The sequence below is a fragment of the Sus scrofa genome, chromosome 4, assembly GCF_000003025.6.
Source record: "Sus scrofa isolate TJ Tabasco breed Duroc chromosome 4, Sscrofa11.1, whole genome shotgun sequence".
Taxonomy (NCBI): Eukaryota; Metazoa; Chordata; class Mammalia; order Artiodactyla; family Suidae; genus Sus; species Sus scrofa.
In genome coordinates this window covers 97,233,752-97,512,691 of record NC_010446.5, presented here as the reverse complement: position 1 = coordinate 97,512,691, position 278,940 = coordinate 97,233,752, and the positions used below count along the sequence as shown (strand labels likewise).

General features: G+C 46.4%; 10 protein-coding genes and 3 long non-coding RNA genes across 40 annotated transcripts; 5 read left to right on the top strand and 8 right to left on the bottom strand.

Annotated features, from left to right (window-relative positions):
* RIIAD1 (RIIa domain-containing protein) lies at positions 4,978 to 16,634 on the top strand. Of its 6 annotated transcripts, none has more exons than XR_001308384.2 (5): positions 4,978 to 5,106; positions 5,615 to 5,691; positions 12,032 to 12,078; positions 13,214 to 13,341; positions 14,934 to 16,634. XR_001308384.2 is itself a non-coding variant. In NM_001159765.1 (5 exons), exons 1-4 carry the CDS (start codon positions 5,023 to 5,025, stop codon positions 13,282 to 13,284), a joined length of 279 nt encoding a protein of 92 aa, NP_001153237.1. In that variant the 5' UTR covers positions 5,017 to 5,022; the 3' UTR covers positions 13,285 to 13,341; positions 13,913 to 14,017. The 6 variants fall into 6 exon arrangements, 2 of the variants coding, with proteins under 2 accessions (XP_013852592.1, NP_001153237.1); XR_002343019.1 differs by having other exon boundaries at positions 14,901 to 16,634; XR_002343020.1 differs by lacking the exon at positions 14,934 to 16,634 and adding an exon at positions 14,769 to 14,894.
* Positions 20,871 to 23,103, top strand: LOC110260325. Its single transcript, XR_002343439.1, has 3 exons — positions 20,871 to 21,706; positions 22,217 to 22,324; positions 22,463 to 23,103. It is a non-coding gene; the product is annotated as an uncharacterized LOC110260325 (long non-coding RNA).
* Positions 50,169 to 64,532, bottom strand: MRPL9 (mitochondrial ribosomal protein L9). Of its 3 annotated transcripts, XM_003355175.4 has the most exons (7): positions 64,348 to 64,532; positions 64,026 to 64,182; positions 63,427 to 63,551; positions 63,157 to 63,207; positions 51,463 to 51,564; positions 50,814 to 50,897; positions 50,169 to 50,696 (listed from the first exon to the last, which is right to left on the bottom strand). In XM_003355175.4, exons 1-7 carry the CDS (start codon positions 64,498 to 64,500, stop codon positions 50,562 to 50,564), a joined length of 807 nt encoding a protein of 268 aa, XP_003355223.1. In that variant the 5' UTR covers positions 64,501 to 64,532; the 3' UTR covers positions 50,169 to 50,561. The 3 variants fall into 3 exon arrangements, with proteins under 3 accessions (XP_003355223.1, XP_003355224.1, XP_003355225.1); XM_003355176.4 differs by lacking the exon at positions 51,463 to 51,564; XM_003355177.4 differs by lacking the exon at positions 63,157 to 63,207.
* OAZ3 (ornithine decarboxylase antizyme 3) lies at positions 64,199 to 72,699 on the top strand. Of its 2 annotated transcripts, NM_001301406.1 has the most exon segments (6): positions 64,199 to 64,289; positions 68,804 to 68,953; positions 69,242 to 69,378; positions 70,136 to 70,311; positions 71,299 to 71,384; positions 72,447 to 72,699. In NM_001301406.1, coding segments are annotated over 5 exon segments (561 nt in total). In that variant the 5' UTR covers positions 64,199 to 64,289; positions 68,804 to 68,933; the 3' UTR covers positions 72,590 to 72,699.
* Positions 74,430 to 96,801, bottom strand: TDRKH (tudor and KH domain containing). Of its 2 annotated transcripts, NM_001244274.1 has the most exon segments (15): positions 75,062 to 75,134; positions 75,318 to 75,405; positions 76,041 to 76,137; positions 76,404 to 76,505; positions 77,457 to 77,608; positions 77,887 to 77,951; positions 78,181 to 78,353; positions 78,541 to 78,701; positions 80,458 to 80,779; positions 80,890 to 81,029; positions 82,026 to 82,215; positions 82,797 to 82,903; positions 83,585 to 83,721; positions 89,041 to 89,099; positions 96,675 to 96,752. In NM_001244274.1, coding segments are annotated over 12 exon segments (1,677 nt in total). In that variant the 5' UTR covers positions 83,709 to 83,721; positions 89,041 to 89,099; positions 96,675 to 96,752; the 3' UTR covers positions 75,062 to 75,134; positions 75,318 to 75,361.
* Positions 96,972 to 113,032, bottom strand: LINGO4 (leucine rich repeat and Ig domain containing 4). Its single transcript, XM_005663441.3, has 2 exons — positions 111,630 to 113,032; positions 96,972 to 108,667 (listed from the first exon to the last, which is right to left on the bottom strand). The coding sequence occupies exon 2, from the start codon at positions 108,652 to 108,654 to the stop codon at positions 106,873 to 106,875; it is 1,782 nt and encodes a 593-aa protein (XP_005663498.1). The 5' UTR covers positions 108,655 to 108,667; positions 111,630 to 113,032; the 3' UTR covers positions 96,972 to 106,872.
* Positions 113,675 to 138,020, bottom strand: RORC (RAR related orphan receptor C). Of its 13 annotated transcripts, XM_021089852.1 has the most exons (12): positions 137,504 to 137,611; positions 135,320 to 135,349; positions 124,101 to 124,201; positions 123,888 to 123,973; positions 123,438 to 123,579; positions 121,724 to 122,236; positions 121,387 to 121,508; positions 120,214 to 120,346; positions 119,951 to 120,058; positions 119,656 to 119,766; positions 118,373 to 118,482; positions 113,677 to 114,337 (listed from the first exon to the last, which is right to left on the bottom strand). In XM_021089852.1, the coding sequence occupies exons 5-12, from the start codon at positions 123,448 to 123,450 to the stop codon at positions 114,176 to 114,178; spliced, it is 1,272 nt and encodes a 423-aa protein (XP_020945511.1). In that variant the 5' UTR covers positions 123,451 to 123,579; positions 123,888 to 123,973; positions 124,101 to 124,201; positions 135,320 to 135,349; positions 137,504 to 137,611; the 3' UTR covers positions 113,677 to 114,175. The 13 variants fall into 13 exon arrangements, with proteins under 13 accessions (XP_020945504.1, XP_003355219.1, XP_020945507.1 ...); XM_021089845.1 differs by lacking the exon at positions 124,101 to 124,201 and having other exon boundaries at positions 113,675 to 114,337; positions 137,504 to 137,625; XM_021089853.1 differs by lacking the exons at positions 124,101 to 124,201; positions 137,504 to 137,611 and adding an exon at positions 137,773 to 138,020 and having other exon boundaries at positions 118,373 to 118,500; positions 122,706 to 123,579.
* LOC110260324 lies at positions 135,338 to 145,204 on the top strand. The gene is made up of 4 exons (XR_002343438.1): positions 135,338 to 136,137; positions 141,508 to 141,637; positions 142,268 to 142,350; positions 145,092 to 145,204. It is a non-coding gene; the product is annotated as an uncharacterized LOC110260324 (long non-coding RNA).
* C2CD4D (C2 calcium dependent domain containing 4D) lies at positions 143,094 to 145,320 on the bottom strand. Its single transcript, XM_005663439.3, has 2 exons — positions 145,198 to 145,320; positions 143,094 to 144,314 (listed from the first exon to the last, which is right to left on the bottom strand). Exon 2 carries the CDS (start codon positions 144,237 to 144,239, stop codon positions 143,178 to 143,180), a length of 1,062 nt encoding a protein of 353 aa, XP_005663496.1. The 5' UTR covers positions 144,240 to 144,314; positions 145,198 to 145,320; the 3' UTR covers positions 143,094 to 143,177.
* THEM5 (thioesterase superfamily member 5) lies at positions 154,090 to 193,113 on the bottom strand. 4 transcript variants are annotated; one of them, XM_021089841.1, is made up of 8 exons: positions 193,000 to 193,113; positions 179,762 to 180,289; positions 163,443 to 163,608; positions 162,319 to 162,520; positions 160,736 to 160,874; positions 155,280 to 155,390; positions 154,836 to 154,960; positions 154,090 to 154,308 (listed from the first exon to the last, which is right to left on the bottom strand). In XM_021089841.1, the coding sequence occupies exons 3-8, from the start codon at positions 163,563 to 163,565 to the stop codon at positions 154,265 to 154,267; spliced, it is 744 nt and encodes a 247-aa protein (XP_020945500.1). In that variant the 5' UTR covers positions 163,566 to 163,608; positions 179,762 to 180,289; positions 193,000 to 193,113; the 3' UTR covers positions 154,090 to 154,264. The 4 variants fall into 4 exon arrangements, with proteins under 4 accessions (XP_020945500.1, XP_013852587.1, XP_020945501.1 ...); XM_013997133.2 differs by lacking the exon at positions 193,000 to 193,113 and having other exon boundaries at positions 179,762 to 179,884; positions 180,162 to 180,452; XM_021089842.1 differs by lacking the exon at positions 179,762 to 180,289 and having other exon boundaries at positions 193,000 to 193,100.
* LOC110260323 lies at positions 193,270 to 224,689 on the top strand. The gene is made up of 4 exons (XR_002343437.1): positions 193,270 to 193,509; positions 194,829 to 194,969; positions 220,084 to 220,213; positions 222,962 to 224,689. It is a non-coding gene; the product is annotated as an uncharacterized LOC110260323 (long non-coding RNA).
* On the bottom strand, positions 240,175 to 250,940 carry S100A10 (S100 calcium binding protein A10). Of its 4 annotated transcripts, XM_005663438.3 has the most exons (5): positions 250,828 to 250,858; positions 248,291 to 248,348; positions 245,322 to 245,401; positions 243,460 to 243,612; positions 240,175 to 240,598 (listed from the first exon to the last, which is right to left on the bottom strand). In XM_005663438.3, the coding sequence occupies exons 4-5, from the start codon at positions 243,589 to 243,591 to the stop codon at positions 240,437 to 240,439; spliced, it is 294 nt and encodes a 97-aa protein (XP_005663495.1). In that variant the 5' UTR covers positions 243,592 to 243,612; positions 245,322 to 245,401; positions 248,291 to 248,348; positions 250,828 to 250,858; the 3' UTR covers positions 240,175 to 240,436.
* Positions 273,611 to 278,859, bottom strand: S100A11 (S100 calcium binding protein A11). Its single transcript, NM_001004045.1, has 3 exons — positions 278,825 to 278,859; positions 274,799 to 274,945; positions 273,611 to 273,925 (listed from the first exon to the last, which is right to left on the bottom strand). The coding sequence occupies exons 1-3, from the start codon at positions 278,825 to 278,827 to the stop codon at positions 273,776 to 273,778; spliced, it is 300 nt and encodes a 99-aa protein (NP_001004045.1). The 5' UTR covers positions 278,828 to 278,859; the 3' UTR covers positions 273,611 to 273,775.

Below are 278,940 nucleotides of genomic sequence, written 5' to 3'. Positions count from 1 at the left end.
AGGGCAGAGGAAACCCAAATACTCTTTTCTTCTGCTGCCTGTCTCCCCCCCACCCCCACCCCCACTTAGATTCCATGCGTGGGACTCTAATTGAGTCAGGTAACAAAGAGGGACCGGGAAATACATTTGGGGGGCGATGACTTTCCTAAACAGCTATACTTGTAAAATGATCAGTTTGCTCCATGTTCTCAAGGGAGCTTGACCCCTCCATGGGCTCACTCACAGCTCCCCCTCGATGCAGGGAGTCTGTTGACATCAAACCTCCTGGACTGGGCAGCCCTTGCCTGCCATCAGGTGCTCACCGACCTGGGCTCACCCTGCCTCCAGCCATCCTTTCACCCCAGGATGGGGCTGATGTCTCCACAGTGGTGCTGGTGTCTCTGAAATCTGTCCTGCCTGAATCCTAGCAGCTCCTATGCCTTGGCTATCTGAACAGGCAGGCTTCTCTTCTAGAAGGGAAGTAATGGTGATATTCCTTAGATGGCTCTTTGGTGTCCATCTATGCCATAGGCATTGTTCCAAGTGCTTTATATTTACTAACTTGTTTAACCCTTGGCACCACCCTGCGATGTAGGTTCTATCTTTGTCTTCTAGTGAAGATGAGGAAGCCAAGTCACAGATTAAATGACTTGCCTAAGAAAGAGGTTCGCACTAGAAAGAGGTTGAGTGCGGAGCCTGGACAGTCTGATCCCAAGTCCATGCACTGTACTCCCCTGTCAAATCTCCTCGTGGGAATGGGGGGAGGGGTTGAGGCTGGCCTTTCTTTCTCCTGTGTCTTCATTTGAGTCCTGGGTGAGAGGTGAGAGATATTCTTCCTTCTACCACTTGACTCTCCATTAACCACCTTCCATCCTTCCTTAGCATTGATTTCTGTAGCCTGAAGCCACATTCTGACAGGTATGTAAGTTTGAGTGTGTGTGTGTGTGTGTGTGTGTGTGTGTGTGTGTGTAAACATGATTACATATCATCATATGGATGCCCAGTTCCCCCAGCAGGGTCTTCTAAAATCAGTGGGTGGGGGAGATGGTAGAGAACCCAGTGCTGGGTGGTCAGAATATGTGATGGCAGTGCCAGGGAGTCAAGAGGCAAACACATCTGGAAAGTAACTTTCCACTCACTTCTCCCCCCCACCCCCTGCTCCTTCCCTTGCCTCCTAATCTGATCTTGGTATTTATGGAGATGCTAAACAGATCACTCCCTCTGAGGATGGAGCCTAGGAAGACCCCACAGCCCCGTTGATCTCATTACTCTGTGTCTTGTCAGCAGATCTGCCGCCCTGCTGCTCATTCAGGCTTGGGGCTAATCATATTAATTGAAATATTAAACATTCACAAAAATGAATTATAATGAACTCCCCTCACTCCTCCTCCCAGTCAGCAGTTGAGGAGACAGCTGCAGGCAGCAAAACACCTCCAATCCTTCGCTTGGTTTGTGGTCCCCAGATGGAAGGTTTCAGTCTGAGAGGAGAGGCATGGTTTAGGTAAGAGGAGCTGGGAGCTCTCTTCAGGCCCTCCTTGCTGGGCCAATGTGGGCACAGCTCTGTTTTCCTTCAGGCCGTGCCAGAAGCAAGCGCTGCGAGGTAAAGACTGGGGGGGCGGGGATAATGACTCAGAAGCCTATAGAGGGGAGCTGCTCTCCAGGAGGAAATGAGGCTTCCAACCCCTAGTTCCTCTGAGGTACTTTCTCTGCCCACCATCCCCAAGTTCACCCTCTTTCTTATTCTTCTGCACCCAATGTTAAGACGCCCTACATAAGAAGATTATTGACTTTGTGGAAGGAGAGCTCACTCCTGGTTTTAGATTCTTAGGAAATGAGAAATACTGAATATTTGGAATACTTTTCAAAAAGGACAAAGTATAGTGATGGTATGTGTGGGCAGAGGGACTAGTCACCAAATACTTGCTGGCCTCGCTAATTGACAGCAGAGTGAAGACATCCGCAGTAGGATCTATGTGCGTGGACAGAGTGTTGATTACATAAGCTTCCTTCCCTCAAGTGGCTTCTACCTCAAGTGGAGAGGTTAAGACAGTCAACACAATTGACAATAGTAAGAACTGAGCTGCTGTTAAAAAATCAAAGTGGCCTCTCTCATTTACACACGTGTATTTGGGGTTTGGGCCATGGGACGTGGTTGTAGTCAGTCAAGAGAGGCTTGATTTGGAGTTCCCGTCGTGGCGCAGTGGTTAACGAATCCGAGTAGGAACCATGAGGTTGCAGGTTCGATCCCTGCCCTTGCTCAGTGGGTTAACGATCCGGCGTTACCGTGAGCTGTGGTGTAGGTTCAGACGTGGCTCGGATCCAGCGTTGCTGTGGCTGTGGCGTAGGCTGGCAGCTACAGCTCCAATTAGACCCCTAGCCTGGGAACCTCCATATGCCGTGGGAGCGGCCCAAGAAATGGCCAAAAGACCAAAAAAAAAAAAAAAAGAAAGGCTTGATTGATTCTCAAAGCACAGGAAGCTCATAGCCTAGCAGAAGAAGGACATTAATTATTTCATGCCTGGGGGTGAGGGGATGAAAGGAATTGTGCATGCAGATGCATGCCTGTGTGTGTGTTTGTAGATATGCCAGTCCACAGTAGTATTGTTTACTATAATGCTAGCTATATATATAATTTTAAAATTTCTAGTGGCCACATTTAAAAAGAAGTGAAATGCCTTTTAGTAGTATATTTTATTTAACGAATATATGCAAAATAGTGTTCAATATGTTTATATGGTATATCCAAAATATTTAACATGTAATCAATGTAAGGATTATTGAGATATTTTATATTTTTTAAATACTAAGTCTTCAAAATCCAATATTTTACACTTACAGCTCATCTGACACTTATAGCAAATTTCAGGTGCTTAACAGCCACAAATAGCTGGCTCATGGTGACCACATTGGATGGTGCAAATCTAGAAGATTCACCACTAGCTTCTCTGGGGGTGGAGGGGTGGAAAGAGACAGGTCTTGGCCAACAGGAACCATCCCCTCTGATTAACCTCTGCTCCTGGCTAAGAAAAATCACTTCTGACAAATGGCAGCTTATCTACCTCTCACTGTCTCTCTCACTCCTAAAAAAACAACCAAGGAGTTCCCGTCGTGGCACAGCGAAAATGAATCCAACAAGGAACCATGATGTTGCAAGTTCAATCCCTGGCCTCGCTCAGTGGGTTAAGGATCTGGCATTGCCATGAGCTGTGGTGTAGGTCGCAGACATGGCTCAGATCCTGCGTTCTGTGGCTGTGGCCCTGGTGTAGGCTGGTGGCTATAGCTCTGATTCAACCCCTAGCTTGGGAACCTCCATATGCCATGGGTGCGGCCCTAAAAAATCAAACAAAAAAGACGACAACAAAAAAGAAAAACGAAGTGATTACTAACCCCAGATGGGGTTTCTGAGAAGAGGGTTATAGGCCACCATCTATCTCTTGAGGTTTTTTTCCTGACTTGGGAACTGCCAATATTTTCACAGAAGGCTAGAGGTAGATCATTGCCTAATGCTGGGTTTGTTCTTCCTTTTTTTTTGGTAGAGCCGGTGACATGAAGAAGTTCCTGGGCCAGGGATCAAACCCAAGCAATGGCAATTCTGGTTCCTTAATCACTGAATCACAAGGGAACTCCTGGGCTGCTGCTGCTTTTTTTTTTTTTAGGGCCACACCCACAGCATATGGAAGTTCCCAGTCTAGGGATCGAATCTGCCACAGTTGCCTGCAGCCTTTGCAACAGCCACAGCGACACCAGATCCAAGCCGTGTCTTTGACCTACACTACAGCTCACTGCAACACTGGATCGCTGACCCACAGAGCAAGGTCAGGGATCGAAACCTCATCCTCATAAATACTAGTCGGATTCATTTCTGCTGAGCCATCGCTGGAACTCCCTGGGCTTATTTCTTGAGCTCTTTCCTTGCTCCTTGGCAGTTCACAAATCTGAAAGGACCGCCTCCTTCTAGGCTCTCTTCTCTGCCTTTCAAAAGGTCTCATGGAGTTCCCATCGTGGCGCAGTGGTTAACGAATCTGACTAGGAACCATGAGGTTGCAGGTTCGATCCCTGGCCTTGCTCAGTGGGTTAAGGATCCAGCGTTGCCGTGAGCCGTGGTGTGGGTGGCAGACTCGGCTCGGATCCCACGTTGCTGTGGTTCTGGCATAGGCAGGCGGCTGCAGCTCCGATTAGACCCCTGGCCTGGGAACCTCCATATGCTGCGGGAGCGGCCCTAGAAAAGGCAAAAAAAAAAAAAGGTCTCTGCCGGGCATAATCTCTGGGGGTGTAGAAATTCAGCACTTGTATATATTGTCAGACGGGCTCCTGCCCTTTCTAGGTGCTATTTTCAGCTCTCTGTCTTTTCTGTCTCACTTTCTCTTCTTAATTAGATAGTGAAAAAACACATCTTGAAGATCAACTGCCTTTCTCCTCCCTACTCAACTGAGAGTGGGAGAGATGATTGAGAATTTCTGAGGAGCAGTTAATCTACCCAAGAAAGTCAGTCCAAGAGGGGAAACTCCTGGCAGCATATCCCCAGGTCCTTTCCAGCATGTTATAGAACTCGGTTTATGCCATCCTATGGGGTTCTTTCATGTTGTGTCAAGAATCGGAGACATCAGTGTCAAGTGTCTACAGGACAGATGCGGGGGTTTGGCTTCCAGGCCGGCGGAAAGGGAAGAAGGCTAGATTTTCTTTCCCTACTACTAGTGAGCGGGTCAGTAACCAGATTTTGGGAGACGCTGCCTTAGGAATCTCTTTCCCGGTGTTGCTCTAGAGCTAAAGAAAACTAGCAAAACTGGAAAAGTGTGAGGTTGGGTGGGGTCAAGAAGAAGGGCTCGTTTTCATACACAGTCAAGCCAGGGTTTCAGTCCCCAAATCTGGGGAAAGGGATCCTTTAGAGACCTTGTGAGTTTACTCCTCGACTTCAGAGTGGCCCCCCTAATTTCTTCCCTCAGCCCCGCCCCTCTACCGGAGAGAGCCGGGTTTGGGGGCGGGGCCAGGCTAGGGGCGGGTCCTCGCCAGGCCGCGGCCCGTCGCCTTGACGACCGCAACAAGATGGCGAGCCTGCCGGGCGGGACTCACGGGCTGTACCCTGAGGCGCTGAGCCCCGAGCAGCTGGAGCAGCTGCGCGGCTATAAGGTGGGTGCGGCCCGGACCCTTGCCACCATCAGAGTGCAGCTCCCCCCTCCCCACCCCCCGGCCCGGGCAAGGGCCCCAGAGAGAAGGGGCACGCGAGCCTGTTCCCAGATAAAGGCGTGACAGGCTTGCGGGAGGGTGGGAAAAGCCCCCTGCGGACCCCTGGGCTTCTGGGGCCCTGAACAGCGCCTGACCGGCGCCTTAAAGTGCCAAAGGAACTGAAATACGGATGGGCCAGAGAAATGGACAGAAACGACTGCCAGATACATTAACTTAGCTGCAAACAAGAACTTCCCAAAAGTAGAACCAGACTTTAGCCAAGGGCCCTAAGCCTGAGCCTTGGGCAGCATGGAGATGATCGTTAAGAGGACAGAGGGCTTAAATGTTCAGACATCCCGGGAAAGACCTAGGTTAACTGCACACGTTGTTTGCCCAAGCCCTCTACACCTTCATGACCTGAACCCTGAAATCTTTCTCCTATGGAGCATGGCTTTTTGCTCTTGCCCCCCAGATTCAGATTCGGATTACTAATGAAAAGTACCTAAGGACTCACAAAGAAGTGGAGTTGCTCGTAAGTGGTTTCTTCAGGTAGGTGGTTTCCTAGACTGACCTTGAGCAAAGAGTGACATTTTTACCAAATCTTGCTGGGGATAGAGGAGTGTGAGTGACCTTTCTTTAAACACTACATGTTGCTTCCTTTAGGGTCTGAACATTAGAAAACAGCCTAAGATTAGATTTTTTTTCTAATGCTGAGGTTTGGGACTCCCGTGGTTTTCTTGTTATTGCTAGTGATTTCCTTGTTATCTCCAAATTCTCAAAAATATCAATATTCATTCTCTTTAGCTATAAGGACAAATATATACCTCCTGACACTTAGAAGAGGGAATTCGTCATTAAGAAACTCAGCAGGCAGTCATTGGGTGTAAAGACTTCTCGCTGTCAGAGGCATTTAACAAGATCACTAGAACTTTTAAAAAATTCCCATATCTTGGGAGTTCCTGTCGTGGCTCAGTGGTTAATGAGTCCGACTAGGAACCATGAGGTTTCGGGTTTGATCCCTGGCCTTGCTCAGTGGGTTAAGGATCCAGCATTGCCGTGAGCTGTGGTGTAGGTCGCAGACGAGGCTTGGATCCTGCGTTGCTGTGGCTGTGGTGTAGGCCGGCAGCTACAGCTCCGATTAGACCCCTAGCCTGGGAACCCCCATATGCTAGGCAAAAAGGCAAAAAAGGAGTTCCCGTCGTGGCGCAGTGGTTAACGAATCCGACTAGGAACCATGAGGTTGCGGGTTCGGTCCCTGCCCTTGCTCAGTGGGTTAACGATCCGGCGTTGCCGTGAGCTGTGGTGTAGGTTGCTGTGGCTCTGGCGTAGGCCGGTGGCTACAGCTCCGATTCGACCCCTAGCCTGGGAACCTCCATATGCCGCGGGAGCGGCCCAAGAAATAGCAACAACAACAACAACAACAAAAGACAAAAAGGCAAAAAAAAAAAAAAAAAAAAAAATTCCCCTATCTGGTCTTTCTCTACCTTAGAACATTGTTGCAGAAAAACTCCAAGAGCTGAAAGCCACTCTTCTGTAAGTGGCTTATAGAAAAAGAAAACCATTTTTCCACCATATCCTAGAGCAGCTTTTTCCTTCCCGAACACTGCCTTTCCACATGGCACTTGCTTGAATGGAAAAATTTCCTAATGGGATGAAAAGCAAAGGACTGGGGTGGGGGGAAATCATGGTTATCAATGGGTAAAAACACCAGAGTTATCTCAAATACTATTTGGCTACAGACAAACAGGCAAGATTTAAATAATAATGGCTTCCCCTCATGGCTCAGTGGAAACAACCTGACTAGTATCCATGAGGATGCAGGTTCGATCCTTCCCTCAGTGGATTAAGGATCTGGTTTTGCCATGAGCTGTGGTGTAGGTTGCAGGGCTTGGATCCCACATTGCTGTGGCTGTGGTGTAGGCCAGTTGGTGCAGCTCCAATTCAACCCGTAGCCTGGTAACTAGCATATGCTTCGAGAGCAGCCCTAAAAAGACCAAAAAAAAAAAAAGGCTTCCATTTCCAGGAACTGTGTTGGTTTCCTACATTAGCAGTTATTCATTGTACTGTAATTGCATTGTCCATTTCCCCCCCACCCCCCACACCAAAACTCCAAGCTGATGGAGCCATGTTTGTGCCTTCAGGACCCACACAGTGGTACAATTGGTCTTAGTACGTTTTTGTTGATCCTCCCAGCAGCTCTACAAAAGATAGTTTATTACCGCTTCTGTTTTACAGGTGAAGTATGTTCTGCAAGTTGCTGAACCAGGATCCAAACCCTGGTTTTTCCACTGTGTTGCATTGTAAGCACACAGAAGCTAGGGAGCCAGGGCAGGGCTCTCCTTTGTCTTTGCAAAAGTAGGCCTGGAAGGGTGTCTTTTTTTCCATGCCCCTTTGTTTCTCCAGGATCTCATTGTTCTTCATATTTTAGCCATTTCTCCAAGTGGCAGCAGATTCTCAGAGGGCAGATAGGGGAAGGAGAAACTCCTCTGTGAAGTTTGGTTTTATTTGCGTCGGGGGTAAGGTTTGGGCAAAACATAGTTTAGGGGTTCTCTGTCGGTGTCAGCCCTGGGGGATCAGGCCATTACTTTCTGTACCTTTTCTTCCGAAGGGAAATAAAAGGCAACAGCTTTCCTCTCCTGCGGAGCTTGCAATCCAAGTTAGGAACGAAGGATTCCAGCAGGAAGATTGGGGATGGATGGTACAGCCTGAATGAAATCGCCGTTTGCCAAGTTCACAAACAAAAGGATTAGAACCCTTGGGGGTGGGGAAGGAAGAGGGTGTTGTTTTTGCTGCATGGCAGGGAGGGCCCTGCTTCTTGGCCCAGGAACAGTTTCCTGGAGGAGCAGGGTATCTGCAAGGACAGCCCCAGGCATCTTCCCTTTGCCTTCTTACCATCTCTCTGTGGGACAGGCAGGCCACAGGCTTCTCCTTTTGCTGTCCCTGAAGCTTCTCTCCTGAAACCCTCCTGGCCCCTGGCCCCTTTTAGACCTTCTTCTTTCTCAGGTGGAGGTGGGAGGTGAGAGGTAGTGTTTGAAATTTGAGGATTTGCTTTTTTTTCCTCACTTTTTTTCCCCTTTCCTTTTTTTTTTTTTTTTAATGGCTGCACCTGCAGCATATGGAACCCCAGTCACAGCTGCAACCTACACCACAGCTGCACCAAAACCAGATCCTTTAACCCACTGCACCTGGCTGGCCGGGGATTGAACCTGCGCATCCACTGGGACCTGAGCCACTGAAGTCAGATTCTCAACCCGCTTTGCCACAGCAGGAACTCCTTGGGTTTATTCATTTATTTATTAATTATTATTATTATTATTTCTTTTTTTTTGGTGTGATTGTATTTCCTTTGGATAATACCCGAATGAATCAGCCCCTCATCTGTCCTGGCTGCTTCAGGTTGTCCTTCCTGTGAGAAAAGAGGAAGGGAAAAGAGGGGTCAGAGTCTTGGGCAGCATGCCCATCCTGACCTGTTCTGCAGATCTCTGCTCTGGCAAGACTCACTGCAAGCCATGAGAAGCCCCAAACTGTTTTCGTTGGGAAGCAAGCTGCCGACTTGCATTTTCCAGAACCTAGTGATTTACAGCCATTCAGCCATAGCGCTCCAGTCTATACTCATATATACAGTGTATGGGACTCAATACCTTGAATTTTGGAACCGAAAAATGGAAGGAGTAGGGATCTAACTCATTTTAGGCACTCAGAGATCTCAGGTTGTAGGCTGGAGATATGATAAAGTAGTGAAATGGTAGAAAGCCTTTATTAGATGTTTTTGTCAATAGCCAGGCAGATGAATCTCCCCAAACCACAGCACTGACCATGTCATTCTTTGGCTGGGAAAATCTCCAGTGGATCCACAATATTGCCTTTTTTCTTAAAAGGACATTCTGTTGAAATATAAAGAAAAGTGGCCTATCCTAAACTGGATGAACTTTCACAAGCTGAGAACACACATGCAACTAGTGTCCAGATCAAGAGATAGAACCTGGGTGTTCCTGTCGTGGCTCAGTGGAAACAAATCCAACTAGTATTGGTGAAGATGTGAGTTCGATCCTGGCCTCCCTCAGTGAGCTGTGGTGTAAGTCGCAGACTCAGCTTGGGTCTGGAGTTGCTGTGGCTGTGGCCTAGGCCGGTGGCTACAGCTCCGATTCAGCTCCTAGCCTGGCAACCTCCTTATGCTGCGGGTACGGTCCTAAAAAGACAAAAAAAAAAAAAAAAAAATGCAATCTGATGTGCACCTCAGGCAGTCACTTGTTCCAAAAAGGTAGCCAGTACTTCGACTTCTACTAGCGACAGATTCGTTTTGCCTTTTTTTTTTTTTTTTTTTTTGTACTTTATATAAATGGAGTTCTACAATATGTGCTCTTTTGTGCTTGGCTTCTTTTGCTCTACAGTATCTCACAGATTCTCCATTTTCATTGCTGTATGGTATTCCACAGTGTGACTGTACCATGCTTTATTTATTCATCCCCATTGTCTTTTTTTTTTCTTTCATTTTTTTGGGTCACACTCACGGCATGTGGAAATTCACAGGCTAGGGATCAAACCTATGCCACAGTAGTGATCTACAACATAGCAGTGACAACACTGGATCTTTAACTGCCAGGCCACCAGGGAGTTCCTTTTATTTCCCTCATTGTCTTTTTTCTTTTTTTTTCCTTCCTTGTTTTTTTTTGCCATTTCTTGGACTGCTCCCACAGCATATGGAGGTTCCCAGGCTAGGGGTCGAATTGGAGCTAGAGCTGCCGGCCTACACCACAGCCACAGCAGTGCGAGATCTGAGCCACGTCTGCAACCTACACCACAGCTCACGGCAACGCCAGATCCTTAACCCACTGAGCAAGGCCAGGGATCCAACCCACAACCTCATGGCTCCTAGTTGGACTCATTAACCACTGAGCCACAACGGGAACTCCCCATTGTCTTTTGAATTGAATATAAAAGTCTCTCCTTGGCCTTCAAGTTCCTCCCATAGGGCCCTCCTTCATTTTCTGCTACTCCCTGCATGTGTGCCCACTCCAGCTGGACCGGACCCCTCTGGTCATCCCACAGACCTCATGCAGGGGCACTGACTCTCCTTGAGTGCTCGTCTAGACCCGGGGAAACAATGGTGGGCATGACCCAGTTCCTACCATCGAGGAGGAGTTCACTGCCTGTTCACTGTGGGCTGTTCCTTTAAATTTCCAGGCTTTTGTTCCTGCTGCTTCCCTGGTCCCGAGTGCTCTGTCCCGCCACCCTTGTCCCATAAGTACCTCAAGGGTGCTCTCAAATGCAAGCTGCTCTGTGAGGATTTGGGGGTCTTGCTCTACGTAACCGTCCTCCTTCCTCTGATCGTCAGCGTAGTACTTACTACCGTCTTGTGGCACCACCTGGAGTTACTTGGCCTTTTGGACATTTGGAAACTTACCTGTTTCCTTTTACTTGACTGTAATTTCTTTGAGGTGGGGCTATCTAAATAATCAATGTCTCATATCTTTTTTCTTTTTTTTTGCTTTTTGGGGCCACACCTGAGGCATATGGAAGTTTCCAGGTTAGGGGTCGAATTGGAGCTGCAGCTGCTGGCCTACACCACATCCACCGCAACATGGGATCTGAGCCACGTCTGTGAACTACACCATAGCTCATGGCAGCACTGGATCCGTAACCCACTGAGCGAGGCCAGGGATCAAACCCAAGTCTTCACGGATACTAGTCAGGTCCATTACCATTCAGCCATGACGGGAACTCCAATCTCTCATATCTTATATAGTGACTTACACATAACCTGTGTCAATAATTCTCAAATTGAGGGAGAAGAAGGGAAGCAAAATCCTTGAAGCTTGGGAGGCAGAGGCCTCCCGCAGGCTGGGCAGCCATGGCCACAAGGCTGCGTTGTAGAGCAGTGGCCTTGGAATCACAAGACCTGGGCTGCTTTCCTTTATTTACTTGCTTTATGAACTTGGGCAAATGATTAACCTTTTCAAAGCCTGGTTTCTTCATAGATAAAAACGGGACACAGTCCTGGCTGTTTCACAGAGCTGTAGAGTAAGGTAGCATCTGTGAACATACTTTATGAGCCATAAAACTGCAGGATATAAGGCATTTTAAGCTTCCCAGTGGCACCGGCACTGCAGGTGTTGCCCCAGTGTCCACTGTACTGCAGGACCAATGACTACCTCAAGCCCGCCTTCTCAGCTTTGGGTGTTGGTGGTTTTTTTTTTTTTTTTTTTTTTTTTTTTTAATCTGTCTTTTGTCTTTTTAGGGCCACACCCACGGCATATGGAAGTTCCCAGGCTAGGGATCAAATCGGAGCTGTAGCCACCGGCCTGCACCACAGCCACAGCCACGCCAGATCTGAGCCACATCTGTGACCTACACCATAGCTCACAACAACGCCAGATCCTTGACCCACTGCCCTAGGCTGGGGATCGAACCTGCGTCCTCATGGACATTAGTCAGATTCGTGCCACGGCCACGACGGGCACTCCTCACCTTTCTTTACTATACTCTCCCCGCACCTGTGGCAATTACTGGTTACTCTTATTCAGGAGGCAGTGGGCTGCATATCTGTCCCACCGCACCCAAGTCCCTCGAGGACTCGGCAGCGTGCTCGACAACTTGCTGCCTGGCCCTATCGTGGCCTCCAGTTCTCATTTTGTTGAGTGAATGAATGAGGGCTTCACCGGGCTGCAGCACCAGCTGTCTTGTGAGGCCAGTGTTCCCTAGGCTTCTTGCTGTTTAGAAAGTCTTGGTCCTGACCCCAGATCCTGACTGCAGGAGAAGCAGGAAGAAAAGGGTCCTTGTCAGGAGTTCTCTGGCTGTCTGCCTGCCACGGTGGCTGTGTCTCAGGTCACCTGCCCTGACAGTGCAGGACCAGCTTTACTTCCTCCCCTTCTCCCTTGATGTTTTCCAGAGAAATATTTCTGCAAAGACCAGACAACATTCAAGAATTTGCGGCAGGTAAGTCAGGCGGCCTCCATTTCGGGGCGTTTGATAAGCCAGCACCAGGAGTGTTATTGCGAATTTAGACTCGGACAAGCCCAGGATTCTCCCTGCAGAGACTAGGGTATTTCTTTACCTGATGGCTCCCAAGAGAGCTTTGCTCAATAGTCTCTTTCCTCCGGTTGTCATTTCCTCAAAATGAGGACAGATAAGAAATGAGGCAGCACTTGCTCAGGGTGAGGATTGTTAAGAATTCTGAGATTCCCAGAGGAGCAGACGGGCGGCTTTTTCCCCGGGAATCGTAAAGCAGGGCTGGCATCCCTGGCTGCACATTAAAATCAGCTGGGGAGCGTTTAAAAAATACCGATGCCCGGGCCGTCCCCCGGGGTTCTGACTTAATTAGTCTGGGGTGGGGCCCGACAGCCCCGTTTGAAAGGCTCCCCAGGTGATTCTAATGGGCTCTGCTGCCCCGCGACGGCTTAAGGTCAATGGTATTTAAAGGGAAGGGGCGGGGCCGACGGTTTCGCGGGTCCTGTCGGCCCCCGGGAGTCGAGTCGGAGTCGGTTGCCGCCCCAGCCCGTTTCTGGCTGAATCGAACGAAGGACGTCTTTGCTGCCAGAGCAGATGCTGCCTCTGATTCACACTCTGCTGGGTGTATAAAAATCCTCCTCTGTCGTCATCCTGCGAGAGAGCCTGGCTCTCCGCTGCGAGGATATTCTCAGAGGGCGTCATGTCTCCGAGACAGGAGCCAGCAGGCCGAGTGGAGACAAGAATGACACTTGGTATCTCTTTGGGCCCCGAGGTGGGCCGGGAGCAGAAAGCCGGAGGCTCCCTCGGCCCTCCGCTGGCTCCCTGTGCGTCAGCAAGCTGACCAGAGAGCAGCAGGGCGGTGTGGAGGGGACAGGGCCTGTCCTGTGTCAGCCTTTCCTGGGAACGCTTGAGCTGGAGGCTGAGAGCTGCTGGGGGTGGGGGGCAGGGGGAAACAGTGACCTTGGGATTTGCTGTGACATCTCATTTACCTTGGAAAGCGGGGGCCGCTGGTAACAGTCCTGCTAAGACAGAGCCACTCTAACTTTTTCGCAGAGTAAGCGCCTCCCTCCCAGTCTTTTCCCCTTGGGTTTAGACCATTTCTTCTTTTTGATTCTTGTCCCAGACTATTTCACGGATCCAAGACTTCCCAACAAGATTCACATGCAGCTAATTAAGGAGAAGAAAGCGGCTTAATTAGCAAAATCATGATGCTCAGCTGTTGAGAGAGCCCAGAAAGAATCCAGCCTCAGGGTGGGTGTTAACCTCACTTACAGACAGAGGCTTCTTTACTCCTGTGAAAATACGCACGCACCGGCTCCTCGGCCCAGGGTGTGAAAGAAACCAAACAGACGCTGCAGAGAAATTTCGTGCAAGTGTTGAGTTTTCCTGACACCACTCTGGGGAGTTGGGGGCTGTGAAGAGAGGCTCGGGGTTTGTCTGGCATGTCTGTGGCAGGGAGAGACATCCGTCTTCTTAATCCAGTGACACAGATTAAGAGGATGGAAATGGGAGTAGCTGTGGAGGAAAGAGAGGCAGCGAGATGGGGGTGGGAGGCCTTAGGATCAAGGCCTTGCGCTGAGGCTGCGGAATTCCAGCGTGGCCCTCTCCTTCTGTCCAGAGGGGCTTTTCCTACTGCTTCTGGAAAGTGTGGGGGCAGTTTGGATCGGGCGCCCCCCGCCCCAGGCAAACCCAGCTACGTGATGAGGACCATCACCCATTTCGCAGGCTCGATTTCTGAGATGGTTTTGCAGGTCGGGCTCTTTAAATGTGAGGTAGGCGGAAGCCACACTCCGGAGTTAGTAGCACCGTTTCTGTTCCGCAGGGTCATCTGGGAGCAAGAGAGCCCTGCTGCCATCAGTGTGGGTTTCCAGGCTGCCTTGGGCTGTGTCTGCTGTTGCAAAGGCTTTTAAAGATACTCATTAAAACCAGACCTTCCTGCTCTCTCTGCTTTCTTTTTACTCCGAAGGAGGAAGACATCCTTCCTGGGAGGGCTGCTCTGGCCCTGATCTGACCCAGCAGGTCGCAGGCCTGTTTCTTGGTCCGGGGCAGAGGCCTCCGCTAGGTCTGCGGGCTGTTTCCACAGGTGCCTCATCCGTGTGCTCCCTGCCTCCAGCCCCTCACTCCCAGGGCCGAGAGGGGACCAAAGAGCAGGGGCGGGGATCCTGAGAGGCCCGCAGCTGGTGGTGGTGGTGCTCAGACAAGCAGAGGCCACGTTTCTGAGGTGGCTTTCGTTTTTTATCTTACCTCCTGGGTTACTGTGCAGTGTGGACAGGTGGTGATTAACTTTTATTTCCGTAGCAGCAATAAGAAGAGGAACTGGGCTGGAAGGACAGCAAGAGAGAAAGGGATGGGACATAGAAAACCCATTCGGGGTCACGAATATTGTGAAATAAGAGCTCAGTGGGTGACTCGGAGGCGGTGGACTTTGTTCTTGTGGATTTTTAAGAACAAGCTGCCCACCCACTGGACTTTGAGCTTGGAGGCAGGAGGGTGGCCAGTTGGCCTGGAGGGGTCCTTGCCAGATCTAGGAGGCGTCGGAAGTCTTCCGTGTGCGTGTCCTAACTCACTGACTCCACTGTGGGAAGGACCTCTCACCTGGGTCATTTCACCACCGCAAGAGAAGCACCAGACAATCCAGACTCTTATTTTTATTTCCCTTATCTCTGCTCTTGTTCCAGCTACCCTCCCCACCACAGTAGTAGAAAGGGCAACAAGACGGGGCATTTGGAGGACTTTAAATATAGATAATAAGCTATGACATAGGAACCTGAGGCGTTATTTTAAGTGATTTCACAATCACACTCCTGCAGCCATGGCTCTGACAACGAGGTGTCCCTGTTTAGAAAATCCAAACGAAGCCTTCAGCCAGACACACATCTACGAAGGACCTCTGATGTGAAGAGTTCTATTAGATACTCTGGGCACCTTTCGTCAGAGAAGAGACCTGCAGCCGCGTAAGCAGAGAGCAGAGTGTTTTTCAAAATGCTGAACGCCGTGAGTGTACAACAGCTGGTGCTTGGCGAGTTTCTGGGTAAAATTAAGAAATACATTTCTTTTAAAATACATCTCGAAGCCTTCCTAAGTGAAGAATGCATTTAACACGTGGTCACAGTGCACCCTCTTTGTGTGAGACGGTGGGCGCTGGGTCCGGGCGTGAGGCAGAGACATTGTCCCCGCCCACAGGGGTTCATGGTCTGGGAGATGGGCTGCTTTTCTCTCCAAACCCTATCTGAATGGCTCACCTTTTAGACTGAAAGCTCCACCAGGGCAGGGGCCAGATCTAAAAATCGAGTTGTTTGCTATTGAGTTCACAACTCATAGCACAGCGTCTGAATCTAGTGGCTGCTCAGCATGCATTTGTTGGAGACGGAATTAGCAATCACGTGACATCGATTGCTCTCTAGACTGTCGTACAGCTCTGATGGAAGTAGGGCCACGATACAGGAGGAGGTAGAAGAAAGAACACCCACTCTGCCTGCGTGTGAGGGAAGCCTCGTGGAAACTGGTGTGTGATGTAGAGGAAGGGATTTGCTAGGAAGGCTGGAGTAGTTGGGTATCCCAGTGCTTCTGTTCTGCTGAGCAGGATGGTGGTGGCCTGCTGATTCTCAATGACCCCTTTCTTCCTTGCTTCTGGAGCAGAGGGGGCAAGTGAAGAAGGAGAGGGGAGCAGCTGCCGGATCAGTCCCAAAGCAGTGTCTGTCCCACCCACCCTTCCTGATTCATTCTCCATGTCGCAGTTAGAATGATATGTATCTATATATATATTTGGCCTCACTCACGGCATATGGAAGTTCCCAGGCCAGGGATCGAACCTGTGCCACAGCAGTGACAGGGTTAGATCCTTAACCTACTAGGCCACCAGGGAGCTCCTAGAATGGTCTTTTAAGAAATCTAAATCAGTATGTCACTCTCCTGCCTAAAACTCTTTAGTGGTCTTCCAATTACTCAAAACCCAGAAGGCTTTGCAGGTTCCCAAGTCCCCTCCACCTCTCAGACATCATCTGCTCTTTCCTCTCTCCTTGCTGGACTCCAGCCACACCAGTTTTTTCTCCCTCAAACATGGCCAAGGTAGTTCGCACTTTAGGCCTTTGAACTGTGCCTGGATTTCTCTCCCCCAGCGCCTCACCTTACCAGGTCCCAATTGGGATGCTCTGCGCTAGAAGAGAAAACTGCTGGGCAGATAGGCCACGCCTTTCTCAGGTAGCAGGTCCACAGGCGGCAGCTGCTGATGGCAGCTCAGGGGCTGCCTCTCTGCAATTTCTTCCCTTTCAGGGTCGGAGGAGGAGGACCAGGAGCAGATGTGGCAGTGATGCTTGTCTTTCTTTTCAGGAAAGCAAAAGTTTCCCCAGGACACCCCATTCACTCCCCAACTTTCACTACCATTTCATTGGCCAGAACTGTGCATGTGGCCCCCTCTTTAAGAGAGGCTGGGAAATTGAAGATTTAGCCAGTGAAAAATACCCTAGATTGCCTCTTGTCACTTCCTCAGAGATTCCTTTCCTGGGGATCCAAGTGAAGTGGCCTCCCCCGGACATTCAAAAAAATTTGATTAAAAAATATTCCTCCTGGGAGTTCCTGTTGAGGCAAAACAGAAACGAATCCGACTAGGAACCATGAAGTTGAGGGTTTGATCCCTGGCCTCTCTGTGTGTTAAGGATCTAGCGTTGCCATGAGCTGTGGTATAGGTCACAGACGTGGCTCGGATCTGGCGTAGCTGTAGCTGGCAGCAACAGCTCTGATTTGACCCCTAGCCTGGGAACCTCCATATGCCACGGGTACGGCCCTAAAAAAAAAAAAAAAAAAAGACAAAAAACGTATATATATATTCCCCCTAGCCATTCTGTATCACATCACTTTGTTTTGTTTCTTTATAACACCAACCACTGTTGATATTATCTTGTTTGCTTACTTTCTTGTTCCTGTCTGTGGCCCCATTGAGAACAGGCCTTGTCAGTGGTGTTTGTCACACCAAAGCCAGCATGCACAGCTGTGTCTGTCACATGTAGCTACTCCATGCACACTTGCTGAATGGTTGCAGAGATGTGTGGATGGTGGTTAGAAGCCTGACTACAGAATGAAGCCTTGATGGATGCAGTGGCATGAAAACGGGAGATGAATCCTGTGTTGTCTTGGAGGCAGGGCCTGTGCTTTGAAAGGGGGAGAGTTATAACGGGAGGTGGTGTAGGCTCTGGACTGACTTCTGGGTTTTTGTGTGGACAAGGAGGGGGATGGTGCAGGAGGGAAGTAGCCAGGGGCACGAGAAATGGAGAGATTAATTCAAACCAAAAGGTTTCCACTGGTTTGCAATCGAGTTGTGGGTGATGTTAATATGAATAGCTGCAGTGAGGTTGGCAGAAGTCAGACTGCGGTGGACTCAGTGCTTGTGAGATGAGGATGTGGAAGTGGATGCTCACGGCCATGAGGAGGATGGAGGAGGGCAGAGGTTAGAAGGGGAGGCAGCGTCATGGACGGGCTTTTGTAACAGGATTTTTGTAATGCTTGAGCATCCGGGGATCTGACATTTTTCATCGCTTCGGGGTCTGTTTTGCTTTTAGGCTAAAAAATGTTAGGAGCATCTTGGAGATGTTGTGCAGATGGGCCCTGATACCCAAAAGTAATGGGATCTTAATAGGCAGGCCTAACTTTGCCACCGCATGACCTGGCATGACCTCCGAGTCAGGTTCTTCGTCCTCACAATGGGAGCAGAAGCTCTCTGGGGCTTGCAGTAAGGATGGCCTCAGGCTTGCTCTCCCGGGTGGGAAGGAAGGGCAGTGGTGGGGAGCCCCATGCTCTCATCTCGCTGGATGGGCTCTGCTGCCCTCTGCTGGCGAGACTCCGCTCAGAGAAGGCCTGTTCCTGGCCCAAGTGGAGAGTGAGCGGGAGGAAGAGAAATGGGGGCTAGAAGCGTGAGAATAGTCACAAATTTACAGATTCCTGTAAGAGTGTCTTCAGAAGTTACAAAATCCAGGACCTTATCTCTGGCAGCGCTGCTTCATAAGCTCCTTAGATGTCTTCTCCCTAGAAGTGTCAGAAAAAAGAAACCTCGTGAGGTCAATCATTCATTGGATCATTTTATTCAACAACTATTGGGGTATATTCATTACTCAGGATGCAAAGTTTTGGAAGGAAGACACACTCTTTCCTCAAGGAACTCATAGGCCAGTGAGTGGAGACATAGTTATACAACGTTAATTATAATCGGTTTCCAAAGTGAAATAACAGAAATGGGCAAGCCACTGCGGGTACACAGGAGGCACCTCACTGGTGCCATGTGGGGGGTGGGCACGATGAGAGCTTGGCTGGAAGATGTTTCCAGCTTGGGAGCGACTGCTAACAGATGATTTGGAGTTACAGGCCCCAAATTACTCTCCAATACCATATCTCCCTGTTATTAAATACAAAGGGCAAGCCTTGTTTCTTCCAAGGAAACTTTTTCCTGAAGTCTTTGCCCCTGCTGTCTCTGTGTTTATAGTCCCATAGGCTGTAAAAAGAGGGGCGTGTTACCAGACTTTATATTTGAGCTTCATTGTCATGACTGACATTTATGAATGCATTACATGTGCTTTGTAAAAACACCTCCCCAGGAGCAGTCAGGCACATGCAAACCCAGAAACTTTTCAGCATCCTTGAGAAAATTCTGCTTTAATTCTAAAGAACCCAATGTGCCTTGTATGCAGTAGATTTTCACTAAACACTTGTTGAAAAAGAACAGGCTCTTGGTGCTATTAAAGCCGTTGTTGATGTCCCCTTGGGTTGCTGAGTTTCTTCAACTATAAGGGGGATAACATGTCCCTTGTGGGTTTGTGGTATGGGGTGTTCATTACACACGCAGGCACCATGTTCATCTGGCCCATAGTAGGCCTTTAAATGTAGCAGCTATTGTTTCAGTGAAGTAGCAGAACTTAGGACCAATGTAACTTGGCACTAGGGACAGTCACTGAGAAGAGTCACAAGGAGAAGTCACAAGTTTTACCCTGGTGGGAACAGAGTACATAAAATTAAATGCAAGTTAATATGTTGGAGTCTAGGACTATTTAGTGTGAAGACTAAGAGCTTTCTTTCCTCTTTTTTTTTTTTTTTTTTTTTTGTCTTTTTAGGGCGGCACCCGCAGCACATGGAGGTTCCCAGGCTAGGCGTCGAATCAGAGCCGTAGCTGCCAGCCTACGCCACAGCCACAGCCACTTGGGATCCAAGCTGCACCTGCGACAAGCCCACAGCTCATGACAACACCAGAGCCTTAACCCACTGAGCAAGGCCAGGGATCGAACCTGCATCCTCATGGATGCTAGTTGGGTTCATTAACCGCTGAGCCATGACGGGAACTCCTACTTAGAGCTTTCTTGAGAATGCTTCTTCAAGGCCCAACCCAACGGTTCAGGAGTTACGCTTCTGGCCAGGGATCGAACCTGCATCCTCATGGATGCTAGTCGGGTTCATTAACCGCTGAGCCATGACGGGAACTCCTACTTAGAGCTTTCTTGAGAATGCTTCTTCAAGGCCCAACCCAACGGTTCAGGAGTTACGCTTCTGACCCATCTCCTACAGGATCCAGGGGGCCTGGAATCTGACAGAGACAGGTCCTTCAGGACTTCACAAAGTGTCTTATTCTTTGGTCATTGGGCAGGAGAAATGACAGCACAGAGTCTTCAAATTGCAGTGATAAATGTGTCTCCGGGGACTGGAAGAACAAAATCCAACAGTTGTCCGGTAGCTGTAGGTAGGTTAATTGTTCGGTGTTAATTGTTAGGATGTACCTGAAAACTGGGGTGGGGGGGCGGGAAGAAAAAAAGATGTATCTAAAAACTAAATCTGATGGGAAGAGGCTAAATGGGTTACTGTGTTTTGTTTTCACACTTTGACTAGCAAAATGGAATCCAGGTGCCAAAGGGGAGGACTGAATTGTAGAATTTCTTCAAGTCAAAACTGCCTTGCTCAGTCAGTTCAGTCTTACTTCACAGATGAAGAAACTTGTCCTCAGATAACAGAGTGGCACAGGGGACTAACCCTCTCCTGATTTCCAATCTAATGTGATTCCAGTATTTGACTCTAGGAAAGATACTTAGAATTGTTCAGCTTGGAGAACAAAAAAATGGCTGGATCAAAAATGGTTCCGGAAAAGGGATGTAGTATATACCTCTGGGAATGCTAGGTGAGGCCACAATCCATTATCAAACATTGATGCCCACTCTCTCTCATTCAAGGGCATTTCCATCTCCATGATTTTCATTTTTCAATTTGCTCTTCTGTATATCGTCTTACACTAGATGTTATGGGCAGATCTATTGAATGTAAAGAAAAGTATTTCACCCCAGTATATCTTTTTTTTTTTTTTTTTTTTTTGTCTTTTCAGGGCCACACCTGCAGCAAATATAAGTTCCCAGGCTAGGGGTCGAATGGGAGCTACAGCTGCTGACCTACACCACAGCCATAGCAATGCCAGATCCGAGCTGCATCTGTGACCTGTCCCACAGCTCATGGCTATACCAGATCCTTAACCACTGAGCATGGCCAGGGATCAAACTTGGCATCCTCATGGATACTAGTTGAATTCTTTTATTTATTTATTTATTTATTTTTTGTCTTTTTGCTATTTCTTGGGCCGCTCCCGCGGCATATGGAGATTCCCAGGCTAGGGGTCGAATCAGAGCTGTAGCCACCGGCCTACACCAGAGCCATAGCAACACGGGATCCGAGCCGCGTCTGCAACCTACACCGCAGCTCACGGCAACGCCGGATTGTTAACCCACTGAGCAAGGGCAGGGACCGAACCCGCAACCTCATGGTTCCTAGTCGGATTCGTTAACCACTGCGCCACGACGGGAACTCCATAGTTGAATTCTTAATCTGCTGAGCCACAACGGGAACTCCTGTACAATGTATTCTTGATCACATGTATTAGGACTGGTCATAGCAATGCTTAGGAGTAATATATAGTAAAATCCTAACACAATGTCACTTTGGTTTTGGAATACACCAATTTTCTTTCTTGTAGCTGACGACCCTTCCAACAATAAAGTAACTGTGCGACCCCACACACCAAACCACCCAGGTGTGGGAGAAGCTGTGTGTAGCTGTCCTAGGTGAGAGGTGTCAAAATACATTTCCCTTCTCATATTTAAAGATGTCATGGTGGATGCCATGGTGTGCCATCCAGAAAACCCTCTTCAGGATGGAAGCACTCAACCCCGTGGTCTTCCGTCCTGTCCAAGGGAATTTTGGTGGCTAACATTTCTGAGACCCCTCTAGGAACTGCCCTCAGCTGAGAAAGCATCTAAGGTAGTTCCCTATCCTGCAACAGCCTGAGTTCACTGGCCAGTATGGGAGTATAACGGTCTGATTCCCTTGCCTCTACTGGGGACAACTCTGAAGGGTCGCCTCAGCTCCAGCGCCCCTTCTGTCCAGTCCTGTGGCCTTTGCTTTCTCACAGGTGTCAGCGATGCTGCGAGCACACCCTAATAAACCTCCTTTACTCAAATCTCCACCTCAGGGTATGTTTCCCGGGGAACCCAACCTGGCAATAGCTGGTGCCAAGAGTACTGAGGAAGCAGATTCTAAAAGGTGATTTTAAAGGCAAATCACTTGTGGCCAACTGGCAATGAGGACCTCATCACTGGTGGTAGGTAGAGCATGGGTGGCCCTGGCACACTGGGCTCATCTCAGTTGTTAAACCTCTCACTAGTGCTGAACTGGGGTGGGACCCCCGTGGAAGGAAATGCATTAGTGGGGGAAATATATCAGGTTTGAGAAGTGATAAAGACAGTGGAATTGAGCGGCTGCTGCTGAGGCTATCAGGGCATTGGAAAAGGATAGTGAAGGCTGAGGGTGATTCATCACTAATTAAAGGCGGTGAAAGCCAGAGGCCTTCCTTGGCAGCTTATGTAGAGACTTTTACTTCCTGCTTCTAGAGGACCCAAAAAGCTGAAAATAAGGCCCAGGACTCAAGAGCAGCAGAGCTTGTTTGAATTCTGGCAGTTTTATTTGGATGGAGAGAGACCCTGAGACATGGGATGGGGCACCTTGGTTGATGCTTTAAAAAATCTTGAATCCCTCAGTTCTGCTGCATCCCTTGGGCCCGCAGAAGTGCCTGCTTTTTCCTGTTAAAGGCTGTCGCTCCTCCTTGCTTCAGGATGATGCAGATGCCTCTGCTTTGCAAGGCAGTGCACGCTCCCTTCAAGATTCGTTCCCACTCCTGACCTCCAGATCACTAACTAGGATTAAGTGCATCAGAACCCAGGTAAGAGCATCAAGAGGGAAGACTATACCTTGGAGGCGCGAGGGGCCTGGGCAGGATGCTGAGGGTACTGCATTAGGGGGCCGGGGCGCAAAGGATAGGGAGAGTATATGGCTATGGGAGCACCTTCCCCTAATACAGGACTTATTCAGATGAGGACCCCCAGAGATGCTGCCAACATTCTCGCAGGATGGCTCTTGGAAACTCGGAGAAAACCATGTCCACATCAAGTGAAGTAGAAATGCCAGAACTGCCTTGGTATGTGATGGAAGAAAGGCTCAAAAAAGTGGGCCTGTTAGAGTGAATATGCCGGCTTTATATGCTATGTGAAGCCAGAAAAGTCACCAAATGATTATGTTCTATTAGAGGGCCCAAGGGATATTCTATTTACTGAAGTGAGAATATGCTGGTGAGACGAGCACCAGTTTCATTGAGAAACTCAGAGATGACCTTGCTCTGTGGGCAGGACCGCACTGACAGAACTGGGCTCAGAGTAAGGGGGACGACAGCGCTAAAGCGGGCATCAATGTGGCTAAATTATTGTACTGAGCAGAAATATTAGGCAGCTGGGTTCTGACTGGATCATTAATGAAACAGCATTCTTGGGAGCAAGATAGGTGGCACTCAAGAATATTGCCCATCTGTACAATTAAAAGTAATCAAGAATGATCTGGAGACTGAGGGCAGCCACTATGATAAATGTTCTAATTCTGAAGTTCCCGTCATGGCTCATCAGTAATGAACCTGACTAGGATCCATGAGGACGTGGGTTTGATCCCTGGCCCTGCTTAGTGGGTTAAGGATCTGGCGTTCCTATGAGCGGTGGTGTAGGTCACAGACACAGCTCGGATCTCATGTTGCTGTGGCTCTGGTGGAGGCTGACAGCTGTGGCTCTGATTTGACCCCTAGCCTGGGAACTTCCATATGCTGCAGGTGCGGCCCTAAAAAGACAACAACAAAAAGTTGTAATCCCTTGCTGTTTCTGCACTTGCATCAGCTTTAAAAAGTAAATCTTTATTGAAGCATAATTTAAAGTTCACCAATTTAAGGAGTTCTGTTGTGGCTTAGCTGGTTAAGGACCTGACATTGTCTCTGTGAGGATGCAGGTTCCATCCCTGACCTTACACAGTGAGTTAAGGATCCAGAGTTGCTGCAAGCTGTGGTGTAGGTTGCAGACACGCTCTGGTGTTGCTCTTTGATATTTGTGAGGTCTTTAGTGAAATGCCATATATTTGTAATTGGTGTCTTTTTCTTATCACTCTTCCTAGTGGTTTGTCAATTTTATTGACTTTTTTCCCTCCTCAAAGAACCAGCTCCTTATTTCATCAATATCTATTGCTTTTCTAAGTTTCATTGATTTCTTCTTGTCTTTATTTCTTTGCTCATGCTTGCTATGGGTTTAGTTTGATCTTCTTTTTCTAGGTTTTTGAGGTGGGAATTCAGATGACTGATTTTTAGATCTTTCTTCTTTTCTAATGTATATATTTGGTGCTATAATTTTCCCTCAGCACTGCTTTAGCTGTGTGCCATACAATTTTGATATGTTGTGTTTTCATTTTGTTAGATATATTAAAAAGTTTTTTTCTTTGAGACTTCATCATTGACCCATAGGTTATTTAGAAGCATACTGTTTAGTTTATAAGTATTTGGAGATTTTCCTCCTAGCCCCCCCTCCACCTTTTTTTTTTTTTCTTTTTTTGGCTGCACCTACAGCATACAGAAGTTCCCAGGCCAGGAATAAAATCCAAGCCGCAGCTGCGACCACTATAGTTGTGGCAACACCAGATCCTTAACCCACTGCACGAGACTGGGGATCAAACCCATGCCACCGCAGAGACAAGGCTGGATCCCTAACCTGTTCCACAACAGGAGCTCCTCCTATCCTTCTCCTATTGATTTATAGTTTGATTCCAGTGGTGGTCGGAGAACATATTCTTTGATTCAGTTCTTTTAAATTAGTTGAGATTGGTTTTATGGTCTAGGCTATGGCCTATGTTGGTATATGTTGGGGGGAGAGTAAAGTATATTCTGCTGTTGTTGGGTAGAGTGTTCTGTAAATGTTGACAGGGTCCATCCTATTGGTTGATGGTGTTGAATTCTTTATCTTTGCTGATTTTCTGTCTAGTCGTTCTATCAGTTGTTGAGAGAGTGGGTATTGAAGCATCTAAATCTAACTGTGGATTTGTCTACTTCTCTTTTTAATTCAGTTCATTTTTGCTTCATTTGTTTTTCAGCTCTTTTGTTTGGGGCAAATGCATTTAGCATTGCTGTCTTCTTGGTGGATTGGTCCTTTTATTATTATATAATGATCTTCTTGGTCTCTGGAAATTCTTTGTTCCGAAGTTAGCTTTATCTGACATTAATACAACCACCCCTGCTTGGTTAATATTTGCGTGGTATAACTTTTCCCATCCTTTTAACTTGCCTACACACACACACACACACACACACACACACACGTATAATCTTCCATTTGTATTGAGATATAACTGCACTATATAAGTTTAAGGTGTACATTATGATGATCTGACTTATGAAGTGATTATCACAATTGTAGTGAACATCCATTATCTCATACACAAAATTAGACACAGAAAAAATATTTTTTGGGAGTTCCCATTGTGGTTAAGAATCTGACTAGTGTATCCACTAGTGGTTAAGGATCTGGCATTGCCATGAGCTGTGGTGTAGGTCGCAGATGTGGCTCAGATCTCACGTTGCTGTGGCTGTGGCATAGGCTGGCAGCTGCAGCTATGATTTAACCCCTAGCCTGGGAACTTCCATATGCTGTGGGTGCCGTCCTAAAAAGAAAAAAATAATAACATTTTTTTTTTTTCTCCTCATGATGAGAACTCTTAGGATTGGCTCTCCTAACAAGTTTTATTGTTATTCCTCCTTCCCTTTTCCCTCTTCTTTCTTTCTTGTTATGAAAAGGACAGGCTTTATTGAGCTCCCAGCCCTTTCTCCTGCAGTCTTGGTTCCCCAGAGATGCCTGGTCTGGCGGGCAGCAATGACACCCACTTTCCAGTTGGCAGGGGCATCTCTGTGGATGGTAGAGCGTTTGCCACCTCCGAAGGGATGCTCCACAGGATTCATGGCCACACCATGCACATGTGGCCAGGAATTCCTCCTTGCCTTATAATTGTGGTAGGTTGGCCAGCTTTCAGAACGGGCTTGTCAGCGCGGCCACCTCCAGCTACCACACCGACCACAGCCATGTTAGCTGAGGAGATGACCTTCTTAGAGCCTAGGGACAGCTTCACTGGGGTCTCCTGCAGCATATGGAAGTTCCCGGGGCTAGGGGTCCAATCAGAGCTGTAGCTGCCAGCCTACACTGCAGCTTGTGGCAATGCTGGATCCTTAACCCACTGAGTGACAAGGCCAGGGATCAAACCCACATCCTCATGGATACTAGTTGGATTCTTAACTTGCTGAGCCGCAATGGGAACTCTGCACTCAGGCCTTCTTTGTCTTGGGGTTGCAGAAGAGGATGGTGGCCTAGTTCCCAGAGTCTCTGGCCGGCTTTCCCCAGTCACCAGGCTTCTCCAGACACTACACCATGGTGCCTCAGGCATGGTGCCCACTGAGAGCACAATGCCGATGCTGAGCTGGGCATTCTTGCACAAGCTGGCTGGTGTGGATGCCTTCCTCTGCTTCTTAACAGTGTGGATCCCAGAAGCCCACCTTGGCAAGGGGTGCACCAGGTCATAGATGGTGTCCTTCACAATGCCCTTGGTGTAGCTGTGTCACTTGGCAAAGCCCATGCCCTTTTGGAGCTTCACGTGCGAATGGAACACAGAGTTGGTGCCCTTCCTCTTCGCACAGACCATGTAGCCCGTGGTTGCAGTCTGTTGCCCAGCAGGGCCGAAAGAGAAGTGGCCCGGCCCTTGAGAGCTGTCTTAATCTTCCAGGACCTATTATTTTCTTTCTTGGTTGTACCCCTGGCATTTGGAAGTTCTCTGGCCAGGGAACAAATCCTGGCAGCAGCTATAACCTATGCCACAGCAGTGGCAATGCCAGATCCTTAACCCACTGCTCTGGGCCAGGGATGAAACCTGCACCGCCGCAGAGACACCACAGGGTCCTTAACCTGCTGCACCACAGCAGGAACTCCTTAACAACAGTTATATATCACACACAGCAGTGTTAATTATCTTTATCATGTTGTACACTACATCCCTAGTACTTAGTTATAACTGGAAGTTTGTACCTTTTGACTGTTTTTATCCAATTTCCTTTCTGTCTGCTGTATCACTATATATTTAAAGTGAGTTTCCTGTAGACTCACTTGAGTATATAGTTGGGTCACATTTTTTTCATCCACACTGCCAATCTCTGTCTTGGTGTATTTAGACCATTTGCATTTGAGGTATTTATTGGTACGTTAGAGCTTACGTCTGCCATTTTATTTTATTTTTTATTTTTATTATTATTATTTTTTGTCTTTTTGCCTTTTCTAGGGCCACTCCAAGGCATATGGAGGTTCCCAGGGTAGGGGTCTAATCGGAGCTGTAGCCACCAGCCTACACCAGAGCCACAGCAACATGGGATCCAAGCCGCGTCTGCAACCTACACCACAGCTCACGGCAATGCCAGATCCTTAACCCACTGGGCAAGGCCAGGGATCGAACCCGCAACCTCATGGTTCCTAGTCGGATTCGCCAACCACTGCGCCACGACGGGGACTCCTGCCATTATTTTTTGTTTGGTCTCTATTTTCTCTTTCCTGCCTTCCTGAAGATTACTTGAATATGTTTTAGAATTACATTTTGTTTTTGGGTTTATCACTTTGTATAGCTCTTTAAAATTGGATGCTGTAAGTATTTTATAACTTAGCACAGCCTACTGATGTCATCATTTACCACTTTGAGTGAAGTACAGAAACCCTACCTCTCATTGTGTTTCCTCACTCATTTATAATTGTTTTACATATTTTCTCTACATACCTTTAGAACCAGATCAGACAATGTTATAATTTTTCCATCAATTGTCAAAGATAATTTAGAAAACTCAAGAGGAACAGAAAGGTATATTGATTTTTACCCATATTTTCACTAACCCTGCTATTTCTTCCTTCCTGATGCTGCAGGATTTTTATTGTTTCTGTTTAGAAAACTTCCTTTAACCATTCTTTTAGAGTATGTCTACTGGTGACAAACTTTTAGTTTTCCTTTGTCTGAGAGTTTCTTAATTTTCCCCCTTATTCCTGAAGGATATTTTTTTCTGGGTATAGAATTTATGGGTCGACAGTCCTTTTCATTCAGCATTTGAAAAAGAGGGTACTGCTTCTTGCCTCTCCGGTTTCTGATGAAAAATCTGCTGTCATTTGGGTTTTTTCTCCCTTGTATGTAGTGTCATTGTCCTCTAGCTGCTTGCAAGATTTTTTTGTGTGTCTCTAGATTTCAGAAGTTTAATTTTAATGTGTCTTGCCATGGATTTTTTTGGGTTTATCTTGTTTGGAATTTGCTTAGTTTCTTGAATCGGTATGTTAACAAATTTGGGAAGTTTTCAACCATTATTCCTTTGTGTACCTTTTTTTTTTTTTTTTTTTTTTTTTTTTTAAGCTTCATTCTCCTTTTCTTCTATTCCAATGACAGGAATCATAGTTTTGTTGGTTTTTTGTGTTTTTTTGTTTGTTTGTTTGCCTTTTGCTTTTTAGGACTGCATCTGCAGCATATAGAGTTTCCCAGGCTAGAGGTCGAATAAGAGCTACAGCTGCCAGCCTACGCCAGAGCCACAGCAATGCCAGATCTGAGCCGTGTCTGTGACCTATAACACAGCTCACAGCAATGCCAGATCCTTAACCCACTGAGCCCCACTGAGCCAGGCCAGGGATCAAACCTGTGTCCTCATGGATGCTAGTCAGATTTGTTTCTGCTGAGCCATGATGGAAACTCCAAGAATGTTAAATCTTTTAAAATTTTTATTTTGGCAATGCTTGTGGCATGCATAAGTTCCTGGGCCAGGGATCAAACCTGTTGGCCAGCGACCTGAGCCACAGCAATGACAACATCTGATCCTTAACTACTAGGTTGCCAGGGAACTCCAGGAACATTAGATCTTTTGTTATAGGGAGTTCCCATCGTGGCTCAGTGGTTGGCAAACCCAACTAGCATCCACGAGGACTCAGGTTTGATCCCTGGCCTTGCTCAGTGGGTTAAGGATCTGGCATTGCCATGACCTGTGGTGTAGGTTGCAGATGTGGCTCAGATCCCGCATTGCTGTGGCTGTGGCGTAGGCCAGTGGCTGCAGCTCCAATTTGACCCCTAGCCTGGGAACCTCCATATGCCACTGGTGCAGCCCTAAAAAGACAAAAAAAAAAAAAAAGAAAAAAGAAAGAAAAACAAAGGAAGAAAAGATCTTGTTTCACAGGTCCCTGAGGCTCCATTCTGTCTTTTAGCTGGTATTTTTTTCCTGTTCTCTTCATTTGCTGTTGAGCCCATCCACCGAACTTTTCATTTTTGTTACTACATTTTATAGTTCTAATATTTCCACTTGGTGTTTCTTTATAGCCTCTATTTCTTTGCTGAAGCTATTTTCTTGTTTTGTCTAATAATAATTGCAAAAAGACAAAAAAAATTGCTTGTTGAAGCATTTTTTAATCATGGCTGCTTTAAAATGTCAGATAATTCTAACATCTATATTGTCTCAGTACTGGCATCTATTGTCTTTCTTCATTGTTTGAAACTTTGTTCTTGGTATGATGATTTTTAAGAAACTGGAATCAGAACTTTTAGTATGAGACCCTGAACCTTAAAACTTATGTTTTAATGAACTCTCTCTTTCATTGCTTTGGCACAGAAGGGGTAGGGTAGGTCTTCATGGCTGCCAGGTGGAATTTCAGATTTCACACCTCATCTCCATTGACAACTGAGGTCTGCTGGCGCTTCCCTTCACGGTTAGGTGGGTGTATGAGCTCCAGCTCCCTCTGTGGTGTCCACTAATACCATGGCGGATGTGACCTCACTAGTGCTGGACGAAGGTGAAAGTCCTGGCTCTGCACTAGGCCTCCTCTGACTCAACCCTGTAGGAAGGCAGAGGGTGCCTCTTTCTGCCAGGTTGGAGTGAATGTCCCGGTTCCCCACTAATGCCATGGTTTTTCCTGGCACCAGGGAGGGGTAGGAGGACTCATTACCAGCTGGTGGGGAGCAAAGTTGTAGTGCCCTACTTCACCTGCTGTGACACCACCTTGGCAAGGATTCTGGGGCGACTTGTTAGAACCTTGTGAGGATGGACGTCTAGGTCCCTACTCAGCACTGGCCTGGGGGGTGGGTGGAGCCATAGTGGTGTTTGTGATGTCTGGCTAGAGAAGAGCAGTTATTGTGTAAAAGTTTTTCGTCCTGCTAGGCTGCCCCTTCCCTTTGGCTGCAGGAGCGGTTTTTTTTTTTTTTTTTTTTTGCCACACCCTTGGCAGGATCAAACCTCTGCCACAGCAGTGACCCAAGCCATAGCAGTGACAATGCTGGATACTTAACCTGCCAAGCCACCCGAGAACTCCATTACTTATTATTTCATCTGTGCCTCAGCTTCACTTTTCCAAGTTGCTGGTTTCTTTAGTTCCAAGTCTGGGATAAATGAGGCAAAACGAAAACCTGAGGGACTCACTGCAGTGTGGTTCTCTGGCTCCTAAGATTCCAGGCAATCTGCTTTCTTCTTTCCACCTTTCAACGTCATCTTGTGCTTGTTTTATGTATAATTTCCAGGGCTTATACTGGTAGTAGGAATGAAAATATATCTATTCCATCTTCCCAGAAGTAGAATTTCCATCAGAGTAATTTTCATGTCAGATACTGTATTGTTCATTTGTAGAAATTCCAGTTTGGCCTTTCTTACATTCCATTTCTCATTATATTTTCTTTTGCCTTTGCAGTCTTAAATGTATGAAACATATTTATAGCTGTTTTAATACTGTTTTCTAATTCCACCATCTCTATCATTTATAGGATGGTTTCTCTTGGTTTTGGATAGCATGTTCCTGTCTTTTTTTTTTTCAGGGCCACACCCATGGCATATGGTGGTTCCCAGGCTAGGGATCGAATTGGAGCTACAGCTGCTGGCCTACACCACAGCCACAGCCACGCCAGATCTGAGCCAAGTCTGCCACCTACACCACAGCTCACGGCAATGCCAGACCCTTAACCCACTGAGGCTGGCCAGGGATCGAACCTGCAACCTCATGGTTCCTAGTCGTTTTCATTTCTGCTGTGCCACGATGGGAACTCCTGCTTTTCAATGCCTATAAAAATTTCTTGGAGTTCCTGTAGTGGCTCAGCAGAAACAAATCTGACTAGTAACCATGAGGACACAGGTTTGATCCCTGGTCTCACTGAGTGGGCTAAGGATCTGGCATTGCTGTGAGCTGTGGTGTCGTTTGCAGACGAGGCTTAGATCTGGTGTAGCTGTGGTGCAGGCCAGTGGCTACAGCTCTAGGGCGACCCCTAGCCTGGAAAACTCCATAAGCTGCAGGCGCAGCTCTAAAAGAAAATTATATACATATATATTTTTTTCTAGCTTTATAGTTATTTACAATGGGAAAGCAATCTCTATAGCTATAACTCCTTCATGGGTAGAAGTGAAAGTCTTCCTGAGCCAGTTTTTCAGCTGGAAATAACAGATGAAAGAAGATGCTAGGTCCCTAGGAGAAACAACAATGAAATACCATGACAAATATAAGGTAATAATTCCCTCAGTCCTATCAGGTAGGAACTTATAACCATTTATCTGCATTATACACATATAGAGAAAGAAGAACATCCAACCATTTCAAGGTTGTTGGATACAGAGTCCTATTTGACATAGAAACCAAAGCTCCCTGTTAGAGTGGCAGTGTATGTATTCCAGGTCTAGATCTGGCTCTTAGCAAGTCTATTGGGTTCACAGATCCACCTAGTGGTCCTTTCACCTGTCCTTAACTGGACAGTTGAAATGGACATATTTGATAGTTGGTAGAGCTACATTAACCGTGATAGGTTAAGAGCTATCATAGTGAGAAAGGCCAATATGAAGTTCCTGAAACTGCCTCCACCATCTCAGGCCAACATAATAAGAAAGATCAAGGGACACTACCAAGGTGGAGTAGTAGGACATAAAGCTCACCTTCTCCCACAAATATACCAAAAATACATCTAATGTGGAATGATTGTCACAAAGTATCTACTCAACACTGGCAGAAGATCACAGACTTTCAAAAGGTCAAGAAAATCTCCATGTAACCAGGTGGGACAAAAGAAAAAAGAGAAAGGGATCAGGGAAGGGACCTGGGCCCCTGGGAGGTAGCTGTGGAAGAGGAAAGGTTCCTGCACTCTGGGAAGTCCCCCTCACAGCAGAGAGATCAGCTGGGACAGAGGGGGAGCTCTGGTGCCTCAGAGGAGAGCACAGTTTGTGGCAGCAGAATGGAACAAGACCTGCACAGATAAGCAGTACCACTGCCCTGCACGCCCCAGCCTGAGACATGCATCCACTGGTGTGGGCAGGGGCTGGATGTTGAAGTTATGGCTTCGGAGATCTAGACCCAGGGAGAGGACTGAGGCTGGCTGTGTGGAAACAACCTGAAGGGGACTAAAGTGTGGTGTGACCACAACTGAGGGTGCACATGGAGAAAGCCAGGCTCACTTTACAGGACAGGCACCATTGTTGGGAGGGTATGTGAAGGGTGAGGAGGGACCCACCATTACAGCTTTTTCCCTGCCCACACTCTCAGGCAACAGAACACTGCCTACATGAGTTCCAAGAGCAGGTGTGAGCCACCTCTGCTGCCATCATGGGCTCCAGCTGCTGTATCTGCACACCCCTTATAGCAAGGGGATAAAATCCAACACACAGTGAGGAAAGGCAGCAGGCATCTATACTAAAAACATCCCTTGCACCAAAATATTAAATCCACACAAGCTACACAGGGATGCTTCTATATATAAATATCCCTCCAAGACAACAGTAGACAATTGTTTCTCCTAAACTGATAGGAGTAAGAGAAATACAAGTAAAAATGAAGAAGCAGAGGAAGCACTCCCAGTTAAAAGACCAAGAATTCCCCCAAAAGAACAATGAAACCTCTTCAGTTTAATGGATACCAATTTCAAAAAGGAGATAATGAAGACACTGAAGGAATTAAGAAAGGTTACTGACAGTAGTGCAGAGTACTGTAAAAAGGAACTGTAGAAACTAGGTGGAGACAAAATTAGAAAACTCATTTGCCAAGATAAAAGCTGAGCTAAAGGCAATGAGTAGCAGAATGAATAAGGAGGAAGAATGAATAAATGATCCGGAAGATGGAATAATGGAAATCACCCAATCAAAATAGCAGAAAGCCAAATTTTTTTAAAAAAGGCAATGAGAAATGGGATAAAGTGCATCAATCTATGCATTTTAGGGATTTCAGAAGGGGAAGGAGAAAAGGGGATCAAAAATGTATTTGAAGAAATTATGGCTGAAAACATCCCAAAACTAAACAAGGAAACAGAGGGTCCCAAACAAGATGAACCCAAACAGACCTACACCAAGACATAATTAAAATGACAAAAGAGGATTCTAAAGGTAGCAAGAGAAAAAGAGTTAATGACAAGGGAACCCCCAATAAGGCTATATCAGCCAATTTTTCTACAGAAGGATTATAGGTCAGAAGAGAGTGGCAAGATATATTCAGAATCCTAAAAGGGTAAAATATGCACCCTAGAATATTCTACCCAGCAAGATTATTATTTAGAATAGGAGAGAGAATTTCTCAGACAAGCCAAAATGGAAAGAATACAGCAATTTAAAACATCCTAAAAAAAATATTGAAAGGTCTTCTCTAAGCAGAAAAGAAGCAAGAATCTATATAGGAAAGGGAAAAATCACAATTAGAAAGTAATTCACTTAAATAAGCCAGTACCCACTTTTAAAAATATTTTAGAGAAGATATATATATACACACACACACATTCTCTAAATGTTTATATATTTATATAGAATGTTTAAACATATATATATACACACACATTCTCTAAATATATATATATATGATCAGGTCACTTTGCTGTACAGTAGAAAACTGACAGAACACTATAAACCAACTATAGTAGAGAAAACAAAAATCATAAAATTTTTTTGTGAAAACAATAACCAAAATAAACAGCAAAAGGATAAATATGAAGGTGTAAGAGGATGCCAAAATCATAAAATGTGATGAAGGAGAGCAAGAAAACATAAATTCTTTTTTTAAAAAAAATGTTTTTGACCAAAAAAAAAAAAAGACTATTAGTCTAAGGCAAGACATAGGAAGGGGTTAACATACTTGAAAAACAAGGTAACCACAAAGCAAAAACATACAACAGAGCCTCTAAAGCTAAAAAGAAGAAAACACAAGCATAAAAATAAAAGGAAATCATCAAACCACAAAAAGAAAAAAAATAAACACAGAATTAACTGGAAAACAAGGTTTAAAATGGCAATAGATATCTATCAATAATTACCTTAAATGTCATTGGCCTAAATGCTACAATCAAAAGACAGATGGCAGATTAGATAAAAAACACAAGAGCCTACAGGAGTGCCCTGGTGGCTCAGTAGGTTAAGGACCTGGTGTTGTCACTGCTGTTGCACAGGTTTGACCCCTGGCCTAGGAACTTCTTCATAACATGCACGCGGCCAAAAATAACAATACGTCAAAAGTGAGGAGATGGAAAAAGACATTTCATGCAAGTAGAAATTAGAAGAAAGCAGGGGTCGCAATACTCACACCAGACTAAATTTTAAAACCAAGGCCATAAAGAAAGATAAAGGACACTATATAATGATAAAAAGATCAATACAAGAGAATTTCACACTCATCAACATATATGCACCTAATATAGGAGCATCCAAATACATAAAACAAACACTAACAGACATAAAGGAAAAATTGATAGGAATACAATAGTAGGAGACTTTTAACACCCCACCCACATCAAACAGAAAATCAAGAAGCTAACAGGATCCTAAATGATAAAATTGTTATGCTTAATTGACATTACATCAAAAGAAAAAAAAAAAAAAACCAGAATACACATTCAAGTGCACATGGAACATTCTCTAGGACTGATCACAAAACCAGAGCACAAAACAAGCCTCAAGACATTTAAGAGTATAGAAATTATATCAAGTATCTTTTCCACCCACAATGACATGAAACTAGAAACTGAACATAGGAAAAGAAATGAGAAAAAAATTGATTACATGCAGACTAAACAACATGCTACTAAAAAACCAATGGGTCAGTGATAGAATCAAGGAGGAAATTAAAAAAATACCTTGAGGAGTTTTCCATTGTGGTTTAGCGGAACCTGATTTCATCTCTGTGAGGATGCGGGTTTGATCCCTGGCCTTACCAGTGGGTTAAGGATCCGGCATTGCTGCAAGATATGGTGTAGGTTACAGATGCAGCTTGGATCATGTGTTGCCTTGGCTGTGGTGGAGGCCTGAAGCTGTAGCTCCAATTTGACCCCAGTCCAGGAAATAGGCTGCAGGTTCAATCTTTTTCTTTCTTCATAATGAATCATGGAAATAATTCATTTATTTTCAATAAAATGTATTAATGAATAAGTAAAAAATACATTGAGACAAATAACAAAACAGGGGAGTTCCTGCTGTGGAGCAGTGGAAACGAATCCAACTAGGAACCATGAGGTTTCAGATTTGATCCCTGGCCTCGCTCAGTGGGTTGAAGATCCAGCATTGTTGTGAGCTGTGGTGTAGGTTGCAGATGTGGCTCGGATTGGCATTGCTGTGGCTCTGGCGTAGGCCGGCAGAAACAGCTCCGATTTGACCCCTAGCCTGGGAACCTCCATATGCCACAGGTGAGGCCCTATAGACAAAAAAAAAAAAAAAAAAAAAAAAGGATACAAAATCCATGGGATGCAGCAAAAGCAGTTCTTAGAGGGAAGTTCATAGTGATACCTTCCTCAAAAAAAAAAAAAAATCTCAAATAATTGGAAAAAGAACATACAAAACCTAGTTAGCAGAAAGATGAGAATAATAAAAGATCAGAGAGGAAATAAAGAAATTTTAAAATAATAGGAAAAAAAATCAACAAACCAGAGTTCCTATCATGGCTCAGTGGAAACGAATATGACTAGTATCTATGAGGATGCAGGTTTGATCCCTGGCCTCGCTCAGTGGGTTAAGGATCTGGCATTGCCATAAGCTGTGGTGTAGCCACAGCTCTGATTAGACTTCTAGCCTGTGAACGTCCATATGCTGTGGGTATGGCCCTAAAAGAACAAACTGACCCAAAAAAAAAAAAAAAAAAGCTCTACAAAAAACAAATGCTAGAGAGAGTGTGGAGAAAAGGGAACCATCCTTTACTGCGGGTGGGAATGTAAATTGGTACAGCCACTGTGAAGAATGGTACGGAGATTCCTCAGAACACTAAAAACAGAATTACCATATGATCCAACAATCCCACTCCTGGGCATATATCTGGACAGAATTGTAATTCAGAAAGATAACATGACTCAAAGTGACAAAAGACCTGTACTCTGAAAACTATAAGACATTGATGAAGGAAATCAAAGAGGACACAAACAAATGGAAAGACATATCATGCTCTTGGATTGGAAGAGTCAATATTATCAAAATGACTATACTACCCAAGGCAATCTACAGAGGCAAAGCAATCCCTATCAAATTACCAAGGATATTTTTCACAAAACTCAAACAAAATATTTTAAAATTTGTTTGTTTGGAAGCACAAAAAGACCCAGAATAGCCAAAGACATCCTGAAAAAGAAAAATGGAGCTAGAGGAATCAGGCTCCCTGACTTCAGACTATACTACAAAGCAACAGTCATCAAAACCATATGGTACTGGCACAAAGACAAACATAGAGATCAGTGGAACAGGACAGAAAGCCCAGAATTCAACACACACACCTACAGCCAACTAATCTATGACAAAGGAAGCAAGAATATACAATGGAGAAAAGACAGCTTGTTCAATAAGTGTGCTGGGAAAACTGGACAGCCACATGGAAAAGAATTAAATTAAAACACTCCTTAACACCATACACAAAAATAAACTCCAAATGGATTAAAGATCTAGATATAAGACCAGACACTATAGAACTCTTAGAGGAAAACATAGGCCAAACACTCTCCCTCCAACATAAACAACAGCAACATCTTCTCAGATCCACCTCTTAATGACAGTAAAAACAAAAATCAACAAATGGGACTGAATTAAACTTAGAAGTTTCTGTACAGCAAAGGAAACCCTAAACAAAACACAAAGACAACCCACAGAATGGGAGAAAATCTTTGCAAATGAATCAACTGACAAGGGATTAATCTCCAGAATTTATAAACAACTTCTGCAGCTCCATACCAAAAAAACAAACAACCCCATCCAAAAATGGACAGAAGAGCTAAACAGACAATTCTCCAAAGAAGACATACAGATGGCCAAAAAACACATGAAAAGATGTTCAACATCACTCATTATTAGAGAAATGCAAATCAAAACCACTATGAGGTACTGCCTTACACCAGCCAGAATGGCCAGCATCAAAAAGTTTACAAACAGTAAGTGCTGGAGAGGGTGTGGAAAAAAGGGAACCCTATTACACTGTTGGTGGGAATGTGAACTGGTGCAATCACTGTGGAAAACAGTATGGAGATGCCTCAGAAAACTAAAAAGAGAACTACTATTTGATCCAGCAATCCCCCTCCAGGGCATCTATCCAGAGAAAACCATGACTTGAAAAGACACATGTACTCCAATGTTCATTGCAGTACTATTTGCAATAGCCAAGATATGAAATGTCCATCGACAGAGCAGTGGGTCAAGAAGATGTGGTACATATACACAATGGAATATTACTCAGCCATTAAAAGGAAAGAAATAACGGCAATTACAGCAACATGGATGGACCTAGAAATTATCATGCTAAGTTTAGTCAGTCAGCTGATGAGACACCAACATCAAATGCTATCACTTACATGTGGAGTCTGAAAAAAGGACACACTGAACTTCCTTGCAGATTTTGAAAAACTTATGGTTTCCAAAGGAGACAGGTTGGGGTTAGGGGAATGTGCTGGGGTTTGGTATGGAAATGCCATAAAATTGGGTTGTGATGATTGTGATGATCATTATACAACTATAAATGTAATAAATTCATTGAGTAGCAAAAAAAAAAAAAAAGACAACATGCATCCCTGTGTTCATAGCAGCACTATTCACAATAGGCAACACATGGAAACAATTTAAATGTCCATTAACAGATAAATGGATTAAGAATATGTGGTTGGAGTTCCTGTTGTGGCGAAGTAGAAACGAATCTGACTAGGAACCACGAGGTTGCGGGTTCGATACCTGGCCTTGCTCAGTGGGTTAAGGATCCAGCATTGCAGTGAGCTGTGGTGTAGGTCGCAGACTTGGTTCCGATGTGGTGTTGCTGTTGCTGTGGCGTAGGCCGGAAGCTGTAGTTTCAATTCGATCCCTAGCCTAGGAACCTCCATATGCCACAGGTTCGGCTCTAAAAGAGAAAAAAAAAAAGAATATGTGGTACATAGATATAATGGAATACCATTCAGCCATAAAATAGAACGAAATAATGCTATTTGCAGCAACATGGATGTAACCAGAGATTACCACACTAAGTCAAGTCAGAAAGAGAAAGACAAATCCCATATGCTATCACTTACATGTGGAATCCAAAATATGGCACGAATGAACTTATCTACAAAACAGACACAGACTCAAAGTCATAGAGAACAGACTTGTGGCTGACGAGGGAGGAATGGAGTGGGATGGACTGGGAATTTGCTGTTAGTAGATGCAAACTTACATTTAGAATAAACAAGAAGGTCTTACTGTATAGCACAGGGAACTACACTCAGTATCCTATGATAAACCAAATGGAAAAGAATATAAAAAGAATGTGCTGTGTAGTATATATCACATATATCTGGATCACCTTGCTATACAGCAGAAATTACTACATTAAGTCACTTTAATTGAATAAATTCACATTAGTGCCCCTCTTGTAGACCTGGATGCCGGAATGGTGGTCCCCATCATAATGCCATTTAATTCACCAGTTTGGCCTCTGCTAAAACAGTTCCTGGAGATGATAATGGGTTATAGTAATCTCTCTCTTTTTTGCTTTTTAAGGCCACACCTCCCTTGGCATATGGAAATTCCCAGGCTAGGTGTTGAATTGGAGGTGTAACTACCAACCTACGCCACAGCCACAGCCACAGCAACGTAGGATCTAAGCCACATCTGCAACCTACACCACAGCTCATGGCAATTGGATTATGGTAATCTCGATCAACAAGTAATTTCAATCTTATCTGCTGTGGCAAATGTGGTATCTTTACTGGAGCAGATTTAACAGTCTCAGGTACACTGTAGGTGACAATCTGAGCAATATATTCTCCATCTCTGTAAGAAAGGACGATCAAAGTTTACTTTCACTAATGAGATGAGCAATAAAATACATTTATAGTCTTGCTCCTGGAACACGTAAACTCTCCCACTTCTCTCATAATCTGAAGAGACCTGAACCATCTGGGCATTCCATAGACGATCACAATACTCTATGATGACATCGTGGTAAGCGCACAGGATGAGCAAGAAATAGCAAGACCACTGGGGTCCTTGACAGGATCAACATTCTTCAAATGGTGGCATAAAAACCCTACAAATACTCAGGTGACGCAGCCTGCTTGTCAACCCAGGTCCCAAAGTCAATGGTGCCGCAGAAAGAAGAAGAAAGAGACACAGAAATACAGTGGGGATCAGGGGGCTACCGCCTTCCAGACGCAATAGCAACCCTCTGAGCCGACTCATGGTTTTTATTTACTATTTTCTACTTCCTTGTACATGCAGGGGATACATCGGTATTTCTCTTCAAACAGATTGGAAGCAAGATATGCTAGGACAGCCATTCCTCAGCACATGAAGTAATCATAAATGCTTTAGCCCTCCCAGGCCGTCATTTGTTGTTTGCTTCAAGCCATCTATGGCCTCTCCCAAAAATCCCCCAAGGCTCCAGTCCTGAGAATGTCAGAGCTGATGGTTTTCCATCAGCAACATCAATGCTTCAGCAATCTTGTTTTCAAAATGCCATTCTTTGATGTTACCTCAAGGGTCATGAGAGTCACAAGACTCTGTATAGACTGACCTTCTACAGCCACTCTATGGCGCCAGTCTTTTCTTTCCATTCTTTGTCATGTTGCATATTCATACCTCCAACGTCTCCCCCTTTTTAAAATTTTTATGATTCTTATTTATTAATCATATTGGCAAGTGCTATAGTGGCTAATTGCTGTTGTCGTCCATTGATTTCTGTTGTAATTCGTCTCCAGACTGTATAGAAACAAAAAAAACAGACATATGAATATGAACATAAAGCCCCATAGTACCGCCAGTGGTCTTTAAGTGAGGAATGGGATTTAGTTGTGATAAACCATCAGCCACAGCCTCCAGAACGTTAGATCCTTGAAGTAAATGTAACTTCTGAAAGAAAGTTTCCATAATCTCATTTCGTATATTATTAATATCAATTGACAAGTTCCCTTGATTTAATAAATGTTGTTTTACTTTATCCCAATTAAAGGATGATTTGTTATACTGGTGAGGAGTCACACAAAATGAAGTAATATTCCATTCACATTTAAGTCTTATTTGTTTTTGTAAACTATTCACTTATCTCCCAACAAAATTACCACCTGCTGTAAATCTGCCATTATAGCCACAAATAACGTAGCTGCATTTAAAGGGTAATGATGATCTCTCACCAGTTTTTCCCCTTCTATAGTGAGCTTTTTTATTTGCCCCCATGTTGGTGTTTTACTATTACTCGTTTGAGGCAATGGTATTGACTTTTTCTCTTGTGACGAATAAACTGACATTTATTTCAAGGCATGTACTGGAGGCTCCCTGACTGGATCTAGACTCATCCAATTTCTTTCTTTTTTCTTTTCTTTTTTTTGTCTTTTTACCTTTTCTGGGGCCGCTCCTGCAGCATATGGAGTTCCCAGGCTAGGGGTCTAATCAGAGCTCTAGCCACCGGTCTATACCAGAGCCACAGCAACACGGGATCAAGCCACGTCTGCAACCTACATCACAGGTCACGGCAACTCCAGATCCCTAACCCAATGAGCAAGGCCAGGGATCGAAACCGCAACCTCATGGTTTCTAGTCGGATTCGTTAACGACTGCGCCACGACGGGAACTCCTAGACTCATCCAATCTCTTTTCTTTCCATTCTTCGATATTTCTTCTGGTAACCCAGTGAAGTTGTCCATTCTCTGTAAGGATAAGAGCAAAACCTCATCTCTTTTTTACTCTGTATCCCTCAAGCCATTCTCCCTTTTCATTTCTCTAAAATACAGGGGTGTAATCATCAATATCAGCAGAAGGATTATATCTAACCCACTGTCTTGTGACTCAAAATGATGCATTATAGGTGGTTTATCATTAAATCCTCTTATATCCAAAAAATTTAAGGTGAATAATGCTTGTGCTAGAATTTCCCTGGGCATAAGGCCTATATTCCCCTTTTTGTTTAAAAATAATATTTTTTTAGCATTTTATGAGCTCTTTCTATAATGGCTTGACCCTGAGGATTATAAGGTATCGCAGTGACATGCTGAATATTCCAGTCCTGAAAGAATTTATTTAAAGCCAAACTAGTATATGCAGGACCATTATCTGTTTTTATAGTTGATGGAGTACCCATACCGGAAAAGGCCTGCAATAAATGTGCTTTGACATCTTTAACTGCTTCTCCTGTATGGGAGGAGGCAAAACTAACATTTGAGTAAGTATCTACTGATACATGTACACATCCCATTCTACCAAATGGGGGAACATGCATTAACATCCATCTGCCAAATATCATTTGATTGGATTCCTCATGGATTAAGAGTGTCAACATGGGTAACAGGGTGTGTTAGAGTCCATTCAGGACAGGCAGCAACAACGTCTCTAGCTTGCTGGCGAGAAATATCAAATTTTTGCATCAGTCCCTTAGTATTGATATGAGTTAGTTGGTGATATTCATATGGAGAAGAGCACCTAATTAATTTATCAATCTGTGCATTTCCTTGCATAGTAGGACCTGGCAACAGGGAATGGGACTGTACATGTGAAATATAAAGGGGAAAATTTCTATGTTGAATAATTTGTTGTAATATGTTAAACAAAACAAAAATGGGTTTAAGAGTGTTTTCAGGTAATGACATGGTCTCAATATTCCTTGTTACTCTTACAGCATATAATGAATCAGAAATAATATTAAGGGGTGAATTCACATCCTGTAGAACATTAATAATAGCGTCCAACTCAGCCTACTGTACTGACTGATATGATGAGACCTGTATCTTCGTAGTAGGTCCCGTATATCCTGCTTTGAACTCTTTATTGGCATCAGTAAAGTAAATTGGGGCATTAGCAATAGGGCTTTGCTTTGTATTAACAGGTATTATCCATTCATGTTTACTAAAAAATTATATTATTGGATTTTTAGGATAATGTGGATGTAATTTACCAACATACTCAGCTAAGGCAATCTGCCAATCCATACTTTCTTTCTTTTCTTTTCTTTTTTGTCTTTTTGCCTTTTCTAGGGCCGCTCCAGCGGCATATGGAGGTTCCCAGGCTAGGGGTCGAATCGGAGCTGTTTCTGCCGGCCTACGCCAGAGCCACAGCAACGCAGGATCCGAGCCGCGTCTGCAAATTACACCACAGCTCACGGCAACGCCGGATCGTTAACCCACTGAGCGAGGCCAGGGACTGAACTGGCAACCTCATGGTTCCTAGTCGGATTCATTAACCACTGAGCCACAACGGGAACTCCTGCCAATCCATACTTTCTACAAAAAGTTGTTGTATTTGGCTGTTCAAAGGAACTATAATTTCTGAAGGGTCATATCCTGAAATTTGTTTACAACGAGTTCTTCCTTTAGATATTATTTGAGAAACAAGCATAAGATAAGTGGTTATGGTTTTCTTAGGTGTATGGGTTAGATATTAACATTCTAATGGACCCTATCTTACCACAAGACGGCAGTAGAATTTTTCATCGGTAATATTATTAAAGAAACTGTTTTTTCTGGAGTAATTCAAACAATGTGTCTTCCTTGAAAGGCCTCATTAACAAGTTATAGTTGTTCCTTAGCTAGTTCAGTTAATTCTCTAGGGCTGTTTAAATCAGGATCCCCATTCAAAGTTGAAATAAATGCGTCAATTGATAGTTAGGTATATCAAGTGAAGGATGCAACCAATTAATATCTCCTAATGATTTTTGAAAATCATTTAAGGTTTTTAAGTGTTCTATTCGTATCTGAATTTTTTGTGGTTTATAATTTCTCTTTCCATTAGATAACCCAAGTAAGTATAAGGAACATCACATTGAAGTTTATGTGGTGCTGTCTTAAGCCCATATGATATTAATTCCTCTTCTGTCCTCAAAAAAACTTTATGCAATATTTCTTTGTCAGGGTGCACCAATAAAATATCGTCCATATAATGAACAATATAAGCCTCAGGAAATTGTTTTCAAATATTGTGTAAAAGCCTTGCAACAAAATTGACACAATGTAGGACTATTCATCATTCCTTGGGGCAAAACTTTCCAAACACATCTCTTGACAGGTTCTTTATTATTAATAGAAGGAATTGTAAAGGCAAATCATGTAATATCATCAGGATGTAATGGAACAGTATAGAAACAATCTTTTAAATCCATAATAATAATAGGCCATGATTCAGGAATCGTGGCAGGTGATGGCAATCCAGGTTGTAATGCACCCATAGGTTCCATAATAGCATTTATTTTTCTGAGGTCTGTCAACATCTGCCATTTACCATTTTTCTTTCTTTCTTTTTTTTTGTCTTTTTGCCTTTTCTAGGGCCGTTCCTGGGAAATATGAAGGTTCCCAGGCTAGGGGTCTAATCAGAGCTGTAGCCACCAGCCTCCACCACAGCAATGACCACGTCTGCAACCTACACCACAGCTCATGGCAATGCCGGATCTTTACCCACTGAGCAAAGCCAGGGATTGAACCCACAACACCATTTTTCTTTTTAATAACAAAAACCGGAGAATTCCAAGGGCTACTTGTTTCTTCTGTATGTCCAAGTTCATGCTGTTCTTTGACTAATTCCTGAAGAGCTAACAATTTAACTTTAGAGAGGGGCCACCGTTTGGTCCAAATAGGCTCATCAGTTTTCCATTTAAGCTGCAATGCTGTAGTCTTAACAATGGCCCCTATGAAAAAACCGATCTCTTTTGTAAAGGATCATAACCCATGTTGGCCATAATATTTTTGGCTTGTTGAGACAGAGTTGGGATAGTCACATAAGCTCCCCATTGCATTAGCAAATCTCTTCCCCACAAATTTATTGGGATGTCAGCAATCAAAGGCTGTAAGGTCCCTATCTGTCCATCCAGTCCTACACATTGCATATGTAGGACATTGCATATGTTTTGCATGGTCCCTACTCCAGTTAATATAATGGGTACCGACTCGGTACTCCAGTTAGACGGCCAATGTTTAGTGGATATAACTGAAACATCAGCACCAGTATCTATTAGGCCTTCAAATCTTCATCCATTTATAGTAAGAGAAAGGACTGGACTTTAATCAGACACGAAAGTTTGCCAAAAAACTTGTTTTCCTGTACTCCCCAAAACTCCTTGTCTTTGAATGGGAGATTGTTGAGTCTTAATGTAAGGTAAGAGTAATAATTGAGCAATATGATCTCCTTTATTATTTTTTTAATTTTAATTTTCTTTTTTTTTGTCTTTTTGCCTTTTCTAGGGCTGCTCCCGCTGCATATGGAGATTCCCAGGCTAGGGGTCTAATTGGAGCCGTAGCCACCAGCCTACGCCAGAGCCACAGCAACTTGGGATCCGAGCCGTGTCTGTAACCTACACCACAGCTCACAGCAACGCCGGATCATTAACCCACTGAGCAAGGCCAGGGATCGAACCCGCAACCTCATGGTTCCTAGTCAGATTTGTTAACCACTGCGCCACAATGGGAATTCCACTATCTCCTTTATTAATTTGATAAGGTATATTCATTTTTATCATTAATAAAATTTTACCGTGATCATCTTCATCTATTATTCCCAATAGTACCTCAACTCCCTTATAGTTAAACTACTTTGTCCCAGGAGTAATCCAACACTACCTCGGGGGTATATAGGTCCCTTTATTCCTGTGGGTATCTTATAAATGCCCATAGAAGGCATTAGAAGTATATTGTCAATAACAGAAATATCTAGGGCCATGCCACCTGTTGTTGTGGGCAATAAGTGGGATATTGTGAGAAGAGGGGATTGGCTGGTGTTTGATTGGAGTTCGGGCTGCTCTGAGGGTACACAAAAGGAACAGCGTTCCAAGTTTGATTTTGGCTCATATTGTTTTGGGGGCCTTGAGCAGGACCCCTCTTCCAGTTTCCCAACCGCTGGGAACCATCCTTATGAAATTTAGAACGACATTGATTAGCCCAATGATTACCTTTTTAACAACAGGGACATAATCCGGGAGATCAAGAATTATCCTTATTACTATTTATAACCGGTTTCACAGAAGGCCTATAATTATTAGAGCGAGGAGATTGTTTACAATTTGTAAATTGTAAATGTCCCTTCTTTCCGCAATTAAAACATTTAGTATTGGAATTATTTTTACTTTGTATTCCTGCTATAGCTTGGCAAGCAATTGCATTTTATACGGTTCTGAGCCAATATCATGACAAGCTTTTTTTGTCTTTCTTTTGTTGTTGTTGCTATTTCTTGGGCTGCTCCCGCGGCATATGGAGATTCCCAGGCTATGGGTTGAATCGGAGCTGTAGCCACTGGCCTACGCCAGAGCCACAGCAACGCAGGATCCGAGCCGCGTCTGCAACCTACACCACAGCTCACGGCAACGCCAGATCCTTAACCCACTGAGCAAGGGCAGGGACCGAACCCGCAACCTCATGGTTCCTAGTCGGATTCGTTAACCACTGCGCCATGACGGGAACTCCATGACAAGCTTTAATATATTCTTCTAAAGGTTTTCCTTCTGCTTTAAGGGGCTGCAATACCTTCTGACATTCCAAGATAGCATTGTCAAAAGCCAACATTTTCATTAATAGCTCCCTCAGATCTGGATTGGCTACAGTTTTTTGAAGTTTGTCTGTTAATCTAGCTATAAAGTCAGTATATGGCTCCCCATGGGATTGCCTAATGTTAACAGCTGAAGGGGTGGTTTGTCCAGGTGGACTAACCTTCTCCCAAGCCCACTGACACACATAACGAACCTGAACAATTATGTTATCATCAAATTGTAATTGATTCTGAATTCCTGTATATTCCCCAGTCCCCATTAATTGTTCCGTAATGATATTAACAGGTGGATTGGCCGTGGCGTTGCGCCCAACTATTTGTGTAGCTTCGTCTTGCCACCAAGTCTTAAACTGTAAAAATTCTGAAGTAGTTAAACAGGTCCAGGCAATCATTTCCCAATCATAAGAAATTATACGTTCGGACGGGGCCAATGCTTGTAGAAGTGCAACGGTATAGGGAGAATTACATCCATGTTGCGCATAGGCTTGTTTAATTTCTTTTATAGTCTTAAAAGACAATGGCTCATAATCATATTGAATGCCACCCTGAGGAAATTGAGGATTGGGGGTATTCTCTGTGCCTGTACAGGAAGCACCAATGCATCAAGGTCTCCTTCCCTTCTTGCTTGTAAAATAGCTTTTTGAAAGCTAGACAAATGAGGATTCTTGTTAGGTATAGTAACAGAGGTCAAAAATGTTCCATGGTCCCAAGGGACATTAGGATCAATTGGTGGAGTTTCTGTTTTTAAATTACGAGGCTCTGGCCACGGAGTAGGGGGCTGTGAAACAGGAGAAAATGATGCTGGCGGAGCAGGGAAGGCGTGAGTACCATAAGGTTTATGTTTAGTATTCAGCAAATTGACCTTCTTTACTTCCTTTATCAATATTTTCATAAATATGAGATTTAATACTGTCATCTTGATCCTCATTTACTGCTGAATGCTCTTGAAAATCTTCTTTCTCAGAATCAGAAGAATCAGAATTTTCAGATTGTAAAGGGGCTACCATAGTCTGTATTAAGTTACATAAGGACCAAACACTCAGAGGAATGGACTCTCCACAATGATAAGCACGGCACAAACAGGGCATCACCTCTTTCCCTTTCTCTACGCTCAGGGTCTCCTTTTCAGGATCCAACCAGTAGCAATGTTTAGGAATCGCATCAAATAATTCTCTAAAGTTTTCATCTTTCACTTTCACACCCGAGCTACGTAATAAAGTTTTCAGTAAAATAATATAATCTGCATGTTTAGAAGGAGATTGCCCCATTGTTACCCTGATTAAAAAATCCACGGGGGTGTACTCACCTCCAGGTACTTTCCCCGTCCGTCGCCTTTTCAGCAGGAATTCCCCGCATCTGCTCGCACCTTTTCAATAGTCTCGCAGACTCTAAGCCGCTTCAGGTCCCTGTTTGGGCGCCACTTGATGAAGCCTGCTCGTCAACCCAGGTCCCAAAGTCAATGGTGCCGCAGAAAGAAGAAGAAAGAGACACAGAAATACAGTGGGGATCAGGGGGCTACCGCCTTCCAGACGCAATAGCAACCCTCTGAGCCGACTCATGGTTTTTATTTACTATTTTCTACTTCCTTGTACATGCAGGGGATACATCGGTATTTCTCTTCAAACAGATTGGAAGCAAGATATGCTAGGACAGCCATTCCTCAGCACATGAAGTAATCATAAATGCTTTAGCCCTCCCAGGCTGTCATTTGTTGTTTGCTTCAAGCCATCTATGGCCTCTCCCAAAAATCCCCCAAGGCTCCAGTCCTGAGAATGTCAGAGCTGATGGTTTTCCATCAGCAACATCAATGCTTCAGCAATCTTGTTTTCAAGATGCCATTCTTTGATGTTGTTCTCATTCGTTTTGCCTCAAGGGTCATGAGGGTCACAAGACTCTGTATAGACTGACCTTCTACAGCCACTCTATGGCGCCAGTCTTTTCTTTCCATTCTTTGTCATGTCACATATTCATGCCTCTAACACTCAGAGAAAATTTTATTTATTTTTGTCTTTATGCCATTTCTTGGGCCGCTCCCACGGCATATGGAGGTTCCCAGGCTAGAGGTCTAATTGGAGCTGTAGCTGCCAGCCTACGCCACAGCCACAGCAACGCGGGATCCAAGCCGCGTCTGCGACCTACACCACAGCTCACGGCAACGCTGGATCATTAACCCACTGAGCAAGGGCAGGGATCGAACCCACAACTTCATGGTTCCTAGTCGGATTCGTTAACCACTGCTCCACAACGGGAACTCCAGAGAAATTTTTAGAGATTCAGTGGTTTGGACAATGCTAGGACATTCCCTCCAAAGGAGAAATTTTACACCACACACTTGTCACCACTAAGAGGGAGCACAGTGAGGTCTCCAGATAGTGTATTCTCCATTTGGGAATACTGTTCTGACTCATATATTGGGTGACACAAAAGATAGTGAGGCCTAGAGCAGCAAAGACTATGTGGTAGGTCCATGGCACAGCAGAAACAAATATGACTAGGAACCACGAGGTGGCGGATTTGATCCCTAGCCTCACTCAGTGGGTTAAGGATCCGTGGTGTAGGTCGCAGATGCAGCTTGGATCCTGAGTTGCTGTGGCTATGGCACAGGCTGGCGGCTGCAGCTCCAATTTGACCCCTAGCCTGGGAACCTCCATATGCCACAGGTGCGGCCCTGAAAAGCCAAAAAAAGAAAAGACTATGCGGGCAGTAGGTCCAGACTGTGGTACAAATGTCCCTGCTGCTTGGTCCACAAGATACCCTATTGTATGAGAGGTGTCAGTAATGGGAAAAGATGCCACATGCTGTTTAGGACAAGCCTCGACAGGAAGTCACACATAGACCCCTAATTTGCTTGAGCAAGGCCATGTCTTCTGAAAGAGTATTATACACCTTTCAAAAGAAAGTTAAAAATAAATAAAAAAGCTCCTGCTGTGCTACTGAGTCCTAATTGAAACAAAGTGCTTGCTTACCCATAGGACATCAAGTGATCATGCAGCCAGAATGCCTATTATGACTGGGGTTCTGTCAGACCCAAGTCATAAGGCTAGATGGGTCATCAACAATGCTTCATAAGATGAGTGACACATATAGCACTGGGCACAGCTGCACTGGAAGGTAAATGTAAGCTGCTTAAAGAGGTGACCAGACCCAGAACTGCACTGCCGCTGCTTTCAGTTCACACTGATAGAACCACATGGAGTGGTTCCCAGGTGGTCAGTGTGGGGCCACTTACCTCAATGTGGTACATACCTCTGCCCAGCCATCTTAGCTTGAGCTCCCCCGTGACTGAGACCTTCGTTGAGACAGCATCAGCATCAAATTCTCTCTCTACCTAATCCTGTTTCCTTCACTCCCCAACTGGTGTTAACCTAGAGGACTCCCCCCCAGTAACCTTCCTGCACCCAAATCTCCAACTCAGTCATTTTGCCAGGAACTTACCTTATGATGAGTATTTAATTACTTTTTGAGATCAGCTGCATGGATTGTTGCGCCTGTTGCTCAGACAATTTCAGAGAGCTTCATCATGGTGTTATGGAAAGATGCTGTATTAAAGGAGCTTTCCATTTCAAGGACAGCAGGGATGGCAAATTTCAAACACCAGTGCTAGAACTGAGTTGTGGAGTTCTGGCAAGTGTGAGGTCAGATACAGGTTTTAATGCAGCTACTGAAGACAGAACTCTCATTAGCAGGGACGGCTTCATGTGAATGAAAGCAGTTAATTTGCTTGGCAAGGTAGGTGGGCTCAAATAGGATGACAGAAACCAATCTCACTGAGCTTTGGAAATGATGGCAAGAGTCAATTATCTCATCTTCAACCTTCCCAAACTGCAAAATCTCACACATCTAAATGGCTCTGGCATAATCCACTTGTCAACAGTTGGTCTTTTTTCCAGGAATGGACCTTGAATTTATGCAGAACTATTTACTTGTCTCATCTCCTATTCAATAATTATACAATGACTAGCTCCGTATCTTAACCTTGGTCTGGAAACCAAGGTATTTTCTTTTTCAAAATTTTAGGAGCTGGTTCAAGAAACTAAACAAGAGTTCCCTTTTTAAGCTTCTTCCATTCCAGCTTCATTTTCGCCAACAATTATCCTAAGGCTTTTTTTTTTCCCTCCCTGGACTCGCAGCATGTGGAAAAGTTCCCAGGCCAGGGATTGAATCTTTTGTTATAGCACTGACCTGAGCCACAGCAGTGACAACACTGGATCCTTAACCCACTGTGCCACCAGGGAACGCCTCGATTACCCTTAGGCCTTATTCAGATCTCCTTAGAAGAGTAGAACACATTGTATTCATCATCTGCATTGATGACTTTATTAGTATACCTAATGGGAATGTAATTTTTTTTTTGTCTTTTTAGGGCTGCACACATGGCACATGGACGTTCCCAGGCTAGAGGTTGAATTGGAGCTACAGCTGCCAGCATACGCCATACCAACAGCAATGCAGGATCCGAGCCGTGTCCATGACCTACACCACAGCTCACAGTAACACCGGATCCTTAATCCACTGAGCAAGGCCAGGGATCAAACCCATGTCCTCATGGAGGCCAGGTGGGTTTCTTACCACTAAGCTACAATGGGAACTCCAGAATATAAGTTTTAAGACCAAAGGCATCAGCTGTTTGAGTAACCTTAGCAACTGTGGACTGCAGCCTGTAAATGTACTCTCTTTTCCTTTTTAGCAGCAAACCCCAGTGGCTTAAGAGGACATCCACTTGGGAGTCCTGTCCCCAGTCTACTCAAGTCCAGTAAACAACACCTAAAAATAACACAACCTCTTTATTTTTTCTTGAGATACAAATGTTCAGTTTGGATGATGAGAATGAGCCAGCTTTACCATTTGTTCCAATGAATTCCAATGGATGAAGAGGCTATGTAGGATCTAAACTCTTTTAGTCTATTAATATTCAGTCTATTAATATTCAGTTTATCAAACTTCTGGAGTAGGACTGCCCCGATAAGGTCAGATGTGATAACCAACCACTGAAGATGAAGACTGCAAATATGGACAATTCACAGTCTAATCCACTGTCCCCACATGCTGTCTAAAATTCCGTACTTGGTAAGAGCTGGCAGTGATATCACAGGGCTGGCCCATTTCTGCTCCGCCATTCCTCTGATTCTGCGTCACTGTTTTTGAGGTGAGAAGAGGTTCAGATCATCTGGGAGCTGGTGGGGACATCTCCCTTGGCAGCCTGCTGGGCTAACCAGTACTTGTATCTTTTGGTCTTGGGCCTCTCAAAGTTCACCACAGACATAGGTACCCTCACAGTGTCAAGTCCATTTACCTGTACACAAAACAACAGGAATCCTCGGATCAGTTAGGCAGATAAAAACTACCACTACCCAGTTCTAGTGGATTTCCACCCAGGGAGGGAAAAGGAGACAGTATGTGAAACACTCACCGTCACCTCACACCAGTACTCGCCCCTCTGTGTGATGGGCTCTTCTGGTAACTTTAACGCATGTGGGGCAACCACAACACCAAGCTGGGGAAAAAAAAAAAAATCACAGCCGAAAGGAGCTGTTTACATGGCTGCCACTCTAGGCAACCTCATATATATATATATATGTACACACACACACACACATACACACACACATGATTCTAGATTTTCCTGTACAGGAATGAATAAAACTGGGGAGTCTTCCCTGGCTGATCCCATGGGAAGGCACAAACCTCCATGGATAGTGGCAAAGAAATTCAGTCCTACTTCTCAGAAAGGGAGGTGGATTCTCAAAGAGAAACAGGGTTTGAGATCAAAACCACACTCCATCCACAAAAGTAAGAATTCTCCAATGAGTCACATTTCCACAGGTTTTCCCCAGCTAGAGAAAAACGATACCACCATCTTCTCCTCTCAGTCTTCAAATTCTATGTGACCACCCTTGGTCCTTAGTATCCCCCTCCCACATGCCTACAAATCAATGATGAGAGCGTCCCTTAACTCCAGCTGGATGATCACACCTTTTCTAACAGAGGGATCGCTAACAGACCTCCTTCCCAGGGGTAGCTTTCGCCCTCCGGGGTTTAGTGGTGTTGGGAATACTCACATTTCTGAGGAAGTGGCGGGCAACTATTTCAGGGTTTAGCTCCCATTTGACATTGTTCTTCATCCCTACCTCCAAGTGACATCTTCTCAGAAATTTCACTGTCTGAGATGAAGCATATAGAGGATAGGTTAGAGTTGGAATCAAAGGAGAGGAAACACATTAGTAAGAGGGCAAGAGGCACAAAGTCTGAGAGTTCAGGAAAAGCACAATTTCTGCCTGATGCCAAGACAGGTGCAATGATGAATGGATACAACATTCTTATCGTCTCAAGGTTGATATAATGGAGAGATGTTATAGCGATACTCTGGAGGGGAATGCTGCCTACACCTGGCTGTTCCTAAGTAAGAAGAAACAGGTCATGCTCATCAATAAGGGCCATTGCTGGCAGATCTCAGGATGGAATGATTCTCATAGACTGTTTTACCCCATTATTCTGGCCCTTCTATCCCATTCCTCCACTACTAATGATCCCTCCCTGCTTACAGAATGAAGTATAAATTCACTAGAGGAGGATTCAAGATACTTTGTAAACCTCACCCCAACCCATTTTGAGTCATATATATCTTAATATAAGCCCTCTGTTTTTTAGCTAGATTGGTCTATGGTCTACTTTCTATTTTAAAATATGCTTCAATCAAGGTAACAGCTCACACCAGTCAGAAAGTCTATCATCAGAAAGCACACAATGTTGGCAAGGATGTGGAGAAAAGGGAATCCTCGTACACTGCTGGTGGAGTGTAAATCTGTGCAGCCCTTGTGGGAAACAGTATGGAGGTTTCTCAAAAAATTAAAAATAGAACTACCATATTACTTAGCAATTCCACTCTTGGGTATATAACTAAAAAACCAAAAACACGAATTTGAAAAGATTCATGTACCCTGGGAGGACGGGATTAAGATGGCGGAATAGAAGAACTGGAGCTCAACTTCTCTCCTAAAAACAACAAAATTCACAACTAAAGACTGAGCGCTCTTCACCAAAATGGACCGGAAACCTTAAAAAAGATACCCTACTCCAGAAGAAAAAGAGGAGGCCACATCAAGAGGTAGGAGGGGCGATTTCATGATATAAACAACCCCATACCTCCTGGGTGGGAAGCTCCACAGACTGGAAACTAACTGGTTCACAGACTCACCTACAGGAGTGAGAGTTCTGAGCCCCACATCAAACCCTCACATGTGGGGATCCGGCACTGGGAGAGGGAGCCCTGCAGCATCTGGCACTGAAGGCCAGTGGGGCTTGTGCACAGGAGCTCACGGGACTAGGGGAAATGGAGACCCCATTCTTAAAAGGCGCACACAGACTTTCACGTGCACTGAGTCCCAGGGCAAAGCAAAGTCTCCAAGGGAATCTGGGTCGAACCTGACTGCAGTTCTTGGAGGACATCCTGGGAAAACAGGGGTGAACATGGCTTGTTGTGAGGGAAGGACACTGAAAGCAAAGCTCTCAGGAATATTCAGCAGCAGTGCCTTTCTCTGTAGGTGGCCACTTTGGGAAAATCTGGCCCCACCCATCAGCCAGCTGCTGAGAAGCCCCAGGGCAAACAACAACCCAGGTGGGATGACAGCCCCACCCCTCAGTAAACAGGCTACCTAAAGACCCCTCAGGCACACAGCTGCCTCTAATCCCATCCAGAGACTAAGCCCCACCCACCAGAGGGATTAGAATTGGCTCCACCTACCAGGGGGCAGGCATCAGCCCCTCCCATCAGGAAGCCTACACCAAGCCCCCCATACCGACTTCAGCCACAGGGGGGCAGACATCAGAAGTAAGAGAGGCTACAACTCTATTATTTGTAAGGTCACCACACCAAAAACCTATAAAAATGAAAAGACAGAGGACTATAACTCAGATGAGGGAGAAAGGAAAAACCCCAGAAAAACAGCTAAGCCATGAGGAGATTCTCAGCCTCCAGGAAAAAGACTTTAGACTGTTGATGCTGAAGATGATGCAAGACATTGGAAATAAACTGGAGGCAAAGATGGATAACTTACAGGAAACACTGACCAAAGAGATACAGGATATAAAACTTAAATAAGAAGAGATGCAAAATACAATAACTGAAATAAAAAATTCACTAGAAGCAGCTAACAGCAGAATACAGGAGGCAGAAGAACGAATAAGCGAGGTGGAGGACAGATTAGCAGAAATTACGGATGCAGAACAGAAAAGAGAAAAAAGATTGAAAACAAATGAAGAGAGTCTCAGAGAACTCTGGGAAAACGTGAAATGCACCAACATCCGTATTATAGGGATGCCAGAAGGAGAAAAGAGAGAGAAGGAGACAGAAAAAATATTCCAAGAGATAATAGCTGAAAACTTTCCTAACATGGGGAAGGAGTCACTCACTCAAATCCAGGAAGCACAACGAGTACCATATAAAATAAACCCAAGGAGGAACACCCCGAGACACATAATAATCAAACTGACCAAAATTAAAGACAAAGAGAAAATCTTGAAAGCAGCTAGGGAAAAGAAACAAATAACATACAAGGGAACCCTGATGAGGCTATCGGCAGATTTTTCAAGAGAAACTCTGCAGGCCAGAAGGGAGTGGCATGATATACTCAACGTGATGAAAGGAAAAAACCTCCAACCAAGATTACTCTATCCAGCAAGGCTCTCGTTCAGATTTGAAGGAGAAATCAAAACCTTCACAGATAAGCAAAAGCTGAGAGAATTCAGCAACACTAAACCAGCCTTAAAAATAAATACTAAAGGATCTTCTATAGGCAGAAAAGAACAAGAGAAGAAGGAAAGGAAAAAGAGCAGCAAAAACAAATCCGAAGTAATTAATAAAATGGCAATAAGAACATACATATCAATAATTACCTTAAATGTGAATGGACTAAACGCCCCAGCGAAAAGACATAGACTGGCTGAATGGATACAAAAACAAGACCCATATATATGCTGTCTTCAAGAGACCCACCTCACTTCTAGAGACACATACAAATTGAAAGGGAGAGGATGGAAGAAAATATTTCATGCAAACGGGGATCAAAAGAAAGCTGGAGTAGCAATACTCACATCAGACAAAATAGACTTTAAAATGAAGAATATTTTAAGGGACAAAGAAGGACATTACCTAATGATCAAAGGATCAATCCAAGATGATATAACAATTTTAAATATCTACACACCCAACCATATATAAGACAACTGCTAACAACCTTAAAAGGACAAATCGACAATAACACAATCATAGTGGGGGACTTTAACACCCCACTTACAGCAATGGACAGATCATCCAGACAGAAAAGCAGTAAGGAAACACAGACCCTGAATGAAGCATTAGACCAGATGGACTTAATAGATATTTATAGGACATCCCATCCAAAAGCAACCGAATACACATTCTTCTCAAGTCCACACGGAACAGTCTCTAAGACTGATCACATCCTGGGCTACAAATCCAACCTCAGTAACTTTAAGAAAATTGAAATCATATCAAGCATCTTTTCCAACCACAACGCTATACGACTGGAAATCAACAAGAAAAAAAACACAAAACACGTGGAGACTCAACAACATGCTACTAAACAACCAATGGATCACTGAAGAAATCAAAGAGGAAATTTAAAAGTACCTAGAAGCAAATGACAACGAAGATATGACACTCCAAAACCTATGGGATGCAGCAAAAGCTGTTCTAAGAGGAAAGTTTATAGCAATACAAGCCCACCTCAAGAAACAAGAAAAAGCCCAAATAAACAAGCTAAGTTTATATCTAAAGCAGCTCGAGAGAGAAGAACAGACAAGACCTAAAGTTAGTAGAAGGAAAGAAATCATAAAGATCAGAGCAGAAATCAATGAAATAGAAACAAAGAAAACCATAGAAAAGATCAATGACATGAAAAGCTGGTTCTTTGAAAAGATCAACAAAATTGATAAACCCTTAGCCAGACTTATCAAGCAAAAAAGAGAGAGGACTGAAATCAATAAAATTAGAAATGAAAAAGGAGAAGTCACAACAGACATTACAGAAATACAAAGGACCATAAGAGACTACTATAAGCAACTATATGCCAATAAAATGGAAAACCTAGAAGAAATGGACAAATTCTTAGAATAGTACAATCTTCCAAGACTAAACTAAAATCAAATAGAAAAGATGAATGGACCCATCACAAGAACTGAAATCGAAACTGTGATGAAAAAACTTCCAACAAACAAAAGTCCAGGACCAGATGGCTTCACAGGCAAATTCTATCAAACATTTAGAGAAGAGCTAACACCTATCCTTCTGAAACTATTCCAAAAAATTGCAGAGGAAGGGATACTCCCAAACTCATTCTATGAGGCCACCATCACCCTGGTACCAAAACCAGACAAAGACTCCACAAAAAAAGAAAACTACAGGCCTATTTCACTGATGAACATCAAAGCAAAAATCCTCAACAAAATACTAGCAAACCGCATGCAACAATACATTAAAAGGATTGTACAACATGATCAAGTGGCATTTATCCCAGGGATGCAAGGGTTCTTCAATATCCTCAAATCCATTAGTGTGATACACCACATTAACAAACTGAAGAATCAAAACCATATGATCCTCTCAATAGACGTGGAAAAAGCCTTTGACAAAATCCAACACCCATTTCTGATAAAAACCCTTCAGAAAGTGGGCATAATGGGAACCTACCTCAACATGATAAAGGCCATATATGACAAACCCACAGCGAACATCATTCTCAATGGTGAAAAGCTGAAAGAATTCCCGCTGAGATCAGGAACAAGACAAGGATGTCCGCTCTCGCCACCACTCTTCAACATAGTTCTGGAAGTCCTAGCCACAGCAATCAGAGAAGTAAAAGAAATAAAAGGAATCCAAATTGGAAAGGAAGAAGTAAAACTATCGCTATTTGCAGACGACATGATACTATACCTAGAGAATCCTAAAGACTCTTCCAGAAAACTGTTAAAGCTCATCCACGAATTTGGCAAAGTCACAGGATACAAAATCAATACACAGAAATCGACAGCGTTTCTATATACTAACAATGAAAAAGCAGAAAGAGAAATTAGGGAAGCAATCCCGTTTACCATTGCATCCAAAAGAATCAAATACCTAGGAGTAAACCTACCTAAAGAAACAAAAGATCTATACTCTGAAAACTATAAGCCACTGATGAAAGAAATCAAAGATGACACAAATAGATGGAAAGATATACCATGCTCGTGGACTGGAAGAGTTAATATTATCAAAATAACTATACTACCTAAGGCAATCTACAGATTCAATGCAATCCCTATCAAATTACCAAGGACATTTTTCACAGAACTTGAACAAAATATTTTAAAGTTTGTTTGGAAGCACAAAAGACCCAGAATAGCTAAAGATATCCTGAAAAAGAAAAATGGAGCTGGAGGAATCAGGCTCCCAGACTTCAGACTATACTACAAAGCAACAATCACCAAAACTGTATGGTACTGGCACAAAGACAGACATAGACATCAGTGGAACAGGACAGAAAGCCCAGAATTCAACCCACACACTTGCAGTCAACTCATCTATGAAAAAGGAGGCAAGAATATACAATGGAGGAAGGACAGCTTGTTCAATAAGTGGTGCTAGGAAAACTGGACAGCCACATGGAAAATAATTAAATTAGAACACTCCCTAACACCATACACAAAAATAAACTCCAAATGGATTAAAGACCTAGATATAAGACCAGACACTATCAAACTCCTAGAGGAAAACATAGGCCAAACACTCTCTGACATAAACGACAGCAACATCTTCTCAGATCCACCTCTTAGAGTATTGACAATAAAAACAAAAATAAACAAATGGGATCTAATCGAACTTCAAAGTTTCTGCACAGCAAAGGAAACCCTAAACAAAACACAAAGACAACCCACAGAATGGGAGAAGATCTTTGTAAATGAATCGACAGACAAGGGATTAATCTCCAAAATTTATAAACAACTTCTGCAGCTCCATACCAAGAAAACAAACAACCCCATCCAATAATGGACAGAAGAGCTAAACAGACAATTCTCCAAAGAAGACATACAGATGGCCAAAAAACACATGAAAAGATGTTCAACATCACTCATTATTAGGGAAATGCAAATCAAAACTACAATGAGGTACCACCTTACACCAGCCAGAATGGCTAGCATCCAAAAGTCTACAAACAATAAGTGCTGGAGAGGGTATGGAAAAAAAGGAACCCTATTACTCTGTTGGTGGGATTGTAAACTGGTGCAACCACTGTGGAAAACAGTATGGAGATGCCTCAGAAAACTCAACATAGAACTACTATTTGATCCAGCAATCCCACTCCTGGACATCTATCCAGAGAAAACCATGACTCGCAGACACATGTACTCCAATGTTCACTGCAGCACTATTTACAATAGCCAAGACATGGAAACAACCTCAATGTCCATCGACAGAGGAGTAGATCCAGAAGATGTGGTACATATACACAATGGAATATTACTCAGCCTTGAAAAAGAACGAAATACCAGCATTTTTAGCAACATGGATGGACCTAGAAACTATCATGCTAAGCCAAGTCAGCCATACAATGAGACACCAACATCAAATGCTATCACTTACATGTGGAATCTGAAAAAAGGACAGACTGAACTTTGCAGAACAGATGCTGACTCAGACATTGAAAAACTTATGGGAGTTCCCGTCGTGGCGCAGTGGTTAACGGATCCGACTAGGAACCATGAGGTTGCGGGTTCGGTCCCTGCCCTTGCTCAGTGGGTTAACGATCCGGCGTTGCCATGAGCTGTGGTGTAGGTTGCAGACGTGGCTCGGATCCTGCGTTGCTGTGGCTCTGGCGTAGGCCGGTGGCTACAGCTCCGATTCAACCCCTAGCCTGGGAACCTCCATATGCCGAGGGAGCAGCCCAAGAAATAGCAACAACAACAACAACGACAAAAAAAAAGACAAAAAGACAAAAAAAAAAAAAAAAAAAAAAAAAAAAAAAGAAAAACTTATGGTCTCCAGAGGAGACAGTTTGGAGGGTGGGGGGATGTGCCTGGGCTGTGGGATGGAAATCCTGTGAAATCAGATTGTTATGATCATTATACAACTACAGATGTGATAAATTCATTTGAGTAATAAAAAAAAATGGAAAAAAAAAAAGATTCATGTACCCCAATGTTCACAGACGCATTATTTACAATTGCCAAGATATGGAAACAACCTAAATGTCCATCAACAGATGAATGAATAAAGAAGACGTGGTATTTTTGGAGTTCCTGCTGGTTAAAAATCCAACTGCAGCAGTTTAGATTGATGAGGAGGTGTGGGTTTGATCTCCAGCCTGATGCAGTGTGTTAAAGGATCCAGTGTTGCTACAGCTGTGACAAAGGCTGAAGCTGTGGAATGGATTCAATCCCTGGCCAAGGAACTTCCATATGCCACACATGTGGCCATTAAAAAGAAAAAAGGGACTTCCCATCATGGCTCAGTGGAAACAAATCTGACTAGTATCTATGAGGACGCAGGTTCGATCCCTGGCCTTGCTCAGTGGGTTAAGGATCCGGCGTTGCCATGAGCTGTGGTACAGGTCACAGAAGCAGCTCAGATCTGGCATTGCTGTGGCTGTGGTGTAGGATGGCAGCTACAGCTCCAATTCGACCCCTAGCCTGGGAACCTCTACACACCGTGGGTACGGCCTTAAAAATACAAAAAAGAAAAAAAGAAAAAAAGATGATGTAGTATTTTTCATACAATGAAATACTACTCAGCCAAAAAAGAATGAAATTTTTTGATTTGCAACACAGAAACATAGATGGACTTGGAGTGCATTATGCTAAAGTGAAATCAGTCAGAGAAAGACAATTGCTATATGATATTGCTTATATGCGAAATCTAAAAAATACACCAAACTAGTGAATGAACAAAAAAGTAAGAGATATAGAGAACAAACTAGTGGTTACTGGGTCAATACAGGGGTAGAGGAGTGGGAGGTACAAACTACTAGGTATAAGGTAGACTACAAGGATGTATCTTACAACATGAGGAAAACAGTTTTGTAATAACTGTAAATGGAGTGTAATCTTTAAAAACTGTATAAAAAAGTTAAAAATCCCAACAGCATACCACAGGTGCAGCCCTGGAAAAACAAACAAAATCTGCACCCCCTCCCAGCCCTCCGCCCCGGAGATCCATCGTGGTGCAGCAGAAGCAAATCCGACTAGTATCCATGAGGATGGGGATTCGATCCCTGGTCTCACTCAGTGGGCTGGGGATCTGACGTTGCCGTGAGCTGTGGTGTAGGTCGCAGACATGGCTCGGATCCCTGGTTGCTGTGGCTGTGGTGTAGGCTGGCAGCTGTAGCTCCCATTCGACCCCTTCAACCCCTAGCCTAGGAACTTCCATACGCCACGAGTGCGGCCCTAAAAAGCAAAAAACAAAAACAAAAAAATTAAAACAAAACAAGAATCCACCCCCAAACCTCAACATGCTTTAACCATCTACTTATAATTTTCATCCCTTAAGGATACCTTTCACATTGGACAGCTCCATGTCATTCAATGAATTTAAAACACATGCTCACACCATGCACAAAAATAAATTCAAAATGGCATAAAAACTTAAACATAAGATACAACACTATAAAACTCCTAGAAGAGAACACAGGAAACACATTCTCTGACTTAAGCCATAAAAATGTTTTATTAGGTCAGTTTCCCAAGGCAATAGAAATAAAAACAGGAATTCCCTTCATGGCTCAGTGGAAAACGAATCTGACTGGTATCCATGAGGACACAGGTTCAATCCCCGGCCTCACTGAGTGGGTTAAGGATCTGGCATTGCCATTACCTGTGGTACAGGTCACTGATGTGACTCGGATTCGGTGTTGCTCTGACTGTAGCATAGTCTGGCAGCTATTACCCTGATTCAACCCCTGGCCTGAGAACTTCCATATGCTGCAAGTGCAACCCTAAAAAAAAATTTTTTTTAAATAAATAAATAAAAACGAATGAGACCTAATTAAACTTACAAGTTTTGCACAGCAAAGGAAATCATAAACAAAATGAAAAGACAGGAGTTCCCATTGTGGCTCAGGGCTTAATGAATCTGACTAGGAACCATGAGGTTGCGGGTTCGATCCCTGCCCTTGCTCAGTGGGTTAAGGATCTGGCTTTGCCATGAGCTGTGGTGTAGGTTGCAGATGCGGCTTGGATCCCGCGTTGCTGTGGCTCTGGTATAGGCCAGGGGCTACAGCTCCGATTCGACCCCTAGCCTGGGAACTTCCATATGCCACGGGAGTGGCCCAAGAAATGGCAAAAAGACAAAAAGACAAAAAAAAAAAAAGACAACCTACAGAGTAGGAAAAAGTATTTGTAAACAATACAATTAACAAGGGCTTAATCTCCAAAATACACAAACAGCTCAAACAACTCAACTGAAAAATGGGCAGACCTAAATAGACATTTCTCTAAAGAAGACATACAAATGCCCAGCAGGCACATGAAAAGATGCTCAACATCACTAATTATTAGAGAAATGCAAATCAAAACTATAATGAGTTACTACCTCACACCTGCAGAATGGCCATCATTAAAAAGTCTACAAAAAAACAAACGCTAGAGAGGGTGTGGAGAAAAAAGAACCCTCCTTCACTGTTGGTAGGAATGTATGTTAATACAGCCACTATGGAAGGAGGTTCCTCAGAAACTAAAAATAGAATTATCACATGATCCAACAATCCCACTCCTGGGCATATATCTGGTCAAAACCGTAATTCAAAAAGACTGATGCACCCCCATGTTCACAGTAGCACTAATCACAACAGCCAAGACATGGAAACAAACTAAATGTCCATTGACAGATGAATGGATTAAGATGTGGTACATATATACAACCGAATACTACTCAGCCATAAAAAAGAACAAAATAATGCCATTTGTAGCAACATGGATGCAACTAGAGATTATCACGTTAAATGAATTAAGTCAGAGAGAGAAAGACAAATTCCATATACTATCACTAATATGTGGAATCTAAAATATGGCACAAATGAATTTATTTACAAACCAGAAACATACAGCCACTATGGAAAACAGTATGGAGGTACCTCAGAAAACTAAATACAGAACTACCATATAACCCAACAATTCTACTCTTGGGCATGTATTTGAACAAAACTTTCCTTGAAAAAGACACATGTACCCATATGTTCACTGCAGCACTATTCACAATAGCCAAAACATGGAAACAGCCTAAATGTCCATCAAAAGATGAATGGAATAAGATGATGTGATAATATATACACAATGGAATACTACTCAGCCATAAAAAAGAACAAAATAATGCCATTTTCAGCAACATGGATGAACTAGAGACTCTCATACTAAGTGAAATACGTCAGAAAGAGTAGACAAATACCATATGATATCACTTACTTATATCTAGAATCTAACATACAGCATAAATGAACCTTTCCAAAGAAAAGAAACTTACTGACTTGGAGAACAGATGTGTGGTTGTCAAGGGGGAGTGGGATGGACTGGGAATCTGGGGTTAACAGATGCAAAGTATTGCCTTTGGAATGGAGATCCTGCTATATAGCACTGGGAACTGTATCTAGTCACTTATGATGGAGGATAATGTGAGAAAAAGAATGTATATATCTATGTGTGACTGGATCCTTTGCTGTACAGTAGAAAATTGACAGAACACACTGTAAACCAGCTATAATAGAAAAAATAAAAACCATTAAAAAAATAAAATAAAATTGATCTTGGCAAAAACAAAAAAACCCACACCAAACCAAGGAACAGACCCAGGGTCATAGAGAATAGACTTGTGGTTGCCAAGGGGTGGGGGGAGTGGGATGGACTGGGACTTCGGGATTATTAGATGCAAACTATCACATTTAGAATGGATAAACAACAAGGGCCTACTGTACAGCACAGGGAACTATATCTGATCTCCTGAGATCGACCATGATGGAAAGAATTAAAAAAGAACAAATATGAGTTCTCTTTGGCACAGTCAGTTAATGATCCAGCGTTGTCCCTGCTGTGGCACAGATTCAATCCCTGGACCAAGAATTTTCACATGCCTCAAGGGTGCCCCCCTCCCCTGGCAAAGAAGGTATGTATGTATGTATGTATATATGTGTGTGTGTGTGTGTGTGTGTGTGTATATATATATATATAAAACTGAGTCACTTTGCACAGCAGAAATCGGCACATCATAAATCAACTATACTTTAATAAAAAAAATTCAAGAAAAACAAAAACAAAAACCCTAACAAAGAATACCTTTTCCCACCCTCCTTGCCCATCCAAAGTCTACTAATCCTACAAGGCGTAATTTAGTCCCATCTGAAAAAACCCCCTCCCCAATCACCCTACCCCATTTTGGTCCATCTCAATCACAATTTATTTACTGCCTTGAGTTTACATATTACTTTCTCATGTGTCTATGTTCTCTCCAACTTTTCTGTAAACATCTCTGAAGGCAGAGTCCTCATCTCATACTTTTCAACGGGTGCCCTGGTGCTCAGATTGGGGCCTCCCTCAATAAGGTAGAACAAGTCAGAATCTCCCCAGAATTCTCAATACCACTTTCAGGAGCCACAACACTTCCCCTTGCCTCTACCCTGTACCTGAAATCAGCAGACTTCAAAGAAATCAAGAGGAAGTGGCTGGTGACTTCTGTAGGTGACCAATACATAAAGGTTTTCTATGCTTCTACTCACCGCCTCACCTGCCTTGGTCTGGAGTTTCTCTAATTTTCCCTCTTGTCTCAGCTAGAAATAAGAAAGTTAAAGATGAATAAAAAAGAAAAGTAAGTCTAAGGTAACTAACAGTAAGGTAACTTACTATTCTGAGCATAGGCTAGGCTTCTGAATTCCTGTTCTTCTAGTCCCTACTTCATTTTCAAATTAAATATCAAAGGTAAAGAAGCTGCTAGAGTAAATCTAGGTTTTAATTCTTCCAAGGCCCTCTCTGCCCTCTTTTGAGCTCACCAATTTCTCCTCTTCAAACAGCTTCTTGTTTTCAGGAGATGCATATACAGCCAGTCCTTGAGGAAGTAGCCGATTACGGCCCACAGATTTTTTCACTGAGACGAGGTCACCTCGGACTCCAAGTTCTGCCAACAGAGAATAGAGAAAACGGATCAGAATTATCTAGCAGTCCCTAAAGAGGAGAGAACTCAAGAAAAAAAGGCCTTCTCTCAGTGCTTATTCTTTTTAGAAAAAAATATCAGTATCCACTAGGAGCAACACGTAAGAGACTTCTCATTCATTTCTTTAGGGCCTGATGAATGTTCCCTGTGCAACGTGACGTGCTGTCCTATCACAGGATTTCACTATTTATGGCACGTACTGTCAGACTTCTCTTCCCATACACACCGTTAATGACGCTGCTGCATTTATCTTCTAATCTTCTAGGTAGGAGGCCAATGTCACAATCACAGTACTTTTTAGGGCTCCCTTTTCTCAAATAGAGAGCTAATTATTCCAGCAAAGTAGTCAAAGAGGCAAAAAAAAAAAAAAAAAAAAAAAAAAAACTGATACCAAACAGGACCAGCCTGAGATAGGAAGTATCTCTGTCCGGGCCTTACCTTCCACCGACTGCGTGAGGACGAGCTCCAGATTGTCTTTGGGCCGATGTTTCGTGTCCTCCACTAGCTTGTAGACGCGGTGTCGCCGATGCAGACGCGGCTTCCGGCCCTCTCCGGCTAGCGGCACCTTCCACCAACGCTCCACAATGACCGTGCTCTGGTGGCCGGGGGAACAACGATAAGCGAGTCTCCCTGCAAAGGCCTCCTCCTCTGGCCGCCAGCACCTGAAAAAGAGCCCACCACCCCAGGCCGGGGCCTCACCAGGTCTCAACCGCGCCCCCCCAAACAGTACTCAGACCCAGAACTCAGACCCGGCCCTCACCCGACTGAGAGAGAGGCTGAAGGCGCGCTCCGAGCGGGGGGTGACCCCTTCAAGTCGCGGCCGGAGGAGCGCCCGAACTCCTCCTCGCAGCAGCCGCTCAAGGCCTGCCCGCAGCAGACCTCCGCCCGCGGCCGTGCAGGCGGCCGCCGCCATGGTCGCGGACGCCGAGGGAGAACTGGAAGGGCCCCGGCGCCGGCGGCAGAAAAGGTCCCCACCGGGTGCCCGCGGCGCGCCTGAGACGGAGCTCAGCCTGGGGAAGCCCGGGCAGCAGACGCCGCCGCCGCCGCCGCCGCCTTGGGATCTGGGATGAGTGCTCTATGATTCAGCATTTCCCCCACTCTCTTCTTTTTATTTCTTTTTGGTTGGAGGAGGGACACCCATAGCCATCGATGACTGTTGGGTTTCACTAACAGCCTCTTCCCCTTTTGGCTTCACTTTTTTTTTTTTTTTTTTTTTTTTTAAGTTTATGGCTGCACCTGCAGCATATGGAAGTTCCTGGGGCCAGGGATTGAATCCAAGCCACAGCTGTGGCAATGCTGAATCCCTAACCCATTGCGCCAGGCCGCCAGGCAGAGGATTGAACCTGCAGCTCGGAAGCGGCCCCAGCTGCTGCAGTCAGATTTTTAACCCACTGTGCCCTGGCGGGAACTCCATGGCTACTCTTTGTCTTTAGAGCGGCGGCTTTGATTCAGTTCTAGTAGTTCTCCGACGTCACTTCTAATTCTGACATTCTATGAAAACTGAGTGCTGGGGTCGGGGGTGGCGTGTGCTGCTCTCACTTTTCCTTGCTCCAAATCTACCCAAAAGTGGTGAAAGGATGGATCCTATGGAAGACTGTGTCAACCTGAGGAGTTCTCTAACTCTTAATCATTACTCTGCAGTATTTGGGCTCATATTTAATGAATTCTAAATCACAAGGGGGATAGTTCCCTCTGTGGAGTGTTTCAGTACAGGGAGTAAACCATATAAATGGAATGAATAGGGTCTGTTTGGCAGGAAAGATATTATGGAAAGATGCTCTATGCATCATGTTATTTGACCCATAAACAGCCTTTGACCGGCAGTCCCTCCTCCTAATTATACTTTCTTAGCTTTCAGGACACCAATTTGTTTTTGTTTTTTTCCTACTTCATTATTTTTCTTCACGGTCTCCTTTGCAGATTTCTTTTATTCCTACTTCTTAGAGTACCCCCAGGATTCAGTCTTTGGATCTTTACTCATCTCAGTGTACACATTCATCTTTACTCATCTCTGTCTCGTGGCTTAATGTACCATTTATATGCCAATGAGTTCAAATTTCTGTCTCCATCCCAGATTTCTAAACTCCAGACCTGAATTATCCAACTGCTTACATGTCATCTTTCCCTTATATGTCTAATGAACAATTCAAAGTCAACGTGCTCCTAAGTAAACCCATCTCTACCTCCCGGTCTACACGGCCTCACCAGCAGCCCAGCAGCCCTTCCCCTTTCAGTAGATGATAACTCCATTCTTTCAGGGTTGGTGTTTTGTTTTGTTTTGGTGGTCTTTTTGGGGACAAATGCTCGGCACATGGAGGTTCCCAGCTAGGGGTTGAACTGGAGCTGTAGCCACTGTACACCACACTGTACACTGTACACCAGAGCCACAGCAACAGGGGATCCAAGCCGTGTCTTCAACCTACACCACAGGTCACGGCAGTGCCAGATCCTTAACCCACTGAGTGAGGCCAGGGATCGAACCTGTGTCCTCATGGATGCTAGTTGGGTTTGTTAACCACTGAGCCACGATGGGAACTCCTCATTCTTGCAGTTCTTAGACTCAGCTTTTGTCCTACTATAGGAAATCCTGTGGTTGCTACTCATATACTATTTCTAGAATCTGACCACATCCTATCACTTCTAATACTCCATCCTGGACTAAGACACTCTCTTCTGAATTATTGCAATAGTCTCCCAACAAATATCCTTTAGTGCTATACAGTTTATTTAAAATGCAACAGTCTTTGTATTTTTTGAATGTTTCCAAAAACATAAGTCAGATCATTTCTCTTCCACTCAAAATCTGCAATGACTTTCCCTTTTACTCAGAGTAAAAGAAAAAGGTCATGCAATGGTCTATAAGGCCCTATATGGTCTATAAGGCCCTATATGATCTGGCCCCATTAGCTCTCTTCTTTTTCTATTCTCCCTATAGTTTGTACTAGTCTACCCACAGTGGACTCGGCTGTTTCTTTTCTTTTCTTTTTTGCTTTTTGCTTTGTAGGGCTGCACCTGTGGCATATGTAATTTTCCAGGCTAGGGGTTGAATTGGAGCCATAGCTGCTGGCCTACGCCACAGCCACAGCAATGCAGGATCCGAGTTGCATCTGTGAACTACATCGCAGCTCATAGCAACACCAGACCCTTTAACCCACTGAGCAAGGCCAGGGATCAAACCCACATCCACATGGTTGCTAGTCGGGTTCATTACCACTGAGCCGCCATGGGAACACCCTCTTGACTGTTTCTTGGAAATACTGACATTCTCCTGAGGGCTTGCACTGGCTGTTGGTTTGACACAGAATGCTCTTACCCTCATATGTTGGCTTGGCCTAATTCCCTCACCCTCTTCAAGTCTTTGATTAAATGTCACCTTTTCAATGAGCCCACATAGGTCACCCTATTTATTACTGCATCTGCCACATCCCCTCCATACTCCTGATCCTTCTTATTCTACTCTATTTTCCCCCATGACAGCTATCACTCCTTTTTTCTTTCTTTTTCTTTTCTTTTTTTTTTTTTTTTAGGTTGCACCCGAGATATATGGAGGTTCCCAGGCTAGGGGTCTAATTGGAGCTACAACTGCCAGCCTACTCCACAGCCACAGCAACACGGGATCTGAGCTGCATCTGTGACCTACACCACAGCTCATGGCAACACTGGCTCCTTAACCCACTGATAGAGGCCAAGGATCAAACCCGCGTCCTCGTGGTTGCTAGTCGGGTTCATTAACCACTGAGCCACAATGGGAACTCCATCTTCTAATATACTAAATAATTTTCTAATGTTTATTGTTTAAGTTATTATTTACAAACTTAAAGATGGGACAGGGATCTTTGGTTTGTTTACTTGTGTATCTCAGGCACCCAGAATAGTGCTTGGCTCATAGTAGGCCCTCAACAAATATTTGTTAAATGACGAATGAGCAAATATGCAGAGGTCTCAAACTGGTGGCCCCAGAACCGAATTTTGTTCACAAGGTTGATTTTTTTAATCAATTTTAATTTTTTTGAGTTAGTAGCCAGTATTTTTTAAATTTTTGAAAAATTTATCACAAAAAAATAGGCCTTTCTAGTTCCTATTGAAAAATCATATGATCTGGTACCACTGAGTCTGCAATCATGCATGGCAACTGGACGAAGCTGAGTTGTGCTACTTTTTCTAGGGTTTTGCTACAGCCCAACCTAGCAGCTCCACTAATTTCCATTAGCTGTTCAGGTTCCTGGAGGCATTTAATTTGCAATTCCTACCCTATAAGGCAATGAGAAAGTTCATCAATACATAGCACTACTGGGTTATTAAGGGTAGGGATAATAAAAATAAATCTGAAAAAGAATGGATGTATACATGTGTAGCTGAATCACTTTCTTGTACAGCGGAAATTTACGTAACATAGTAAATCAACTATATTCCCATAAAACTCCCATAAAACTTAAAAAAAAAAATAGGAGTTCCTGTAGTGGTTCAGTGGTTAACCATTAATATTATCCATGAGGATGTGGGTTCAATCCCTGGCCTTGCTCAGTGGGTTAAGGATCTGGCATTACCGTGAGCTGTGGTGTAGATTGCAGACACAGCTCAGATCCTGCATTGCTGTGGCTGTGGTGTAGGCCGGCAGTTGTAGCTCCAGTTAGACCCTTAGCTTGGGAACCTCCATCTGCCGTGGGTGTGGCCCTAAAAAGACAAAAGACTGGAAAAAAAAAAAAAAAACGACCCCTTGTTTAAAAAATATATATATTATGTATATACATATACATTATATATATATATTATACATACACCTGATAGGAACTGGGAACCAACCAGTTAGGTCAGATACTGGATCAGGGCCTGAGAAACCCCCTGCAGTGTCAGACTGCAGCACATTAGCTGCTGAAGTGTGTGTGCACATGCATGTGCCAGAGGGGGGCCCATATCGGGTGGGAACAAGTGGTCAGCCAGGACTGTTTACCAACTAGTACAGAAGCTAAAGTATTTTAACCTCTAGGGCAGCTATGAAGTGCATATCAGTTGAATAGGAGCCTTGGTTAAGGGGTTAGGGTGGGGTAGGGGAGTAGCAGAGAGGAGTCCTGAAGTGACATAAGGGCTGACCCTTTGTCCATGTCATAGTGCTGACTGTGTCACAATGGCACCAGGTTGCTTGAATCTCTGCCACCTGTCTCTGAACCTCACTTTGCCGCAGGGAGGCACTGAACTAAGAAACTGCCTTGCTACAGGTCGCGCCCCTCAATCTACTCCCTTTCTTATACCAAGAGGGGAAAAACACGGAACTACCTCTACCCGATCTGGTCACCATACGCCTATTATCTTTACTGTTACAAATACCGGATCACCCTCCGGGAGAAGATGCTGCCTTGTTATAAAAGGTACTTGTTTTCATCTCAATTTGTAGTTGTTTGTATACTTGTAAAGAAAAATAAAAGAATTTGAATGAACTTCCCAAGTGGTAAAAGATGTAATAGCAAAATAGGGTGGAAGGCTGGCAGGGAACTTTATAGACTTTTTCCATCTGGCTGACCTGGATAAATGGAAACAGGCTCATGAAAGATACAGAGGACAGTGCCAGAGCCTAGCCCTGTGCACCTGGAATCTATGAGTCTTTCCCCATCTCAGACTCAGAGATAAACTACTTTGGGCTTCTTTCTCCCAAACAGCATCACTTATAAAGAACAGGAGGACTTGACACTCCGGCCCCGTTGCTGCCTTCAGTGCTCCTGAGTCCCTAGTAGGCCCTCAGGGGGGCAGAAGCACCGAGCAGGGTGACTGCAACCAGCTTAAAGAATTGTATTCGGTAAGTGGACTGGGAGCTGGTGCTGAGACATGGCAGCCCCTTGATTGCTGTAATGACATCTTGCAAAGGGACATTAGCTAGCTGGAAAGTAAATCATAGAAAGCTATAGCTAGATGAGACCCTGAAGCCCATGGTGCAAAAGGTACTTGCTTTATAGACAATGTTTCTGGTCCAGAGATCTTAAGGCAAGGTCCTAGGGCTGGTGATGAAAAGCAGGATGGGAAAAGAGGAAGTGGGAGCAAAGATAGATAAGACTGTATTAAGATTTCTGGAACATAAAGCTGTTTAGATGCTAAGTTCTGGGACTAGAACCCAGAACTCCTGCACATGCCCTTGTGTCGTAACATGCCTGGGTATGAGCTCTGCGTTTTAAATAAGAATGAGAGAGTTTAGAGTAAACTCATATGATGGAAAAAAAATACAAGAAAGTTTTCAGTGAGACAGTAAATAGATGGCACGGCTTGGTCTAAAGAATAAGCTCTCTGATGTAAATATAAGTTTCTGAATGGTTAGTGCACCCCTGAGTGAGATCACGAAGTAACACTGCTTTAACTCCAGATTCCAAATTGCTTGGCATCAAGGAGAACTCCATGATAGAGATAGGTTCTAGGATTAATGGATATTTAGACCTTGGCTCCAGTTCTTCCAGGCTCCCCATCAGCCTCCTTCTAGCTTCCAGAGACTCACCTAAATTGGCCTGAGATCTGATTTGAGGGCCAGAAACAGACTATTACTCTCATTTTTACTTCTTTTCTAGGCTGGGAACCTGACGGTGCTGGCTACTGACCCCCTGCTTCACCAGGACCCCGTGCAGTTAGACTTCCACTTCCGCCTCAGCCCCCAGACCTCTGCACATTGGCACGGACTTCTTAGTGACCAGAGACTCTTCCTGGATATCCCATATCGAGCTCTGGATCAAGGCAACCGGGAAAGGTGACAGACTGGGTAGGGGAGAGGGGAAGGAGAAGGCAGGGGATTTCACTCTTATGTCATAATCAGGTAGTGGACATGCTAACCTGCGAGGGCTTATTCAGGAGCTAGATACAGTCAAACCACTAAACCACCTGTGAGCTGAGCCAGGGATAACAGCCTATGAGAGGTTGCTAAACTGATTCAGAAACACAAGTGGGGATCCACAGATAGTTAAAAGGAAGTGCTCTTCGGCCGTTTGTCTTTATAGAGTGGCCCCTTCCATAGCATGGGTGTCAGTCCAGTAGTGTATAATTCCTTGGCTTCCAAGAAAAATCAAAACTAGTTTAGCAACCTTTTTTTAAACATTTTTATTTTTCGTCTTTTTGCCTTTTCTAGGGCTGCTCCTGTGCGGCATATGGAGGTTCCCAGGCTAGGGGTCTAATCGGAGCTGTAGCCACTGGCCTATGCCAGAGCCACAGCAACGCGGGATCTGAGCTGCATCTGCAACCTACACCACAGCTCACAGCAACGCCGGATCCTTAACCCACTGAGCAAGGCCAGGGATCAAACCTGCAACCTCATGGTTCCTAGTCAGATTCGTTAACCACTGAGCCACGATGGGAACTCCTTTTCATTTTATTATTTTTTTCTTAGAGCTGCACCCGCAGCATATGGACGTTCCCAGGGTAGGGGTCAAATTGAAGCTGTAGCTGCTGGCCAACGCCACAGCCATGCCAGATCTGAGCTGTGTCTGCAACCTACACAGCTCATGGCAATGCCAGATCCTTAACCCACTGAGTGAGGCCAAGGATCGAACCTGCAACCTCATGGATACTAGTCAGATTGTTTCTGCTGAGCCATCATGGGAACTCCAGTTTAGCAATTTTCATATCATGATTTGGGTCAGGAAGAACTAAGCAATACGATTCTTCTTCTCCAAGTAGGCATGTTTCTGGATTTTGAGTTTGCTAAACATTAACTGTGATTTTTTTCCCCTCTGGTCCCTAGTTTAACTGCAACACTGGAGTATGTAGAGGAGAAGACCAATGTGGACTCCGTGTTTGTGAATTTCCAAAACAACCGGAATGACAGAGGTGGGGATCTGCTCTGTCCTTCCTGGCCCTGTGTGCCGAAGGAGCGGACAGGGACTTTTCCTTTGTGGGAGAGGGAAGCTCAGGCAGTTCAGGGCTTTACCTCCTCTCCTCCCACTTGCCACCAAGGAAATTAGGCACCTAGCATCCTGTTCATTCATGTTATAACCAGACTAGCAGGAAGACTCTGCGTGTAGACTTCAGAAGCTAGACTGATGGAGCACTGGTGAAATTACACAGAAGCATTCAAGGGATGTGGCCGATAGGACAGAAAGGATCTCAGATGTTTTAAGCACCTGTAGTGTAAAAGGGTCGGGCATAAGGCCAGCGTAAGAATGTATTTAACCAGATGCTGGGTTCACGGTACAGAAACGACACCTTTTCCCTCAAGAGACTTATATTCTGTTGGATATATGACTAAGACGGTCGAGAGTTTACTACGCCATCATTGCGTCAGGCACCTCATAAACATCTCATTTAAATTGTGAGAAAGGTTCTGCAAGCCCCATTTTACAGATGAGAAAACAAGCTCAGGGAGTTCCCGTTGTGGCTCAGTAGTTAACGAATCCGACTAGGAACCATGAGGTTGAGGGTTCGGTCCCTGCCCTTGCTCAGTGGGTTAACGATCCGGCGTTGCCGTGAGCTGTGGTGTAGGTCGCAGACACAGCTTGGATCCTGTGTAGGTCGCAGATGTGGCTCGGATCCCACATTGCTGTGGCTCTGGCGTAGGCCGGTGGCTACAGCTCCGATTCAACCCCTAGCCTGGGAACCTCCATATGCCGCGGGAGCGGCCCAAGAAATAGCAACAACAACAACAAAAAAGACAAAAGACAAAAAAAAAAAAAAAAAAAACAACCCCTCAGAAGGGCTATCCTGTAAAACATTACAAAGTTAAGAAAATGCTGAAGCCAGGGTTAGAGCCTAGGTCTGTTTGACACCAAAGTCTGTCATCCTAGTGCCTGTGCTACGCTGCTTCCCCCCATCTTTTCCTAGTGGAAGAAGTCAAGTCTGGGGGAATAGCTGTATTGAGCTTCAGAGCATTTAACTTGTTCTCTTCTTTCACAGGTGACTTGCTACGGGCCTTCAGCTACATGGGCTTTGAGGTGGTCAGACCAGATCACCCAGCCCTTCCTCCCTGGGACAATGTCATCTTTATGGTGTATCCCCTTGAAAGGGACCCTGGTCACCTGCCCAGTGAGCCTCCCTGAAGCGGCTTATCGCTACCCTATGAGGGGCTGGGAGCCTTGATAAATGGGAATTGGGGGCCCAGGGTGTCCTTCAGGACACCTTCCATCTTAGGAATAAAGGGTAGCAGACTCCTCAGTGTTCACTGTTTCTTGGGGACGAAGGGAGGATGGGGTCGGCTGGAGTGAAAAATGAGCATGTTCACTGTAGGATAAACATTTAACGACTTAAAAGATCAGAGGGGCCTGAGCCAGAGAGGGAAAGGACCCAAAGATTTTAAGCTTTTTCCCTCCCCCTGCCCCACAGGCATTTGCTCCTTTATTCTAACCATCCGGGCACCTGCCAGGAGCAAGAATCAAGCACTAGGGAATTCAGAAAGACTTAAACCTTGTTGGGAGATTTTCATCTGTATATGTTCAGTCCAAATTGGGAGACAAGCGCTAGTTCCTCCTCTCTGATGGGGTGGATTTCCATAGACAAAAGAAACAGGAAGCACAGAAGCAGGAAGAGTAGAGTTGTATTAGAAAGAAACTGGGGACTAACTGGTCTCATGACCCTGTTGTAGAGGAGCTCCAGTTCCATGGCTGAGCCGGCTTCATTGAGTGAGCGAGCAAGTGCAGTCAAGGTCTGGAATGTCCAGTCAACAGCAGCCCCTCCTTGATTCCTCTGGGATTACCCAAGTTATCCATGAGAGAGATGCTCCTTTGCTGAAGGAGCCTTTCTGCTGAGATTTTTTTAAACTTTCATTTTGGAGTTCTCACTGTGGCATAGCAGATTAAGGATCCAGTGTTGTCTCTGTGGTGCAGCGGGTTCAAAGGATCAGGTGTGGCCTGTGGCTTGGACTTGATCCCTGGCCTGGGAATTTCCATATGCCATGGGTACAATCAAAAAACGAATTACATTAAAAAAACTTTCACTTTGAAAATCTGGTTTATGGGAAAATATAATTGCCATGTAGTATATACCTAGACTTAATTCCCAGATTTAAAAAATTCTGCATTTGATATCCTTACATGCCAGTGCGTTTTTTTTTGGGGGGGGGGGGCTGAACTTTCAGCATGTGAAGTTCCAGGGCCAGGCACTGAAGCTGAGCCACAGTAGCAACCACACTGGATCCTTAATCTGCTGAGCCACCAGGGAACTCCTTTAAGTCTAAAGTCTTCCACTTGACATTGGTGATCCTTAAAAAAAGGTTCACTTGCCATTATTCTACCACCCACATTAATAATATTTGCTTTCAAGTACTTTCACAGTTCTCATTGGATCCTCACAATACTGTCAGAAACAGACATGCTGTAAGGAAGCAGGCTCTGTAAGTTCACAGCAAAGATCTATTCCCAGAACCCATGCTTCCAGGATCCTAATGTACCCCTTCCAGGTGGGGTCTTATTTACAAGCCTAAATTGGTTTTGGTTCTTTTTTTTTTTTTTTTTTGTCTTTTTGCCATTTCTTGGACCACATTCGTGGCATATGGAGTTTCCCAGGCTAGGGGTCGAATTGGAGCTGTAGCCACTGGCCTACACCAGAGCCACAGCAACGCGGGATGTGAGCTGCATCTGCAACCTACACCACAGCTCACAGCAACACCAGATCCTTAACCCGCTGAGCAAGGCTGGGGATCGAACCCACAACCTAATCGTTCCTAGTCGGATTCGTTAACCACTGCGCCAGGACGGGAACTCCGGTTTTGGTTCTTAGTGAATAATTAAAGTTACTTTAGGGCAAGACTTTGATCTGAACTTGAAGGGAAGACACCTGTTTCACGGATGGTTTCCTGAGTGAGGTGTTTGGCAGTTTTCACCTGATGGCACTTCAGAAGATAACCATAGGCTTGTTTCCACCTTGTGATTCAACCAGCATTTAGTTTTAGATAATTTTCTCGAGAACTTTATTCAGTAAATCCCCAAATGATTTAAACAGCTACATATGTTCTCTCTATGGCTGTGTGTGTACACACATTATAGATACTATAAATTTAGAATATTTCCTGAGTTGCCTCTCTCCTTGTCTACTTGTATTTCAACCAAAGTTTACAGGAGCACTGTTTCAAAAACTTGTCTTCAATAACATCTGCAGTTGAGGCTGGGAGGCAGTATTCTCTTCCTACTTCCTGAAGCTTTCTTAATATAACTATGCTGATTTTTGCCTTGGCCTCCTTCTTCAACTGCAGTCTTTTGAGTTCATCACTCAAAGAACTCCTGTTAACCAGAGTCACCTGATGAGGTGAGTCTGAAGTCTGCAGAATTATCATTTCTAATAACCAAACCCTGGCCACTTCCCAGCCTCAAAAGGGATACAGCCTAGCAGGAGGGTGCACTGTGACTGGCAGAGGGCAGTGAGCTGGATTCTGAGCCTACAGCAGTACTCAAGCACTGGAAGGAGGGGAGGTGGTGGTGGTGGTGGAGTTGGGGCACAGGTTTGTCTCCCTCCACCCCACATGCTTTCTGGTCATCCTGTGGAAGGACAAATTGCACTTGGTTCATAGCAAGCCAGATCAGGTATACAATGGATGGGACAGATCTCTTATCATGGGCTCTTCTCTCCAGGCACCGAATCTTATGCCAAATCCTGCCAAAGACACAAACACACAAAAACACAAAAAACTTGAAAGGGCTCAATCTGAAAGTAAAGCTGCAGGAAAGCAGCTGCAGAGAAGGGGTAGGAAGACAGGCTGTGGGGAGGAGAATCAAGCAAGGCCCTTGCTGTCACCCTCATTACTTTCCTGTTGCAACAGATGATTGCTCTACTCACAGCAAAGCAGCTGGCTGAGACAGCTGAAGCTGACTTCAGAGTAATTAGTCATCTTCAAGGTTATCATCACCAGATATAGAGGCAGCTTCTATTTAGTAGAAATGAAGAGAAAGTTAGATACTACCCTAATGTAGCAGACACTGCCACGGAGGCTCAGGGAGAAAAATGGGCTTCTTGGTGCTCAATGACCACCTTGGTTAAGAGGCAATAAGCCATAACAATCTCCCTAGCATGGAGTTTCTGTTGTGGTTTGGTGGGTTAAGAACCCAACTAGTACCCATGGGGATGCAATTTTGATCCCTGGCCTTGCTCAGTGGGTTAAAGAATCCAGCATTGCCATGAACTGTGGTGTAAGCTGGCAGCTGCAGCTCTGATTTGATCCCTAGCCTGGGAACTTCCATATGCCACAGGTGCGTCCTATTAAAAGAGGGAGTTCCTGTCCTGGCTCAGTGGAAATGAACCTGAGTAGCATCAATGGGGACACAGGTTCGATCTCTGGCCTCACTCAGTGGGTTAAGGATCAGGTGTTGCTGTGGGCTGTGGTGTAGGTCACAGATGTGGCTCGGATCCTGTGTTGCTTGTGGTGTAGGCTGGCAGCTACAGCTCCAATTTGACCCCTAGATTTGGAACTTCCATATGCCTTGAGTGCAGCCCTAAAAAGACAAGAAGGAAAGAAGGAATGAGTAATGTGAAGATGTTCTAGGGAGCAAATACTGTTTGAACCTGATAAACTGAGGCAGGAGAGGGTATTTGCCATCTCTCCAGGGCTCTTCTTGGTCTCGGTAAGCATGCTGCTGAGAGAGACATCTGTTTCTGTGGCCTGAGGGGATGAAAACAAGAGAAAAAGGAAGAATATATTTGGCTGGTAAGAGAGGAGACATCATCTCATCAGTTTGCTGGCAGAAGACGGTAAAGGCAGTCGATTTTGGCTGCTGAGAGGGACACAATGCCTCTGATCAACAAGTAGAGCAACCTAAAGAGAGCACTCAACAAACTGTCATGCATGAATAGAAGGCCTCATGTCTCTTGAGGCACCAAAATCTGCCCCCAAAGCAGCACCCTGAATGAGTACAATGACTCACTCACCACTTTATGCAACATCACTGGGATAGCTCCGTTTTCTTCCATGTCCTCGGGAAGCTCAATTGCATATCCTTTACGAACTAATTCTAACCCAATATCAAGTTTCTGACAAGAGAAATAAGAAAGGAATGATGTTCTTTCTGAAGGAAGGCCAAATCCAAGGAAATGAGGCAGAAGAACTAGGATTGAGATATATATATATATATATATATATTTTTTTTTTTTTTTGTCTTTTTGCCATTTTTTGAGCTGCTCCTGCAGCATACGGAGGTTCCCAGGCTAGGGGTCGAATCGGAGCTGTAGCTGCTGGCCTACACCAGAGCCACAGCAATGAGGGATCCAAGCCACGTCTGCAACCTACACCACAGCTCACGGCAACGCCAGATCCTTAACCCACTGAGCAAGGCCAGGGATCGAACCCACAACCTCATGCTTCCTAGTCAGATTCGTTAACCACTGTACCACGACGGGAACTCCAGGATTGATACTTTAAAAAGGAGCTCCCGGTGACTCAGCAGGTTAAGGATCCAGCATTGTCACTGCTGTGGCTCGGACTGCAGCTGTGACGTGAGTTCAATCCCTGGCCCAGGGAACTTCTGCATGCCACAGGTGCAGCCCAAATACCAAAAAAAAAAAAAAAGAAAAGAAAAAAAGAAAAAAAAAAATCCTTTGGTGGTTCACTAAGATCTTATGAGGTAGGAATATCACCAAATAGAGGTCTCTGGGAAAGAAAAAAAGAGGCTAGGTGTTCCCATGTTGATGCAGCAGAAATGAATCCAACTAGGAACCATGAGGCTGCAGGTTCGATCCCTGGCCTTGCTCAGTGGGTTAAGGATCCAGCATTGCCGTGAGCTGTGGTGTAGGTCACAGATGTGGCTCAGATCCTGCATTGCTGTGGCTGTGATGTAGGCTGGCAGCTATAGCTCTGATTAGACCCCTAGCCTGGGAACCCCCACATGCCGCTATATAGCCCTGAAAACCAACCCCACCAAAAGAAAAGAAAAAGGAGGCTATAATATACTAAAAAAGTGAGCAATGAGTGAACCTCAACCTTACCTTTCCATTGCTAGTATCATATAAATAGATCTGGGGCCAAGTTGAGACCCCAGACTGGACGTAGCTAGAGATCTTGGCCACCAAGGGCTTCCAGTTAGCACAGTGAGTGAGTCTGTCAAACTCATCCAAAGCTTCCTCTTCCCATTGGTCACCTGGCAAAAGATTGGATGGAGAGAGAGTGCCTAAGAAGCAGTCTGACGGGGAGAGGATTATGCCCTGGAGGGAAACTGCAACTACCTCTAACTACTCCGCAAGGCACCTATGTCTGATTGCCAGGCAAGTTTCTGGCTGTGGCTTTCTAGTACTGGGGAGGAAAAGGCACTGTGTCCACAGAACTCAAAAAGCCTGGGAATGTGGGAATCCCTCCCATGTTCTCTATGAAAGTTATTCTATTTGGAGCCAAGGTCAATAGGTGATGGGGCCAATTTACCTGTAGGGGCGATCCGTGCCAGACTACACTCTATTGCTTGAAATGGAAGGCTTAGGAAGTCACTCCTAAAGTGAAAGAAATTGAAATTAGAATCCTAGTGCCAGAAGGGCCATTTTATATTTCTTATTCTAGATAGTACCAGTTATCCCAGAAGAAGATAATCACCTGATCTTTGCAAAGAGGCTCTCTTCCAAATCCCCCTGGTGATGAATGCCAACAGCTCACCACACCATGGCCAGAACTGAGTCAACAGGTGAGATACCAGCCTGATTCCACCCTGGGCCCCACACCGACCTGAGCACCCTGAGGTCCCTCAGCGGGCAATCTCCATTATCTCCAAAGTCAACAAAGTAGAGGTCCAGGTTCCCATTCTCCAAGGTGCCAAGGACCTGGGCTCGATACCAGGAACCATTTGTAGGTAAAGGTGCTGCGACAATGTCTCCTACATGCACAGTCAAGTCTTCAGGCTACACAAGGGGATGAGGAGTCAGGACGGGGCAGAGTTGGAGGGGGTAGGCTAAAAAGTAAACAGTGAATACCAGAAGGAAGAGAGAACAAGCCACTGCTCCACAGAAAAAGGGGAGAGAATATGTCACAATGAAAAAGATATACCCCTCCTCATCAAACCCCAGCCCTGTCCCTATGGCAACTTACCAGACTGTTTTCATAGTGCTGGGTCATCTCACTGATAAGCTTATCCAATTGCAGGCTCCGAGAGCCAATGATTTGGATCCAGAAGTGATTAGGATGTTCAGAGGCAGAGACATAGACTTCTAGGAATTCATCAGCATGGAAACTGAAGTCTGGACTGGGGACTAAACACAGGGATAAGCAAGTTAACTTGCAGAATCATTACCATCTAATATGGAGACCATTATCAGAATCACTTTTGGTTGAAGTGGGGGGACTGCATTGGGGGTTGAGAGGTAGAAATATCAAGCAGCTATTACCATTTAAAAATTGCTGGAAGGATAGCTGGATGAATTCTATAAGAATATCCTGAGGAAAGGTACTAAGCTATGTTGTTCTCTCCCATATGAGACTGAGTAATAAAGAGTTTGTTCACATTCTTAGTCATCTGCCATGTATTCAAATCATCCACCAATTACAACAAAGGGAAGTGCCCGTATGCTAGCCACAGCATGGACCATGGAGAAGATACATGGACAGATGTGTGCCTGTTCCAGATCCCATTCTACCACTGACTCATTATGTGACTTTGGACAAGTCTATGAACCTCTTAGGGGCCCTGGTCTTCCCTGCCCATCCCATTACCAATGCACAGAAGAAAAAGCCTACAGCCTTTTCATTCTTCTTGGTGAAGATTTTTTTTTTTTTTTTTTTTGGCTTTTTAGGGCCGCACCCGAGGCATATGGAAATTGCCAGGCTAGGGGTCGAATCGGGAGCTACAGCTACTGGCCTACGCCAGAGCCACAGCAATTCCACATCTAAGCTGCATCTGAGACCTATACCACAGCTCACTGCAAAGCCAGATCCTTAACCCACTGAGCGAGGCTGGGGATCAAACCCGCAGCCTCATGGTTCCCGGGTTTGGATTCGCTTCCACTGCACCACAATAGGAACTCCTTTCTTGGTAAATATTCTTAAAAACAGTAATGAGGAGTTCCCACAGTGGAAACAAATCTGACTAGTATCCATGAGGACACGGGTTTGATCTCCAGCCTCACTCAGTGGGTAAAGGATCTGGAATTTCTGTAGCTGTGGTGTAGGCTGGTAGCTGTAGCTCCAATTTGACCCCTACCCTGGAAACCTCCATATGCTATGGGTGTAGCCCTAAAAGACAAAAAACAAACAAATAAGAGTAATGAGACAGGAAAAAAAGTCAGATTCAGTATTTTACTCATTTAAATATGTTTGGAGAAAGAACGCCATGTAATTCAACTACTTGATGTATTACAGACTAGTTTCCTGTGAACTATCTATAATTAGCTGGTTTGTATTCAGAAAGAAATATTTGCTTTCAGTACTAATCTAAGTAGGAGTTCCTGTTGTGGCACAGCGGAAACAAATCCCGCTTGGAACCATGGGGTTGCAAGTTCAACCCCTGGCCTCGCTCACTACATTAAGGATCTGGCATTCCTGTGAGCTGTGGTGTAGGCCGGGGCTACAGGTCCGATTTGACTCCTAGGCCTGGCAACCTCCATATCCTGTGGATGTGACTCTTAAAAAAAAAAAAGTACTAATCTAAGTAAAATATTACAAGAGAGTCCTATCTGTGATTAAAGTTGTACATGTAGTCAAGAAAACAAATTATTCTTTGTTGTTTCCTATTTGGGGTTATCTAGGCCAGTGGATACTGATCCCTTTTTGTTACATTTTTTTCTCTCTTTACGGCTGCACCTATGGCATATGGAAGTTTCCTGGCTAAAGGTGGAAACAGCGCTGCATCTGAGGCCACAGATCTAACTCCCATCTGCGAACTATGACAAAGCTAGAGGCAACGCCAGATCCTTAACCCATTGAGTGAGTCTGGGATTGAACCAGCATCCTCACCCACCTACGCTGTAGTCTTAACTGGCTGAGCCACAATGGGACCTCCTTGTTACATACTTTCAAACATGGACATCTCGGAACTGGTCTGAGCTCCAGACATCTGAAAGCTGTCATCATTATTTTTCTCCCAGGAACTTTCTTCTGGTCCTATAACAGCCAAGTCACCGCCTCCTTTGTGAGGAGGAACTGCCAGGGGCGCAGGCTGCTCCAGGCTAGGACCAGTGTTTTTCCATAAAGCTGGCTCTCCAGCGCCACCTGGTGCTCTCACTTCCTCTCTCCTTACACTGATTGGCTGCTTGCGTGGAACTCTGGTTTCTGCAGAATGAGCAATTCTCTTTCTAAGTTCTTCATCTTCTGAAACTTTCTCTAGTATCAAATGCTGTGGAAAATAGGAGAAGGGATGATATCTACATGGCCAAATATTGAATCAGGATGGAGTAAACGGTTCTTCTCATTCTTAGATACAATTCAAATCTCTCAGCTACTTGCCTTGGCTGCTGCCACTTCCTTCTGTGTTCCTGAGATTTTTATAAGTCTTGATAGTAGCAGTGTCCCCTCCGATTCTTTGTCACAGGTTATTTTGGCTCCCGAGGCCTTACAGATAGAACGAATTGTCTCGCCACCTCTCCCTGCATTGAACAATACATAAAAAGCTTCCTTCCTGGCTAAGCTTAATTACTAGAGATACCACTATTTTGCATAGACTACGAGAGTAGAGTCAGTTCTCATCTTCAAATTAAATAGAATATAAGACAGTGAATGGAAAGCAGGAGCTACTGGAATCCTTACTATAATAAGAATATTAGATTATTTGCTCTATCAATTTTATTTAAATTATAAACATTGGCTAGGTTGATGTGATCATGTTACTTTCATTCCTTTTTTTTTTTTTTTTTTTTTTTTGCTTTTTGGGGCCATACCCTAGGCATATGGAGGTTCCCAGGCTAGGGGTCCAATTGGAGCCGTAGCCACCGGCCTACGCCAGAGCCACAGCAACGCGGGATCCGAGCCGCATCTGCAACCTACACCACAGCTCACAGCAACACTGGATCCTTAAGGCACTGAGTGAGGCTAGGGGACTGAACCTGAAACCTCATGGTTCCTAGTCGGATTCATTTCCGATGTGCCACGACGGGAACTCCTACTTTGATTTCTTGATCACTCAGCATACTTTACATCCCCACTTCATTAGAAGGTATCCTACATGGTGTATGAAACACTGGACCAAGGACAGGGTATTTCTCTGCCTTTAATAGCAACACAAGGAATGCTCGAGGAGAAACCATAATAGATGCTCTCTAGAGCACTGTCTTGAAAAATCTGGGATAAAATAAACATCCTTAGCTTCCCTTTAAAAATCTAATATGAGGTAAATACGGTTACCCTTCTTCTGGAATACTTCTGGAAGCTATCTGTAAGGTTCAGATCATACAACTTCTTGAGGTAATGAGTATTGCTTTACCACTGTTTCTGTAAAAAAAGTAAAACTCTGGTCTCAAAGTCCCTGTCTTTTTTTTCTCAGCAAGGTGAAGGGGAAGTAGGTCGGGAAAAACCCTTGGGAAGGTGTAAAAGAAAGGCAAAGGTAAACAAATAAGGAAACAGCAGACGAAGCTGTCCAGTGGTACCTATGATTCTGCCCACAGATCTCTGGGGTACTGAGAGCTGCTCAGACACTGGGGTATTCTCTGTCAGGATCTGATGAATTGCTGCTTTGGCCTTGCACACCTGAACAGGAAAACCACTGATAAGCAGGACCCGCTCATCTCCTATATCCTCCGTGTCCACATCGATCCGAGCACCTGTCTGTTTTCGTAGCTGCAGAGAAAAGGATACGTGGTGGTATGCTCTGGAAGAGCTCTCATCTGGGTCAGTTAAGGATACTCTAAACCTAACCCTGGAGGTAGATGGAACACAGCAGTCAGTTAAATCAGTGCTATAAGTCCTCAATTATGTACCCTTATAGAAGGAGGTTAGAGACAAAGGCAACCCCAAATAGCAGTTAATCCAGATAGTTTCTCTGTGTTTAGAACATTCTTCCCCTCTAATTTTACTGGGATCAGAGAATCGACTGTTTTCTTGACATTCCAACTGAACAAATGGAAGATGGTAAAAAGGATCAGGCGGCAATTAAATAGCTACTGTCGATTAATGAGAGTTCATAATTCCATAGTAGAAAGGAATGATTCAAGCTAATCGAGCTGAGAATCATCCAACTTAAAAATCCCCATTTCAAGCTAAGTCATCTATTCTCCAGGGAGTAGAAGTATTATCTCTAGAAGGAAAATAGCAGTTAGCTTAAAAAGTTCCTATGTTTTCTCTGTTTAAAATACACATAGTGTGAGTGGGTTTTATGGAATGGGCCCAGAGGGAAAGCTGTTGCCTGCTCGCACACTTACCTGTTTAATATTGGCTCCTTGCCGGCCAATGATGAGCTTCACAGACTCCTGGGGAACTCGCATCTCTATCTCGATGTCATCCTCCCCAACAAATGTCAGTCGCTCCTCTGCACAGATCATGGCTCATCAGAGGAGACTTGGATACCACCCAGAGCTACTACCTCTCCTCCCCTGAATCTAGCTTTCAAAGAAACAGGGATACAAGAGAGAAACTGAGCATCTCAACCATAAAGGGAAGCGGCACCTGAGTGGGAATTAGAAGGTCCCAAAAGACCAGAAGATGGGCATCATCTCTGGGATACTGTTTCCAAATGCTAAAATGGGAGAAAACATTTTGCTCTGCAAGGAAGGGGTGCTGGATTCTAGGCAAACTACTTCTCCCAAGACACGACTCCTAGAGAAGAGTGAAGGCTAGAAGTTGCCTGAGGAGTCTACTAGGCTCAGAACTTCGCTTTTATGTGCTTACGTCATCTCTCTAGGTCCTACTCTCTAGGTCTGGCCCATAGGAAAAGTGGATCCCATAGTTAGTCTTCTAAAAATAGAGAATATTAAAAAGTTTGGATATAAAAAGAGAGAGAAGAACCCATTGTGGTGTTGGTGTTGCTGAAAGGAACAGATCAACAGAATTATAAAATGGGTTATTTCATAGACTAGCTTCGCATTAACAATATAGGAAAGAAGAAACTTTGTCTCAAAGACCCTTCACAGAAAGCCATTTAGATCTCAACAGATGATAGTCTAGAAGGAAAGTTTTCATTTCAGTTTAACAAGGCCATAGATTCACATACCTCTGCTTTCCCTATATCTGCGATATAGGATATAGGCAACTGTTGCACTGGCTGGGATCCCAAGGCCCAGTGCTATTTTCTGAATAGTGGACAAACTTGTCCAAGAAGTCCGTTCGGTGGCCATTTTCTGCTGCCTCCTAAAATAAGCAAATGAAGGAAAAGGAGTTTTCATACAACTTGTATAACAGGCAGAGAGACTGGGAACATGTTACAATATTATTAAAAAGAATACTGCCTACTTTCCCATTTCAAGAGCTTGAGCAATCTTGAAGTCTACCTCATGTGAAAGGTCTCGGGTATTTTTAACAAGTTAGCTAAGGGGGACATACACATACAACTCAACAGAGGGACACTTCTTCCCCAACCCCTCCAAAGAATTATACATTGATTAGTTTTAAAAGACAAAGGAGGAGTTCCCTTGTGAAATAGTGGGTTTAGGATCCAGCATTGTCACTACAGTGGCTCAGGTCAGATCACTGGCCCAGGAACTTCCCACATGCTGTGGGCACAGCCAAAAAGAAAAAGAAAAAAAAAAAAGAAATGGAGAAAAAAATATTAAATGAATCATATATTTTAAAAAATTTAGATTTCATATCAAACTATCTAAAATTCCTTATATGTGCACTTCTATGTCTCCAGGCTTTTCCAGAAGCTGTTGTCTCTGCAAGGAATGGCTCTCCGGGCCTAGCTTTAGGCTTTGCTACTTCTACTTTTCTTGTAAGTATGGTCTATTTGCTATTTGTACTCCTTATTTCTACTCACTTCTCAACTAACTTTAACTGTTTTCTCTTGATCCCTCACCAAAACTACAACTTCCTAGGTAATCAACCTAGAGGGCACTTCTAAGCTTACACCTGTGTCCTCTTTCCCGTGATTTCTCCTGTTTACCTGGAGGAGTCTTTTGAGTTTTGAGCTTGTCTTTCAGTGACCTCTATCCATCAGTATTGTTACTGGGCTCTCTAAGGGCATTTCTATATATCATTGAGGCTTCAACTACCACCTATAGGCTATGTCTCCCAAATTGTACCTGAATTAATTCTGAAACTCATCAAATCTCATTTAGACTACTGCCATGGCCCTTGCTATCAGTCTCTCTCTGACAATGTACCTTCATTTTGCTGCCAAGCATATTTTAACATATCCCTCACTGTATTTCCTTATTCCATAAACTTTCTCATCCTCCCAATTATTTCATGCCATCTCTCTGAAGCCTCTAGTGCTTCCTTCTCCATCCTCCCTCTCAACTGCTGTTTCTGTGCTTCCTACTTCACTGAGAAAGTAGAGAAATTATTAGCAAACTTACAAACTGATCCAGCTACCTCCATCTGTGCCTAAATATTCTATCTTCTTTCCTGTGGCCATTGATGAGCTGTTTCTGTTCCTAGCACTGAAGTCTCTCATAAAAGTGTTCTCCTTCCTTCTCCTGCTTCATTTTCCTCTCAACTGAGTGTTTCCATCAGCAAACATGTCCTTATTTCTTTCTTAAAGAAAATCTTTTCTCAATTCCACTTATTCCTCTAAACACTACTCATTTCTTTCCTTTTACAGGAAACTCAAGAGTGTCAATCCTACTTCTGTGCTCAATTTCTCTTCTTGAATGTCAAGGTCTTTCCTTGGTGACCTTGGATTTGCTAATCCAATGATCAATTCTCAGTCCTCACTTTACTCCCTCAGGATGTGGCACAGCTGGTGACTCCCTCTTTCCTGACACTTTCTTCACCTGGCTTTCACCACGGCACTCTTTCCTGTTTTTCCCTCTCTCTTTCTGGCTGTCCCATCAATCTCCTTTGTTGTTTCCTGCTTCGTTTTCTATCCTTGAAACACTGGAGTGCCCCAGAGCTTCGTCCTTTGCCTTCTTTGCTCTATCTCACTTCTTTGGAGATCTCAAGTCTCATTCAGTCTTGTCTTTAAACCCCATCGATATACTGATTTAACTCCCCAATTCCTAGATCCAGTTAGGATTGTTCTCCTTAACTCCAGGTTTGTGATCCAACTGCCTAAGCAAAGTCTCCATTTGATGTTTAATAAGCATCTGAGACTTAGGTGCAATACCTAGCTCCTGATCTCATCCCCTTCCCGTGGTCTTTGCCATCTCAGTAAGTGGCAACTCCATCTTCCAGTTCCTCAGGTTAAAAATCTTACTTACTTCACCTCAAACAGAACATGCATCTTAACAAATCCTATTTGTTCTACCTTCAAAATATCCAGAATCTGACCACATTTTACTTCTCTACTGCTATGACCACCATCTGCTCTATATCACCATCATCTCTTGTCTAGATTATTGCAACTCTTTTAATTATGTTCCTGCTTTGCCATTGTTCATTCAGTTTATTCTCAACAGCTGGAATAAATCAAATAATGTTTCTCATCTGCTCGAAAACTTCCATGACTTTCCATTTCACTGTGATTAAAAAAGTCATTATAATCACCTGCAAGGTGTTCATTCTCCTCTCCCCATTAGAAAGTAAACTCGGAGTTCCCGTTGTGGTGCAGTGGTTAACGAATCCGACTAGGAACCATGAGGTTGCAGGTTCGATCCCTGCCCTTGCTCAGCGGGTTAACGATCTGGCGTTGCCGTGAGCTGTGGTGTAGGTTGCAGACGCGGCTCGGATCCTGGGTTGCTGTGGCTCTGGCATAGGCCGGCAGCTACAGCTCCGATTCGACCCCTAGCCTGGGAACCTCCATATGCCGTGGAAGCGGCCCAAAGAAATAGCAAAAAAGACAAAAAAAAAAAAAAAAGAAAAATCCTATTCCTTCAGGTCTCAGCTCTACCATCACCTCTCGGAAGCCTCTTGAATTTCTCCCAGCTAACTGAGGATGAGGTTCTCTTTAGCTCATACTGCTGTGAATGATGCCTATATGATAGTACTTATTAACACTGTATGCAACTGTTTATCTAATACACCTGTGTCCTCCAGACAGGTGGCTTCACCAGTAGTCTTACAGGACACAGTTCAACCACATTTATTAGGCACTTCTATGCACTGGATGCTACTGTAGTACTAAGGATCCAAAGGTGAAAAGATAAAGTAGCTACCATGCCACCAGGCACCTTATGTACATTATTTTATTCAATCTTCATACAATCCTGTAAGGTAGGAAATATTAACCCCAGATTTACAGAGTACACACGCTTAAAGATGTTACCTAACATCTCATCCAGAGTCTGGGTTATTACTCGCATATTAGAAACCTTTTTTTGGGGGGGTGCACCTGGGGTGTACGGAAGTTCCTGGGCAAAGGGTCGAATTGGAGCTGCAGCTGCTGGCAACAGCCACAGCCACAGCCACACAGGATCCAGGTCTAGTCTTCGACCTATACCACAGCCCATGGCAATGCCAGATCCTTAACCCACTCAGCGAGGCCAGGGATCGAACCTCATGGATTATCAGTCTGGTTCGCTACTGCTGAGCCATAATGGGAACTCCCTACATATTAAAAAACATTTTAAAGTGACTTTATGACTTCTGCCCTGGCTTTTACCTAAACTCTCATGGGAGCACTACCTGGTGTCTTTATCCTGATCAACACATTCAATTCAAAATTATTAACAAATACTGGTGGAAAACATTGCAGGTGGTAAAAAAACTAAAGAAAATGTCTATTTCCCAATATTACAACCTAGTAAAATAAAACACAATGTAGCTTTTAAAAAGATTTGCTTTAAAATGAAGAAATGGGGAGTTCCCACCATAGCGCAGCAGAAACGAATCCCACTAGGAACCATGAGGTTGCAGGTTCGACCCCTGGCCTTGCTCAGTAGGTTAAGGATCTGGCATTGCAGTGAGCTGTGGTGTAGGTTGCAGACACAGTTCGGATCCTGTGTGGCTGTGGACGGCAGTTGTAGCTCCAATTTGACCCCTAGCCTGGGAATCGCCATATGCCGTGGGTGCGGCCCTAAAAGGCCAAAAAAAAAAAAAAAAAAGAAATGTAATTTACGCTATAATTTGCCTCCAGGCACTAAAAGTCAATCCAAATAATTATGACATCCAAGATATGTCACTCACTTATCCTAGTTAAGACTAAGAACATATTCATTAATAGAGGACCTACTTAGAAATAAAACTTTGGTTCCAAATATGTTTCCCGACAGTCTTTTAGGAAAGAGTGATGAGGGAAAGGTGAAGACCTACCACAAAAATCTTATTCCAAGGAGCAGATAAAAATCACATAGAGACTGGAGTTCCCATTGTGGCGCAGTGGTTAACGAATCCGACTAGGAACCATGAGGTTGCGGGTTCGATCCCTGCCCTTGCTCAGTGGGTTAAGGATCCAGCGTTGCCGTGAGCTGTGGTGTAGGTCACAGATGTGGCTGGGATCCTGCGTTGCTGTGGCTGTGGTGTAGACTGGCAGCTGTAGCTCTGATTAGACCCCTAGCCTGGGAACCTCCACATGCCGCAGGAGCAGCCCTAGAAAAGGCAGAAAGACAAAAAAAAACAAAAACAAAAAACAGGACCAAGTTTTTGCATCTGGCCTTGGAGAGTTTTGCTGACCTAAAGAAATAAACTTCTTCAGAGAACTACCAGAAGTTTGCCAAATCTATTTTTTCTAGTCAATAGTTTAAATATATATATGTAAGTATGTATACATCCTTCCCCCCCGCCCCCCCGCCCGGTCTCTTTTTGGCTGCACCTTTGGACACATGTAGAAGTTCCCGGGCCAGATACAAACATGACCTGAGGTGCAGCAGTGACAATGCTGAACCCTTAACCCACTGAGCCACAAGGGAACTCCTCTAGTCAATAGTTTTAAACAAAAAAAAATTTTTTTTTTTTTTGTCTTTTTGCCATTTCTTGGGCCACTCCCGTGGCATATGGAGGTTCCCAGGCTAGGGGTTGAATCAGAGCTGTAGCCACTGGCCTATGCCAGAGCCACAGCAACACGGGATCCGAGCCAAGTCTGCGACCTTACACCACAGCTCACGGCAGCGCTGGATTTTTAACCCACTGAGCAAGGGCAGGGATTGAACCCGCAACCTCATGGTTCTAGTCGGATTCGTTAACCACTGCGCCACGACGGGAACTCCTTAAATTTAATCTACTCTCTTGCCCAGACTCATGACCTGAAGAGAAAAACCACCTTTTATTATCTTGGTGAGAGGCTCTTTTCTTTTTTTCTTTTTTTTTAGGGGCCACACCCGAAGCATATGGAGATTCCCAGGCTAGGGGTAGAATCAGAGCTGTAGCTGCTGGCCTACACCACAGCCACACAACGCTGTACCCGAGATGCGTCTGTGACCTACACTACAGATCACAGCAACGCCGGATCCTTAACCCACTGAGCGAGGGCCAGGGATTGAATCTACATCCTCTTGGATGCTAGTCAGATTCGCTTCAGCTGAGCTACAATGGGAACTCTGAGCGGCCCTTTTCAAGTGTCTTTTGTTATTCCTGCTAATTAGTTACGAAGTAACCATTATATAGATGGTCTCTGACAACAATGGTTTGACTTACAATTTTTGACTTTACAATGGTGCAAAAGTGAAATGCACTCAGTAGAAAGGATGCTGGCCCTAAAAAAAAAAAAAAAAAAAAAAAAAAAAAGAAACAAGAAACAAGAAATCATGCTTTGAATTTGGATTTTTTCTTTTTTTTTTTTCCGCTTTTTAGGGCCGCACTGGCAGCATACGGAGGTTCCCAGGCTAGGGGTCTAATCAGAGCTATAGCTGCTGGCCTACACCACAGCCACAGCAACACCAGATCCGAGCTGCATGTGTGACCTCCATCACAGCTCACGGCAATGCCAGATCCTTAACTCAATGAGAGGGGCTAGGGATCGAACCAGCAACCTCACCGTTCCTAATCGGATTCATTTCCACTGTGTCACGTCAGGGAATCCTGAATTTGGACCTTTTCTCAGGCTAGTCAGCCAGCAATAAGTGGTAGGATACTCTCAGGGTGCTGGGCGGTGACAGCACACTGCAGCTCCCAGTCAGTCACAGCATCACAAGGGTAAACAACCAATACACTTACAACCATTCTGTTTTTCACTTTTAGTCTTCAATAAGTTACATGTGATGAAGTAAAAGTTCATATTCTAAGGCAAGTCAAGGATAATCTGAACATAAAAAATTTTCTCTGCCCTTGGCCTCTCTCCGATCTTCTGTGCATTGTGTATCTGGATTATGCCGACCAAACCTCACCATTGGCAGAAATACGTGCTCAATGTAAAGTGCAACACTCTTGAGAAGCTAGACTCAGAAGCAGCACACATTCGATTCACCACTGTTCTCAAAATTTTAAGATCTCATATCTGAAATAGGCTGCCAAATTAATGAGAAATTGTGTCACAAAGGTCTAACAGCTCCTGTGCAGGCAGACAGCCACTTATGGGGATACCAGCTGGGTTTATGTATGCTTGCAAGTACTTAATTGGGAATTACAGGAAATCCCATCCTGAAATGACCAAGACTGGATTCTCTCTGACATTCCCAAACCAATTTTTTACACCCAGTTAAAGCTGGAACTCTCCTGGATCTCTGCCCACAGTGTTAACTGGAAACAATGTAAAAGGTTCTCTTATTTTTATTTTTTGGCCCTACATGTGGCAGGTGGAAGTTTCAGGTGTTGGACTTCCAGGCCCCTTCAAGGAGACAGAACTCAAAGTTTCTGGCCAAGAATTACCAGACCCTTATCATCTCCCCACCCATCTCACTGTAATGCCACCCACCTCCTTTGAGCAACCTGGTCTACTCCTTCCTAACCGCTACTGGAAAAGGTATGTGGCTCATTCCTCACCCATTTATAGGGGCTTTATACATCAGCGAGTGCCTCGTAAGGCCCCCTTCCCTCCAACAAATCAGCAGGTCAGCAGGTGTATGCTGAGACTTCTCTCCCTGGGCTGTAAAAACAGACATGACCACGTGCCCAGAATTGGCTGTCCCTGATTGTCAGGAAGCGGGCCCACTGTGTTAACAGTGTCTCAATAAACTTGTCTTTTCTTCACCTTGTTTTGAATCTAGAAAATTATTTTTTCCGACGCCCGTGTACAGACCACAGCACCAGGGACAGGGATTGATCCTGTGCCAAAGCAGTGACAATGTCAGATCCTTAACCTGCTAAGCCAGCAGGGAACTCCAAGAGTTTCTCTTTTAAAAATTAGGTTAGCAGGGAGAAATATTTGCATAAGGCTAGCTCTTTGAAACTCTAATGCCTATGAATTAGAAAAACTTCCAAATTGTTGAAATTTTAGAGAGCTCTCATCTTAAACTGTGGTACCTATTTTAACTGATACACAGAAGCCCCCTGAACATTTCAAAATAGCCTCATTGAAAGATTTGTTGTACAAGACCAATGAAAGATTAATGATATAAAAGGTCCCTGGAACTTTACATCCCCTCTATCCTCGTTTTAGTAATCCTCTAATGCACTACACCTTCACTACAGGGTGAGTGGCCTTTCTACTCCGAAAACACTATTAAATGGTTACCTTTAGAAATGGGACCCCTTGAGGCTATAAGCTATAGTGAAAGTATTTCTTAAACTCAAGGAGGAGCCTCAAGTGTTTGTAAATGGATTGCCAAGTTGAGAAGCCACTGGTTTGATTAAACCAACCCCAGCTGATAAAGCAAGACAGAATGGGGAGGGGGGGAACCTTCTCCCCTAAACTAAGCAAAACTCCAAAATTGGTGAAGGGGTATGTCAGTCCTTTCTTTTTTTCTTTTGGCCGTGGAAGTTCCTGGGGCAGGGATCAAACCCACACCACAGCAGCGAGAGAGCCACTGTAGTAACAATGCTGATTCTTAACCCGCTGCACCACAAAGAACCCTGGTCTGTGGTGCACTGTGGTCTGTCCGTTCTTTCCTGTCTTTGAGGTGGCCACCCAATTCTTTAAGGAATTAACAACTGTCCTTGCTTTAAAAATCTAGTCTTTACAGGACCAGAGGTGTGGCTCCAGAAACAATACAAAGCCCACCAATTCTTTTCCACTCCCCAAACCTCACCTATTTACCTTAAGAGACAAGTATTGAAAAACAAAAATCTAGCCTTTAAGGAACAAAGCCCTCCTAGGAGGAACTTGCTTTTCTCCTCCTGTGCCTTTAAAAGGCAAATATTCTACTGGGTTTTCTCCAGGAACTCTTATCTTAACCATCTTTTTCTTTTCTTTTTTTTTTTTTTTTTTGGCCGCCCCAAGGCATATGGAATTCCTGGGCCAGGGATCAGACTAGAGCTGCAATTGTGAACAACGCCCCCGCTGGATCCTTAACCCACTGTGCCAGGTGACAAAAGGAACCTAAGTCCCAGGACTCTAGAGATGTCCCAGTACTTTGTTGCACCTCAGGAACTTCTTGACTATCTTTTAAAAAGGCAAATCTCATGCAAATAAAAACTACAATGAGTCAGAATGGCTATCATTAACGAGTCCACAAATGGAGATCTCTTGTGGTGCACAGGGTAAGGATTCAGCTAGCGGCTTGGGTCGCGTCTGTGGTACAGGTTCGATCCCTGGCCTCAGAACTTCTACATGATATGGGCATGGCCAAGAAAAAAAAAATCTACAAATAACAAATGCTGGAGAGGGTGTGGAGAAAAGGGAACCTCCTACACTGTTGGTGGGAATGTAAACTGGTGCCTTAATGTCCATTGACAGATGAGTGGGTAAGAATATGGTATGTATGTATGTATGTACAGATATACACATACACACAATGGAATACTAGCCATAAAAAAGGATGAAATAATGCCATTTGCAGCAACATAGATAGACCTGGAGATCATCATACTAAGTCAGAAAGAGAAAGACAAACTTATATGTGGAATTTAAAATATGACACAAACAAACTTGGAAAAGGGGGTGAGGGAGGGATAAATTAGGAGTTTGGGATTAGCAGGTATACACTACTACATATAAAATAAACAAGATCCTACTGTACAGCACAGAAAACTATTTTCAATATCCTGTAATAAACCATAATGGAGACTATGAAACAATATGTATATATACATGTATAATTGCACTTTGACATACATCAGACACAACACTGTAAATCAACTATACTTCAATTAAAAAAAGATAAGACACAAATTCCAACAAGAGTATGGGTAATTTGAAACTTATCAATGACAAAACCTGAAGTGTCTTCTCCATAAATGTTAGTAAAAAGGGTTTAGCCATCTAAACAGGTGACTTTGATTTGTTCCATCTGCCAAAAGCCCAATTTGAATCCAACCACTTGTAATGATGAGTTTAATATTATTGTACCTAAATCATGGCTGAAATTTTGGAAAGAAAACTATGGCATGTCTGTTTGCAGGCACGTATGTGTATTGTAGATGTGTGGTACTGCCAAAATTAATTTGTAAAAGAATATTTCATTGGCTTAAAGGAAATTAAACACTTAAATCCTTCCTTCTCCAGATCTCTGGCTTGGTTGCGTCTTTTTTTTTTTTTTTTGTCTTTTTGTTGTTGTTGTTGCTATTTCTTGGGCTGCTCCTGCGGCATATGGAGGTTCCCAGGCTAGGGGTCGAATCGGAGCTGTAGCCACCGGCCTACGCCAGAGCCACAGCAATGCGGGATCCGAGCCTCGTCTGCAACCTACACCACAGCTCCACAGCTCACGGCAACGCCGGATCGTTAACCCACTGAGCAAGGGCAGGGATCGAACCCGCAACCTCATGGTTCCTAGTCGGATTCGTTAACCACTGCGCCACGACGGGAACTCCCTTGGTTGTGTCTTGTAGCTTGACACTCACCAGAGGGTGAAGCCAGCTTTTGGGGAACTATCTGGGAAATATTCAGTACTGAATTTACATCTGGTGTTAGAATTAGGGTAAGCTTGCTGGTTTAATAATACATATCCAGGGAGTCATCAACATTAAATATACGACTTTTATTGTATCTAGGTTTACTAGAAATCAAGTAAGACCTTATATCTCTTGCAAAGTTTGTCAGCAAGAAAATAATTTGATATGATGAAAATCTTAAGTAAATAAAATAGAAGTAAATGAAATGAGTTTTTAGGTAAACTCTTTAGGAATAATTACACTTTGGGACCCTCTATAATAGTCTCTCCAGATTTTGCTAATTTGAAATTTAGAGTTTTGCTAAATTAAGTTAAATGATGGAGGTCTACTGAATATCTAGATAATTCCTACATAAAAGGAGATAACTGAAGCAATAGTTACTGAACACAGACTTCCTCTTTCAATGAGACCAAAGACATTTGGAACCATTAATATGTTTGGTGCCACACTAAGATATTTTCTATAGAAAAGCAGGTGTATTCTAGAAACCATAAATATATTCATAAGTTTGCCAATCTACAGAATGAGGATGAAAAAAGACACTTAATACTTGCTTACTATTCATTAAAAGTCAGTGTTTTAAAAGAGCTTTCTAATATGTGTATTTTGAGCTACTAGAATTAAGGTAAACATATCATTATACAAAGGAAGAGGTGTATTTTCAGGAAAAAAGTATGCAGAATGGAAAAACATTGCCTTTGAGATTTTTTGTCCTTTTGTCCTTTTTAGGGTAGCACCTGTGGCATATGGAGGTTCCCAGGCTAGGGGTTGAATCAGAGCTGTAGCTGCCGGCCTACACCCGAGCCACAGCAGCGCCAGATCCGAGCTGCGTCTGTGACCTACACCATAGCTCACGGAAACGCCGGATCCTTAACCCACTGAGTGAGGCCAGGGATGGAACCTGAAACCCCATGGTTCCTAGTTGGATTCATTTCTGCTGTGCCACGACAGCAACTATGAGAGGTTTTTTTTTTTTTTTTTTTTTAAAAATATGGCTGCACTCACAGTATATGGAAGCTCCCGGGCCAGGGATCAAACCCTCACCTCTGTAGCAACTCAAGCCACTGCAGTCAGATTATTATTATTATTATTTTTGCCATTTCTTGGGCCGCTCCCGCGGCATATGGGGTTCCCAGGCTAGGGGTCGAATCGGAGCTGTGGCCACTGGCCTACGCCAGAGCCACAGCAACGTGGGATCCGAGCCGCGTCTGCAACCACAGCTCATGGCAATGCCAGATCATCAACCCACTGTGAGCAAGGGCAGGGATCGAACCCGCAACCTCATGGTTCCTAGTCAGATTCGTTAACCACTGGCCACGACGGGAACTCTTAACCCACTGTGCCACAGTGGAAACTGTTCGAGATCTTTTATTGTCACTTTGGTTAAGAGAATAAGTATTGTTCCACAGTGATTTATGCCTATTTGACCAAGTGTTTTAAAACTTTGGTATTTTTGACAAACTTCCCAAAGATCAAATTCTTTCTTTTTTCTTATTAAAACTCATTATTTATTTACTCATGAAGGTAACATGCACAGAATACAAGATTTAATACTTTAAAATGTGTGTGGTTTAAAATCTCCCTCCTACTACACAGAAGTCTCTGAGGTAATAAATGGCATTTATTTCTTGTACATTTATCAGAGCTCCAAAGATCAAATTCTAAGTGAAGTCTGTTTTACCTCCAGCTAACTTTGAGGTTTTTCAAAGTATCCCTGGAACATCTCTTCATCTGAGAGAGAGGACAGAATGACCCTTTCTGACCCTCTTTCCTAGTTTGGGTCTCATTGCTATGGATTTCCATAGCACTGCAAACATCCCTTCATAACACATGCATTGCTTGTAATTGTTGATTAATGGCTATGTCTGTAGTGAGGATGAATTGAAGGCAGCAGCAGCACGTATTCAGACCAATTCAGAGGCTAGTCCAGGTGTCAATGATGGAGATGGTGGGAAGTAAAAAAGATGGATTAGCGTTTCAAAGGTAGAATACACAAGACCTAGCAACTGATTTATGGAAAGGTTAGAGGGTGAGCCAGGGAGCTGGCTATCAGGTTTCTCATTTGAGCACCTGGTAGATGGTGGTATCTGAGAATATTAATGATTTTATTGTGGAGGGGTGTGGGTGGCAGGATGAATGTGGCAAGGATGAATTTATTGGGTGACTTCTATTTGAATCAAAACCTAAATTTTACTAACTCCTCCTCAAATATTACAAATAAAGTCTTTTTTGTTATCAGCTGATACCTCAAGGAATGAGGTATTAATATCAACTAATCGATAGTACAGTTTTGTTTACAATTTACATATTCTTTCACATTAAGTTTCTCTCCCAAGAAAAATAAAAGTGGGAAATAACATGATGGAAATGGGAATAACTATAATACTGAATGCTCATTTGTATTTGATTTTATTACATCAAATTGAATATGAAGGGGAGACCAGAACTTAAGACCACAGCTCCTAGGAGAAGCTAGGTAAAAAGAAGACACGTGCATCATTTGAAGGTTGAGAAATGTAGCCAGACAATGCTTTTCAGCAAAAGCTAACTTCAAATTATCTTGACATTTGTATTAAAAGGTTGCTAACAACTATCTGATATGCATAACTACAACTTACTTTTATAACTTCAAAGTCACTTTCTGAGCTCCACGGGGGCAAGGATCTTATCATTCCAGTATCTCCTAAAAACCAGAACTTAAAAAGTACCTAAAACATGGTGATAGGTTTGTTGAATTGAGGCAGCTCATTCAATTTTCCTCATTTTTGCTACACTTATTTTTAAACCAGTGAGTGAAAAAAGCCTCCACCCACTTCTCTCAAGCTAAGAGTAGCTCTGACATGTGAGTCTTGAGCCAAAACCCACGACGCTATGTGCCTTAAGGATGAAAGAGGGAAACTGGAAAAACAAACCAAAACCCCCTTATTATTCTGACAACGGTAAACAGTCATCCTATCAGATAATACACTAAAAGGCTGCGAAAAAGCAAAATGCAAACTGATAACCTGATGGTGCTTCTGAGGCTCAAAAAGGACCAAAGAGCCCAAACTGGCTTGGGGGGCGGGGCGGGGGGGGAACCTTCTCGCACTGGTGCAAGTGTCCACGGTGGCTAAACTCTGGGACCCGCGCATTTCCTTTGGATACGGTTACCTGCCCCAGGGTGGGAGAAAGTTGCCCCCACACACAGCGCCTCATCGCCCCGGGCGCGACGCCAGCCCCCCGGCCCCACACCCTCGCCTCGCTCTGAGACGCCTCCCTTCCCTCAGCCCATTTCCTCCTCCTTGCTGCCAAAGGAACCCCTGACCCAGCCTCTCCACTCCCCAAGGCTCCGCTCCCGTCCACACCTTTACTGATCCTCGAGTCAGCCGTCGCGCGCTCCGCCTCGCACCTCAACCGGAGCCTGTCACCTCTTCTCATTCGCAACGCGCCTCAGAGCCCCGCCGGCCTCTCTTCTGCCGCCGCTTCCCCGCCCCCGCTACTGGCCCGGACCAATCAACACTCGGTTAGCAGTGCGACCAATTAGCCTTCCCCACCACAACCAATCCTCGCGCGGGATGCCTCTGAGCGACGGCGCTGCTGCGTACTGACACCCAATTACCCGGATGGAATTCAAAGCCGGCCCACTAGGTCAGCCAATAGGCTACAGGGAAAGGAGGCTTCGTTAAATTGAGATGCCACCTGCTGAGTATTAAACAGCCTATTAGAGGTTCGCGGAGTACTCTCAGTCCATCTCCAGGCCAATTACCCGGGGGACTTCCACCAACCAAGCCTGCAGGAAAAATCAGGGCTCCCAAGGTGCGAGGGTGTGGAATCACTCACTCGTATCACTGTTCGCACATTAGTGTCTTTGTATAAAGCCAGTGCCACCCCTCAACCCAAACCATTGGGATGCCACCTTCTGATGGGCGATGCTCCGCTACCTGTTTCTTCTGCGATCTTTTGCCTCGATCTGTCCCCATACCATGACAGGGACTCTGGAGGCGTGGAAACATTTTTTGGGGAAAACATTGAATAGGCTTCGTAGAGCTGGAAAAAAGCCAAGAAGGAACTGCGTGGCAGAGAGTGAGGGCCCACTCTGTTTCTCTGCCGAGGAATGAACAGACGAGGAGGACCAACATGGTGGCGGGAGAGATGAAGAGGGACCCAAGTTCGGGGCATCTGGTGGTAAGGGAGCTGTGGTTAGTGCGGGAGTTGGGGGCCCACCTTTCCCTGGGGTAAAGGGAGACAAGCGCGAAGGCACAATTTGGGGTGCTGTTTCTGTGGCGGCGACAAAGGGGGTGGGTTTCTGCAGGCGGCGGTTTGCTTTGGAAGAGTGCATTCCAGCTGAGGTCTGGGTCCCTGGACCGTTAGAGACGGTTGGGCCGTGCTAACGACTCGCCCGGCTTGGAGCCTCGCGAGTCAAACCCTGGCCGCTCCCCGCCTCCAGTCCCCTCCCCGCACTAGGGGCTCACCCTGGGCACCGGGGAGGGGTTGAACGCTCCTTGTAATGTGGCACCAGCTTCTGTCACAATGCCTGTCGCATGATAAGCACGCAGTACATGTTTGTTGAATGAACGCAAGATTTTTCCTTTGGTCAGCTAAGGAGATGCCATTGGGCCTCAGTTTTTCGTTTTGTATTAGTTTTAAAAATATATAGCTTTTTTAAATAAGTGATACATACACATTCTACAAAGGAATAAAAGATCTCTCTTCCCTAGGAGGTAACCAGTTTTACCAGATTCTTGTGGATTTTTCACAAGATATTCTATAGTAAACATGCATATATTAAATAATTTGTATATATTACCCAGTTAGTAACATGTTATAAATTACTGCCTTGCAATTTCCTTTTATATAGTCTTGATATCTTTCCATAGCAGCACATAGGTATCTGCTTCACGGTTATGCTTCATGGTAAACCTGGAGGATATATTAAGATGTATTCAGCCAGACCTTTTAATATTATATCAATATGCAAGTATATTTCATTTGGTTCTTGTACAATAAATATTTAGGGCTGCAAATACTAAGTCTGAGCAGTACATGCATTGTTTTTTTATTTGGATAGATACAATTTCACAAATTCTCCCATAAAGATTTTTCTCATTTCCATAACACCAACGATATTTGAAAAGGATTTTGCTAAGTATAGCATTGCCAAATTTGCCTTCCATGGAGGTGTTTGTTTTGGTTTTTTTTTATTTGTTTCTTTTTGCCAATTTTCTCTCCCATCAGTGAATTTATATAGCCTGTTATCAAACTTTGATTTTTGACAGTCTGAGATGTAAGTGGCATCTTACTACTCTTTTATTTTTTGTTTTCTTATAAGGTTGAGCGTCTTTTAACATGTTTAAGTGGCTATTCTATTTTTCTGTAAATTGTTCATATAGTTCATTTTTAAAGGATATCAGGTCTTTTAATATTTGCTTTTTCTTCATGTATAAGTTAAAAATATTCTTCCCTTTTCCCAGTTTGCCCTGTCTTTTTACTTTGTTTATGGTAACTTTTTTTGCTATGCAAGTATTTTTTATTTTTATGCAGTTGAACTTGTCAGTATTTTCTTTGATAACCTCTGGGTTCATATTTAGAAAAGCCTCCTACTACCTAAAATTATTAAAAATTATCCTATGTTTTCTGTAAATACTTTATAGTATCTTTTTGAATATGCAAATATTTGATTCACTTGGAGTTTATTTTGGTGTGAAAGTGTGAGATAGAGATTCAAATTTTATTTTGTTTTGTTTTATCCAACCCTTATTGAATAACCTGTATTTCCTCTATTGTTTTTGAATGGTACTTTTATAAGATCCAAATCGTGATATATATTTGGGTGTGTTTCTGGGTTTTTCACATTCCTTTCATCTCTCTATGTATTGTACTGTTTTTTAAAATTGAGGTACATGTGGTTTTTTTTTTTTTACCACAATGAAGAAATTTATGTTATGTATATATATATATATACACATATATACACACACACACACACAGAAAAGTGCACAAATGAAAAGCATACATGTTGGTGAATTTTCAAAAATGCAGCACTTTTGGAGTTCCCTGGTGGCACAGTGGGTTAAGCATCCAGCATTATCAGTGCAGCAGCTTGGGTCACTGCTATAACATAGGTTGGATCCCTGGCCTGGGAACTTCTTCATGCTACCAGTGTGGCCCCTCCCAAAATAGGGAACCCGTATTTGTATAATCAACACCCAGATTAAAAAAAAAAAAAAAAACGAAAACTTATCAGGGCACCTGAAGTTGTCCTGGTCCCTTCCCAGTCACTACTCCCCTCAAGGGTAGACATGATTCTGATTCCTAATAGTAGAAACTAGTTTTGTTTGCTTTGCTTTTTCTGTAAAGAGAATTACACAGTATGTACTCTTTTGTGTCAGGCTTCTTCTTTTTTTTTTTTGCCCTCACCCACAGCATGTTGGAAGTTCTTGGCCCAGGGATCAAACCTGTACCACAGAAGCTGTAGTGACAATGCTGGATCCTTAACCCGCTGCACCACAAAGGAACTTGTGTCTGGCTTCTTTTGTTCAACATTATTTTTGTGACATTCAGCCATATTGCTATGTGTAGTTTTAGTCCATTCATGCTCATTACTGGGTAGTATTATATTGTGGGAATATACCACAATTTACTTTTTGATTATAACTGTTAATGGAATCAAATATTTTTGCATCACATAAGGGAGAATTCTATTTATGATAGAGAATCTTCTTATAAACATGTTAAAGTCATGTCCTATCAGTAACATTTTTAAGTTTTTGTCATATAAAATTTATATATTCCCTTTAAAGATTATTTCTAGTATTTGAGTGTCTTGATTGCTATAGTTATTTTTACTTTATTTATTTATTTGCTTTTTAGGGCTTAACCTGCAGCATATAGAAGTTCCCAGGCTATAGGTTGAATTGGAGCTGCAGCTATTAGTCTATGCCACAGCAACACCAGATCCAAGCCGCGTCTGTGACCTACACCACAGCTCATGGCAGTGCTGGATCCTTAACTGACTGAGTGAGGCTAGGGATTGAACCTGTGTCTTCATGGATACTAGTCGGATTTGTTACCACTGAGCTACAACAGGAACTCCAAGTTTTTTTTTTTTTTTACTTTTAAAAATGTAAAAGAATAGTTCAGACTCAAGGAAGAATGTCCATTGTTGCTCTAAAAAGCACAGGCCTATTTTACAGGTTCATCTTCCAGCTCTAATGGGGATGGGAGGTGAGGGGCACAAGAGAGGAAATAAAGTGGTAGTCCAAAAAGGGGTTAAAAATTAAAAATTAAACCATAGCAGTAATTTCTTAACGAGAGCAGTGAAAAGCTGGATGTAATCACTTTTCCTGGAGATTTTTTGAAGAAGGGTTGACTCTAAATGGTTGGGTAGGGAGATTGGGGAGTAGAAGGGATAACTTTAGATGAGATGATTCCAAACTCACTCTCAAGCCACTGTGCACTTGGGATTTGTCATCTCATTTACCCTCTAAGAGCCCAAACCAGGATTAAAAGATTGAGTTGTGAGAGGCTGGGATTGGGTGAATCGTGATTTCTTTATTCTTATCTCCAATTCTGAAGAGTCCATTCTGTTTCCTGGAAGGTTGTCCTGAACGAGATGCAGGTGGCAGTAGATGAAACCAGTTAACGTGAAGTGTTGATTGCCCAACCAGCCCAGTGGGCAGGTGTTTTCACTCAATAAGTCAAAGCAGGAAAGTAGACGTGAGCTAGATGGTTGGGTAGTGAGGGGTTCTCAAAAACAGTAGCCTGGTTCCAGAGCCTTGACTGCTTAGAGTCCCCTTTCTTGACAGTCTGCAGACAATCCATTCAAATAGCACTCAGCTATCTGAGGTTTTGAAAAACAGCACACTCCCTTTGCCCATTGAAAGAATCACCCCTTTCTTGCCCCATCACTCAAGGCTCTTCACCAGAAACCAACCGGAGCATGGGCCTTCATCTCAGAAATCATGCTGGTGCTACTCCTCAGTCTTTAGATTAGATTGACAAATTGTGGCAGGTGTCCTAGGAAAGAAACATTCTCCTCAGCCTCTCCAGCTGCCACCATCCAGCTTAACTCCCCTTTACATAGGGGAATTTGAAGTTTGAAGAAGACTCAGGAATCCCAGATCTCAGATGCTCTCCAGCCTGAATCACCACCACACTCGCCTCTTAGAGTAAAAGTCCTCTGCAAAGTCTCCTGCCTCTCTGAGAGGTGGATGCTGTGGGGAGAAAGGGGATGGGGAGGGGAGAAGCTGGAGGCAACAATGTGTTTTCTCACAGGGTCCATCTACCATTTGCTCTTACCTGTGCAGTTATCTACCTCACACCATAGTCCTTTGCAGCCTTTTCGCTTTGTCGCTAATGGTCCCTGGAGAGCATGGGTGCCTAAGCCTTCAGCTTTCTTCCTGCCACTTGAGGCTTTTCACAGCAGAGGTCCTACAAGTTTTTTGTTTGTTTGTTTGTTTTTGTTTTTGTTTTTTAAATAGCCTCACTCAAGGCATATGGAAGTTCCTGGACCAGAGACTGAATCCAAGCTGCAGCTGTGACTTGTGCCACAGCTGCAGTAATGCTGGATCCTTTAACCCACTGCGCCAGGCCAGGGATTGAACCTGTGCCACTACAGTAACCCAAACTACTGCAGTCAGATTCTTTTTCATTTGCTTTTTTTTTTTAGGGCCTCATCTGTGGCATATGGAAGTTCCCAGGCAAGGGGTCAAATCAGAGCTGTAGCTGCTGACCTACACCACAACCACAGCCATAGCCACAGCAGCTCAGGATCCAAGCCACTTCTGCAACCTACACTACAGCTTGTGGCAATGCTGGGTCCTTAACCCAGTGAGTGAGGCCAGGGATCCAACTTGTGTCTTCGTGGATACTAGTCAGGTTCATTACCACTGAGGCACAGCAGGAACTCCTGCAGTCAATTCTTAACCCATTGTGCCATAGTGGGAACTCCTCTGAGCATTTTTGTTCATTACTTGCACCAGATATTCTCAGAGGGTCTGTGACTCATTGCCTTGCATCGTGCTCCTCTCTTGTATAAGGGAACCAGCCTAGGAGAGGACATGGGGAAATTATAATATATATCAGGGGCCAAAATGGGGTGTGCTGAAACACTGGCCAGAGTATCTTTGAGTGCAGACTTCTCTTAGATAAGATCGTGTCTGAAATGGAAGAGAGGAGGGGTAGGGAGAGGTTGGGTTGGGATGACCTCAGGAAGGTGCTCTCGGGCAGGAATAGGCAGAGGGAGGGCAGAGACGAATTCTCCTTGAATCTGAAGCAGCTCACTGATTGTCCCACCATACTGGAAATTCCTGAGCCAGGCTCTCTATAACCGGAGAGGTTGTTGTGGTTAGAACCTAGGAAAAAACCTCGGAAATCTGGAGCTGCCTTTTTGTGTGTGTGTCTTTTTAGGGCCGTGCCTGCAGCATATGGAGGTTCCCAGGCTAAGGGTCTAATCGGAGCTGTAGATGCCAGTCTTTGCCAGGGCCACGGCCACCCAGGATCTGTGCCGCGTCTGCGATCCACACCACAGCTCACAGCAACGCCAGATCCTTAACCCACTGAGCGGGGCCAGGGATTGAACCCACAACCTCATGGTTCCTTGTTGGATTTGTTAACCACTGCACCACCACGGGAAGTCCCTGAAGCTGCCATTTTTAATCATGAGAGGCTGTGTTGCTGGCAGCCAGGCATTTCAGTTCATCTGATTTCTGAAATGTCTGCTGGTCCCTGGGGCAGAGGCAAGGATGTTGGGAGAGGAAACTGAGAAGAAAGATGAAAAACCAACAACTAATCCTCAGCTTCCTAAATCAGGTGCATTAGAGTTACTGAACTGACCCCAGTTCCCCTTAAAAGAATTGTTCAGAGTGGATTTTACCTTCCTCACAAGCCAATTTCTACAGCTGAGAGGCCCTGGGAGAGGGGGTTAAAAGAGCAGACAGCGACTGGAGCAGTGTGGCACTGTGGTGGAAAAGCATTTGGGTTTTAAGTTAGACAGCCCTGAGTTCAGCAGCAGCTCTCTTACTAACTAGCTCTGTGTACTTGAACAAGTTGCTTAATCTATTTGACCTTTAGTTCCATCAGCCAAGAATCCCTGTCTTAATAGGGTGGATGTAAGGATGAAATAAGAACAAAAAATATAAATATCAGCTCTATATCAGACCTATATCTTTATCTATCTCTATATATCCACTGACACAGAATAGGCCCTCAGCAGATGTTATTTTTCTTCTCTCTCCATGACTCTCTCCGCCCCCACCCCTGACCTCTGAAGCTGCCATTGGATTGCCTTCCATGGGGACCATAACATCCCTGCACATGTGCACACATCACCCACCGCTGTCCCCGGTTGCAGGCGCACACATGTTGACACATACACACACCCCTGAGCTACAGGCAGCCTTTCCAGACAGTGGAGGTAAGGGGCTGGCTTGTTGATGATTGGACAAGCTGTTTAAGTACTAAGTCATAGTAACCTTGTTATGGTAACTTGAAGGTGTTCTGGAAAGGCAGTGTTAGGAGAGCAAGGGCTGGTGGGGAAATCCCACAGGCATTTCCTCTAGGTTGAATGTGCATCTTAGGGATACTTTGCACACCTCTGCCAAGGAGGTCCTGGTGTACACCCAGAGTTATGGTGTCTGGAGCTGTGCCGTCTAGTATGGTAGCCACCGGCCACATGTGGTTATGGAGCAGTTGAAAGATAGCCCGTGTGACCTAGGAGTGGAATTTTAATTTTATTTTATTTTATTTAATTAACTAATTAATTTATTTATTTTTGCCCTTTTTTTTTAAAGGGCCATACCTGTAGCATTTGGAGATTCCTAGACTAGGGGTCTAATTGGAGCTGTAGCCAAGCGACGCCAGATCTGAGCCTCCTCTTTGACCTATACCACAGCTCACGCCAGACCCTTAACCCACTGAGCGAGCCCAGGGATCAAACCCATGTCCTCATGGATACTAGTCAGATTTGTTTCTGCTGAGCCATGATGGGAACTCCTAAATTTTAATTAATTTAAATGTTAAAACCAGTACTTGATTTAGTTATTGGCAAAGTTTTAATATAATTGGAGAAAGCTGGGTGTGTGAATTGACTTTCAACAGTGAATTTTGTGAGACTTAAATACAGATCAGATATTTCTGGTGAAGATTTAGTTATCAAATTGGAATTGCTGTAAAGGTAAAATCTACACCGGATTTCAATATCTAATATGACAAAAATGTAAAATATTTCATTATCCATTTTTATCCTGATAACGTGTTGGAATAGTTTGGGTACATTGGGTGAAATAAAATATAGTATTAAAATGCATAGTATCTGTTTTGTTTACTTTTTTAACGTGATACTAGAAAATTTGAAATATGTGTGACTGGCATTCTGCTCTGGGGGCCACGTCATCTGCTTCCCCCCCCTGCCCAGCTCAGGGGGCTTCCCAGAAAAGATTTCTCTGAACAGCAGTGCTGCATTGCAGTGTGGGCAACTAGAATCTCTAGCACCTGACCCCCAAGTCCCAACCTAATAAACTGTTGGTGAAGATTTTGGAGAGAAGGGAGGGCAGTGTCCTGAGGATACCATTCTGATGTCTTGTAAACTGGAGAGGGGAGGCTGCTGCAGTGCGAAGAGAATTGTGTGTGCACGGTGGGGGGAAGGCTTGGAGGCTCCGGGATATTTAAGATTATGGGATTCTTCCAGCCTCATTCTCCAAGCTGGCAGGTTCTCACGTTCACCTCTGGCCACCTCTCCCTGCCCCCACCTCCACCCCTTATTCCCACCTCTGCCCCATTGAAAATTTGAAATATGTGTGACTGGCATTCTGAAGAATGAAGAGCTTGCCTGCTGGTGAAGTCGGGCTGCCTCTTTACAGTGGGGCACCAGCTCCTTCACCTTCAGGGACAGTTTGGGCTGGGAATCTTCCAGTGAGTGCAGTCTTTTCAGAGCAAGGACAGCAGCAGCAGGAATGGCTAGGAAGCTGATGATGCTTGCGTATTTTGGGGGGTGAGAGGTGGGTGGGGGCTCTTGAGAGTGGAGGGGAACTAAGGACGCTGAGCAGATGCTGCTGCAAAGAGAGAGAGACAGTCTCCCCAAGACCTCGTGACTCTCCAGTTCTCGGTCCGCCTCCCTGCTCCTTTCCTTTCCCTTCACTCCTCCCCTTTCAATGATGCTGAGGCTGCTGCGCTGTCCCTTGAGCATCTCTACTTTTTCTGGCTCTGCTTTGCCCTCTCTGAAGCACACTCAGAGGCAGTCAGCGTCTCCTCCCACTCCGTCTCTGCATCTTGGGTCTCCGAAACACAGTGACCTCTATCCAGAGAGAGCTTCCCGCTGGGGCTGCACTAAGCACGGAGCAAGGGGAAACTGCCGAAGGATAGTGGAAAGGCGGACAGCTCCTGCTGCTCCTTCACTCCACTTTTCTCTACCACTGGCGGTGGTGCCCCTCCTGCCCTCCTCCTTTCAAACCTAGTCCTGCCGTGCTCTGGGTCTCTCTCCTTTGATAGCTGCGGAGGCTTCCTTTTGTTAGTCATTTTCTAGGAAGTTTCTGGCTTTCCCTGAAGGGCACTAGGGGTCTGGGATATAGGAATGGTTGGGAGATTACAACCAGAATGAGAACGAAGGGAAGTGGCTGGGTGTCCTGGGTCAGAATTTCTGCAGAGGGATCCCTTGGAAGGTGGAGGATCTCTCCTCCAACTCCAGAGATGCAGAATGTGTGGAAGGGTTGACACGGAAATGGGCTGGGAGTGCTGCTCCCTCCAGGCATGATGAGCAGCCTTTTTCACAAACCCCGGGTTGTCAGGCTCATTAGATCCAGCCCAGGCCAGTGGGCTACATGCTCAGTGGGCAGAGTCAGAATAGGAAGGGGGGGATCTGACAGAAATGAGGGGTGGAAAAGACTGAAGTAAAGAAAACGCCAGAGAGCACCTTCAGTTGTGGCTGCTACTGTCATGGCCTTTTGGCAGCAGGTTTAATGATGTGACGGACAGAGGCAGGGGCGGGAGGGTGCTCATGCAGACCAGTGTCAGTGGGAAGTCTGTCCTCCCCTGTCCCAGGCTCACATCCACTTCTCCTGCCTGAGGGCCTTGGCCCTAGTTCCTTGTGCCCAGGGAGAGGACAGCAGAAAGCAAGAAGGAGAGGGCCCGGTTGAGGAGCAGAGACTCCAAGAAGCAAGTGGCATGTCCCAGCCCCACTTCAGAAATAAACTCATAGCTGTGGTTGGCAGCTGGTGTGGTTGTTAAGGGTATGTGTGAGTGTGTGAAGAAAGCCTGGAGCTTAGGCTAGCAGATTGGAGGGTTGTGTTTCCTGCTTTGTGTGTGGTGAGGGGAGGGCCATGTAACTACAGGGGCTACATCTTCAGCTTCCTGGTACCCTCAGGGGAGAGATGACAACGCTATCCTCAAACTACAAAAGCCCGAGGAGACCGACTTTCAGGAGGCAGCATTAGCTGCTGGCGTGGTGCAGGCAGGAGCCATGGGAGATCTGTGCTGTTCAGGACGAGGTTCTGGTCCAAGCAGCCTTGGTTCTATTCCCCCGTGGTATCTGAAGCTGGCTTGGATGGGTCCCCAGTGCAGAAGGAAGGGTCAGAAGAGCTTGGCAGTGACACGGTTACCCCCAGAGTTCTTATCCCCAGAGGTACGAGGTGCCACAAAGTCAAAAGTCATATGATGTTTGACCTGACCTTTGCCCTTGCTCCAGAGGGCGATGAGGCCAAAGCAGAGGGTTACCGAGGTGAGGAAGGGGAGGAAGCCGACTGCCAAGACCATAGCTACACCTCTGCTATCCAGGAAGAAAGGCCCTGGGATCCCTGGCATGGTGATGTTGGGGTCAGAGAGAGTGCCATTTGGGGGTTCAACTTGGATTACTTCCAGCCAGGTCCTCAGGGAGTCATTTCCTGCTACGTTGCTGACCACACAGACGTAGGCCCCTCTATCCCGCAGCTGCACAGAGCGGATCTCCAGCGTCCCGTCCTGCAGGACCCTTACTCTCCCAGCCCTTCCTAGCCAAGCCCCCTGAGGCCTCATCCAGGAGATAGTGGGGGCTGGGTCACCGTCTCCAGAGCAGGAGAAAACAGCATGCCCCCCCTCCTCCGCAATGACCCACCTTGGCCCGGACTTGCGGATAAGGGCTGGTTGACAAGTGAAGTGCCCTGGAGGTAAGATATCTGAAAACTCCCTCAGGCTCTTCCCCTGGACGTGCTGTGGGCCAGCACAGGCAGGGGGGGTGGTGCCAAAGTCCAGGCGGCGGCGGAGCCGGAGCAGCCAGAGGAGGCGGCAGTCACAGGTCAGGGGGTTACCAGACAGCCTCAGGGTGACCAGCTTGTTTGGAGAAGGAAAGGCTGTTTCTTCCAGTGTCTGTAGGGCGTTATCCGCCACGTCCAGGAGGTGGAAAGCAGTCAGGCCATGGAAGGCGTGGGCAGCGATAGAGGTGAGGCAGGCCCCCGACAGTCGGAGCTCCTGGAGTCGCACCAGGGCACTGAGCCTCCGGGCCGGGATGGCTGAGATGGGGTTCTGAGAGAGATCCAGGACCCTGAGGAAGCTCAGGTGGTGCAGTGCTTGGAAGGGCACAGAGCTCAGATTGCAGCGGGTGATGGCCAGGCTGCTGAGATTGAGCCCAGCCAGACTCCCAGGCTCCAGAGCCTCCAGAGATGGCCAGTGGTGGATCTCCAGCTCCTTCAGCTGTCCCAGGCCCTGTAGCGCCCCTGCTGGCAGCCTCTCAATATCTAGTTCTCGGAGCCTTAGGGCTACTAGTGCGGGGAGGCGGGCCAGGGCCAGGCCAGGCACGGTGCTGAGGTTGCAGCGTTCCAGGGTGAGGGTGCTCAGCTTGGCCAGCCCTGCAAAGGCTCCCGGAGCCACAAACACCAGGTGGTTGTCCCCCACTTCCAGCTGCTGGAGGCTGCCTAGCTCCCTGAAAGCTCCGTCGAGGAAGAGGACGAGCTGGTTGAGGCGGAGGTCCAGCAGCGTGAGGGCGGACAGGCCTGAGAAGACCCCAGGCCCCATGATTCGCAGCCGGTTGCCCTGCATCCTCAGGGTGAGTAGGCTCTGCAGGCCCTGGAAGGCCCCCGGCTCCAGGGTGGACAGCTGGTTGTAGCTGAGGTCCAGTTCCCGGAGAAGCCCCAGGCGGGAGAGCATTCCCCGCTGAAGCCCCCACAGGCGGTTCCCACTCAGGTCGAGAAGCTCGGTGTCCAGCGGGAGTCCCCCCGGTACAGCCTCCAGTCGTCGGTGAGCACAGAGCACTGCCCGGGGTTGGGAGGTGCAGTCACACACAGCAGGGCAGCCTCCGCTGCTCCCCGCAGGCAAGAGGAGCAGGAAAAGGAGGGGGGGCCACGGGGGCCAGGCGTGCTTTGGAACTGTGGCCACAGCCATCCCCTCTTCAATCCTGGAACAGATGATGACATGGCCCTGTTTGGAAAGTGGCTTCAGATGGTGGGGACCCTGGACTTCCCGGGGTCTCCTTAGAGGAGAGGGAGCTTGAGCTATCCATCTCAGGATGGCCAGCAGGCAGAGCGCAGACCCGGGAGGAATTCCAGTGCGTATCGGCTTGGAGCCTCCTGGAGCTCCTCTTTGGGGAAACTCTACTTTCCTCCCCCTCCCAGCCCTGGATAACAGTCCAAGTGCTTACTAGCTCATGGAACCCTAGCCACGCAGGGAAACTTTTAGGAGAATGAGACAGGAAGGAGCAGGGAAGGAACTTTTTTTTTTTTTTTTTTTTTTTAACGGCCGCACCTGCCGCATATGAAGTTCCCAGGTTAGGGGTCAAAACAGAGCTGCACCCGTCTGCCTACATCACAGCCACAGGCGTGTGGGATCTGAGCCACGTCTTCGACCACAGCTCATGGCAACGCCTGATCCTTAACCCACTGAGTGAGGCCAGGGATGGAACCCGCAAACTCATGGATACTAGTTGGGTGCTTAACCCGCTGAGCCACAATGGGAACTCCAGGGAAGTCATTTTGACAAAAGTTTCCTTATCTGTGAGATCCAGAAATACCTGAGGTCCCTTCTCCCTGATAACTCCTCTCCCCAATCTCTGCTCTGCCCCCCTCTGCCCACCCTTCTTCTCCCATATTTTCTATCCACAGCTTTGTCTAAGGCTCAGAGGAATCACATCCTTGGATCTTTTTTGTGTGTGTGTGTGTCTTTTTGTCTTTTCAGGGCCGCACCTGTGGCATATGGAGGTTCCCACGCTAGGGGTCTAATTGGAGTTACAGCTGCTGGCCTACGCCACAGCCACAGCCACACCACATCCGAGCCGAGTCTGCGACCTGCACCACAGCTCACGGCAACACCGGATCCTTAACCCACTGAGCAAGGCCAGGGATTGAACCTGCAACCTCATGGTTCCTAGTCAGATTTGTTTCCACTTTGCCACGATGGGAACTCCACATCCTTGGATCTTGATTGGAGAGAGGCCTCATCTTGGCTAAGTTATCCAAGGCTGGGTAGCACGTGGGCCTCAGCTCTGTCCCCTCCACCCCCCAGAGCTCCACTTACTGCCTCACTGTCCTCCTCCAGCCTGGCCTGGGGCCTGAAGCCCTGGACTAACAAGATCCAATCTCCCCAGAACGCCCTGTGGATGACAGCCAAGTTGCACATTAGGCATGGCACAGGATGCGGGGGGCACATGAATCCCTCACAAGAACCCCGAGAGTAAGATGATGGTGGCGTGTGTGAGGGACCCAAGAGGTGCCCATGCATTGTTGCTTGGTCCTCAGACTCAGCCTTCTTTCACGTCGCTCCTTCATGGTGACTGATTCAAGCCCAGTGTGTGAGTCTGGGGGAGATCTCTGGTCCCCTTTGGCCTTGTTGCCTGAGCCATCCGCCAGAGGCAGGCTGTGAGCCTGGAAGGCACAGACAAGGGAGGGGAGACAGTGCCTGAGCAGATGCTGTGGTGGGGAGCAAGGGAGCCCTCGGCTGGCACAGCAGATCTCTGGGCACTGGCTGTGTGCCCAGCCTAACTTAAAATGGGTTTCTGGGTGCCAGGGGCCTGGGCGAAATCAGGAAGATGGTGACTCTGATGACCCCTGGGCCTGACTGAGGTGGTGGAGAAGTGGTCCCATAGACCCACCCTGTTCAGTGACAACTGGGACCCCCAGGGAGGGGAGGCATTGGAATTGGCAAGGGAAAACTGAGAGATGGGACAAGAGCCAACGGATGCACCGGGAGGCAGGCGGCCTGGGTTTCTTTCTAGCTGCAGAGCCCGTTCACCTCTGACCATTCAGGCCTCGGGCTTTCTGGGCCCTACAGGGTCAGCTCTCTACTGCATGGCCCATTTTCTGCCGGGCGGAACTTATGAGAGGCAGTTTAAGGAATGGTGTGATTTCTTTCCCTTTCCTTCCCACTCTGCACTCTCTCCTAGAAGGAGCCTTCTGGTGGCTGCCCTACAGCTACTTCAGAGGACAGGAGTAGTTAGGAAACTGAAGAAAGAGGCCAAAAGAGCAGAGGGATGTAGGACACCATTCTGAGGCTTGGGCATGAGAAAGAACCGCCGGCAGAGAAGCTACTGAGTCCTCGCTTCCCTCTCCCTATCTAACAGGTCTCCATGGCTTGCTAAGAGTTCTCCAGGGAGAGAAAAGTCCCAGCCTCCCTCATTCCCCCGTGCCTGCTCTAGGAAGTCCACCTGACAGCTAGCTCTTTATCACTCCTGCTGCAGTTCCTGCTCAGCCTTCTTTACTCTGCATTCAGCAAAAGTGCAGTGAAGCGTGTAACCCAGCTTCCCTCCTTCCCATTCCTGTGACTGTCCTCTTAGTCTCCAAAGCTTGCTGGGCTGGGGGGATCTGGTCCCCTTCTCTTTAAAGGTGGCCAGTGTAATCACAAACTTGCTTGCCAACCTCCATGGCTACAGGACTGGCTTCCAGCCACTTTGCGGGAGGAGAGAGGTGTCAGAACCACTTCTTTCTCTCCTTGTATGGGCTGGGGTCCAGAGGACCACCCTCAAGGAACTGGATGCTTTCTTCTTTGTGTCGCTCTGTGGCAGTCCAGAGGTACATTTTATACCCTGGATGTCCTCTCTAAAGCAGACCTGAGAGAGGCATGGGGAGGGGGCTCCTGGAGGAAAGATTTCTGGAATATCCATACTGATTGCCGAAAAACCTTTCCCAGAGGTAGAGAGAGCACCTGGGCAATGGGTGGGTGGGGGGTCTTCTTGGAGTCCTTCCCCCCAGGGGCACCTGGGACATCTTAGTTTTCTCCCCTCAAAGCCCTGTGGAGGCAGGATCAATGGTCGGCTGGGGGTAGGGGGTGGGCACCAACCCTCTCTCCTTGACAGTTCTGGCCTTGGCTCTGAGAATGTTACGGAGAGGGGCAGCTGCAGCCCCGGGACAGGAGGTGGGGGCACTTACCAGAGAGGCTGGAGGGTGGCATCAAGTTGGGCACTGCATCTGTCCAGGGCAGGGGGCCCGTCCTATCGAGCTGCACCTCAGCCCCACGCCTCCCCTGTGTGCCTCACTCCCCGCTGCCCGCCTGCCTGCCGCCTGCCCTGCTGCCGCTGCTGCTGTTGCTGCTGTGGCCGCTGCTGCCAAGACGGAGGTAGAGAAAAGAGCCAGAAAGCATTTCTCCTTTTTTTTTTTTTTTTTTTTTTTTTTTTCCCGTCTCTCTCTTTTTAAACCAGGCAAGAATGAGTCTGCAGCAACCCCGTTGGTGCAAAATAAATAAATAAAGCAACCAGGGAGGGCTGCAGCAGGCGCCACTATAGGATGGCAGCAAAGGGGAGGGAGGGTGGGGGGGGACCCTCTGGAGCCTGAAGGGGTCGGGCGGTGGAAGCTGCCGCGTTCCTCCGAAGGGTCTCTCGGATGACCTGATTCCCCTTGGGGAGCTCAGGGGCCAGGCCCTTTCCACAGGGTTGTCTTTCAGTCTCCCAGATGGGGGCAATTCTGTGCAGCCTCTCGTTCTAAATGCCCCCTGTGGGTATCATTTGTGGGGAAAGTTCTCAGTCCAGAACACCCCTGTGGTGTTTAGTTTGGGATTGCTTCAGTGGGGGTTCCTGAGGACCAGCGCCCCGCACGTCACTGGGGACCACTCAGGGTGGGGCCAGAATGCTCACAGCGCTGATGGCTGGCTGGGCTAGAAACCTGGGTCCTCAGGCAGGAATGAGAGTGAAGAGCAGCAGCCCACAGCTTATCTTAATTAAGTCTCCCCCTATCCCAACACACACACCTCTTGCCTTTGAAATCTTTTTTTTTTTTTTTTTTTTAAGTTGTGCCCACGGCATGCGGAAGTTCCTAGGCCAGGGACAGTGACAACGTCCAGACCCTTAACCCACGGAGCCTCCAGGGAACTCCTGCCTTTGAAATCATTTTATAAAAATGGTATAGGTTGAGGTTTATGTTTACCCTCCCCTGACAGGAAAAAAACCCTCCCCACCAGCTGCTGTTTATCCCTCAGAGGAGGGTTCACAGCTCTTTATAAAGCCAGGAGAAGTTTTTGGGCAAGATCACTGCTAGGGAAACAGGTCTCCTCCACCCTGCTGGACTCGGTGGTACCCAAGCACAGGATGGTGTCTGCTCCATTTCTCCAAAACAAGAGAAGGGCTGGAGGGTGGCGCCCAGACAGTGCTCTGCGGGTCTGCCCTTGGCCTTCTGACCAGGGTCCAGCCATCTCTTCTCTTGGGGTTTCACGTGACAGAAGACAGCTGGGGCTGGAATAGAGTTTGGGCCACCCCCAGGTCTGAGACTGGGGAACTGGGACACCATGGACATGTTCTGGGGTCCCTCAGGATTGGGACTTCTCTGAGGCCAATAGGTTCCTCTGAGTTGTGACCTCAAGGAAGATGGAGATTGTGTCCGATTAAATGTGTCTGTGGAGCTACACAACAGCAGGTTGAGTGTGTGAGTATGTGTTTCACCTGTATGTGGATGTGTGTCTCTGATCAGATTTGTGTAACCACTAAAGTCTATTATTTTTGCCTTTTTTTAGGGCCGCACCCGCAACACATGGAGATTCCCAGGCTAGGGGGTCCAATTGGAGCTGCAGCTGCCAGCCTATGCCAGAGCCACAGCAATTCGGGATCCGAGCCCTATCTGTGACCTATACCACAGGTCACGGCAATGCCAGATCCTTAACCCATTGAGCGAGGCCAGGGATGGAACCCGCAACCTCATGGTTCCTAGTCGGATTCGTTTCTGCCGCGCCTCGATGGGAACTCCGCTAAAGTCTATTTTTAAAGTGCACGTAGGATGTTTGGGTTCTAACTGTCTCTCTCTGGCTATGACGCCCTCAGCCTTCATTGTACCCTACCCCCTGTATCCAAATCCCATAACAATATTATCCCCAGCCCCTCCCTAGCTCCCATCCCAACCTTACCCTCCACACACCCAGGTTATTTTTTATATCCCAGGGTGCCCAACCATTTCCTTGATGAGCTGGGAGGAACAGGGAAGGCAAAAAATCTAGAGATCCAGATTTATGTTATATACAGTTCCTTCTGGGCTCCAGCCGCCAGCCCCTGAGCTTGATGCAGCTCCCCAGCCAAAGCCCCCAGGGAAATGCAATGAGGTATTTCAAAGGCCTATTCTTAGCTTCTGAGCCCAGAGTTGAGTTCCATTTGTCCCGTGTGTCCTGGATCCTCCTGCTGTCCTGAGGACACCTAGGTCCTCCTAGAGGTCCTTGTATCCCACCCCAGGCCTCCCAGAAGCTGGGGGTGACAGGGTATGGGACACGAGACAGGACAAAGCCGAGGCTGGAGACAGCGTGCCTCTATCCCCACCCTCTGGCTCTTGGCCTGCTGCCTGGCAGCCCGGTGGGCAGAAAATCAGTCTCTGCATTTGCTCGCCCTCACCCCCTCCAAAAACAGGCAGAGACCACCTTCCAGGGTGTACAGGAAAGGAAAAGGCCGAGGGGGAAGTAAGCCAGCAGGCTCTAGGGAAGGGAACAGACTCCTGTTTCCAGGTCACTCGGACAGCCCATCAGATGACTCGATTTCAGTGCTGAAGAGTTCCTTATAGAGTGGAGGGAAAGCAACTTGGACCACGATGGGGTGGAGGTGCTGGAAGGTTTGCAGCTTTTCCACGTGCTGACTGCACAGGCTCCGAAGCTTCCCCTTGGGTGGCAGCTGGAGATGGGTTCATGGGGAAAGAGGGTCAATACTGCGGCTCTATCTCCAGGGCAGAGCAGTCCTCCCATCCTTCCCAGGCTGGGATAACCCTCCTTGAACCTGGAGGTGCACCCGGAACATGTGTGGAACAGCCAGATTCCCTGGGTGAGGCAGGTCTGTGTTCAGGGGATTGGAGGTAAGTGAGAACTGCTGTGGGACAGGTGCATTTTTCTGGCTGAAACCACCAAATTGTGTTCCTGCTACTCCCAAAATGAGCCCCATTGAAGACTCTCTAACTCACACTTTATGCTTTTATAACAGTAAAATTCTGTGACTCTCTGTTATGTACTGCTACATGCCTCTTAGCCTTTGTTGATAGGGTTCCCCTTACCTACAATGCCTTTCCAATTCTCCTGTGCTTGGCTAATACTTACACACTTTCGAGTGTCACCTCTTCTGGGAATATTCCCTTAACTAACCCTGGATTAAGGGCCCTTCCTTTGGGCTTCCATCTGTGTAGCACTTAAACCTCATTTTAGGAAAGTGATCCAATTTCTCTGTCTCCCCATCCTAAATTTAAGCTCCTTAGGTGGGGTCTCCCCCCTCCCCCATCTCCCCCGCTTTCCCTCCCTCCCTCTCTTGGTAACCTTGGTACCTATCAAACTGCTTGCATATGGCAAGTGCTCAATAACTGTTTGGACTAAGCAATTTCCAAGCAGCTACCCAACACTGCAAATAGGAAACCAATACTGTTGTCACTCAGCAAGAGGGGAGTGAGAAAGGCCCAGAGACCGTGAGGGGACAGAGGCAGGGAAACCTCCCTGGAGAGAGGCTTATCTTCTGCAGTTTCCTGTATAACCAAGTGAGGCTTGAAAATACTTCTCACCATAGATTGCAGATGCGGCTTGGATCCCACATTGCTGTGGCTGTGGCGTAGCCGGTGGCTACAGCTCCGATTGGACCCCTAGCCTGGGAACCTCCAAATGCCTCGGGTGCGGCCCTAAAAAGACAAAAATAAAAAATAAAAAAATAATTCTCACCAGCCACCACCTGCTTCTCCTCCACTTTGTGCCTCAGAAAGGGGCAGACAGGGGAGTTCCCATCGTGGCTCAGTGGCTAACGAATCCGACTGGGAACCATGAAGTTGCGGGTTCCATCCCTGGCCTCGCTCATTGGGTTGAGGATCTGGCGTTGCCGTGAGCTGTGGTGTAGGTCGAAGATGCAGCTCGAATCCTACGTTGCTGTGGCTGTGGTGTAGGCCGGCGGCTACAGCTCTGATTAGACCCCTAGCCTGGGAACCTCCATATGCCGCAGGAGCGGCCCTAGAAAAGGCAAAAAAAAAAAAAAAAAAAAAAAAAAAAAAAGACCAAACGAACAAACAAAAAAGCAAAAAGAAAGGGACAGACAGGGAAGAGCACTCAGCACAGGATCCCTTGATATCTCTTTAATTCATCCACTTTTCATTTCTCCTGCTTTATTTTGAGTTTATTTGGGCTATGGCAAAAACTTCATTCATTCATGCTTTCATTCACTCAAATATTTGGTGAGAACTTAGCTAGAAACTGTGATGGGCTGTGGTATTATATCAGTGAGTAAAATAAAATCTCCACTTTTATTAAATGTATATTCTAATGGAGGGAGCCAGAAAATAAACACATGTAAGATAATTTCTTTTTTTTTTTGGTTGTGCCACAGTATGTGGATATTCTTGGGCCAGGGATCTAAACATGCACCATAGCAGTGGTCTGAGCCACAGCAATGTCAATGCCAGATCCTTAACCCACTCAGCCACCAGGGAACTCTGATAATTTCTTTAAAGAAGAATAAAGCAGTATAATGGGTAGAGGTCCTTTTGTGGGGGGTCTAGGAAAATCTCTCCAGAAGGAAGGGATGGAGCAAGCCATCTGGAAAAGCAGGGAAGAATCTTCCAGGCATGTGGAACAGCAGGTGCAAAAGCCCTGAGGAACAACTAGGCCTGATGTGTTTAAGGGAGACCAAGGAGGCCAGTGTTGCTGGAACAGGTGACAAGAGGGCAGTGGAAGGAGATGAGGTGAGAGAAGTCCAGGGTCACATCATGACACCAATGGGCCACAACACAGACTCTAGATTTAATTCTCAGTGTGCTATAGGCAGCTACAGGGGCGCTGAGAACAGTGCTGTGTGGCTGCTGTAGGACACATAGGGGTAAAGGCAGGGGTTGGGTTACAAAGCCTCTCTGATGGTCGAGGAGACAATTGACAGCCAGGGGATGACAGTGGGGTGGGGATGTGTTCTGAAGGTGGATCCAATGGGATTTGCTTTCCAACTGCTCTCCCAGAGTTCTCTTCCTTCTGATCTATTCTACCAGACTCAAAGTTTTTTTTTAGGGCAGAGACTATTGTTTAAGTCATTTCTTGTATTCTCAGCACCTAGCACTGTGCCTGGCACATAGCAAGGACCCGGTGCTTGAACCATTATATAAATGGTTCCTTTACACTGGTTCCAAATTAAATTGCCTAAATCATAGCTTTGATGATATCATTCCTCTAGCCTTTGGTGCTCTCCATTGCCTGGAAATAAAGCCTTAACTCTTTAATATGGCCTTGAAAGTCCTCTCTGATTTGCTCCTTGACCTAATTTGCAAGCTTGTCTTCTGCCACCTCCCTGCCCCCACCAATCCATCCCAGCTCCTGGTCTTATACTTGAGTCAAAATGTTCCATGAGTTCCATATATGTGTTATCTTGCGTCCTTATTTTTGCTCACATTGTTCCCTAAGCCTGGAATGCCTGCCTCAGCCCAAATGCCTGTTAAAATCTTACCTATTTCATGGCCTAGTTTAAATGCCACCTTCTCTAGGAAGCATTTATGATCTACTCCTTTTACCCTCAAGTTATTTTTTTATCCCTAGTCCATGCCCTCACTGTTCTCCGCTATCTCTGATTGTAGTAGTTAGGGGCACAGGGATACAGGAGGAAGAGCACTGCATTTGTCACTTAGGATTGTGCAAACCTGGACAAGTCATTTAAGTGTCCTTATCACAATGTAGAGTTGTTTTTTGTTTTTTGTTTTTTTTTGTCTTTTGTCTTTTTAGGGCTGCACCCTCAGCATATGGAGGTTCCCAGGCTAGGGGTCGAATTGGAGCTGTAGCCACTGGCCTACGCCACAGCCACAGCAACGCCAGATCTGAGCTGCATCTACGACCCTACACCACAGCTCACGGCAATGGCAGATCCTTAACCCACTGAGCGAGGCCAGGGATTGAACCCGCAACCTCACGGTTCCTAGTGGGACTCCTTTCCGCTGTGCCACGATGGGAACTCCACGATGTGGAGATTTTTAGCACTCTTCTTCCTGACTGAGTTGCCTCAAAGATGAGCATACTGTGAAAGCACTTCGTTTTTGGTTGTTTTTTGTTTTGCTTTTTCTGCACCCTTGGCATATGGAAGATCCCAGGCTAGGGGTCGAATCGGAGCTGTAGCCGCCGGCCTACGCCACAGCCACAGCAACACCAGATATGAGCCGCATCTGTGATCTACACCACAGCTCACGGCAACCCCAGATCCTTAACCCACTGAGTGAGGCCAGGGGATTGAACCCACATCCTCATAGGTACTAGTTGGGTTCGTTACTGCTGAGGCACAATGAGAACTCCTGAAAGTACTCTGTTAATCACATTATTATTATGTCACATATCACATCCTGCTCTATGTTAGAGTCACTGGTACACGAGTCTCTTCTTCACAGCAGATTATAAACTCTTGGCGGGGACAAGGACAGCATCTCTGTATCTTTCCACTCCACAGTACAAGCAGGTGCTGGGTAAGCGGTCGCTCTATTAAACCCAATTGTTCCCTGGAGGCTTCTCCCAGTTCTAGGCTCCCTAATGTTCCATCTGCATGCACATGGAAGTGACTGCTTCGTTCCCTGTCCCTGTGCTATTGCAAGCTCTCTAACACAACTTTGCACTGAAGCACTGGCCTCCTCTGCACCCTCAGACCCTGGCCCTCACAAGCCCTGATGGCCCGGAGCTGGCGCTGGGCCTGACCTCCTCTGTCCCAGGGGACTGCTCCTACCTTGGCCAGGATGCCTTGGCGATGGGTCTTGCAGAGATGATGATGAAAGGCCAGCTCCAGATTGTACTGCAGCTGTTCTACTTTCCTTTTCTCTTGGAGTCCTGGCCGGTCTGAAGGAGGGGATGGGACCATAGCAAGAATAAGAAAGAACATGGATGTTAGCTTCTACCAAAAGCATGTGTTATTTTCTGTGCTGAAGAGAGGTCCTTTCAAGCTCAGCTAGAAAGAGTGTGTGTGTGTGTGTGTGTGTGTGTGTGTGTTTGTGTGTGTGTGTCTTGATTTGATAATGGTAGGCTCTGGAGCCTTGGACATGGCTAGTTTTCCACCAGGAAAACTGGGGACAGATGAAAGCAATGAGACTTTCCAGTCTCCCACTGCAAGCTGCCTTTTCCCTGGTACTCTGACATTGCACATAGCCAATTCAATGCTAGGCACTAAAACTCTGCCATGGGGGAAAAAAAGATTGGAAGAGTCCCCTTTCCCCAACCCCCACCCAGCAAGGACAGCCCTGGAGAGGGACTCTGCAGCCATCTGTGGCTAACTTCAAGAAACAGACAAATCAGCTTTTGCCCTGACTCCATAAAACAGCCAGGAGTCATCTTTCATGTCTTTATTTCCAGTTCAAAGGGACTGTTGGGTCTCTAGTTAATGGCAGAAGACTGATCATCTTGGTCTGCAAGCTCAGGTTAGCAGCTCACCCCACTCCCGCAGGTTCTCTGCATCCTCAGCATCCCCCCTGGCTCGCCTGGCCCATTCTGATCTAGTGGTGAGAACATCCAGAGTCCTGCCATGATGCCTGCAGTCTTAAAATGAGTTCACACAGAGTAGTGATTCTCAAGCTTGGCACGTTACAATCACTTGTGAGAGGCTGTTAAAGATTCTGGTGTTCCGACTGCACCCGGATCAATGACCTCATAGTCGCTGCCAGTGGGACCCCGGCAGCAGCCGTATTTAAAGCTCCTTGGGTGATTCGGATGTGCGGCCACTATGGAGTCCCCGACAGGGACTCACCAGCAGACTAATTTCTCTTAGAGAGGTGGCCCGCTTCCTGTCATCCTCAGGTCTCCCCACGGTCCAGCCCCACCTGTGCTGCTCTTTCTCCTCTCAGGCTTTTTTCGATCTTTTTTTAAAACTCGTTTTCTTTGATGGCACTGTTGGATGGGGCTCATTCTGCTCTTTAAAGCAACTTCCCAGATTTAACCACAAGGGAAGGTCCAGGCTCTGCGGTATCTGTTGCGCCCCCGCCACCCCAATGTCCTTTACCCAAGACCAGTGACACTCACTGGCATTGATGAGGACGAGGGCTGTGTAGAGTGCAATCTCGTCCTCGGAAAAGCGCAAGGCACTCAGGGAGCGGGAGAAGTCAAAGATGGAGCTGATGAGCTCGCTGCAGCCTGAGGGATGGAAACAAAAGAGTGAGCACGATGGAGGAAGCTATGTGCCCCAGGATGCCCGCCCATTGGTGTTTTTTTTTGGGGGGGGGGAGCAATCTGTCCTGAAAAGAGGGCGCCCTGGCTCTTGAAGCCTTGGCTGGGGTTGGCCTCTGACTCCTCTCTCTCATTTCCCCCTGCCCCTCACCCAAGGCTCGGAACAGCTCCATGCCACCGTATTTGCCTTCAAAAAAGACTGTGTGGTTGTCAGCGTTGTAGGCTCGGCACATCCTGACCAGCACCACTTCCATTGCTCCTGCGGAGGCGGGAGAAACGCAGGTAGACTGTCAAACCAAGTCAGGAGCCTGTCTCTGTCCCCCTCCGGTTTCCTTAAGGCACCTCCCTCCACTTGGCTCTGCCCATTCCACACCTGTCCCCATTGCCCCGGGCCTGCCCTCTCTCCCTGGGCACCTGCTTTGAGTAGCACGATCTGGTCGTTCTGGCAGAGCTCCATAAAGCCCGAGAGCCTCTTAGCGAACTCCACCACGTACTGAATGGCCTCGGTGAGGCGGTGGGCACAGCGTTCCCACATCTCCCACATTGACTGCAGGGAAGGAGCGGGGGGTCCCACTGTAGCCCTCCTTATGACCCTGGGACCTCCCAAACCCTGGGAACCCAGATGCATAAATTGCAGGGGACCGATTCTGAAACCCCCCCCCCATTCTCAGCCCCTGTGTTTTCCACCTATTTTTAGCACAAATGCACATTCCAAATTAATTCTGGTCACTTGGCTGCACTTACTGAGCCCCCACCAGCCACTAGCACTGAGTTAGCTGTTGTGGGGGAAGAAAAAAACATCTGAGAGACAGTGTTGCCCTCAGAGTTTGCATCTTGTTGAGGTGAAAAGGACATATTCAAGTTCAGTACCAAATGAGTGTTTTTCATACAGGCAGTGTTGTCAGGGTGACGAAAGGGAGAGAACAAGCTTTGGAGCCCGATAGATCTGAACCTGCCTTTGGTTCCACCACTCAGTGACATGGAATAGTCTGTGAACTCCTCTGAGCTCAGTTTCCTGGTCCATCAAAAATAGAAATAAGGGAGTTCCCGCTGTGGTGCAGTGGGTTAAGGATCTGGCATTGCTACAGCTGTGGTATAGGTCGCAGCTGTGGCTTGGATGTGATCCCTGGCCTGGGAATTTCCACGTACTGTAGATACAGGAAAAAAAAATAGAAAGAAAGAAAGAAAGAGAGAAAGAAAGAAATGCTGACATCATAGTTGGTTGTCTTATGAGTTGAGGATAATTTATGTGAAGCATTTAGCACAGTGCCTGGCAGAGAAGGAATGATTAACAAATGCTAAAGATTCGGAATATTGTTATCATCGCTAGAGGAGAAGGCAGGGGTGTACACCAGGTCGGGGTGGGGGAGAAGGGAAGATGAGGCCCAGGCAAAATGATCACAGGCAGGAGCTAAGGAAAAGCTCTCATCCATCTGCTGGGGACACACTTAAAAGCGGGGATACACCTGTGTCTCTCTGTGATACCCTGCCTGGCCCCAGCCCACTTGCATGTGCAGGTGGCCATCTCTGGACTCCCCCCGTGGCGGCGGGAGGTCCTCCCTTCCCCTCAGGGTCTCCTGGCCTCACCTTCCTCTGGTAGCCGGCCACCTCCTCTCGGGAGAAGATGTTGGAGCGCTGCCGAAGCAGGTCCTCCAGCCGCAGCTGACACGTGTCTCGGTAAGACTTACAAACATTCTGCACCAGGTGCTCTGGGGCCAGAGGAGGAAGGCAGGGGTGCCATCTCAGCCAGCTCCTCTCCTACCCATATGCATACCTTCTGCGTGTCTAGCCCTGCTCAGCCTCCCGCCTACCCCCAAGGCATGAGTTCCGTGCATGTTTGATTTCCCTGGGGTGCTGGCTAAGGCCCCTCTCTTGGAAGCCCCTCCCTCGCCTTCCCACCTCCACCACCTCCCCAGCTGCTCACCAATCTCTGTCAGGGAGGCGTAAGGTGCCTCTGGGGTACTGCGGAAACTGGGGCTGCAGTAGCTGTCAGGGCCCCGTCCTGGTTCCCCAAGCCCAGGATGCCTGGGGTCCTCAAAACGGAGTCCACACCTGTCGGGGGCCAGCTGGCTGCCTGTGCCATAGAAGTTCTCTCTGCCCTCAGCCTTGCCCCGCTCAGGGCTGTATTCCAGGTGGTAAGAAGCCCCATTGAGCCCAGCCTTGACCAAGCTGTTGGAGTAGGAGGGCCCGCAGCTTGGGGCTCTCAGGAGACCGGGGGGACAGGCCGAGGCCTCTGGCAGGTCAGGTGAGGAGCCCAGGGGCAGCTGCCCATCTGGGAGCCCCAGGGGGCAGGCGAGGGGGTCTGCTCCTTGGGCCCCTGCAGGAGGGGACTTGGCCGCTTGTTCCCGTTGCTGCTGTTGCCTCTGCTGCAGCTGTTTCTGCACCTCAGCATGCAGGCTGTCCCTTTGCTTCTTGGACATGCGGCCAAACTTGACAGCTGAAAGAGGTCCAGGGATCAGGAGATTTTGAGGCAGGAGGACATGGTACAAGGCAGAGTCAACAGGCATCTCAAGCATTATAGGATTAGCTTGCTGCTCCCTGAATAGCTGACTCCAAGCAGAGCTTCTCCAGGCTTGCCTGACAGTTTCCTTTCAGGGGACTTGGGTTCAAGACCCCTCCCACCTCACTCTTGTTACCTACGGAGCTCTGTCCAGCCCAGACTTTTCAGGCCTCTGAGCAAACTCTCCTTGCTTGAAACCAGCTTCTACTAGTGGCTGGATTCAAGCCATGGGTTGGAGTGAGGATCCTGGCCTCCTGATATGGGGGCTGGGGGTGGTTGAGTAGGGGGTCTTGAGCCATATCGGGGTCACTTCGCCTGTCTAGGAGGGTCGGAGGAAGAAGAGAGCCGAGAACACAGGTCCCCCTGTGGTCAGGCCTGCCGGCTCCCTGGTGACCTAGATACTCACCACAGCCCAACCCAGGCTCCGCGGCTTGCTTCTGAACATCCTCTTCTGCTCTCTTTCCTGCCTTTTCACTCGCCCCACCACCCCTCCCAGGTGTGGGGGCACAGCCCCTCGCCCCGCCTGCCCCTTTGCAACCCTGCGTGTTTCCTTTCACTTTGTTATTTTGGGCGCTGAAAAGTGCTGACAGGCTCCTTTTGGCTCCTCATCACCTCGTGCCTCCCCCCAGCCCCGCCCTGGGCTCCTTCTGTGGTGTTGGGGGTGGGGGGCAGCTCGGGGGCTGCGAGGGGCTAGTGGCTGAAGGTAGAGAAAGGCTCTAGGAACAGCCGTCCTCCCTCCCCTCATGCCTTCTTCTGGGCTGTTCTCAGGCGGCCTCTGGTCCCATCCTCAGCCACAGTCCTGTGTCCAGGCTGGGGGCGGGCGATAGGAAGGCGGATGGAGCTGGAACGGGAGGATGAGGCAGGAGGGGAAGGGGTGGCAGCGGGGAGTTGGATGAGGAAGGAGAAAATGAAGCGTCTGGGACCTTGGGAAAAGGAGGGTTGTTCTAGCAGCGTCCGAAGTTGGGGACGTCGAAGACCTCTGATGAGAGTGGAAGGGACAGGGGCCCGCCCGCGGGAAGGATGGAGAGCAGAGCTCCAGAAAGGCACTTTTACAGGCTAACCCTGTCTGGCACAGCAGCTCAGGCTGCCCCTCTGGAGACTCCAGGGAAGCCCCAGAGGGCTGCCCCCATGGCCTCACCATCTCGGGACATGCCCAGGGCCAGGCATTTCTGTAGGCGGCAGTGCTGGCATCGGTTTCGGCTAGTGCGGTCGATGGGGCAGTTCTGCTGACGGGTGCAGGAGTAGGCCACGTTACACTGCTGGCTCCGGCGGAAGAAACCCTGGGGGAGGCAGGTAGTGACGGTGGCTGCGGGTCCTGGCCAGGCCCAGCTCAGTCCCCGGGGCCTCCTGCCCGAAAACTCTGGCCGCGGCTTTTCCAGATCTTCCATCCCTCTCGATTTTCGCTCTTCCATCGTAATCTGTTCTGCCGTCACTTCTTTAGTTTAAGACCAGACCCTCCTGTGTGCGGGTAAGATGCCCCCGGGGTCACCCCCTAGCTGTCTCAGGAGACCAGCCCTGTGGTCAGAACAAAGGCCACGGGGCCCTCTCTCCTCATCCTTGAAGAGACTGTGTATGTGTGTGCACTCACCTTGCACCCCTCACAGGTGATAACCCCGTAGTGGATCCCAGACGACTTGTCCCCACAGATTTTGCAGGGGATCACTTCAATTTGTGCTGGAAGAGAAGAAGGGCAGGGGTCAGCCCGGGAGCCTTTGGTGCATCCTACCTCCTGTACCTGGGTGGAGATCTGGGGACATGGTGCTGCCCCCACTTCCCTCCCCCACTCCAGCTGGCTGATTACCTCTTGCAAGACGGAAGAAGGAATGAGTGGCAAATATCACTCAGTAAAGTGTCTGCGGAGGTCGTTTTTGTTTCAGGGGGCGGCTGGGAGTTATATCAGTTCTACGGGGGCAGAGAAAGCAGCTGCAGAGAGGCCACCTGCTCAACCCTTCAAGATAAAAAGCTCTAGTTGCCTCCCTCCTGCCTGGGGACCTAGGAGTCCTCACAGCTTCACAACACCTGCTTCCCGCCCCGGGGGCTTTCTCTGTGCTGCCTTCCCCCCACCTCCCTCACTGGGGCTCAGTCCCCCAGGGGAGTGTGGGGCATGGTGGGAAGATGTGGTGCACCAGGCAGGAGGCCCTGGGGGGGTCCAGGTAGAGGTGCCAGCCATCCTCAGCTGCACAGCGAAGGCTTAGGCAGGGGCCGCACAGAGACCAGGGGCCAAGGTGGCAGGGGCCCCAGAGAGGGTAGGAAGAAGCGGAGATGAAGCCCAGGAGAATGGGGTCAGCAAGCCAGCTCTGCTGGATGTCTGAGAGCCAGTGAGAGGATCAAACAGGGCTCCTACGTTCCTGGCCCCAGAGCAAAGGGTGGATCTATGTCTCAGCATATGAGAGTGTGTATGCTTCTGTGTGTACCAGGGCCTCTGTGTCCAATAAGACGCACACAAATCATGAACACTGGCTGGGCCTAGAGCCCATCAAATCCAACTTCTCTCCTTCACGAATGAAGGAAGAGGCCAGATAAGTCATTGGTCCAGGTTCCTACAGCTCGTTTACCCAGGAGCTGGGTCTCTATCCCAGCTCCCCATAGCTTTCCATTCTGCCGTTCTGTGTATATGGCTTCGGTGGGCATGTTGCATATTTGAAGGGGTACTTGTGTGTGTGTGTATGTGTGCCCATGAAAAGGACATGGATTTGTGAGCCACTGGGCGTGTCTGCTTGAGCCAGTGTGCACCCATGCATATTTGTGAGTTAGTTTCTGTTCACTGCCAAGACCCCCTCTTTCCCACTAGGCTCATTTGTAACCTGTGCCTGCCCCTTCCCGTCACTGTGGAGTCTGCTGGCCTCGGGTTTATCTCCTCTACTTTGTCCCATCCCTCTCAGTGCCCACAGCTCTCTGCTGGGTTTCAGGGACCGGTGGTTGGCCTCCCACCAGACCATTTATTTTTTATTTTTTATTTTTTTGCTTTTTTAGGACTGCACCCGCAGCATATGGAGGTTCCTAGGTTAGGGGTCCAATCGGAGCTACAGCTGCCGGCCTACGCCCCGGCCACAGCAACATCAGATCTGAGCCGAGTCTGCGACCTACACCACACAGCTCATGGCGATGCCAGATCCTTAACCCACTGAGTGAGGCCAGGGATCAAACTCGCAACCTCATGGTTCTTAGTCGGATTCATTTCCACTGTGCCACAACGGGAACTCCCCCAGCAGCCCCTCTTTGAAGAGACTGGGCAGAGTTGGGGTCCTCGCTATTTCAGGTGTTTTCGTCACTCCTAAGGGCATGGGGGTCTCTTCTCTGCCATCGCCGACCTGCTGCCTCCCCTCTGAGGGGATGTCCCTGGGGTGGGGCAGGCCATGAACGTGGTCTGGGACCGAAGCCCCTTCTCATCTCTGACCCATCTCCCCCCACCTCCTGGCCTGAGGGTCACAGGAAGCAGCAGCCTGCCTATTGGCTGTGAGCTCTCCTCTGGCCCAGGCCTAAAGCAGGCTGGTTGCGTGTAGGACCTGCTGACATGCGGTGAGGAGCGTGACCGTGGCTTGCCCACCCACCACGCCCTGAATGATTGTTTCCATCATCCTTAAACTGTCATCCCCTCGGGCTGGCTTTGAGCTGAGTCAGAGTAAGCAGCTGCCTCCTCGTGGGGGACAAGGCGCAGGGGTGTCTGAAATCCTTCCATTAGAACTTGGGTCTCTGCCCAACCCCCTCACAATAGGCTGTGATCATCCAGGACAGATGGCAAGGGAGCTTTCAGATTCTTTCCAGTAAGTTAAGAGCAGATTGGAATGAGTGGAGGGAAGAGAGAACTAGAGGGGATTGGGTGCCTGGAAAAGGAGCAGAGAATATGAGGCACCTGTGCATCAAGCCCCTGGGTTCTTTAGGCCTCAGTTCCCTGTTGGTAAAATCAGGGTAGGAGTCGCCTTCATTGGCTGTCCTCGGGCTGCTGCGCGGTAGCACATTAGGCACAGGGAAAAAGCGCAGCCACGAGTGCTATGTGTTGGCTCTTACCGAGCACCGCAGGCCAGAACCCAGAACACATCTGAGACCCGTAGAGTCCGCTGTCACCTTTCCCCAACGCCTTCCCCCTCCAGTGCTGTGGGCTCGCTCTCCACAGTGGCCTTAAGCCCAGAGAGGGCAGAAACCAACGTGGGTCACCCAAAAAAGTAAGCGGGAGGGAGACTAGGCCAAGCCACAGTGGGAACTCGGGCTCCGGCCCAGCAGGCAACCACAGGCCTCCCTGCCGCTTCCCTTCTCCAAGGGCCACATCCGTGTGCGTGTGTGCACCGACCACACGGGTGACCCAGACACATCTCTGCCCCGTGGGCTGACCCATTGCTGGTCCCGGCCCTAGGAACCTCACAACAGCATCGCCAAGACCTCGCCCTCTCATAGGACGATGTGGCTGGCCACGGACCCCCTTTTCAAATACCCGTGTGTGCGTGTGTGTGTGTGTGTGTGTGGTGTGTGTGGTGTGTGTGTACCAGCGTTTGGACCTCAGCCACCAGGCCAGCCACTCCCCCATGCTCCCCAACTGTAGCCTAGGACAGAGGTACACACAGAGAAAAGCACATAGGTTTAGGGGTTCTGAGCTAGAGGGTCTGAACCTCTAGCCTCAGAGCTAGAGAGACCAAGAGGTTCGAGACCAGGGGACAAAAGAGATAAACCCAGAGATGGAGAGAGAGCCGCGGAAACACAGAACACCCCACACTCGTGTCCTGGCTCCATGCCCAACCCCTGGCTCCATCTTATCCTGCTCCTCCCTCCTTGCCCTGCCACCTGTACCCCCGCAGGGCCATCTACCCAAAACCTCAAAGAGAAAGTACCGGTGCGCACCCGGGTGGCTTGGGGAGGAGGGGAGGGGAGAGAACGGGAAGGGGACTGGCAGAGCTGGCGGTGGGGTGAACCGGGCCTGAAAAACAGCTCGGATACCTCCCCTTCAAAACCTCCCCCCTTGAGTCCTGTCCCTGAAGTAACAGGTGGTGGGAACCCAGATTGGGGAGGGGAGCTGAGTAATCACAGGATTACTCAGGCTGTTGCCCGGGAGCCTGGCCTGCCAGGAACTTACCAGCTAAGGGCCTGCCGGTGCCAGGAACTAGAACCAAGCAGAGGTCAGAAACCCCTAGGCCAGCCCCTGCACGGTTCCCAGAGCAGCCCTCACTCTGCCCACCCTACCTCCTGCTTCGGGGAGATCTCCGTAGCTCTTTCTCAGGGTCCATCAAAGGACTCCCTCTAATTCCTAGGAGGGAGAACTGCCCAGGTGCGCACCATACCTCCTGTAACCACCTAGTGACTGGGTAACTCTAGACCTCTGAGTCCCAAACAAGATCAGCCAGGGATCTTGTTAAAATGCAGGTCCCTAGGCAGGAGGTCTGAGGGGGTGGCCCAGGTCCTGCATTTGAACGAGCTCTCCGTGGTGCCCAAGCTTGCTAGTCCTCACTCTATACTTTTGAGTAGCAAGAATTTCGTTCCTTGTCCTGCTTTTGGGCCAGGCTGCTTTTCCTGGGGCATAAGAGTGGGGTTGGCAGTCTCCTCCCCGGCCCATTCCTGTATCTTCCCTGCCATCCGGTATGGCTTCTGAATCTTCACGCTGACATGGTACCAGGACAAGAAAGTGACTCTCTTCCGGACCGCTTCGGGAATTGCAGGATGCCCAGGGGGCTTCCTCCGAGCACCTCCTACGTGGGGAAATACGGTAGAGACAAAGTAGGCTGCCCCCCACCTCCCTCCAGCCTCCTCTAATCTCACTCTTTTCACAGCTGCAAGATTCATTGATAGCGCTCTATGAATGCATCCAGAGCCTGGCCGGGTGCCACTTTAGGAAGCCAGCCCTGGGCCCTGTCCAGGTGCCTTATACCACAGAGAGGAAGTGGTAGGAGCAAAGGAGGGGCTGCAACCCAGGGGGATCTCTCCCCTCCAACCCCAGAACCACCCCAGCCCTGGTATAGAAGGGATGCAGAGAGAGGAACCTCACCGTCTCCTGCTGCCCCATCGGTCTAGGGCTGGGCCTCTCCTTTCTTCTCTGTTCCTCTCCTTTTCTCCAGTGGACATGGATTAACCAGGAATAATAATAATGATAGACACAAGCACTGGCCGAAACTTACATGGAAAGCCAGGCTTTGCATACATTTTTCATTTAACGATCACAACAATCCTGTGAAGGAGGCGCTATTTCTATTGTCCCCATTTTATGTGAGAAAACTGAGTCCTAGAGAGAGTAAGCGGCTTGACTAAGGTTACACAGCCAGAAGTGGCAGATCCAGCATGTGAACAGGTCTCTAACCCGAGAGCCCGTGTCCTCAGCCATAGATAGAGCCATATGCCCTATGAGGATGAGATGCCCAAATGCACTGGGCAGAGTGGCATGGGGGGGGGCAAGGTCACCAGAAGCAGGGGAAAGTGTGAGGTGAGGGGGTGGGCTAGGAACGACATTCAAGGATACCTGTGGAACTAAAGTCAGGACTCAGGTCTAGTCTAAGGATCCAGAGGGACATTATTCCCTCTGTCCCACACCTTTTTCTGTGGTGCCTGCCCCCTCCCGCCTTTACCCTTGGCTTCTAGGGCCAGGGAGGAATGGCTGGCCCATCCTACCAGAGCTCCTGACTTGGGAGATGACAGACCCCTTGGGGTGTGGATGGGCTCTTACACATCTCAGAGGGCCTCTCTGCAGCTACAAATGAGGGAGTGAGAAAGAGGAATGCATCTCTTTTCTTAGCTTAGCATCCCCCCACCCACCCCGCCCGCTCCCCAGAGCCAACACTCAGGCCCTCTCCCCACGGAGACCACAGCTCTGGCCAGGGGTCCCCTGGGTACCCCAGCCCGTTACCAGCCTCCCTCCTTTCTCAGCTCTCAGTTCCCGCAGCTTCTGCAAAGCTGGAAACCACAGCGGTGGGCTCCGCCGCAGAAAGCAGGAGGGGGAGGGTCGGGTGGGGGTTGGGAGGGAAGCAGTTGTACCTGGGGAACGCTCCCCCCACCCCACCCCCCCGGCCCGGGGCGAGAATTTTCTGCTGATACATCCAGATCCCAGGGCTGAGAAAGTAGTGAAGCTAAAACTCAGGTGGGCGATGGAGAGTCTGGGGTTTTGAAAAGCCACGAAAGACAGCCAGCCACCTGAAACCCCCTCCTGGTGCCCCCGCCACCCCCGCAGTCTGGGACAGGAGAAAGGAGGGGAAACAAAGAATTGAGTGAAAACAACCAGTGGATGAGGGAGGGGATGAATCACCAGGAGGAAGCTGTGAGGATGGGAACCCAGACAGTCACAGGCAGTGGCCATGCCGGCCTCTGGGGCCGCGTCTCCTTACCGGGTACCTCAGCTGCAGGGGACCTGTGGATCCGGAAGGACCCTGACTCTGGCCTCAAGCCCCTGCCCGGTTGCTCTCCCTCCCTGCAGACGGACCTCTCCATCCTTTCTGAGCCCAGAACCCCAGGGGCAGGGTTGCAGCAGGACTGGAGATCTCAGAAAGAACGAGTCAATGGAGGAGAGGAGGAGACCCCAGGGCTGCCTTTCTTGGAGAGCTCGTAGCATGGGAAAGTCCCTGTTCCCTGTTTGAGTCAGGGGCACAGAGGCCGGGGAGAGGGAGGGCGCCCCCGGGAGGGGCGGCCACACCAACGCCCATGTTTATGGTGATGGGACAGGCTGGGATGCTCCTGGCTGCTCGTGCCCTGGGCTGGGGGTGTTTGGGAGTCCCATTAGGAATGGGAAGACAGGAAAAGGCGAAGGTGCAGCAGTCATGCGAGGAAGGAGGGGGCCCTTTGTAAATCCTCAGATGGCCCTGAGCTCTCGGGATGAGGTCTCTGGCACCCTGGGACTTGGGAAGATTTCCGGCCCACGACTCCTCATTATCGTGACCGGGTTTGAGAAAGATCAGGGCACAGCAAAGATAGGCATGTGACCTCGTATCCCTCGTCCTCCACGCCTGCCATGCCCCGACTCAGATGCGGGGCCGCCCTCCCTCTGGCTGGCTGCGGAGTCTTTCTAGCTCCTTTCTACATTTCCTTTCTACTTAGCAGCAGGTCGCGGCAGAGAGCCTGTATCATTCTTTCAGAACCTCTAGAAATCCCATGCCTCCCACTTCCTGTCTTCCTAGGCCCGATCAATCCTCAGCGTCTCCCCTCTCCTGCCAGCTTTACGTCCTCTCCGTCTCTCCCTGCATCTGTGTGCCTGTCTTTTGCACACAAGTTCTGTCTCAGGCTTCACATAGCGATTTGGGCTCTCCTGGCGTTTCTCCAGTTATCTCTCTCTGGATATCACTCTCTCCCCATGCCATCTGAGTTTGGTCTCAGCATCCCTCTTTGTTTCTTGGTCTGCTGCTGCTGCTTGTGTGTCTGGCCCTAGGTCTTTGGTGTATCACAGTCCCAAGACCCCAGCTATGGTCAGAGAACATGGTGGTGGCTGGCACTGACTAGGGGGTTGGGGCAGTCTGATAATCTGGGGCTATGAGAGACCGGGGGATGTCCAAGTGAGAAGGACCAGTGGCACCAAGCCCCTGGACCAGCCCCTCTCCTGCTTACCAGCCCAGGGTGATATCATGCAGAGCTGCAGTATTTACCCGGCCAGTCCTGGGGATTCCTGCCCTCCTGCCAGGCTCTGAAGCACGCCCGATCACTGCTTCCCAGGGTGGATTTGCTGATTTGAGACTGTTTCTGGGAAGACTGGTCTGCTAACCTTTGCTGCTAATGGGAAGAAGCTAGAAGGGAAACCGAAGCTCCAAGGGGCCCATCTTCCCATGGATGGTGTTGGCTCTTCTCCTCGCCCCTCCTGACCCGCCCCAGCTTGTACACCTGCACTGGGGTCTCCGTCCCAGGCGTGGAAGTAGAGCCCTTTCCTTCCCTGGCCTCCTCTCCGTGTATCCTCCAGGAGAGCTGAGTTTTCTCCACTGCCTTTAGAGGTACTTAACTCGGAGAGCAGGCCACTCTCCTTGGTCCTGGGCCCTCAGAACTGGGAGCCTCTCCATAGGTGATTTTTGTTTGAAAATTCAGCTTGTTTTGCAGAAGGGGAGATAGAGGCTCAATGGCTGGCCTAAGGCTACAAGGCTCATCAGTGACGGACGTGGCACCAGAACCTGGTCTTGAGTCTCTCAGCTGACGGGTCTTTCCAGGACCCTTCTGTGGGTTGTGGGAAGGCCCCGGGTTGAGGCAGGGGCTGCCTCAGGCCACAGGGACGTGGGGCTTCCCTTTTCTTCCTTCACCCTGGGCTCGAAGAGGTTCTCTGGCCTCCTTTACCAGGGTGGTTGCCCTGCCCACCCCTAGTCCGCTAGAAGGCAGGGACCCCAGCCATCTGCCCACCAGCAGTTGGCCCATGGCTCTGCCAGGATAGGGGTGAAGCTGAAGGCTTTTTGCTCCCATCTCTTCTGCCTGAACCATCTCCTCAAATGGGCATCTGAACCCGGGGTGGGCCACCCGCACCTCTCACACACACACACACACACACACACACACACACACACACACACACGCACGGCACCCTGGCTGGAGTCCACTTGGGCCTCACGTCCCTGCATTGGGCAGAGAGTGTGGTGGTTCTGAGGCCTGGATGCTGGGGTTCTGACCCCCTCTGCCTGACCTCGCTTTACTCTCAGTATCCTGCTGCTTTAGGGCCTATCAATTCCGCTGCCTCCTTTCTCACCCCATTCTCAGGCAGCCTGGAGGCTTGGAGGGAAGGAGCCGAAAGAGCAAGTTCAGGTTCGCTGTTAATTACCAACCTCCACCTACTAGAGCTGTGTGCCTGAGGTGGAGCCCTCGGCCACTCTGGGTCTCAGTCTCTTGTCGTCAGAGGCCGGGTACCCCAGATGCTCTTGGAGATTCTGTCCAGAGCCCATGACAGAGGAGTTCCTCAATAGTTCCTTTACTGTGGCTGCTCTAAGAGAACTGTTGGGGGAGCAAGACCCCCTCCCCAACTACTCCACCCATCTCCCAACAGACCTTGGCCTTGACTGGGAGGCACCCTGCTAAGGAAGAGCACTCAGCTTTGCTCGCACTGTTCCCAAGATGCCCCTCCTTTCCAGAGGATGGGGGATGACGACTGGCCCCAGGTTCTCCTCTCCCGGGTGGCCCCATTCACTTACTTCTCATGACTGAGCCGTGGGCTTTGCCGACTGGGCTCCCGTCCTTCTTAGCGGGGGGTGGTCCAGGGATGGGGTGCAGCTGGCAGCGGGGTTGGGGGTGAGGCCCTCTCAGCAGAGCCTCAGCCTGCAGCTCTGCACCTAGCTCTCCCCCAATGCTTCTGGGCAGGGGGGTTTAAGCTCCGCACCACACAGGTGGCCGAGTGACAACCCCCCCAACTTTACCACCCCCCACCCCCTGGGGTGCAGTGGGTAGGATGACAGGCGCTTCATGTGGCCAATCTGGGCCTGGGGCAGGGTGTGAGGGGTGGGGCAGCCAATCGCAGGGGGCGTTGGAAAATTCCAAAACCACATGCGACAGCCACACGCGGTAAAAGCTGTTTCCACCCGCCTGGGTCGTTCTGGCTGGGGAGCCGGAATGGAGCTCACAGGAGCCTGGGGCCAGGCCCTTACTCCCCCTCCCCCCTGAGGACCCCGAGCCTGACCCTCTTTGCCAGGTGACTCCAGGGACAGGGATGTTTCTAGAGGTAAGTCACAGAATGTCTGCCTGGGGCGGTGGCGTGTGCCACCTGCGACCTTGTGGACTGCCAACAGCTGTGCTCAGTGAGACACAGTCTGGGAGGCTCCCCCACCACCAACTCTGCTTACGCCCTCCCTACAGACCCGGAGCACACTCTGGGCTAGGGAATAAATGATAGTAGTAGCCGGAATAATCATTAGACAAATGCCACTGTCTGTAGGAGGGGTTAGTGTGTCAGAAATTTCCCCAGGAGCAAAACTGCTGAAATTGGAATGCAGATGCTGCTGCTGCTGATACCACTGAACTGTGTGCCAGAAATGGTTCCGAATGTTTTACATGGATTGTCTAATCCCTGCAAAATACTTTATGAGGTAGGTGCCATTATCCCTATTTCAAAGATGAGGACAGTGAGACACAGAGAAGTTAAGCCACTTCCCCAAAGTCACACAGCTATGCGGTGGAGTCAGGATTCAAAAGCAGGCAGTTGGGCCCCAGTTCCCACCTGAGGAATGGGATGGGATCCCTGGTTCAGGTCTGCTTATGAGGGTGTCTCAGCCTGGGCGGTCTCCTTCTGTTTGAGTCTATAGAATTTCTTGGTCTAGGGGTCCTTCTAGGGGGCTAATACCTCTCTCTCAGAGGCCCTCTCAGCCTCATATCTGCTCTGCCGGGTACCTCGGCCTGCGGGTTCTCTCTTCAAGGCCCCTTAGCAATCAGGCCTCCTCTTGGTCTGGGGTTCCCCGTTGGGCTCCTCCCTTTTGGGGTTGTCTCCATTCCAGAGCCTATTTTTCAGAGCCTCTCGGCCTGGGGGAGGTGTTACTCTCTTCCGGATTCTCCAGGCCAACCCTCCTAAGAGGTCTCTGACTCTAACGACTTTTCAGCCTGGCACAGGCCTTTGCCTGCTGGCCTTCGGGCTCTAGGGAGCTGGGCAGTGGGTTGGGGGAGGGGCTGTCAGCCCCTCTTCTTCTGAGGACACTCACATGTTGGGGGGTGAGATGGCCGTGCGATTGCACAGGGCCAGTGGGTTAGGAAGGAGATAAGGGGGTGTGGTCCTGGTCGAGGTTTCTGTGGTGAAGGGTTAAGGGTAGGAATAGAGTTCAGCCTCTTCCACTTCCAGATGCTCCGAAAGTCCCCCTTCTCCCCCCACCCACATATGGTCCCTGGCCCCCCTCCCCCAGCTCACCCGCGTCACTCCATGACCCGCTTTCCTCCCAGGGCCCTGCTCAGCATTTCCGTGGGGCCCTGTGGCTAGGGGCAGGCGAGGCACCGATCAGGATTGTGCTGAGCAAAGCAACCCCCCACTCAGAAGGATGTAGCCTCCTGGTGCCCCCCCAGCCCCTGTCTGACCAACTCAGGGAGGAGGGTGATGCTGTTGCCCCCCGAGAGCTCTCTGCTGGCAACGGGGAGCTCTAGGCAGTTCTGGCAGAGGGAGGAGCCCAAGTGAGCTCAGGAAGAACTGGTAGGCAATCTAAGGGAGGGCGGCCTCTCCTGCCCAGGAGGGTCCTTGTCAATTCAGGGATGCTTAGAAAGCCGACCCCAGAGGGCTCTTAGCCTGGGAAGGGCTTGTTGATGGGACATAAGCTTTGAGCATAAGGTGCAGTAGGTGCATTTTCTGGAGGAGCAGCCTCTCCCACAAACCAGGAGGATAGATCTGATGTGCTGAGACGTCCCCAGAGAGGATGCTTACTTGCTAGCCTCCATGCGAAAGTGCTTCCTGAGCTCTAACCCCTTTCTCAGCTGCTGTAGCCTCGGGCTTTCAGGGCCCCAGGACCCAGAGTGTTCCTATCCCTACAGAGATGAAGGCTTTCCTGCTCTCCAGCCCTGCACAGCCTGGCCCCAGGCTTGTTCACACCTTGGGATGTGTTAACCACAGAGATGAACACCAAACCTGGGCTTGCCGCCACAAAGCCTGGTGCAGGCTCCCTGAGCCCCTGAGGTCACCCTGCCTCCCCCATCTGCCCCTGCTCTGGCCCAGCGGTCTGCCCCACCCCCTTGCGTCTCCTGGGCGCCCTTTCATTGTTCTCTCCTTGATTCTTTGCGATGTTCCCTCTCACTCTTCTTTTTTTTTTTTCCCTACGCCAGAGCCACAGCAAAGCCAGATCCGAGCCACATCTGCGACCTACACCATAGCTCACGGCAATGCCGGATCCTTAACCCACTGAGCAAGGCCAGGGATGGAACCCGCAACCTCATGGTTCCTAGTCGGATTCGTTAACCACTGTGCCACAACGGGAACGCCTCCCCCGCACTCTTCAGGCTTCCTGTCTCCCTCTGTTGCCTGGATCTTGAGGTTTCTTCAGCCCTCCCTCTCCCTTCCTCATCTCAGCCATCTCCGCCTAGCAAGGCGCAAGCCATTCATCCGCACGGGCTGGCTGGAGCCCTTGCTGAATTCTTTGTCCTCTCCCCAGACCCCAGCACCAGCTCTTATCCCAATCCTCTACTCACAGGTGTGGGTCTTCTTTGCAGCCAGCAGCTCTATAAGGAGAAAAGGGGGGGGGGTCAGGGTCAAAAGCCGAGGACCATAGTGGACTCCCCAGTGCCCAGGCCCCCACCCCACCTCATTCCTTCCCAGCAGAACGGCATCTGAGGAGAAGGTGGGACCACCCTCCACTGCACCCTCTCTTCACTCTCGGCCCTATGGTCACCCAAGGACTCTTCCAGGTCCTCAAAAGTGCAGGCTCCTCACCACTCTGGGGCTTCTCTACACTATTCCTCCTGCCCGGAATGTCCCTCCCTGGCCCCTCGTCCATCTAGCCAACTTCTCATCCTCCAGCGTCCCGATCATGTCTTTTCCTTGGAGAAGGTAAGCATGCCCTTCTCCCTTGTCCTTGCATTTACTCAGCATCAGGCATTTGATTTCCTGGCACTCACCACATCATCTCACCGCTATAGCTGTGTCACTACCTGTGAAACGGGGCTTTCCTGTGAGACAGTAAGCCCCATGGAGGCAGGGACTGTGCCTGCCTCGTTCACATTGTTATTCTGTAGTGCCCGCCCCATTACAGGTGCACAGTATTCTGCAGCCAGAGTTAAATCTCTTGGTTGCTTATTTGTGCCTGAAGGCACCTGGGAATTTCAGAGGTGTGGGGGTGGAGAATAGGCTAGTGAGGCTATTAAGAGGAAGAGGGAGAGCTTCAAGCACGGACTCCGTTTGGCCTTCCACAGGCTCTGGCTCCACTGGTCCATGAGCTTGCAGAGGAAGGAATCCCTTCCTGTTGGTGTGTGTGGCTGGTCCAGGTGGAGAGCAGGCAGTGCTGAGCTAGGTGAGTTGATCTGGGGTGGGCAGGGAGGCATAGCCCGCCAGAGGGAAAGCCTTAGCTAGAGTATCATTGCAGGGGGCGGGGCGGTGTCATTCATTCATATGGTGAGCTTTTATTAAACACCTACCAAGACCCTGGGAAGAAGCCTCCCCAGGGCCAGACCTTGGTGCATTTCCCACATCCATACAGCAGCTCCTCACAGAGCACAGGGCTAGTCTTTCCTTTCAGAAAACGCTGCAGGCCTGCCTTATGCCCCAAGTTTCTCTAACTTCTGACTCTGCTCTCCGGTTATTTTTTTCCTTCCGTTTGTCCAATCCTTGACACCTCCCCCCTCTGCCCCCGACCCCGCACTGTCCCTCTGCCCAAGAGATGCTCCCTCTAACAAGCTTCCTCCACTGGGCTGAGTGGGGGTGATTGGACTTGAAGGCCCAGGCTCCGCTGGGGTAGGGTGGGGGGAGGTGCCCAGGGAGGGAGTGGCTCCATCCGGCCCCTCCCGCCTCCCCCCACCCCGCTGATCCTGCCTGGCCCCACCCAGCTTCCTCCCTGACGTGGCACTGTCTCTCTGGCCTCCAGCCTTGCACCTCAGAGCAGTCCTGGGGTGGGAGCGCTCCCCTCTTGGCCCCGGCAGTGGAGTTCTTCCTCCGCCAGGTGGCCCTGGAGCGTTTCCCCTCAGTGCTCACACCTGACCGAGCTTGTGGCCATGGGAGAGGCTGTTAGACCATCCGTGGGGCCAAGGTCCGCCCGAGTCTCTGTCCGCCGCTGCCCCTGGCCAGGTGCCCCACATTCTTTGCAGAAATGAAACCCCACACCGGGGAGGAAAGTGCTGGGCCCGTGGGTTACGGGCAGCAGACAGGGTGCTATTGCTTTCTCCCCCACCCTCTGTCATCCTTAAAGGCAGGGCAGCTTCCTCCATTGCTGGATGAACAGAAGGTGGATGGCCAGCCTCCCAGCCACTGCTGCCCAGAGCGGGTCCCAGCCAAAGGAGCAGTGCCCGCTCCTCCTCCCAGGGGGCGCTCACACTTGGCAGGGCCTGGCCCTGTGCGGCGCTTCCTTCTTCCAGCTTCCCGACTTGGCTCTCCTCCCCCATCCCACCTGTCCCTTCCCTCCTTGCTTCTCCCTTTCTTTCCCCTCCGTGTGCTTCCGGCTTCTCCCGCTTCGCGTTTCTCCTCCTCCGGTCTCTCCTTCCGTTTCTATGGAGACCTGTCCTGTCTCACCGTCCCGCCTTCGCCGGCCAACCCCTCTCTCCTTCTCTCTCCTCTTGCTCCTCCCCACCTCCTCACTTCCCAACCAGTCTCTTCCCACCTCTCCCTGTCCCCTGAACTTCCTGGCAGCCCCTGCCACCTGCCTGCAGGGCCGTAGGGCCTCTTACCCCTCGAGGCTCGGTGGTGTCTCTGTGGGGCCCTGTCCATGGGGCAACTCCCTGGGTGCCGTCCTTGCTGCCCTGGCTGCCCAGGAGGGCAGGGAGCAGGGCCCAGGGGAGGGAAGGGGGGAGGGACAGAGCACCTGGCCCGGCAGCAGGCAGGGGAAAGGAGTGGCTGGCAGAGTGTTTTGGCATCAGAAAGGGACAAGAGGAGACACCGGAAGAACAAAGTTTAAGCCTTGGGGAGAAACAGGGTAGGTGACGGGAAGGGTGCTCACATTTATCGATGGACGTGTGCTGTGTATAAATCTATGATTTTCTCCGATCCTCCCAGCATCCGCCACGAGGCAAACATAGTTGCTCCAGATAACTAGGTGATGCTCCTAAGTGAAGTGATGGTCAAAGATTGTCCCGACTTGCCCAAGCATTTGCATAAGGACCATAAGTGGCTGAGCTGTGCATTGAACACAGGTCTTGCTGACTTTAGAATCATATGCTTTCTACTTGACCAAGACAGGTGATAAGATCAGGGGAGTTGGGGAGGGGAGAGATGAAGATAGGATGGTTTATCTGGGGGATGGGGTCTCTTCTCCAGGATGAGGTCAGAGTCATCCCAGTGGTTTCTGGGTTCCTTGAGGCCTCTGCCGGCTTAGCCTCTGCCATTTGCTGCCCTTCTCTAGAATTCCCTGGCTCCCTGATGCCTCCATATCCTCCCAGTCTTTTGGGGTCGGGGGCAGGCCTGGAGTTGTTTTTGGGGGCACAGGAGCCATGGGAGACGTGCTACACTGCACTAGGTACAGGAAGGAGACCTCCCCGCACCCCGATCCCCCATCACTGAGCAGGGCTCTTCAGGGCAGGGGGCACAGGATGAGGCTTCTGTGAGTCCTGGATGCTTCTATTCTCCTGCCCAGCCTCGGCCCAGAGTTTGATTAGCTGGGCCTGGCTCTCCTGGTTACCCAACAGGCCGGCTGGCCGGGGGCCAGGCTGCAGTGGGGAGGCTCCCTGGCACCTCCTCCTGCTCTCACTCCCAGCTGGTAAACAGCAGAGCAGGAGCCAGCCACGCCTCAGCCTCGTGACGGCAGCCCACTCCCCCCAACCTTGTGCACGTGGCACCTGGCGTGGAGAGGGCAGGCAGCTGTCCCTTTCCTCGCCTGCCCTCCCATCTCACCATCCTCCACTCTTACCCCATCCTGGAACTTCACACGGAGCACCTCCAGCACCTCCATTCCTGGGTAGCTCCCAGACTCTCCCAAGGGCTGTAGCTTATGAGACAGAGGTAGAGAAGGACTCTCCACCTCCTAGGATGGTTGACAAAGGGGTAGGGAGTGGGGAAGAGTGGACGGAAACTCGTGGGGATCTTCTTGTACGGAGAGAGAGTCTGAGGGCATGTGTCTGTGCCTCTGAGCCTCTGATTAGCCCCGTGTCCTTTTGGTAAATGGGTGGCCCACGCATCTGTGTACCTTTCTCTGCACAGAACAGGATGTTGGTCTGTTTGGGGGCTCAGCCCCTTGGGCAGGCTTGGAGTAAGAGGCAAAGTTCTCTGAAGCACCCCTGAGGCCAGTGTCACAAAGACAAGTAGAGCCAGCAAGAGGCAGAAGGAGCAGCGCGCAGGGAGTGCTGGGGCAGTGCTGCCCTGCTGCTCCCTTCCCGCCACCGATGACTGGCTTTGCTTCCACTCAGTGTCCTCTCTGTGCCTCTCCCTGCCAAGCCCTTCCCGCCTGTGGCTCTTCTGTTTTCTGTGCTTCTGTAGCTCATTCCTCTCCCTCTTTTCTCCTTTTGAAGCCTCTCCTCTGTGACTCTGGGTTTTTTAGGTTCCTTCCTGACCTCCCAATCATGGGCAGAGTAGAGGTCATGAGTAGAGTGCCTGGAGATGGGCACTTGGCCTTGGCCTTGTGCCAGGCAGCCCTGCCCACCCCAGATGCCACAGGTCTGGCTGCCTCTCCCAGCCACACCACTTCATGCCACTTCCAGAGGTGGGAAGGGAGGGACTGGTGGTTGGGAAGACAGGGTCCTGGCCTCTAGGCCTCAGCCAGTCGCATGCTTCCTAGACATTCTCATATCTCTACCCCCTCGTTGCCCTAAGCGTGGATGGCTGGTGTTCTTTCTTCTTGGGGCAGAAATGTACGGTGAGCATCCTTTTGGGAAGTCCCCCCTCATGCCTCCCCTTCCCCCCTCTGGCTCCAATCACAGCCCCTTTTCTGGAGGAATCTGTCCTTTCAAAGCAGGGCAGTGGTTATTTCCCTCTCACATTCTTACGCAAGGAAGAGGCTGATAGGGATCAGAGACCATTTTCACCCCCCACGTGCCCAAGTTCCCTTATCAGGCTGGGGAATCTCAACGCAGAGGGCAAGCAGCCTGGAGGGGGTGGAGGGGGGGTGGCGGCTTGGAACTGGGGAGCAGTCACCAACTTCTCTTTCCCTTCCTCCCCACCCCTTAAACCACAGAAACCACTTAAAGCTCAGTGCAGGCCTGCCCCTCCTGAGAGGGTCTGAGCTGTAAAGGTGGAAAGCGTGTGGGGCCTGGGCAGCCTGCAAGCCACATACCCCCTCAGCTCCACCTTTCAAGGGCCACCCCCACTGGGAAGCCTGATCCTGTGGCGATTAGGAACACCTTTCTTTGGGTTCTCCCTTAGAGGTCCCTGCCTGGGGAGACCTCAACCCACTGTGATGACTCAGGGAGGGGGTCCAGCCCCCTCCACCATTAAAAAAAGGACATCTCAGGCTCTACAAACATCTGTAGATCTCACAGCTGCCACCCCTCCCCTTTCCTGGTTGCAAAGGCCACTGTGGGTGGAGGGACCAGTGGGAGTTTGACCCAGCGCCTGGCCCTGAACTTTCCATGTCACCCCACCTGTACCCTTCATCTGTCAATTAGCATTTGTGGCCACTTAAGCTCGGACACAGCGGGAGCTCTGATTTTTGGAGCCAAAAGACTTGAATAAGAACATAGCCCAGTACTACTGTTTGTAATCAATTACCACATCATTAAAAAGGGGACAATAGGAGTTCCCGTCATGGCGCAGTGGTTAATGAATCCGACAAGGAACCATGAGGTTGCGGCTTCGGTCCCTGCCCTTGCTCAGTGGGTTAATGATCCGGCGTTGCCGTGAGCTGTGGTGTAGGTTGCAGACGCGGCTTGGATCCCGCGTTGCTGTGGCTCTGGTGTAGGCCGGTGGCTACAGCTCCGATTCGACCCCTAGCCTGGGAACCTCCATATGCCGCGGGAGCGGCCCAAGAAATAGCAACAACAACAACAACAAAGACAAAAAAGAAAAAAAAAAAAAAAAAAGGGGACAATAATGTCTATCCAGACTTACGTCTGTGAACAGGCTTTGAGGCTAGAGCAGTCTGAACACAGGAGGGGTTCTTACAACTTTACTTGCCCCAGGGCATGCTTCTGTGGCTTTAGCTAGCCAGGAAGTTCCTCCTGGGACATTGCGGTCCCCCAGGGTGGGGGTGGAGGTGGGGACAGGTGCCAGCTGTGGATGCGGAGTGAACTGCTCCTGAGAGGAGTGGACTTGAATTCTCACCTCACAGCCTCTTCGGAGCGGCAGGTGGGATAGGGGTTGTGGATGAGTCAGTCCTAAAACTTCCCTGCAGCCAGGGCCGAGCCCCAGGCCCGTTTACTTAACCTCCCGGATTTATCTCCTTGCGGAACCCACCTTACGGAGCGGTGGCAATGATTAACTGACAGAGCAAGTAAAGTACAGGACCTCCTGGTACAAAGTGCTGTGGTTAAAAAGAGATGTTTTGGTCCCTTCCTCCCTCTTTCCATTCTTATAATCCTCCCTTCTCTTCATCAGATCCCCTTCCTATGCCCCTTTCCTGCTGTATGTTTCTTTAGAAGTATTACCAAGTAACATTTTTGCATTTTATTCATTTTGTAACCTGTCTGATCCCTCTGTCTGTTTTGATCCCTGCTGTACCCAAGGCCCAGCGCCCCCTGGCCCTCTCTAGGCATTTGTGGAAGGAATGCATGAATGAAGGGTAAATGGCCTCTACTTTTCTTTCCAGCTGCTTTCAAATGGGCATCGAATCCAGGTGCTCACCTAAGAGGTTGTTAGGGGAGGATTTGTGGCTGAAGTAGCACAGGACGAGGGACAGAGCTGGACCTACGGGTGGACTTCACGGGCTGAAAAGATTGGTGAGCTATCATCCCAGGGAAGGAAGTGATCTGACTGGGAGTTGGCAGCTGGCACTTAGGACTGCTCAAGTTAAGTGATTAAGAGCCCAGATTCTAAGGCGAGACTCTCTGGGTCTGAATCCTGGTTTTACGCCAAACTGAATGGATAAACCCAAGGTCACACTGGATAACAATATTCACAGTAGTACTTACCCCACAAGGGAGTTGCTGACAAATTGTTGGAACAATTCCTTGAATGGTGATAATCGATACTCTTTGGGTAGCTGTTAGCACCTAATATTATTTGATCAATGCTACCACCTGGTGGACATTTGGAGCAAGACTTCTGGGGGACAGGGACAGGGGTGGGGGAGTGGGGGGTGGAGACGGAGGAGGGGGGATGGGGGACGGCGGGGGGGGGGGGGAATGGGGGGGGACCTAATCAAGAGAGGGAAGAGGAACTGAGGAGCAATCTGAATGGAAGTGCATGCATTATGCTAGCATTCTGCTGAGCTTTATCTGGATGCAGCAGGCTTGGCTCTGGTTAGGGGCCCTGGGCAAAATGAGAAAGGGCCCGAGAAAGAGGGAAAAAGAAGCTGGGTTGGCACAGTGCCTCCCTTCCTCCCTCCCTTTCTTCTTTCTTCCTCCAAGCCTAGCCTGAGCCAAGAGGAACCAGCTCCAGGGAAGGTGAGGTGAGTGAGAAGAAGGTCACTGCTGACGTCAGGGACATTCAGGTAGGTGGTAAACACGATGTGACCTACATTTATCCATCTTCCACATTCTCCTCCTACTCACCCGGTAGCCCTTTCCGGGCATCCCTGAGAACAGCACGCGCAGTTCAGAGGGACGCTCTCCTCTCCCAAGCCCTTAGTCCCTGGGACATTGAGATTGGTCTGGCTCTTGGCTCCAGCCTTACCCCTCAGAGTGGCACAGGTGCAGAAGGCAAGAGAGAGGACACCCAAAGGCGTGGTGTGCTAGTCTGACATCTCCTGACTCACTCCCAAGGTGCAGAAGTTTCGTCTCTCTTCAGAACAGATGTGGGCCGAAGTGGTGCGGTAGATGGGTGGGGAGTGCTGGCTTCCCCTTGTGCAGCCCCAAGGAACCCCAGGGGAAGGTGGCTTATGATGGTTTCAGCCACAGAGCTTTTTTCTGGAGTGACTCAGTAATTGGACGGCCCCCTAAAGGGGCAGGGGCCTTGCTGAACAGGGAACCTAGGACCCGTCCAGCCCAGACCTACAGAACTAGTGTCAGTGTCTCTTGGGGATGGAGGCCGGCATTCTTTCCGCATGTTTAACAAGCTCATCCAAGTTGATGTCTGGCTAGTGTGACTCATTCAGTTCGAGAATCACTGCTAAAGGCCTGCTCCAATTCAGACAACCCAAATGAGCTTCCTCCATCCCTTGTATGGCCAGGGCAGAGGGAGCATAGGCTGCAGTTCTAAAAGCCCAGGATATGCCAATAAGGGGAGAGATCCCGCTAGAGACAAACGAGCATTTTATTAGCAAAAATAAATACATGCCCCGCAGATGGGAAGATCCAGTGGGCGAGACAGTCTCTCAGGCTAAAGGCTGAGATGGGCAGGTGCCAGGGAGGTCCCGGGACCTAGCCCACCACCCAAGGGAGGCAGCAAGGCAATAAGGGGCGTCTCACACTCCCCCAGCAGCACGTCCCTGCGGAACCCCGCGCCCCTGTCCAGCACCTTGGCCCTCAGACTGCGAGTGGCCAGGTCTGGTGGACCGAGCCCATCAAAGAAGAAGTCCTCGTTGAAGATGGGGTTGGCGCTGCATTTGACCACTCGGCTCCGCTGGCCCCGAGGCCGGACGCGCGGCCGCAACCTCAGCACCACGCAACAGCCGCCGCCGCCGCACCCGGGGCCGGCCCGCGGCTCGGGCAGGCCCTCGGCGCTCACCAGGCGCAGCCGCAGCCGCCCATGGGCGGCCTGGTACTCGGCGGAGAACCGCAGCTGCCCGCCCCGGGGCTCGAGGCGCAGCACGCTCTCCTTGGTCGGCCGCAGCTGGCAGCACAAGAAGTCGAGGTGGAAGAGCGGCGGCGTGGGCGGCCCCGCGCGGCGCGGCGTGTAAGGGCTGGTGTCCGCCGAGCTCGCCTCCTCCGGGGACAGCGAGCACGGCCTGGGCGGCCGGGGCCGGTCGGGGCCTGGCCGCGGCGAGCCAAAGGGAGACGAATCCGGCGACGAGGCGGTGTCGCTGTCCGGGGCCCGGCAGAGGCGCAGGTCCGGGGCGGAGACGTGCAGCCGGGACTGCGCGGGGGACAGCCCCCCGGCCGGGGCGGGCGGCGGCGAATGGAACAGGGACTCGCGCCGGCGCGTGTGCGGGCTCTCGGGCAGGAAGGCCCAGCCTTCGCGGCCAGCCAGGTGCGGCAGCGAACAGGCCGTAGGGAGGCCGCGCCCGCCCGCGTCGCGCCCGCCCGGGGGCTCGGCGCCTCCTGGGTCGGAGAGCCGAGGCGGGATGATGAACTGCGGGATACGATCGGGGGTGAGGACGTTGGGGCAGGCGCGAGCCAGCTGGCCGGGGGTGCGGCGCTTAGGAAACAGGCTGGAGGGCGCCCACCGAGCCCGAGACTCCGCCGCCCCCACCCTGTAGCCAGCTTTTTCCAAGAGCCACATGCGGCGGGGCAGGGGGCTGAAAGTCTGAATTCTCCGAGGCCGAGAGGGTCCAAATCCAGCGTCTCGTAAGGAGGCCTGGCCGAGAAAGGAAGGGGAGGGCGAAGTGGGTGATGCTGCAAACACCTGGTGGTCCGCAGCCACTCCCTTCTTTAACGACCCACAGGGAGCACTGGTCCCTGTTTGAGCTGAGGTGGGGGGTGGGAGTGGGGTGGGACAAAAGGCGGCAAAGTCTGGGGGCCCCTGGCTAAACTGTCACATTTTCAGATCAGGCCTTGGACATCCGAGTACACAGATTCTCTCATTGGTAACAAAGATGTCCACCCACTCCGGAGGTAGAAGGCTGAACACTCATTAGAACGCTAAGCTTCTCTTAGAATAGAGTAACATCTGCATTATCAAAAGATCTGTAACCACAAGCTCCCACCCAGATCCAGAATCCCAAACATATACAAGCTCCCCCAAGAGACATCCTGCGGGAAGACTCAGGCTCTCCTACTAGGCCCGATCTGGCACCCCCTGGGACACCTCCACGCCCAGCTTCCCTCCCCTGCGGCAGGGCTAGCTTCTCAAGCTGAGCCATCCTTCGGCCCTATCCCCACCTGCCTTCTCTTGCTCCTCCCTCGCCTCCTGAGTTGTTCCAGGCCAGAAGCAGACTCGCTGCACACTTGGCTGCTGCCCTGCGAGCACCCAGAGCTGCTTCAAGGAGATGTACCTTTGCGGGGCACAGGATCCCACCCCCCTAAGGCCCTGTCCGTCCTGCTCCCTGCCTCCTAGCCCTACCTCATCCCAAGTCCGCAGCGCGGGCCCAGCGGTTGGGCCGTCCCTCCCTCTCTCCACTCCTTTTCTCCCTAGGAAACCGCTGAGCACAAAGGCAGCATTGATTCTCCACCACCCGTGAGGGGACTCTGGGAGGCCCGGCCGCCGCCGCGCGCTGCTTACCGCACCCTCTCGCCCGCACCTGGGGGAGCACGATGTTCCGACCTTCTGCTTGGGAGTCTGAGCCCACTGCAGCGGCTCCGTCGGCACCTGGAGGGCAGGCCTCACCTGCGAGCCGCCTCTGGGTCCTGGCCTCTGGCCAGGAGGCGTTCAGAACCGGAGGGGAACAGCTTCCTACCCCAGCCCAGTCCTTCTGGGAGGAGTTGGCAGGGGCCTCCGTTGCGTTGCCAACGTACGACCTCTTTTCCTGGATAAACACAGCTCTGTCTCTGCAGCCATCAGGCCGGCCTTCTTAACTCCTTCCTTCGGGTTTCCAGCAGAAAGCCAGCCCTGCGCCCCTGAGGTTTTCTCTGCTGGGCCCAGGCCGCTGGGGAGTTGGGGAAGGGCTGCAGCGAAAAGGGTGACAGCCCTTTAGGGAGCAGTGGCCTCTATCTTTCTGTGCTACACTGGCCCCACCCCAGCCCTCCTAGGTGAAGCCCACAGCCGTGGCAACACAAAAGGTAACTTCTGCAAAACCCTCCTTGCCGGAATCCTGCCTTGGGCCCCATTGTTCCCGTCTAGAGCCATTCACATTGCTCCCAGACAGGGTGATTTGCGGTGACTATTTCTCTGAATTACACGGGACCAAGGAAACGTGACCAGCCTCAAGATTTCTGGACACAGAGACACTGAGGACAGAGCTGGTTCCATCAGAGCCCAGGTCAGGCTGGCGGCAAGCACGGTGGCAACCCCCCATTCTTGTTAGAAGTGTGTTAAACTGTAAACATGGAGGATGTCTCCTCCCTCCTTCCCCTCCTTGAAGACAGCTCTAGGAAGCACAGACTACCACGGAAAAGATGAGGCCATCAACTGTACTCCAGGTACAGTCACTATCCTTCATTCCCTCCTTAGGGCCTTTGCCTAAACTCTTTCCTCTCCTAGGACCACTCCCTCTTCATCTTTTGGCTCTGGAGGCCCTCGCTGATATCCTCACCATTGATATTAAGGGCTTCTGTTCTCTACCTTCACAGCACCCCATACTCCCCTTTATGGTACTGTTCACAGTTCTTCCTGTGATTTATTTATGTGATTGTTTCATGACTTCCTCCCTTACTAGACTGTAAGCATCACAAAGACAGTGCTTAGAATAAGGCAGGTGCTCAGTCAGGATTTTTTTTTTTTTTTTGTCTTTTTTGTTGTTGTTGTTGTTGCTATTTCTTGGGCCGCTCCCGCGGCATATGGAGGTTCCCAGGCTAGGGGTTGAATCGGAGCTGTAGCCACCGGCCTACGCCAGAGCCACAGCAACGCGGGATCCGAGCCGCGTCTGCAACCCACACCACAGCTCACGGCAACGCTGGATCGTCAACCCACTGAGCAAGGGCAGGGACCGAACCTGCAACCTCATGGTTCCCAGTCGGATTCGTCAACCACCGCGCCACGACGGGAACTCCTCAGTCAGGATTGTTGAATGAATTAATGATATTAAGCAGAACTGCACCTGCATTAGTTCACTTATCCCTTCACTGGGCTAGGTGCTGGGGATACATAGAATGGAGAAGCAGTTTAAGGGGAGAGACATAACAGCAAAAACACAAGTTGTGAAATACAAGAAACAAACAAGATGATTATTTTGACATCTGATTCTTGAGTTTTGAGTGAGCAAATGTTTTGTTTATGGAGATTCCTGACACACTCAGACTTCCCAATCCTGTGATTTCTGATTTAGCTCAGCCCTGAGGTCCTTTCTGGGGAGGGTGGTCTGTGTGGAGCACTGTGGCATCAGTTAGGCGGGTTGGGGATCTGAGCTCTGTGACTTACTAGCTGTGTGACCTCTGGTATGTAACTTAATCTTTCTGGGGTCACCTTTCCCTTCTGGAAAACGGAGAGAAGATACCTAACTCTGAGTCAGCATGAAGATCAAATAAGATCACACCTGGGCATTAGTTAGGCTGACTTCTGCTAAAAGTATACAAAAACAGAAACCCCAAATCAATCTGACTTGAAAATAAGGACATTTTTGGCTTCTATCATAAGAAATCCAGAGGAAGTCCAGAGGATTGAGGGAAGTTTGATTCTGTGGCTTCATTCATTCATTCATTTATAGTCACTGACTATTTACTATATGGCACTGTATACTGGACTCTGGGGATATAGCCATGAGGCAGCAGAGAAGTGTCCTGGCTAGATGGAGTTTCTACTTTAGTGGGGGAATAAAGACAGACAAAAATAAATTAGGAAAAATACAGTTTATTAGATGGAAATCAGTGTTGGGGAGAAAATTAGAGAAGGCTCATAGAGGGTGTCAGGAGAGCATACAATTTTAAATAATGTGGTTAAAGATGGCCACTTTGAGAATGTAACATTTCAGTAATGATACAAAGGAAGGAGGAAGGCTATCTGGAGAAAAGCATTCTGGGCAGAAAGAATTGAAATGTAGAGGCCCGGAGGCAGAAGCATGCCTGGAGTGTTTAAGGAGTCACAGAGGCCAGTGTAGCCAGAACAGAATGAGTGATGGGGATATGACATCAGAGATTTACCAGGGCTAGATTCTACTGGGGCTGATAACAGTTTTAGCTTTTCCTTTTGATAAGCTGAGGAGTGATATGATGATGTACCGTTTAAAGGATTGCTCTTGTGGTTGTGTTGAGAATAGAATGAAAGGGATAAGGGCATAAGTTGGGAAACCAGATAGGAAAATATTGAAATAATCTTTGTAAGATGACTGGGGCATGGATCACGGTTGCAGTAGTCAGTTTCTGGATATATTCTGAAGATAGTGTCAATAGGATTTCCTGATGGATCCATCCCTATCTAAAGAGAAAGAATTATCCAAGGTTTTTAGCCTGAATAGCCAGAAGAAGACAGCTGCCATTTATGGGGCAGGTACATCTCAGGAACTCAGTTTTAGATCTGTTAAATTTGAGATGCCTGTTAGACATCTAAATGGAGATGTTGAGTAAGCAGCTGGATATATGAATCTGAAGCTCCAAGGAGAGGCCCAGACTAGTAAAATAAATGTGGGCACCAGCAGAAATGCAGGTGGAATTTAAAGCCACAAGACTTGGTGAACTGTAGGTCAAAAAGAAAAAGGATAAAAAAAGACTGAGTCTTGGGTGCCCCAACAATTAGAGTGGGAGAGGAGGAGGAACCAGCTGGTTCTGATAAAATAAGGCCTGAAAACTGACCATTGGTTTTAGTGCCAGAGTCATTGGTGACTTTGACAAGAGCAGTTTGGGAGAGCAGTGGAGGCAAAGGCTTGGGAAAGGATAGGAGAAAGAGAGCAAAGATAACTCTCTGGAAAAGTCTGCTAAAGGAGAAGGGAGAAGTGGGGGCAGTGGCCAGAGTGGAGAGTAGAATCAAGAGGAAAATTTTAATTTTTATATTTTATTTATTTATTTGTTTATTTATTTATGTATCTTTTTAGGGTTGCACCTGCGGCATATTGAGGTCCCCAGGCTAGGGGTCAAATTGGAGCTACAGCTGCCGGCCTACACCACAGCCACAGCAGCACCAGATCCTTAACCCACCGAGTGAGGCCAGGGATCAAACCCATGATCCTCGTTAACCACTGAGCCACGACAGGAACTATAAGAGCAAAATTTTTAAATGACAGAAATAATAATATATTTGTATGCTGCTGGGGAAAATCAAATAGAAAAGGAAAATCGATAGTGCGGAAGAGAGAAAGAAGAATATTTGGAGCAATATTGCTGAGTAGACAATAAGAAATAGGTGTCACGCATGAGAAATAGATCTAAGGGTTGTCCCTTGCTTGCTCTATGAACAGTTCACCCGGTTACTGGAGGCAAAGTGGAATAAACTGGTAGAGGTGTGGGAGCTCGCTCTCTTTGAATGCTTCTCATTAATTTCTCAAGGAAACAGGAAGCAAGGTCATCAGCTGAGAGTGATGATGGGGGAGGAGCCAGTGCTAGGGGTTCGGGTAGAGAGGACCAGGAATGAAACAGTCGCCCAGGAGAGCGGGAGACTGAATGGTCTAGGGAACTGCAGGCTGACTGCCAGGCTGTATAATGGGCCCACGTTAGGAGAGTGATCATGACGTTAAAGCAGGATAGCGGGGTTGTGTGTGTGTTTTCTCCAGCTGTGCTCAGCTGTGCAGTGTGTGTGTGTGGGGGGAATGGGCAGAGATTTATTTTCAGCCTGGATTGTGCCCAGTCTTTGACAGGTCACTTTCCTCCTTCCTCACCCCTTCCGTGTCCTTCTCTTGGTGGGTGTTAAATTCAGGGTGCACACAAACGTGTAACCCACCTGGGCCATATAGCAGTGGGACTGAAGAGAAAACTGACTACAGAAAATCCACAACCTGGCCATATGAGTTAGGGTCTGGTGAGGAAAACAGCACTTGTTAGGTGCTTCAACAGAGGGAGTTTAACACAGGGAACTTGTTACCGAGGTGATGGAAGAGCAAACATGGCCAATAGGATGTTGAGGGCTGTCTGGTAGGATCGGTAACCATGAGACAGAGCCGCTACTGGAGTTGCCTTCCAAAACAAAGAAAAGGGGAGAAATACCCTTACATCTCCCTACTTTCCACCTTCCAACCTGCCACTAGAGCCCTTCAAAGCTGGATGACAAAGGAGACTGGGAATCGGAGATTGTAGGCACTAGCCCTCTGCAGTCTAAGGCAGCGTAGGGGAAGGAGGAGATCTGCGAGCAGTCGAGCAAATGACTGGCATGCTGGGTAGCCAAAAGCTGACTTAATCAGAACGGTAAGACATCAGACCTGGAACTTGAGGATCACCTCATCTATGCTTTCATTTTTAGTGAACAGGAAACAGACCCTGGAAGAAATAATGTGCCACACAGCAGAGTTGAGGCTAGAACCCATATCGTCTTCTTTTCCTCTTCAGTCTTAAAAAAAAAAAATTATTGGGAGTTCCCACCGTGGTTCAGTGGGTTAAGAATCCAACTGCAATGGCTGAGGTTGCTGTGGAGGTGCAGGTTGAATCCCTGGCCTGGTGCAGTAGGTTAAAGGATCCAGTTCTGCCACAGCTGTGGCTCGGATTTGATGCCTGGCCTGGGAACTTCCATGTGTCTCAGTGCACATACAACCCAGATCTTCTATCTCAAAGAGTACTGTTCTGGAGTTCCTGTTGTGGCTCAGTGGTTAACGAATCCAACTAGGAACCATGAGGTTGCGGGTTCCATCCCTGGCCTTGCTCAGTGGGTTAAGGATCCGGTGTTGCCGTGAGCTGTGGTGTAGGTCGCAGATGTGGCTCGGATCCCACATTGCTGTGGCTCTGGCATAGGCCGGTGGCTACAGCTCCGATTCAACCCCTAGCCTGGGAACCTCCATATGCCACAGGAGTGGCCCTAGAAAAGGCAAAAAGACCCCCCCCCCCCAAAAAAGGAGTACTGTTCTGTCTTGTACCCTAGGGGTCTTTGTATTTGTGCAGAACTGTTCCCTTGAGTGAGGACTGGGGGTGCGGCCTCCTACCTCTGCCTGCGCCATTGCTGCCACTCAAGAACTTTGCAGGTGACCCAGGGCCTTGGCCTCTTTTTACTTGCCAGTGCCACTGTAGAAGGACACTTAGAGGACCGGCCAGTACAGAGTGCTTTCCTGGGTTCAAGCCAGATGAAGAGGCTAAGAGGGGACAGACCTTTTCTCTAGGTCAGCAGACAACTGCTATGACTCCCTGAGCTTTTGCTAAATTGTCCTGTATCCTTGAGCAGTGGCCTCAGGCAGCATGACTTGGCCACCAGAACTCACTGGCAGGTCATGGGGTTGGTGATATACCGTGTCTTGCAGCTCTGGCTCCTCAAGCAGGACCCATGATGCATGATCTAGTTCTGCGGTCTTAGTTTCAGGAAGACTTTAGGGGCCCCTTCTTTAAGAGCTGGTATGAGCCATTGATGTTGGTTGCCTTCTGGAACTGGTTGGTCTTACAATTGCCTTATTCACTCTTTGGTTTCTCTTGGCGCTTAATTCAGACATTTGGAGAACACATATTCTCTGCTTCAAGCAGAATAATAATCCACATTTGTTAGAGTTCCCATTGTGGCTCAGTGGTAACGAACCTGACTAGTGTCCATGAAGATGAGGGTTTGATTCCTGGTCCCACTCAGTGGGTTAAGGATCCGGTGTTTCCATGAGCTGCAGTGTAGGTCGCAGACATGGTTTGGATCCTTTGCTGCTGTGGCTGTGGCATAGGTCAGCAGCTGCAGCTCCGACTTGACCCTAAGCTTGGGAACATCCATATGCTGCACTTGCAGCCCCCTGCCCAACAACAACAACAAAAATCCACATTCGCTTGGATTGCCAATTGGATTCCACCCCATCTACCTCTATAATAGTATTTGTATTCCAGATGAATGTACTACACATGGGAATTGGTTTTTAAAGTGTGGAGGCAGCAACTCCCCTTGTTTCTGCCTGGAAAGCTGCGATAATTGGCCTTCTGGTAGAAGATAGGCATCTGTCAAAGCCCTCGAAGCTAGAGAAGTATTCCAGCAGCTGGTGACCTTATTTCCCTTACCAAGATCCCTGCTTGCTCACCTGGCCTCATCCAATCAGGGCTGACATCCCCGGCCTGGCTGTGGGATTGCCTAAGAGCCTCCTACCTCTTCGCTTGCCAGCTGGTGCTTGTTTGTATGAGACACTGGCCCCAGCAGAGGGGTGCTAGGAGGCATTCAACCTCTGCTATCTTCAACACAGGACTTCCAAAGTCTTCCTGGGTGCTGACATCCCACTGCTAGATGTGAGAAGAATGAAGCAAGTTGTACTTGAGTTTCCAAGTACAATGGTTTTGGTTTTTTTCCTTTTGTTGATTGCCTTGGAAGGATGGAATATATTTAAATGAAGATTAGGCTCTTCTTGGCCATGAATAAAGGACAAGAGGTTTTTGGTACACATTGATTTACAGTCTGGGTTTAACGGGTCATCCAAGGCAAACGTGAAAGCACAAAAGGAGGAGGGGAGTGTATAGGGAATATGGGGGGAGGGCACAGTTGGCAGCCACAAGATTTCTGGCTGTGGCCATTAGTGCATCTCCATCTTTTTTTTTTTTTTTTTTTTTTTTGTCTTTTTTGTCTTTTGTTGTTGTTGTTGCTATTTCTTGGGCCGCTCCCGCGGCATATGGAGGTTCCCAGGCTAGGGGTTGAATCGGAGCTGTAGCCACCGGCCTACGCCAGAGCCACAGCAACGCGGGATCCGAGCCATGTCTGCAACCTACACCACAGCTCACGGCAACGCCGGATCGTTAACCCGCTGAGCAAGGGTAGGGATCGAACCCGAAACCTCATGGTTCCTAGTCGGATTCGTTAACCACTGCGCCACGACGGGAACTCCTTTTTTTGGTCTTTTTAGGGCCGCACCCAAGGCACATGGAAGTTCCCAGGCTAGGGATCGAATCGGAACTGTAGCTGCTGGCCTACACCTCAGCCACAGCAATACAGGATCCAAGCTGCGTCTGCGACCTACACCACATCTTACGGCAATGCCAGATCCTTAACCCACTGAGCAATGCCAGGGATTGAACCCATGTCCTCACGGGTCCTAGTCAGATTCATTAACTGCTGAGCCATGACAGGAACTGCTAGTATGTCTCCAGCTTTTGAAGGACACTGGATCAAGTCCCTTTTCAAGTCCCTTCAAAACCATGTCAACCAATTCTTTGCCTGTTATTCAAGACTGATGGCTTAGGAAGCATGTGGTCTAGTTCCTAGAAAGAAAACCTGACCCACCCACCTCTCCACCACTGCTGAACTTGTGTCCAACTCTCTGACCCTGTTCCTTGCCACAAAATGTTCATTTTCTCTGAACCCCCAGCCCCTGTCCCAGATCCTGGAATCTTAGTTGAGGCCCGAACTTGAATTCTTCACTTGTCAGGATGAGGGTTTGGACACAGACTCATCCCTCCTCTGCCAATTCTCCTTTCAAACTGAGGCATAAGATTTTTTTTTTTAATTAAAAAGACCCCAAAACCTGAGGCTGTGGCTGCTAGTTACCTACCGAAATTATTTCCCTTTCTTCTACAACATATGGTCAGACCATATTTTCTAGCCCATCTCCCTTGAAGTTTGATGGGGTCTTGTGACTACGGAAACACTTTGAGGCTTGGCCCCCAAAACCTTCCTTGGGATTTTCTCTTCTCTCATCTGACAACTGGATGCCACTACCTGGGATGACATTGGAAATCTCCTGTTGAAGAGGACAGGCCTTTTGTCAGCTGGATTTCTGAATGATTCCTAGATACCAAAAACTAGACTTCATGAGAGTGAAAAGTGCATTCTATTTCAGATACAGGTTAGACTACGAAGGTGTAAAGGTTATCTGTTTCAGAGTTTGGCATTACCATATTTAATAATAAAATCCTTTATGATATGTGCCTTGATGCTCTCCTGTGTGTGTGTGTTTGCTTTTTAGGGCTGCATCTGAGGCATATGGGGTCAAATCAGAGCTATAGCTGCCAGCCTACACCACAGCCACAGCAACACGGGATCCAAGCTGCATCTGTAACCTACATCACACCTCACGGCAACGCCAGATCCTTAACCCACTGGGCAAGACCAGGGATTGAACCCACCTACTCACAGAGACAACACCAGGCCCTTTAACCTGTTGAGCCACAACGGGAACTCCTCCAGAGGGTACTCTTTCTCCCCTTGATGCCTTTGTTTGTACTAGTCCCTCCATTTGGAATATCCTCCTCTCCCATGCCTGCCTGGTGGACACCCCTTAACTTTTGAGACTCCGTTCAAGCACAGCTTGCTTTAGAAAGCCTTCTGATTGCTTTCTAGAGTAAAACTGACACCTCCTCCCTTTGTGTCTGCCCTGAACCTATAACACTAGATCCTTAACCCAGTGTGCCAGGCTGGGGATTGAACCTGTGTCCCAGGGCTCCTAAGACACAGCCAATCCCATTGTGCCACAGTGGGAACTCCCCTGGAAGGATTCTGATTTCCAACTACAGAAGGGTCTTGGGCTAAGAAGGGGGCTGTGAGACTTTATTTATGCAGAGGAAAGTGCCCTCTCCCTCACTTTACTGGTTATTTTCTGGTCACTCCTCTCTGCTCGGTGGTGGGTCCCAGGCAAGGCAGTCAGCAGTAGGCAAGGCAGTCAGCAGTAGGCTCTCCTGAAGGCACAGGGGCTATTATTTAGATGAATCCTTTTCCAGTGACATCTGGAGGAAAATGCCTGCAAGAGAAGGGTGAGCCAAGTGGCAGGAGCCAGAGCACAGAGGGCAGGTGTTCAATGAGGTGCTCAGAGCATTTGCACCCAGTTACTCAGTACCTGGATCCTGTCACTGTGGTACAGCTTGGGGCCAGTTATACACAGAAAAAAAGTTGTAGTTTCCATCGTGGCTCAGCAGAAATGAACCTGACTAGTATCCTTGAGGATACGGATTTGATCCCAGGCCTTGCTCAGTGTGTTAAGGATCTGGCATTGCCATGAATTGTCGTGTAGTTCACAGATGTGGCTTGGAGCCTGGGTTGCTGTGGCTGTGGTGTAGGCTGGCAGCTACAGCTCCGATTTGACCCTTGCCTGGGAACTTCCATATGTTGCAGGTATGGCCCTGAAAAGCAAAAAAAATAAAAGAAAAAGAAGGTTCTCCCTTGTTTTGTGTCTATAGCAGTTGCCCAATCCCATTCTGAAAAGCTGGATCCTTAGCATTTGCTCTTCCATTCAGGAGGGCCTGGCGCTGAGGCTGAGGACCTCTTTACCTGAGGCTTTGGCGTAAAGTGTCTGCTGGTCTCGGCTCTGGATGATGCAGGACATGTAAATCTTCTGGTTCTCAATCTTTTCCACGTCAACATTCAGCACAGCTAGAGAGTCCACGGGGATCAAGCTGCGAGAGGAGGCGGCTTAGCCATCTTGCAAGGTGAACTGGCCTGGCCCCCCTCCCTCCACCACTCTGTACCCCCATCCTTCTCTTCATCCCACCCCACCTCAAGGACTTAAGTGGCTCTGGGCTCAGGACCCATTTGCCAGCAACCCAAATCGATGGCAGAGGTTAGGTTCCTGCCAGGGACCAGAGGACTGTGCGGCAGTGAGCTGGGGAAGGAAGGTAACAGGCAGGGCTTCTGTACCACCCAGGATGGCTGGCTACCCTCTCGACAGTGAAAAGGACCATGACTTTGACCAGCAAGACATGGATCTGTACTTACTTTTTGAAGCTGATGTTGAGATTTAGTGTTAACAGGCCCTCTCCAGCCAGGTAAGCAGTTTTTGAAAAGGTCTCGTCTATCATGGCTGCCAGGGACCCTCCATGGGCAAACCTGGTGGTGGGGCAGGGAGCAAGGCTGAGGCTGGAACCACCCCACCTTCATCTTCTCCAAGGAAAGGAAAGGAGACAGATCTGGGTCCCCTCTGATCAAACAAGTCAAAATCAGCTGATTTTTCTCCCATGTTGCTATAGCATATGTTAACAACCACTGATACAATTATTTTATTTCACCAGAAAATTTTTTTTTTCTGATAGAGTTAATGGAAAAACCCTTTTCTTATTCATCATCTAATTGCTGGAAGCAATTATTGTAATTTGGAAAGGTGCATCCCTACAGGGGATGGAAAAGCCCCTGAACTTTTTTGGCTTTAGTCTCTAAACCATGGCCTTGTACCAGCTCTCATCTCACCAGTCACCATGGCTAGTGTTGAGCCCACATTCTCAAGATGGGTAAATGTGAGACTGAGGACCTATAAAGTGCTGACAAGATGGACTCCTGAGCAGTGTTGCCTGTGGTAAGCTGAGAGCCTGCTTCAGCAGGATGTTGCAAACATTTCTTTATTTTAAGTGTGTAACTAACAATGAAATATCACAAAGGGAATGTAAAAAAAACCCCAAACAATACCTTTTTAAAATTGAACCCCTCAAAATAAACTATTTAGGGATCAACCTAAGGAAGTGAAAGACTTATATGCTGAGAACTATAAAACATTAATAAAGGAAATTAAAGATGATTTTAAAAATGGAAAGATATCTTATGCTCTTAAATTAGTAGAATTAACATTGTTAAAATGGCCATATACCCAAAGAAATCTACCAATCTGATGAAATCCTGATCAAATTACCATTGACATTTTTCACAGAACAAGAAGAAATAATTCTAAAATTTATATGGAACCATAAAAGACCCAGAATTGCCTCAGCAATCCTGAAAAGAACAAAGCAGGAGGTGTAACCCTCCCAGACTTCAGATAATACTATGAAGCTACAGTAATCAAAACAGCATGGTATTGGCACAAAAACAGACATATGGGTCAATGGAACAGAATAAAGAGGTCAGAAATAAACCCACACACCTACAGTCAGTTAATCTTTGACAAAGGAGGCAAGAATATACAATGGGAAAACGACAGTCTTTTCTGCAAGTGGTGCTGGGAGAGTTGGGCAGCTGCATCAAATCAATGAAGTTACAACACACTCTCCCACCATATACAAAAATAAACTCAAAATGGCTTAAAGACTTAACCATAAGACATGACACTATAAAACTCCTAGCAGAGATCCTAAGCAGAACATTCTCTGACATAAATCATACCAACGTTTTCTTAGGTCAGTCTCTCAAGGCAATAGAAATAAAAACAAAAATAAACAAATGGGGCTGAATCAAGCTTATAAGATTTTATACAGTAAAGGAAATCACAAAACAAAAAGATAACCTACAGAATGGGAGAAAATATTTGCAAATATTTGTGACTCTAAAGGGCTTAATTTCTAAGCATACAAAGAGCGCAACAACAACAACAAAAAAACAAACAACCCAATTGAAAAATTAGTGGAAGACCTAAAAAGACATTTCTCCAAAGAAGAAATACAAATGATTAATAGGCACATGAAAAAATGCTTAACATCAATAATTATTAAAGAAATGCAAATCAAAACTACAGTAAGGTACCACTTCACACAGGTCAGAATGGCCATAGTAAAAAGTCTACAAATAGCAAATGCAGGAGAGGACGGGGAGAAAACGAAACCCTCCTACACTGTTGGTGAGAATGTAAGTTGTTACTGTGGAAAACAATATGGAGTTTCCTCAAAAAACTAAGGATAGAATTACCACATAATCCAGCAATCCCACTTCTGGGCATACATCGGGACAAAACTGTAATTCAAAAAGATATATGCATCCTTATGTTCACAGCAGCACTATTCACAATAGCCAGGCCACGGAAACAACCTAAACGGCCATTGACAGATGAATGGATAAAGAAGACGTGGTACATATGGAAGATGAAATACTACTCAGCTATAAAAAGAACAAAATAATGCCATTTGCAGCAACGTGGATGCATCTAGAGACTATCATACCAAGTGAAATAAGTCAGAAAGAGAAAGACAAATACCATATAATATCACTTATACGTGGAATCTAAAATATGACAAATGAACTTATCTACAAAACAGAAACAGACTCAGGGACATAGACAACAGACTTGTGGTTGCCAAGGGGGAGGGGTTTGGAGGAGGGATGGAGTAAAATGCTGGGGTGAGCAAATGTCAGCTATCGTACATGGAGGGGGTAACCCACAAGATCCTACGGCACAGCATGGAGAGCTACATCAATGTCGTATGATAAACCTTAATGGAAGATAATATTAAAAATATGTATATATACAAATATAAAGTGTGTGTGTGTGTATATATATATGCAAAGATTAAAAAATAAAGTGTGTAAAAGTCTCACTCTCACTTGTGTAAGCTGACCTTCATGCCAAAGCTCCATTGCTGATTAAGTTGGGAAAAAGATAAAGGCACTCAACTTTAGAATTCAGAGAACAAGAAACAGTTTCGAGTTTCTGGTTTTCTTTTTTCTTTTTCTTTTTCTTTTTTTTTTTGGTCTTTGTCTTTTTGTCGTTGTTGTTGTTGCTATCTCTTGGGCCGCTTCCGCGGCATATGGAGGTTCCCAGGCTAGGGGTTGAATCGGAGCTATAGCCACCGGCCTACGCCAGAGCCACAGCAACGCGGGATCCGAGCCGCGTCTGCGACCTACACCACAGCTCACGGCAACGCCGGATGGTTAACCCACTGAGCAAGGGCAGGGACCGAACCCGCAACCTCATGGTTCCTAGTCGGATTCGTTAACCACTGCGCCACGACGGGAACTCGGAGTTTCTGGTTTTCAAAGGCGTGATCCTGATTCTCTGTGGAACAGGTCAGCTGTCCCTGCTGTACCACCATGGGTTAACTGGCTGCTCCTGACACCAGAGGGCTTCCCAGACCCTTGCTTCCCCTTCCCTTTGGTGGAAAGGGCTGGGAGCCAAGCACCCACACCCACCTGGCTTGACTACTTGCTCTGCCTTCACTACCTGTTTGATCTTGAGCCATTGCTAAATCTTTCTGAGCCCTACCTAGTTTTTCCAGGGTGAATTGTGAATAATTTCATCACACCAGATCAAATGAAGTAATGTCTTCAAAACCTCATGTACGCTTCTAGTCACTTCCCTACCCCACACTACTTGGAAAAGAGGGAGAGTTGCTGCCAAAGAACCCTCACTGGTCAGCAGCGGGACCTGCTGGAAGTGTGTACACGGTACAGAGGGTCTCTTGGTCAGCCAGTAACTTATACCTCCTCATTGCCTAGGGACTGGCAACCTGAGCCACTGCAGTCAGATTCTTAACCACAGCAGGAACTCCATCCTTTTTCATATCTTAAATTGGTAAGCATAATAAGTGTTTCCCTGAGATCTGTGAGTTATTCTAGTAAATTAATCCAACCAGAGGCAAGGGTTGTGGGAACCACCAATTTGTAGCCAAAGTGGACAGAAGCTGCGGGTAACCTGGGGACCTACTGGCATCTGAGGAAGGGTGGGGGCAGTCTTGTGGGCCTGAGACCTCACCCTATGGGATCTGACACTATCGCCGGGTAGTTGGTATCAGAATTGAACTGAATCGTAGGCCGTCCAGTTGATGTCACAGACAATTCCTGGTTGTCGGAGAACACCGCCACATATTTGGTGACCAGAAGTGTCAGAAGGGAAGTGTTCTATATGAGAGTAAAGGAGACGCATAGGAGAGGGAAACACAGCAGGGAAGAACTGGGTTTTTCCTTACACAAGAGAGAGACTGAACTGGGCTTTTCTAATTCAGCACTGATCTAATCTCTTCTTTGGACCCCTCCATCCACTGGCCTCCGTGCTGGACAGTCTCCTCTGCCTCTCCTGCCCCACCTCAGGGAGCTCCTAAGTAAAAGTCAGCTACACTCCATCTCCATCCCTGCCTTCTTGGGGGTTTTCCTCTTCAGAGGGAAGGGACCTGTGGCCTGAGCAGGGCTCTGATCCAGTCCCTGGGTAGCTGCATGCACTAATGTGGAAATCAGTGTCCCCCCGGAAGACACCTTTGGGAATGACCAAGATGACCAAAGGCTGCAGTCTGAATCCATGGCCTGCAGAAGCGCTGACATTTATTAAGCTCTTCGAATTCTGTTTAACTACAACTGAGTCTCTCCCAGGCCTTGGGACCCTAAAGCCACTCCTTCTTCCTCCTCTCTCCTCTCCACCCCCCTCCTCTAACACCAACAATAGCTTTGGTGACTGTCTAAAGCAGGAACAGGGATGGGGAAGGCAGAAAACCATGGACTTGGTGACCCAGTGTCTTTAGGAAAGAGGCTCAGGGTCAGCCTGATTTCCCTTGTGGATGTATTTATGTCCAGTCTGAGTTCTTTCCTGGGTCTGCTCCCCGTGTGGAGGCAGTGGAGTTACAGGGGAGGAAGCAATGGATTTGGAGTCCTAACTGCTGGATTAGAGTCCTGGACCTGACCTTGACTGGCTCTGCTTCCTTGGGCAAGATACCTCTGTGTGCCTCAGTTTGTCCAAGGGTAAAACATGCAGTTTGGATAGATACTCTGATAGCTATACTGTAAGCACGTACACATAAGGTCCATAATATCCTATCTATCTCTCAGCCTCTCTGGAAGGCAGATATTATTGTCCAAGGTTTTAGGTAAGAAGACTGAAGGCCAGAGGTTAAACTGCTTGCTTGGGTTCTCCAGGCCGGCAGCAGCAGAGCACGACTGGAAGTCTGGCTCCTAATTCCAGATCTTGTCCTCTTCCAGGTCCACCATATCCCCTTCTCAAAGTAGCTGCTGAGACCTCTTCTTTTTTTTTTTTTTTTTTTTGTCTTTTTGCTATTTCTTTGGGCCGCTCCACGGCATATGGAGGTTTCCAGGCTAGGGGTCCAATCGGAGCTGTAGCCACTGGCCTACGCCAGAGCCACAGCAACATGGGATCTGAGCCATGTCTGCAACCTACACCACAGCTCATGGCAACGCCGGATCGTTAACCCACTGAGCAAGTGCAGGGACCGAACCCGCAACCTCATGGTTCCTAGTCGGATTTGTTAACCACTGCGCCACGACGGGAACTCCCTGAGACCTCTTCTTACTGGAAGATTCCCAGGCCCGAACAATGAGGCTATCCCTTATCGGCACTGTGGGGACTGCACCAGATAAAAGAATCCCTTCCGGGTCCGATATTGTGAGACTAAAACCCAGTGCCCGCAACTCCCCACCCAGCTCCTTTGAGAAAGGAAGAGACCCCGGGGGCTGGTGGTAACCAATCCACCTCCTCAGCTCAGCCTTCGAAGCAGCCAGAGACATCCACCCTGGCCCTGCTGTGGCCTTACCCTGGGGGCCCTTCCAGGTAGGGGCCTGGTTGGAAAAGACAGACAGACTTCTTCTGGGATGGATGGAAGAAGATGACATACTCGTAGCCTTGTCCTTCTGTTTCGATACACCTGGTGAAGAGGCGCCAGTCCCTTTTGTCTGGGGAGAGATGGCAATGGCACAGCCGAAGAAGGGAGTGTGTGAGGGCATGGGACCTGGTCTGGATGCAAATCCAGTATTTCATCAGAATGAATGAACTCTGCCTCAGGGATAGGGATGAGGGGAGAACCAGAGGACACAAGGCTCTGCTGTCAGAGGACTTAATCAGAGAGCAGAGGCACAGTCCTATCCTTGGGGAGCCCTCGGTCTGAAGGGACTCAGCCCTGTCCTCAGGGAGAGACCTGGGACTGAGAGGGATGCAGCCCTATCTTCAGGGAGACACCTCAGTCTGAGGTGACACAGGCCTGTCCTCAGGGAGCCCTCTAACTTGAGCTAGAAACACTCAGCAAGTCCCATGCTGAACTTGGATATAGGGTCAGGGGCAGGTCAAGACTTTAAGAGACCTTAAACATTGAAAATTAAAATGTAAGGCATGTTATTTATAATAACAATACTTAACAGAAACATAAATGCATAAAAATTCACCTAAATTTTGATTTTTCCCAAGGTGACTACAAAAACTATGTATCATTTTTTTGGTAGGAAACCAAATTCTTTAAAAAATTTTTGGTACACCTGCTTTGTTAGTTTTATAAACCCAAGGGTAATCTGACTACTTTTTTTTTTTTTTTTTTTTTGGTCTTTTTAGGGCTGCCCCTGTGGCATATGGAGATTCCCAGGCTAGGGGTTGAATCAGAGCTGTAGCTGCCACCCTACACCACAGCCACAGCAACGTGGGATCCGAGCCACGGCTGTGGCCTACACCAGAGCTCACAGCAATGCCAGATCCTTAACCCACTGAACGAGGCCAGGGATTGAACCCGTGTCTCATGGATACTAGTTGGGTTTGTTACTGCTGAGCCACGGTGGCAACTCCCTAGTCTGAGTACTGTACTACTCCATTCATCACTGGGCAGGAATGACAGAGACAAGAAAACACACACACTTGCAGAGAGATGAAAATGGAAAACTATCACTCTGATCGGTGAGTGTTTCAGGAGAGCTGTCCGGGCCTAGCAGAGCAGGGCTGGTGTGTGGAGGCCTGCAATGTACCGGGTCGGGATAGGGGGGTGGTTCCTAGGGCCTCTTCGGGGTGGGGCGGAGGACCTGGGATAAAGCTAGACAGTAAGGAAAGAAGTCCTGGTGAGAAGGCAGATGGGCAAGGAGGGGGGCCAGTAGCTCTCCAGTGGGCTGGGGGCAGAGGTGGCTGCTATGGGGCGCTCTCTTCACCCGGGAGGAGGGGAGCCAGGGACGGGAGAGGATGCAATCCTCATCCACCAGCCTGGCGCTGCAGTGTGAGGGGTGGAGTTAGCAGAAGGAACTGCCAAAGCGCTTATGAATTTCCTTCTGGAGAGTCTGAACACAGAGCAGGGGTTGGCTGAACTGACTCCACTGGGCTGGGGTGCATGTGTGCTGAGAGGTCTTTTCTCAGGCCAGGCCTTACCTGAGGTAACCTGGAGACCTGATGGCATCTTGAACCCCTGGATATGGTCTCTGTTGGACTTGAAGGATAACAGTTTGACCCAGCCATCGGCCTTGGTCTTCTCCAGAAAATCATGGTAGAGGCTCAGCATGTCTGGACACCAGCTGGCATTGGGGGAGGCATAATTCTTCAAGTCTGTCTTCTCCTGACAGGTTCTTGAGACCTGGGCAGGAAACATCAGGGAAACTAGACGGCTCCTGGACTGCTGCCTGGGCTGTGGGACCTCTAGATAGTGTGCTCCTGGGTGTCCCTGAGCTCCTTAAACACTTCTGCCAGTGTTGACTTGAGGGAAATGGCCCCTGGGGACTCCTGTGGGTGACCAGGCAAGGGGACACTAACATGCGAAGGGAGAGAAGGAACAGGATTGGGGTGGACAATTACAGGCATGCCACCCTGCACTGTAACTGTCCTGTTTTAAAACCCATGAGCTGTCCTTTGAGGTTGAGGACAGCTAGTATAAGGCTCACTGTACAGATGGGAAAACTGAGGAAATATGACGAGGTTGCCAAGCTGATGAGTGTGTGAGCTGATGGTGAGACGAGAGCTCATTCTGAGACACTGTCTACCCCAGGGAGTGCGACCACAGCTGAGGACCCAGGTTCTCACCCCCTCACCCCCCAGGGGCTACTCCAACTCTGTCCACGGCTGTGGTACTGCCAAGGGAAGGGTGGCTCCTTTGAAACATGTTTTGGGCCTTGGCAGTGGTGCGGTACTTTGTCTGGGATGAGGAGGAGGAACCTTCCATGGCTGCCAGATGTTCACCAATTACGACCAGTTACAACCATGGGCAGTAATGCAGCTACTTGCCAGGACCACACACAGGGTCCTTCGTCTGGGGACGTCCCAATTCTGTTGCGATAGTCTGAGTCCCATAGGAGGAAAGTGGTTGGTGACCACACGAGATTCCGATCAGGGTCAAAGTATCGTGGTGGTCTGTTTCGGCTCTGGATTACTTGGTTTCCTTTGCCAAATCAAATAGCACCCAAGAAACTGCTCATCTGCCCTGGCCGCTGTCTGGGAGCAGGAGATTTGGGATGCTCCTTACACCCTCTGCCCCCGGGGAGAAGGGCCGCCCACTCACTTACCACGGAGTCCATGGAGGATCCGAACACAGAGGCAGAGTTGAACCTGGAAAGGCTGTTGAGGGCACCAGGATGGGCTCTGTGGTGGCCAAGTCTTGCTGCCATCTGGAAGCCTTTCCTTATCATGGCGGAGCACTGGGATTGGGGTGGCAGGGCTGCCGGCTGACTCCTGAGGAAGCAGCAGGGGTGGGAGTGAGTGCTTTTCAGCTGCACCTTGGGGCTGCTGGTTGCAGCTACCTCTCAGACAAGCCACTCTTCCCTCTGTGGGAGGCTTTTATGAGGCACTGCAGATGATTAGCAAGGCTGACTTGGTTTGATACCACACCCCAAAAATGCTTGGGGCCTTTGGGTAGTCCAGAGCCCCACCCAGCATTTGGGGAGAGGCAGATGCTGCTTGGGCATGAATGCATAGCAGAACTGGTCTGAATCTAGAAAGAAATGTTTATCAAAGGAGCAGAAAAGTATCTAATGGAACAGTATAGAGTATATGAAGCTTTGCAGAGCTGCCCTGAAGTTCTTCTGGGGAGAACCAATAACATTCTCAGAGAGAGAAGAGAGGTATTATGATCCTTGATTGGAGGCAGTTGGTGAAGCATGTGGGTGTATGGGTGGAGTATTTGTGGCAGGAGCTTTGCAGCAAGACTCTGAAAATTTTGGTAGGATCCTGGGACTCAGAAAACCAACTCACAGCCCTCAGCCACTTCCTTTTACTATCCCATACAAAAGGCAGCACAGGGACGCCTCTACCTGCTGGTTCCTGGTGGGGAGGAGGGTAGGGAGGGGAAGGCCTAGGAAGGGAAGGCCAAAAAATCATCCAGGTTAGCAAGGGCACTTAGTTCTTTGGGAACCCCCAGGGAGGGGATGACGAGTGCAGACAGTGCTGGGAGTGAGGTGGGAAGAAAGGCAACAATCCTGGAAAAGAGCCAGCTCTGAGTCGGGGCTTGGGGAGGAATGCTCCGTCCAGCGTCTGCAAGGGTGGGGTCTTTTTTTGGGTGATGATAGTTCTTCTATTGAATTAAAACTTCTGGTTTTCAGCTAAAAGTCTCAGTGTTTTGTTTTGTTTTGTTTGTTTTTTGGGGATTTTTTTTGGCCGCACCTGCAGCTTCTCGAAGTTCCAGGGCCCAGGGATCAAACCCCGGCCACAGCAGTGACAGTGCCCAATCCTTAACCTGCTGAGCCAAGAGGAAACTCCTAAAAGTCCTAGTTTTATTTATTTATTTTTTTTGTTTTTTATTTTTTTTGTCTTTTTGCTATTTCTTGGGCCGCTCCCGCGGCATATGGAGGTTCCCAGGCTAGGGGTCGAATCAGAGTTGTAGCCACTAGCCTACGCCAGAGCCACAGCAACGAGGGATCCGAGCCACATCTGCGCCCTACACCACAGCTCATGGCAACGCCGGATCGTTAACCCACTGAGCAAGGCCAGGGATCGAACCCGCAACCTCATGGTTCCTAGTCGGATCCGTTAACCACTGCGCCAGGACGGGAACTCCAAAGTCCTAGTTTTAATTCACGAGAATAAAGCATGTTCTAAAGGTCAAAACCATGCAAAGGTGGAATTACAATGATGGTGGTGATGATGACGACGACGACGATGATAGTTTGGCAGCTTCTGAAAGATGTGATTTAGTATGGAAATACGTCTTCTGTGTTTAGCTGCCCCAGCAGACTAGAATGTAAATATTTCCCTCAACCTCTGTGAAGGTTCGAATGAAACTTCTTCAAGGACTGAGGGAACCCAGTTTTTTGGTTGACTCAGTTTCAGGATCTAACCATAAATATTTGAATTAGTGGCCAACATTTAAAAACAAGGAGTTTCAGGAGTTCCCGTCATGGCTCAACGATAGCAAACTTCACTTGTATCCATGAGGATGCAGGTTCCAGCCCTGGCCTCACTCAGTGGACTAAGGAGCCCACATTGCTGTGGCTGTGGTGTAGGCTGTCAGCTGCAGCTCCGATTTGACCCCTGGCCTGGGAACGTCTATGTGCCACAGATGTGGCCCTAAAAAGCTAAAAGAAGAGTTTAAAAAATAACTTAAAAAATAAAAATAAGGAGATTCATACAAAGCAGAAAGCCAAGGATCTCTAGATAAGTGGAAAGATCTGGCCACAAGGTATCCGCATTCTGGTGCAGTAGCATTGGCTGGAGCTGGTGCCCCGTGCCCTCTGGCTTGCACCAGGCCTCCCCTGGTACTGGGTGTTCCTTCACTTCCTCTGCCAGTCTTTATGTGTGATACTTGATTTGGGTGATGGGACTCAAGGAGGAGGCAGGAGAGAAAAGTGGAGTCTTAGAAAAGCTATACAGACTTAAAAGGAGGCTGAGGAAAAGGGAGTGGGGAGAAGGTGGGGCTCTTACAGGGGACCCTGACGGCTGACAGCTGATCGCAGGACCCCACATGGAGGCAGAGGCTGTCCTCCCAAGAAGAATCAGAGCTGAACCTGGGAAAGGAAATCCTTGCCTGAGTTTCTTGCCTTGAGTTCACTTCTCTGATTCTTCACACAGAGCTCCTAAATTTCTTGGGTGATAGGAGTATCTTTTGCTCTAATCAAGTGACTCTCTGTGGGCTCTGGAGAGCCTCAGGATAGGGGCTGGTCACCAGGAAGACTAAGCCATGATTAGCAACTTGGAATTTTCAGTCTCACCCCTCATCCTTCAGGAAGGTGAAAGGGTTGGAGACTGAGTTAAAGATCCATCTCCCCTGTGCGATGAAGCCTCTGTGAAAATCCCCAAAGCAGAGGGTTTGGAGAGCTTCCAGGAAGGCACACCCCAACTCCATGGAAACAGAAACTCCTGCACTCCAGATCCTCCCAGATCTCACCCCATGTATCTCTTCATTGGCACACTGTACCATATCTTTCATTAAATCATAAGCCAGAATATGTAAGTGTTTCCCTGAGGCTGATTAATTGTTTTAGCCAATGATGAAATTCAAGGAAAGGAGGGGTCGTGGGAACCTCTGATTTGTAGCCAAGTCAAACAAGTTGTGGACCACTCAGGGACCTATTACTTGTGACTGGCTTTTTTTTTTTTTTTTTTTTGGTTTTTAGGGCTGAATCTGCTGCATATGGAAGTCCCAGGCTAGGGGTCGAATCAGAGCTATAGCTGCCGGCCTACGCCACAGCCACAGCAACCTGGGATCCAAGCCTTGTCTTCAACCTACAACACAGCTCACAGAAATGCTAGATCCTTAACCCACTGAGCGAGGCCAGGGATCGAACCCTCATCCTCATGGATACCAGTCGGATTTGTTTCCCTTTTGCCACTACGGGAACACCTGTGACTGGCATTTGAAGTGGAGCACAGTCTCATGGGACTGAGGCTTTAACCTGTGGGGTCTGTGCTAACTTGATTTGTGTTAGAATTGAATCATAGGATATTTGGCTGGTGTCACAGAGAAGTGCTTGGTGTGGGAGAAAAACCCACATCTGACATCAGTGATGTGTGAGAGGGTGAAGGGGGAAAAAGGGAATTTTTCCTATAGGCATCTTCATACTTTAGTTGTTTTACAATTTTTGTTTAAATCAAGTTTCATCAATATGATTATGTAAATTTTGTTCTCTGTTCTGCCATATACTATTGTTAGCCTTTCTTTCTTGTATAACTTTCACTTTTCCTTGAATTGACTATTTTCAAAGTTCAGCTGGATGCTGTAGTTGAGGGAAATAGAGGGGAGTTAAAGGACAGTGGGTGAAATGATAAGCCTTCATTTCCCAGCTGGGAGGGAGAAGAGTGAAAATAAAAGAAATGAAGATCTCAGGAGTTCTCTGTTGGCTCAGTGGGATAAAGATCCAGTATTGTCACTCCTATGGCCCCAGTCACTGCTGTGGTTTGGGTTTGATTCCTGGCCTAGGAACTTCTGCATATAACTTCTGTGGTTATAACCAAAAAAAAAAAAAAAAAAAAAAAAAAAAAAGTGGGGAGTTCCTATCATGGCTCAGCAGTAACAAACCTGACTAGTATCCATGAGGACATGGGTTCAATCCCTGGCCTCGCTCAGTGGGTTAAGGATCCAGTGTTGCCGTGAGCTGTAGTGTAGGTCACAGATGTAGCTTGGATCCCACGTTGCTGTGGCTGTGGTGTAGGCTGGCAGCTGTAGCTCTGATTAGACCCTTCGCCTGGGAACTTCCATATGCCATGGGTTCAGCCCTAAAAAGACTAAATAAATAAATAAGTGAAAAAGACGTGAAGATCTGGTGATGTCTATGAATCTATATTTAAGAGCAGATATACTGGAATCAAGGGTATGACAGATGGAAGATAATTAGAAAGATTACATGAAGAGAACTTCTATGGTGATGGCAAAATTGTATGTGTAGCATTGAATATGGGTGGCTGGAGTAGGATGGATGAGGTTGGTTGCCTAAGGCCATGTAGGAAGATTAGGATTGTGGAAAGAGCTTTCTTTTTCCCGTTTTGTACTCCTTTCTCACCACTTCACAATCTTGTGGATTCTTTTGCAACAAGGACCTCTTCCTACCTGTGGGCTGGGAAGTCACCTATCCAGGGAGGTGGAAAGGTACTTGGCTGGTGCCTTGAATATGGGCTTTGGCCACAGCCCTTCCCCTGCTGTGTGAACTCAGCTCAGAGAAAAGGCTTCTCTCCAGATCTGGATTCTAAGCAATTAGGCAGAGGCGAGTCTGTAAAGGTTCAACATAGCTCAGAACTCCTGTTGGATTCTTATTTAGCTTGTTGCCTGCCTGGTGCACTTCTCTTTGGGGACCTTGAGGGAGAATGTTAAGTTTGGTGGTTTCTCTGGCTGAGATATGACCTATTCCCAGAAGCACATCCTGGGCCTAACCTGACTGGGGGTGCACAGAAGAACCAGCTGTGGTGTGTTAGTAAGTGGTAAAGGATTAACAGCTCCTGGTGGAGGGGAACTCTAATTGGTAGCATTTGCCAACTTCTGTGGTGTAAATATTCTCATGGTAACTGATTTCATGCTACCAATAATGAGGCCACTAGCCCTGATTATGACATTGGTATACTCAACTGGCTCTCACAAGCTGGTAGGCATTGACTCCAGCACAGAACTAGGAACTTCTTCAGCTTGGAGTGAAGCAACAGGGATAATCAAGGCTGTAGTAGTTTCAGCAGATCACTTCTTGGTCATGGGGCCTCCCAAATGTAAACTCAGGTCCATTTTGCTCAAGTTCCCTTCCCTCAAGAGACTGGCTATGGGAGTTCCCATCGTGGCTCAGTAGTTAACGAATCCGACTAGGAACCATGAGGTTGTAGGTTCGATCCCTGGCCTTGCTCAGTAGGTTAAGGATCTGGCGTTGCCGTGAGCTGTGGTGTAGGTTGCAGACACAGCTTGGATCCTGTGTGGCTGTGGAGTAGGACAGCAGTTGACCGTTTGACCCCTAGCCTGGGAATCTCCATATGCCGTGGGTGCGGCCCTAGAAAAGGCAAAAAGACAAAAAAAAAAAAAAAAAAAAAAGAGAGAGAGAGAGAGACTGGCTACGCAGTAGCACTTAGTCTTCCCAGCCAGCCCTCCTCCCTTCCTGCCCTCCAAACAAGTTCAGAGGATATTTTTTGTTTAAAGATTTTTTCCCCCCAAGATATTTAAAGAAGAAAATATCATTTCCAGAAATCTTACAAAGTCCAGACTCCAGCCCAGGCTGGCCCTGCCCTCAGAGAAACTTGGTTTCTTGACCTTGCTCTGGGCTAAATGTTAGGCTCTGGGCAGGAGCTGCTGTGCACTGCTGAGAGCAACAGGCAGCCCAAGGGCTCCCAGAGAGGGCTGGCCTAACTCTGCTCCATTCAGGAGCTGACGTAAGGGAACACAGGTCTGGTTGCCAGCTCTTTTCTCATTTTTCCAGAAAAGCCAGCACAAATCTTCACTTTTACATGAAAATCTCTAACTTGTAAACCGTTGCAACTAATGTGTAAAAACTTTGCATGAGCCAAACCAAATGTCAATTTTCCAAATTAGACACAGATGGCCAAAAAATACATGAAAAGATGTTCAACATCACTCATTATTAGAGAAATGCAAATCAAAGCCACTATGAGGTACCACCTTACACAAGCCAGAATGGCCAGCATCAAAAAGTCTACACACAATAAGTGTTGGAGAGGATGTGGAGAAAAAGGAACCCTATTACTCTGTTGGTGGGAATGTGAATTGGTGCAACCATTGTGGAAAACAGTATGGAGATTCCTCAGAAAACTAAACATAGAACTACTATTTGATCCAGCAATCCCACTCCTGGGCATCTATCCAGAGAAAACCATAACTCGAAAGACACATGTACTCCAATGTTCATTGCAGTACTATTTGCAATAGCCAAGATATGGAAACAAGCTAAATGTCCATCGACAGAGGAGTGGGTCAAGAAGATGTGGTACATATACACAATGGAATATTACTCAGCCATTAAAAGGAAAGAAATAATGGCATTTGCAGCAACATGAATGGACCTAAAAATTATCATGCTAGGTGAAGTCAGTCAGATGGTGAGACACCAATATCAAATGCTACCACTTACATGTGGAATTGGAAAAAAGCACACACTGAACTCCTTTGCAGAGCAGATACAGACTCACAGACTTTGAAAAACTTATGGTTTCCAAAGGAGACAGTTTGGGGGTGGAGGGATGCACTGAGGGTTTGGAATGAAATGCTATAAAATTTGGTTGTAATGATTGTTGTACATTTATGATTATTATAAATGTAATAAAATTCATTGAGTAATTAAAACAAAAACAAAAACAAAAATGTTGCAACTAATGTATAAAAATTTTGCATGAGCCAAACCAAATGTCTCTGATTGGATCCAGACCTGCAGGCTGTTGATCATGCCACCTGGTTCTAAGTTCATTCTTAGGCCTTTCTCCTATGGTTCTTCCAGAAGTCTCTTGCTTGTCTGCCCCAAGGCTCTTCTGAGTATTGCTAGATCAGCCATTGGGGAGGGACCTTCCTGAGATTCATTTTATACCTCGGATGCCCACTGTGGGTCCTTTGGGAAGGAAAAGTAACTGTCTCTTTTGTTGGAGCTGATGAATCAGTTGGCTCTATGCTGCTTCAGGGTTTTTGCCTTATCCAGTTTCTAAGGTTCTTGGACTTTGCTGCGGGTGGGAAGTGTTAATGGGAAGTTAGGTCTCAGAATAGCCAAGACAGGAGGAAAGTCTGTTTTCCCTAAATCTGGGGCACAGAATGGAGCTAAAAGAATGGTTGCTCAGGGAGCTCCCATTGTGGCTCAGTGGCTAACGAATCCAACTAGGAATCATGAGGTTGCGGGTTCGATCCTTGGCCTTGCTCAGTGGGTTAAGGATCCGGTGTTGCTGTGAGCTGTGGTGGAGATCGCAGATGTGGCTCATTATCTGATGTTGCTGTGGCTGTGGTATAGGCTGGCAGCTGTAGCTCTGATTAGACCCCTAGCTGGGGAACCTCCATATGCCCCAGGTGCGGCCCTAAAAAGACAAAAAGACAAAAAAAAAAAGAATGGGTGCTCAGTACTTCACCAAGAGGGGCCCTCGGGGGTGGGCTGGTGGGATGCCCACCTGGGAGAAGAATAACACAGGGAGGATAGTGTTGTGGCAGAGGATCCCAGGCCAGGAGAGCTGGGCAGCTGATAGGCAGGTACTGGCTCCAAGCGCTGCTGCCTGGCATGGTCACTGGGCTGAAGGAGGGGTCTTGGCAGAGTATCGGGTCAAGGGACTGCACCAGGACTGAGGGGAACGTGACCTTCCCCCAGAAAGGTGAAAGCACTCCCTACTACTGGAGGTGGAACTGAGTTTCCATTTGTGAAATGGTAAATTGCAGAGAGAGGCAGGACCTCTAAGCTCAGAAAGTGACAAATCCTGAAGGGGTGTGTGCGTGGGTGTGTGCGTGTGCGCACATGTTCAGGGCGGGGGAGCTCACTGGCCCAGTCAGGCCTGCACCTGAAATCTCTTTCTCGGAGGGAATCACTTGGGAGGTAGTACCTTCCAAAACAATGGGCCTGTCAAGAGTGCCATTGCCATATCTGTCTTCCCAGCTGGGCACAGCAAATGACCAACACCCTCCCCCACCATATCCTGAGGCCCCTTCTCCCCTGAAAACTCTGATACAGGATTTCATTAACTGTTGAACCAGCTCAGAGGCCAAGCTCATGAGCCCTCCAAGTAGAGGTGATGGCTCTCGGCTAACTAGGTGCCCGGGACCCCTGCTCTCTTCCCAGGGCCATGGCACCTGGGGTTGGAGTGTGTCCACACAGGATAACCAGATGAGTCAGAGTCAAGCCCAGTGGCCTTAACGGGGCACTGCTCCGGCTGACCAGTCACAGAGGGGTGTGGGTGGGGTGAGGGCCATGAAGGCAAGTTCCCTTCTACTCCCCAGGAGGAACCAAAGCCAGGTCTGGAGGCAGGTGGTGGGAGAGGCTCACTAGGTGATTCGGCCCCCAAGTGGTTCCCAGAGGAGCTCCTGAGCACTGTCCCTCACAGGGGAGGCCCCCAGGCCTCGCCCACCTCCATCCCTGACCTCCATGCTTCCCATACAAGGAGGCCTCCTCTTTGCTGGGTGATTCTTCTCGCCATCCGGCCCTCGTTGACCCCCCTGCCTACCTCTCCTCTTCCCAGCCAGCCCCTGGACCTCCCCTTCGGGGGGCAGGAGGCCCCTTTCTTTTCCCAGGTCTTCCCTCTTTCACAAGAGTTCCAAGAACCCAGTCAGAATGATTGGTATCCCAAAAAACTGGTTTTCCCTTCCCCGGGGGCTGGTAGGGCTCTACTGTCATACTTCTGGGGGCTGAGGGAAACACTGGCTTTCCATTCTTTGAGCGCTGGGAAAAGATTAAGTTTCATATTAAATTGGCCTGACCATGGCTTCCTTCCTCAAAGCCAGACAGTCCTTGAGCATCTGGCTCTGAGGCACTGCCCTAGGTTCTATTAAGACAGAGAAAGCACCCACTGGGAGGGCCCTTCCTTCCTGCTGCTGTGGTTCCTGGCCTTCACTGGGGCAGGGGAGCTTGGGAGATGGGGCTTCCTGTCCTGTCCACCGCTGGGCACTGGACACACTGCGTCACCATTGTGCCTTGGTGGCCCTGTCGGCAAAGAACAACGTTGCTCCAGCTCCAGTGGTAGTGTTCCTTGGTGTCCCCTCCCCAGCGCCCTCTGCGAGGCTGAGCTGGCCTGGCTCCTGGACAGTGTGGGCCCCAGTGCTTTCCTCCACACCCCTGCCTCTGGCAGCTCCAGCTCCAGAGTTACCTCGGTTGTTTTAATGCTTGTCCCAGGGCCAGGGGTGGGATCGGTCCCCTCCCCCACAGATCAGATGCAAGCTAGAAGGGCTGTCTGTCAGATCAGCCTAGTTCCTTTACCAGAAGATGGGGAGGAAGGGAGCATGGACAGGCAGGAAAACAAAACCAACCAACCAAAAACAAACTCTGAAAAAACGCTTGATGTCCACAGCTATATCTTAACAATAGTCCAGAAGTTTTTGCCCCCTCCCCCCCAGATGAATAGACATCAACAGAGGTCAGTCATGATGGAGGGGGCGCTGAGTAAGCATGTTCCTCGTGTGAAGATCCGGTCTGGGGAGACAGGGGATGAGATGACGACGTAAGAGAGGAGAAGTGGTGCTCTCTCGACTGAGGCTCATTTAGAAGAGCCCTGGCTGAGGGTTTTTACTCCGGAGGCTTCGGAAATGTGGGAAAGTTTACGGGGCAAGTCACAAATGGCTGAGGATGTGGGTGACGTTATGGAAGCATTTTTTTCCCTCACGTTTTAGATGTGGGTGAGGTAGATCTTATGCCTGGATCTTCATTTCAGTACTTTTCCTTTTGTCACGTTTATCCTTACCTACCATGGTGGATTTATTTTTTTCTGAGAGCAGTGAAGTGCTTCAGAGGGAATCAACAACCGGTGGAGTGTTTCTCCCTAGAAAAATTTCATCTGTATTTCTGAGTCAGCTAATGTGCAATTAGAGACAGTTAGTTAATTTCGTAACGTCCATCCCCAGTCCTTTACACTTTTACTCACTGATTATTATTATTTCAGGGTTTTTTTTTTTTTTTTTTGTCTTTTTGTCTTTTCTAGGGCCGTTCCTGTGGCATATGGAGGTTCCCAGGCTAGGTGTCTAATCTGAGCTGTAGCCACCAGCCTACACCAGAGCCACAGCAAGGCAGAATCCAAGCCGCATCTTTGACCTACACCACAGCTCACAGCAATGCCAGATCCTTAATCCACTGAGCGAGGCCAGAGATCAAACCCACATCCTCATGGTTCCTAGTTGGATTCGTTTCTGCTGCACCACAATGGGAACTCCATTGTCGGTAAAATACAGTAACAGCCTATGTTAAAACGGCAGTTTAATCCCTAGACTCTAAGACAACAGATGTGAAGTATCCAAACCTATAGGAATAAGCTGTGTTTCCTACTGTAGCCAGAGATTTGTTTAGATATAATAAAGCTAGTTTTGTAATTTATAGTGCACACACACACACACACATTCATGCACCCACATATTTATTCCTTCCTTTGGTTTTCTGGCATCTCCAAGTTTGTGGTAAAAGTTTCAATGTGAATATTTTCTCTAGTCTGCAATGGATCAGACATCATGCCCATGCAACTTTAAGGAGCTCATTCAAATTTTAGGAGAACCAGGCACTTATCCTAAGAAGGCAGAAAGAATTACTGATACTCTTACAGGGAGTGTATCAGTGTTAAAAAATTTGGAAGGTGGTGGAGTTCCAAGGTCATGATGCAGTGGAAATGAATCTGACTAGGAACCATGAGGTTGTGGGTTTGATCCCCGGCCTCGCTCAGTGGGTTAAGGATCCAGCGTTGCCATGAGCTGTGGTGTAGGTTGCAGAAGCAGCTTGGATCCTGTGTTGCTGTGGCTCTGGTGTAGGCCAGCAGCTGTAGCTCTGATTCAACCCCTAGCCTCGGAACCTTCATATACCATGGGTGTGGCCCTAAAAACCAAAAAGAAAAAAAAAAAAGTTTGGAAGGTGTAAATGAAACTCTTGGAATGGTATTCATAAGACTTATTCAGGAAGGTCAGTGTTAGCAGGCTTTGTCCAATGGGGAACTCAAGAGTGGGTGAGTAGAACAGGACTGGAGACAACTGCTTCTTCTGGGGAAGAGTCAGCCTATGCAGACTGCTGTGGAATTCACCAGAAGCCTTTTTTTTTTTCATGCCCATGGCATGTAGAAGTTCCTGGACTAGGGGTTGAACCTGCACTGAAGCTGCAACCAGAGCCACAGCAGTGACAATGCCAGGTCCTTAACCTGCTGAGCCACCAGGGAACTCCTCACCAGAAGCTCTTTTATGTCAAAAATTTTCAGAATCCAGCTTTACAAATAAGCCTAAACAAACGAAATAAGAAAAGATGATTTGAAGTCAACTGACTTCCATCTGATGGGACTTCTGCTTTCTCTAAGCAGAAATGTATATACAAAGAAAAGCACTTTGATTCATATTTATACCTTCAGGCTATTCACACACTCTCATCTTTCAGCCAAATTAAGAATCAACTTTTTTTTTTTTTTTTTTTTTTTTTAATTTTATTTTTTTATTTTCCCACTGTACAGCAAGGGGGTCAGGTTATCCTTACATGTATACATTACAATTACAGTTTTTCCCCCACCCTTTCTTCTGTTGCAACATGAGTATCTAGACATAGTTCTCAATGCTATTCAGCGGGATCTCCTTGTAAATCTATTCTAGGTTGTGACTGATAAGCCCAAGCTCCCGATCCCTCCCACTCCCTCCCCCTCCCATCAGGCAACCACAAGTCTCTTCTCCAAGTCCATGATTTTCTTTTCTGAGGAGATGTTCATTTGTGCTGGATATTAGATTCCAGTTATAAGTGATATCATATGGTATTTGTCTTTGTCTTTCTGGCTCATTTCACTCAGTATGAGATTCTCTAGTTCCATCCATGTTGCTGCAAATGGCATGATGTCATCCTTTTTTATGGCTGAGTAGTATTCCATCGTGTATATATACCACATCTTCCGAATCCAATCATCTGTCGATGGACATTTGGATTGTTTCCATGTCCTGGCTATTGTGAATAGTGCTGCAATGAACATGCGGGTGCATGTGTCTCTTTTAAGTAGAGCTTTGTCCGGATAGATGCCCAGGAGTGGGATTGCAGGGTCATATGGAAGGTCTATGTATAGATTTCTAAGGTATCTCCAAACTGTTCTCCATAGTGGCTGTACCAGTTTACATTCCCACCAACAGTGCAGGAGGGTTCCCTTTTCTCCACAGCCCCTCCAGCACTTGTTTTTTGTGGATTTATTAATGATAGCCATTCTGACTGGTGTGAGGTGGTATCTCATGGTAGTTTTGATTTGCATTTCTCTTATAATCAGCGTTGTTGAGCATTTTTTCATGTGTTTGTTGGCCATCTGTATATCTTCCTTGGAGAAATGTCTATTCAGGTCTTTGGCCCATTTTTCCATTGATTGATTGGTTTTTTTGCTGTTGAGTTGTATAAGTTGCTTATATATTCTAGAGATTAAGCCCTTGTCAGTTGCATCATTTGAAACTATTTTCTCCCATTCTGTAAGTTGTCTTTTTGTTTTCTTTTGGGTTTCCTTTGCAAGAATCAACTTTTGACTCTCACAATAAAGTATTAGCTCTCCTGGGTAACAAGGTCCTCCACCACTTGGTCATTTCATGGTTCATTACCACTTCCATTGCAGATCCTCTAGGAAGTGAAAGGAGATAAAATCAGAGCTGAACCATCTGGTACCTTTCCCATACAGAAAGTTTTAGTGAGACAGGAAATATAAGCTACAGCTTGGATTTTTTTTTTTTTGTCTTTTTTATTTTTAGGGCCACACTGAGGCATATGTAGCTTCCCAGGCTAAGGGTCGAATTGAAGCTGTAGCTGCCTGCTTACACCACAGCCACAGCAACACAGGATCCAAGCCATGTTTGTGACCTACACCACAGCTCACGGCAACACCAGATCCTTAACCCATTGAGCGAGGCCAGGGATCGAACCTGAGTCCTCATGGATACTAGTCAGATTCGTTTCTGCTGAGTCACAACGAGAACTCCTGAACACTCTTATACCCTACAACCTAGAAATTCCTTTGCTAAGTAAATGCCAAGCTCTTGCCCATGTAGATAGAATGAATAGGAATGTCCATAGAGGCTTACTTTCAATAGTCACAGGCCCACCGTAGAGGAGGAGACAAATCACAGTGGAAATTCTGTTGAAGTAAGTGAGCAAACTAACCAACAAGAAGGCTGAACTTGAGTTACATGAAGCTGCATGGAAAAGAAGTCCCAGAAAAGCACATATAGCACAATCTCTTTTCTACAAAGTTCAAAAACAAATAACTAAACAATACATTATTTAGGCACACATATATTCTTGATAAAACTTAAGAAAATAAAAGGTAATATGGTACAAAGCAATGAAAATCACAAAATGCTAGATCAAGGGAAAAACAGGAGGATGAGATGGAGAAAAGTAATTAGGTAAGGACATGATATTATTAAGCCTCTGGTTCCTGTTTGATTGTAGGTTTCAGGATAATTATTATTAAATTAGAAAAATAAATATATTAGTAAATAAGTACAAAATGACTATTAATGTACTAATAATGACTGTGTGTCCTAAATCAAGAATTCTGACTTACCCAAACATGTGCCTCTGAGGTCTCATTAAAATATAAAAGGATCGGAGTTCCCATTACAGCGCAGTGGTTAATGTTGTGCCACAATCTGACTAGGAACAATGAGGTTGCAGGTTCGATCCCTGGCCTCGCTCAGTGGGTTAAGGATCTGGTTTTGCCATGAGCTGTGGTGTAGGTTGCAGAAGCAGCTCGGATCCTGCGTTGCTGTGGCTCTGGTGTAGGCCAGGGGCTACAGATCTGATTCGACCCCTAGCCTGGGAACCTCCATATGCCGAGGGAGCAGCCCTAGAAAAGGAAAAAGACCAAAAAAAAAAAAAAAAAAAAGAAGGGATAAAAATAAACAAAAAGCATTAGATATCTAAATTAACTTGTCTGGGAGTTCCCGTCATGGCTCAGCAGAAATGAATCTGACTAGCATCCATGAGGATACAGGTTCAATCTCTGGCCTCGCTCAGTGGGTTAAGGATCTGGCGTTGCTATGAGCTATGCTGTAGGCCACAGATGCAGCTGGGATCCCGAGTTGCTGTGGCTATGGTGTAGGTTGGCAGTTGTAGCTCCAATTAGACCCCTAGCCTGGGAACTTCCATACGCTGCAGGTGTGGCTCTGAAAAGACAAAAAAAAAAAAAAAAAAAAAATTAGCTTGTCTAAGTTTGAAGCTACTGAAGGTGAGGCTTCCAGGACCCCTCACTTACAGAGGCCCTGAGAGAGCTGGGGGTCATGCAGTGTTCAGGGTGCAACCAGAAAGACTTTCAATGTGGGCATTTCTGGTCACCTGCCTTTAGAGATCTGAGGGAAGACACCTGCATTTCCAAGACAGCAATTGAATACTGTGATTTCTTTTCTCATTTAGGGCCACACCTGCAGCACATGAAGGTTCCCAGGCTAGGAGTCAAAGCGGAGCTATAGCTGTCAGCCTACACCACGGCCACAGCCACGCAGGATCCAATCTGTGTTTGTGACCTACACCACAGCTCAGGGCAACGCCAGACCCTTAACCCACTGAGCGAGGCCAGGAATCACACCCAAAACCTCATGGTTCCTAGTTGGATTTGTTTCTGTTGTGCCACGATGGGAACTCCTAAAAGAAATACTTTTGTAGCCAATTTTGCTTTATTTTTCTTAAATGTCTTAAATTGTATAAGCTTTAGGCCTTACAAAACCTAGTTCCTCTACTGGTAATCAATTCACAAAACCACTTTCACAAGGTACACGAGGGAATGCAATGAAATCTCCCTCCCAATATACTGGTCCCCTTCCCAGAGGCAACAGATGTTAATGTTAGTGTGTGTGGCTTTTTGTTATTTATTTATTTATTTTTGTCTTTTTTGTTGTTGTTGTTGTTGCTATTTCTTGGGCCGCTTCCGCGGCATATGGAGGTTCCCAGGCTAGGGGTTGAATCGGAGCTGTAGCCACCGGCCTACGCCACAGCCACAGCAACGCGGGATCCGAGCCGCGTCTGCAACCTACACCACAGCTCACGGCAACGCCGGATCCTTAACCCACTGAGCAAGGGCAGGGACCGAACCCGCAACCTCATGGTTCCTAGTCGGATTCGTTAACCACTGCGCCACGACGGGAACTCCTGGCTTTTTGGAAATAATCTATGCCATACAAATACACACACACACACACACACACACACACACACACAGAGGTATTTTCCCTTCCCTTCCATTTATTACTTTTTACTTTGAAATAACTTCAAGCTTACAGAAAAACTGTGAGACTAGTACAAAGAACTGTTTCCTCCTGAACCACTGGAGGGTAACTTGCCAAAATGGGTGCAAATGGACAATACACAAAGTTACTCACTGTAACACTATTTCCAAGAGCAAAAGACTAAGAAAATATTCACGTCCAGTATTGCCAACTCCAATCGTTTACCCTTTTTCCTTATCTGGAACTCCTCTGGTGTGAGATGCCTGGCTCCCATCACAGCTGCCATTCTCGGCAGATGCTACTTTCTCCCTGTGGGTTCAGGACCACCACGCCCCCACCCCCGCCATTCCCACAAACTCCTCTTTCTCCTACTTGGACTTCCTGTGCTAGGCCACTCCCACTCCACTCAAGCTCCCATACAGTGTGAGGCTGTTGCAAGCCCCCATCCCTGTGGCTTCCTCCTCAACCCCGGCCTACCATGCAGACTCTACCTAGTGGCTTTAGACATACTTAGGAAGGAAGGAAGGGGTGATCTGAAAGGAAGACAAAAAAGGAAGAGAATGGGAAAAACCTATGTTTCTACACTGATGATAACATAATACCTTCATTGTCCTAGATTTTGTGTTTTTTCACTGAATATATAGTAATGAACTAGCTCCATATCATATATAGATTGTCTTATTCTTATTTATGGCACCACAATATTTCTTGTGGCACACACAGTCTAGTTAATGGATGAACTGTGGCCTCTTGACCAGTCTCCCACTGATAGGTATCTATGTTTTGCCAATCTTTTGCTAGTCCAGATAATGGTGTATGAGAAACATAATTACTGGAATGCTAGAGCAACCTTACATGTTGTATACCTATGAGATAAAATCCTGGAAATGGGTCAAAGAGCATATGTCTGTAATTTTGAGAGATGGGGGCAAACAGCTCTCTATCAGCAATGAATGAGTATACCTTTAATTTGTTCTTTGCATGACAGGGAATTAAGAGTTTCTGGGCATGTATGGATTATAAAACCAAATCAGACCCAAACCAAAAACCCTCCAGAAAAAAACAAAACAGAGAGTGGCAGCTTCTTACCTGTTGCCTCCGAGTAGAGGGTCTTCTCATCAACACTTCAAACGTCACAGGAAATATACCCTTTCCTCCTCTCAATTTTATCCAGTTGGCTGTTTACCACAGCAACAGAATACAGGGGGACGGCTCCGCAGGGAAAACAAACAAACAAAAAAAACCCAGCTTTTATCACATTTCTGTAACGTTGAGAGATGATTATGTGGATGACGGAGTGGGTATGCATGACACCTGGTATTGGTGGGTACTGACTGTCTTAGATAAAACCCTCCTTAGAGGGACTGACACTAGCAGCCACTCACACCCCCTTCCCCCCAAGCATTGCTCTCAGGTGTCTCCTGAGCATCTGGTCCCGGACGGCTATTGTGGGTTAGGTTCAAAGAGATCACCAGAGATTCCAGCTCACCAGTGATGGCAGAGGCTGTCCCATCTGGAAGGAGCTGCAAATGGTCCTGGTCAGCTTCTCTCACTTTCTCTGTCATAATCAAAATTTCTCATCCAATCCCTTTTAGAGAAATGGTCACTAGAAAGACACTGAATACCAAAATGCTGGTAACAGCTTCATGTGCTAAGTCAGTGCTGTCCTGCAGAACTTTCTGTGATAGAAACGTTCCACATCTGGAGCTCCCGTCGTGGCTCAGTGGTTAACGGATCCAACTAGGAACCATGAGGTTTCGGGTTTGATCCCTGGCCTTGCTCAGTGGGTTAAGGGTCTGGCGTTGCCGTGAGCTGTGGTGTAGGTTGCAGTCGCGGCTTGGATCCCAAGTTGCTGTGGCTCTGGTGTAGGCCGGTGGTTACAGCTCCGATTCGACCCCTGGCCTGGGAACCTCCATGTGCCGTGGGAGCAGCCCAAGAAATGGCAAAAGGACAAAAAAGAAAGAAAGAAAGAAAGAAATATTCCACATCTGAGCTGTCAATATGGTAGCCACAGGTGGGTACGGAGAACTTGAAATGTGGCTACTGTGAATGAGAAACCGAATCTTGTTTGTTTGTTTGTTTGTTTGTTTTAGGGCTGCACGCACAGCATATGGCAGTTCCCAGGCTAGGGGTCAAACTGGAGCTGCCGCTGCTGGCCTACACCACAGACAAAACAATGGAGGGTCTGAGCCGCATCTGAGACCTACACCACAGCTCACATCGGATCCTTAATGAGCGAGGCTGGGGATCAAACCCGAATCCTCACAGATACTCGTCAGGCTCATTACTGCTGAGCCACAACAGGAACTCCAAGAAACGGAATCTTTAATTTAATTTCAATTGATTCATATTTAAAGTTATATAGCTAGATGTGTCTAGTGGCTACATTCACCTCTGGGAATCCCATAGATAGGATATGACATGGTACCATAATGAAAAAGGTACCACTTTTTTTTTTTTTTGGCTGCGCCCGTGGCATGCAGTAGTTCTCAAGTCGGGAAACAAACCTGCATCACAGCAGTCACCAGAGTCACAGCAGTGACAATGCCAGATGCTTAACCTGCTGAGCCATGAGGTAACTCTGAAAAAGGTATCTCTTTAAAGGTAAATTTTAGTTGGTAGAAACGTAACATACAGTGGGGAGATGTGTATTTCTACAGTACCACCATGGGGATGAAGGAACTACTTCATGTGGAAGAGAAATTATAACTCTTGATTATCCCTCTGCCCAGGTTTTGTTCCCATTAGCTTTTCCTGAATCTCTTGATGGAACAAGTGAACTTTGCTAACTCAGAATTTGCTACAATCCAGGGGACATTAAGTATTCCTGCCTGCCCAGCATCTCCCTTCACTACTAACCTTCCTCCCTTCATTTATCCATCTGTCCCTCCTCTCACGACATTTTCTTATTCACACACCTACACGACTCTTTCTTTGAGGAATCACCCCCATCTTTAGCCCACATAGGCTGATTAGAGTTGACAGCTGACTCCCACTCCTATCCCTGGTGACAGGTAGGCCTGTGGGCTGAAACTTCAACCCTGGAACTTGTGCTGGAGCCCTTGGGGCTGGATTCTTTTTCTGCTGGAGCTGCCAGGCCTGCAAGATACAAAAATGCCTGGTAGCCACTGAGGCACTACATCAGGAAAGGCTACCTGAGGATGAAGCAGAGGAAAACGTAGCTGAGACACAGGCATCATGGAATACCTGCACCCAGCCGCACCTGTCTTCTGAGCCACACAAGCCAATATGTTTTTTCCCTTGAGCTACTGTGAATTAAGAGATCTATCCCTTACAATGAAAAATTCCTTGACTGATAAAATAAAGAGAAAGAAGTGCACAAAATACAAAGTAATAACTATGTTTATATTTTTCATTATTATTATTTTTGTCCCTTATCTTTTTAGGGCCACACTGAGGCACATGGAGATTCCCAGGCTAGGGGTCTAATCGGAGCTGTAGCCACTGGCCTACACCAGAGCCACAGCAAAGCCAGATCCGAGCTGTGTCTTCGACCTACACCACAGCTCACGGTAACACAGGATCCTTAACCCACTGAGTGAGGCCAGGGATCAAACCTGCAATCTCATGGCTCCTAGTCAGATTCGTTTCTGCTGCGCCACGACAGGAACTCCATAATAACTATGTTTATAGAATATAAGTTTCTAAATGCAATTAACATTTAGAAACAGTTAAGTCTGATGGGCATAGAAAAAAGGCTTCAGATCATTTTTCTTAATCCAGTTTTGCTAGACAACTTACTTCGACTTGTGTTAGCGGCAAAAAGATAATAAAGATAAAAGCAAAGTTTAAAAATAAAGGAGAAAACATACATATACAATGGAGAGGCTTCAAAAGCTAAATGGTGGCTCTTTGAAAAGGCTAGTAACCCCTGGCAAAACAGATCAAGAAAAATGAGAGAAAACATAAATACTGTTGGGACCAAAGAGGACATAATCACATACTTAACTGAGGTAAGAAAAAATTGAGAACACTGTAAATAACTTCTTGTCCATCAATTTGAAAACTTAGATTAAATGGAGAAATTTGCAAAAAAAAAATTTGAAATTGGCAAAGAAAGTATTATAAAGACTGAAGAGTTGAATAAGAAGGCACTGAGGCCCTAAGGGGATAGAGAAGCCACACTCAGGAAGGAGCCCAGGTATTTGAATCACTTCAGGGGTGAGTTCTTTACTGACTTTCACAGAGAAAGACCATATGAAAACAAAAACATGTCCATTGATTTAAATAGGTAAAGTGCAGGGGTTGTAATAGTGCTTAGTGTTACCCCAACTAACTTACAATTTAAAAAAATGTCCTTACTTTTGACTTCTAGTTTAACGTGAGGGGAACTTGGCCTGTAAGATTTTGATTATTTTTTTTTTAGGGCCACACCTTTGGCATATGGAAGTTCCCAGGCTAGAGGTCAAATCAGAGCTGCAGCTGATGGCCTACACCACAGCTCATGGCAACACAGGATCCTTAATCCACTGAGTGAGGCCAGGGATTGAACCTGTGTCCTCAGAATACTAGCTGGGTTCATTACCACTGAGTCACAATGGGAACTCCAAATTTTTGTCTTGTATTTTAGCTGTCCTTTTAAAAAATCCCCAGAAAATAGCCATTATTATTACTTACACATAGAGTTTTTTTTTTTTTTTTTTTTTGTCTTTTTGCCATTTCTTGGGCCACTCTCGTGGCATATGGAGGTTCCCAGGATCGGGGTCTAATTGGAGCTGCAGCCGCCGACCTACACCAGAGCCACAGCAACGTGGGATCTGAAACCTCATGGTTCCTAGTCGGATTCGTTAACCACTGCACCATGACGGGAACTCCTCTTTATTTTTTCTTTCATCCTCTTGCCTAGTGGAATTACTCCCCATCTTTCTGAAGTATATCCTTTAGAAGTTCCATAGGTATTGTCCTATTGTTTGTAAATTTTTCTCATTTTTGCTTAAATAAAAATGCTTTTATTTTGCCCTCAATTTTGAACATTAGTTTTGCTGAGAGCATGATTCTAAGTTACATGTTTCATTTAGCACCTTGGAGATATTTTATTATTTTGCTTCCACTGTTGCTGATAAGAAGTATACTGCCAGAGTAATAGTGGCCTCTTGCTTCTAAGAGGCAAGACTACTGTTGTGGGTGTCCTGTCTTTTATTTCTGACTGCTTTTAAGATCTCTTTGTCTTCAGTATTATTATTTTTTTTTTTAGGGTCACACCCGCAGCATATGGAAGTTCCCAGGCTAGCGGTTGAATCAGAGCTGCAGCTGCTGGCCTATGCCACAGCTATAGCAACACCAGACCGAAGCCGTGTCTCTAACCTACACCACAGCTCATGGCAATGCCAGATCAAACCTGCATCCACGTGGATACTAGTCAGGTTTGTCATCACTGAGCCACAATGGGAACTTCCTGCCTTTAGTATTCTATAAAAAAATTTCTCTATAATACCTCAGGTAGGGATTTATTTTTATTTATCTTGTTTGATATTTGTTGTACAATCTGTATCTGGCTCATGATTTTCTTTAGTTCTAGAATATTATCCCTTCAAATACTAGATCTCTTCCATTCATTCTACTGTCATCCTTTAGGACTCTGACTAGAGAGGACATTAGGACTTTCCATTTGTTCTCTTAGCTTAAACTCTCTTTCGTCTTTTTTACCTCTAGGACGCAAGATCAGTTGAGATTGAGGCTTGAGAAAAAGAAGGCAGGAAATAGTTATCTAGGAGAGCAGGAGAGTGATTAGACAGGGAGAAGTGACACATGATTGTCAGGCAACATAAGGGCCTACTTGAGGTCATTAAAAAAAAAAAATCACAATCCCCAAACAACTACCCAAAGATGTGTTTAGATAATCAAAATATAATAAGTAAATTAGGAAATATCTGTATAAGCTTCATGGGGTCAGTAATCCCTTCTATATACTCAGGCTTATTTCAGGAATACAATGCTTGGCATAGCACAGATGCTCAACAGATAGCTGTTGAATGAATATACATGGGATGTTGCAAATAAGAAACCAAAAAGGTCTTTACAGGTTGACTCTAAAAATGAAGAATGTGCATATATTAGGTATAAATATAAAGTTCTTTGGTTAGGCTCAGTACATCAGCCATATAGATGCAGAAGAGGGGAGATAAACAGTTCAGATGAAAGACACAAGGTGTTAGTTGACTATCAGTCAACAACAGTGTGACATGACTACCTAGTGCTAATGTCTTACTCCTAGAACTCTGTACTTTCCATTCTTTTTTCTATAAACGTGGAACTACTTAAAAAAAACGTATTAGTGGAGATCCTGTCGTGGCTCAGTGGTTAACTAATCTGACTAGCATCCATGAGGATGCAGGTTTGATCCCTGGCCTCGCGAAGTGGGTTAAGGATCTGGCATTGCCGTGAGGTGTGGTGTAAGTTGCAGATGCGGCTTGGATCCTGTGTGGCTGTGGTGTAGGCTAGCAGCTGCAGCTCTGATTCGATCCCTAGCCTGGAAATTTCCATATGCCACAGGTGTGGCCCTAAAAAGCAAAAAAAAAAAAACCCAAAAAAGTATTAGTTAAAAAATGAGTTCCCTGGTGGTTCAGTGTATTAAGGACCTGGCATTGTCACCTTCTGGCTCAGGACACTGCTGTGGTGCAGGTTTAATCCCTGGAACTGGAACCTCTGCGTGTCATGCGTGAGGCCAAAAACAAACAAACAAACAAACAAACAACTCCCCCTCCAAACACATATGCAAAGGACAGGAAATGCAATGTGTTTATGTTAGAGGTGGGGTGGTTTGCTTTGGGAGTTTGGAGTCTGGTTGATGAGGGGGTGACTTGAGTGTTCAGAGCTTCTTAGGGTGACAAAACCACATATTGGGATAAATGGTAAAATGAGGTTAGTGATGACAGCCTCCAGACAGAAAGGGGATGAGAATGTGTGAGGGCAGAGGCTTTCTGGGCCCTTTCTTCGCTTCTCCTAATGGTGATGAAGATGCCAGAGCAGGGGCAGTCTTATTAATGGTAATAGACTTTATGCTCTCCCACAACCTGCAAATTTTTTTTTTTTTTTTTTTTTTTTTTGTCTTTTGTCCTTTAAGGGCTGTATCCGCCGCACATGGAGGTTCCCAGGCTAGGGGTCAATTGGAGCTTCAGCTGCTGGCCTATGCCACAGCCACAGCAACACCAGATCCGAGCTGCATCTGCGACCTACACCACAGCTCACGGCAACACAGGATCCTTAGCCCACTGAGCAAGGCCAGGGATCGAACCCGCAACCTCGTGGTTCCTATTTGGATTTGTTTCCACTGCACCACGACAGGAACTCCCAACCTGCAAAATTTATAGAGATTTCTGGCCTATTAAACTGGAGAATATAGCAGACCCCTGCATTATTCTTCCTTTTTCAAGTGGTAATAAATGCTTCAATCTGTTCCTAGTTTTATATTTGATACTTCAATATTCTTTATGAGAGAGTAGCTGTTCCTATGAAGAAAAAGGGTTTTGAAGTCTTGACTCTTTTGAGTAGGTTTACTTGTATGTGAAGGCAAACGTCTCCAGGAGCCATCATCACATTTCTTCATGTGCTGGTCAAAGAGAAGTCTTAAGCCCTTGCTCCAGCTGGGGTTGGGGAGAGCATAGTCCTTATGAATGACGTCCTCAGTAGAAAATGACCTCGTAAAGAGAGGAGAAAAAGGAGAATAACGGGAGGTACCTCCTATTTCATAACATAGTCTCCCATTTTCTAAGACTATCTTGCTGCTTTTGCTCTTTCCAAAAGTTTGTCATTTTGAAACAGAAACAAATTTCCAGGATCACCTGGACCACCCTCCTTGGGAGAAATGGGAGACTTGAGAGAGGGTAAATGACTTGCTCAATGCCATCCAACCAGGATTGGCAGTCAGTATTAAGCCCAGGTCTACAGACCCTCTTCTCTCTCTCTCTTTTTTTTTTTTAGATTTTTTTTTTTTTTTTTTTTTTTTTAGGGCCACACCTGTGGCATATGGAGGTTCCCAGCTAGAGGTCAAATCAGAGCTGCAGCTGCCAGCCTACACCACAGCTCACAGCAATGCTGGATCCTTAACCCACTGAGCTAGGGTGGGGGTGGAACCCACATCCTCATAGATACTCGTCCTGTTCATTACTTCTGAGCCACAATGGAAACTCTGACATTCGTTCTTTTTTCAAACCTTAATTAAGCACAGTGAGCCTGGCACTGGTGATAAAGAGAGATGAAGGACAGACATTTTCCTCCATGTAAAAAGTGCTCCCGGAGTTCCCGTTGTGGTGCAGTGGAAACGAATCCAACTAGGAACCATGAGGTTGTGGGTTTGATCCCCGGCCTCGCTCAGTGGGTTAAGGATCCAGCGTTGCCATGAGCTGTGGTGTAGGTTGCAGACGCAGCTTGGATCCTGCGTTGCTGTGGCTGTGGTGTAGGCTGGCAGCTGAAGTTCTGATTCGACCCCTAGCCTGGGAACCTCCATATGCCGAGAATGCAGCACTGAAAAGACAGAACAAACAAACAAAAAAACCAAAATGGGCTCCCAATGGAGTACACACAGGAAAGTGGAGCACAGGGGAAAGGTGTTCATTTCAGACTGGAATCAGGGAGGCGTTCTTGGACTTAAGTCTCCATTAGACAAGCAGAAATCAGCCAGCTCGAAAGACAAAGGAACACTCTGTGCAAAAGCAAGGAGGTATGAAACAGGTTTGAGGGGCCTTACAACAACCATCTGAAGGAGGCACTAATTATCATCCACATTTTACAGATGATGAGACTAAGGTCTAAAGCAAGCTTGGCATTGTTTCAGTGCAAGGGGAGGAGCGAATGGCAGAGACACAGGCAAGGGCTGATTGTGAGACTTTTCCACACTTTGCTCACTGCTTTGAATTGCATCATAAGTGCTCTCAGAGGGATTTTAAACAGGGAAGTGACAAGATCAGATCTGGCCATAATGTAAATGATAGTGGGAGTGACCAAGATCAGAATGAGAGGGCTTTGTCTGCAGGCTATCGGAGTAACTCAGATGAAAAATTATGAAGGCATGAAGCAGAACTGAGCGACTGCTAGATAAGGCGAGTGAGGGAAGAGAAAAAAACACAGGAGCCAATCACAGGTTTCTGAATTGTGCAACAGAGTGGGTGACAAAGCTAAATGCCAAGAAAGACAACACAAAAAATAGCAGGAGGAGGTTGGAGAGGATGCATAGTACCCATAGCTTCCACACCTGCTACTTCTCTGCAGCCCTCAGCACTTCTACCACTCCAGTTCCCAAGCAGCAAGTAGAAGGTACAGGGACCCTGGAGGACTTGGGGGACAAAGAGTCACCTACAAAGGAGCTGGAAAAGAAAATGCCTACAGGCACTAGAAAGGAAAACCAGTGATTTTGACCGCTGTAGAAATCTTGGAACATGAAGATCTCAGAAGCTATCAATTCCGTGGCATTTACTTCCAATTCATTACTTATCAATTCATTCAGGTTCAATGTACCTACAACACTTGGACTGCACCCCACATTGCAGGGAGGTGCGCTTACTGTGATGGAAGATGGTTCCAGCCAACCAGGCTTCTGCTGACCTCTGGGCTGGCTCTGATCCTGGCCTGATGGTAAGAATTTAGGGAGCCTGTTTCAAGAACTCTATGGAACTACGAACTTCCTAGCTGAAAAAAAGGAAGTCTCGACTTTGTGAGGGGAAACATGAGTAGGGTGGAGTCTACTCCACTCCCTAGCCCAGTATCTGTACCTTTGTTTTTGGCCTAAGATTTTGGATTGGCTCATCCCGTCAGATCTTCAGCTCAGAAAATTTGGGGAAAAAAAGAAAAAAAAATTTTAACCCACTTATTTTTATTTTTTTTCTTTTTAGGCTGCACCTGTGGCATACAGGAAGTCCCCAGGAAGGGGTCGAATCAGAGCTGCAGCTGAAGGCCTATACCATAGCCACAGCAACTTGGGATCCAAGCCGCATCTGTGACCTAAACTGCTTGCTGCAATGCTGGATCCTTAACCCACTGAGGACAGGGATCAAACCCGCATCCTCAAGGATACTAGTTGGGTTCTTAACCCACTAAGCCACAGTGGGAACTCCTTAGTCTAGTTATTATCTCTCCATCTTAATGCAACTAATGGTAATTTTTTTTTTTTTTTGTCTTTTTGCCTTTTCTAGGGCTGCTCCTATGGCATATGGAGGTTCTGAGGCTAGGGGTCTAATTTAAGCTGTAGCCGCTGGCCTACACCAGGGCCACAGCAATGCGGGATCCGAGCCGCGTCTGCAACCTACACCACAGCTCATGGCAATGCCAGATCGTTAACCCACTGAGCAAGGGCAGGGATTGAACCCGCAATCTCATGGTTCCTAGTCAGATTTGTTAACCACTGAGCCACGACGGGAACTCCGGTAAAATTTTGATACTACATTTCCTCCAAGTTTTCAAAAATGTAGTCTTTCTTAATATACTTGTAATCTCAATGAGAAATATAATTTTTCTTTCTGCTTCATTACTTAAGATTACTTAGTGTTCACTTTCTCATTCCTTAATCTCAGTTATCATTTTCAATAGTAGAAAAATAGTCCTTTAAAATGACATAATTTACTTAACCATTTAAACTGTACATGTAAATTGTTTCCAATCTTTTGCTGCTTTAAATTTACATTATAAATATAGCTTTTTCTCTATTTTGGTTTATTTCCTAAGAATCCAGTCCCCATCATGTAGTGTTTAAAGTATCTGAGTTCTGCAAGTAATCTAACAGTATACAGTAAGTATAATGAGTCATAACCTAATATGTATTGACCAATACATGTCAACTGAAAGGCAGAAGAGGCATGTGTAGGCTTCGGAGTTGTGAATCTGGGATCACCTCATCCATACGTCTCATCCTAAAAGGGCAACTCTAGGTATGATCAGTTCTAACATCCTTTTATGAACCGGTGCGATAGAGATCATAGAAGACTTTCAGGAATTAGAATGACTCCCTTGATTGTGGACTCTCCTATCCGATTTTAACTTTGAAAGATTCAGCTAAATGCAACGAACTTTCTTGAGCCCTACCATATACTCTAGTTCTATGCCAGGAAGTAAGATAAAGAGAGAAGACTTGGGCCCTGTCCTCAAATGCTTGCAGACTCGAATGCAAAAAATGCTACAAGTAGATACAGACACAGAAGGATGGATTTTCAGGGAAAATATCAAAAAGATGAAGACTGATATGGTGACCTCTAAAGGATAAAAAGTTCACTAAGGAAAGAACGGGAGGGCTGCTCCAAGCAAAGGCATAGAGAGATGAAAGAACTGTATGACCTGCATTAAAGCCAAATCCTAGGATTTCAGTCTTCATGAATGTATGGTACAAAGGACAGTAACAAGAGGGGGATGGCAAAGTAGAAGAGGGATGACACCACAGAGGCTCTTTGGCTTTAATGCAGGCTTAGATTTCATCTGTCAAGTCAATGCATCCAAATTTGGGCCAATAGGAAAAATAACTGCAGGTGGCACAAGGACAATGATATATGTATTTTTAAAAATGCATATTCTAAAAGGACCTATAGACAGCACATCACTATCGTGATTTCATAAATGGTATTGCTTATGATGAAGCTACTGCAATAAAATGAGTCTTTAAAGAATCCTGAATGACTTGGAGTTCCCACTGTGGCTCAGTGGTAATGGAACCTGACTAGTATCTGTGAGGATGCAGGTTCAATCCCTGGCCCTGCTCAGTGGGATCTGGCATTGCTGTGAGCTGTGGTGTAGGTTGCAGATGCTTGGATCTGGCATGGCTGTAGCATAGGCCGGCAGCTACAGCTCCAATTCGACCCCTAGCCTAGGAACCTCCATATACTGCAGATGTAGTTCTAAAAAGAAAAAAAAAAGAGTCATGAATGACAAAGAATGACAAAATACTTTTTTTCTATTATGGGGAACCTTAAGGAGTTTCAAGCAAAATGGTAACTTGAACTTAAGTTTTAGAATGCTTCCTCTGGGAGCTCTCTTATGGAGCAGCAGGTTAAGGATCCAGTCTGGTCACTGCAGCAGCTTGAGTCACTGCTGTGGCTTGGATTCAATCCCTGTCCCAGGAACTTCCACATGCAGTCAGCACAGCCAAAAACAAAACAAAACAAACAAAAAAAGAAAGTTCCCTCCAATGTAAAGGATAAAGTATAAGGTGAGAATGGTAAGAAAATCAGTTAAACGACTGTTGCAAAGATCCAGGAGAGATGTGGTCAGAAGCTGAACTAGGTAGAGAGGAATAAAAATAAAGACTTAAGCTATTTCGGACATTGGGACCAAGGGATGTGGAGAGTGACTGATCATGGGGGAAGAGAAAGTAGGAGAGTCTTGGGTGATTCCTGAAGGAAAAGAGGTTTTTGTTAGTGTTTGTGTGCCTACCTGGACACAGAAAGTTGAAGTGGAACTATTAATGTTGGTTTGCGGCATGTTTAGGACCCACGTCGTGAGAAATGAAGATAATGACAGTTTTAGTCTAGGAGATAAAAATAAAGAGATACTTGAAATAAAGGTGCCTGTAAACTCACAGTACAGACTTTGGGTATGAGGGATAAAGGTTAGGGATAATCATTACTTTCTGTTGCCCTGAATAGAAGAAAGGTCTTGCTTGATCGTTGATTATATATTTTTCAAGTGGGACTTGCTAAATTACAACTTTTTAAATGTGTCTGCTTTTAAGATTAAGTTACTGAATCAAAAGCGTGATTTATAAAGTACGAAAGTACTATTAAATATTCTCAACACAGATTACCAAATATTAACATAAGAAACTAGTTTATCTTTGTTGGGAGATTAACTCAGGACAATTTCTTTTCCAAAGTGCACGATGGAGAGTTCCCTGGTGGCCTAGTGGGTTAAGGTCCAAGCATTGTCACTACTGTGGCTCAGGTTGCTGCTGTGGTGCATGTTCAATCCCTGGCCCGGTAACTTCTGCATGCCATGGGCACAGCAAAAGAAAAAGAAAAAAGAAAAAAAAATCAGAAGTGCAAGACAGTATAGGGTTAAAACCAATCTGCACTCTTATGTTTTTTTTGTTTTTTTTGTCTGTACCTGTGGCATGCAGCAATCAGAGCAGGGTACAACCTGTCTCTACCACGGTGACCTGAATCACAGCAGTGACCCAAGCCATAGTAATGACAATGCTAGATCCTTAGCCCACTTGGCCACAAGTCAAGTCCTACAATAGTAATGACAATGCTAGAACCTTAGCCCACTTGGCCACAAGTCAAGTCCTACAACTGCTTTTAGTTCTCAAGACATCTGTTCCACCTGTATGTTCTCTCAGTACTTACCATAATACATATATTGTAAAAATTTATACTGTCATTCCTTTCTCCCAAACTAAATTGTGAGCTCGGTGAGGGAAAAGGTTGTTTCTTATTCATCTTTATACTATTAGTAACCAACACCTAACATACTGTTAGAGATTAATTAATATTAATATTTATGTATTCATGAATACATCAATGATCAAAACGTAGGGATATTGGAACAGACAACATTTATTTTTGTCTTTTTTTTGTGGGGGGGGGAGCCATACAGGCGGCATATGGAGGTCCCCAGGCTAGGGGTCCAATTGGAGCTGTAGCTGCTGGCCTACACCACAGCCACATCACCTCGGGATCCGAGCCGCGTCTGCGACCTACACCACAGCTTACAGCAATGCCAGATCCTTAACCCACTGAGCAAGGCCAGGGATCCAACCCACGTCCTCATGGATACTAGTCGGGTTTGTTAACTGCTGAGCCATGAGAACTCCCCAGGCAACATTTATGTAATACTAAAACCAGAAACTGCTGGTAAACACTTGCATTATCTCATTTAATCTTGTTAAAACCTTTAAAGCTAAGGAAATTTTACCTTACCAACTTTACCAACCTTTAAAGGTAGGAGAAGGCAGGATTATTTGACAAGCAGAGAACGAGGATTAAATCCTTGAAGAGACGTGCTCTTCTCCTGAGCGTATAATGCAATAGTTATGAGCCATATTCAGATCCAAACACACCAAGTGTTTTCTGTGTGACCCTGCTTAAGTCACAACCTTTCTTTACTAATATTAGTAGTTTAGTAAAGAATTAGTAGTTTATTCCTTGACCTGTTGACCTGATTCAAGCATCCTGCACACTTCTTTAAAACAGCACCCTCCTGTCCAGTTTCTTAAGGTTTGAATCTCAAGGCTGAAAGGTCCGGCGACCCCCGACCACATTGACGCCTTTTGGAGCTGACGTTAGCTTTTATTCAGAGGTCAGTTGGCTGAGAAAACGTCTAAATAGATCCGTTATCACAGAAAGTCCCACTTTTCTGCCCACTTTGGCCGCCAGGCGCCGGAGACTCACCCGCGCAGGGGGCCGCGCAAGGCCGGGAGCGGACGCAGGCGCGCGGCGCAGCCCCTCAGCGTGGCTCAGACTGCGCGTCCGGCTCTGAATCGCGGCAAAGGCCACCTCCCCTGCCCGCCCGCGCGTAGGCATTTAACCCAGCGGAGCGGAACGGAGGGCGGACCCTGGCGGCGCGGGTGGGAGTGGGCGCGTGTCTGCAAAGGGCGGTGAGAGGGAGGGGCTTGAAGGCAGGCTGGACGTCGGACTTTTTTTCCTCCTCCGGCGCAGGAGCCACTTTCCTGGCAACTGTAAAGCTCCGCGAAGGCGGCTGGAGAGAGGCGCGTGGGAGCTGCGACCCCGGGGCTCGCAGAGGGCAAGGAGGCCAAGGCGGGCTGGACTGTACCTGCCGCCCGCGGCCCCCAGCGCTCCCAGGGAGGATTCGTTGGCCTTATTGCCCTATTACGCTGGCCGAATTCTGTGCTCTCCGTTTCCAAGTTATTCTCAGGCCCGCAGAAGACATAAGGCTTTCAGGTGGGTAGGAGCGCACCCAGTAAATATTTTCTTGGAGGCCTTGGACAAGCCAGTGGGATAAGGTTGGGGCTGATTTGTAGAGAGCCTTCTGGGCTTAAAGGACATTTATACGCTTAAAAAGCTATTTTCTCTGCCCTGCGCCCCCGCCCCAGGGCTCTTAAGTCTGGCTGTTTCAAACACAAGTGGAAATCATAGCAACACCTGAAGGATGCATTCATCTCTTAGCTTTGGAGACGTATCTGAGCTCAAATTCCCACCCCACCACGTAACACCTTCTACCTTCTTCAACTGTACCTGCCCCTGTTTCTTCATTGCTGGGACAACGAATATATCAAATTTTACTTGTTGCCAAGAACTTCTCTTTCAGTAGTAGTCCCGAAGTTAAGTTACCTGAGGTTACCTTGTATTCCTCACACAAAGAAGGTGCCCCCAGGCCAGCGATGTGCAGAAGTTGACCAGTGAGCAGAATGTTAAAACTGTAAGAATTTGGCTAGCCAAGTCTTTTTTTCTTTTTTGGCTGTGCCTGCCTGCTGTTCCCCGGTCCAGGGATCCAACTGCCCACAACAGTGACCCGAGCTGCTTGCAAGAACAACCCTGGATCTTTAACCTACTGGGTCACAAGAGAATCCCCTGGCTAGCCAATTCTTAAGCCCACCATTATTAAAATTTGAATTATGTGAACTTACAGTTAAATAGGTTATATTTTATTTATTTATTTATTTCCTTTTTTGGGCCACACCTGCACATATGGACGTTCTCAGATTAGGAGTTGAATCAGAGTTGCAGCTGTCGGCCTACACCGCAGCCACAGCAACATGGGAGCTGAACTGTGGCTGCGACCTACACCATAGTTCATGGCAACGCTGAAATCCTTAATCCAGTGAGCGAGGCCAGAGGTCTAACTAGAATCCTCATGGAAACTAGTTGGGTTCGTAAGCTGCTGAGCCACAACGGGAACTCCCAAATAGGTTATATTTTTAAAATGAAGGTATTGACATTGACCCTCCCATGTCAGTCCCCAACAAGGGTCTTTTGGCTCTGTCTCCTTGGAGCCAGCAGGTAATTGAGTTTGGTTCAGAAGCAAAGGAAGGCTTGATCCTTTGATCAAAGATTGGAGAGGTGTGAGTTTGTGCTCTAAAGCACATCCTCTGTGAAAGGTGGGGTTGCTTTATAGGGTTCTTGTCAGCAGGGAGGGGTGGGGTCCTCACTGCCCTGCGCAGCTGTGCTGTTCAAGGCTGAGGAAAGCGCTGCCAGCAGCAGGGCTCTGCACACTGCCTGTTGCTTCTGCCTTCTTGACTTGCAGTGTTCTTTCTCCACAGTGCTTCTGCACACCGTCTCCTGAATTGAAGTGTGGGCGCAGCCATTTCCCACTAGGAATTTTGGTCTGACGGGTCAGGTGCAAGACCTTTGCGTGCAACACCCGATGAGCAAGTGAAATTAGACTAAGCGCAAAGGAAAAGGTTAGACTTTCTTTTTATTACCCAGATTTTATTTTTATTTCTCAGCCGTTGTTAATGGGTGTTGCTCATGGCAGTGATACTAAAAACTGTAACTGTCTAATTATTTTTTGCTTTGTAGGGCCACACCTGCAGCATATTCCCAGGCTTGGGATCGAATCGGAGCCACAGCCACAGCAATGGGAGATCCAAGCCACATCTGCGACCTACACCACAGCACGTGGCAATGTCGGATCCTTAACCCACTGAGCTAGGCCAGGGATTGAACCTGTGTCCTCATGGATACTAGTCAGGTTCCTTACCACTAAGCCACAACGGGAACTCCCGTTTTTTTCAACTTTGCTTTTGTTGAATTCATCATTAAAGACTCCCATAGGATTTATTTACTTATTTATTTATTTACATTTATAATGATTTTTATTTTTTTCCATTATAGCTGGTTTACAGTGTTCTGTCAATTTTCTGCTGTACAGCAAGGTGATCCAGTTACACATACATGAATACATTCTTTTTTCTCACATTTTCATGTTCCATCCTAAGTGACGAGACATAGTTCCCAGTGCTATACAGCAGGATCCCGTAAGATTTATTTTATAAAGACACCTGAATTTATAGATCCAACCAAACTGTTAGACAGATTCCAGTAATGAGTAGGGTCTGCTAAACTGGATAAGCAATATCCTTTGAAGAATTCTCATTTGGGAGTTCCCGTCCTGGCACAGTGGTTAACGGATCCGACTAGGAACCATGAGGTTGCGGGTTCGATCCCTGCCCTTGCTCAGTGGGTTGACGATCTGGCGTTGCCATGAGCTGTGGTGTAGGTCGCAGACGCGGCTCGGATCCCAAGTTGCTGTGGCTCTGGCGTAGGCTGGCAGCTACAGCTCCAATTAGACCCCTGGCCTGGGAACCTCCCATATGCCGCCGGAGCGGCCCAAGAAATGGCAAAAAGACAAAAAAAAATAAAAAATAAAAAAGAATTCTCATTTAAGAAAGCTTGTTTTTTCCCTGGTATGCCAGTAGTAATAAAAAGCACACTTATAAATGGAGTTCCCGCTGTGGTGCAATGGAATTGGCGCTTGGGAGCACTGGGACGAAGGTTCAGTCCCCAGCCCAGCACAATGAGTTAAGGATCTGGCATTGCCGCAGCTGCAGCTTAGGTCATAACTAAGGCTTGGATCTGATCTCTGGTCTGGGAACTCCATATGCTATGGGGTGGCCAAAAAGGAAAATAAGTAAATAAATACTTATAAATGCCCAATACATTTTTTTTTTTTTTGGCTTTTTAGGGCCGCACCAGTGGCATATAGAGGTTCCTAGGCTAGGGGTCTATTTGGAGCTACGCCTGCCGGCCTACACCACAGCAACACAGGATCCAAGCTGTGTCTGCTTGACCTATACCACAGATCACGGCAACGCCAGATCCTTAACCCACTGAGCAAGGCCAGGGATCGAACCCACAACCTCATGGTTCCTAGTGGGATTCTTTTCCACTGCACCAATACATAGTTTAAGGCACACATATGACTAAAGAAACATCCAGTTCTGTAGTGGGATTCCTGTAGGCCATTCTTCCTTTACAGTTGTATAAAACCATTTAGGATTAGACACTTAGCCAAATGCCTTAAGAGTCTTGGAAAGGAAAGCCACAATAGATTACCTGTGACACTGTCCCTGTTCCTTCACCCCTAAGTGATGAAATCTGAGTTAAGTCTTGAGGGACGGGAGCCAAGGAGGACTGTCAGCAGAGGAGTGACATTATCCGATTATTATTTCAGAAAGGTCATGGCGGAGGCTATCAAAGTTGTGTTGGAATCAGGGAGACTTTGTGGTGGTGGCTGTGAGTGAAGGGCTTTGGCAGTGGAAGAGACCTGGGGTGTGGGAGAGAGGAAGAGTCAGGATGTCACCCCATTTCTGAGCTTGGGTGGGGGATGGTGGAAGATACTCTTCACAGTGGGAGAAGGAGAAGTGTCTGGGAGCAAGAGGGGAGAAAAAAGAGCTCCATTTTAGAGATTCCTGTGGAGATGTCCAGTGAGCAAATAGAAAAGGCACGATCTCGAGAGAGACCTGAAAATGTCCTTTGACTTAATGACACAGAACATATTAGAGACGTCAGCAAGAGCTGTTTAGGTGAAGTGAGGCTGGAGGCCAAACGGGAGCGCCCAGAGGAATGAGTAGGAGTAAACAAATGTGTACAGACAGGAACGGACTGACCTCTCCAGACAGCTTACCCTGAGGAGGAAAGGGCAGCAGCAAGGGGTGAGGAAAGATGGTTTGAGTTTTAAAACAGGCGCCTTCTTTTTTTTTAGGCACCTTAAAAAAAAAAATACAGAGTAAATATCTACTGGACATGCTAAGAAAATTGAACAGCTCAGAAGTTATAAAAAGAAAAGTAAGATCTTGTCAGCCTGCATTTTGACCAGACTTCTGAGCTGTGGACCTGGCACCTACCATTAAGCACTCTCCGTTCATGGCCCATTTCTGTTTAAAACTGCTCGAGCCTTTTTCACCCAAAACAGCAATCAGTAGTGATAGTAGAAACACTCGCTCCTACACCAGTAAACCACTAGCCCATTCTGTCTACCACAACCAAAGTTCTCAAGAAAAAAACAACACCACATTTTCCATCTCATTATATTCAGGCTCTGGGTACTTTTCTTTCTTTCTTTCTTTTTTTTTTTTTTTTTTCCTTTTGAGGGCCAGCTGCAGGTGAAGCATATGGAAGTTCCTGCATCTTCAGGCCTGTGCCACAGCCACAGCAATATCAGATGTGAGCCTCATTTGTGACCTACACTACAGCTCACGGCAATGCTGGATCCTTAATCCACTGAGCAAGGCCAGGGTTTGAATCCGAATCCTCACGGATACTTTGTCAGGTTCTTAACCTGCTGAGCCACAAAGGGAGCTCCAGACTCTGCGTACTATTGAATTGTCATTTACAACTACCAAATTCAGTGGATGTTTATCAAGCCTTATCTTATTTAATCTCTTCACAGCAGTTAACAGTATTGGTCACTTTCCTTTAAACTTCCTTTTCTCTAGGCTTCCTCAACATCAATTCATCCATGTTTATTCCTATGTCTAAAAATTTACTTTCTCATCTACTTTCTCATTAAATTTTGGAACAGCTCTCCTTTGCCCTCTTTTCATGTAGCGTGATCTAGCAACCTTAATGACTCTTCAACTATATTGTGGTAAAAAACTTGGTTTCTCATTGGACTGTGTCCCTTCCTGGCTGTTTGGTTTTCTCAAACAATAACTAATTCTCCAATTTTCCAGTACCAACTGGGTGTTCTATAATTTAATTCAATTATGACTTCAACTATTTGGATTCAGCACAGACCCTGGATTAAGGGCTCAATCCCACAAAACTGCCCCCACTTCTGATGCCAACAACTGGAAGTATGGCATTTCCCCATGAGTGGGATGGGGCAGACAGTAAGGGAGGCAAGTTTAGGGGAGAAGATCAGGAGTTCAGCTAGAGGTCTAATCGGAGCTGTAGCTGCCAGCCTATACCAGAGCCACAGCAACACCAGATCCGAGCTGTGTCTGTGACCTACACAACAGCTCATGGCAATGCCGGATCCTTAAGCCATTGAGCAAGGCCAGGGATCGAACCCACAACCTCATGGTTCCTAGTTGGATTTGTTTCCACTGCACCACGACAGGAACTCCAAGCATTTTTATTAATTGAAAGATACCAGGGAGAATAAAGAGGAAAGCCTCAGAGTGGGAGAAGGTGTTTGCAAATTCACATCTGATGAAGGATGTTAAATATAAAGAACTCCTACACAGCAATAAGGAAAAGTCTAACAACAATAACAACCGCAGTAGGACACACAGATACATAAGACTTGATAAGATGTATCAAAACTTGAGGATATCCAAATGGTAAGCAAATAAAAGGATAGCCAGCTTTCTTAGTCATTAGGGAAATGCAGATTAACCAAAACACACCTATCAAAATAGCTACTAAAAAAAAAAAAAAAAACCCTTATAATGCCACATTTTGATAAAGAAGTGGACCAGTTGGAATCAAGAGTTTAAATTGACAAAACCATTTAGGAAAACTGACCGTATCTACTACGGCTTAACGTATACATTCCCCATGACCCAGCAATTACCCTCCTAGGTTATATACCCAACAAAAGTGAGTGAAAGAGACAAGGAAAAGAATGTCCATAGTAGCTTCTTTTTAAAATAATATTGTTGAAGTGGAAGCAATTCAAATAACCACCAGCAGTAGACTGGATAAGTTGTGGTAAACTCAAATAGTGTCTTTACTGAAATGATAAAGAAGAGACTATGACCCACTCAACAGCCTGGTCAACCTCACAAATATAGTCCTAAGAGAAAAAAGCTAGGCAGACAAAGATATGTTTAAGTTTCATTTATAGGACCTTTGAAAATAGGCAGAACTCAATCCCACTCTTGGGCATCTATCCGGACAAAGCTCTACTTAAAAGAGACACATGCACCCGCATGTTCATTGCAGCACTATTCACAATAGCCAGGACGTGGAAACAACCCAAATGTCCATCGACAGATGACTGGATTCGGAAGATGTGGTATATATACACAATGGAATACTACTCAGCCATAAAAAAGGATGACATAATGCCATTTGCAGCAACATGGATGGAACTAGAGAATCTCATACTGAGTGAAATGAGCCAGAAAGACAAAGACAAATACCATATGATATCACTTATAACTGGAATCTAATATCCAGCACAAATGAACATCTCCTCAGAAAAGAAAATCATGGACTTGGAGAAGAGTTGCCTGATGGGAGGGGGAGGGAGTGGGAGGGATCGGGAGCTTGGAGAAGAGTTGCCTGATGGGAGGGGGAGGGAGTGGGAGGGATCGGGAGCTTGGGCTTATCAGACACAACCTAGAATAGATTTACAAGGAGATCCTGCTGAATAGCATTGAGAACTATGTCTAGATACTCATGTCGCAACAGAAGAAAGGGTGGGGGAAAAAACTGTAACTGCAATGTATACATCTAAGGATAACCTGACCCCCTTGCTGTACAGTGGGAAAATTAAAAAAAAAAAAAAAAAAAAAAAAAAAAAAGAAAATAGGCAGAACTAATTTGAAAGAATAGAACTTAAGATGGTACTACTTTTGAGGAGGTAATACCCCTGTTAACAAGGAGAGGGCACAAGGCAGTCTGTCTACAAGGATGCTGGTAACGTTGCGCTTCCTAAAATGAGCGGTGGTCACATGGATATATCCGTTTGTATCAACCCATTGAGCTGAACTTAAGGTTTACATCAAGTTCTTAATGTCTTGTGGTTCATTTTGAAATAAAAGGTTAGAGTTTTGATCTGTTTTGTGGTCACGTCTTTCTGGCATGCCATGTTGTTTATAGGGATGTTATCTGTTCCTTACTCTCTTTTTGTCTGTTTGTGTCTTTTTAGGGCTGTACTCAGCACATGGAAATTTCCAGGCTTGGGGTCGAATTGGAGCTGCAGCTGCCGGGCCCACATCAGAGCCACAGCAACTCAGAATCCTAGTCGAGCCGTGTCTGCCACCTACACCAACCTACACTGAGTAAGGCCAGGGATTGAACCTGCATCCTCATGGATACTAGTCAGATTCTTAACCCACTGAGCCATAATGGGAATTCTCTTCCTCTCTTTCTCTCTCTCTCTCTCTCTTTTTAACATAACAACTTAGGATTCTGCCTAAATCCTTTTTTTGTTGCTAATTTTCATGAATGTTTATAGGGTTTAGTTCTGCTTTCAGTTGCTTGTCTGCTTTTATGTGATAATTCAGAGAGATTGAAAAGCTGTACTGCTGCCACTGCTGCCACCACCTTCTCAGAATCTCCCATGTGTGTACTTTCCTGTGTATATGTTTTAAATAGACTTTATTTTAAAATTATTTTCATATTCTTTTCCATTATCGTTTATCACAAGATATTGAATATAGTTCCCTGTGCTATGCAATAGGACCTTGTTGTTTATACATTCTGTATATAATCGTTTGCATTTGCTAGTCCCAGACCCTGACCAATCTAATCTTCCTTTACCTCCTCCCCCTTGGCAACTACAAATCTGTTTTCTATGTCTATGAATCTGTTTTGGTTTTGTAGATAAGTTCATTTGTGTCATATTTTATTTTATTTTATTTTTTTAGGGCCACACCCGCAGCATATGGAAGTTCCCAGCTAGGGGCAAGGCCAGGGATCAAACCTGCATCCTCATGGATGCTAGTCAGATTTGTTAACCACTGAGCCACGATGGGAACTCCTTATTTGTGTCATATTTTGGATTCCACATATGATATATGGTATTTGTCTTTTTCTTTCTGACTAACTTCACTTAGTGTGATAAGGTCCAAACATCTTGCTGCAAGTGGCATTATTTCATTCTTTTTTAAGGCTGAGTAGTATTCCATCATGTATGTACTGCATTTTTATCCATCTGTCACTGGACGTTTAGGTTGTTTCAATGTCTTGGCTATCGTAAATAGTGCTGTCATGAATATAGGGATGCATATATCCTTTTGAATTATAGTTTTGTCTGGATATATGCCCAGGAGTGGGATTGCTGGATCATATGGGAACTCTACTTTTAGTTTTTATGAGGAAACTTCATACTGTTCTACATAATGGCTGCACCAATTTACATTCTCACCAACAGTGTAGGAGGGTTCCCTTTTCTCCATGCCCTCTCCAGCATTTGTTATTTGTTGACCTGTTAATGATAGCCATTCTGACCAGTGTGAGATGATAACTCATTGTAGTTTTGATTTGCTTTTCTCTAATAATTAGTGATATTGAGCATCTTTTCATGTGCTTGTTGCCCATCTGTATGTCTTCTTTGGAGAAATGTCTATATAGGTCTTCTGCCTATTTCCTGACTGGGTTTTTTTCATTTGTTTGTTATTGAGTTGTATGAGCTGTTCATAATTTTTAAAAACTAAGCTCTTGTCAGTCACATCATTTGCAAATATTTTCTCCTGGTCTGTAGTTTGTCTTTTCGTTTTGTTTATGGTTCCTTTGCTGTACAAAAACTTGTAAGTTTGATTAGGTCCCGTTTGTTTATTTATTTATTTTTATTTCTATTGCCTCGGTAGACTGACCTAACAAAATATTGGCACTGAGGATTTGGGGTGGAAATGCTGTAAAATTTGGTTGTGATGATTGTGGTACACCTGTAAATATAATAAAATTCATTAAGTAATTTAAAAAATAGCCAAAATAGTATGTATTAGTTTCCTATTGATGTTATAGCAGATTACCACAGACTTAATGGCTTAAAATGACACGAATTTATTATCTTATAGTTCTAGAGGACAGAACTTTGAAATGGGTCTCATGGGGCTAAAATCTGAGATGTCAACAGGGGTGGAGGTTTGGGGAGAGCCTGTGTCCTTGCCTTTTCCAGCCTCTAGAGGGTGCCCTCATCCCTTGGATTGGGGCCCTCAGCCGGCAATTTATCGTTTCAGTCTTTAATCTCAAACTCCTTGGACTCTTCTGCCTGCCTCTTTCATACTTAAGGACCGTTGTGATTACACTGAGCTCACCCAGACAATCCAGGCAAATCCCCTCATTTCAAGCTCCCTAACACAAGCACATCTGGCAGAGTACCTTTTGCCATGTGAGGTGACATATTCATAACCTCTGGGGACTAGATGTAGACATCTGCCAGCACCCACTCTTCTGCCCACCACAGATATGTTTAGATAATTATCCTTTTCCTCTGTTACTTTTTACAAATTGAAGCATAGTTGCCTTACAATGTTATGTTAGCGTCAGGTATACAACATAGTGGTTGATATTTTCACAGATTATACTCAGTTTAATTCTTCCATTTATATTTATCCTGCATCTTCTCGTCAGTAGGTAAAATTTTTGGCTATTAGAGACATCCTTTGACTAATTAGGAAGATTTTATATGTCATTATTTCCTAATATACTTTTAGGCTAATTTCCCTCAATAAGCTAATATACCAAATAGCTCAATACCTAATAGCTCGTACCTTTAACTGATGACCACTGTCTTATTAGGGGCTTGGAAGAACTTCAAAACTTAGTCTGCTGGGCCTTACACAGGGCAAGATTGCTCCATTATTAAACCCTTTTGATTTCCAAATTGGGTATAAAAGACCCAATGAGGTATATAAAATGAGATCCTGGGACTCTTTCCTCTTCTGTAAAAAGAGGGGTAAGATGCTTTTCTCACCTTTCTCCAGTTCTTACATCCATGGAGGGACTAAATGTGCTAGAGGATGACAGCGTTTATTTAGCGATTCAAACTCGCTCAGAAATTACCACCAGGAATAGCCATCCTAGCGAGCTGTCCTTGAAGCCTGGACAGCAGTGCTTATCACCATCAAATCTTACGGAATAGCAGAGCGAGTAGATTTTGAATTGTTGTTTTTTGGGTACTCTGCCAGTGGCTGTACAGCAGACTCATGGAGAGTGCTAATGAGCAGTGTCTCTGTCCTCCTCTCTGTGAGGTTAATGTTGGAGAAAGCAGGTTCCAAGTCATAGAAATCTGTGGTGTGAAAGTCTGTAGGTGCACACTCTGCCAGTTTTCCAGGGCTGCAAGACGAAAGTATTCTAAGTCCTAAGGGCCTTCCTGAAAAGTGAGGGGTGAGTCACACTGAGGACCGTGCTTTCTCACAGGGGAGCCAGCAGCTGCAGGATGCATGGGCTCCACCTATAGGATTTCTCACTCCAGAGCAGAAACCACAGAAACTACAGCCATCTTTCGCAAGGAGGAATAGACAGAGAGAGAGAGAGAGAGAGAGAGAGAGGAGGAGAGAGAGAGAGAGGGAGAGAAGGAGGGAGAGAGAATAAAGAACTTCAGACTGTTATTTACATTTTCTTGGTTTCTGGTATTACAAGGGATTTAGAGCTCTTAACATAATATTTTTCTCTCTCGAGTGAGGTAATAAAAGCTACCACTTATTAAGGAGCCAACAGGTACTAGATATTGAATGAGGCACTTTATACCCATAATATCTCAGTTAATTATCTTGCAGCAACTAATAAGATCTGTCTTGATGTTTCCTTTCTTTCTTTTCTTTTCTTTTTCTTTTTTGGTCTTTTTTAGGTCCACACCAGAGGCATTTGGAGGTTCCCAGGCTAGGGGTCAAATTGGAGCTGTAGCTGCTGGCCTACACCACAGCCACAGCAATGCGGGATCTGAGCTGCGTCTGCGACCTACACCACAGCTCATGGCAGCGCTGGATCCTTAACCTTGAACGAGGCCAGGAATTGAACTCATGTCCTCAGGGATACTAGTCAGGTTCATTAACTGCTGAGCCATGTTGGGAGCTCGGATATCTCCATTTTAAAGGTGAAGAAATAGCTTCAAGAGACTAATGAACTTTCCCAGGATCACACAGTAAGTTAGAGGACAGGAATTCAAACCAAGCTCTTTCTGATAATATAAATAATGGTGAAATATCTCATTTCATAAATATGGGGAATGCCAAGGCATAATCTCAGTATAATTCTCAGAAACACAGACTTGTTGAAGCCTATAGCTGCTGTCTCTGGACCCAGGTTTCTATGTAAAGATTAAAAACAGTCCTGGAAAAATCACATTAAAAAAAGAGAGAAAGAGCAAGTAGCTTTGCCGACCTGCAGGGGGCATCAGAGGCCGGTGCCTTAAGACTCAGCACAATTCAGAACTTAAGAACAAAGCCAAAGGTCACTGTGACTAGGAATGTTGCTCTGTGTGTGTGTGTGTGTGTGTGTGTGTGTGTGTGTGTGTGTGTTGGGGGGGGCAGGGAGGAATAAAACAAAGTGAGGCTTATGGGCAGATGTCTCACTTTGCTCCCTGCTGTTTTCCCACTGCAGTTCTCTTCCTTTTCTTTTTACATTTTTTTGTTTTGTTTTTCATGCTCTTTTCAACTTTCTTCTCAATTCTGTCCACTGTAATCACATTTTTACTTCTTACCTTAGCTTATTTATTATAGCTCATTATAATTCCTTCTCCTCCCTACTCTTTTCCCCTTCCCTTTAGGTTATTTCTGTTATTTATAAGAACCTCAAATTTGTCTTAAAATGTACTCATTTAAAATTGTCTCTACTACTGGAGTTCCAGTCGTGGCTCAGCAGTTAGCGAACCCAACTAGTATCCATGAGGATGTGGGTTCGATCCCTGGCCTTGCTCAGTAGGTTAGAGATCCGGTGTTGCCATGAGCTGTGGTGTAGGTCACAGACTTGGCTCGGATCATGTGTTACTGTGGCTGTGGTGTAGGCCGGCAACTGTAGCTCCAATTGGACTCCTAGCCTGGGAACCTCCATATGTGGCTGGTGCAGCCCTAAAAAGACAAATAAATAAATAAAAATGTGTCTCTATAAAATGAATTAAAGGTAATAAAACAGCAGCACCAATATTATAAAATAAATCATTACTACCAATAGAGGAGCGTGCTAGGTGCTAATAGGTGCTCATTGGGGGTTTTTTTGGGGGGGGTACAGAATTAAAATTAAATGGATGGCGTTCCGGTTGTGGCACAGTGGTTAACGAATCTGACTAGGAACCATGAGGTTGCAGGTTTGCTCCCTGGCCTCACTCAATGGGTTAAGGATCTGGCGTTGCTGCGAGCTGAGGTGTAGGTCACAGACATGGCTTGGATCCCGCGTTGCTGTGGCTGTGGTGTAGGCTGCAACTCCGATTCCACCCGTGGCCTGGGAACCTCCATATGCTGTAGGTGTGGGCTTAGAAAAGACAAAAAGACCAAAAAAAAAAAATTAAAAGGAATTGAAAGTAATAATAATACCTATACCTTAGTTTTGAAAAAGGAGAAAGTTTAAGAAATGTACTTTGAATTGAGCTATATTGAGATTGTTATTTGTACTGTTTTAGAGAAACTTTTTCAGTGATCTAACTTCGTATAACTTCTTCCTGCAATCTAAAAAAACTTATGAACTCAGATAGCCTCACACACACATACATGAAAGGTAGTAAGCATTAAATTCTATTCGGACTCATGGACCAACAGACTGTTAAAGCTGAGCAGTACCTCAGAGAGCATCTTGTCACCCTCTTTCTCTTCTGGAGTGACTGGGAATCTTCTTGACACCAAGGACAAAGTCCCATTCTTTGATCCCATAAAGTCCATCCCAGACCCTCTTCAGTAGCAGGTGTCCTATGTATACTTGACTGAGAACACTTGAGGCCCAGAAAGATGACTGATTCCTCTAACTCCATACAGTAAGTCTGTTGTGGACCCAGATCTTAGACTGGGGTCTCCTGACCCTTGCTTGCTGGTCTAGCTTGTCCATCTGGAGTCACTGCTGCACCACCTCTGCACTCATCTGCCATCTGAATTCAGACCCTGCTGTGGGCTGTGTGTGCGTGTGTCTGTATTCTGAGTTCTGCTTTTTTCACTTAATATTTTATATTTTCAGGTGTATTGGGACTCTTGCTGCTGTGACAAATTACCACGAGTTTAGCAGGTTAAACAACGCAAATGTATTGTTATCTTACAGATGTGTAGATTAGAAGTCCAGCACAGGTCTCACTGGACTAAAATTGGTAGGACTGTTTTCCTTTCTAGAGGCTTTGGGGGAGACTGTGTTTTTTTTTGCCTTTTCCAGCTTCTAGAGGTTACTCATATTCCTTGGCTTATGGCCCCTTTCTTCCATCTTCAAACCCAGCAATGTTGCCTCTCTCTGTACCTTTCTTTGGTAATCACACCCTCCTTGACTCTCACTCTTCTGCCTCCCTCTTCCACTTTGAAGGACTCCGTGACCACACTGGATAATTCCTAGCTTAAGGTCAGCTGATTAGTAATCTTTTTTTTTTTTGTCTTTTTGTTGTTGTTGTTATTGTTGCTATTTCTTGGGCGGTTCCCGCGGCATATGGAGGTTCCCAGGCTAGGGGTCGAATTGGAGCTGTACCCACCGGCCTACGCCAGAGCCACAGCAACGCGGGATCCGAGCCGCGTCTGCAACCTACACCACAGCTCACGGCAACGCCGGATTGTTAACCCACTGAGCAAGGGCAGGGACCGAACCCGCAACCTCATGGTTCTTAGTTGGATTCGTTAACCACTGTGCCACGACGGGAACTCCCTGATTAGTAATCTTAATTCCATCTGCAATCATAACTCCCCTTTGCCCTGTTATCTAACATATTTGTAGGTTCTGGGGATTAGAACATGGACATTATTAGGACATGGGGGGCTTTATTCTGTCTAATGCATCAATTACCAACATAGGTGGCACACTTAACATCTATATGACTAAAGAATGTTGTTGTTTGCATAATGCATCAGTTAATGAATTCTCTTTTCATCTCAAGCTTTGTGAGTATCGTCCTTCCATCACTTATGGTTGAGTATCCCCTTTCATAACAAATACTTTGTAATACTCCCTTTGCTTTCCTGAAACAAAATTCATAGATGATATAACATCTATATGCATAACTTAAAAAAAGATCTAATATCCAAATGGTCATGTAATAGAGAAATAAAAGGGAAGAAATATAATAGAACGCTATCAATTCCAATATGTAATTGCTCAGGCATAACTCCCTTGGAAGACATAATGATGGTATAAAAACCTTGCAAGGACACATAGAATCACTGTGATTGCAATAGCTACAGATACGGGCTGATACAGATGTGACTCAAATTGTTGTTGGTCATCTAATTTTACAAAATGTGAACAATTCTCAGGAAGGTTCTGAACAACATGAAGTGTTGCTGCACTTGATTTACATGATAGTTGCATTCCTGGAAAATTCATTAATATTTACACTGTGCAAAAAATGTGTTGCATTTATATGTAAAATGAATTAGGCTCCAGGTTCAGATAATCAAAAAAACATTTGTAACCTACATGAAGACTGAGAGGATATATAAAGTTGTGTAGGAGGTGGGACAGTTCACCCTCACACTGACCCAGGAATTGTAGAACATCTGGTAGCCACCCCTAAGCCTAACCCTACCCACTGAGTGCTGGCTGTGCTGACATTGCAGCAATGAAACCAAAGCAAAACAAAACAAAACATCACGCTTGTAAATTTCCCAGACTAGAGGTGATATCATCCTTGATGCAAAACACTGATTGATGGGGTCAGCATTTTTGAGTTACCAGTGATTTTTTTTTTTTTTGTATTTTTGCCTTTTCTAGGGCCACACTCATGGCATATGGAGGTTCCCAGGCTAGGAGTCTAATCGGAGCTGTAGCCGCCAGCCTGCACCACAGCTCACGGCAAGGCCAGGGATTGAACCCGCAACCCCATGGTTCCTAGTCGGATTCGTTAACCACTGAGCCACAATGGGAACTCCCAAGTTACCAGTGATTTTAATTGGGAGAGATAATAAGTTGACATTTGTTGAGTACTAATTATGTGCCATCTACTGTTCTAAATATTTAATCTATTTAAACTCCACCTCAGAGCAACCCTACGATGTAGGGTCTATTATTATTCCCAATTTGCAGATGGGGGACTTGAAACTTACCAAGTTTTTGTAACTCATTCCAGAAAACCTAGTTAGAAAGTCAAAGAAACTGAATTCAAACCTAGGCAGTCTGGTGCCAGAGCCCAGGAGAGTAGCCCTTGCACTCCACTGCTTTGTGGTAGATGCCAGACAGGCTTCAGTCACTTCCCCCCAAAGAACACTGGTTCCATTAAAATTCATCAGAGTGCTCTAAGCTAATCTGATTGAGCTTGCTGCTGGGAAATTGATCGTGATGTTTGACTCCCTTTCTAGCTGTCCTGCCCCATTTCTCACTTAGACACACACACACACACACACACAGTCACATTTTTCCTTTCCCTCTGGCTCACTGGAAGGAATGATGATATCATAGCTACTGTGGATCTGTGAACGATGGTAGTACAGACTGGTGAAAATGAGTCAGGGGCCATTCATTGGAAAGATCGTGTGTGTGTGTGTGTGTGTGTGTGTGTGTGTGTGTGTGTGTGTGTGTGTATTGTATTTTCACCATGGATGTAGTAACTTGGTTACAGTTGCTTAGTAACTATTCACTGTTAAAACTAATTTTTAGGGAGTTCCCATTGTAGTTCAGTGGTAATGAACCTGACTCGCCTCCATGAGAATGTGGGTTTGATCCCTGGCCTCGCTTAGTGGGTTAAAGGATCCAGCATTGCTGTGGCCATGGCTTTGGCTGGCGGCTACAGCTCCCATTTGACCCCTAGCCTGGGAACCTCCATTTGCTGCAGGTGCAGCCCTAAAAAGACAAAAACAAAACAAAACAAAAAAAACGAGTAATTTTTAAAAAATGAAACGGGCTCTGGTAAAAGTCCACGCAGATTATCCTACCCCTTTTATAGTCAGTCTCTAGTTCTTAGCACCGTCATGGCAAAACAAAAATCCAGAAGTCCTCTGTGCTTTACCTTTCCCCTTACTCCTCTCATTTGTTTGCTGGCCACTGAAAACACTATGCCAGATTTTGCAAGTTCAGACATTTGAATGCATGGCATGGAATTGCTTCACAGTAGCTTTTTATAATGCTGTTTCTAGCGAGTTCCCTGGTGGCTCAGTGGGTTAAGGATCCAGCATTGTCACTGCTGTGGTGCGGGTTTGATCCCTGGCCCTGGAACTTCCACATGCTGTGGGCTTGGCCAAAGAACCCCCCAAACCAAATGCTAATTTTACATATTTATTGGCAAAACTCTAACTGCTGTCCTTCACTAAAAGAGAAGAATTAAATAACTTTTGTACTTGGAGTGGTTGGCATCCTACCACACTTAATTTGAGTGTAGTGTACCCTCAGTCTGAGAGGTGGGCTCAGTGGAATCCAAGGACTTTAGGTCTGAGGTGCAGTAGAGCCCCATCCTTCAGCTAGACTCCATGGCTGCCCCATGACAAATCCCCAAGATGTACTTGCTCTGGAACCTTAGGTGAGTTATTCATACTCTTCAAAGATTCATTTTTTTAATCCATGGTTGGAAATAGTACTAGTCCCAAACTCAGTGTTGCTGTGGGGAATGAAGTGAGACAATGGGTATGCAACAGGCCAGAGGGCACCCAAGCCAGTAATGACATGGAACTCTCACTTAACGCCAGGAGTGCTCCAGGGTCCCCAAGCCAGAAAGTCATAAGCAAATGTGTAGGGGGTGTCTGTCATTAGTGGTGAGACGTTGTGAAGTATCAGCTTGTACATATTTGGCCATCCATGCAGTCCTTGAAAAACATGTTAGTAATTTGCCAACTTTAAAAATCAGGAGATTTTGAGTTCCCATTGTGGCACAGTGGAAATGAATCCAACTAGGAACCATGAGGCTTCGGGTTCGATCCCTGGCCTCACTCAGTGGGTTAAAGACCCGGCGTTGCTGTGAGCTGTGGTGTAGGTAACAGGTGCAGCTCAGATCTGACGTTGCTGTGGCTGTAGTGTAGGCTGGCAGCTGAATCTCCTATTTGACCCCGAGCCTGGGAACCTTCATATGCCGTGGGTGCAGCCCTAAAAAAAAGCAAAAAAAAAAAAAAAAAAAAAAAAACCGAAAAAACTATGGTAATTTAGCTTGGACAAAAGAGCTCCCTTGTGGCTCAGTGGGTTAAGGATCTGGCATTGTCACTGCTGTGGCTCTGACAACTGCTGTGTCACGGGTTCGATCCCTGGTCTGGGAACTCCTGTATGCTGCAGGTGCAGCCAAGGGAAAAAAAAAATCAGATTTCATACAACTGAATTTCTGGCTTCTCTTGAAAATGTGGGAACATTGGAAAACCTCCAGTCCTCTTTCCTATGTGGCAGCTGTAAACTGGAACTGAGATGGGGTTGTATCTCCAGGCACTCTCTCTTTAATTGTCATCTGCCAGCTCCAAGGCATTTAAGTTAGCTGCTACCTGGTATGCAGAACATCTTAACCTGTGCCTGGACCTAGCAACAGTAATAGCAGTGGGTGTCCAGCCCTTTCCATGTAGAGGAGGCTGTGAGGCAGGACCCCCAGTAAAGCAAAGTTACTGGAAGTCATCATCTAAGAACTCTCACAACTGAACTGGAATGTCAGTAACCTTACTAGTTTGAGCAGCTTTAGGCCTATTCTTCAGAAACATTTCAAGCTAGGGGACAAGAATGTATTTACGTGCCTTTCATATTGGGGTATTTAGTTGGAAATTCAAAGGGACGTTCTCAAACCAGGAGAATAGCTCTGGTCAAAAGCTCTTCTATGGCCTGTCTTTTCCCTTTTCTGATACATCTAGACAAAGCCTAGTTTTGAATAAATACTCCAGGCTGCCTCATTGATCTCACTGGAGAAGGGGAAAGAGGGAATAAAGGAAATTCTCAAAATATTCTTAAAGCATAATTGAGGTACATCCTTTTTTTTTTTTGCCATTTCTTGGGCCGCTCCTGCGGCATATGGAGGTTCCCAGGCTAGGGGTCGAATCGGAGCTGTAGCCGCCAGCCGACGCCAGAGCCACAGCAACGAAGGATCCGAGCTGCATCTGCGAGACACACCACAGCTCACGGCAACGCCGGATCCTTTAACTCACCGAGCAAGGCCAGGGATCGAACGAACCGTAACCTCACGGTTCCTAGTCGGATTCGTTAACCACTGAGCCACGACGGGAACTCCAAGGTACATCTTTGATGTAACTAAACACTTCTGTCACAGAGTGGGAAAGGAGAGAAGTGGCAGTAACCCAAGGCGGTTTGGGGGACTTTGGCCCTTCATTCTTTTCATGAGTACCTGCCACAAGGCCCTGCAAGAAAATATGCAACTAAGTTAAATAATTACAAATGAAAGTATTCCATCCCCTTAAGCCCTGAGTGTCTCAGTTTCTTCAACTATAAAACAGGAATAATAATAAATGGTGCTGTGAGGATTAGAGAGCCTCAGAACAAGACTTTAACAATTAGTTTCTCTCGATTTCCCATCTTCCTCAGGTTGTTTAATGTTGTCTGTGACTAACATCACAAGAGGTGACATACTTTTTGTTAACAAAGTAAAAAAAAATTTTTTTTTTTTTGGTAACAAAAAGTTAGTTGTGTTATTTTGGGTCTCCTCCTTTGCTTTTTTTCTCTTGCACTGCTATACGACGGCTCTCTCATACCAAATGACCTCTTCCTGGGATTGATATTTCAAATCTATAACTTGTTAAACGGATACCAAAAAAAAAAAAAAAAAAAAAAAAGGCGGTAGTACTTAGTTAACCACACCCAAAAGTGACTGCAGATGCTCATCTGTTGCCTTGGTGATGCAGAGTATTTTGTACAACACTTGGCCTGGGGGACTGGTGATGAGTCATACTCATGGCTGGGTGGGGAGAGGGCAACTGCTTTCAATTAAAACCGCCAGCCAGACCAAAGCTGAGTTAGGAACTCCCCAGTTTCCTGCAGTAAATCAGAGACATCTCAGGTCTGGGGGTTTGGTTGTACATGTGGGGTTTTTGTCATGTGAACTTTTTCTCCTATTTTCTTCCTTTGGCTAGAGGGAACTATAGATACCCTTTTGCTCTTCCACATATATCAAGAAAAAACTGCAGACTTAGTTCTTAAAATAAGGTCTGTTTTCCTGTACACTCTTGACACAACTAAACCTAAAAAAGGCTTTTAGTGAGCTGCTGCTTCTCTCATTGTCTCTTCACAAATACTCATTGTCCATAAATGAGGCATGCCGAAGTGTGTTATTCAGCATTTTCTTTTTAGTAGGAGACAAGCACACAGCAGGACATTTTTTCAGAATTGTTTGAACAACTACAGGCATCGTAATTTCAGGATGGAAAATCTGTACCAGATATGACTCCTCTGGAATTTACTAGCTGGCTGAAATTGGCATCAGGCAAGCTGAGAAGCAGAGTTTCATGCTATCCTCTGATAAGGATGTACCATGGGTCTCAAGTGGTTAGTTTGGATAAATATTGCTTAATTTTCATTGACCATCCTTAGCATATTGGGCAGAAGCAGAATTTACACATGCCCTGTAGGAAAGACATGCTAATCAAAGTCAATCTCTTAATTACCTAACTAGGTCTCCCTGAGCTTTTGTCTTGCCCAAGGCACCATGCTAGACCATAAGCAGAGATATAAATGCTCTAAAACCGGCTCTTACCTTTTAAGAATTTCTGATTTAGGGGAAAGGAGACCAAAAAAGCAGGAAAAAGTAACTAGCAATAATATGATGCATAAGGGAATATAAAATGGGTGGTGCATGTGTGGAAGCGAAATCACTGTGGGCTGTGGTGAAGTCAGGTGGGATTTGAAGTAAGCCTTGAAGGTTGCGGAGAGAAGAGGGAGAGGGCACTCAGGAAGGGGAAAGACAGGACAACATGCAGAGGTCACGTCTCAGCACTGAAACCTAGTCTAGGCAGGGATGTTAGCACAGGCCAAAGGAGAGTCAGAAACTGAGGATGAGACAAGGTGTTGGTGTGCGGTGCTATTAGCCTATAGTTGGGGTGGTGGAAGCTGTCAGCTGCACAGAACATAGTGATCGTGGAGCCAAACAAAACCAGGAGAGTCATGTAGAATCCAAAGGAGGCTATTAAAAATGTTGTGAGGTATGACCTTGCCAAGCAAGGAAAAGACAAGATGAATACAGAATTCATCAATTCAAATCATGCAACAAAAAGCAAAAGTTTAGGAGTTCCTGTTGTGGCTCAGTGGGTTAAGAACCCAACATAGTATCCATGAGGACGTAGGTTCGATCCCTGGCCTCGCTCAGTGGGTTAAGGATCCAGCATTGCCACAAGCTGCGGTGTAGGTCACAGATGAAGCTCAGGTCTGGCATTGCTGTGGCTGTGGCATAGGCTGGCAGCAGCATCTCCGATTTGACCCCTAGTCCTGGAACTTCTATATGCCGCAAGGGCAACCCTAAAAAAAAAGAAACAAAAGAAACAAAAGTTTATAGTGTAATTCAATTAGGCGCAAAAGATCTGATGAACGGACATTATGACAGTATAGTGAGTTGAGAGCCAAATGGAAGGTCTTGTTAATAGAAAAAAAATAAAAGTAAAATATACTAAAGCTACAAAGTCCGTTTTAAACTGTTTAAGGGCATTTAATTAATTTGTGAAGGCACACCTTAAAAGTGGTGAATTTTGCTTGATAAATAACTAGAAAATGAAGAGTTGTACTTTAATAAACCAAATATTAATCTTAAAAATCAAAGCATCTGCAAATAGTTTTTTCCTGTGCATAACTGCTGCTTTGGAGGAAAAAGAAACAATGACAGCATAGGACCTCGAGTCAGCCGTGGCACGTTCTAAGCAGCCAAATGTCTTCTCTGACAAAGTGCTTTGCACCTGATGAAACTATATTACCATGAACAAAACTGGTACTGGCCTCTTTGGTTTTTTGGTTTTGTTTCTGTTTTTGTTTTTTGCTTTTTAGGGCCGCACCGGTGGCATATGAAGTTCCCAGGCTAGGGAGTCCAATCAGAACTGCAGCTGTCGGCCTACAGCCACGGCAATGCGGGATCCTTAACCCACTGAGTGAGGCCAGGGATGGAACTCACATCCTCATGGATACTCGTCAGATTCATTTCAGCTGCACCACAACGGGAACTCCTGGTCTCTTTATTATATAGGACATTAGTTATCATTAACCTGGACCTTTTAAGTAGAATTCAGTGTGTGCTGAGATTGGGCCAAAATTCAGGGGAGTGGTATAAAACACATTAGAACAGGAGAGCTTTTAAAAAATAGTACTGAATTGGGCCCCACTGCTGAGCAGTTGAATCAGAATCCCTGGGGTGGGGACCTGGCATCATCACTGTTTTGTTGGTTTTTTTTTCTAAAAGCTCCTGCCTGCCCCTCCCTGGATTCTCTGCACCTCTGGAGCTGGGAACCACCAGGGTGGATGGAAACCATGTCCTGACCTGAAGCGGAAAGAGTAGTTTTAGAGTCCCAGCTCTGAAAGAGCTCACTGTACATCCTCGGGGAAGTCATTTGAACTGTCTTGTTAACTTCACTAAATAAGATTGGCCCCTAACTAGCTCCAACATTCTGTGATTCACTGAAGAGAAACCGCTTCCTTTATTAGCTCAGTTACTGATCTGTCCACAAGCACAACCCAATGGCCCCCTTGAACTGGGTGAATTTCACACAGGAAAGAAGGTGCTAGATGTCACTCCAGAGACAGGCAGAGCTGGTCCAGAAAACAAATGAGAAAAGAAACAATAGCAACAACAAGAGCAGACTCACTTCCCTTGGCTTGCCTGCATCCTTGTTTCTAAAGTGAATTTAGACAGGCAAAGAATAATTAACTCTCAGGTGGAGGCTTATATCTTGTATTAATTTTCTATTGTTGCTGTAAGAAATTACCACAAAATTAGCAGGTTAAACAACACAGATGCACAGTTCCTGCCGAGGTTCAGTGGGTTAAGAATCTGACTGTAGCGTGGTTTGGGTTGCTGCAGAAGTGCAGATTCTGATCCCCGGCTGGCAGTGGGTTAAAGGATCCAGCATTGCCTTAGCTGGGGCAGAGGTTGCAGCTGTGGCTTGCATTTAGTCCCTGGTTCAGGAACTTCCATATGCTGTGCATGTGGCCATAAAAAAATAAAATAGTAAAAACAAACAAAAAAACCCCACAGATGCATTATCTTACTGTTCTCTAGATTAGAAGTCTGACACGGTGTTACAGGGCTAAAATCCAGGTGTCCATAGGCTGTATTCCTTTCTAGAGGCTCTAGGAGAGGAATTGTTTCCTTCCTCATTTGGGTAGTTGGCAAACTTTAGTTCCTTGCTGCTATAGGACTCTGATCCCTGAATCCTTGCTGGGTGTTAGCTGAGGGCTGTTCTAGAGACCACCCCCTTCCTCCCTCATCAAAGCCAGTGATGGTAGGTTGAGTGCATCTCCCCCTTCCCATCTCCCCTTCTTCTCCCCTCTTTTCTCTCTAACCCTCTAAGGAAAGTTTCTCTGTTTCTAAGGACTAATGGGATAAAATTGAGCCCATCCAGATAATCCAGGATAATCTCCCTCTTTTAAGGTCTGCAGAGTCTCTTTTGCCATGTAAGATGACACATTCACAGGTTCCAAGGACTGGGATGAGGACATGGGGAGCATGGGGGGAGTAGAGCATTATTCTGCCCACATTTTGCTTCCAGGTGAAGATTTTTTGAAAAGATAAGAAATAGGGGTGGGAATTTGTGGTACAGGGTAAGTCTAAGGTTTATTTTCAGAATCACTGCACACTGATCCTGGAGGGGAGGAAGATATTTATCTGATATAAACTGTTTCCCAGAGTAGGTAGAGGGGAATCCCAGACATTGAGGGAATGTTGGGTCTTATCTTTCTTTTGTAGTTCAGGGATAGAAAATAGGATGTCTAATCCTATTAGTGTATATTCTTTGAGAGCAGGCATCAGGGGCTGAAAGCACCCTCTTTCTGTCCAGAGCCTTTCATCCCTGTCATGTGGAATTCTCTGCTTTTCTAGGGGTCCTTTTAGAAAGCAGGTCTGTCCCTGTTGGTTATACTTCATTTGCTTCTGGCTCAGCTTCTTCAGCACTAACCACATCAAGGAATGGTATTCCAGGCATTGAAAAAAGTGAATGAAAGAAGGCTCAAAAAAGATGAAAATAATTTCTATTTTTTTCAAATCTTCCATATACTTAGGCTCTGAGCTCCAGGTTAGATGGCTTTGAACCCTTAGTACTGGAATGGCGAAGATGTATTTGTTCCGTAAGTATTTCAGTAGGTGCCCACTCTATACAAGACGTGACCAGCCCAAAGATTTCTGAGAGGAAGAAGAAGCAGGGTGTTCTCATCAAAACAGGCATCGAGCCAGCTCTGTGTTCTTGTGACAGGGCTGGCCTTGTGGACTGGGAGTATTTGCACCGCCCGCAATTGTTTACCGACAGACAGGAATCGGAGTCTCCTTGGAGTTACGTTCCTTACTCACATAGTCAATTCACTATTCAGAAGATTGTCTCCACTTTACAGCAGGAGGAAAAAAGAGACTGTCTTTTCATTTTTTTCTTAGGTTTCTTAGGAACTTTTTTTTTTTTTTCTTCCCTGGCATCTTGTGGCAGAGAAAGGAAACAGATTTGTTTTGAAGAGGATGGAAATGTTGCATTCCACTGCTTTCCATTCTGGTGGTTGATTCTGATAAGCGGAATTTGGGAAACATGGCTGGGGAAAAAAAAAAAAAAAAGATTTTTTCCTGATCTTCCATTAAAATGTTGTGCATGACTTTTTCTCCAATTGAACAGTGTCTTTGGTTTGAAACATTTCAGCTCTGGATACTGCAGTGTACCAGAGTGGAAAGAGCGCAGACGAGAGATAACAGGGCTGGATCCAAACCCAGCCCTGCCACTCCTGCATTATATCTTATTTTGTGGGTCACTTAACCTCTCTAAGGTTTTGATTTCCATGGGGGGGGGGAAATGAGATAATACCCCCCTGTATCAGCTAGGGTTATTAGTTTATAACAGCAGAAACCAAGTATGTATTTAATTGCACACATAAGCAGATAAGGATTTATTTAAAAGGTATTAGGTAACTCACAGAATCCAGAGAAAGGAAAATGCATAGAAACTGGGGAAGCCAGGTAGTTGCCAGGACTGCAGGGGAAATATGTTATAAAGCTGGTTTTGTGGCGACAACAGTGTCCTGTAGCTAGATAATCATGTTGTTGACACCAGACACTGCTTGTTGGCTGGTACCTCTGCCCTCTCTGCTTGTGGAAACTTGCGATTGCTGCCCTCCTGCCCTGCCATCAATTCAGTGGATTCTCTGCAGTCTCTAACGAGTGTCACTGATTTCCAATTCAATGTTCAGGGCAAGATGTGTCTGCTTGGAGATCTTTGGTCGTCTACTATTCTCTAGCAGTGAAGGAGCCTGGGAAAGCAAGTATGTAGTATTTCAGCTTCAATAGTGAGAGGTAGGCTCTCCTCATTCACCCCAACTCCAAAGACTGAAAAATTTCTGAACATACCAAGAAGATCCAGATGCCAAGTGGGCAAAAACTCTCAGGAAAAAAACCCCCAAAACAGGAGTTCTCTGGTGGCTCAGTAGGTTAAAGATCCAGTATTGTCACTGCTGTGGTGCTGGTTTGATTCCTGGCCTGGGAATTTCTGCATGCCGTGGGTGTGGCCAACCCCCTGCCCCCCATGCCCCCTGCAACACACCCACAACACTCTTCACTGGAGTCCATCCCTTTGGTGGCCCAAAGGTGACCTATACTTTTTCCTATGGTTACACTTTCAAAAGAAAAAAAATTTCTGCCATTCAACCTAATGCAACTATAATTTGTATGATTTAAAATGCTTTCACATCTTCCCCTGAGGGGCAAACAAAAATCTCATATGTTCATCTCCAGATTCAAGATCTCTAGATGGTGTCCTTTCCTTCTTCAGGGCTGGCATGAGCCCATCTCAATGTTCTGTAATATTTTAGACTGATAGAGTTCCCTTCATGGCTCAGCAGTTAATGAATCTGACTAGCATCCATGAGGATACAGGTTCAATCCCTGGCCTCACTCAGTAGGTTAAGGATCTGGCGTTGCCATGAGCTGTGGCAGAGGCTGGCAGCTACAGCTCCGATTCAGTCCCTAGCCTGGAAACCTCCATATGCCATGAGTGCGGCCCTAAAAGAAAAAAAAAAAATCGTAGACTGAGTTGTAAAGTTAAGGGTCAACCAGCATATCCTATATAAGAGAAAGAGAAAATTAGTATGTGTACTTACATATATATTAAAAGAAAAAAACTATGGATAAATGCTATATCCCATGCTTCCGCGTCAGGTCACAAGGCCAGAACAAATATTTGATTTCCTTTCTTCATTCCACCTTTCCATATCCTTTTATCTTGGCAGACTGATGTTTTTCAGACATTGGTACGACCCAAACCTCCACTCCTGGGGATCCAAGCCCTTGGCAGTCCTACTGTACCTTTTCATTCTGGTCATTGGACATCATGGCTGTACTAAGAGTTACCCCAGGGATCTTGTGGATCCAGCCATGCTCTTCCCAGCCTCGTTATGACACAGCATCCCTACTTCCTCTTAATATTCAGGGTCAGTCATCTCTAACCACACTATAACAAGCACAAAGCCTGTTCCATCAGGGGCATGAGGAATCTGACCTTGTAGTTGACTCTTCAGGGCATGTTGAGATCTGCTCTGGTCAAAGGCCCAGGGCAATGAGTGTCAGTTGTAGGTTGGTTGGTAGGAGATGAACTGGCTTCCCCTGGCACAGTGCCTCACTCAAAGGGCAGAATCATCAGGGAAGGCTTGAAACAGTCTTATTGGACAAGGAGGGGGTGGCAGGTTGGTTGGTGAGGAAGATTCAGTGAGGGTGAGGTTTTTAAGTGCTCTGAGTTGACCAAATGATACCCAATTTTGCAATTCCAGTACAGGCAGACCTCAGAGATATTGCAGGTTCGGTTTCAGACCACTGCAATAAAGCAAATATTGCAATAAATGGATAAATGAATCATTTTATTTTGGTTTGCCAGTGCATGTAAAAGTTATGTTTAGGAGTTCCCACTGTGCTCCTATGCTGTAGCTGTGGCATAAGTCGCAGATGTGGCTGGGATTTGATCCCTGGCCTGGAAACTTCCGTATACCATGGGTGTGGCTGAAAAAGGAAAAAAAAAGTTATGTTTACACTACTGTGATGTGTGCAATATAGCATTATGTCAAAAAAGTGTACATACCTTAATTAAAAAAAATACTTCATTGCTAAAAGATACTATCATCTGACAATTCAGGGTTGCCACAAACCTTTAATTTGTAGACAATGAAATGTCTGTGAAGTGCAATAATGCAAACCAATAGAATGAGGGTATGCCTGTACTGGGGTTAAATTTTTTAGGCTGAATCTCACACAAAAAGTCTTGCAAGGCTATGAATTTAATATATTATTTGGTGACTCACAGAAACAAATTTCGTGTTGGTTTTTGACTGTCTCAGTCTTGTAGCCTTGAGAGGTAAGGGTTATTTATTTACTTATTTATTTATTGGCTGTGCCCATGGCATATGGAACTTCCTGGGCCAGGGATCTAACCCACACCTTGGTAGCAACCTAAGCCGTAGCAGTGACAATGCCAGATCCTTAACTTATAGGCCACGAGGAAATTCCATATCTTTATTTTTTTAAACATTAAAAAATGATAAAATGTATATAAGAGAGCTTTAATTTTCAAGTTATATGAAGTTTTGGATTTCAGTCTCTGTTGTGCAGGTAAAATGTAAGACTTTGTGCTTATTACTGTCTTTCTTCATTCTATCCAGTGACATTAGAAGAAACTGCCTCACTCCAGAGTTCTTGGAATGGAATTCCCCATGCTGTTCATATTGATCTATGATTCCTTTGGCCATCAAATCTTCCCTTCCCTGGGTTCTTTATTCTGCATGACCACAGGTAAGAATTTAATTAGCAATTCTTCATGGTTCCTGCCTCTCCGGGTCATTAGCTTCTGATTCACATCTGAATCAGTCTGTCTGGTAGGTGGCCCAGGTTGCCTGCTAACTGCCTACTTGTTAGGGAGTCTTAGAAAATGAGTACGGGAGTCCCTGTCGTGGCGCAGCAGAAACAAATCCAGTTAGGAACCAAGAGGTTGCAGGTTCGCTCCCTGACCTTGCTCAGTGGGTTAAGGATCCAGTGTTGTCGTGAGCTGTGGTGTAGGTCACAGATGTGGCATGGATCTTGAGTTGCTGCGGCTGTGGTGTAGGCTGGCAGCTACAGCTCCGATTGGACCCCTAGCCTGGGAATCTCCATGTGCCATGGGTGCAGCCCTAAAAAGACAAAAAGGCAAAAGAATAAAAATAAAGAAAATAAAGTGAGTACCTGGCTTTCCAGCCTTTTAGAGGGAGCCAGACTGCTTCCAACAAGACTCCTGGGAGAAAGAATTTCTCAAATGTATGCAGGGAATTCAGGTGCTGGGCATCCTAAAATCCTAAAATACTGCAATCCTTATGAGGTTGCTAGGGAGACTAACAGAGATGATATCCCACAAGCATATAACATATGACCTGGTATGTATTATATCTCCACCAGTGTTATTTCCTAGCATCTCTCTGGGTATTAAAATTAATAAGACTGAGCCGTGAAGGATGGGACTGTGAATATGTAGTTCGACTTAAGAATTGAAATTATGATGAAAGATTTAGATCAAAGTTTAATAGGGAAGCTAGGAAGGGTTATATTAAAGCTTGTCTCCTAATACTTAGAAAACTTCTATTTTCAGTATAAATATTTTAATTGAGAAAAAGGTTAAATACAGTATTTCCTCAGTATCCACGGGGCTGGGGGTGGGTTGGTTCCAGGACCCCCAGTGATACCAAAATCCAAGGATGTTCAAGTCTCTGATATAAAATGGCATAGTACAATCAGTGGAAACTGCGGATAGCAGAGGGCCAGCTGTATTCAACTTTTTTCCTAAAAAGTTCTATAGTAACTTTTTTAAAAAAAGATTTTATCTGGTTCTTATTATGCAAAGAAGATAAACAATTAAACAAAATTTGAATCTGTCTTCATCCATAGAAAGTTGTTTGGACCAGACGTAGTTTCTATATTGTTGCTGATTTCTCATTGGACATGAACTTGCTTCTGCTTGCTCTTCCTTCTGGGTGTCTGAATTTTCTTCATGTTTGGTTTAAACTTACGAATGTGTATAAAAGGATTAGCAAAAGTGCAAAAATACTGTTTTGACTCCCCAGCTGGATCCAAAATCCGAATGAAATCGTTCATGAATTTTCTAGGCACAAGCTACATTAAAGTTAGAGGCCCCAGAGGCATATTTATTGGCTTGGAAATTTTATCTTCATCTCTTGGCTTCTATAAGCAGCAAAAGAATGTCACCACTCAAGATTCACTCTGCATGACTTGTGATTCCTTTACATGTGCATACATGGATTAATTCATTCACCAAACATTTATGGAGCTCATAGTACATGGTGAATATTTTGTAGGGTCTGAAAACACAGTGATGAAAAGATTTGATCCCTGAACTTAAGGAGTTCACAGTCTAATAGATAAGACAGATATTGTACTTGTAGTGTAGTATGATGGTCAATGCATTTACAGAATGGTGGCTCAAAGGAGAAAATGGTTAATTATAGTTGGGAGATGAGGCCTGGATTCACAGAGGAAGAGAGACTTGAGCTGAATCTTGAAGAATAACTTCAGTGTGCCCCAGAAGAAGGAGAGAGGGTGTTTCAGATAGAGGCATGGCATGCGCACAGGCATGAAGGCATGAAGTCACCTGATGCGCTGGGGGAAGCGCAGGTAGTTTGGAGCATAGCGTGGGAGAGGGAGTGGCTGGAGATGAGGATGGAGGGGCAGGCCAAAGCCCAAGCGTGGTGGGCTTTTGATACCATGCTGAGGAATGTACACTTCATCCTAAAAGTACTAGAGAGTCTTTGATGTGATTTAAAGGGGGCGGGTTTGAATTTAGAGCAATTACTCTGACAGGAAACTGTATGATCAATGGGGAGTGGAGGTGAAAGTGGAACAGAGTGAAATTGGAGGCAAGGAAATCAACAAGGGCAGAGTGCAATGGTCCTTGTGAGAGAGGTTAGCAGTGCTCATCTCTGACCCTGTCTCCATTCGATATGATGAAGGCACTGTAGCTGTACCAGTATGTATTCAGTTTCTGAAGGACAATAGAGGCAGCTAGCTAGCTGATTGCTAAAGATCTGTATTTCCCTTCCAGGGTGTAGAACAGCTGTTGGGGAGCAGATGCCCAGCCAGGAGCTCTATTATTAAGTTCCCAACCTAGCAGCCTAGTGGGGATGTGCCTGGTTCTCAGCAGAGGAATAGAAGTAGAAGGGAACGTGTTTACTTCAGGGCCAAGGCAGCCGAATATCAGATGTGAGTTCCTTCATAATCTCTGTCTTCCGTCTTTGGCTCCTCCCCCACGCTGACTGAAGTCCCTGAGTCACTGCTTGAAGGAGAGCTGCCAGGCCTGATTGGACTTTATTGTGGTGTTTGATGCAGCAGTTAGCCTGTTTGTTCTATTTCCAAATTACAGAAATTTGTTGTTAGACTTTAATAAGGACTTTCTGCTAACCTACTCAGGCTAACTGTGAATCACTTCATGAATTATGAATTATTTTGACAGTGATCCTCTCCATAGACCTATATAACGTGTGTCCTATTTATTGAAAGCTCTCTCCATGACTTCTGGAGTTGGAGGTTGGTCCATGCTGTGTTCTACAGAGTGACTGGGGTGGCAACCAGAAGGAGGTTGAACCATGTCATCTCATGCTACTTCTCTGGACTGTATCCTGCTAGTTTGGCGAAGTTATGCTGTAACTTGTTTTAAGCACTGTTTCAAAATCTTTCCTTTTTATTTCCACAAATATTTTTTGGCAACTATCATGTGCCAGGCTTCGTTGTAAAGTTTTGCTTTGTGTCTAGAACTCTGCTAGAGTGTTCTGGTGCAGTAATGAACCAGTATGCCTAATCTTAGTGAGTACTGGTGAAGGCAGAGAATCAAGGAAACTTTTACAAAGTGATATGGTAAGTGCTCTATTTGGGAAGGACAGGATGCCTTGAGAGCAGGTAGAAGGCACACAGAATGTGATCTTGGAAATTGAGGAAGGCTTCCTGGAGGAGGTGACATGTAAGTAAGTATTTCAAGGTTGAAATATTTCCGGAGTTAGTTAGATGAAGAGGAGGAGATAGAGTGCTCTAGGAGGAGAAAGAATATGCAAAGGCCTAGAAGAGTGAGAGCAAGGAATGAGCTGAAACAAGTTCTGTGCACCTAGAGAGCAGAGTGCACATTGGGAGGTGGCAAAGGCTAATGTTGGAGAAGGAAGCAGGGGCCTAATGATGAAGGGAATTGTAGGCCATGTAAGGGCACTATTTTAGCTTGGGGTACCCCCAAAACAACAACTGAGGTAAGGGTTCGGGTGGAAGTAGTTTGTTTAGAAGGTGGTCCTAGGAAGCATGGTGAAGGAATGGGAAAGTAAGAAAGCCTGAAAAGGCTGTATTAACCAACAGGGCACTACTCTGGGCAGCTGAAGCTCAGTGCCACTGGAGACCCCTGAAAGATCATGTAGGACATGCCTCTTAGCTGTCGCATTGACGTGAGGAAGGAGACACATTTATCCAGCACTCTTGTCCCTCGTGGGTTGGAGATTGCTCCTGGGGACCTGCCCTAGCTCCTTAGAGAATGCCCTTGGGCAGGCTGAGAGACACAAAGCCATTGCCTGTGTGGGAGCAGTCTGTAAATGATATCCAGGGTGGGCCAACAGGTTGGGAGCAAGGCACTCACAGCATCTCTTAAGTGTTTAAACTTTGCCTTAAGAGCAAATGGAATGTCTTACAGAGTTTTCAGGAATGCATTTTAGAAAGTTCACTTTGGCTGAGTGGAGAGGGTTGGTTAGAGTGGGGTAAAACTGAAGTAGACAGATGAGTTAAGAGTTCTTTTGGGAGTTCCTGCTGTGGCTCAGCAGGTTACGAACCCGACTGGCATCCATGAGGACTCAAGTTCAATCCCTGGCCTCGATCAGTGGATTGAGGATCCAGCATTGCCGTGAGCTGTGGTGTAGGTCACAGATGTGGTTCAGATCCCATGTTGCTGTGGCTGTGGTGTAGGCTGGCAGCTGCAGTTCTGATTCTATCCCTAGCCTGGGAACTTCCATATGCTGCAGGTGTGGCTATAAAAAAAAAAAAATCAATAGTTCTTTTAATAATATTTCCTTTCTGCTTCAATAAGCCTGAGTGAATTTTGTTGTTTGAAATCAAGAGCCACCAAAAGGTGAGCTTTTTTGTTTGTGGAGTGAGCTAGGCTGGAGAAAATGATGAGTATAGTTTTTTTTAATTTTTATTTTAAATTAGACTTTATTTTTTCCCCCCTTTTTTAGGGCTGTACTTGCGGCATGTGAAAGTTCCCAGGCTAGGGGTTGAATTGGAGCTGTAGCTGCTAGCCTGTGCCACAGCCACAGCAACGCTGGATCTCAGCTGCATCTGCAACCTACACAGATCGCTAACCCACCGAGCAAGGCCAGGGATCCACATCCGCATTCTGTGGACACTAGCGAGGTTCCTGAGCCGCTGAGCCACAATAGGAACTCCCAGACTTTATTTTTTAGAGCAGTTTTAGGTTCAGAGAGAAACTGAGCAGAAAGTAGAGATTTCCCATATACCTCCTGCCTCCACTCCCACATGGCCTTCTCCCCCTTTATTACCATCCCCCACCAGAGTGGTAATTTGGCTACACTGATGAACCTACATGGATGCATCATTACCACCCAGAGTCCATGGTTTACATTACAGTTCACTCTTGGTGCGGTGCCTTCTATAGGTTTGGGCAAATTTATAAAGACATGTATCTACCATTATAGTGCCATGAAGACTAATTTCACTGCCCTCTGTGCATCGTCTGTTCATCCTTCCCTACCCCTTATCCACTGACAACCACTGATTTTTTTAAATGGCCTTTTCTAGATATAGTTGAAATCATACTGTGCGTAACCTTTTTAGATTGAATTATTTCACTTAGTAATATGCATTTAAGTTTCCTGTGTCTTTTCCTAGCTCTTTTTTTAAAAATAAAAAAACCCTAAATAATGTTTCATTGGATGTACCAGTTTATCTGTTCACCTACTGAAAGATATCTTGGTTGCTTCCAAGTTTTGTCAGTTACGAATAAAGGTTCTGCAAATCCATGTGCAGGTTCTTGTGTGGACATGTGTTTTTTCCACATGTTTGGGTAAATATCAAAGTGTATGATTGCTGAATTGTATGGAAAGAGTATGCTTAGTTTTGTAAGAAACCTCCAAACTGCCTTCTACAGTGACTGTGCCCTTTTGTATTCCCACCAGCAATGAATGAGCGTCCAGTTACTCCACATCCCTGTCGGTATTTGGTGTTATCAGTGTTCTGGATTTTGGCCATGCTAGTGTGTGTATATAGTGGTATCTTGTTGTTTTTAATTTTCATTTCCCCAATGACATATGATGTGGAGCCATCTGAATATCTTCTTTGGTGAGATAGCTACTAAAGTCTTTAGCCCATTTTTTTTTAAATGGGCTGTTTTCTTATTGCTGAGTTTGAGTTCTCTGAATATTTTGGGTAACAGTTTTTATAAGGTGTGTCTATTGCAGATATTTTTTTCTCAGTCCGTGGTTTGCCTTTTCCGTCATTCCCCACAGAATAGAAATTTTTCATTTTAATAAAACCTGGCTTATCAATTCTTTTTTTCATGGATCGTGCCTTCCGTGTTATATCTAAAAGGTTACTACTAAGCTTCAGGTCACCAGATTTTCTCCCATGTTATCTTTTAGGAAGCTTATAGTTTTTTCATATTACATTGCCCATCTGTTTTTCTGTTTTTTTTTTTTTTTTTTTTTTTTTTTTTTTCTGGGGTCACATCTACAGCATATGGAAGTTCCCAGGCTAGAGGTTGAATCAGAGCTGAAGCTGCTGGCCTGTGCCACAGCCGTGGCAATGCCAGATCCGAGTTGCATCTGTGATCTACCCCACGGCTCATTGCAGTGTTGGATCTTTATCCCTCTGAGCAAGGCCAGGGATCTAACCCATACCCTCACGGACACCGTGTCAGGTTCTTAACCCGCTGAGCCACAACAGGAACTCCTGTCCATCTGTTCTTGCTTTTTGTCTCTTTTATCATTAGAGCCTGTCTGTAATATCTTTAGCATATTCATCATATTTGTTTTAAATTACTGTTAGGTTATTCCAGTAGCCCTGCCTTATTTGAGTGTGATTCTGATGCTTCTCTGTCTCTTTAAACTGTATTTTTAGCCTTTTGGTATGTCTTGTGTTTTTTTTTTTTTTTTTTTTTTGATACTTAGACATGAGGTACCGGGTAAAAGGAGCTGTTGTAAAAAGGCCTTTAGTAACCAGCGGTAAGGTTTGGGGGGAGGGGAGGCGTTCCATATTCCCAATTAGTCTTAGTCTTTTAATAAGCCTGTGCTTTTAGACTGTGAACTTCACACATATGTCTCAGTTCCTCCCCACCTCCCTTTAGGTGAGACGGGAGGGCTAGCGTGGGCCGAAGTGATAGTTCCTTTTCCCAGCTATGGAAGTCTACAGCCCTCTGGAGCGGGGTATTTTCCTTCCCCCAGGTCAGTTAGGCTCTGATAAAACCCTAGCCAGCTCTGGTTTAATAGGTTCTTCTGAGGACAGACCTTCTTAAGAAAGACAGAGTGCTCTGGAGTATTTTGTAATGGTTCTATTTCTCTTTCTCTTGCTGGAAGCACTTTGAGATTTTTCTACAATATTCACTGTGAGAACCTGGTGGAATTTCAGAAGGTAAACTTTTTAGACGTATGGGATCCTCCCAGTGACTGGGCCTCCCTGGAATTTTTATCTCTTAGACGTGCTCACTTTGAGCCTCCAGTCATTTGTCAGCTACGGCTCAGATTTCCCTACCCTGACACTGATTGTCATGGATGTTTCTGTTGCAGTGGGTTGTGATCCTCTGTAGTCTTCTTGTTGACCTCTCCAATTTGGGGGGCAGTGGTTTTCCCTGTGACCTCACTTCTCTGACAGATCTAAGAAGAGCTGTTGATTTTTCAGTTTGTTCAGCTTTTTGCTTGTTAAACTGGCACAGTGACTTCCAAGCTTCTTACATGCCAGACTGAAAAACCATGATTGTAGTGGTTATGTTGAGATTGAGAGGCCTGCGGAACATCTAAATGGAGTTGTTACTATGCGGATGGTAATTGAATGGGAAGTATGATAAGTGCAATTTCTGAGGGTGGAGTTAATGTGGGAAGAGAGGGCCTAGGCATTATCCTTAAGCAAGATCAGCATTTAAGGAAGAAGAGATGTCCGGAAGGGAGAATAAGAATAAACCTGAGAGGCAGAAGAAAAACCAGAAGAATTAACACCTTGTGAAACCCAAGGGGAGAATGTTTTAAAAGAAGGAATAGGAGTTCCCTAGTGGCTCAGTGGGTTAAGGATCTGGCATTGCCACTACTGTGACATGAGTTTGATCCCTGGCCTGGGAATTCCCACATGTGATGAGCATGACCAAAAATAAATAAATAAATAAATAAATAAAAGAAGGAATAGGCAACAAGAATGAATCCTACAGAAAGGTCAAACATATTAAAGGGTAAAAATTGTCTACTGGAGGAAGCTTTTTGGTAGTTTGGGTGGAAACATTTTCAGTGGAGTGGTATGGGCATAATACAGAGCAGAAAGAATTGCGAAGGAGGAGGTAAGGGAATGGAGATGGCAGGTGAGATTAATTTTTTTCAAGAAATTTGTGGAATATGGGTTTGAGGGAGCACTTTTTTCCTAGCAGCAAGGCAGGCATAGATAAACACTCATAGGAATGAGTGGAATGAGCTGGTAGAGGGAGTGTCGGAAAGAAGATGTGGAAGAGAGTAACTGGTGGCATGAAATCCTAGAAGTCAAGGAGGATATGAGAACCAGAGCGCAGGACAGGGATTCATTTTAGAGGGAAGAGGAGGTCTGGTCCATTTTAAAAGGAGAAAAGCAGGAAAGAATCAGCATAGGCTATATATTATGTCATTTAATCCTTACAAAACGCTCCAGGAATGGATATAGTTTTCCCCAATTTATAAGTGACCTGGGAAGGTTTGATAACTTGCTCAAAGTCACAAAAGAGAATTTAGGTCTTCTGGCCCCTAGGGTGCTTTGATGCTCATTCGCCTGCAATATCTTAAAAGCTTAAGTTCCCACCTAGGAAGTGCCCTGAAAATGACTAAAATTTAGTTATGCCCTTGGTTTATGACTTGATAAGCCAGAATGGAAAGTGCTTTTACTGGAACAAATAGAGACTGGTGTTTTGGTAGAGATTTAGCAAAAGAAACTGCCCTTAATTAATGTTTGACCAGTTCGGTACCAAAGGTCTGATTTTTCTTCCTGAGCCAGACTTTGCTAGAATAAACAAGCTTGCTTTTGCCTCTGTGTGTGGCTGAGAAGTACCAACATGAATATTTTATATAATTATCTCTTTTATTTCTCCCAACAGTCCTGCCACATGGATATAATTGGGTCTGTGTTACAAATGAGAGAACTGAAGCTCAAAGAGGTCAAGTAATTTGCCCAAGGCAAACACCGGTCTTTCTGACTCCAAGCTTTTGCTCTTTCAACAAAGCTTTACCTCATATAGCTTGAGGGTACGGAGGGACTTGTTGGTTAGAAGATGAATTATGAGGCTTTGTAATATCCCCTGGCATACAATCTGTTTACCAGGATTTTGTTTTTCTCCTTTCAGCTTCCTAAACTTAAATTGAGAAAGAGTTACAGGACTAATAATAGTCAGTATTTGTATAGTGCCAAGTACATACCAAGCATTGTTCTAGGTGCTGTAGAAATAATAATTTAATGCTAGATGTTATTTCTATTAATTTCTCCTTTTTATATAGGCAAAAACAGGCACAGAGAGGCTGAGTAGCTTGTTTAAGGTTACACAGCATGTAAGCAGCAAAGCCAGAACTTGAACCCAGAAAACCTGACTCCTGAGTGTGGGCTCTTAAACAATTATGATTTTGCCTTACAGGCAGGGACTGTTGGTCTCTAATGAGAATGACTAAATTTGATTCTCAAATCTGTTTTTTCAGACTTCTTCCTTGTCTATTCAATAGTTATTTGACTGAAGGCCTAGACTTTGGAGTCAGACCTGAGTATGAATCGCAGCTCTACCACTTAAAAAGTTGTGTGACCTGGGAGTTCCCATTGCGGCTCAGCAGGGTCTGAACCCTACTAGGATCTGTGAGGATGTGGGTTTGATCCCTGGCCTCATTCAGTGGGTTAAGGATCCACTGTTGCAGTGAGCTGTGGTGTAGGTCCTGGATGTGACTCGGATCCCATGTTGCTATGGCTGTGGTGTAGGCTGGCAGCTGCAGCTCTGATTCGACCCCTAGCCTGAGAACTTCCATATGCTGCAGGTAAAGCCCTAAAAAGCAAAAAAGAAAAAAAAGAAAAAGAAAAAGAAGTTGTGTGATCTTGAACACATTATTTAACTTCGCTACTGCTCAATTTCTTCTTCTGTAATGCGGGTTCAATAAGAATATGCAACTCAGGAGTTCCCGTCGTGGCGCAGTGGTTAATGAATCTGACTAGGAACCATGAGGTTGCAGGTTCAGTCCCTGGCCTTGCTCAGTGGGTTAAGGATCCGGCGTTGCTGTGAGCTGTGGTGTAGGTTGCAGACGCGGCTCGGATCCCGCGTTGCTGTGGCTCTGGCGTAGGCCAGGGGCTACAGCTCTGATCAGACCCCTAGCCTGGGAACCTCCATATGCCGCGGGAGCAGCCCAAAGAAATAGCAAAAAGACAAAAAAAAAAAAAAAATGCAACTCAAAGGATGGCTGTGAGGATTAAATGAGATAAAGCATTTTAAGAGCTCAGCAGAATGCTTGACCAATAGAAAATGTATAATAGTGGTACCTATTCTTATCTGTATGTCGTAAAGTTGACAACAGGCAAGATTTGAACACAGATCTGCTTAATGCCAGAGCCCCAATGTTAAGTACCCTGCCAACTACCTCCCAAGCATTTTCATCACGGTGTTCACAAGATCCTCCCCCAGGCTTCTGTGATATTGTCAGTGGATCTCTTAATCTTCTGTCCACTCAAACAGCTCCTTTGATTCCTCCCTCTTCCTATTCTCCCTGTGATGAATGGTCAGTGCTGAGAAGACAGAACCAGGCCCAGACTGAGAGTTGGAGGCCATTGGGGGAGGGATAAAAAGCAAAAACCTGGTCCATCAAGTCTAAGTGGAGGCCACAGGAGTGGCCAAGGTCACACACCTGACCCACAGTGTTGCTGACAGATCCCACCAGGAAGTGTGCAGTCTGTGGGCTAATGCCAAGTGAGAGTCAAGATTTGGTTTAGACAAATTCTCATATGTAGTAAGTCACTGCAGTCAGGCTTCTTTTGGAAGTCTGCCACCCCAGCCCTCAGCCCCAGGGGTCAAGCTTGCATACATTTTGAAGGTGCATCTAATACTTCTATTTTCCATCCATTGTAATTGATCAATGAATCCTGTTACATTTTTTGAAGACTTTTTTTGGGGTCCTGACTGCTCAGTCTGTGACCTGGAAATGTGTGATGGAAGCGCTGCTCCCTAGGAGGCTACAGTAGTGTAGATAGAAGGTTCCAGATTTTGGAGGGTGGTCTGATGAGGGAGAATCTATGTTAGGGAAAAATCAAGATTGTTAGCTTGCAAAGTGTGGATGTGCTTTGGTCCTAAATGCGGAGTAGGGCCTTACATTAGAGCATAAAAAAAGAGGCCAGGTGCTGGGGAGATGGGCGAGTGAGGGCCCGGAGGGTCAGGGTAAATGGTGGGGGCTAAGGGCAAAGGGCTGCGGGGATGCTGGAAGCTTGCCCCGGGGGCTGTTTGTATGGCATGGGGTGAGCCTGGCTGCCCAACTTGGCCTTTTCACATGGGTCCTCCGAAGTGCTGGTCATGGCGGAGGAGAAGTGAACACCTGCTTCTGTGTGTGTGTGTGTTGGGGGGGGGTGTCCAAAAAGTGCAGCCAAAAGGACTGCACGGGCGCGGCCCTAGAAAATACAGAAAAAAAAAAAGTGTTTTAAATGACACCATTAAGTAAAGTGGGTTAAGAACCTGACTAGTATCCATGCGGATGTAAATTCAATCCCTGGCCTCGCTCAGTGGGTTAAGGATCCAGCATTAAGGATCTTTAAACGAGTAAGTTCTCAGCCAGAACCACCTGGCCACGGTGTGAAGAAGCACAGGCTGAGGGGATGCTTAGCAGATCCAAATTATCTGCTGTTCATTGTATGTATTTGAGGTGAATAGTGGCTTTTGAAGAATAAATTCTTCTGCAGTTCCAACACCCACCTTCACTTTAGATGCCAATTCTATATGTTTGCATCGTCTTATTTTTATATTCTTCCCCCAAGTATTCTAGTCCAAACCTTAACTTCTCTTACTTGGATTATTTCAGTATGCACTTAAAACCTTAAAAGAATAACATTAAGCTTTAATTATTAAACCAAATGTCTACTAAAGACAGGAAAATTCTTAAAAATATTTTTTAAAGCAATGAATTATTTTTTAAAGCATACTTTTACTCATTTTTAAACATTTTTACATGGACTCAGATATTCCCTTTCCCAATTCCTGTTCCCCAAGCCATCTTGTTCTTTCTGGGAAGCATCCAGTTTTTTGTTTGTTTGTTTTTTCCTTTTTAAGGCCTCACCTGCGACATAATAGAAGTTCCCAGGCTAGGGGTTGAATCTGAACTGTAGCTGCCAGCCTACACCAGAGCCATGCAACGCCAGATATGAGCCGCATCTGCAGTCTACACCACAGCTCATGGCAATGCTGGGTCCTTAACCCACTGAGTGAGGCCAGGGATCAAACCTGCATCCTTGTGGATACTAGTCAGGTTCTTAACCCACTGAGCCACTACAGGAACTCCTGGGAAGCATCCAATTTTATTAGTTTCTTTTATAGTCTTTTTTTTTTTTTTCTGGAGGTTCCCAGGATAGGGGTCTGACTGGAGCTGTAGCTGCTAGTCTATGCCAGAGCCACAGCAACGCCAGAGCCACAGCAATGCCAGATCTGAGCCGTGTCTGCAGTCTACACCACAGCTCACAGCAATGCCGGATTCTTAGCCCACTGAGCAAGGCCAGGGATCAAACTCGCAACCTCATGGTTCCTAGTCAGATTCGTTTCCGCCGTGCCACAATGGGAACTCCAGTGTCTTTTATAGTCTTCTTGAAGATGTTTTTTGCATATTTAATTATGTACATATATACTCCCTTGTCATTTCTCCACAAACGGTAGTTTAATAGACATAGAGACACAGAGACGCACACTGTGCTGTACTTTGTTTTTCACTCTGACAGTGTCTTGGAGACCATTCCTAATCAGCACATTGAGATCTTCCTTAGTTTTTTCATGACAGCCAAGTGAGCAGTAGACTCTTGATTGGTAGGTCCCTAGTCTCTCCCACATCTGCTATTTTGTGTCACGTTAATTGTGCTGAAATACCACTCCCTTGCTCTAGAGCCTTGATGAAAGCTGTCCACCCCGCTTAGCTGTGGGGAGGTCCGTGCCCATCCCCCACCTGACAGCACAACCATCCCAGCCCCCAGGTTCTCATTGCTCCTCCTCCCACTGCTCCTTCACATGCTCTGCTCCTTCTCGCTTTTTCCACGTTGCCTATAGTTCCTCTCTGCTTTTCTCAGCCTGCCCTGCCCAAAGTGGATCTTATCCTCAGTCCTTTCTCGTCCAGATTGTTCCTCTTTGAAACCCCCAACCCTCAGAGTGGACACCACCGATGCTAGTTCTTTATCTCACACTGTCATGTACTGTGCTGTGATATGCCCAGCTCTTGTAAAGGCCAGTGACACATTTTTCTGTGTCATTTTTTACTTCCTGCAGTGCTGTAAATCACATCTTTGAAAGGAAATTTAATTACTTGTAAAATTTGTAAGACAGCCAAGAAATCTGGCTCTGTGTGCTGACTCACCCAGGATGGGGCAGGACACAGTCCTCCCTGCAGAGACCAAAGCTGAATCATCTCCCTCCTCCTCCTAGAAAAGCAGGCTTGCGGCTAAGTGCTATTAATGCTCATCAGAGTCTTGATGAATGTGCCCAGAAAAGGTTGAAAGGAACAGGCTGATCCTTTTGCAGGAAGAACCTGCAATGCAGGGGCCATTTCTTTTTTTCTTTTTCTTTTTGTCTTTTTAGGGCCGCACCTGCAGCATATGGGTGGTCCTAGGCTAAGGATTGAATCGGAGCTGTAGCTGCTGGTCTACACAATGCCACAGCAATGCCAGATCTGAGCCACATCTGCAACCTACAACACAGCTCATGGCAACACTGGATCCTTAACCCACTGAGCAAGGCCAGGGTTCGAACCTGCGTCCTCATGGATGCCAGTCAGATTCGCTTCCGTTGAGCCAGAACAGGAACTCCAGGGGCTGTTTCTTGATTAGCTGCTTTGGGTAACATGACAAATAGGATTTTTACATTGAGCAGTACACGTTCCGTGTCCAGAGAGCTAATTGAAATTATTTTTCTGTTTTTGGTCAATCTTATTGAAAGGATGATGTAAAAATGGTAAAGAAAACTTTAATAACATGACCTTTTTTGCTTTTACATAACCCTTCCCAGACTTTGCCCTAAGAAAATAGAGAATCACTGCAGTTAGCTAAATGGGAATCTTGGTAGGAAACAAGATGAATTAGTGCTCCATGCCGGCGGCTTTCTCACCCAGACCTTGTGGCCCCATCATCTTGATTTTCTCCTTCTTTTGGTTTTGGCATGACTTATCAGAGGTCAGTTTTCTTCCTTCTTCCTCTGTTCCCAGCACTTTTTAGGAAGATAAATTAGAATCCCCACCCTGCTTTATCTTTGTAAACTGCAACGTGATCGGAATGTGAGAGTTGGAGGAAACGTGGGTAGAACATTCACAGGAACACATTTTCTGTTGATTATCTCCTTTTAGACAAGAGGCTCATCTTTGTCCCCCAGAGGTGCAGAAACAACTCAAATCTTAGATCTGTGGAGGCTTTTTTTATTTTTTGTCTTTTATTTAGGTCTATACCCATGGCATATGGAGGTTCCCAGGCTAGGAGCTGAATCAGAGCTGTAGCCGCTGGCCTATCCCACAGCCACAGCAACGCCAGATCCGAGCCGCATCTGTGACCTACACCACAGCTCACCACCATGCCGGATCCTTGACCCACTGAGAGAGGCCAGGAATCAAACCTGTGTCCTCATGGATGCTAGTCAGATCTGTTTCTGCTGAGCCACAACGGGAGCTCCAGATTTGTGGCATTTTTAATCCAGTAACCTTACCCACCACACTTCCCACATCATTTACTCTTTCCCAGTTACCGCTTTTCACCTCCTACCTTTCCTGTGCTATCTGCGTGCACTTCCTCAGGTCAACACACTCCACTCTAGCCTGCTGGACTACACGTAGCCTCCCGGGTGTTCTTTGTCTGGATATTCCTATCATTTCCAATCTAGAGATATAGCAGGGAAGAGTGGTTAAAACTGTGGATGGTTTAGGTTCCAGTTCTTCCTCCACCACTTATCAGCTCTGTACCCAGGTCAGATAAGCTGTAAAGTTGCACCTACCTCATAAGTTGTTGGGAGGAGCAATGAGTTAATATTTGTAAAGCACTAGAAGAAAACTTGGATTAGAGTAAGAACTCAATGAATATTAGCTATTATCCAAATTTCTTCTAATCTTCAAAGACCAGATGAGATGCTACCTCTTCCACAAAACCTCTGATTAGTCTTGCCCAGCCCACAATGATCTCTTACTCTCTTGAATGTATAACATGCTTGATACTGAACTTACTCAAATAGCACTTTGACACAGCTGCAGAATAGAAAAAAAATGTCTGATTTCACATCTTTTTCTTTCTTTTTTTTTCTTTTTCAGCCATACCCTTGGCATATGGAAGTTACCGGTCCAGGGATTAAATCTGAGCCACAGCTGTGATCTATACCACACCTGCAGCAACACCAGATCCTTAACTGACTATGCCACTTGGGGAACTCCTGAGCTCAAATCTTGACATTGCCACTTACTGTGGGACTTTGAGGAAGTTATTTGAGTCTTAGTTTTGTCATCTGTAAAATGTATGTTGTAATACCTTAACAGGGTTATTGTGAGAGTTAAATAAGATAATGCTAGAGAGGTACCTCATACAGGTCTTGACTCATGGTAGACCCTCAATAAATACATATGCTTTTTTAAAAAAACTATTATTTAGAATTTTGTTTTCCAGATTATAAAAGTAGATTGTAGAAAATTTAGATAACATAGGATTGCATAGAGAAGAGAATTAAAATAACTCCATAAACTTCTTTTGGGAAACAATAATTTCCCCAGCCAGTAATTCCTGCCTTGGAAACTAAAACACAGGTGGGTGTATTTCCTCTGGTTTTTTTCTGTGTGTGTGTGTGTGTGTGTGCAGACACACATATTTTAAAAAGAAAAGACTTTTCCTTTTGCTGTCTGCTTTACATAGATAATTCCCCATCTTATTTAATATTCGGTCAAGGTGTTCATGAGTCATATAGTATCCCATGTACCTCTGCACTTATTTAACCATGACCATATTGTTGGACATGGAGTTCGTATTTGAGTTTTAACTATTCTCAAGAATGTTGCATCAATTTTCTTTGTATATGATTCTTTATCACTATCTTTGGTGACTTTGTTAAGATAAAGGCCTAGAAATAGAAATACTGGGTCCAGGAAAACACACCAGAGGATCCGGGTACCTCTTTGCCAAGTTTTGCCTCCTCCGAAGGTTGTATAGATCACATTCTTACCAGCAGTGACCAAGGGTGTTCATCCCCTGTCACCTTTGCTGATCTTCTGTTGTGTCGTTATTTAACTTTTTGTCTGTTTTATCTCTTCACTCTCAACCAGATTGTAATCTCCTTGAGTCAGCCTTATTCTGCTTCTTTGTATTTGCCACAGAACTTTTCTTGGTGTCATTCACATAGTAGCCCTCGTAAAGATTTGCCAAATGACTAAATTTCTAGTCACAAATGTCCCTCTGCGGTTAAGAGTCAGAGAAGGTAGCTCAGCCATCGCTTTCCAATTGGTCAAATTGAGAGAGAGGTTTGTATACTTGTTCTTGGTCTCCCACTGAGATGAGTTGGGTAGAAAAGTATTAAGTCACAGGTAATTGGCTCATGTTCAGGGTCCAAGAGAAAAAATGAGGTGTTTCTCAGGGTCAGCTCTCCAGCATATTTCAGACTGGCTTTCTGTACTGCTATCTGTTCTTCCTTCGTAGCTGGGTGTGGAGAGGGGCGGGGTCTGCTTTTACAACTCAGCCATGGAGCAGAATGGGTGGAATTTTCCAGATGGTTCCTCTTGATGGCTGTTGGCATAATTGCAGCTTTGCCCTTTGGGAGCCATTAAGCTGAGGCCCCTAAAGCCTGGACGGCTGTTTCAGCAGGTTAGATTGTGGGAGCTGTGTGTTTTTGTTGGCATGGAGAGCCATGTAGGATTTCAAACTATAAATACCCTTTCTATTTTCCTTTTACTAGCTCCCTACTAAAAGCTTTGAGTGATTGAGGCTAAAGTGAGGAAAAGTGTGCTATTGCCTCCTTTTGCTTCCAGCCCCCCCCACCACCGCTGCCAACACACACAGACACACACACACCCTAAACAGAGTGACCCAGATAATTCCCTGGCATTGGGTTCCTTTCTGAATGCCAGAGCGTCTGAGACTTTCTTCTGGGAATAATACATTGCTTTAGAAATTTTTGTTTGTTTGTTTTTGTAGGGCTGCACCCGAGTCATATGTAAGTTCCCAGGCTAGGGGGTCTAATCAGAGCTGCAGCTGCCGGCCTACACCACAGCACACAGCAATGCCAGATCCTTAACCCACTGAGCGAGGCCAGGGATTGAACCTGCATCCTCATGGGTACTAGTTGGGTTCATTACTGCTGAGCCACGATGGGAACTCCTAGAAAATTTTGAATCTGCATATCCAGTGTGAAGATGAATTGCTACTTCCTTTCTGCTAACCCCAGAGCCCTCTCTCCTGAGATAGTTCTCTGTGTTTTCAGATAAAGAGACTTAGAGTGTGAAATCTTGCTATGGATTGTGGGATGTCTGAGCCCATAATATCTCTGTGTTAAAATTTCACCTGCCTATTTGTGAACCAAACACCAATTTTATAATACCCAGTAAACATTTGCTCCAGGAGGCAGGTAGTTTAAACTAAAAGGGTAAATTGAGACAGATACACATTCTCATGGAGAGAGACAGTTTGCCTTACTGTGATGGGGCAGTTTGCTTCTCCATTCCCTGTAGATGTCAGAGGTTATCTTCTAGAGCCTTGTTTCCTTAGAACAATAGTCTCTCTCTCTCTCTTTTTTTTTTGCCATATGCTACAGGGCTGCACCTGTGGCACATGGAATTTCCCAGGCTAGGGGTCAAATTGGAGCTGCAGCTGCTGGCCTGTGCCACAGGCACAGCAATGCAGGATCCGAGCCATGTCTGTGACCTATGCAACAGCTCACTGCTGTGAGCTGTGCAAGGCCAGGGATCCAACCCACATTCCCATGGATACTAGTCAGGTTCTTAACCTGCTGCACCCCAATGGGAACTCCCGAGCAGTAGTGTCTTTAACCTACAGGCTTAAGAATTGGCACTGTGGCAGATATGGTGGACCAGCATGCCAGCTCCTAGTATGTAGAGGTTGGAAAATGTAAACTTATTTCCCTGACTCCCCGGCAGTTGGGGTTTTGATGTGATTGAGGTTCTACTAATTAGATGCACTTCTTTGAGACTTGGATATGGAAACCAAGTCATGGGTAGGAAGAAGCCAGACAATGGGTATTATTTGCTAGTGTGAACTGTGCCATGGGTTGTATGGTTCTGGAGCCGATAGCTTTAGCAACGGCTTCCCAGTTCCGCAGGCAGCTCTCCAAGCCAGCAGCTCCCTGCTCCCAGTGGCCCAGCGCTATGGCATGGATTTGGGAATCATGCCTGGAGTCCGTTCTTGAGCTTGCTAACTCCCCTCTTCCATTTAATATCTTGTAGTAAATCCTTCTCTTTGTAAACTTGCTTTTAGAATGCTATAGCTACAAAGCTGTCAGTTGTCTTGTCTTGTTCATTTTTTGGTGGAGACAAAATAAAATAGTTGGAATTTTATCTTTGACCTCGATTTCATTACGGATATCCTTTTCCCAAGAGTTTTGGACTATCTTGTTTCCTTTTGCCTGCTTTTCCTTGGGATGGTGGATGACCTTATACTGAGCTTTTCCCCAGAAGTATGTTGATGTTTCTATCTTCACTGACTATTTAATTGGGACAATTTCATATGCCAATTCATACATCATCTCTCCATAAAAATATAGAGTGTTGTGTTATTAATAAGCAAGGCCATTATAATATAGCTGTGGAATGCATATATGCTGAAGCTTGTAACTGCACAGAAAGGGCTGGGAGAAACGTTTTGCTATTTATCAGTACATAAGTATTGGCATTTCATTTTCAGCAAAAACCCACCAACTCATTATAAAAATCATGCCTAACCTATTTCTGACATCTCAGTACAATCATGGCATCTCATGACAACTCAGAGGGTTTTTTTGTTTGTTTTTTTTTTAGGGCCACACCTGTGGCATATGGAATTTCCAGGCTAGGGGTTGAATCAGAGCTGCAACTGCCAGCCTGCACACCACAGCCATAGCAATGCCAGATCCGATCCTCGTCTTCGACCTACACCAAAGCTCACGGCAACGCTGGACCCTTAACCCACGGAGCGAAGCCAGGGATTGAACCCACTTCCTCATGGATACTAGTCCGGTTCATTTCTACTGAGTCACAGCGGGAACTCCAACAACTCAGAAAATGTTAATGTGATTTTGTTAGTGAGGTATCACACTAGACTGATTTTAATTTGTTATCTTATAGACTTTATGTCTGAATTTATTTTATTTTTTTGGCCATGCCCACAGCATGCAGTAGTTCATGGGGCAGGGATCGAACCCATTCTACTGCAGTAACCAGAGCTCTGCAGTGACAATGCTGGATCCTTAATCCGCTGAGCCACAAGGTAACTCCTTTATATTTTTTGAAATAAATTTTATTGGAGTATAGGTGACCCACAATGCTGTGTTAGTTTCAGGTGTACACCAAAGCAAATCAGCCACACCCATATGTATATATCCATTCCTTTTCAGATTCTTTCCCCATATAGGCCATCACAGAGCACTGAATGATTTCCCCAAGCTATACAGCAGGTCCCTGTTACCAATCGATTTTGTATATAGTTGTGTGTACATGCCAATCCCAGCCTCCCAATGCATCCCTCCACCCAGCATTTCCTCTTGCATAACCATAAGTCTGGTCTTGAAATCGCTGAGACTGTTTCTGTCCTGCGAATAAGTCTCTTTGTGTCTTTTTTTATTAGACTCCACACATGAGTGATCTCACATAATACCCGTCTTTCTCTGTCTGACTTACTTCACCCAAGACGACTATCTCTAGGTCCATCCATGTTGCTGCAGATGGCACTATTTCACTCCTTTTTATGGCTTATTGGACTTATTTTTACCCTAGAGTTTGCTGAAACTTTGCTGTGAAAAATGGACTCAGATGTCTCGGGCATACAAAGTGGTGGTTGGAAAGGCACCGATTTAACTAGGCAGGACTATGCTCCGTCATTATAAAGTTGGAACGTATTCCTGAAGTGCCTTCTCTTAATCCTTGGCATTTTTGTCCTTCAGCTAGACACAGCTACAGGGCAGGCAGCTCAATTTCGAGATTAGACTGCAAGCCTTGGTAGACTGTGCTCTCCCAGTTTGCAGGGTCTGTGGAAAGAGCTCCGCCTCATGCTAGATGCCCAAGGTATGGGGGCTCTTTGTAAAACAAAGCAGGAAACAAGCATTTCTGAAGAAGCAAACAAACATTCTGTTTCAAATTCAGAACTAAAAAAGGAAATTTGTTTATTGAGGGTAAGAGGATGCAAGCAATATAAAAATCAAAAGCTTATCTGGGTTTAATTGACTTGTCTTTCTCTGCTTCTCAAAGCAGAGTTGGGTTTTATTTGTACACTTTCTAAGGGTCCCAGTCTGCTCAGGAAATCCTTATACAGGGGGAAGCTGGGGGGGGGCAGATTCCTTAAGCGACCCTTTGTGAGAATTCTTATCAGGGCGGCATGATTGCTCAGTGCTGCCTACTTCTTTCCCTTCTGCTTCATGTGTACAACAAAATAGTCATTGCATGCGATGGTGAGCCCAGCGATTAGCGAAAAGAAGCTCTGGAAGCCCACTTTCCCATCTCGGCACTGGTCCAGGTCCTTCATTATTTTGTCCACAGCCAGAGGGTCTTTTTGATTCTGAAAAAAAAAAAAAAAAAAAAAAAAAAAGAACAGAGGCAAGTAGTATCAATCAGTGGTTGCAACAATGAGCTTCTTGTGATGTGTATGGCTGACAACTATATATAAAATCTAATGATTTGAAATCTTGCTTTAGGTCATAAGTGATTTTTGGAGGTCATCTAAATGTATGTTTTCCCTTTGAGGGAGCATTTCTGTAAATTCATATTTATTTCAGGCTAGGAGAGAGGGTTTCATGGCTTTCTTTTAAATAACTCAGGGACTTTAGAAACAGCATATTTCTAGAAAGAGGAGGTTCAATGCCAGAGAAGGGAGACCCCCCCCAACTTTGAATTCTCAGTCCTCTTAGAATCCAGCATAGTCTTCTGATTTGCTTTCCTTATAGTCCAATTGTTAATACAGTTTTCAAAATAATAAGATTCTGCCTAAGCAGTACTCCAAACTCCCTATTTTGTAGTTTAAAGTCTCTTAACAAACTTTTATTTCCAATAGCATGATCAAGTCCTTGACAAAGAAAACTCCTTATAAAAGACCTCATGTGATTATTTAGAGAGTTAAGTTTTAGATCATTGTTCTATGGGTTTTAAAGAGGCACTTGTGATACCATGGGGCGTGTTAGGTTTAAAGAGGGTAGGCAGATGGTCCTCATTTCTTGGCACATCTGAGGCCAACCTAGTGTGGCTTCACATCACATTAGCCAGGTGACCTTAAGTAAGTCACATAGCTTTGGTGGGCCTTTGTATAACAGCTAAGAATTGAAGTAGGACCAGAGTGTCTCTAAGATTGCTTCTATTCTTAATGCGTTGGCCCGTCTATGCCATCCTGTACTCTTTGCTGGATGTTTTTACATTGAATGTACTTCAAAAGCAATATATGTAATGGAATCCTAAACTCCCCATGACTCTTAATGCCAGTGCATGGAACTGGGATGGACAGGCAAGATCCCCTTTGTTTTTTCTTTTATCCTGCTTTCATTGTGATTGACTTGATCGCTCCTTTCTGTAGTGATGGTGCTTAGAAGTGGGAAAGGGTGGTTTCTCCTGCAGGGTCCATGCCGTCAACCAGAAGGAGATATGGCCCTTTACCGGTGTTAAAGGGCTCAGGTAAAGTATTTATGAATTCCACGGACTCGTATATGTGAGGGAGGGAATAGACACTCAGTGTCTCCAGTGTGCTGGATGTTTATAAACTGCACTCAGAAATCCCTTAAGGTGAAGCAGCAGCATTTCCCACATGCCCTAAGAAATCAACTCCAACCTGTCTATACAGCTGCCTCTGCTTTTGGTGGGTTTCAGTTAATTCTGGCCTCGACCCCAGTTTCCTGGCTGAGATCAGAAGGAGTGAAATCTGGATGACATAATGCTCTGTCAATGCAGCGAGTGTGGATGTGCCTGGAATTATGACCCCATCCTTGAATAAATTAAACTGCCATGTTTAGTACTCATTGCTGAACACTTGAATTTATCAAGCCACAGAGCCTTTAGGAGGAAGGGTCTTTGTCTCATGTGATGGTCATCCTGGCTTCTAACTCCTGAGTATTTAGGAATAGACCCAGAGTGCCTTTGTTTGTGTGGTGGGAAGCTTTACAATAAGCACATTTTGTCCTTGAATTTAATGCCTGCCTGGAAGGGTCACAGAACGTGAAAGTGATCTTGGAGGTAATCACGTCCAGCCCTCTCATTTTACAGAGGAGGGAACTGAGGCCCAGAAAACTGAAGCAACCTGCCTGATATTAGTTCGGGCAGAGCCAGATCATCTAATTCCTGGTCTGGGGCTATATCACAGAACTCAACAAAAGCAGAGCAACAGTATCCTCGAACTCATTCTGGGAGAGCATTGTGGTAACTGCAGCTCTGAGAAGCTAGTTAAGCTATTTATATCTGTTTGACTGGTACTGATGACATGCGAATCATTATGTACTACAAAACCCTATGTTTACTGAGTCAGGAGTCAGAGGCTTGACTAATGCCATTTACCAGGCAGATGACAAGAGAAAGGACCCTGCCTTTAACCATCACCTCCCTCCACCCTTTAGAGGTAATGCAATATTCCACACCAAGCACAGTGATGCTTCAAGCACCTCTGACTGTGGCAGCGAGAGAAGGGCTTGCATTTCAATCTACTATTTTGTTAGGCAATGTTTCACTTTCAGTGAAATGCAGTAACCATCTCTCCAGGGCCTGCAGTATAAAAGAACTACTGTGCTTTGTGGCCTGATGTCCTGAATGATGTATCTGAGCTGATGGGAGATCCTCTTCCTTCACTGATCCCTCTCAGGCTGTCAGAGGTGAGGCATAAACCCAAACTGTTCTCCTATGTTCACACAGCCTTTTCAGTGGGAAAAGCAGTTATTTCTTGAGCAATGCCTGGCTCTCATTTAGTAAATTTCACACCATTCCCTTATAGTAGAGCTCGAAAAAAGAATTTTAAAGCCTTTATCTGAAGGGATTTAAGAAAGGAGATTCAAGCTGCTCAAAGGACAGCCTGAGGACAGCCAGGCACCCTGGTTGATTACTCCCTGGTGCAAGGCCTTTTTTCCTGCAACTCTGTCTCTATGGAGGCAGATGACTCCAGATAAAGTCGCTCTAACACCTCAAACTGTGGTGATTTGTGTGTAGTCTCATTTCACCTCCAAACTGAAAGCTCCTTGAGGGCAGAGGCAGTGTCTTCTTTACTTTCTGTTTCCAACCCCACTGTCTTACAAACAGTAGGCACTCAGTATATTTAATCAATAAATGAATGAAAACACCTTTCTAGCACTGACTTCCCCCGGGAAGGGCTGGAAAGAGGAAGGGACAGGAACCAGGGCCCAGAAGCACTGATTTCTATGTCTGGTTCTCTCTGAGCCTTTCAATACTTACTTCCAAAAATCCCGGGAACTCCTTTTCCATGAGTACTCTCAGGTCCTCCTTTGTTAGGTAGCCTTTATCCCCAGCAAATTTGTGAAATGTGAACATCATGGTTTCCATGGCATGTTCCATTTGAGACGGCATTTTCGTGAGGTCTGTTGAAACCTATTAAAGGATGTGAAGCGACAGAATTTACATTTTTTCCCCCTTTTTTGGCTGCCCTGTGGTATATGGAGTTCCCAGGCCAGGGATCAGATCTGAGCTATAGCTGCCACCTAAGCCACAGCTGTGGCAACACCAGATCCTTAACCTACTGTGCCAAGCCCAGGAACGAACCTACATCCCAGAGCTCCCAAGATGCAGCTTATCCCATTGCACCACAGCGGGAACTCCTACATTAACTTTTAAACCACATGATTTACCAGTCTTTTGAGAATGATTGGAAGAGGGCAATTTGCTCATCCAGTCCATCCTTTTTAACTGTAAAATTCAATGAATACATCAGGACCAATTCATCCCAGGTTTGGGGTCTCCTGCTGATGGAAATAGGCACTTTAGGTACTGCTGCTCTGAAGGAGGGATTGATCTAGTTGCCTGTTAACTGCACAAATCACCCAATGAAGAATAAAAATTCTAATCATTTGGAAAAGCAAGATCAGTGCCCCTCTTTTTAACTGACAAAGCTCCTACTGAGAGATGTTTCATCATTTCTCTTGGCACCGGTAAATGGGACTCAGATATAGCTGAATACCAACAACTCGCACAGTCAAGCTTGGTTAATACGAAAACTTCAATTCTCCAAAAGCTGAATTAAGTAACTTAGTTTAGTTTAAGTCTATGCTTAAGAAATCTGCTTACAAATGACTTTCATATGCTGAGTATGTATTCTTTACTAAAAGTTCTGAACTTGCTATAGATTCTAACAAACATCTGCATCTTTGGTAGTGAGTTGCAGTTGCCCTCCTCAAATAAAGCTACCCAAAGCCCATTATCTACTTTCTTGAAAAAGAACAGGTAATAGTATATCCATCCTAATTCCTTTGGGGATCTGATATATCCTTGGCAGCACTAGACAAAAGACCTACTCTCACCGTCTGGGGTGCAGTGGGAGAGCAAGAGCTTTTCATTGTGAATAGTTAAAGAAAGGAGTTCTTTTGTGGTGCAGTGGGTTAAGGATCTGGCATTGCCACTACTGCAGTTTGGGTTTGATCCCTGGCCTGGGGGCTTCCATATGCCAGGGATGCGGCCTAAATAAATAAATTAATTAAATAAAAAGATAAAGGAGATGTCAGATTGTTATATTCAGGTATAATAATCTGAGGACATGTGTCTAATCAAGACATACACTTGGTACCCAACAGGAGCCCACTGAATTTTGCTTAATTGGAAGGCAGGCTTTGGCCAGAACAGAGTAGCTTTAGTTAACAGCACCTAAAATCACTCCAGGATAAGAAACAGATGAACTTGAATAGAGACTGTAATATATACCGTGGGAAAAAAAAAAGATAAGAATAGGTTTTGAACAGAGGTTGAAGGAAAGTCTGGCATCTTCCCCTGAAGGGTTGATACAGGAACCAGAGACGTGGTTTCAGCCTGGTTTCTGCTGCTGACATATGCGTGTGTAACATATCCCTGAATACTATCTTTTATGGGGGAAGAGGGTGGAGTTGGTGAACACAAGGATTGAGCAAGTACATGTCAAAAGTTCTACCCCTTAATCCCCAGAAAAGTACAGGAATCAGCATGCCAAAGAATGTGCTACTCTAGAGAATGTTATAAACCAGAATCTGGCATGATTCATCTGGCAGGCAGGTCTCTTGGAGAGAGCAAAAAATTCAAGGTCCACTGTGGGATGAATTCCAGGGGAACCACACCTTTTCTCCTTTCTTCTGACACAGTCAGGATCTGGCTTCAGATGGCAGTGGGCTTCAGATGGCAGTGGCCGAGATTGGCTCTGGAAGTACAGCAACTTAAGAGATCTGAGCTGAATAAATCACCTATGGGAGAAGGCTGTGTGGCGTCCCACCCCAGTTCTGAATAACTAGGAAAGCAGTCAGCCACCACAGAGGTTTAAAAATACCTCTAGCTCAAGTGGCAGAGTCCTTCACAACCAATGCCTGAGGGTCCCAGAAACTCCAACTGGCTGTGGGATATCGAGTTTACTTTCTTCACAGGGCAGAACAGAAGGAAAATGCACAGCAAAGCCAGAGAAGTAAGAAAGGGAAGGCAGCAGGCTAAGGACCCCTAAAATAGAAAACAGGCTAATTTAGGAACTTCTAAGAAATAAAGGTTGTAAGCTGAGGAAGTCTTGGCCACCCTTGAATATGTTCTTCAAGAGACTGAGACCAGTTTTCTCTGAGGAGCACTCAGGTCTCAGGTCACTCCAAACCCACCCCTTCCTAGTCTGTGCTCATTATCCAGTGCTGGAGCTTTTCTGCCCCACCGGATCCCCTTTGCTGTATACTCAGCACATGGGCTGTGCACACAGCAGCCAGAAGACTCCCTGTTTGTCTGGAAGACTGTCTGCAATAAGAAGGCAGAACAGGGGCTGATCAGAAGATCCACGGTCGTGAAAAGGAAAATAGTTTTGAAAACCAGAGGAGAGGGGGAGTTCCCGTCATGGCTCAATGGTTCACGAACCCGACTTGCATCCATGAGGACTTGGGTTCACTCTCTGGCCTCACTCAGCGGGTTAAGGATCCAGCATTGCTGCAAGCTGTGGTGTAGATCCCACACACTGGTTTTAAAGTAAGATGAAGGAAAAGGGGGAAATGTCATTAACACTGCTCTCTCGGCTGGTGGATAAATCGTGCAGCTCTTCTAGAGTGCGGCAGCCGCCCAACTGAGTCAGCCGGCTCAGCCCTCCCATCCTGGGCAGGCCTTGCTCAGGCTGGGATGGTGGCAGCAGCACTGACCACTGGTTGATAAAACAGCAGTTCGGGGACCTGAATCTGGTATTTCCATCCACCCAGTCATCCGGTGAGCTCCATTCCAGGACAGGGGTTGGACTCTAGTTTCTGGCTCAGAAACACTTCCACTGGATAGCCTTGGGTCTGGGGCTGGGAGGCAGCAGCATCCTCTCTGTGCCCCAGACAACCTACTCTTGCACCTGAAACACTCCATCCATTTAGTCATTTACAGACTTGTCTGTCTTAGATTTAGGTTCCTCTAGTTAAGAACTGTGAATTATTCTGTTTTATCCATGAACCACTAAATCAGTGTTTGTTAGTGAACCAACGAATGAATCAATCCCTTTGGCTGGAGTTGAGGTGTAATTAGCCAGGTCTGGGCTGAAGCCCTTGAGGCTCAGAGCTCTTCGGGAGGAGGTGAGCGCTGGGAAGGGCAAGCCGGCCTATGAATGAACAGCAGAGTACATTCCAGAGCAGAGAACAGAGGAGAACATAACAGAGTGCATTCCATAACAGACTGTGTCCTGCTCAACAGGTCTGGTCACCCGACACTTGTCTCTCTCTTCTCACTCTTGCTGTTTTGTTTTGTTTTTTGTCTTTTTGCCTTTTCTAGGGCCACTCCCACAGCATATGGAGGTTCCCAGGCTAGGGGTTGAATCGCAGCTGCAGCTGCCGGCCTATGCCAGAGCCACAGCAACTCGGGATCCGAGCTGCGTCTGCAACCTACACCACAGCTCACGGCAACGCCGGATCCTTAACCCACTGAGCAAGGCCAGGGATCGACCCTCAACCTCATGGTTCCTAGTCGGATTCGTTAACCACTGCGCCACGACGGGAACTCCTAACTCTTGCTGTTTTGATTTATCCTACTTTACTGCCTTCTCACTGTGAGCTCCACAGGCTCTAACCACTTCATTGTTCACTCGCCTTTTATTGAATCATTTTATTCTGATATCTGTATATCCCCTCTACTGGTCTGAAGAGTGGAAGCTCAGAGGTCTTTCTGTGTAGTTTTCTCTTCAGAAAAGAATTCTGGACTCTACAATTTTTTTTTTTCATCTTTTTAGGGCTGCACTGTGGAATATAGAGGTTCCCAGGCTGGGGGTCGAATCGGAGCTGTAGCTGCTGGCCTACGCCACAGCCATAGCAATGCCAGGTCCGAGCCTCGTCTGTGACCTATACCACAGCTCATGGAAACACCAGATCCTTAACCCACTGAGCGAGGCCAGGGATCAAACCAGTGTCCTCATGGATGTTAGTCAGATTTGTTTCCGCTGAGCCACAATGGGAACTCCTGGACTCTACAAATTTAGGCACAGTGGTGGGAATTCAGTTTTCCATTTTTGCTTTTCCTATACTGAACCCCTCCTTTGCATGATCCAGGCCTGGTATTAGGCATGCACACGTGTGCATGCTCCCCAACTCCCTGGTACTTGCCTTCGGGGAGTTCACCAGCTAATGTCGTTCTGCTTTAAACTATGTCCTGAATTCCAGTTAACTACGTTTCCGTTTCTTTCCCCCAGCAGACTGTGGGCTCCTGAAGCAGGGCCCCAGTAGCTAGCACCCTGTCCTCAGAATCTGCTCAATGAATCAGTAAGAGTTCAGAAATTGATGACAGTACACATTTTGATCCTCCTGGGAGTAGCTGGGAAGTAGGAGGCCTCCTTTGGAACGTGTCTGCTCCAAACCAATACCAAATGTTTGCTCTGGACCCAGATCCAGGCCGTAATTTCAAAAAGGAGACTTCTAAAAAGCAAGAAGTCCGATTTACTTTGCTCTTCTGTGTCTTGTCCATACCCTAGTTTTCTTACAGCCCACCCAGAAAATAATTGGCAGAGTGTCAGTAAAAACAAACATCTGTTGTCTAAAATGTGCTTAGGGTTTCCTTCCTTTTGCTTTGGGGATTTTAAAAGAAAAACAAAACAAAACCAAACCTGGGAGGTGGCGGGTAGGATGGGGAATTAAACCCAGAAGGCATTCTTGAATTTGATCCTAAAGGGAATTCAGAAAAAGTGAGTTGAGGCAATGGATCTGATCCAGGTTGACTTGCTCCCTTTTTACCAAACATAAAACTTGCCCACTAAAAAAGTGGGCAGCCAAAGAAAAGTTCCAGATGCAACCCAATAGGAAGAAAGAACTCAAGTCTTCGCTATCCCAATGGAGTACATCTAATTTTCCTTGAAGAGTTGTAAGGCATTGGCTGTAGCTGGCAAACAACAGTCATTTATTTGTTATTAAATCCACTGTTGGGTTGGGTGGTAATTATTTAGTAAAGGGTCAGGAAGTGCTGAAAATTGTTAAAAATAAGTAAATGCATTCTTTTTGCTTTTGATATGAGATTTCTCAATTGTTGAGTCCCCAGGAAAATGAGAAGCTTAAGAAAGATCCTAAAGTGTCAGTCCAGCTTTCCCAGCATTCTGAGTGCTAATTTCCACATTATAATTCTGAAAGGATTCCATTGTCTCCCTCAACTTTAAAAGACTGGACTGTATCAAAGGCATACCAAGGGGGTAGTGCTCAAAAAAGTCACATTTTTGGAGTTGTCAGTGGAAAGCAAGAAGGCACCCTGATTCAGCTCCACCCAGCCCGCTGGAGGGGCTGTTGGAGAGGCCGGCCAGGGGCCAGCTATGGTAGGAAAAGGGTCCGTCTGATGTGGGGTTCAAGAAAAGCGAGGGAAGAGCATCACCTAGATATCAGGGTGCTTTATGCCCAGCAGACCCTCAAGAAAATTTGAAGAACCAAAGTAAGAATCTCCAAATGGTGGATCAAGGACCACAATGAAGAAAGTAACTTCTAGCTGTCAAGGAGAGAATACATCCTTTGGACGAGATGATTAAATAGAAACCAGATAGGAATCTATGGGGGCTGAGCTGATGAAGAAATTTCAAATGAATTCTATCAACTCATCCCTGCCCTAACGGCCCGGCATTATCTTCTGCAATTTGTTGAAACACACTGGAGGCAAAGATCACTGACAGGGTATTTCCTGTCATGAGGCAGGCCTCACCTGAAGTGCAGGATATAAAAATCTACTGCTGCAGGTTGCAACTCAGGCTCCAAGGGGAAAAGAATCTGCAACTGCATACCTCTTAAAGGGAAAAGCTACCTCCCAAATAAAGCAGAGGCAGGCAGCCTGCCAGCAGTCATACAGGCTGATAACCCAGCAGCGGTCCGGCACAGCCCAGCCAATCTAATTGCTGTCCTCACCAACTGTGGGCCAGTTCTGGTGTGACTCACTTCCTCTTGGAAAATGCCGTCTAAGATGGCACCGTTCCCCTTTCCTTCAGGGAGTGCTCTGTCTGAACCATCTGCAGAGAATCTGGAATGGTCAGGGCCACACCCACATGGTCTCACAACTGAGTCACAGGCCTCTACCAGAAGAATCCGGGAGCCCTTTGTGCTAACCACACCCTGCAGAAAGCTGCCAGCTCTCTGAGGAAGGGGTGGGCTTAAAGTATTCCAGAGTCTGGCCCAGGGATCCGCTGTGCCTGGCGTTTTGCTAACTGCTTCATTTTCCCCACCACTCCCGCTCAACAAGGCAGAGGCAGAGTCCGGGTTTCAGTTAGGTGGAGACTGGCGGAGACTAGAGAGTGAGGTTCCAGGTGTGGGAGAAGCGCCATTCCTTTGGCCAACTCAAACTGTGACCGGGTACCAATGGCTCTTTGCACTGGGGCAGATTAACCTGGGTCGGAAGATCCAGCATTACCCCTGCTCTTCCTCTATCTCTGCACCGTTCCACTTGTTTAAGACAGCAAGAAGGGAACGCTTTCAGAACAGCAATCATTGCCCACAGGCTTCCCCCTCCCCCCTCCTCAGCAAAACTGCGTTACAAAGAAAACAAATAGACCTTCCTCCCACCGCGGACAGTAAGAACCTTCCACGTCTAGCGACAAACAGGAAGCCCAACCTGAAGCATCGGGGAGGGGGACTAAGGAGTGTCCTTTAGCAAGGGGAGCCGCCAGTCCTCCTCGAGCGTGCATGGGCCGTCCAGCCAGGAGGAGGTTGAGGCGACGAACCTGAACCTCTGGACAGAGGTCTGCCTGCAGCCGGAGGAAAGAAGCACGCCGGCCTGGACTGGGGGCCAGAAGCGGGGGTTCGGATAACTGGGGGACTCCTAGGAAAGTGGGTGTAAAGAAATATAACTTAAAGGAAGTAAAGAGCAGGCCCGGGGCACCGACACAGATTTACTGTAGTGAAGGACAAGTGCTCTCTCCTCCTGCCGGCGAGGATCTGGAGGGGTCGTGTCCGGGTCGGGGGGACGACAGGGGCGCTGCTCGCCACGCCGGGCTGTGGCCCAGAGCACGGTGCAGCGGATACCTCCCCCATGCTCAGCTGATCCCCGATCGGGTTCCCTCGTTGCCCAGGACACCCTGCGAAGCCAGCCCGGCGGACCAGAGCCGCTGATGTGGGGGTTTCCCCAGGCGCAGGATCTGGGGTTGGGGACCGCCGGGGACCAGCGGGCGGAACTCACCTTGGCAGGAGGCGCGGCGGGGACGCTCGGCTGGCGGGGACGCGCGGCCAGTGAGCGGAGCGCCGCCGGCTGGGCGCCTTAGTACAAGGGGGCGGGGAGGGGGGGAGGCAGGGGGAGGCAGGAGGAGCCTGGGCGGGTGTCAGGGCCTCGGCTCACCCCACCCTTTCTCCTCCCTCCTCTTCCTGCCCCCCGCCCAACCCCGGGCGAGCGCACACACCCTTCTCTCGCAGTGCGGGGGAGCCTCGCTCCAGGCCGCCACCCGCCCGTAGAGGGATATTGTAAGCTTCTCTTCCTACTCGAATGCTCTCGAATATTTTAGGACGTCCCCACCCTCGGCCATGCCCTCCCTCTCGGGTTTGCTTTTAGAGAGCTGGTGAATGTGGAAATCAAAGAATCCAGCCTTTCTGCGGGTGGGGCGCTCTGGCCCAGAACCAGATTGTAAGCGGCTGTCTGTAACGTACAGGTCTAGGAATTATTTTCTAGATGACACTGCAGGGAGGGGCACGTGGAGTCCTAACGACCGACCGACCGACCGCGAAGGCGTCAGACTTGGTTGGTCTCAGATTAGGCCCTGGGAGGTCAGTTATAAGGGGGTCTCCAAGACCTGGGCCTGGCGTCCACCAGTACCTCTGCGAGGAAACGGTTCCCTGTCCCTGTCCCTGTCCCTGTCCCTGTCCCTGCCCCTGTCCCTGTCCCTGTCCCTGCCCCTGCCCCTGCCCCTGCCCCTGCCCGCCTGCCGAGTGGGGGGAGGGAGGGTGCTTTTTGGCTCGTCAGCTCCAGGGAGTTGCAAACCCTTGTTGAACTGGGGATTTACTCCTCTTAGTGTGAATCACTTCGGTTGGCCAGCGAGTTCAGTTTCAATTGTAGTTAATATCATTAAAACCTGTTCCAAAAATCTCCTTTTTGTCTAGAAAGCCTGTTTTTGGCCTGTTTTGCTTTCAAACATTCCCCCATCCCCACCTTAGACATTTATTTTAATTGCGTTTAGGGTTAAATGCAACCTTTTAGCCCTTGGTGGCAGAGGGCCCAGTCCCAAGTCCTGGGTTTCCCTTTGTTCCCAGGGGAGGTCCTGGGAGGAGTGAGTGATCCCAAAGGAATGAGCAGACTTGGGGAATCCTCCAAGTGCCTCCATGTGACTCATCTTGGCTCTTGTCCGGAAAAGTCGGATTTCAGACTCTCAGTTGGCTGGGTTCTTGCAGCCCTGGTGCTGAATGTTGGGGGGGGGGGGCGGGGGAGGGGGGAGGCAGTTCTCCCAAGTCTTCCCATAGGTTTCCTGAGTTCTTCCTAGGCCCTAGGTTACAGTCAGGAATGGATAAGATCTTACATCCGCAGTTCTAGGAAAGATGCAACTGGATTTAGAATGAGAACACCTGAGTTTGTATACCGAATACTCCTTATTTGCTTTCTTCATTTGATTCACAAACGTTTAGGAATGCTTAGTGTCTGTGCTAGATCTTGAGGGTTCAGAAATCAGAGAATCAGTGCCAGTCCTCAAAGAATTTCAAATCTTGTTGGGAAGGATTAAAATCCAGGGAACTCAGTGAATGGTAGAGGACACTGTGAGACACTGAGAACATTGCAGAAGGGCCTCAAAGTTCCCATGGAGTGGTCCCAGAACAATTCCTGGAGGAGGAACCTTTGAGAGATGCTCTAAAAATAACAACATTTACCATGACTTTTAAATCTAATTGTTAAAAAAATCTTCATTCTTTTTTTGCTTTTTAGGGCCACACCCATGGCATATAGAGGTTCCCAGGCTAGGAGTCCATTGGAGCTACAGCTGCCGGCCTATGCCACAGCCACAGCAACACTGGATCTGAGCCACATCCTCGACCTACACCACAGCTCACAGCAATGCCAGATCCTTAATCCACTGAGCAAGGCCAGGGATTGAACCTGCGTCCTCATAGATGCTAGTCAGATTTATTAACCACTGAGCCATGATGGGAACTCCAAAAAAGGCTTCATTCTTATTGAAGAAAGTTTTGAAAATATAGCGGTGTGTAAGAAGGAAAATAAAATTATTTGTAAATGTGTGAACCAAAGATAAATGCTTTCATGTGTTTCCTTTGATGGAAGAAAATTTTTACATTTTGAGGTATGGGGAAGTCATTTTGGCTTACACGTGATTTAACTTAAAACTTTATGCTAATTAGAACAGCCTGTTTTGTGTCCTGTCAAACTTTTAAAATAAGCAAGTTCATTCTTTTTGCTTTTGATATGAGATTCCTAAATTCCTAAATTCCTAAAATCCACACTGATTATAAAAATATGTATTCTATTTTTGTCTCATAAGACCTTATCTTTACTATTTTATATATCATTAAATATCAAGAGCATGATTGTTCCTTTGCTCATTCATTTCTTTTGTTCCCCACTCAACAGAGAGCTACAGTTGGCTCTCTGCATCCTCGGATTCAACTGACCACGGGTCAAAAATATTCAGAAAAATAATTCCAGAAAATTCCAAAAAGCAAAACTTGAATTTGCCTTGCTGGCAACTATTGACATACATTTACATACTATTCACGACTATTTATATAGCATTTACATTCTATTAGCCTGTTATAAGTAATCTAGAGATGATTTAAAGTATATGGAGGATGTGTGTAGGTTATATGTGATACTGCACCATCTTTTGGGGGGGGGCTGCACCCATGGTATAGGAAATTCCCAGGCCAGGAGTCAAATCCAAGCAGCAGCTGCCACCTTTTGCTACAGCTGTGCAACACTGAATCTTAACCCCCTGTGCCACAGCCAGAACTCCATGCACTGTCTTATATAAGGGACTTGAGCATCTGTGGATTTTGGTATGGGGGGAGGTTCCAGAACCAGTACCCCTAAGGATACCAAGGGATGTATCCAATTACATTGTGGCTTCTCTACTCTCTAGCCTGCCAGCCGAACCGTGAGGGTTCCCAGACCCTAGTGGCTGCAGCTTCACAAGATGGACGGGACTTGGGTTTCCAAAGCATTGTGCTAGGTGCTGAGGATATATAGACACTATCCCTGCTCTCCCGTGACATTTTTTTATTCTAGGTGCTGGTAGGTCCATAAAGCTCTAAGTACTTGCCATGCCTATGATCTCTCTCTAAGAGAGGTGGTCCCAGGTAGTTCTTTCTCTAGAAAGTAGTTATCCTTTGTAAACCACACACATGCAGCGGAGCCAACTGTTTCCCTGGTGACAGCTGATAGGACCAGGGACTAGCCCCTGAGCCAGAGGTGCCCAGCAAGAATGATGGAGTGGCAGGGGGTGAAGGGGCGATATGAAGAGAGGAGCAGACTGAATGGCCATCAGTGGAATGGAGACAGAGGCCCGAGACAGTGTGGTTCCTAGAACAAAAAGGAGGCAGTGCTCATGTTCTCCACCAGGCTCATGGCATATTCCAGTGTACAGAATGCTAGGAGAAGGAGGCATTGTTCTGCTAATGAGGCAGTAGTGGATATTTTCCCACTTCTCCATCACATGGCAACAAGGCCCGCTATGCAGTGGTTCTCAATTTTTGGATTTGTAGCTGCAGCAAACAGCACGACGTGTTGTCCACCAGAAGTGTGTGTTCTTCCCATCACAGTGTAGGGGTGTTGTTGACAAGTGGCCGCCGAGCCAGGGATTATATTCCTAGCACCTCTTGCACCTGCGTTGGACTCTGTAACTAGTCACCAGCCTGATGGGGCTGGAAGTGATGTTTGTCACCTGCAGGCCCAAGGGATTAAGAGGCGACTTTTCCACATTCTTTTTCTCCACCTGCCTGACACTGAAATTGTGGTGGAAGAGCCACAATTGGAAGGAGCCTGGGTCCCTGAATCACTGAGTGGAGGAGAACCACTAGCTGACCAGGAACATCTTTGTTGCACTAGTTATGTGCGTGAGAATGAACCCTGCAATTTAGGGATTTTTTTTTTTTTTTATTACAGCATAACCCTAATGAATAAAATGGCATTGTTTTGAAGGCTAATGTTTTTGGCAGCATGCTCAAAAAGATTAAGTGGCATTTATAGTGATTACAGTATTATACTGATCACACTTCAGTGACGTGGTGGCACTGTTAGAGTAGAAGGATTTACTGCCCTGTTCAGTCTTTCTTAGATGCTCATGAGGAACAGTTCTGGCAGGTCTGGCAAATGCACACAGTTTCTTTGTGTCTTTGGGTGCATAAGTTGTTCTCTGTACAACACAGAAGCTATGGGCAGCCAAGCTCAACATTCTGTCTGCCCACACATTGTGTTAACAGTTTTAATCATAGTTGTAGCAAAAGGAAACTTTATTCATCAATTATGGAGCTAGTAACAGTCCTCCGTGGCAATGCAGTTGAGAACTACTGACTTAGTTGCCTGGTCAGGACTTTTTGCTGCAAGGCACCAAACCATACAAAACACAGACCCCAAGTGTGGTTTTACCAGTAAACCCTAAATAGAGAAATAAAATTATTAAATGTTTCCCATGTATTTTTGAACACTTGGATTGTTACCAGTTTTTTTTTTTTCTGTCATAAATAGTAGTTATAATAGGGCCACTTTTGAATAAAAATATTTGCCCATATGTTTATTTTCTTACATAGATTTCTATCAGGAACTATCATTTTTGTTTGTTTGTTTTTGTGGATCTTAAAGGACATGTAGAAATTAGCCACATTCTATGGGGCAGACAGGAAGGAAAAGCATGTGCCAGGGCATGGAATTGGGAATGTCTGTTCCAGGAATTGCCCCAGTTCTGCATGGGGAGAATGCAAAGTTCCTTAAGGCCTCAGATGGGGAAGAGTCCCAAGAGGAGATGCCTTTCTTGGAGGCACCTGGAATACTGTGCTTGTTACCAAGCCAAAATTGTGTCCGCTCACCTGCATGCAGTAAAGCAAATCTACTGATAAAGGTTGTGGTGAAGGAAAGTGCAGCGTTTCATGCAAGGTGCCAGACAAGGAGTCCAGGGCAGCTAAAGCTCAAAAACCCTGAACTCCCTCAAGGGTTTTAGGGAGGCATTTTGTGTGTGTGTCTTTTTTAGGGCTGCACTTGCGGCATATGGAGGTTCCCAGACTAGGGTCAAATGAGAGCTGTAGCTGCTGGCCTACACCACAGCCACAGCAATGCCAGATCCGAGCCATGTCTGCAATTTACACAACAGCTCTTGGCAATGTGGGATCCTTAACCCGCTGAGTGAGGCCAGGGATTGAACCTGAGTCCTCATGGATGCCAGTCAGATTCATTTCCTCTGAGCCACGATGGGAACTCCTAGGGAGGCATTTTTAGCTCATGCCCAATTCTCTGATGTGTCGATGGTGAGGTAGCAGGGCAATGTCGTGGGTTAACATTATTAATCCTCAGGCTCCACCTAGTCTGGGGGCTAGTTCATGGTCATCAAGTAGTTAATTTCTTCCTTTTGGTGGGGGTTTTAGCATTTGTAAAACAACTCAGGAAATGTGCATCAGATACTGTTATCTGGATACTTAAGAGAGGAACTGAAGATCCTGTGACTGCCATATGGGTGATTTACTCTTTAAATTCTTACCAGTTCTCTTGGCTCAACTGCTATTTTTGCCACTACATGTTCCCATCCTTTCAATCATTAATTCTTGAGCCGGGCTTTTGTGACTTAGGGGAGACCTGGGAGACTACAGCTTTTCCTACAGTCAAGAGGCAGGCAGAGGACACAAGGGTGAGGGGTGAGGGGTCTGTCCTGGGAAGGCCCTGTAGGGTCCTGCACGGTTACATGCTAAGGAATTTAGATCTCATTCCTGAAGGTAACAAGGGGCCTTCACAGGATGTTAAAGGGGGAGTGAGTGACTCTTCCATTTACCAGCTGCATGGCTCTGGGAAAGTCATCTCACCACTGTGAACCTGAGTCTCCTAGCAGGTAAAATAGAGATAGAGACACCTGTTTTCCGGGATGATGGCAAGGAATGATCTGCTCGTGACCACGAAGATATCCAGCTTGACCCCACCACCCAGCAGCTTGTGGATAGTGGATCAGCTTGTGTGCGACCCCTCCTTGCAGAGAAGAAACTCGAAGGAGGCCAAGCAGGGCCATTCGGTGGCCCACAGTCTCTGGTGTGGGATCTGGGTAAACACCTTGGAACAGACTTCCTTCTAGGGCCCTGGGAGGCCTCCGAGGCCGTGCCTGCTATGTTAACTTATCTCTTGGAGTAACAGAAGCTGGAGGTCTGCTTTTGTTTGTTTTTTGGAGGTCTTTTTTTTTTTTTTTTTTTTAAACACAAGAGAACTCTTAGCTTAGGGTTGGAAACCATCTGCTTTCCTCTGTAGGTGAGCTGCAAAATCTAACGATTATACTCTGTGAAATATTTACAGAGTACCTATTAATACGCAGAATGTTCTGGGTACTGGAGATACATCAGGGACTGAGAAAAATTTCTGCCTTCACGGGCCTTTCCTTCTAGTGGGGAAGGCAAAATACAAGTACAATGAAATAAAGATAAAATTTTTAGTAAGTTGTGATGAGTGCCAGGATCTGAATGAGAGAAGACTCAAAGTAGGAAGTCAGGGAAGATTATAGTAAAGAACGGACATGTAAACTCAGACTTAGAAGAAGAGGAACCTGGGAGCCAAATAAGGGAGGGACTGGGAGGAAGCTTTCTGGGTGGAAGGGAAAGCACATGCAGAGGCTGGAGGGTGGGGAGGGCCAAGGTCTGAGATGGGAATTGAAAACCCCCAGTGTGCCTGCCGCAAGGGGAGCACGGTGGAGGGGGGCTGTACAGTCAAAAAGACAGTTTGGCCATGTAATATAGAGGATTAATAGCACGGGCTTGGGAATGAATCATATTTTCTTTACCACTCATTAGATTTGTGATCTTGGACATGTCACAACCTTTGCACACCTTAGTTCTCTCATCCAGAAAATGGACTCTAAAGGAATAATACCTGCCTCCTGGGGATATTGTGACTATAAATGAGAAAATGCATGTGAATACTTAGCAGAGTGCCTGGTACATAGTAAGTGCCCCACTCGTGTTAGCTATAGTTATTATCAATAAGTGGAGGGTGGGCTGAATCCAGACTGCCCCGTGTTGCATCTGGTGCTGCTGCATGATTGCTTTGTGCCAGGGGAAGTAAGCCTTAGTGCCTTGTGTTTCCTCATCCATAACATGGGCTTCAAATTCCTATCCTGGGAGGTAGGTTATTAAGGGGATTATATGAAGTGATTTGTGTGCAGCCATCCCGAAGGTGGGAGTCAACCCCTCAAGGTCTTTTCATTTCATTTCATTTCATTTATTTATTTTTGTCTTTTTGCCATTTCTTACGCCACTCCTGCAGCATATGGAGGTTCCCAGGCTAGGGGTCGAATTGGAGCTGTAGCCTCCAGCCTACGCCAGAGCCACAGCAACGCGGGATCCGAGCCGCGTCTGCAGCCTACACCACAGCTCATTGCAACGCCGGATCCTTAACCCACTGAGCAAGGCCAGGGATCGAACCTGAAACCTCATGGTTCCTAGTCGGATTTGTTAACCACTGAGCCACGACAGGAACTCCAAGGTCTTTTAATTTTAAACTAAAATATATATATTTTAGTTTAAGCATTCCTTATATATTCCACAATATATCAAGACTCTTAATAAACACTCAAAAGGAACCAGACAAAACCTTAATGAAAATCAGTCACAGGTTTGTGGGTATGCTTATACTATGCGTTGAGGTGGCCAACAAAGAAAAGCTTAGGAATTCTACCTCTTCTCTTCCATCTCCTAGTCTTAAGGGACTGTGATTTTCCAGGTCTCTTGAAAGAAGGAAGAAAAAAAAGGATGCTGTGTCTTGAGTTAAACAATCAGGCCAGAACAGAACACCAGCTTGTCTGGACCCCAAGAGTTCCTGGAATTGGGGGAGAACTCTCTAAGATAGGATACAGCAATCATGGGCTGTAGTCTGCCAGTCTCATATACAGTTACCTTTTCTTTATTAAAACTCGAGAGGGGAGTTCCCATTGTGGCTCAGTGGAAACAAATCTGCCTAGCATCCAGGAGGATGCAGGTTTGATCCCTGGCTTCACTTAGTGGGTTAAGGATCCAGCCTTGCCGTGAGCTGTGGTGTAGGTCTCAGATGCGGCTTGGATCTGGCATGGCTGTGGCTGTGGTTAGGCAGGCAGCTGCAACTCTGATTTGACCCTAAGCCTGGGAACTTTCATATGCCATGGATGTGGCCCTGAAAAGACAGAAATTCTAGGGGCTGTGTGAAAGGGAAAGTTATTTAAGCCCCAGATACTCTGTGTTCATGGAGGACACTGGAATGTGGCTGGGGAGTGCCTAGACCTCCAGAAATGTCACTCCATGGGCCCCTGGTGACACAAGACCCTGTGAAAAGCTGGCCACTTGGTATGACCTGATGCCTCAACAATATTAACCAGCAAGTAGCTTTGGGGTTTCTGTGCAATCCTATTCCAGGGCTGGATGCTAAGGGAAGCTGCTGTGAGGCACCGGGGAAATACAAGCTCTGTGGAGTTTGTACCGGGAAAGGGTGTGTCCTTGCTTCCTAGCTAATGCTCTGGAACCCTCTGGTGGCTGCAGAGTGAGTAGCTCTTCAGTGGGGTTTGGTTTCTCCTAAGAGGCCCTGGCAGAAAAAGGAGCCCTTGTCTAGGAACCCGAGGCCTGAAGATGCTGCTGGGAAGTGTACAGAGCTGGCTTGAGATAGCGGCTGTGATTTAGCCTTGGGCACTGCCCTAATGGCTCATGTCTGTGGTAGCACTTCTCAGGGCTTGAGCAGTGGGAACACTGTGTGCATGATGCAAAACAAACCCACCCCCAGAACCCTATGAAAATTGAGATATAAGGTTGAACTACTCTTTCATGATATATAGATAAAAATCTCAATTGGGGCATAGAATTCAACTAGTTTTATTGGTTGGCTTTCAAGTGAATTCATTCTAACATTTTGAGCATATTCTATTTTTTTTTTTTTTCGGCCATGCCTATGGCATGTGGAAGTTCCCAGGCAAGGGGTCAAATCGGAGCTACAGCTACCAGCCTATACCACAGCCGCAGCAACTCCAGATTTGAGCCGCATCTTCGACCTACACCACAGCTCACGGCAGCACTGAATCCTTAACCCACTGAATGGGGCCTCATGGATACTAGTTGGGCTCATTACCACTGAGCCATGATGGGAACTCCTGAGCACAGATATTCTGAAAGCCAGAGTGCCTGGATAGTGGGGGATATGCTCGCTGGTAGTCAGTGGAGGTATCTTTGAAGTCTATACTGTTCAAGTCACGTAAGAAGGAAAATGTAATCCAGGTCTTGCTTATTTAAAATTAACACAATAATTTTGTAGTCTACAAAACTCTGTCTTACCATGTGTTATTTGTGCCTTATAATCATCCCAAGAAGTGTTTTAGATTGATTAGTGTTATGATTACAGTAATTTATTGTGGTTTACATGTACTATTTCTGAGTCTCACAAAAGCCCTGTAAGATAGATACTGAATCTGTTTTTGGATGAGAAAAGGAAGCTCAGAGAAGTTAAAAATAACTTAGTGAAGGGCATGTTTATGGCCCTATTAGAACCCGGATCAGCCTCGTCTCGAGGCCTCCCTTTTTTTTTGTCTTTTTTCTTTTCAGGGCTTCACCCGCGGCATATGGAGGTTCCCAGACTAGGGGTCGAATTGGAGCTGCAGCCGCTGGCCTACACCAGAGCCACAGTAACTCGGGATCTGAGCCGCATCTGCGACCTACACCACAGCTCACGGCAACACCAGATCCTTAACCCACAGAGAGAGACCAGGTATCGAACCCGCAACCTTATGGTTCCTAGTCGGATTTGTTAACCACTGAGCCACGATGGGAACTCCGAAGCCTCTCTTTTGGCACCACCCCCATTCTGCCTTTCTTGGAGTAGAGCAGCAACAGCGACAGCTGCTTAGGACCATAACCATAATCTAGGCAGGAACATGGGGATGAAATAGCTGTGACAGGAGGTAGTATGTGCGGCCAGGGATTCATGTATATAGATGGTAAAACCAGGAGGAATTTAGAAGAGCAGGCTCCCTTTGCTGGGATCCTTAAGAATAATTTCACGGGAGATAGGATTTGAAGAGAGCCTTAAGGTTGAGTCACTGTCCCAATTTGATAGACGTTGATGGGTCACGTGGAACAGGTGCTGAGAGAGGACAATCCAGGAGGAGGAGTAACATGACTAAAAATACCGAGGGGCGAGTATGCAGGGCACATTTGGAGAAGCAGCAAGTGCAGTGAGACAAAGGGTTACAGTGAGGGCTAAGGGCTAGACTATCGCTGCTTTAGAATTCCAGACCGTAGACTTAAATTATAGACACAACTAAACCACAAGAAGCAGAACCACTGACGACTGGAGGTGGGAGAGAATGGGGGCCGGGAGATGACGAGGCTGAGGCTGCTGCTGTTGTGGGCCTAGGCTGGCATGATGGTGATGAGAGTGGATGGCAAGGTACAGGCTTAAGAAGAATCTGCAGGACGCATCCTCAGAGCGGCCACTACTGAGCTGCGGGGCATGAAGAAGAGGAAGGACCACAACTACCTGGAATTTTCCAGCCCAGGCACCTGGTTGGAGCATTGTGGTGTCTGCCGGATGCAGGGAGGGAACACTAGTTTGGGAAGGAAGGTTCTGATCAAGCTGCTGGTGGGATTTCTAAGTGGAAATGACCTGTGTTGTGATTAATCTGAAATCATTTGTCCCACCCCTGGCACAGTGACCTGCAAGGGAGAGTAGCTAGACACGGGCTGTCCCAGTTGTCACTTTACAGAGAACTGCTTCCCTGGGCCCTGTCATGAGGCTCTCTGCACATGTTTTGTGGGATCCTGGCAGGAAGCCACTCCAGCAGAGTTTCCCAGCCACGTTCAACCTTCTAGTGATGAGAGCATCACACTGGGATTTGGAAAGCTGAGTGCAGCTGCTAGGCTGGGTGCTTCTGGGAGTGCACGGATGAAGGTGACACAATCCTTGTGCTTGAGGAATTCACACTCCTGAGGAGTAAGAGAAGGCCGTGGAGGCAGGCCAGGAGGTAGATGTTCTGGCTGGTTATAGAACCAGACACTCTCATGGCTCTGGTGGATGTCATTTCCATCCCCAAGCCCCTGAATTTCCCTGTGCCTCTTCCTCCCACTGGGGGCCTCCCTCAGCATCTTGTCGCCCTTCTCACAGAGGTTAGAAATTGCCTGTATGCTTGTTTGTCTCCCTCAATGCTTGTAGATTCCTTGGGATCAGAGGTTTGTCTTGGCACGTTCTGTTCTGTATTCTGAACAAGATACAGTGGACGTTAACCCTCAGTGGATGTTGGCAGGAAGTGTCAATCACTAGTCAACATAGGTTGCTGAGAAGAGTGACCCTGGCTCAGAATGGCATCCTCTAAACATAAGAATTCTATGGGGCATCTGAAGGGGAAGGGCGGAATGATGGAAAGACCTTTAATGGCCCATCCGTGATAAGTTCAGATTCTCTTTTTGGAAAATAGAACTTAAAATTGATCTCATTTAGCAAATAAATGAATTAAAGTCTTTACTCCATGTTTTAAACTTCTCAGCTTATCTGTTCTTAGAAGGTAACAGTGGATACATTAGCCATAATGTATAGCCATTATGTCATAAAGGTTTATAGTGATGGAAGAACTTTCTTTATGAAACAACTGTCCATCAACTTGACCCAATATTTGATAACATTGTTTTCCTTGTTCGCATTTAATGAAAGTGACTGTGGTAAGAGGATTAGAAAATTGGGAGGGAGGGGGTTGAATTCACATTTTCGCTTTTGGCCTGGGACCTGGCCCCACACACTCAGTGGTCAGGCACCAGCCCCAGGGCCACTTTGAAGCCTGCTGTGGCAAGACCCAGTCTACCCACCTCAGGCCAACACCAGCCCCAGGATCCCCAGGGCCCCTACCCACCCACCAGCTGGCCAGTTATAGTTCTGAGACACCTCTGCCTATTAGCCAGCTTCCCCCACCACTGGGCCAGCACAAGCTTCAGGACTCCCAGGGCCCTGCAGCCAGAGATCCTGGGATCTAGATCCATTCATCAGTGAGCAGCCCTACCCCTGTGCTTGCCAGGACTTAGTCCCACCTGTCTGCAGGAGGATATCAGCTCTGGTAGCCCTGGGCCCTGCAGCCAGAGTCCCCAGGGCCCAGCATTAATGCAGTGGGCACTAACCACAGGACCCAACTTCACCCACTGGTGGCTGGGCACCAGTCCTGGACTCTATACCCACCTACCAGTGGGCAGACATCAGCCCCAGAACCACTGAAGCCCTGCAGCCTGCTATGGCAGGTTACAGCCAGCACATCAGTAGGCCAGGACCAGCCCTGGAAGCCCCCAGGGCCCTGGCCTTCCTCACCAACTGGGAAACACCAGCTCCAGACCATCTTGAGCCTCTCAGCCAGCAATTGCAGGATCCAGCCCTACTTAGCAGAGAGCTGAAACCAGCTTCAGGACCCCCAGGGCCCTCCAACCAGAGACCCCAAGACCTGACTCTCTCCATCAGCACCAGCCCTGAGACCCCTGGGCCCCAGCCCAATTCACCAGCAGGCAGCACAGCTTTGGGACACCCCAGAAACTGCAGCCATTTGTGTCAGGAACCAGCCCCACCTACCAGCAGATTGATACTGGATCTGGGAACTCTAGCCTCGTGACCTCCTGCTCGAGAACCTGGCTTTGCCCACTAGTGAGGCAGCACTAATCCTGGGATGCCCTAGGGTTCCACAGACAGCTGCCAACCCCACCAATCAGCAGCTAGCGGTGAACTGGACCAGGGGCCAGCCACACCTGCCAGACTGCCCACAGTGGCCAGCCACCACAACGGAAGGACATATGCAACCCACAGGGGGCATGCCTAGAGCATATAGCTCTGTGACCAGAGAGGGGTGTGCTGTTGGGACTCATACAAAAGGCCACGAAACCAACCCGCCACATACATAGAAATAAAAAGAGCACATTAGGCAAATGAGGCACCAGAGGAACATGTTCCAAACAAATAAGATAAAACCCCCAAAGAACTAGAGTTCCCTAGTGACCTAGTAGTTAAGGATTTGGTGTTGTGATACGGCTTGGGTTTACTCCCTAGCCTGGGAACTTCCACATTCCATAGGTGCTGCCAAAAACAAAAAGAAAGCATCAAGGAAGAAGAGAAAGTTCTGTACAAGAGGACCCCCATGAAGCTATCAGTTGACTTTTCACTTTTCAGCAGAAACTCTAGGTCAGGAGGGAGTGGCATGGTATATTTAAAAGATGAAAAGAAAAAGCCTATAATAACAACTAACCATACTCTGCCCAGTAAGCTCGTGTTTATTTTTATTTTTTTTTTGTCTTCCGTCTTTTGAGGGCTGCATTGCAGCATGTGGAGGTTCCCAGGCTAAGGGTCTAATTGGAGCTGTAGCTGCTGGCCTAGACCACAGCCACAGCAACGCCAGATCCTTAACCAAGCGAGTGAGGCCAAGGATCGAACCCAAAACCTCATGATTCCTAGTCGGATTCGTTTCCACTGAGACACGATGGGATAGATTGGATGGAGAGATCAAAAGTTTTATAGACAAGCAAAAGCTAAAAAAGTTCACCACCATCAAACCAGCTTTGCAGGAAATGTCAAAGGAACTTCTCTAAGCAAAAAGAAAAGACAACAAGTAGAAACATGAAAATTATGAAGGAAAAAAGCCCATTGGTAAGTGTAAATGTACAGTAAAGACAGTAAATCAACTATGTATAAAGTCGATAGGAAGGTTAAAAGACAAAAGTAGGAGTTCCCGTTGTTGCTCAGTGGTAACGAACTTGACTAGTATCCATGAGGACTTGGGTTCGATCCCTGATTCTGATCAGTGGTTAAGGATCCCGTGTTGTCATGAGCTGTAGTGTAGGTCATAGAGGTGGCTCGGATCCCACGTTGCAGTGGCTGTGGCGTCGGCCGGCAGCTCCAGTTCCGATTCAACACCTAGCCTGAGAACCTACATATGCCGCGGGTGCAGCCCTTAAAAAAAAAGGACAGGAGTTCCCGTCGTGGCGCAGAGGTTAACGAATCCGACTAGGAACCATGAGGTTGCGGGTTCGGTCCCTGCCCTTGCTCAGTGGGTTAATGATCCGGCGTTGCCGTGAGCTGTGGTGTAGGTCGCAGACGCGGCTCGGATCCCGCGTTGCTGTGGTTCTGGCGTAGGCCGGTGGCTACAGCTCCAATTCGACCCCTAGCCTGGGAACCTCCATATGCCGCGGGAGCGGCCCAAAGAAGTAGCAAAAAGACAAAAAGACAAAAAAAAAAAAAAAAAAAAAAAAAAAAAGGACACACACAAAAAAGGACAAAAGTAGTAAAATCATCCATATCCACAATAAGTAGTTAAGGGTAGTTAGGGTATACACAAAACAGAATGATATAAGATATGACGTCAAAAACAATAATCATGGGGGAAGGAGAGTAAAAATGGAGAGTTGTAAAAATGTGTTTGAAATGAAGAGGTCAGCAACTTAAAATAGTGATGTGTGTGTTTATATCTATATAAAATATGTGTTGTTATATTTAAATCTCATGGTAACTAGGTTCTCCCATTTATTAGCTCTGAGACTTAGGGCAAGTCACCTAACCTCTCTGAATTTGTTTTTCTTTTTTTGGCCACACCTGTGGCATGTGGAAGTTCCTCAGGCCAGGGATCAAACCTGGGTCACAGCAATCCTAAAGTGATCCTTAACCCACTGAACCAGCAGGGAACTCCTGTTTTATCATCTTTAAAGTGAGGATAGGGAGTTCCCGTCGTGGCGCAACGGAAACAAATCTGACTAGGAACTATGAGGTTGAGGGTTCGATCCCTTGCCTCGCTCAGTGGGTTAAGGATCCAGCGTTGCCGTGAGCTGTGGGGTAGGTTGCAGATGTGGCTTGGATCCGGTGTTGCTGTGGCTGTGGCATAGGCTGGCAGCTGTAGCTCTGATTAGACCCCTAGCCTGGGAACTTCCATATGCTGCGGGTGCAGCCCTAAAAGGACAAAAGACAAAAAAATAAAATCAAATAAAAAAGTAAGGATAATAATAACCAATATTTGGGGAACTCATTGCATTTTACAAATCATTTTTGTATATTCATTCAAATACTTACTGAGTGCCGGAGTTCCTGTCGTGGCTTAGTGGTTAGCGAACCCTACTAGCATCCATGAGGACATGGGTTTGATCCCTGGCCTCACTCAATGGGTTAAGGATCCAGTGTTGCCATGAGCTGTGGTGTAGGTCTCAGATGCAGCTCAGATCCTGCATTGCTGTGGCTGTGGCATAGGCTGGTGGCTACAGCTCCGACTGGACCCCTAGCCTGGGAACCTCCATATGCCATGGGTGTGGCCCTAAAAAGACAAAAAGAGCAAAAAAAAAAAAAAAAAAACCCAAAAAACTTACTGAGTGCCAGCTATATGCCTGGCACTCTTGAAATGCTGAGGGTAGAGAAATAAAGACAATCTCTGCCTTTGGGAACCCCAGTCTAGCAGGGCAGGCAGAAGAATAAAACAACATGTAAGGTGAAAAGTACTGTAGCCAAGGTGCCTCTGGTTGTTGCTAGAGTACAGAGGAGGCTTCCCAGATGGGCAGCCACTTGAGGCTAACCTCAAGGATAGGGAAGAACCAGATGAGAAAGGTGGGGGAATGGGAGAGTAAAGGAGAGGCATCCAGAGAACCAGAGGTGATTTGGAAGGTTTGGCGGGTGTGTGGGATGTGTACCTTGGGCCGGAGATCAGGACATAGAATATGCGAAGGGCCAGATCACTAAAAGCTGCTGATGCAGAGGGAAGAAATTTGGACTTTATTTTGATTACCGTGAAGACCATTGAACGTTTAATGCTTATATTCATTTTTCCGATTATGAAAGTAATTTGTATCCATTGATAGAAAAATGAAACATACAGAAACATATAAAGGCAAGAAGGAGCATCCAGAGAGTACTAATCATTGTTCCTGTCTTGGTAAATATACTTGATGAAGGCATATGTGTATATCTACTATATCCCGGGTACTTAAAATGTGGTTCATGGACCAGCAGCAGTGGCATCACCTAGGAGCTTGTTAGACCCTTGAAATCTTAGGTTCCACCCCAGACTCAGGGAATCAGAATCTGCAGCTGAAGTGGAACAAAGCTGTGCAGCAGTGTGTTCTGAAGTGTCTCATTGGTAGTGAAGGAGTTCAAGGAGACGGAGAGCCAAGCTGATCAGAGTGGGAGGGGAGGCTTCCTGGAAGACGGGAGACTTCAAGTAAGTTTTGTAGGATATGTGGAATTAGGCCAAATAGAGGGGAGAGAAACAACAAATGGATTAGTGGTTAAGATAGAGTTTGGAAGTGTATTCGTCAGGCTTCTCCAGAGAAACCAAGAAGATATGTAGATACAGCTAGAAGGAAATTTATTACAGTAAATTGGCTCTCAAGGTGACAGAAGCTGAGAAACCCCATGATACTCTATCTGCAAGCTGGATATCCCAGAAAGCTGGTGGCATAATTCAGTCTGAGTCCAAAGGCCTGAGAATTTGGAGGCCAGATGATGCACGTCCCCACCTGAGTCTGCAAGCCAGAGAACCAGGAGTGTTGAAGTCCAAGAGAGGAGGAGGATATGTCAGCTCAGAGGGGGTGAATACACCCTTCTTCTGCCCTTTATTCTATCCAGGCTCTCCAGGGATTGAATGCCGCCCACCCACATCAGGAGGAACTTCCACTTTACTCAGTCAACCCGTTCAAGTGCTCATCTTTTCCAGAAACACCCTCCATGACACACCCCCCAAAAATTGTCAGCTATCTGGGCATTCCTTTGCCCAATCAAGCTGAAACATAAAATTAACCATCACCTGGAGTCAGGCAGATTTGGCCTTGCCTCTTACTTATTTGCTGTGAGACCAGGGAAAAATTCTCAGTCTCTGTGTCTTCGTGTCGTACTCCATAAAATAGGCATTAATAATTGTGTTTATATTACAGGATTGTTAAGAGGAATAGTTAAGAGATAGTCTACATAAACCTCTCAGACACATAAAAAGCACTCAATAAGTTATTAGCTATTAGTATTATTACTATTAATGCCAAAAATAAGGGTACAACACTTAGGACATGGAAGACACTCAAATTTAAGTTGGATCCTATCAAATTGAATTCCATGTGAAAGAAGAAATAGCAATGGCACAAAGGTAGTGGAAGGCCTGGCAAACCAGGTTGAGGAGCTTATTCTTGTAAAGAATTCAGCAGTGTAGAGCAGCCTGGAGTGCTAGCAGAAGCATGACTGGCTGTGAGACTTAAGAGGAGACACAGACTGAGTTTGGGAATGACCACAGTTAAGGCTCAGGGAGAAGGGCGGGTGAAGGAAACAAAAAAGGATGAGAGCTTGCTAAAAGGAAGAAGGAATCCTTGAAGAAAGGTCTGGTGCAGGAAGTGTACAAGATGAGCCAGGATCATCTTATAGCAGAGAGCAAGGACCTTAGCAAAGGCTACTGGGGTCACGTCATAGGGATTTAAGACCTAACTCAAAAGAACTCCCACTGGCCAAACATGAGACAGTATGAACATTGATCAGGAAAACAACCAAGATGCATTTAATATGCTTAAATCCATGCATTAATAATGATACTAAATAACAATAAAATGATCCCACCGGTCACTTTTAGAGGATGCTAGCTAATGATTCTGACACCACCTACTAAGGGTGGTTCCCCACACACACCACCAAGCAATTCTCTACCTGGAGATAGGGTCAGATCCTGAAGGTGAAGGGCTTCGTCCTACAAGACTGTCCCCCTCCCCTCACTTTAGAGCCAGGTGAAAGTCCAGGGTGTCACCCATGCTTCTGACCAACTGGTTATAAATTGGAGGTTCCCATGACCTTTTCCTTAGATTCCATCAGTTTGCTGCAGTGGCTCACAGAACTCAAAGAAACATTTATTAGCTTACTGACTTATAAAAGAATACATAACTCAAGAATAGCCAGGTGAAAGAAGCATTGGGCAGGGCTTGTGGAAGGGGGCTCAGAGCTTACATGTCCTCTCAGAGCACCCCCCCCCTTGTCTCCACATGTTCACCAACCCAGAAGTTCTCTGCACCCTATCCTTTTGGGGTTTTATGGAGGCTTCACAACACAGGATGATTGATTAAATCATTGGCGATTGGTGATTGAACTCAACCTCTCCCCTCCCAAGAGGTCAGGGGTGTGAAACTCAAAGTTCCAACCCTCCATTCACCTGCTTAGTTCCCTTGGCAACCAGCCCCCATCCTTAAGTTCTTCCTAAAAGTTATCTCATTAATACAACAAAATACAAAATCCCAAGGACTGTAGGAACTCTGTCAGAAATACATATTTGTATTTCTTATTATAAGTCACACTGTCACATTAGGGCACTTATTGTTATTTTGAAAACTGGTAAATCAAGGGAAAGAATTAAGTATGTATCCTGTTCTTTCTGTATTAACTGTTCTTTAGGATAACCCAATAGTTGATGAGGAGAAATGTCTCTTTGTAAAAGCATCAGAAATAAAAATGAAGAAAATATAATCGATTAAAATTATTTTAATTTTTCAGTTCCTAATGAAATCATGGATTTGGGTAATGAGCAACAATGACAGCACAAAAGAAGCAGCAAATGGATGTTACATGAATCCTACATTAGAGAGACTACAGACTAAAATCGATAGATGCATAGTGATCAGTTGCACTGTGGGGGTCTTATTTTATTCTGATTTGATCAAACAAATGATGAAAAAAACCACCTTTTTAGATAATTGGGGGATATGTGAACATTGGCTATTAAGGAATCCTTGTTAAATTTTTTAAGGTGTGAAAAATATCGTGATACTTTAAAAATGAAATAGTCATTATTCCTTAAAGATCTATATAGAAATATTTATGTGTAAAATATGTTGTCCGGGAGTTCCTGCTGTGGCACGGCAGGTTAAGAATCCAGCATTGCTGTAGCTGGTGGCATAGGTCACAGCTGTGGCTCAGATTAGATCCCTGGCTTGGGAACTTCCATGTGTCGTGGGTGCGGCCAAAAAAAAAAAGTGTTGTCTGAAATTTACTTTAAGAAAATCTCGTGTTGAGCTGGTGGTACATAGGGTGTAAATTAAACAAGATAGTACCCATGAGTCAGATTATGCTCTTCTTTCTGATTTTGTAGGAATTTTCTTTAATAAAAAGGAAAAAAGGGACAGGAGGTTTAAAAAAAATCATCTGTGTGTAGCATTCCCTGTTAAGGGCATTTTCACTCTCATGATTTCCCTTGACTCTTATACCAACCCTGCAGAAAGGCAGGGTAGGGAGGATTACTTCCTTTTTGTAGTTGAGGAACAGACTAAAGAGAACTCTCCTGAGGTCACACAGCTGGTGTGTAGCAGATCTGGGACCAGAATCCAGGTTTTCTAAAACCAGGAGAGGAAGATGATACAGTGCGGTGGGAATCCAGGAAGAAGATGATTTCAGCGGACATGGGAGCAGTCACCAGTGTCCAACAGTGCTGCGAATTGGAGATTGTTATGGTAGTTAAAACCGGCGTGAGGATTTGTTTGATCCCAGGGAAAGCAGTCTCAGCCACGGGGAGAGAAAGCAGCCAGACCGCGGGGAGTCGAGGAGGTTTAACGGGGCTGATGAGGAGAGGGTGGCTAGCCTTTATGAAGCAACTTCGGCTGTCCAGTTGATATGAATGTACAGCTCTGCAACTTTCATATCTGCTTTTCTTCCTCTGTCAGAAGTTAATCTCTTTGTGGACTGGACTTGCAATATTCTTTAGTCCTCTGTTTTGCATTCCTACCAGAGGCTCTGGCAACTCCATATGTCATGTTAAGGATAACGTGGATACTAAGTTGCTGGAGGATGAAATATGAAACTGGTAACAGCCACATTTCTGTCTACGTGGGAAGCATTCTCCGCTGAGAGAGGTGAGGCTGGGGCCCAGGATTACTGTTGTTCCCCTCCCACCCAGTGCATGTTCTCACAGGGTGCGCCAGTCACTCAGACCCGGTTCCCAGCCAGTGCAGCCTCACTTGTCCCTCTCAGAGTCTTCTCTCTTGGCTGTGGCCGGCCAGAAATGCTTTCACTGGTGACTGGGGAGATTTAGGAGATTAGGGAGAGCAGAGACAAAGCATGAGTTATCACTGTTGCTGTACAGGTGTGGTTCTCTCCGTCTCTCTGCCCAAATACCCAAGACACCTCTCACCAGGTTCCTGGAGAGTACAATAGGGTCATTGTGAGGTGAGCAGGTGCAGTGAGTCACCGAGGTCCTCCTGAGGTGTAACCGGCAGGGACAGATCTCCCCCTTGTCACCGGAGCCTAGCCAGGAATTGTTGGTGCAACGTCCAGCTTCAGAATCCTTTATATATTTGCATGACTATATATTTCATTTGTAGAATCTCTCTTTGCTTCTGCTTTTCCTTTCTCATGTACTTCCTGCCTTTATTTATTTGAACATTTTTAAGAAACAAATTAGGAGTTCCTGATGGGGCACAGTGAGTTGAGACTCTGACTGCAGTGGCTCTGGTTACTTCAGAGTTGTGGGTTGGATCCTAGGCCCAGTGCAGTGGGCTAAAGGATCCAGCGTTGCTGCATTTGCAGTGTAGGTCACAGCTGCTGCTGGGATTCAGTCCCTGGCCTAGGAACTTCCATATGCTGCAGATGTGGCCAAAGAAAGAAAGGAAGAGAGAGAGGTGTTGAAGTTGGTTCCAGATTGATCTCTCTCTAGTTACTTGGGTCCAAAGTCTCTCACTTGTTGCTGATGGTGCCTCATGGGAAGTGTTATGTTTTGTCTGTGAGCCCATTTTACCGAGATTTGCCGTCTGTGGAAATCCTCCAAATGGCTGGAGGTATCTCCATGAGGTGGTCTGGGTTTGCCAAGGGTTTTATATTTACTGCTCTGGGGAGTCGGTACCGGGAGCAGTGTGTGTTTGAGTCTCACGCCTCTAGGAAGTAAGTGCGGCATCCTGACTTCTCTTGGATCACTTTGTTCCCCCTGCAGCTCCTTCTGAGTCTTGTCTGGGGCGGCAGTCCAGTCTTCGCCACTGATAGGGCAACTCTTTAGTGGTTTGTCTCCTTTAGTTAAGAGTTCAGGGAGTTCCTCTCATGGCGCAGTGATTAACGAATCCGACTGGGCACCATGAGGTTGCGGGTTTGGTCCCTGCCCTTGCTGGGTGGGTTAACGATCTGGCATTGCCGTGAGCTGTGGTGTAGGTTGCAGACGCAGCTTGGATCCTGTGTTGCTGTGGCTCTGGCGTAGGCCAGAGGCTACAGCTCCGATTAGACCCCTAGCCTGGGAACCTCCATATGCAGCGAGAGCGGCCCAAAGAAATAGCAGAAAGACAAAAAAAAAAAAAAAAAAAAAAAAAAAAAAGAGTTCAGTCCCTATTCCCGGGTTCACATGACCCGGGTTCCCTAACCCGGGTTCACATGACCCGGGTTCCCTAACCCGGGTTCACATGACCTCGATTCTGGCAGTTACAGTCAGGGGTTCCCTTTTTGCTTTTCGTATCTGGATATTTCGCTTTCTGCTTTTTTTTTTTTTTTAAAGGGCCGCACCCGCTTCATATAGATGTTCCCAGGCTAGGGGTTGAATTGGAGCTACAGCTGCTGGCCTACACCACAGCCACAGCAATGCCGGATCCTTAACCCACTGAGGGAGGCCAGGGATTGAACCTGCATCTTCATGGATACCATTGGGTTCGTTTCCACTGAGCCACAACAGGAACTCCCTTTCTTTCTGCTTTTGAACTAAATATTTAAGCTTTTTTTGGGGGGGCAAGTTTGCATTTTATGCAGCATTATTTGCAGTAGGAAGGAGCTTACTGTATCTGCTCCATCCTCAATCTTTTTTTTTTTTTTTAGGGCCACACCCACGGCATATGGAAGTTCCAGGCTAGAGGTCGAATGGAAGCTGCAGCTGCCAGCCTGCACCACAGCCACAGCAACACCAGATCTGAGCTGCATCTGTGACCTACACCACAGCTCACAGGAACGCTGGATACTTAACCCACTGAGCGAGGCCAGGGATCTAACCCGTGTCCTCATGGATACTAGTTGGGCTTCTTACTGCTGAGCCGCAATGGGAACTCCTCAGTTCCTTTTCTTAAAATGGAGAATTTAAAGATATTTGAGAAGCAGTCCCAGTGAAATATGCTTCCAGATCTTTTGAGTTTTTCCCCCATTTGTTTGCAGTTGTCTCAGCATCAGCCACAGTGATCTTCAGTGGATTTCCCTAGTCAAGTTTTTGAAAAGAATTCAGTTTGGCTTTTGGAAAGACAACAGTTATCTTTCCACACTCTCATAGTTGTTTATGTGTTTATTTATTCATTCATTGTTCTTCCCCCTACTGGATAGGTGGGACCTTGTCAGCCTTGCTGACAGTATCCTCAGAACCTATGACACTGCAGGTCGTAGGGTGAATAGATATTTAATGTGTGAACAATGACAAGTGATATCTCTTCATCAGTCTGAGTAATTCAGAGATGATTCTGTTGGTATCATTAGTCTTGATTATGCATACCCCCCGAGTTGCATGTTTTTTTTCTCTTTTTACGGCCGTACCTATGGCATATGGAAGTTTCCAGGCTAGGGGTCGAATGGGAGCCGTAGCTGCAGGCCTGTGCCACAGCCACACCAGATCTGAACCGTATCTGTGACCTACACCTCAGCTTGTGGCAATGCCGGAATCTTAACCCACTGAGGGAGGCCAGGGATTGAACCCACATCCTCATGGACACTATGTTGAGTTCCTAACCTGCTGAGCCACAAGAACTCCCCAAGATGCATTTTTACTATTTATCATGCAGCTTCTGGTAACTGTTTCCATCCATCTAATAGATATTCCTCCCATCTTCTTCCTCCCTTGCACAGATTTACCAACTCTCCAGTGTGTGCTTTAAAAAACGATACTGCTTTATTACGACCAGCAGGCGTGGCCTGCATGGGGTGGTGGGTGTGCTGGGCTCAGAGTATGTGTGGGCTGTGAGGAACAGATGATACCTGGGAGACTAGGAGGAAAGGGGTGGGTCTGGAGGCCAGGCCCAAAGGCTCCTCAGATTTACTTCTGGGTAGACTTAATAAAGGAGTCATGGCAAGCTATGGCCAGGCCGCCAATAAGATTAAGAAATTCTTGGAAATCTAGCTGCCCATCAGAGTCGAGGTCCAATTTCTTCATCATGCGGTCAAGGACACCAGGGTCTTTCTGGTTCTGCAAAGATAGTAACAATAATGATATTAGTACCTTTATACTTCACTTTCCAAGGTGCTTTCAGAAATGCTGCCACATCTTAATTCTCACAAGAGTAAGAGGTACAGGGTAGGGCTTCTTAATATTTCCACTTTTCAGACACAGAAACAGACCCAAGCAGGTGCAGTGACTTGCCTAAGTGGAAGACCTGGGACTTGGACCCAGCTTTTCTGGCTCCTAGTCCAGGGTTCCTTCTGTGACAATCAGGAGTTATTCAATTTGTAAAACAGTGGGACACTTTTTCCAAGTGTTGCATGCAACTCCGATATACAAACTATATAAAAGTGGGTTAAAAAAAAAAAAAGTGGATTGAGGTAGAAAGAGGATGCAGGCCCTGCCTAGTCAGCCTCACACTCCACGCATTGAGGCCCCCAGCACATACACACACTTATGTCACTGGTTACACCTGGCTACTTAGTTAATTTCGAAAGTCAGTTCTTTCCTTGCACACGTGGCAGTGGCTACCATATCCAGTAGTGCAGATACCCAGCATTATTTCCATCACTATAGGAAGTCCTACTGAACAGGGCTGCCCTAGAGGCTTTGAGGTGTTGGAATAAAATTTGAAAACTCTTCTATTACTCTATTTTCCATTTCATAAGCCTCACTCCTTAAATGAAAAAAAAAAAATCACTCTTCCCTCTGTTGGGTAGTTTGATAACTTTGATTTTTTAGGACACACTTTATTCAAAGAAGAGAAGAAGAGATTGTGGAATAGTCACCCAGAGCTCACTCGGCCCAAGGGGCTCAGCTGCTGTCTTTCACTCGTAGCCTTTCTGCCAGGGTCTTGTTTCATGCCAGGGGTTGTTTGGGGGTGGGGGCTGGGACAAGTACCTGTGTGAAGGCAGCCAGCTCTGTATTCATGAAAATTAGGAACTCGGTCTTGGAGATTTTCGTGTTGTTACCGTCCCTTCCAGCATGCTTTTGGAAAATAGCAATCAGAGATTCAATGCAACGCTCAGTCTCTGTGGGTCTTTTTGCCTTTGGAGAAAAAAAACAAAACAAAACAGGGCTCAGACAAGGGCAAGATATCAAGAGCTGTACAAGAGAACACCCCAGAGGATCTTGTCTCTTCATTTTGGGTCAGATTTTCCTAAAAAGACTAGGTCATGTTTTTAGAGGGCTCAAGGAGCCCAAGAAAACCACCAAAAGTCACATTCTGTGAGCTTCCTCACCGCATCTCCTCACATGTTTATTCTAGGTGCAAGTTAGTGAGAGTAAGTATGGAGTGTGCTGGTGGGTTTGAAAGCAGTAGACTGCCTAGATGAGCGTGAGGGTGATAGGGTTTATTGATATTTTTATAATGTGTAGGTAAATATACATAGAACTATATATCCATAAATCTGCGTGCACCAAACATTGTCTGTAGCTTAAAAAACTCCCTATTAGGAGTTCCCGTTGTGGCTCAGCGGTTTACAAACCCGAATGGTATCCATGAGGATGTGGGTTCCATCCCTGGCCTCTCTCAGTGGGTTAAGGATCTGGTATTGCCGTGAGCTATGGTGTAGGTTGCAGACTTGGCTTGGATCTGGTGTTGCTGTGGCTGTGGCGTAGGCTGGCAGCTGCAGCTCTGATTCGACCCCTACCCTGGAAACTTCCACACGCCATGGGTGCAGCCCTAAAAAGAAAAAAAAAAATTCCATATTTTCCAAAAGTATATAGAGGCTACTTTAATGAATGAAATACCAATTCCTTTTAAAGCAATAATGAATTCCTGGGACTCATGCACTTTCTAGAAGAAAACTAAAAGCATACTTATTGTGTATTGGGTGGGAGATCTAAGAATTTTTCAGATGTTCAAGAGCCGCTTTCACATTAGAGGTAGGAACCATTAATTTTACATGTGAGGAAACTGAGGCATGAGAAGGGAACTGACATGGCAGAGCTACTTCTAAAATCTCAGTCTCCAGGCTGCTTTCTGCAGCCTTTGGCTTTTGCTCCTTTTATTCCCCGATGCCACTAATTCCCTCAGGAATGGCTGGTGGAACAGCTCTGATCACTAAACCGGGAAGGCTCTCAGGTTGCTGTTCACAGCTCTCATGGCATCTACCCGGCTGAACCACCCCTGTGGTTGCACCAGAAGCAGGAGATTCATATCCTGTTTAGCCTCTGTCTTCCTTACAATAGAATTCTTCAAGGAAATCCTGTCCTCCTGTCTGCCTGTCAGTCTAGCCGGCACCTGGGGCTCGATGTGATCGCCCCCTGGTGGAAAAGAGCAGGAACTGCACACTTCCTGGAAAACTTGCCAGGCCACACCCTTCCCCTGAATCTTTATCTCTGGACTTGGAGATAAAGCGTGGATGTTTGGATGTTTGGATTTTTGGATGGCGACGTCTGCGATGTAGCATTTAGCCCGCTAATTTGCTCTTGGGATGGACTTCTTGGACCTAGAGCTGGAGGCTTTCAGGCCCTATAATTAACATGCTAAGGATTGATGTGAGCCCAGTTATTGATTTGAGCCCTTTGCTGCCTAGCTGTCGGTCTCCTTCCCTCCATCAGTCTCTTCAGGTGCTTTAACTGCCTGGCCAGGGGTCAGGGTGCTTATTGTATCCTGGAGCATCTATAAACTCTTCTGCAGGTGGATTCCTCCCCAACAGTCCTGTTGTCAGAACTTTTTCTTTGGGAAAGAAAAGGGTTGGTAGCACCAGGGTTTTGGTGAGAAACAAAATACCACAACCTAGAAACAGATGTGTTTGCACAACAGCTTTTCTTATCAGGACTAAAATCTCATTCTTACTAATGTGTCAGATGACAGGAACAAGGTTGGCTGGGAGGGCACACCAGATAGGGTAGAAGGTTGTAGGCTGAGGAGCAAAGGCTCTGTGCCTTTTTCTAAACCTACAGGAGTGTCCTCTGCCCCTGTTCCTTACAGAACTCAGATTGCTTTGATTCCCCAGTTTCAATGTGGCATTCTGCTTTTCTTTTTTCTCTGCTTAATATCAGTTTTGACTATTTTTTTCCCCTTGAAAACTGTTGCTATCAGCCACATGGAGAATATTAAAGCCCCTGAATTTCTCCCCAGAGGTAGTTCTCCAGAGCAAAAGAAAGAAACATAATTATCAAATTACTTAAATGGAGTTGCAAAATTTGTAGTGCTAGAGGGGACTTTGGAGATGGTTCCCTGCCAGAGAGGCTCAGAGACAGGAGAGCTCTGCCCAAGTTGGAGCAGTGGCTGAAGAAGAGAACAAGATCTCCTGCCTAGAGGCCAGTGTTCCCCATCACTGCATTTTCATAATAGTATTTGATGGGAACAGTGATAGGAAGGAGAAAACAGTATAATAAATAGACACTGCGAAAGAATTTTAAAAATGCATGCTAAACACTCAACATTTGGGGGAAAAAAAGAAAGAAAGAAAGAAAAGAGCACCACTTGAAAAAATACTGCAGTTCTCATTCTTAACTGAGGTGTTCCCTTTCCCCCCAAAGCGCCCTGGGGGCATCCACCTTCCTCCAGGGCAGCCATTCCAGGTCTTCACCACGTGGTGGTGCTCGTTCTGCCTTTTCAAGTTTCCAGCTGACACGGATTCTCTAATTTTTGCCCGGAAAGAAGAAAGGGCGGTAGCAGAGAGAGGCTGACAGACCGAAGCAGGGGTTGGCAGACGTGTTTTGTAAAGGGCCAGATGGTCCATACTATCTCTGTCACTCTGCTTTTGTAGCAGGGCAACAACCATATATAAAACTCATGAATGGGCGTGGCCGTGTGCCAATAAAACTTTATTTGTGGACTCAGGCTTGATTTTCGTATAATTTTCAAGTGTTACACAGCATAATTCTTTCTTTGATTTTCCCTCAGCTGTTTAAATGTGTAAAATCTGGAGTCCCCATGGTAGCCAAGGGGAAAGGAATCGGACTAGTATCCATGAGGACGTGGTTCCATCCCTGGCTTGGCTCAGTAGGCCAGGGATCCCGCCTTGCGGTGCGCTGTGGTCCCTGAGGCATCTCTGATCTGGCCTAGCTGTGGCTGTGGGGGAGGCCGGCAGCTATAGCTCCGATTCGACCCCTAGCCCGGGAACTTCCACAGGCTGCCACCGCGGCCCTAAGATGCAAAAAAAAAGGAAAAGAAAGTAAAAATCTATTCGTAGTTTGTGAGCGGAAGTTTGCTGATTCCCTTCACCAAAGAGGGGCCCAGGAGCTTTTAGAGCTGGATTAATGGAAAAGATAGAATTCAAAGTGGGGATGGCAGAAGACGAGAGAATAAAAGCAGAGGACGGAGTGAGTGCCGAAAAAGATGGTGGGCCAAAGGGGAAAGGAAAAGAGGGGGCTTCCTGGGCCCGGCTCCTCCCACATTCCTGGCCTGCGCTCGGCTGGCTGGGACCGGCTGGAGTTTCAGAGTGTGTCTTGGCCCTTTGCCGGTAGTTTCCTGAAACTCCGATCTTCCCTAGGGCTCAGACGACTAGTTTTGAAACATGCCCTTTCTGGGCTCTCTAACTATGTGGAACCAGCGCCGCCTTGCAGAATTCTAACCTCTGTCTTTAGAGGGTCCCCCGGGCACCCCAGCACCGGCGGCGAGGAGCTGCCCGCACCCGCAGGACAGCGGAGCAAGGGGTCGGGCCTGACTTCACCTTGCAGCGGGCTCCTGGAGGGGCGCAGCTCGCAGAGCTTTTCCTCAACCCCAGCCCTAGACCTTTGCCAGGAAAACAAAAGAATTTCCCGTTGCTAACCCTAGGCTGTTATTACAGGTATAATTTAGGACGTCTTCCTCCCATCTCATCTTCCTCAATTCCCTCCCATCGAGTCTTTTGTCCGCGGTTTCCTGCCACATCCACATAAAAAATCAAAGACCAAGGTTGGAGGGAAGCATGCTCTTGCTTTTGTCTTTTCACATAAGAGGAAGGCAAATGAAAAAGTGCGGCGGCTTACCATGTCGGAGAGGAGCAGGGTACGCGGCTGCTAGCGGGAAGCGGCGCGGCGAGCTCTGGGCAGCGGGCGGGGGCTCCTCGCCTTCCCCGCCGGGCCCCACCCGGCTCCGCCCCGCG

Bases quoted from the DNA above. Each gene is read 5' to 3' on its own strand.
- TDRKH (XM_013997124.2), bottom strand. From the start codon at position 83,708: ATGGCCACCGAACGGACTTCTTGGACAAGTTTGTCCACTATTCAGAAA. The intron at 82,904-83,584 runs GTATGTGAATCT...TGATCTGTGCAG, and splicing joins CAGATATAGGGAAAGCAGAG to AGGAGCGACTGACATTTGTT. The intron at 78,354-78,540 runs GTAAGTTGCCAT...CCCCTTGTGTAG, and splicing joins AGCACTATGAAAACAGTCTG to CCTGAAGACTTGACTGTGCA.
- S100A11 (NM_001004045.1), bottom strand. The intron at 273,926-274,798 runs GTACTTGTCCCA...CTATCTTTGCAG, and splicing joins AGCTGGCTGCCTTCACACAG to AACCAGAAAGACCCTGGTGT.
- RORC (XM_013997125.2), bottom strand. From the start codon at position 137,543: ATGGACAGGGCCCCACAGAGACACCACCGAGCCTCGAGGGGTAAGAGG. The intron at 123,974-135,319 runs GTGAGTAGAGGA...CTTCTCTTCCAG, and splicing joins TGCAAAGAAGACCCACACCT to CACAAATTGAAGTGATCCCC. The intron at 118,501-119,655 runs GTGAGTGTCACT...TTCTTGCTATGG, and splicing joins CCTCGTCCTCATCAATGCCA to TCCCATCCCCTCCTTCAGAC.
- MRPL9 (XM_003355175.4), bottom strand. From the start codon at position 64,500: ATGGCGGCGGCCGCCTGCACGGCCGCGGGCGGAGGTCTGCTGCGGGCA. The intron at 64,183-64,347 runs GTGAGGGCCGGG...CCCGGCCACCAG, and splicing joins TCAGCCTCTCTCTCAGTCGG to AGCACGGTCATTGTGGAGCG. The intron at 50,697-50,813 runs GTGAGTGTTTCA...TTTTGTGTACAG, and splicing joins AGTACTGGTGTGAGGTGACG to GTAAATGGACTTGACACTGT.
- LINGO4 (XM_005663441.3), bottom strand. From the start codon at position 108,654: ATGGCTGTGGCCACAGTTCCAAAGCACGCCTGGCCCCCGTGGCCCCCC.
- THEM5 (XM_021089841.1), bottom strand. From the start codon at position 163,565: ATGATAAGGAAAGGCTTCCAGATGGCAGCAAGACTTGGCCACCACAGA. The intron at 155,391-160,735 runs GTAAGGCCACAG...CCCCACCACCAG, and splicing joins TACCTGGAAGGGCCCCCAGG to GTTTGCCCATGGAGGGTCCC. The intron at 154,961-155,279 runs GTAAGTACAGAT...CTCCTCTCGCAG, and splicing joins CTCAACATCAGCTTCAAAAA to CTTGATCCCCGTGGACTCTC.
- C2CD4D (XM_005663439.3), bottom strand. From the start codon at position 144,239: ATGTGGCTCTTGGAAAAAGCTGGCTACAGGGTGGGGGCGGCGGAGTCT.
- S100A10 (XM_005663437.3), bottom strand. From the start codon at position 243,591: ATGCCGTCTCAAATGGAACATGCCATGGAAACCATGATGTTCACATTT. The intron at 240,599-243,459 runs GTAAGTATTGAA...TTTTTTTTTCAG, and splicing joins AGTTCCCGGGATTTTTGGAA to AATCAAAAAGACCCTCTGGC.
- RIIAD1 (XM_013997138.2), top strand. From the start codon at position 5,023: ATGGCGAGCCTGCCGGGCGGGACTCACGGGCTGTACCCTGAGGCGCTG. The intron at 5,692-12,031 runs GTAGGTGGTTTC...GATGTTTTCCAG, and splicing joins CTCGTAAGTGGTTTCTTCAG to AGAAATATTTCTGCAAAGAC. The intron at 12,079-13,213 runs GTAAGTCAGGCG...TTCTTGTCCCAG, and splicing joins CATTCAAGAATTTGCGGCAG to ACTATTTCACGGATCCAAGA.